Below are 254,305 nucleotides of genomic sequence, written 5' to 3'. Positions count from 1 at the left end.
TGAGAATTTGCATTTCTACTGCTTCTGAGGCCTGCCCGCCCTGTCCCAGAAACCACACCCTGAAGCCCGTGAAGTGCGTGTGCTGCATGAGCAAGTGGAGTGAGTGTGCCGCACATGTGAGCACACATGCATGTGGCTCTTTCCACCAGTCCCAGTTACCACTGACCAAGGGCTGGAGCTGCTGCCTCTGCCAGATGAGCCAGCTCTCGCATGTCCCAGTGCTGGCACCCTCTTGCCTTTTCTCTGTAGGTGAAGCTACCAGTATTTTGCTGTCAGGGCTCTGGGTGGGGGTAAGGGCAGGGGTAGGGGAGACTGCAGGACGGGGTGCTGGTGTCCTCCTCTAAGGAGGCCTTGAGGCAACTGACCCAACCCCCGCCCCACTCTTAAATCTCCTATTCCCTGTGCTGATCCCTGATGTGAGTGTGGCCTTGCCCCTATCACAGAGATCAGATCCAAGACTGCAGGGCTTTTGGGTAAGGCCCAGGGAAATAGGACAGGAGGCCCGATGTAATTTTATTATTTGTGTGTGTATGTGACAGACTTCCCCCGACTAGATGTAAGTTCTCTGAGGGCTAGCACTTTGCTTTTATTCACACTGCATCCCGGGGTCTCAGGGAGCTAGGACAGTGCAGACACATCCTAGGTGCTCGCTAAGTACTCACGGGATGAATGAGGCCTGTTTTGGCTCTAGGCATTCAAGCCAGCCTTTCAGGAATTGGACATCAGGGTCCAAGTCTCACCCGAGAAAGACAGTGGTAAGTGCCTTCTTAGCCTCTTTCGTGCATATCTCCCTTGAGGGAGGAAAACTGTGCCAAGGGCAGGATTTGGATCTTCTTATGTCCCTTGCCATCTCAATGCCACTTCCACCTCTGGCCCAGCTGTGGGTTCTGCAGGGCCCAGGCCAAGGGGGAGAGCTCTCTTCACCCAAGGCTGTGGAAGGACACAAAATCAGAGACAGGAACACAGCAGAGGGCTCATGAAAGAAAGCTTCCAGGGGAATGTGATGAGTTGCCAAACTTGAGCGCGCAGAAGCAAATATCAAAGCCAGGGACTACAGCCAGGAATCTGTGATCCGGGGAGATGAAGGGAGAGAGCCAGTGGGCTGGCGGTAGCTGGGAAGGGGCTGAGGCCTTTCCCTGCAGCAAGCACGAAAGGCTTGCTTTAATGTGTCTCAAGCAGCAGTTCCAGGGTGGGTCAGACAAGATCAAAGGGGCCATGGGTAGGATGAACAGAAAGGTATTTCCCAAGGGTCGGGTTGGCTCTTGATTTTCTAAAGTGAAAGCTGGGGAGACACAAGGCTGCCTTCAAATTCCAGCTTCCACTTTCTCACTGTGCAACTTTGAGTCACTTAAAGGTGGTCTCACTTTGGCGTGCTGCTAGGAAGGTGCAAAGCCTTAACCACCTTAAAAATCCGTATATCCCCAACAATCTTAAAATGACATTTGGCATGCATTCACCGCAAAGCGTCTCCACCACGATCAATGGGGATTTAGGGGAAAAAACTGGAAAGGAATCTGCAAAGCAGTTACTGAAGAGGAAAAGCAGGAGAGACTCGTGCCAAACTTCGAAAGTTCTCAGCTTGGCCTCTGAGGAGCCGAAACTGCAAAGAGAAGCAGATCCTATGATAGGGAGAAAACAGTTATATGGTCACTGGGAACTCCTGGTCAGCAGCTCCTGGCCTGAACTTCTGATTGCTACCCAGTTACCTCCAAGATGGGCCTGCTAGCAAGCCAGCTGGCAAACACATTTTGCCAATGTTGATAGTTGTCAATTTTAATTCCCTTTATTTTCCACGACCTCTTATTCCTCACATTACCCCTGTAGAAATTTAGGCATTTTCCTGAAAAGTGAGGAAACTTTGCTGCATACACATAAAAAAAGCTTTCATCTTAATGCCAGCCCTCTCTGGGAGCTCTGGGGGCAAACTCCCAACTACCGTGCCCAATATCAAGCAAACCCTGAGGTAGAACCTTGTGCATACTCATGACCTGTATTCTCCGCCTATATTCTTGAGCACTGGGTGGGGACCAGAAAATCCAGGTTCAAGTGTAAGCCCTGCAATTTAGTAATCAGGAGACATGAGTTGGTGATTTCTCTGAACCTCAGTTTCTTCATCTACGAAGACGATGTCTACAGTATCACAATGGAGCTGCAAATATCAGTCAGGACAGTGTATTTGAATGTGTTTTGCAAACTGAAAGTGCTATACAGAGTCACAGAGGTATTGTTGTTGTCGTGTTTGCAGCTGTTCATGCTTTAACCCCTATGCCTCTAATGTTTGTTCCCAGATCTAATGATACTATAAAAAACACAAAATCACAGTGACTTAAAACAATGGCTCTGGCCACACAGCTTGGTTGCTTAGAGTGTCATCATGACACTCCACGGTTGAGGGCTCACTTCCTGATCAGGGCACAAATGAGAATCAACCAATGAGTGCATGAGTGGGCAGGACAACAAATTGATGTTTCTCTCTCTCTCCGCCCGCCACTTCCCCTCTAAAATCAGTTTTAGAAAATGTGACTTAAACAAGATAGTTTGTTCATCTCTCATATAAAATCTGTCCAGAGCTGTCACTGTGCTCATGGCATCAAAGAGTGAAGATCCTGTTTTACCTGCTGCTTTAGCATGGGTCATTTCCACTTCCAAGGTCATCTGAGGCACAAAAGGACTGCAGAGCCCTGGCTGGTGCAGCTCAGTGGACTGAGTGCCAACCTGCAAACCGAAAGGTCACCAGGTCGATTCCCAGGCTGGGCACTTGCCTAGGTTATGGGCCAGGTCCCCAGTAGGGGGCATATGAAAGGCAACCAATTGATGAATCTCTCTCACATTGATGTCTCTCTCCCTTTCTTTCTCCCTCCCTTCCCTTCTCTCTAAAAATAAATAAGTAAAATCTTTTTTAAAAAAGTTGCAGGAAATTCAACCATTATATCCCAATGCAGTCAACTGGGAAGGGGTGAAGAATATGCCTCCTCCCTTTTAGGACACTTCTGGAAATTGCAGTTCTGTTTATCTCCATTGCCACATTTGCCAGAAAGGAGACTGAGAAATATGGCTTTTATTCGGAGTGACCACGTGCCCAGCTAAAATGGAGGGGTACTGTTACTCATGAAGAAGGGGAGACATCTCTATCTCAAATGATCATTTCTCCGTCCTCTTCTTGTCTACCAGCCAGTAGTGTTTCCCCTCTCCCTGTGGAAACACCATCTTCACTACTGAGAGGAAACCCACACTTCCCTGGTCTTCATCTTCCTCTCTTCTATCCTTAAGTGCTGGGGTAGCTCCAGGCAGTCCTGGGGGCACCTCTTTCTTCTCCAGCCATACTGTCCTCCTAAGTAACCTCCTCTAGTCCGAAGGGTTTAGATGCCGATCCAGATGCCAGTGAAGTCTAAATCCAGCCCTGACCCCTCTCCTCGATTCCAGAATCATATATGCAGCTGTTCCTTCACATCTCCACTTGGATGTCTAAATAGGCACTCAACCTTGAGTCTTGATCTCCACCCACAAAATTACCCTCCCCAAGACTTTCCCATCATAGTAAATGGCACTGGGAAATTTGGAGTTAATCTTAATTCCTCACTTTCCCACATCCTCTATGACTAAGCCATCAGGAAGTCATAGTGACTGCCCTCAAAATGTAACTCGAGGTCACCCACTTCCTCTCATCCTCACCACTACCCTCTTGTCCAGAGCACCATCGTCTCTCACCTAGACCTGTGTGCAGCCCTCTAACTGGGTCTCTCTGCCTCCATTCCTCTCTCTTTGTGTCTTCACACAATGACCAGAGTGGTACTTCAAGTAAGTCAATCAAGACAAAGGTGGTCTACTCAACAGAACTACTTTTCTCAATCCTGAAACTGTCTAAGATGACCATAAAGGGATTTTTTTAAAGGCGTCTCTAGCCCTGGCTGATGTGGCTTGCTTGGTCATCATCCCACAAAACAGAAGGTCACCAGTTCAATTCCCGGTCAGGCACATGCCAGGTCCCAGGATGGTGGCCGGAGGGGTGTGAGAGGCAACTGATCGATGTACCTCTCACATGCCGATGTTTCTCTCCCTCTCTTTATTCCTCCCTTCGCCTCTCTCTAAAAATAAATAAGTCAAATCTCACAATAAATAAAGAGAATTGAAGGTACCAGGTGTCTCTGGAAATGGAGGCAAAGACAGGGACTGCCCAGAGTCAGCTCGAAGACAGACAGCTCCCCAAATCCTCCCCTCCACTGTGTAGCAGGGGCTGCCCTCACCCACTCAGCCGAAGCCCGGAGTTCCTTCCCGGTGAGAGGGTGACATGGGTGTCCCCAGGCCAGAGGACACCGGGTCCAGCTGAACCCAGGAGCACCGTGCAGAAAACAGGGGAGCTGGTGAACGTCTGCATACTGAACATTGAGACATCCCGGCATTTTTCTCCCACTCAGTTCCCAGAATGCTGCTGACCACACAGTGCTCTCCAGCAAGAAACTAGGGGAACACTTTCCATGAAATCTGACTGGGCCAGGAAAAAATATGCATATGAAATGCATCCCCTAAAATTAGAGCACTGCCTGATGGCCACAGCTGGCCTCCAACACCTGCCCACCTGGCCAGAGCCTCCCTGGGCTTTCTGTGCCCCCCTTAGGTAGAAGCAGACAATGGAACAACAGCAGGGCTTCTGAGGGAAGGCTCTAACACAAATAACTAAGACCAAAAGGAACCAAGAGAAAGGCAACTGGGAGGGAACAGAGCATGCTGGGAGATAAACCACAAACCTAAACCATTGCTATCCTCAGGTAAACGAGGGGAGGCACGGCCACCGTGGAATAAGGACAGGCTGCTCCTCCAGCTGCACCCCAGTCCTTCCTGCCACTTGAACACACCGAGTTCTTCCCCACCTCAGCATCCTCGAAATGGGTGTTCCTGTCCCTAGATCTTCACGTGGCTGGCTCCAATTGTCACCTCAGAAAGGCCTTTGGCGACCACCCACTCTTTAAATAAAGTGCATATAGTCAGCACTTCAGGCGTTGGGAGTCATATGAGGTCTGCCACCAGCACTCAGCTCCATGTTGCAGCACGGCAGCCATCAGCAGCACGTGCGCATGTGACTGTGGCCACGTTCCAGCTAGACTCGGTTTACAGACACTGCAACTCTGGTTTCCTATCACTTCCACAGGCCACAGATGTTACTCTCCTTTTGTTTTTTCCCATTTAAAAACATAAAAACCATTCTTAGCTCCCAGGGATTAAAAAAAACAGGAGATGGGCCGGATATGGCCAAACCCTGTTCTGATACATCATCCTGTTTTGTCTTCATCAAAGCGCTAATCACTTCCTGATATTCTCTTGTTTATTTACCTTTTCTTGTTGCTTGCTTATTGTCGGTCTCCCCCTACTAGAAGGGGCATTCCATGAGAGCAGGGACATTTGCCTTCTCCCCTGGCATCCTCAGCACCTAGAATAGTGCTTGGCATACAGTTCGTGCTCAGTAAGTGCTCACTGTGTGCGGGCAGGCTGCTGTGCCACACCAGCCCACCCTCACCGCAAACCCCTGCTGGCAGGGCCTGAAAGGACACGTCTTTGGGAACAACAGTGGCACTCTCTCCCTGGTCTTTCCTCACCCTTTCTCATGTTTTCCTGCTCCTTCCCCTTTTCCCCCCTTCTTCAGTCCCAAGCAGGAAGCCCCTCTGTGCTGCCCAGGGCTCCCCTCAAACCTGAGAGCCAGGAAAAGCTCCCAGTCCAAGGCCACCTGTCCTTGGTGCCGAGACCTAAGGTTAGGGAGTAGAGCCAGGCCACTGGCCCAGACCACAGACGGGCCTGGGACTGCCAGCGAGGCAAGGTCTCTCCTGCTCTCCACTCCTGGAGGAAGAAGGGGAGGGTTGGTCCAGGTAAATGGGGCTTCAGAATTATCCTCCCTCTGAACCCAGAACTAGTAAGAGTGAATATAGCACGGCAGCTAATATGTTAGGTGCTCAACAGCGCCTGAAGAATGCCCATCAACAATACTCACAAGAATTGGAGCTTTCAACATGATGTAATGGGTCATGTGATCACAAAAAGAGAGTCATCTCTAACCAATGTCCAGAAAAAAAGGCTCCTTGATCCTTGGAAGGGACAATTCAGGTCCCTACGGTGGAGACAGGGGCACCAGACTCTCAATATTGCTGGTGCAGTCCTTTAAGCTCACCCAGCTTCCCCGCTTGGACACGTGCACAAGCCACCAGACACAAGTGATCTGGCTTCCCCCAGAAGGATTCCCTGGGGAGGAAGGAGTGTGCTCACAAGCGGACACAGGTGTTCCCATGACCTGGGAGTGGTACTGCCCGGTGTACATCAGAGAGGTGGCCCGTGGGCCTATCAACCACACTGTTCTTTCTGGCTTTGGTGAGTAAGCTAGTCCTGCTGGCCTGCTCACCCCTGGGTCAAGGGCTAACATCCAGTTCCTAAGATGCCTAGCCAGGGACCACATCCTACCAGCCCTGCCTGAACCTCTCGTGATGACCACTTAAACCCTCTGTTGTTTAAGTACCTAATGCTACGCTTCTAAAAACGCAGTGCTCACAGAGTTGGCGTCAGAGCTTCCTTATCTCGGAGGTGGTTAAGGTATGTATGTAACCCAGACGGCAGCCAAGGTGCTGGCTCTCTGACAGCCCAGAAACACTGGCTTGCACTGCACCCTATGCTTGCACACACCCTGAGTCCTTTCCATTCTCCTGCAAGGGACTGGGCTGCTGGGCTGCTGCTAGCCTGGTTCAGTTATGATGCCTCTGTGGCCGCTGCTGCTTTTGTTGCTCTATTGACAGATGAGACTTTCATTTCCGTAAAAAGAAATCAGTCACACGAAAGCCTTTGTGTACGTGGCAGACTTTACTGAAGATGTGTAGAGAAAGAGGGAGTTTCCATAGCAAAAGTACAAAAACTTAGTTGAATATTAAATACCCGTGAGCTTAGAAAGACCTTTAGCCATTTCCAACTGTACTCCAGCTGTCTGTAAAGACAGTTGACCACCTCTCCCCATCCTTTCTCGGGAAGTAAACAAAAATCGAATTTCAGACAGTTTCCTGTTCAGAGTGACTTAGCCACCACTTGTTGTCCCTTTCAGGACCCTCCCCTGAGGCCGTGGGGACTGCTCTCTCAGCCTTGAGGGCTCCTCCATCCTGCTTTCAGTGGAGCTGGTTTTGCTGTCTAAAAGTGTGCGTGCACACGTGTGTGTGTGTGTGTGTGTGTGTGTGAGAGAGAGAGAGAGAGAAAAGCAGCCAGGGGAAGTTTTTATGCCCCTAACCTGAGCCACTTTTCCCTTAGATTAACAAAATGACAGCAGCCAACACAACAAAAGCTATCTGGTGTGAATGGATCAAAATCAAACCTATTTTTTTTCTTGTCAGATCAGCAAAAACATATTTTTTGGTGTGCTGCAATATTTTAGTAATTAGTTTATGTGTGCCATGAAATGAAAAGGGTTGGAACCTCTGCCCTGAGTTCCCAGCACTCCCTGCGCACTCACTGGGAATCAGGGGCGCTGCGCTCTTCCTCCCGACAGCAGCCTACAGCCTTGATCCCCATCCACAAGCAGGGGTACAAGGCTCCAAGAAGGCTGGTCCTTCCCCCAAGATCACACAACTTGTAAGCAGCCAATTCAGCCCAGATTAGCCTGGCCCCAGGGCTGAAGGTCTTAAAAAACAACTTGCATAGATTTAACTCTTTGGGGAAAAACTTCTTGTCTTCATTCTTGGAGCTGATATAACAGACCATGTGAGAAGGGCCCAAACCCAACGACCACTGGGTAAAACCAGACGCATGACTGCTTGACCTCGCGCTGCTCCTCTCTGCAGTGCGGCCCAGGTGAGCGCTGGCGACCCCCCAGCCCACAGCAGACTAGGCCCTGCCCTGCCGTCCATCAGAGCTACCTGCTGTCATCAGCCCTGCCTACCAGGGATGCCGGCCTTCCAGCTTCTTGTCCTGTCACTGCCCTGCCCACTGCCCTCTGACCCTACAGTCGGGGAAGGGGAGCCGGTGACATGCTGAGCACACCCAGTGTGCGGGAGGCCCGGGCCAGGCCGGTCCCCTGCTCCTCACTCCCCTGGCTGCAGTCCTGAGAGGGCAGAGCCTGCGTCTACACGCGCACACCGCAAACTCCTTCTGCGTGAGTCTATCGCCAGATTGTGCTACTCTATGGAACTTCATTGGTGGCCACAGGCATATGGGCTGCTCGGTCATCACCAGACCCCATGAGACAGGCAGTGTCCCCACATCCCGGTCTTGATGATGATGCCTGCTGGCTCTAGCTCGTGTCAGGATGGCAAAGGGTCGGTCCCAGAGAGCTCAGGCAGCCTGACTCCCTGCCCAGGCCCACAGGGCGCTGGCCCCACTGCCCTGCACACGTGCAGTCATTTACCACCCATCCACCGAGCACCCACTCAGCCCCACACACAGTCCTTGGCTTATAGAAAGTAGCAGACCAGGAAAGCTGAGTCCCACAGATGCCCAGAAGCCGAGTCTAGGAGGAAAGACGGACTCCGAAGCAGATAATTACATGTGCTTCTCTGCAGCCCACAGCAGCTCCAGCGCTGCTTTCTGAAAAATCAGGTAAAAAAGACTTACACCCTTGCTTAACACACTTCCAGGACCTCCCTCCACATGGAGTAAACTCCAAAGCCCTTTCTGAGGGAAGGGGTGTGGGCTTGTGGAAAAGGGAGCCGGGCCCCCAGCTCCTCCCCAGCAGCACAGCTGGCCTGCACAGGGTGTAGCCCCAGCCTGCCACCATGCTTCGCCCGGGTGTCTGACCCTCTGTTCCCGACACACCCTCCTCTCTGTACCTGGAACACACCTGTCCCTTTCCTGCCCTCACCACCCCCACCCCCCGGGCCTGCAAGAGGCTCCCCAGTGACTCCCTACATCAGTGCACTCTCATTCACTGACAGCATGTACCACGGTTTACACATCATTTCTTTGTTCACTTTGTCTTTCTTCCTCAGCGAAACCAAAGCTCCCCAAAGAACTTCATCTGTCTTGGTCACTGACACATTTCCAGTGCCTGGCACAAAGCAGGAGTTAAATAAATATGTACTAAATGATGAAGCAATGTATGACTACTCCAAGAAAGTTCCCCTCTGTGCCCCATTGTCCCCACCTTTAAAATGGGGGTAGTAGCACAACACCTATTAGGTGAGAATTAGCAGAGATGAGAGGTACCTGTTTTAGTGGGTCATGAATGGAATGCTTTTGCTACAGAGAGCAAGAGCAACGAACCCTTCTGCATTAGGAGAGGCGACTCCACACTGGCGCTTGAAGAATGAGTAACAGTTCTCCAGCGGGGGCGGAGGGCCAGGGCACATGTGGTGCCACAGCCAAAAGGCAAGGAGGATGGGCGGGGGAGGGTGGTTCACAGGGCGCTAGGAGTGCCAGATGAGGCTGCAGCAGAGGTGGGGCCAGGTCAGGTCTCTCGTTTGCCCCAAGGGTTGCAGTCTGTGTTACCCCAGTGGGACAGGAGTCCATCTCACCTGTGATCCCCACAGCAGACTGACTTGGAATTTACAGTTATAAGTCGGTGATTCTCCATTGGCTACTGAGGTCAGTTCCTAAGGAAAAGGGAAAACTCACAGCCAACACTTGGCCCCAGCATCTGCAGACTCCTTCCCACCCACAACACACACAGATCATCTCCAGTCAAGCTAGCAGGCCAGGCATCACGAGCTCCCTTATCCAAACAGCCCCAGAAAAAGGGAAGGTGGGGAGGAGAGGGCAAGGGCTGTGCGAGCGACGGGGGGTGGGGGAACGAGGTCAGCCGTGCACAAACACGAGCCCTCACAGGCATATGAGCACACGCCACCCGAGCTGGGGACTCAGGGACCCCCATACGCCACCTTGGCCCCCACATACAGTAGAGTTAAACAACTTAACGTGAGGCCTAGCAGTAGTCCACGTGTTTGTTAAAGCTGACGTTTAATAGAGAGGGGGTGCTGGCCGGCCTGTGGAGGACAGGGGGAGACTGGGTAACTGGCTTCTTTTCCCATCTGGACAGCGGGCCAGCCCTCTTCCTGTTTGCTTTTCTAAACATTGCTCGTCCTTTAAGGGGCAGCCCCTCTCATTTGGGCCCCTTCCCTGAATCCTCCACACCCTGCTCTGTCCCATCTCTGAAGTCCAGTAGCTCTGAGAACCAGGTCAGCCAGTTGTTCAATCTAACTTGTTAGATGGGAAGCTCCTACTTATTAATAATAAAGCATATTTATCGAACACATTTACATGCTCAGCACGATGCTCTACATATATGAGGTAAGTAGCGTTATACCCATTGTACAGATGAGGAAACTGAGGCACAGTAAAATTTGGTAACTTGCTCGAGGGTCACATGGCTGAGCAGTAGCCGAGCACTGGGATTTCAATCCTAGTGGTCTGACACTTGCTCCTAACCACACTCTGTACCCCCTCCGAGATGCTGCCTTCCTCGTTTGTATATTCCCACAACTGTGTCCCTGAGGGCTGGGCACAGTAAACACCTGTAAGTTGAATCCCAGGCTCCTGGGACTGTGGTTCCCACTGAGGATGATTACAAAGAGCCACTAGATGGCAGCAAAGAGCTAGTCCCAGACCTCTCTGAGGACACTAAGTGGTTAACTACTGAAAATGTTTGTTCAGTGCATCTTGCACCAGGCACTTTTTTGACACTCTCTCTTCCTCAATAAGGCCTTCTAAGGTGGGTGCTATTACTGCCCCCTATGCAGGCTCAGAAAGATGGAGACATCCACCCAAAGTCAGGCAGCTAGAAATACTAGGATGAAGCCAGGACTGCTGAAACCCAAAGTCCCTGCCAGTTCCCAAGAGAAATACAGGGAACCCCTACGGTTGGTTGCCTCTGGGCCCAGAGTGGGCTCCATGCCATCCCCTACCCCATCCCCAGGGAGCACAGATACTACTATTCGGGGAGGGAGTGGACAGCCTGGGCTGGCTCTGAGGTGGTCACCACCCAACAGGCATCTTGGCTGGGAGGGAGTTAAGACTCAGAACGTCAGAACCGGAGGGTCTCGGAGACCACTGGCCCACCACAGACCTCTGACCAACTTTCTTGGTTCTCATCACCAAAAAAGATGCCACATTGTGCCAGCCTCAGCACCTCAACTCCCCAGGACAGCTTCGGCATTGCCCTCCTCCCCTCCTTGTCCCGGCCCCTCTGGTCTGGAACCAGTCCCCCAACAAGCCAGCAGGGCCATGGTATCCACCAATGCTGGAGATGGATAAAAACTAAGCAGCTCTGCATCCCCTTCCAACCCTTCCAACAACTCAGTCATCTAACACCCCGCTGTGTTGGACGGGTCTCCATTAGCGCCCTGCAGCAGTGGCGGCAGAGGCGGCCAGGGAGTTCAGACACACCACACCCACGCAGCCTTGGTGCGCGCTGGGGTGCACACAGGATGGAGAGCCCACGCGCCTGTCCACAGGCTTCCCGGGGCGGCCAGCAGCAGGGTGCAGGGCTCCAGGCAGCAGACAGACAATCCCATCTTGAGGTTCAGCATCTGGTGACACTCCTGACTGAGTCCACAGGGGCAATGGCTCCAGAGCTGCCCCAATACATCTCTGGGCTGCGTCCAGCCCACTTCCCAGACCGCTCCCCTTCTCCCGCGGCCCTCCCAGAGCTCCTACAGCCAGATGGGGTCCTCTGAAAATACACATCTTGGGTTTATTTGGGGTTGGGCGCTGCAGGTTCAGGCACAGTTTGTTGCTGGGAAGGAAAAGTCAGTTTTCTTGGCACTTCAGGCAGCTGCCCCTGCAGGTCCCCTCCCCATGTCCCTACACACACAATGTCTCTTCCCCCGCCCTGCTCCCCAAGTCTCTTATTCTTTCACCAGCCGGTAGATGTGGTGTTGAGCCCCGTGCTCACTAGCTGACACCTCAAAGACATATGCAATGCACAGCAAAGTCTCCTGTGTGTCTCTGTTGGTGACCACCTGCAGGTGAGAGAAAAGATTGGGGTTAAGGCCCCAGAAAAGGGCATGCCATTTGCTCCAGCCTCTAACCCACCCCTGCAGCATGCCCAGCTCCCACCCACACCTGCAGGATGGTGAAGTTCTCCAGTACACTGTTCATCATGTACTTCTCAGGCAGGTGCTTCAGCTTGTGGATGAAGTTGATCATGTACTCACAGAGCGGGGACCGGTGGATGCGGTAGGAATAGTGGCCATTTTCATAGCGGGCATACTCAGTCTGCAGGACCCAAGGGACAGCAGGGCTTAGATTCTCTTCTGACCACATCTAGCCCACACCCAAATGCAAAGGGAAGCTCCATGGACCAGTGATTCTTAAGTGGGAAGAAAAGGCAGAAGGGCAGGAGATGCTTGAAAACAGGGTCTCCCTCCTCCCTCAGTGACAAGGGCCCAAGTGGCAGCAGAAGGACTATTCACCTTGACTTCCGATACTCAGAAGGTGAGTGGGAGAAGAGGAGTGCTTCAAGACATAAGACCGTGGCAACAGGCAAGACAGGACAGATGACAACTCAACCCTGGCCCCACACTAAAATAACACGGGGGGGAAAGGACATCCAGGAACCCTTGTGGTCATGCATCTGCATCTACACACACAAATGAGTCCGTGCAAACTGGTGAAATCAGAATCAGGCTGGTGAGAGGCACTGATGCCCACTCCCTCGTTACCAACAGCTATGCCAGATATTGCCCTTGGGGGAGCTGGGTGACAGGGACATGGGATTGTGATTGCATGTGGATCCACAATTATTTCAAAATAAAAACTTAATTTAAAATAAATCATTTGAAGAGCTTTTTACAAACAGCTATTGCCCAGATCCTACCCCAGAAATTCTGGGTTAAGTGCTACGAAGTCGGTTCAGGCACTGGTGTGTTTCAAGAGCTCTAGTGATCGAAGGTGCGGCCAGGTGCGAGAACAGTGGGGAGGAAATGTCTCCTCCCTGGTACCAGCTGGGCTCCTGGGTGTGTCCAGAATTAGGTGGGTTACCGTGACTAAGAGTGAGGGTAAGCCTTCACTAGTTCAGGTGAACTGGAGACAGAGGAGGACACAAATGAAGGCCAGTCTGAAACAGGGAAACGGTCCGGTTACCAGCACTCAGGCTGCTCCTACCTCTACTTTCTCCACCACCTGCTTGCCGAATGAGCAGACCTTGGTGGAGCAGGTGATTATCATGTTCTCGGGACTCTCATATTGGCTGGAGACCCCGTAGAAGGAGCTGCCTTCGTCTTCCATATTCGTGTTGAGGTCTGCCTGGAGAGACACAAGGGAGAGTGAAGAAGCAACGGGTAAGTCAGCAGGCACACTGCCGGGGCCACAGGCAGGCTCCAGGGCTAGGAGGCCATCAGGAGGACTTGAAAACAACCTGGGCACTAGGAACTTGGAAAGCTTCCAGCTTCCCCCACTCGCAGGCCTGGTTTAAAATCAGGTTGTGCTGCCTAAACAGTGGAAAAGAGAACACTGGGACCTGCATTAGTTACAGGGCAGAAACGGAGACCACGCCTGAAAAAGCTGGCAGGAAGCTCAGCTGTCTGGGAAGGGCAGCACCTGAACATGGGACACGGGAGTGGCAGGGGGGTGGCTGCGGGGGGACATCCAAGGGGCCAGGACACAACACAAAATGATGCCTCTCACACTGCAGCCACTGCTGGCTATCCAGTGATTAACGCTGTACTCATGTACCACCCACCACAGGTCCTACTGTGCCCCTCATCAACTCACTCGTATTACTTAATTCCATTCTAGCCAATATATCCATGAAATCAGGGATTCTATTTTTCTATTATATCTAAAAATGATTGCATAACTATTTTTTAAAATGTTTATTCACATGCCACCTAAAAGAATGCTACGCACCAGGCTTGGGCAGGACCGGCCCAGCCCTCCTAAGGTTCTTCCTACTACACGAACGTAGCAGCTGCCCAGCACCCCCAAAGTGATCTGGACATGCCCCTTGCTGCCTTGTGCTGGCCACAGTAGTTCAGTTGGCCTTGTCCCTTCCAGGAGGTAAGCACCCTGGAGGCAAGATCTAAGATCTGCCAGGCCCTGGCCAGGGCCAGATACAGGATGGGCCTTCCATAAAGGTCACGTGTGGCTGTTCCACCTCTCACCTCCAGGTGGCGCCAAGTGAGAGGAGAGAGGTCCCTTGGTCCCAAGGAGGGACCTACAATCTCCTGCTTATCGGGGAGTCCTCTGAGCCCCAGCTCTGCCCCCATTTCAAATACACTTCTGTCACTACTCCCACTCACCTGACCCTTTCAACTAGTCAGTCACCCATTTATTCTGCCCCAGCCCAGCACAGCTAGGGACAGTGGGGGCCCAGAGACACTGAAACATTGTCTCTGCTCTCAAGGAGTTTATAACTCACGGGGGAGCAAGTAGAGTAAGGGAGCTGGTTGTTTGGGGGAGACAGATATCCCGCAAGTGAAATCCAGTCTGCCCCAGAACCAACCCACCCTGTGGTGACGTTGCACAGACCCAGGAGAGCCACCAGCAATGCAGATGATGCACCCCAGGGTGCCCCATCCCTCTCATTATAACCCCACCCTTCTCCTTTCCACCCATGTATCCCCTTACTCTAAGCACCTCCCCCAAACAAGCCTGCTTCACTTTCTCAGTCTAAGAGGAAAGCCGCCCCCCACTACCCTGAGAAGTGCCCCCCCACCACTCGCCCTCCTGCCCTCAGAATGCCCCCTTGTCCCCCATCCTCCACCCTATTCATAGCTGTGGTGCGGGTGGGCAGCTCACAGGCTGTGCCCGGAACAGGTGTGGGAGATCCGGTGACTGACAGATGAGCCAGGACAGCCGTAGCCGGGTGTGGGGGCTGGAGGGGCTCAGATTCATTGTCATGTGCTGGCATGTGCCTGGGAGAAATGTCAGGGCCCAAAAGGGGACAGCAGGCTGGAATGGGCAGTCTGGGTACTCGCCTCCTTTCATGGCCTCAGCTCAGCTCTGCCCAGCATTATCAATTTGCAGGCTGGTGTGAATGGCCACCAGTATCTGAGAGTCCTCTCTACCCTCACTTCAAGGGCAGAGGTAGCCTCTGCTGGTCTCACATGTTCTGGGGGAGCCAGGAACAGGGAGCAGGGAAGGACTCTCAGCTTCTCAGCCCTGCTGCAGACCCCACCATACGAATCCAACAGGGCACAGCCTCATGATTCAATCCCTCCTGCACCCAGATGCCACTTCTAGCCAGGAGCAAGGTGTCCTGGTGGTCAGTCCGTGAGTCTAGGAGGTAGTGCTGTCATCCCTTCAATAAGAGCAGGAATTTCAGTGGGAGGTGGGAGAGAGAGAGCAAAGTCCTCCTACTCCAGGGGACTCTGGTCAAACTCCCCAGGAGGCCCATGCAAGGCCTGGTGTGGAAGCGGAAAACCACCAGGCAGAGGAAGAAAGGAAGTCTTCGGGAGAAGTGGAGCTGCTCTGCTGCTTTCGCCATCGCATGCGGCCAGTCTCACACCAGGTGATAGCTGGGGAGGGGTGGCCAGGCCAGGGCCCAGGAGATGAGGGTCCAGATGTCTGGGACTCCACACTGCCTGTGAGGACCCTACGGTTGACCCAGAGTCTCTTGGTTTGCAAACAGGAGCATTTCCCCCGCACATCACAGATCTGCAATTCCCTGGTGCCTCCACCCTCCCCAGACAGGAGAGGAGAGACAAGATGACCACCCACGTGCCCTGGCCACCGACATGCCCCATCTCTGATTTCACCTGTCCTCATGCTGCCCACACTTCAGGCCTTCGGAGAGGGCCCAGCTCGGGCACAGGGCAGCAGGAGGCAGGCACATGGCCTCCCTTCACTGCTAGCCGACCCCACACACTTCAGGACCTCAGAGACACAGCTCGTGGCGAGCCCTCAAAAACAAACTGCTTGCTTTCAGATGAAGAAACAGGCCCAGAGAAGCTGAGATTTGCTCAGGACATAGTTCTCCAATCAAGGCCAGAACCTCTACATGCCAGCTGGGCCCCAGTGTGGCCCACTCTGTGCTCTGTTGACACCGGGAGGCCTGGCTTAACCGCCAAGCTCCCCTGCACGGCAGTGACCGCCCCAGGGGTGTGAGCTCCTGGGAGACCAAGGCCACGGCCGGCGCACAGAGCGTGCACAGCCCCCGACCGGAGCACCAAGGCCATGTCTGGGAGCTGCCTACTCCAGTTTCTGTGGCCCCCGACTGTTCCCCACCTTCTCTTCTCCTCCCAGTGATCCCACCGCTGACCTCCCCACAGAGCCAGAAATGGGCCACCAGCAAGGCTGCAGGACAGACAGGACGACCCTCCCCACTTCCTGGAAGGGAAGTCTGGGTTCTAGGAAATCCAGGAAACGCAACAGCACAGAGCCGTGTCTGTGCTCTCCATGCCACCACGCCCACCATTCTGCAGGGGTCTGGGCAATCCAGAGCCCCTCTAATAGGAGCAGGGGGAGCACCAGGCCCTGCATGGAGGGCGACCCAGGCGCTCTGCAAGGCAGGCGGTTTAGTGTGATGGTTCTGAAGCCCGACTGCCTGGGTCTGAATCCAGCTCTGCCACTAGGAACTTGGTGACCCTGGCAAGCCTGTGACCTCTCTGTGCTTGTGTGCCCTAGACAGAATGTGGCTGTCACTTCTACCTACCTTTGAGGGTGTGACAAGGATACAACATGCTGATATATGTAACATGCTAACTATTGCCCGAGGTAACCTTTCACCAACCGCCCTGACCCACCTCGCTGCATACACAACAAGAACCACCACTCAAAGACTGTCACTCTGGCTGGGTGTCTCACAGCCAGGTCCCTACTTTCTCCATGCCCCCGTCTCCCATTTGTGAGGCCTAGGACGGTGGCTAGAAGAATGCACAATACTGCCTTCCAATTCAAGAATGCAGGAGCCAATGAAAAGAGACCCAAATATGCCATCTCCCCACTCCAGAGTCATGTTCCCATAAGTGCGTCCACTCCACCAGGCCTCCCTTCCAACCTGAAATTGTACCCTCAGCATAGCTGAGCCAGTGTGGGGAACAGCCACAAGTCACTTCACCCAAGTTCCTACTTCTGAGTCAAGGCTAAGCCTGGACAGGTTTGGGGGAGAGGAAGCAGGACTCAAGAGGGTATAGGCTTCCCCGAAGGAAAGGCCAGGCATATGGCCTCCGTGGGCACACGGCCGGAAAGGGGCCAGCACCGCTGGCCACACAGAGACAGTGCTCATTGGCTGCCCAGGGCAAGGCCTCTTGGTTCCAGTTCCCACAGTCAGGGCTGGAAGGGAGAGCGGGGAGAGAGAAAAGTGAAGTAAGATTGTTTAAGTCCTTTCTGGCTGAGGTTGTAAACAGGCTGCTGCCCCTTCCTTGGCCTGTGTTATAGTAGACTCTTACTTGCTTCCAGTCTGGAGGCTCATTTATCCAACTGAGCACAACTCTAGCCATATCATGCCCTGTTCAAGAACTTCAAGGACTCCTCGTTGCCTAAACAGTAGGGGCAGCAAGCACATAGTAAATGTGCCCCTATCTTCCCCTGCCACACCTATGACAGATATCACCAGTCAGTCCAGCACTTTCTCTAGGTCCTTCTGGACCCAGCATTCCAAACGACGACGACTGGTCCACTGCAAGTGGCCCTCAAGTAAGACCCATTTTCCTGGATATCTGGTTAAAATGGAAGGCGAACCATACGAGTTCACTTGTTCCCCTTCCAGACAGCCAACCAGAATGACAGCAAAGGACTTTGTAAAATATGCCGCCCCACAGACAAACACGACAGAGCAGAGACCACAGTGACAAGGGAGCCCAACAACTGAGAAGGCTGACCAGAACTAGAAGGGGTTCCGTGGGGCAGAGGAAGAGAAAGGAATTACAGCCTCAAAGTGCCTCCAGCAGGGGACAGACTAGCCGTGAGCTGACGGACTTCAGAAAAGCCCGGAGCAGCGTGGGACTAGGGGAGGCACAGGAAATGACCAAAGGAGCCGACTGAAGACTGTGCGTGGGTGGGCAGGCCTCCAGGAGACCTCCCCTCGCCATCAGCAGAGGGCAAAAAGGTGATAATCTTTAAAAATTAAACAGAGCTTAGAAGACAGGGAAGAGAGAAGGATGAAAACAGAAGAAGTAAGTGAAAACCGCCTAAGAAGGGTGAGACCCCCTGGCACTCGTACCCCCCCTGCTCCTAGAATTCTAGGGATCGATACATCCCCTTCGGGGGTGGCCGGCGAGAATGGAAGGAAGCTTCTGTGGAGAAACCGAACCACCTCAGAAAAAAAGTCCAGCAAACACGCTGACATCTACTGGATTCCCCAGTACAACAGCTGGCTCCCAGCCCCTACTACCTGAAACGAAGCCCTCCAGGTACTGATTCCTGCCTGGTGCAGAGCTCCCAGGTATTAAATAGGGACAAACAGGACAGGCAACAAAGAAAGGAATTAACTGGTCTTAAACAAAATGAAAAAGTTCTGTGCTTCAAAGGACACTACCGAGAATGTGAAAAGACTGTGAAAAGACGGCTGACAGAAGGGGAGATAACACCAGCAGATCGTGTATCTGATAAGGGACTTCTACCTGTAATACATATAGAACTGGTAAGTCAGTAAAAAGGCAAATAACCCAGGTAAAAAAAATGGGCAAAGGAGCCAAACAGACAATTCTCCTGAGAAGATACACGAACACAATAGTCACAGAGAATGTCAAGTGTGGGGGAGGATGTGGACAAAGCGGGACCCTCACAGCTGCTGGTGGGAAGCACGTGAGATGGTGCAGCCACTTTGGAAGACAGGCTGGCAGGTACTCAAAAGGTAAACACAGGGTTACCATATGACCCAGCAACTCCACCACGAAGTACATGCCCCAAAGCAATAAAAGCATTATGTCTAGATGAAAACTTGTACAGAAATGTTCACAGCAACATTATAGTAATAACCAAAAGGTGGAAACAACCAGAATGCCCATCAACTGATGAACACATAAACAAAACAAAACATGGTCTACCCTTACAATGGAATATTATTCAGCCCTAAAAAAGGAATGAAGTATGGATACCTACCACAAGATGGCTGAACCTTCACTGTGCTAACTGAAAGAAGTCCGACTCAAACACCCATATTAAATGATTCCACTCATGTGAAGGGTCCCACAAAGGCCCAGCTACACAGAGCAGAGGCAGATCAGTGGCTGCCTAGGGTGGGGCAGTGGGGAGGGCTGATAGCTCAGGGGTACAGGTCTGCCTCTGGGGTGATGGAAATGTTCTAAAACTAATGGGTTGTACAGCTCTGTGACTATACTAAAAACATTGAATTGTACACTTTAGTAGGTGAATTGTACAGTAAAGGAATTACGTGACAATGAAGCTGTTTTCAAAAAATATGGACCAAAAAATACGTCCAAAGATTACTGATATTTGAGAAAGTGCTCCAACTTGGAAAACAGAGACCAAACAGACAGAACAAAAGACTAAAAGGGCAAGAAAGACAAAGGGAGCAAAAGAAAACTTACAAAGTAATTTTCACTTCATATTCCCAGAAATATAAGAGAAAAATTGTATCCATCGAACAAGGTCAGGATGTAATCAAAGAACAAAAAGGAGCTCTTAAAAATTAAAAACTTTATGGTCAAAATTCGATCTGGACAGAAGGCGTGGCAGAGAACGCCACCGCGTTCTGTTCACCTAATTCACCATTACACGCACACTGCCCCCGACCACTGAGAAAGAAAGTGCCATCAACCGAACCCTGATTTTATTTGGTATTTGACTCAACGAAGAGTACATTTCCCTGGCTCCTCTGTAGCCAGGTGCCACGCACAGCAACTGCACGCTGTGTGGGACGTCCAGGGGGCCCCTCAGAGGGAACTGAGCTGGCTCCCTCCTCCCTGACGCCTGGAATATGGGTCTGATGGCTACAGCTCCGGCAGCCACGACCTGGAGGGCAGAAACCACGCACTGAGGATGGCAGACAGTCAGAGAGGGGTCAGGGCCTGGTGATTTCAGGAGGGGCTGGACCAGCCCTTGGACAGTCTACCTCCAAACCTATTTTACATGGAAAAAAAACTCAGACTGTCTATTTATGCCACTATTACTTTGGGTTTTATGTAATATGGACTCAGATATACTCTTAGCTAATTTAGAAGAATTAGGAAAAAAAGTTAAGGAAATCTTCAAGAAAATGAGTTTGAAAATAAAGAAATGATAAAAATCACAGACGGTAAGTCCAGGAGATCCAACATCAGACTAATAGGGGTTCCTGGAAAAGAACAGAAAAAAAGGGGGTAAAGAAATTATCAAAGAAATAATACAGGCAAATTTCCCAGGACTAAGAGATGCTACCTCTCGATGAAAAGTACCTACCAAGTGCCTGGCTCAAAAAATAGAAAATAAAATAACACAAGTAACGGAGCTCATCAATGTGAAATTTAAGAACAGAAGGAATAGAGAAGAAATGCAAAACTTCTAGAGACCAAAAGAAATCAACAAAACCGCCCAGAACAAGTTACATAACAAAGGAGAGAGAATTAGAATGCTATCAGACGACACCTGTTAGAAGACAATACAGCAATAATTAAAAAATGATTCTTGCTCTGGCTGGGTGGCTCAGTTGGTTAGAGCATCATCGTGTACACCAAAGGGTTGAAGGTTCAAGTCCTAGTCAGGGCACACACCTAGGTTATAGGTTCGACCCCCACTTGGGGCAACTGATCGATGTTTCTCTCACACATCAATGTTTCTCTCCCTCTCTTTCTCCCTCCCTTCCGCTCTCTCTAAAAGTAAATAAATAAAACCTTTAACAAAAAGTCTCAGGATGACAACAGGCCTGGAGAATACCAGTTAAACTGGAGCAGAAGAAGGACATTTAGGAGAAAGATGTCTAGGAAAAAGGGGGAACTGACAAATTATCTGATAGGTTTGAACATTTGGGGAAATTTTTTAAAATTTTTATATGGTAGTTACAATGGAGCAATCTGTAAAATTGTAATAATAGGTTTATTTAAAAATATGCAAGTGATAAAGCCATTTATTTATAGGACAAAACAAAAAGCTGTACTACAAATAAAATGAATCCTGGCTCTTCTGGTGGCCAATATACAGTGTCAAAAGTGTACACATTTTATTGCTTTGACGAAATTATATAACTTAGTAGTATGATAATACTGGTGTGATGAGGAGAAAATGGTATGTAACAGCAAATTTATTTCTACCATAATAAATGTCTTAATCATGATAGCAAGGCATGGCAGTATAAGCTTATTCTTTAGAACTAAGGAGATTAAAGCCAGAATAAACAGGGAAATTTTACAGCAATTGTCTCTGGGGGTTGGGGATGGGTTGGGGAGGAGTGGGACAAGAATCTGACCTGTTTCATTATAAGCCTCTTGGCACTAATTAGTGATATAACTTATAAGCAGCACTGATTTAAAAAGAAGATAAAAGTAAAAGGAACGATGGCTTGTTCTTCATCCCAGGATAGATTAAAGCCCGAACTCCCGCAGGATCGGGCCTCCCGGGTCTGACTCACCTCTGCAGCGTTACTTTCCACTACTTCTGGCTGTACGCCTGCACCCTGGACCCGGGGCCTCCCGTCCGGAGCCCACTTCCTCAGGCCTCCCACACCGCAATGGCCTTTCCACATCTCTGCCTAACAGCTTGCCTGCCCCTAATGGCCCAGGTCCAGTGCCATCCTGCTCACGGGAGAAGCTGTCTAACAGAGTGCAAAAACCAAGCATCTTATGGACCAGGGGCCTTGGGTCTCAGTTCCAGCACCTGCCTCTTCTGGAGAGAGCCCACCATCGGGTTTGGTTGTGGATGAGAGCTAGGCTAGGAATCCCAGCCCAGGACTGTAAGCTACTGAGAAATGTATATAAAACTTTGTGTGAATATGCCCATTTCTAGGAAAAATAAAGCTTTCAGATAATCAAAGCAGTCAGGGACCACATAAAGGCTAAGACTCCCTGAGCCTTCTCAAGGGTGTTAACAAGGGTGCTAGGGAGAGGAATGTGGGGGGAACCACCCAGGCCCTGTGTCCATGCCTGAAACTATTCAGAGCCTCCCATCACTACCAGAAGGACTCCCTGCACTTCCTCCTCACGGCTGGCCCAGTATGCCCTTCCCTGACTCTTCCTTGCCTCTTTTCTGGGTGTACTGGGCCCCCTGGAAAGTAAGCTCCTGAGCAGGTATTAATTATGCCTTCTAGTCTTAGAGAAGATGCTTTGAAAGAAGCAAACTCTACCCATATAACACCTCTCCAGAGGTGAGGTGAGGGGGGCAGCGGAGATCACATCTATAGGCTGAGCTGTTTGTAAAGCTGGATGGGTATTTCTCTTGGGGTGGCCTTTCCTAACTCTACAGCCCATTTCTCCAAGCCCTGTCCTTGGAGGTGAGCTTTATAAAAAAAATTGATTGGGGAGGAGGGGAGAAAAACATCAATTTGTTGTTCCACTTACTTATGCATTCATTGTTTGTTTCTTGTATGTGCTCTGAGCAGGGATTGAACCTGCAACCATGGCATATTGGGACGACGCTCTAACCAACTGATCTACCAGGCCAGGAGAGATGAAATTTTTTGTTTGTTTTAGATTTTATTTATTTTTAGAGAGAGAGGAAGGGAGGGAGAAAGACAGGGAGAGAAACATCAATGTATGAGAGAAACATCTATTGATTGCCTCTCGCACGACTCCTCCTGGGGACGTGGCCCACAGTCCAGGCATGTGCCCTGACCTGGAATCAAACCAGCCACTTTTCAGTTTGCTGAAAGGATGACGCCCAACCTGCTGAGCCACGCTGGTCAACTGCCCTCCTCCAGGCCCTGAAACCCACTCAGGACTCGCCATTCAAAGGACTTGCGGCTACTCCTCCCCTTCTCTCCAGCCCTGTGCTCCGCAGGTTTCCACCACAGCAAGGGCACCGCATGCCCACTCTTCCTCTTTTCTCCTCACTCTCAGCGAAGTGCTGGGGGTAGGAAGGCAGAGTCTGTTGAAGGCTTACCCAGAATTTCACGAGAAAAAAGGCATTGGAAGGTCCCCGTTCAAAGAGCTCCTTGAGTCCACCCTTTTTCTCTGGGAACTTGTCATAGATCTGGCGGATGTCCACAGCTTCGAGGTAGGGGTCACTGTAGCTAGGGCTTGACTGGCCAATGTGTACGAACAGGTGCTTGTTGTACTGTGGAGAGAACAGCTGGTCTGAGGGCGAGGCGGGGGCAGCAGGGCGGACAGAACAGACAAGAGCTCAGATCCCAGCCACGTGACCTGGAGCAAGTGACTTCACCTCTCTGGACCTCAGTGTCCCCACTGGTAAAATGGAGACAATCCAAGGACTGAATGTGAAGCAAAGTTAACGGTAAGAAGCATCTGGCACAGAGTTTGGCACCCAGTAGGTGCTCAACAAGTTGTAGCTGTTATTTACATTATTCTTAGTCCATTCTCTGTCACTAAATATCTTTAGGCAAGTCTTTTTCTACCTCTGGGCCTCTGTTACTTCATCTGCGAGGAAAGACCACTGACCTAGATAAGGCAGTTTCGGAGACAGGGCTGGGTGCCTCTGTAGCCACAACCAAAATCTACTTTTCTTGTGCACACTGGGCTTCTGAGTAAGAGCTGGTTCGATTAATGGGTTCCTACACTAAAAAACAAGTTTGAGAACGCAAAAGTGAGACAGCCCAGCCTCCTTCAAATGCCACTTTGACCTTTGCAGGTGATGCAAGACACTGAAGGGGACAGGGTGAGGGCAGGGCTAGGCTCCCAGCTGGCATCCCAGAGATGCGGGTCAGACGCAGGAGACTCGTCAGAGCCACAGGGAAAAGACGGAAGAGCAACTCGGGACTGAGAGACGGACAGGTTGGGAGGAAAGAGGACATGAAGGGAAGCCCAGGGGTCTGGGATTGAGCAGGAAGCTGGGAGGGTCTGAGAGAACGGGGATGGGCCAAGAAACCACGGGAGGGCATTGGGATGGAAGCAACAGCTACACAGGGAGAGGTAAGGCCAAGCGAGGAAAGAAGAAGGAGGTGGCTTGAGGATGGAAAGGAAAAGGAAAGAGAAGGTAAGGGAAGGAAAGGCTGTAAAGGAGTGAGGAACCTAAATTAAAAGCCCAAAGTACAGTTGGGCAGCAGGGCTGGGCGAGAAAACCAGACACAGGTGGAACAAGAGCTGGAGAAGGCGAGGGAGCTCCAGGGTGGAAGAACAGGCAGACAGAGGCCAGGACCTACCGTATCAGGGTCTTGTTGCTGCTCCAGGAAGGCGGAGAATTCCAGCATCCAGAGCTTGGAGCTGGCCACACTGCGTCCCTGCCATGGGGGCGCTGGGGGCGCTGAGGGCGATGGGGCGGGTCCTGAAGCAGACTCAAACCCTGCAGGCAGTGGGAGAGGCACGTGGGATCCTGTTCACATACACCCTCCCTGCCAACACCCTCTGTGAGGACCCCAGGCCCACCGGTGAGACCCTGTGCTGGCAAGAGGATCCCCTGTCTCCCCTAAAGGGGCTCTGACAAGGGTGTTGGAGGAGCGTGCAAAGCACTGGCTGGGGGGTCCTGGAACAGCCCTGGCGGGGAGGTACAACTCAACCCCCTTGGCCCAGAAAACTACACTCCAGTGAGACTGCATGCTGGATGGGGTGGCTGTCTGCTGGGCTGAGGGGACTTCTACAGCAGGCTCTGCCAGGTTCTCACCCTCAAGGAGCTTCTGGTTCAGCAGGCAGCCGACCAGATAAATCTATAATTATATGCAATGACGTAAGCACCATGAGAAGAGAGTTCCTGTTTGGTTCCCTGCCATCTCTGTAGCACCTAGAACAGTGCCTGGCCCAGAACAGGCACTCTGATACAGGTCTGATGATCAAGGAAGTCATGAATGAGATAAACTGATTAGGTATGCACCCAGCACTACAGAGGAACCCCTAGTCCTATTCCAGGTGGTCAGAAAAGTTTTTTCCGAAGGGGGTGTATGAAAAGAGTCAGGAAGTAAACGGCAGCAAGTGAAGCCAGGGAGAGAGCATTCCGAGCAGAGGACACAGCAGAGGCAGAGGTTTGGGGGCTGTGAGATGCTCTGTGAGTTTGGAAACTCAAGTCTGTGGTAGAACTGGAGAGAAGGGCGAGTTTACACCACTGGCAGGAAATAAGGCTGAAGAGATGGGGCATCCGGCCAGACATGCATGAATTTGGCTTGAGAGCTCAAGAGAGACTTGAGGATTTTAAGCAGAGCAGTGAAATGCTCAGGTCTGCGTTTCTGAAAGATCCTATTCCAGTTTGGAGGAAGGTGGGGCAGGGTGAGGCAGACCCTTACAGTGAAGCACAGTCCCTGCAGGGCCTGTGTAAAGCAGGGCAGTGAAGAGAAGAAAAGAGAAGGGACACAGTAGGGACATGAAGTGGGCACCAGCCCAGGCCGAGGGGACTGAGGGGGTGACAGCAGTGGGGCTGACCTCCAGAAGACACCAGTGTTCCAGGCTGGGAGTCTGGTGATGAATGGGGCCCGAGTGCTGAGGTCAGAGGAAGGAGACAGAGAAGAAGCGGTAGTCAGAGGGGTGGGCAGGGGACTGTGCTAGACAGACACATTAGCCTGTGCTTCATGCATCAGCTAGCTGAGTGCCGGACAGGGCAGGACACACGGAGCGCATGAACAAACCAGTCATGGGCACTGTGATGACAACAGCCATAAATGACAACAGTCAGGGGCTGGGTGGGGTGCCCCTGCCCTGGGTGGAGCAGAGAAACCTGAGCCACAGCCCAGATGCAGGGAGGGGTGGTAGTTGGGAAGGAAAGGAGGGAAGGGAGAGAGGAGAAAGGTGAGGCCAATGCACCACTGCAAGCACCACCAGAGTTTAGATTGTACCCCAGGGGCCCCAGAGTTACGAAAGGGTTTTACGCCCAGAAGCAACATGGTGAGCCGGGTGTTTTAAAAAGACAACTAGGTGAGGCTAGGCGAATTACAGGGTAAAGAGACGAGACTGGAGACCGAGAGTCAGAGCTGGTTAGAGGGGGCTGCAGTAATCTAGGCAAGATCTAGGAAGGCGGGAGCAGACAGCGAGGCCCTGAGGACCACAGAGGGTGGACTGCACAGGGCCGACAGCAAGCAGCACTGAGGAACCTAGATGGGTGGCAGGGCCGCTCTCAGAGTAGGGAGAGCCAGGCCTGAATGTGGGCAGGGGTGAGGATCCTGTCTTGCCCTGTGTAGGGGGAAATGGTGAGGGACCCTCAAGAGAAAGAGGCAAGGACAAAGGTGGTCACCTGAGCTGTGCAAGGGGATGAGCTCCTGTGCTGGCCCAGCTGGCTGGACTTCCGCCTGCCCCACCCATGCTCCCCGCCTCTTCCCAGGAGGGTGTCTTTGCTAATAAAGGTTCCTTTTCACACTGGAAAGTTTGAAGGAGAGGATTACAGGGTCACCAAGAGGGAGGCCATCTCCGGCACCATGGAGTATGAGGCCCATCTGCAGCCCACCCGCAGCCCACAGGAGTGCGTAGCAGGGGAACAGCACCCAGGGTGCAGGCACTGCCCTTCACACTGTGCGCGCCCCCACAAGCCTGAGCCCAGGCTGGGAGGGACAATAGGCACCCTGGGTGGCAGGAAGGGACCCGCACATGGAAGATGAGTGTGTGCTTGGGCGGGGAATGGGTGGAGCCAGGAGCCTGGGGTGCATGGTCTCGGCACAGGCCAGGGTGGCCTCTGAGAGGCAGGAGCTGCAGGGGCACAACGGGCCAGGGAACTGTGCACTACCAGCCGACCCACCTGGTAGAGGCAGTGAAGGCTGGACAGTGTAGGTTTGTTGAGAGAAAGGTTTCACACTGTGGGAGACAGGAGAGAAGGGGTGTGAGCCTTGGGCAGGGTGCAGCCCCAGAGCCTCGAGCAGACCCCATCACTCCGTGCAGCAGGCCCTGGTGGTCTGGTCATCAGTGGCCTTGGTGGGCTTTCGCCTCCCACGTCCTCTCCCGCCAACTCCCTCAGGTTTCATGGCTGATTCACAGAAGCGGCTCATCTATTGAAAAACCCACACCTCCCTGAACCCTCCCTCCCAGGCCAACCAGAGCCCTGGTTCCTAGCCTACTCCACTTGGGGTCCCAGTGCTGGCCCTGCTATACCATGGACAGACTGCGATTTCAGCAAATGTACCCAAGGTGTCCACAATGTAGACCGAACTGCCACCTGAGACCAGGAAAGCCTGATCCCCAAGCTCAAGGCTGTAATAAAAGGTGGACCCCGACGGTACTCTTGTCCCTTCCTGGGGCCCAGGCTCAACTTCCTGAGTTTATGGACTCAAGGTCAGCTCAGTGAGCGACTGATGGCAGGCCATACTCACTCATGGGATGTTCCGGCTTGGCCCGGCAAAGCTCCTTGCCAAAACTGAGGAGGCAAAAAGTGTAGAGTCAGCGAAGCCCATTTGCACAAGGGCCCTGGTGTGGGGAGACAGCACAGAGGCCTCAGCTGGAAGGTGAGGCTGGAGCCTGGACCAGTGGGTGGCAGGGCAAGAGTTAACGCTACTGTCTAGTACTGGCGACAGCAACATCCCAAAGTGTGTCTTAAGGAACTCTAGACTCTGGACATGCTCTGGTTATATGGCGCTCCTCGGGAAAAACACCTGCTTCGGTACACAGAATCTCATACACCTCTGTTCGAGGCCCGGTGCACAGCAGCATGTGAGGCTCGGAACAGTCTTGGAGTCAGGAGCCCTACTTGGCTCCAGGTGCCCCAGGCTGACTTATGCACAGAATCACTTTGTGCCCCTCTGGGGGCTGGCGCTGCCTAGAACTCGTTCTGAAAAAAAATGCTGGGCAAGAGCTTCACGAGCATAGGACAGGGCCTGTCACTGGCCCCAGGGCAGCTCTTTAAGACCCACCAAGTCCCTAAGCCAAGAAAACCCTGTGAGGACACAGCCCAGGAAAGGAGCCTTTCTGGACCATTCTCAAAGTGTGGCCAACCTGACCACAGCTGAGAGGCCAGGTCTTAGGCGGAAACATTTACAATACTAACAGGGGTTTGTTCATGGACACCAGCCCTCCAGCTGGAAGGAGAGCAGTGCCGAGTACCTGAGGGGGCGTGGAGACAAGGCCAGCAGTAGGGCCACTCGGGGTCATGCTGGTGCCACACCAGAGCCTTGACTAGCCCCCGTGCTAGGACTGCAGCCTCCCCTTCTGTAAATGGGGCCAACTCTGTAGAGCTTCTGGGGTGGTCAGCTAATGGGGGCAGCTTTGCCTCCTGTGAAAGGTCTGCTGTGCCCCTGCCACGGCCCCAAGGAAGGCGGTTCCAATACCAGCTGAGCCGGGACCCAGCATGGCCCTCTGTCCTCGGTCCCTCCTTCCCCCTGGCTCTCCTGGCCTGGGAGGATTCATGCAAGAGAAATGTGGTCTGGCCAGTGCTGTGGCTCCACAGGAGGGGGAGGAGCGAGAAGGAGAGGACTGATTTGGCCTCTGGCTCCAGACAGCCCCACTTACCCCGGAGACTGCTGGGCAGCCAGGGCCCCGGGCGAGGGCCATTTTACTGTGGAAGGCTGTGGCGGAGATGATCTGGGCGGATGACATGGCAGCCATGCTCTGCAGGGCCTTTTCCTTAGCTGCCTGGTCCTGGGGAAGACAGCGGAAGGCACGACCTCAGCAGGGTTGCTCTGGCAGGCTGCGGTGAGGCAGGGAGGGGCTGTGGCCAGAGCCCTGGACTAGGCCCGAGGGGACCAGGTTTACGTCCTCGCAAGGCTATCACTTTGTTTCATCACTGAGCAAGTCCCGTGGTTTCTCGGATCAGCTTCCTGATCTGTCAGAGAGGCATAATACTTGCCCTTCCTATCTGATCAGCACTTAAAGAGACTTTGGAGACCAGAAGTTCTCCACATCTTTCAATTTACTAACCACAGGGACACTTTGAGAACAGGGACAACTCACTGATTGATTGATTGATCTACCTCTCTATCAGACTAAAAAACAACTTTTTATTAAAGTATAGTCAGCATACAATAGTATATTAATTTCAGGTGTACAGAATAGTGATGTGACATGTAGGTGCCTTACGATAATCTCCACACAAAGTCTAGTAACCATCTGTCACAATGAAGTTATTACAATATATTCCTGGCTATATTCCTGTGCCATACCCTGTGGTTTATTTACTGTATGACTGGAAGTCTGTACGTCTCATTGCCCTTCACCCCTTTCACCCTCTCCCAACCCCCTCCTTCGGGCGACCACCAGCTGAGAACGGGAACCTTTCAGTCCTGGCTCACCTCCACACCTCTGGTGGCTGGGCCGCAGCTGGCTCATGCCAGATGATACTTAATTATCTGTCAGATCCCCCTGGGACGGTCCCACGGACTGTTTGGAGGCACGAACGGCCTCCTGTGCCTCCGGTGTCTCAACCTGGCCCTGCAGGTGCCCGCAGCACGCCCTGCCTGTTATAGGTCAGAACGTAAACACTGGCTATCTGCCCTCCGTGGGTCCAACCTGAAGAATGGATTCACCCTGCACAGGCTCTAAATAAATAAGCACTCATGGCACTGCTAACAATAATAACAATATTATTACAAATAATTTTTTATACTTCTATAAGCCTGGCTCCTATTCTGAGCTCCCCAATTCCTAAGGTCTTTAAAATCGACAAGACAACATTCTTTTCTATATTTCAAAAAGCCTAATAAAAACTGTGTCTTTGCCCAAAATAAGATTTCATATGCAGACCGGAACAGCTAGTACTGTTTGGTGTGTATGGCTTTACCGGGACTGAAAGGCTGGATCATGTCAACTCAGAAGCTCTGATTAGAAATCCTAGGTCTTGCCCTGGCAGGACAGCTCAGGTGGTTGGAGCATCCGCCTGACATGCCAAGGGTGTAGATTCGATCTCAGTCGACGCACCTACAAAAACCAACCAGTGAGTGCCCTGACCGATGTGGCTCAGTGGGTTGGGCACGGTTCTGCAAAGTGGAAGATGGTGGGCTAGAGTCCTGGTCAGGGCATGTGCCTGGGTGGAAGGTTAGGTCCCCGGACGGGGCGCACAGGAGATGTAACCAATAGATGTTTCTCTCTCTCTTTTTCCCTCCCTTCCCCCCTCTCTAAAAATAAATAAAATCTTTTAAAAAAATTAACCAATGAATACATGAATAGGTGGAACAGCAAATCAATGTCTCTCTCTCTTTGCCTTCCTCTCTCTGTCACTTTTAAAAAATGTAAAAATAGTAACATTATAGAAGGAAGAAAGAAAGTCTACGTTTTAAGGAAAAATGCGCACTCTGTAACCAGACCTGACCCAAGTGATGCCGAGTGAAGAACGGCCCTGGCCGGGCGGCCCAGCTGGCCGAGTGTTGGCACGACCTGCCAAAGCTGCACACTCAATCCCCGCTCAGGGCTCACACAAGGAGCAACCAGTGAGTACATCAGTAAGTGCAACAACAAACCGATGTTTCTCTCTCTTCAAATCAATAAATTAAAAAGTAAAACAAAACAAAACAAGAACTAATGGAGGTCCTCGTGGCTCATAGGCACTTTTGCACTCAGTCCCCAGAGCCTCCTGAGGAAGGAATCGCTGTGGTGTTAGGCTCAGGGGTCCAGGTGACCCACCCAGCATGCCCATGCCACGCGGTTGTGGGGCCACAACACAATAGGCCCTTCCACTTGGCCTCTCAGGGACTTTTGTTGCTCACTTGGCAGAGCTGGCCCACAGAAGGTCAAGAACACTATCTCACTTGATTTTGAACATCACAGCACTCCTGTGAGGCTAGCAGGACCAGAGGGATCCCCATTATAAGATGAAGAAACTGAAGCTCAGAGAGTTAGGTGACTAGGGTGCTGGCGGTGGTGACAGTCTGCCCTGGGAGCTTGGTCCAGGTTGGTCTCTCAGCGCACCTCTGGATCTCTGCGGGCATGGTGGGGCTGCGCAAAGCGGGGATGAGGAGGTATGTCAGGTTTTGACGGCATGGGTGTACACGACAGAGGGCACAGGACCCAACTCACAGTGGTGGGGTCATCCCCGACCTACCATCCTTTTGAGGCCAAATATAGGCCTTGCTCTCAGGTCGTCTGACCATCACAGGGAGCTAGCAAATAACCAACATGAGGTGTGCCTCTTCCCCAGGACACTTGCCCTGCTCAGAGGCAAAAGCCAAACCTGACTGGGTCACTGGCCCAGGCCCTCTGGACATGAAGAACACGCAGCTCATACCCCAGAAAGCCTGCAGACCCTGCAGTTACAACTGCATCATGAGGCCACAGAGCTCCAACCACTCAGCTCCGGCCACTCAGTGCTGGCCACTCGCATCCCTTCCCAAGAGCCGACCTAAGCAAGGCACTGGGGCTCCCGGAGCCACATTCTCCACGGGTGGAGTAGGGATCAGGGGAGAGCGAGAAGGACATTATGGGGAGTGACATCAGTGACCAGGCTACAGAGTCAGGGTGTCACTGAATTTTGGAGGGGATCTCAGACACTACTTTAGCGCTGTCACTTACAAAGAGAGAGCTGACTGGAGCTCCGGAAGGGGCAGTGACCCGCCCAAGCTCACTCAGCACAAGGGCAGAGGCAGGCCAGACTGGGCCCCAAACCCGGAGGATTTCTGCCTGACCTTGCTCTGAGACCCCTTTGAAAATATGACGCAATCCCCAGACCAATCTTCATGGGAAAATACGTAAGCATGAAACTCTGCATATTATTTAGGGGACTCAAAGCTCTCCTTTATGTCTGTCTAGTGGTCCACTGAAGGCTGTCCCTAGGCCCCCAGTTAGAGCCTGTGGACAAGGATAGGTGCAATGCCTCCAAGCAAACATGAGCCATACAGCCAGGCTGCAGTGGAATTAAAATTTCCCCTTGATGACTCAGAACACTGGAAAGGTTCTTCTCCATTCTGGTCCCCGCCTGGGGTCCCAGTGAGTCAGAGGCAGACCGCTGAGAGGAAATGCAGGGCAAGCTAGGTTCCAGGACCCTCGGGGTGGTCTGGAGGTACATGTGCCAGCCTTAAAGGGAGGGATGGACAGCTGAGGCCCAGCAGTTGTCCAGGGACAAAGGGGATGGGGGACAGCTGGGCTGATGGCTGGAGAACAGAGCTGAGTCGGCAGTGGGGTGTGGCTCCCTAGGAGTTCCCACCCACTCCCTCAGAGCCTCTGGAGTTGGGATCACAGGAGCATGGACTGCTGGGGCCACACAGGACCTTCAAGGCCATCTATTCCAGGGCTTTTAGACGGAGTTCCAACGTACTTTTGAGGTTGAGAGCCATGGGCATTACAGGTGAATTGGAGGAGGGGCCTCTGGCTTCTGGCCTGCTCCTCACCAAACTAGCTTTGACCAGAGTAGCTCCCTTGATAACATATTGGAGTGATATTTTGTTTGGGAGGGGAAACCCAAAGAGGCTTCTACTGCCTAATAAAAATGCTTGTAAACTGCTGGTCTTAGTCTAATGCCCCCAAATATTAGCTCTTGCTACCAAGTGGCTGAGCAGCCTCTGCTGTGAGCACCTCTGTGATTCGGCCCTTCCTCCTAGCATTCACCACAAGGGGCCCCGGGCTCCCAGTCCGTGGGTCGAGAGGCCTGAGTCCTGTGGGGACCAGGGCCGCCCTCCACTGAGCAGTCACCTGTCACTTGCTCCTCAAGGAGGGGCTGATCCAGGGAGGGGAAGGAACTGCCAGTCCCAGAGAACAGGGCACGGGGAGGAATTCCACCTGCTCCTGCAGCAGCATCCAACCCAGGCCACGACAAGGCCTCCCATGCCTGACCACCAGCAGGCTCTAGTGGATGGCACCAGCCAGGCACTCGGGGAGCTCTCAAGGAGTGGGGCCTGGAGGGTCATCTGCTGTGATCTGGAAAGGGCACTGCCCCTGGGGGAGGCAGGACACAGCAGAGGACCGGCATGTGGCCCACGGCAGTCACGCATGGCTCTAAGGTCAAGTGTCCCTCCCTGTGTGGACGGAGGTTACAGGCTAAACTCTGCCCTCAAGAACACCAAGAAGCACGCTGGCTCTACACACAGTCAGGCCATGAACACAAAGGGAAGACTTTTCCTGCTGGAAAAAGAGCCCCAGCTTCCTGGAGGCAGCCCCATCTGTGCCCCAGTCCTTCCTCCCACTGCTGCCACCGGCCTTACCTTTAGCTTGGCCTGGATCTCACGGGCTTTGCGACGAGCCAGCACCTGGATGTGGCTGGAGACCTATGGCAAGAAGAGAGGGCTCCTGACCCTACTTCGAAGATGCCTGTGTGCCCAACCCCGGCTTCCTGACCCTCAGCTCTCCATGGGCCTTAATCCACATGGGTGGATTGAACGAATAAATGGATGCATGAATGAGTGAAAGGAAGTGTGATCCTCAGTCCTAGCTAATCCAGAGTTTAGCAATAAATAAGAGTACAGTGCCAGTGCTTCACTTTCTGTTCTCTGGTGTCCTGGAGAAGGACAGGGAGGGGGCTGCTAGCTTCCCAGGAAGACAAGGGACTTCCTCCCAGGTGACAGCAACAGGGGCAGCAAGGAATATGAACTGTCCGTGGCACACCAAAAAGAGACAACCCCTCCAAGCTGGCCCCAGTGAGAGCCCACACTCGTCCTGTGGAGGGCCTCGACCACCCTGGGAGCAGGTGAGTACTGGACACCTGCGCCAGGGACCCATACCCATCTCCCGGGCCCACCTGCTTCCTGGTGCGGGTCTTCCCTGTCCGGAGCTTGATGTAGCGGGCAATCAGCTCATTCCGACCTGTGGAGACACCAAGAGTCATCAGCGGGAGGAGAAGGACAAGAAGCAGGCAGACGAGAGGGTCAGAGAGGTCCCATCCTACATCCTCTGCCCACCTTCAGTGGCTACTTGGAGTGAAGACTCTGCAAGTTCCTTCTTGCCATCCTTGGGTCCTAGGGATCTCCCAGCAGCAAGAGGAATCTGAGGCCTTGCCGGGGAGCTGGTAGCCTAAAACAAGGCGCTGCCAGGGCCATGGGCCTCTGGCTGGATGCACAGCTTGAGGAGCCCTCTCAGAGTTCCCTCCTTACCCACACTGGCTACCTCCTCACCCCTCCCCACAGCAGCCTGACAACTGCCCCTCTGCTCCCACCTCCTCCTGGAACCTTCTGTACATTTTGGGAGGCTGCAAGGAGATGCCTGGGCCTTGGCCCTTCCAACATGCCTTGTCCTGTCTGTGGGCCGCAGGGAACATGGAGGACGTAAGTGCTGAGACACTGAGTACGGCCAGAGAGGAGGCCCGAGGCCCTTAACTCAGATAAAACCCAGGCCAACCACATTCCTAGCTCCATGGCTCTGAGGAGACCAGTCAACAGTTAACACAGTGCTCCCCTCCCCTGGCCCCGCCTCCGAGAGGCTGATGCCACATCTGAGGGATCCTGGAAAACTGTAGGGAGCCACCCATGTACCCTGCTACCACAAATGAGATTATGAAAAGGGGTTCCCTGTATCAAAGAGCTCACCACCCAGCTGAGGAGGGACATGTGCCCACCCAATGGCTCCAGCTCGTGCTACGACAGGCAACGTGCAGTGTATTCTAAGGATGAGGGGCCGGTACAGGCTGGGTGGTCAGGTGAGCCTGCAGCTGGACCTGGACCCTTGGGAGGATCGGACCTAAAGAAGGGCATTAGGTTGGGGAAAGGGAGGCCTGAGAGCAGCAGCTCTCACTTCTTTGCTTCAACTCTGGGGCCAGAGGCCACAGCCAACAGCCTGCTCTGACCTGCAGGGCCCTGCTGAGCCTGGAGGGCTGAGACTGTGAATAAGGGAGCTGCGGATGCAGGGGGAGGCAGGGCGGGTGGGCCAACTGCCATCTGGGTTGTAAAAAGAGCACACAGCCAAGGCCATGCTGGCCCCCCAGCAGATCTTTCCCCACTGCCAAGGCTGAATTAAGGGGCCACCCTCAGGAGGTCTCCTCTGGCAGAACACTTGCTGGCCTGGAAGCACTGGCCTGTGTCAGGAGGAGTGGGGGGAGGGCCAGACCCCGGGGACACAGCTCTGTGGGCTGGTCTGCACCTAAAACCCAGGTCCTGCAAGATGTCTCTTCTCAAAGCTTTCCAGGGAGAGGTATCCATAGGCGCCTTTGCAGTCCAGTGAATGTCCTACGCTACATCTAACTAGGGGCACTCACGCTGCAGTTACGAGATCCTGTTTTCACTGGTAAAAGAGCTGAGTCACCACCACCAGGACTGGACCGGGTCCCAGAACTGGGAGCTGAGAGCCAGGTTCTCGTCCAGCAGCTCCATACAAGGGCTGCAGGACCTCTGCAAGCCAGTTTCCTCTGCGGACCCTCAACCAGCCTTCTCTCTTTAAGCCTAGGCCCTTTAAAGGTTTTCCCCCAGATTTTCCCAACCACATTTTTACAGACTTAGGAAACAGCGTTGCACTGTGGCTCCATGACAGCTCTCTATGGCTCAGCTTCCTTTTTTGTAGAATGAATGCAACGTACCCCAGGCCATGTAGGCAGTCTGGCTCAGAGGCCAGGCGGGGCAGAGAGAAGGCTCCTGAGAGTCAGTGTGCCGGCTGCAGTGCCGACGGACGTGGTATTGAGAAGGACAAGCTGGAGAGTCGTGGGGCTGGTGGGAAAGCTGGAGGGACGGGGAAAGCAGGGGGACACTCTAGTTTGAGGGAGACCATCTGGGAAGTGGTTCTGGTGCTGCTTCTCCAGCCCACACCTCGCACACAGGTAGCAGCTTATCAATTCTCTGTCTTTTCCTGTTACATTCCCAGTACCTCAGAGGAAGGGGCCACATCTCACATCTCCACTCAAGTCTGTACCTCCTGGCACCTATTTGTCAAATGAATGAATGAATGAATGAATGAATGAGTGAGTGAATAGATGAGTCCACTAGCAAATCCTGATGGCTCTATCTTCAAATTCTGCCTAGAATCCAGCCACTTCTCATCACCTCTAGGGCATTGTCCGACCGCCCTGCTCTCCGGATGGACTCTGATGAAAGCCTCCCTCCCGACTCCCCTCATCCCAGTCTCTTCTCAGCACAGTGCCCACAGTGATCCTGTGGCTCAAACACCCTTCAGTGGCTTCCCATCTTCCTCAGATTAAAGCATCTACACCCCTACAATGTCCTGGAAGCCCCCACAGGATGGGTGCACAGTCCCTAGCTCAGCCCCTCTCTGATCTCATGCCACCCGCCGTCGGGTCTCCTGGCTGTTCCTGGAACATGCCAGGCCCACTCCCACCTCAGGGCCTCACACACCCTGCATTCTGCCCCAGGGACCCACGTGTCCCTGATGGCTCCTTTCCTCAGATTCCTTGGTCTTGGGACATCTTCCCTGACCACCCCCTACAGAAAGCTGAGATCACCGCCCACTCACCCTTCACTGGCCACAGTCCCCGCTACTCCCCACAGCACCCTCTAACACACCACGGACCGACACACTCACTGAGAGCACCGTCTACGCCCCACTCCCACGGGAGGAGAGCCCCCAGAACAGCAGTTTTTGTCAGTTTATCTACTTACTTGCACTCTGTGCCTAGACGCTGCCTGCATGTGGCAGGCTCCCAGTAAATACTTGTTAAATGATGCATCAAATAAAGTGCTAAGAACAAAATAAAAAACCAACAGCCAGAAATAACCGTGATTAACATTTTGGTGACTGTCTTTCCAGGGTTTATTTTCCATGATTATGTGTGTTGTCAAATGTTATGATTTTGTATATAATATTTTATAGTCTGTTTCTCAAAACATTTTATTGAGTAGGTCCACAGCATCACTCTTAATTACACTATTCTGATTTATTAAGGAATTATAATATGTTGAAGCAGTCTTTTACTTTTGGACACTTAGTATATAGTTACATTGCTATTAAAAATAATGTGCCTAAATCTTTATTTAAAAAAAAGATAAGAGGTTGGTCCGATGTCCCATTAAGTGTTTTAGCTTCTAAGGGCAGGCTGTGAGTCCAATAAAGGAAGTAACATTTTACTTCTGATTAGCCTGACAGAGTTTTCAAAGCGCTTTCTTAGACCCGTCTCATTTGAGTTTCTATACAGGAGCACATCCAGACTTTTGTTGGGCTAAAGCATCTACAAACTGGAGGGCTCTGTTTGAGGAAAATAATTTAAAATATAAATACAAAATTATCTCAATTTTAGGTTTAAATGGAGATGTTCACTTCCTTTTTAAGTATATTTTATTGACTCTGCTATTACACTTGTCCCGTTTTTCTCTCCCCTTTTTCACTCTCGCCCAGTACCCCAATTCCCTCCAGCGTCAGCCCATGTCCATGGGTCGTACATGTAAGTTCTTTGGCTTCTACATTTTCTACACTAATCCTAACCTCCCCCTGTCTGTTTTGTACCTATCATTTATGCTTCTTATTCCCTGTACCTTCCTCCTCCCCACAGATAACCCTCCATGTGATCTCCATTTCTGTGATTCTCTTCCTGTTCTAGTTGTTTGCTTAGCTTGTTTTTGTTTTTTAGGTTCAGTTGTTGATAGTGTGAGTTTGTTATCATTTTACTGCTCATATTTTTTATCTTCTTCTTTCTCTTAGGTAAGTCCCTTTAACATTTCACATAATAAGGGCTTGGTGATGATGAACTCCTTTAACTTGACCTTAGCACTTTGTCTGCCCTTCCATTTTAAATGAAAGTTTTGCTGGATAGAGTCATCTTGGATGTAGGTCCTTGCCTTTCCTGACTTGGAATACTTCTTTCCAGCCCCATCTTGCCTGTAAGGTTTCTTTTGAGATATCAGCCAATAGCCTTATGGGAATTCCTTTGTAGGTAACTCTCTTCTCTTGCTGCTTTTAAGACTCTATCTTTATCCTTAATCTTTGGCAATTTAATTATGATGTGTCTTGGTGTGGCCCTCTCGGGACCAACTTGTTTGGGGCTCTCAGAGCTTCCTGGACTTGTATGTCTACTTCCTTCACCAGATTGGGGAAGTTTTCCTTCACTATTTTTCCAAATTAGTTTTCAGTCTTGCTCTTCTTTTTCTCCTTCTTGCACCCCTATAATTTGGATGTTGGAATGTTTAAAGTTATCCCGGAGGTTCCTAAGCCTCTCCTCATTTTGTTTGGATTCTTGATTCTTTGTTCTGTTCCTGTTGAATGTTTATTTCTTCCTTTTGTCCCAAATCATTGACCTGAGTCCCAGTTTCCTTGCCTTCACTGTTGGTTCCCTGTATACTTTTCTTTATTTCACTTTGCATAGCCTTCACTTCTTTACATTTCAACCATACTCAATCATTTAGCTTTTTCTGCAGTTTTGATCTGTCCTTTCACTTGGCCCATATTTCTTTGTCTTGGCGCACCTGTTATGTTGCAAGGGGCAGAGTCTTAGGTATTCCCCAGGGTGGGTCAACCTGCTCCGCCATGCAGTGCTGTCTGTGGGGGAGGGGTCAGAGAGGGAACAATGCCACTTGCTCGGCTCTCACCCTGCTTTCAGTCACTTCCTCTGCTTCCCGCAAGTGAATGGCTCCCTTCCAGGTGCTGCCCTGGTGCTGATTCCCAGGTGGGTGGGCTTGTGTATGTTCTAGGACCCTCTGGGCCCCTCCAGTGGACTCTCCTGAGAGAGTGGCAGTTTCTCCCACCACCACAACCACCACAGGTTTTTAGAGCCAGAGGTTCTGAGGTTTTATTTTCCAGGCACTGGAACCCTGGGTTGCGTGGTCTATCTTGTTCCCCAGTTGTTCCTCCCGGTTTATCCACACACAAATGTGGGACTGCCAGCCACTGCCTCACCCACCCAGTCCTCCAGCCACAGCCTTGCTGTGCATCCTCTCTGCCCCAGTTGCCAGTTTCTGCCCCTCCTACCAGTCTGGATGAATATTTCTTCTGTAAGTCCTTGGCTGTCAAACTTCTGTACAGTTCGATTTTCTGGCAGTTCTGGTTGTTTTTTTGTTTTTAAATTGGTTGTTGTCGTTCTTTTGGTTGTGTGAAGAGGTGAATCTACCTATGCCTCCATCTTGGCCAGAAGTCAAGATGTTCACTTTCTTGATGGTGGTGATGGCTTCATAGGTATAGACATTTGTCAAAACTTATTGAATTGTCTACCTTAAATATGTGCGGTTTACTATATGATGACTATACTCCAATACAACTACTTTACAAATTTAAATTAAAAATAAAAAGTTTGTGACTTGGAAAGGGCCTGTGCAAGTGAGGGGTCAGTCCTAAAGCATGAGCCTCATTTAACTTCACAGAAAAGCCACCTTCCCCCTTACAAAAAGGCAGGCAATTATACCTGCTTTCCAGATGAGGAAACTGAGGTCAGAAAATCTCACCCGGATCATCCACCAGCAGATCCAGGACTAACTGCCTATGTTTGAGCCCTGGCTCGGCCACTGCAAGTGGCACATCACCTTGCACAGAGAAGATGTTCAGTGAATGGGGACTCCTGGCCCCCAACACAGGGGTGTTTCCTCTTTGGCAGCTGAGGGGACACATGCCTGCCACCGGCTGAGACCTTTCCTCCAGATATCCCAGATCACCCACCTCCTGTGCAAGGAACCCTACCCAGCCCCACAAGCACCTCTGCCCTCTGCTGCAGTGTTCAGGAGCTCTGCTGCCAGACAGGTCGTCCCAAACTTGGGCAAGAGGCTGGCAGTGGGGCCAAGGAGCCAAACCCAAGGGGTCTAAGTCTAGCTAAGCTGGCTGTGTAGTTTTCATATTGTGCTTCTTCCCTTCCTTTCTGTGGAGCTGTACCCTCCTCTCTGTTGCTGGCTCATCTCAGACAGCTTTCATCTAGTCTCGTTCTGCTTATTAGAGGTGATGCTAGCAGTTGAGAATTCCCTCCTGGGTGGAAGTGAAGTACTGGGTTTCTGTGGGTGTACTGGGCCAAGAGGGACCAAATAGCTTCCTTCCTGCAACCAGAGGCCCTCCAGAGGTCAACCTAGCCATTCTACTGCCTCCAGGCCAGCTGGCATCTGATCCGGGCTTACGTATACATAGGGAATTGCTGTAGTTGCTTTCACTCTCATAATAATATTGCAATAACAATAATGAACATTTATTGAGCCCTTACATGTGCCAGGTATGTGTGCAAAGAGAGAATGCACACTCCATCAGCTTTATTTGCATTTACCCTTTCAATCCTCACAACAGCTCTGTGCAGCCGGTGCTGTCACCTTCCCTCTACAGGGAAGGAAGTTAAGGTACAGAAGTTCAGAACCTGTTCAAGGTCACAAGCCAGCAAGTGTTTGAGATTCAAATCCATGTAGTCTGGTTCCAGAGTCTCTCTCTTAACTACTGCACAGCATTACTTCTTTTTAACATGGGATGAAAGGCCATCTCTCTCAGAAGCAGGGGCTGCACCAGCTGACCCCAGAGGTCCTATCTATGTAAGGAAGAAAAAACTGAGGCCCAGAGAGCTACCATGCCATGTCTCAGTGCCACAGGGGGCACAAAACACCCATTTCTGAGGCTTTGCAACTATGACACAATGACCAATTTTTCCTATGGATGCCCTCCCTTGGCCGAACTGGCCACCTCCTCTGCAACACACCATTCTGTCCCTCCTCTCTGCCTCCATCCCCAATTCTCTGAGTCTCTGCACGAAGTCAGTCCTTGGTGATGATGTCTGACTGCCCCACGCCCTGCCGCAGGACCTGGAGGCACAGCCTACTATCTGGGCCCAAGAGTCTGCCTGCCCACCTGTTGTCGCTGTCTCAGGGACAGTGGTGCCCAGGGCCGATAGCAGCCAATGGGCCCTAGATAATGGAGACAGAGGAGGCCCACAGAGTCAGGGGTAGAAGGGAGCATGTACCCAGAGGTAGAGTCCTGAATCCCTAGTGAAGGCCAGACAAGAAGGGCAAGGACAGTCAGAAACTAGTGGGAAATCTAGGAGTCAGTAGGAGGGAAAGAGTCCTGTATCCTGTCTCAGGTCTGTAAAGCCCCAGGCCTTCTCCCCTCTGGTGGTTAAGTGTGGCAGGAGGCCAGCCTGGACCTTGGTGGAGGCTCATTGGGCAGCTGGGCACTGCTGTGTGGCAGGTGGCTTTGGCCAATTCCAGACAGGACCTGGGTGGGGCTGAGAAGGACGCTGCCACCAGACTGTGGCCCATCTGTCAGAAGACATGTGTCCAACAGCCCCCAGTTCACATCTACAGCCCCACCCCACCAGGGGGAAGCCTGCCTATGAAGAAGGGGTTCCCACCACAGGCTGGGGGCAGGGACACTCCCAATGCAGGGTCCACAAGGGTGACCCCACCTTCCTCCCACACCCTCCCAGCCACCCCAGGCTTTCCCTCAGCCACGTATCACCACTAAAATTGCTATCCCACCTGCAAAGTCCCATCTGAGACAGGTTATTTCTGTATCTCGTTCCCTCTGTACTGACTCCCTTTCCGTACCAGCCCTCCCTCTGGGCCACAGATATATTAAATGACATAAAGCACAATAAGTAAAGCTCCTAGCACTTAGCAGAAGGTCAGCAGAGACAGCTATTACTGTTCATATCATTAACAAGTTCTTCTTATAACTGATGTTACTAGTCTTCAAAATGGAGATGGGCTGAGAACCTGAGACAGGAGCCTCCCCACCCAGGTAGTTCTTCATTTGGCCCCTGCAGGCTAGGACAGGGAGGAGGCCCATCCTCTACAACCAGCCCTAATCCCAATGCCCAGGGATCAGCTGAAGCTATAAACACCTGCAGGAGGAGGAGGAGGCTATTTGTGGGGAAACTTGTGCCTGAAGCCGGAGAAGGCAGTCATCAGGCCTGACATCTGAGCTATTACCACTATTGTCCCCAGAGGGCTCTGAGGCTTCTGGTGAAACCCTACCCAGGCTTCAAGGCCGCAGGCCCAAGAAGGCTCCTTGATCCCCACCCAAGTGAGCGTGCCCACTCCTCCCTCCCAGGGTCTGTACCTTCCTCACAGTCCTCGGCTAAAGTCACTGAGCTCCTGTCTGACTCTCCCAACCAAATGTAAGCTCTGAGGGCCCGGGATGTCCCTTCCAGCTCCATGCCCCAGGGCTGTTCACTGGGCCTCTCCTGTGCTTTCATCCCAGCAGTGACGCTAGACACTGAAAGGCAATGTCCTCTTCCAAAAATGCAGGAAAAGATGCTCAGCATCACCAACATTTAGGGAAATGCAAATCAAAACTATGAACTAACACTTAGCAGCCACGAGGATGACTATTTAAAAAAAGCAGAAAACAACAAGTGTTAACAAGGATGTGAAGAAACTGGAACCCCTGTGCACGTCTGGTAGAATGAAAAATGGTACAGCCACTGTGGAAGCTAGTTTGACAGCTCCTCAAAAAATGAAACACAGATACTGTATGATCCAGCAATTCCACCTCTAGGCACATACCCAAAAGAACTGAAAGCAGAAACTCAGACACCTGTACACCCACGTCCATAGCAACAGTAACCACAGTAGCCAAAAGCATCCAAGGGTAGAGACGCCCAAGTGTCTGCCGACAGACAAACGGATAAATGAGACGCGGCCCCTCCTCACAACGCAGCACAGAAAGGAGCGGAGCTCTGACACACACCACAACACAGAGGGATCGCGAAGACTTTGTGCTCAGTGAAATAAGCCCGTCACAGAAGGACAAATACTGTATGACTCTACTATGAAGTACTTAGAATAGTCAAATTTATAGACAGAAAATCAACAGAAGTTACCGGGGCTGGAGGAGCAGGGAATGGGGAGTCAAGTGTGGAGCTGTGTGTGGCGCTTCCGCTGGGGAGGACAAGGAGACTGGCAGGTGGACGGAGGGGATGGCAGTGCAGCCATGTAAATGCACATAAGGCCCCTGAACTTAAAAATGGTTAAAATAGTACAATTTATGTAATGTACATTTTTCCCACAGTAAAATAAATAGATAAGTACGCTCCCTCCCAAAAACGGCAGTACCACTATCATCCCATTTCACAACTGAGGAAGCTGGCACTGAGAAAGGTTAAACAGCTTGCCCAAGGTCACGGTGGCTCCTGGGGCAGCAGATCTGAACCTCGGCTCACATCGCAGGCCTCCAGAAGCACGAAGTCCAGGTCTAGCCTGGAAAGGAGAGCACGGAGCTGGAAAACACAGGGTGACAGAGCAAAGGACAGCGAAGGATCCAAGGACCATGGCGAGGAGGTGGAAGGAGAAGCTTGGCTGAAGCTCCCTGACTTGTGTCCCATCACCTTAGCGACAAGCTCTCCAACCTGGGTCCAGTCCCTGCTCTGCCTCTCATTAGCTTTGACACATCCAAAAGGAGGATCCCTTTACCGCCGACAGTCCTTTATCACAGTGCCTTGCCCAGCTCTCCCAAAGTCACCACACAAAGTCCAGCCTCTGGGTCAAATGGCATTCTCTTCCCTTGCCTGAGCACACACCTCCCTCCTCTACCAGCCCAAGCCCCACTGCCTTCCAGAAAACTTGCAAGAGAACCCAGCTCTTTGCTGTACTGGCTGTATGCACAGAAGACAGAACCAGCCACAGCCTCTTGCAAGCAGCAGGGAGAAAGCAAGACAGCAGGGCCAGGGTAGAGCTGTCAAGAGAGGGAAAGGCAGAATGTGAGGGCGGATGGAAGAGGAGAGAAGTTGCCCCACATTCACCTCCCCACACCTGCCCACGGGGCCGGAGCCCAGGCCTGGCTAAAGGAAGTCAGAATGACCAGCATGTCAGTGCCAGGGCAAGGGTCACACAGTGACGGGGCAAAAATGAAAGCAGCCGTGAGCAGGAGAGGGCTCACAGCCCTGGCCCAGGAGCCAGTCCACAGTGTGGGAGGTGGGGCTCAGAAATAACAGGCGCTAATCTGTCCTGAGGCTCTGCGTGTCATCTGCATGTCTGCCTGGCCCGGGTCAGCATGCTGCTCTCCCTGGGTGTGCCAGACCAGGGCTGGGGGCAGGCCCACTGCTGTCTGCAGCGTCCGCAGGTCCAGACCCTCCCCAGGGCACCCTAGAGCCAGTGCGTTCTTCCTCCCACCCGCGTCTGCTTGCTTGTTCTCAGCTCCCACCCTGTGCTCCACGGGGCTGGCCCACGTGGAAAACACCTGATGGCCTCTGGATGTGGGAGTGGGGGAAAGTAAGACCAGGGTTCTGGGGGACTCTGGCACAGGAGGGAGGGTCTCCAAAGGAAGATGAGAAGACGGAGGACAGCAGCCTCAGTGAGATGACGCCTGAGTCAGCTTGGCAGCTTGTCCCTCTTCCTCCGCCTCCCTGGGGTCCATCCCACACACTGGGGCTGAGCTCAGAGCTATATATACTCCTTCCAGCTGGACTGGAGCCCCTGCTGAGAGCCCCTCCATCAACTCCCTGCTCCATTCGTGCCTTGGCCCAGACCCCATGCCTGGTAAGAGGAGATGAGGATAAGCCAACGTCTGAACCCCAGCAGGATCTGTACTCACGTAGGACAGGTGCTGTGGGGGTGGGGTGAGGCACCAAACACTGCCGAGCAGCTGCCAGCGCCTGCCCAGGGCCAGACCCACCTGGGCTGGGGCTAAGCAGGAGGCCAGGCAGGGGAAGAGAGAGAAGCAGGTGGGAGGCTTTGTACAGCTCAACGGGAGAGCACTTTGTGAGGAGGTAGGAGAACGGGGTTCTAGCCCCAGCTCTCCTGCTTACTACCTAAGAGACTTTGGGAGAAACTCTTGGCCTCTCGGAGCTTCTCTCTGCCTCTGCATGCAGAAACTCCTCTTTCCGTCCCTCAAAAAGATGAAAAAGATTAAAGAGATAATGGATGTCCAAGGCCACTGAGTGCTCCTGTCTTAGCATAATTAAGAGGCTCCTTAACCTCAGCCTCTCTCTTCCTCCCAGGTCCTCTTCTGGGCCACCCCCTCACCCTGTGCCCTCCTCACAGTGGACACCAACAGGGCCAGGACAGTTTGCCAAACACCATTTTCATCCCAACCCACACTCCGCCCCCGACTCAAGAGCTCCCCTCCTGCCGAACAACTCTAACCCAAGGCCTGTCGAAAGTCCGCAGGCTTGGACTCACCAAACCCCAGCTCAATCGCAATCAGCAGGGGACTGAAGGTAAAGTCTCTTCACCCAATTCCTTTACAGGTAAAGTGAGTAGGAATATCTACCCGTAACCACTACATAAAACTGAGATCCACCCAGATGTCCACCAACAGGTGAGTGAATAAACACGATGTAGTCTAGCCACACAACGGAATGTTGCTCAGTGTTAAAAAGGAGGGAAATTCTGACACATGACACAACATGGGTAAACCACAAGGACACTATTCTAAATGAAGTAATCCAGAAACAAAAAAGACAAAGACTGTCTGACACCTCCTACATGAGGTACCTCCGATATGAGTGGTGTGGTGGTTGCTGGGGGCTGGGGAAGGGCTGGACGAGGAGTTCGTATTTAACGGGTACACACGTTCCGTTGGAGATGATAAAAAAAGTTCTGGAGGTGGATGGTGGTGCTGGTTGCACAACAATGTGAATGTGCTTCGTGCCACTGAGCTGCATGCGAATGCTTAAAAAGATAAATGTTATGTATATTTTGCCACACGCACAAAAGGAAACAGCTCGGCACCCAGAGCCTGGTGCACCGTGGCACTCACATAAACGTCTGCGGATCCTGCCACACTCTGCCATCTCCATGGGCCTTCCCAGACACCTGCAGCAGCCTCTGCTCTCTCCCTGCAGTGTCCTGGCCACCCGATGGCCCCTCAACCAGGGGCCCCGACAGCTCTCCAGCTAAACCATGAGCCCTCCCTGCACATCCCTTGCCCCTCTCACCTCAGCGCATGATCAGCACCATCCCACTCTCCACCGAAGTAGCAGGAAGAGCCTAGGGTCCAAGAGCCTCCGGCCCTCACCAGCTCCACAGGGGTGACCTACGTAAAGCACCCAATCCCACACCGGGCGCCCGATGGGTGCTCCATACATATCCGCTGTTTCTTCCACGAAGCTTCCATAGGGCCGAAAGTGAGAAGTAACCATCAAGAAAGGAAATGATGAGAGCAGGGGTGGTCCAGAGAGCTGACCCAGGGCGTGGGTGCCCATGAAAGTAAGAGAGACTCTGTGGGAACCGAGCAAAACCGCAGTGGTAGGCTGGTTAGGAGAGGCAAGCAGTTTTATTATTGGTGATAGAGGAGCAGACCTAGGGCCTAGCTCAAAAGGAACTTGCTTGCCCAACAAGCAAAAGAAAGAGAAGACCTCATTTCGGCCTCACAGGGAAGGCAGTAGGTTAAAGCATAATGCAGAAGGGCTGTGAGGGCTCCACAACTTGTGGGCCAATAACAAATCGGATGTGAATTTAAACACTTTATTTATGAATTTTTAGAGAGAAGGGAAAGGAGGGACAACGAGAGGGAGAGAAACATCAATGTGGAAGTGATACATCGATCAGCTCCCTCTCACACACCCCTAACTGGGGACCTGGCCTGCAACCAAGGAGTGTGCCCCAACTGGGAATCAAACCAGCAACCCTTTGGTTTGCAGATGGGCACTCAATCCACTGAGCCACACCAGCCAGGCCAGGTGTGAATTTAGTCAGTTGAATTAAGTTCAATAGTGTCTCCCTCAAAATTCTTGTCTACCTAGAAACTCAGAATGTGACCTTATTTGGAAATAGGTTTTTTACGGTGTAATTAGTTAAGGTGAGGTCATACTAGATTAGGGTGGGCCTTTGGTCCAATGACTGGTACCTTATAAGAATATGAGGAGACACACAGGGTCAGACTCGGAAAGAGCACAGCCATGTGACACCGAGTCAGAGACTGGACGAGCCAGAACGCAAGGGTTGCCAGCAAGCACCAGGAGCCAGGAGAGAGGCATGGAGCAGATCTCCCCCAGACCCTCAGAAGGGACCCATCTGAGGACACCTCGGTTTCAGACTCGAGGCCTCCTGAACTGCGAGAGAGTAAGTTTTTGTTGTTTTAAGACCCCCAACTTTGTGGTCATTTCTTACAATAGCCGTAGGAGACAAACGGTCCCCACTGGCCCCTCACACAGTGCTCTTGAAACAGTTGGCAGAGGACCTGTGCTGGGGCGGGGGCTCTGGTGTAGCTGGGCAGAGACACAGAATGGAGCCCCCTGGGCTACAGCCACTTTATTGAAAGCCGGGGCACAGCCCTCTGTCCTCAGGGGCTTCTGCCAGTTACAGAGGCCCTCGCAGCTCTTGCTCAAGGGCAGTGCTTCAAACTGGGGGTCCTGGGGGACTTTCCCCTGGGAACGAAGCCTGATCTGGGCCTTCCAGCAGCTGTTCAGTTTTTGTTTCAGTTTCCCAAATACCCTTTCTTCCACCTGAAGGTCAATGCGGCCCCAGGTAGACCACTTGGTCCTTCCCACTCAGCTGCTGGATATGAAATGCTTCTGTCTTTGTATGTTCTGCACCCTCAGTCCCTCAGAAGAGCAAGCCTTTCCAGATCCGTTAGCTGGAATCCCTGCTGAAACGCTCCAGTCTGCCTCGCAGTCCGCAGTCCCTTCTGTGCGCCCCACACACACACACTCTGAGCGGGACTAGATCTGCCCTCTGTACCTGGAACACGGAAAGCGTACGAAGGAGGGAATGGTTCCAGCAGCCACCTTCCCGACCAGCCTGCAAAGCCAGGCCTGCGGGACAGCTTGTGGGATTTTCCAATATTTTACTCCTTTCCCAAGTCTCCCACCATACTCACAAAGGTTTCTCCTCAGATGCCCTCCCGTCCCTTAGGAACCCAGCTCAGAAGAAAGCAGTGTCCACCTGATAAAAAGCCTCAAGAGATCATTTCCCCTCCATCACCTGGAGGGGACCCCAAGGTTGCTGCGCCTCACCCCCTGCCTAGGTTCTATTTCCAGAGCTGGACCACGAGGTCAGGGGCTGGCTGCCCCACCCCAACAGGGTCCTTACCGTACATCTTGCCCTCATCTGAAAGAATGATCTTGCGCCGGCCACAGGGCGGGTAGATGGCCAGGGCCTCCTGGAAGCTCTGCTCAATGTCCGGGCTCCACACCCCCTCCGCATCATTGTCGATGGGCTTGTCCAATGCCTGACTGCCCCCAGAGACGTTGCTCCCCTCGGGGGAGTTAGGAGAGCTCCACTCGTTGGAGGTAATGGTGCCGGCCGTGCCCTCCAAGGCTCCGCTTGGAGGAGCGCCTGTTGGACCTGTCTGGGCAGAAACCACAGTGTTGGTGGAAGAACTACGCGGCCCACGGGGCAGGGGTACCCAGGGAGTGCAGAGCCCCGGCCACGCACAGCGCAGGAGCTTGGAGGGACAAGGCCACGGGGACAGAGAGTGACGCGAAAGATCCAGGAAGACCAGAAGGCCTGGGCCCCGGGGCAGGTCATCTCTGCTCTGTAGGCCTCAACTTCCCGCCTGTCTAATGAGCACAGTGACCTGGGCACTCTCTGACCACAGCTCTAAGAACCCAGACAGGGGGCTGGGGAGTAGGGGACAAAGATGGTCTGGCATTAAATCAATATGGGCAAAAAGGATATGCAACATTGTGTGCTGTTGGCACGAATATAAATGGTACAGCCGCTGTGGGAAACAATATGGAGGGCCCTCAAAAAGTTAAAAGTAGAACTATCACGTGATCCAGCAATCCCACCACTGGGTGCATATCCAAAAGAGCTGAAAACAGGTCCTGAAGAGATCTGTGCACACCCATGTTTATAGCAGCATCATTCACAACACCCAAGAGGTGGAAGCAACCCAAATGTGCACAGATGAATGAACTGATGAACAAAGTGAGTTCTATTCATATAACGGACTGTTATTCACCCATAAAAGGGAAGAAAGTTCTGTCACATGCTCCAACATGGATGATCCTTGAGGACATTATGCCGAGTGAAGCACCTAGAGGAGTCAAACCCACAGAGACAGCAAGTAGCACGTGGTTGCTGGGGGAGAGAAGGAAACAGGCAGTTGGTGTTAACGGGCAGAGTCTTAGCTTTGCAAGATGAAAGGCTCTGGGGATCTGCTGCACAGCAGTGTGAGTACCCAGTTCATGCCACCGAGCTGTACACTTAAAAATGGTTAAGATGATACACTGTATGGGTTTTTTACCACAATAAAAAATTTAAGTTAAAAAAGAAGTGAGCAAAATAAAATGCAGCTCACCATTCTGTAATCCATCCCCAGCTTGGGCTGATGTTAAAAGGAAGCTTCTAGCCCTGGGAGACTCTCACATGTAGGGGCTCTGGCAAGGCTGACTTGCAGGTGCCTTCAAAATCTGACAACACAACCCTGTCCTTGCCACCAGCACAAGACCTGTTAGCACCAACTGTCTGAGAGGTAAATTTCTGACATAGTTCTCAAGAGTTTGGGAAGGAGCAGGACATACTGCCAATCTCAAGGCAGTTTTTAGATGAGCACCAGGTGGGCACCATCGACTTCCCCGAGCCCCCAGCCACTGAGCACCTCTACAAAGGACGATCTGCCCCATCACACACATCACCCCTTTCCTTTTCCCCCATCAGCCATGACGAGCAGTGTAGCCCAGCAGCCAACCCACTTCCATCCAGGACCCTCTGAGGTAAGACCTTCCCAGAGCACCCCCCAAGCCTGAAGCCCCTCGCCTGTGACCCAGGCATGTTAGAGGAGCATGGTTCTTCACAGAGAGGTGGGTATGAGGGTCAGTGTGGTCACCACGCAGTGAAGGGAAGGAGGGAGCTGAGCATGTGTGTTGGGGCGCATCCTGGGAGAGCATGGGGGATCCAAGGAGCTTAGTGAGACTGCTGGCACAGGCACACAGTCAGAAAGAGGCTAAACCACTGAAATTTAAAACAGAAACCCTAGGGAAAACCCAACCCCATCCCTTCAGCTTGCAAATGAGGACACTAAGGCCCACCCAGAAAGGCCTAAGGACTTGCCCAAAGTCACAGAGCAAGTCCACAGGGTCTGGACCTGCGACCCCCAGTGCCTCAGGCCATTTAGCATAATCAACGTTGGCTTTCTCCCATGGCTGTTAAAATAACTTTTCCTCAAAGTGCATCTTGGGGGGGTCACTTGATCTGGGAAAAACTAGCTTACTGTCCATCAGAAAATCTAGTCTTTATTTTATTGTGAACATTTAACCACTTTTCAGAACCATCGAAAAAAACTTAAAAGAGTTGGAATTTAGAAATGACAAATATAACAAATACACTTTTAAATGCATAACTAACTTCAGAAGAAAGTAAGCCCCTAGAAGCTCAAAACGAAAGAACTCTAAAATGTAGTAATAAGCAAATAAGTTGTTGCTACAGTAGCTCTGGGAGGCAGGGTGTGAAGCTGATCTTAATAACAAAGGCACTGAGTTTCAATGGCTACTCAGAGATGCAACCCTAGACCTCAGAGATACAGGGAGGTTGGGACAGGGAACTATACCTCAGTCCTCAGGGAAAAGGTAGAATCCCAACAAAATACAACAGGGAAGATTGTCTTGGCCTAAGCTCTAGGTACAAAACAAGAATCGTTTTTTCTAGCCCTGGCTGGCATAGCTCAGTGGATTGAGCTCAGGCTGGGAACCAAAGTGTCCCAGGTTCGATTCCCAGCCAGGGTACATTCCTGGGTTGCAGGCCATAACCCCCAGCGACCACACATTGATGTTTCTCTCTATCTCTATCTCCCTCCCTTCCCTCCCTAAAAATAAATACATAAAATCTTAAAAAAAAAAAAAAAAAAAAAGAATTGTCTTTTCTGCCCTGGCTGGTGTGGCTCAGTGGATTGAGCACCTGCCTGCAAACCAAAGGCTTGCTGGTTCAATTCCCAGTCAGGGCACATGCCTGGGTTGCAGGCCAGGTCCTCAGTAAGGGGTGTGCAAGAGGCAACCACACATTGATGTTTCTCTCCCTCTCTTTCTTCCTCCCTTCCCCTCTTTCTAAAAATAAATAAATAAAATCTTAAAAAATAAAAACGAATTATCTTTCTTAAGAATTTGTAACAAAGGGCCTTCCCTTAAGTGGATTTCAGCTTTGAATTTTATAAAATAACTCAGGAACTCCCAGCCAATTCAAAAAAATAAAGAGTGATCCCAGGCTGAAAAATACCTCTGAAAAGACTATTTTAAACCAGACTGCAGAGAATTCCCAAAGGTAATGCTTTGCTAAAGAGGGTCTCAAAATAAAAAATTACAACATATAAAAAGAAACAATCCACCATGATCAAGATTCAATGGATTAGATTCCCAAGAACTACAGACAGTTTAAATACCAGATTAAAAACTATTATATAAATTGTTTTGTATAATATTATAAATTATTTATATAAATAATCAATGACTTGAATGGAAAACATGAGAAAGAATTAAGACAGCATCAAAAATACAAAGCAGACTGGGAAAACAACAAAATAAAATATTTAAAAATTAATATTTTACTTACTGAAATTAAACACTCAATGACTTAGACTAACAGCAAATTAGATACTGCTAGAGAAAGAATTAACAACCTGGAAGGCAGATCTGAGTACATTACTCAGAGATGTATTTTTTAAATGATGATTAAAAAGCAAAGAGAACAGGAAATACAATTCAATACACCTCCAATTAGCATTCCAGAAAGAGAGAATATAGAAAATGAGGCAGCCCTGGCTGGTGTGGCTCAGTGGATTGAGCGCCTGCCTGCAAACCAAAGGGTCTCCAGTTCGACTCCCAGTCAGGGCACATGCCTGGGTTGAGGGCCAGGTCCCCCAATAGGGGGTGTGCAAGAGGCAACCACCCTTTGACATTTCTCTCCCTTTCTTTCTCCCTCCCTTCCCCTCTTTCTAAAAATAAATAAATAAAATCTTAAAAAAAAAAAAAAGAAAATGAAGTAAAACAACATTTAAAATAATAATGGCAGGAAATTTTCCAGAATTAATGAAATACATGAATGCTCCAATTCAGGAACCATACTGAATCCTCACCAGAATAAATTCAAATAAAATAAGCACATATGACAGGTATACTTTGGAAAACAAAATGAAAAGATCTTAAAAGCATCCAGAGTGACAAAGAACAAACTCCCTACAAAGCAATGACTATCACACTGATCGAGTACACTGATCATACTCGTAGATTTCTCAGTAGTAATATGAGAATACCCAAAGTAACATCTCCAAAGTGTTGAGAAAAAAAATTAACTGTCAACCTAGACTTTTTTCTTTTTATTAAATTTTTGAGGTGACATTGGTATTAATATTATATGTTTCAAGTGTACAATTCTATAACACATCATCTATAAACTGCGTTGTGTGCTCACCACCCAAAGTTCAGTTTCCGACCGTCACCATGTGTTTGACCGGCTTTCCAGTCTTCATCCTCCCCCACCCACCCCACGTCTGGTAACCGCCACACTGTTGTCTGTGTCAATAGTTCTTCTGCTCTGTTTTGATTGTTCATCTGCTGCTTTTGGTTTTATCTCCCACATATGAGTAACATTTTATGTCAACCTAGAATTTAAAACCCAACCAAAATATTGTTTAGATGTGAACATTAAACAAAAGTATTTTCAGATAAAGATGGAGAGAATTTAGTAACAATGGACACTCACTGGAAAAAAAACCCGTAAAGGAGGCATTTTAAAAAACAAAAAGGAACTGATATGAAAAGAGGGCAGTACACACATGGAAGAGTGGTGAGCGAAGTAACTGGTGACAACGAGAGAGAATCTAAACAACATTAACTATGTGAAAACATCAACAATGACAATGACAGCTAAGTTTGGCCATGCGGTACACACATGTGTGCGTGCAGAGAGACCATGTGTCTGAACCATAAGTTCGGAAGATGCCATTTGGTAAAATGTGATAAAGTCAAGACCTATTCACAATAAAAACTCTTAGCAAACTATGAGAAACAAAAGGAACTTTAATCCGTTAAAAGGTATCTGCACAAAACCTACTGTGATATTGTAATTTATAATAGGAACTATAAATTTGGTCTTCGTCCAGGTTTCTAGCATGGAGCTCCCACAACACCTGGAACTTCCTAAGTGATGACAGGGATAGGGGCATCCTGTTGTGTGAATGAAGTGACTTTTGGGAAGTGCCTAAGGATGGGGCTGGTGGTCCGGAGAACCAACCAGGTGCTTAGAGGGTTGGACCTTTCAGTCCCTCTTTACCCCCACCTTCTGGGAAGGAGAGAGGAGCTGAAGGTGGAATCAACTGCCTATGGCCAATTTATGGCCAAGGATTTAATCAGTCCGGCCCAGGTGATGAAGCCTCCATAAAACCGCAAAAGGATGGCCCAGTGGGAGGGACCAGCAGCCAAGTGAGAACGTGCTGAGGCTTCCTCCTCCTCACCCTCCTCAGCCTGCTGGAGGCTCACCTCTACAGTGCTCAAAAAAGGAAGACAATCGAATTATAAAAACTTTTAAGAGCCCTGGCTGATGTGACCCAGTGGACTGAGCACCAGCCTGTGAACCAAAGGATCGCCAGTTCAACTCCCAGTCAGGGCACATGCCTGGGTTAAGGGCCAGGTCCCCAGTTGGGGGAGTGAAAGAGACAACCACACATTGATGTTTCTCTCCCTCTCTTTCCCCCTCTTTTCCCCTCTCTAAAAATAAATAAATAAAATCATTAAAAAACAAAAAACCTCTAAGAGAATTCAGCAAGATCAGTATCAAACTCAGTTACATTCTTTTATACCAGAAATAAGGTATTAGACAATATAATTTTTTAAATATTCCATTTAGAAACCAAACACATAATTCATCTAGTGATAAATGTAACAGATGAGACCTAAACAGAGAAAATCATTAACTCTTTTGAAAGACAAAATACCTAAATAAATGAAGAGGAAATGGTATGTTCATAATTGGGAATATATAAAGATGTTGAATCTCTACAAATAAATTCAATTAAGTTTTTCCTAAAATCCCACAAGTTTTCAAAAAAACTAAGCTGATTTTCAAAATATATGGAAGGCCCAAGACCACTTTACAGTCCTCTAACTCAGCGGTCCCCAACCTTTTTGGTACTAGGGACCAGTTTCACAGAAGATAATTTTCCCGGTACATGGACCGGGGCTGGGGGAAATGACTTTATAGCCTGCCACCAGATGCAGCTTAATTGTCACTTGCCACTCACTGATAAGGTTTTGATGTGAGTCCACAAGCACCTGATTTATCATGGTCTCTGAGCAGTCACACCTCTCTGCTCATGATAATCCGTATTTGCAGCCGCTCCCCAGTGCTGGCATCACCGCCTCAGCCCCACCTCAGCTCACCAGGCATTAGATTCTCATAAGGAGCACACAACCTAGATCCCTCCCTCGCATGTGCAGTTCACAGTAGCGTTCGTGCTCCTGTGAGAAGCTAATGTCCTGGCTGATCTGACAGGAGGCAGAGCTCAGGTGGTAATGTGAGTGATGGGGAGAAGCTGTAAATACAGATGATGCTTAGCTCCTTGCTCACCTCCTGCTGTGCAAGGCCAGATTCCTAATAGGCCACTGATGGCTACCAGTCATGGCTCGTGACTCAGGGGGTTGAGGACCCCTGGTTTAACTCATTGTCTTCACTCTTCCTTTCTTCTCCTTGGCTTCACATTTTGCTGTGGCTTACATTTCCAATGCATGTTTCTTAAAATATTTTATTTATTTATTTTTAGGGGAAGGGAGGGAGAAAGAGGGGGAGAAACATCAATGTGTGGTTGCCTCTTGTGCACCCCTTACTGGGGACCTGGCCTGTACCCCAGGCATGTGCCCTGGCTGGGTTATCGAACCATCGACACTTTGGTTCCCAGGCCCATGCTCAATCCACTGAGCTGTAGGGCTCAGGGCCAGGGCTCTGCTGCATGTTTTAGATCCCCAAATCAGTTACGTCTTTCCTGAGTTTACACCTAGATAACAAATGTCTATCAGGAAGCTCTAATCAGATGTCTCCAAAGCTCCTCAAACTCAACATATCCAAAATCAAATTTGTAGTTTGCCACAGAGTCCTGCCCCTGCTCCTGTGTCACTCTCAGGAAATGACACCACCATCCATCCAGAGGCCAGGGACCCAGGACTGACTTTTTCCTTGTATCTCCCACAAACAATGAGCACAACCTGTCTCTAGATCTCCTAAACGTCTCGTCTGTAACCCCTTCTCTTTCTATCTTGGGGCCCTAATCCAAAGCTCCTGCCAACCAGGAAGCCCATGGCAACCCCACCCAGACTCCTAATCTCTTCACAGTAGATGGAATGACTGCTCTGCAATGCAAAGCTGTCACGTGACTCCTCTGTTACGTAAAATCTTTCAACAGTTTCCCCATGATGTTAGATAAAATGACATACTCCATAATGGGACTCCGGAAGGCACAGCATCAGCTAATTCTTGCTCTCCTGCCATGCCTCCAGCCAGCGGCACCGTCCTCTTGATAGGCACCGTCCTCTTGATATTGTTCCTTGCACCCATCCCCAACCCCCAAAATCAGTTTTTATCCACATGATACCCTCACTATGTTAAGCTCTTTCTCCACACCTGGAAGTGCTGCTTGTAACTTTCCTCCCTACTCCCCTTCTTTCACCCAGTTCAAGCCCAGCCAAAATGTCACTTCCTCTGGTGGGAGACCCAGACCTCAAGTCTGGATCGGGTGCTCTCCTGTGAGCTCCAGCAGAGCTCTGTGCTTCTCGCGCCCCAGGACAGATTGGTCTCCTTCACCACAGTTCAGACGCCATGAGGACAGGGATGGGTGTCTTTTTCTAATAAGTCCAAGCATACTGCACAGTGCTGGAGAACCAAAGAAGGAGCAAATGAATGGGTATCCATGAGTGTTCTTTGCAAAATGATGATTTCTCTTTTGGGAAGATGAACTGTTTGCTCTGTGTTTAGTGTCAGGAAACAAAAGAAAATCTCCATAAATGTCTGGACTTTGTCATACTAGAGGGAGAACCTGGGTTGCTGTAAATCCCTGTGGGATTTATTTTGGAGGCTTGTAAAATGAATGTGTGGTGTCTGGGAATCAAGAGACCGGTTTTGGTTGTGGTTCCACAGGCAACTGTACACCCACGGCCAACCCCCTGCGTGTACGGGCCTCAGTGTGTACATCTGTAACAGCAAGACAAGGGGTTGCTCCCACTGGGGTCAAAGGTCCCTCTGTCTTAGCAGTGTCTGTGGCTCACACTCCTTGCCCAGACCCTCCACGTCCTCAGAGAGCTCGCCTACCAGCTGCTTGACACACCCTGCAAACTCTCACCTGTGGCTTTGCTCAGAGAAGGCTGAGGAAAAGACCTGCTGTGAAGAGATGTCCCATGTGATGGTCTCTAAGATGATATGCTAACTATTAGGAAGCCTGACACAGTCAGTGCTCCATCAGAGCTATTTACTGTCACCATCGCCACCCTCACAATCATTATTATTAAGCTATAAATAAATGTCTCAACTAGAAGATCAAAAGCCCTAAATGGGCCTGATAGGTACATATACCTTAAGCCATAATACTTAATATTAATTGATGTTAACTAATTACTATTAAGATCTAAGTGTCCATATGTCCTGGCTGTAGCCTAGATTTTCTGCTGGTACCTGACACTAAACACAGGTGGACAGTCCGGGCCAGGCTGAAGACACTGTGGAGGCCAGAGAGTTAGAAGAGATGCTGCATGAGCCCCCCCAGGAGGCTGTGGTCTCCAGGCCTGTCCCTCACCCCAGCTGTGCTAGACTGGCAAGTGAAATGAGCACCCTGGGACCCTGCAGAAGTTGGACCCAGCGCGGCCCAGCAGAATGCCAGACCTAGGGAGGACCAGACTAGTGTCCAACACTGCCCCATGAGGCAGGTTTTCTGAGGACCTGAACTCCATGTCCCTAAGACTGGGTCTGTCCCAGCAAAAGCAGGGCAGCAGGTCACCCAAGGCCCTGGGCCATGGGATTCATTACCAACATGGAGTTGCTCCCAGCCCTGTGTGGCCTGCTCCCACCTCCTGGTGTCGCCTCTCCCACCCTCATCACCCAGTGCCTGGCCTGGCAGCTAGTTCCCTAACTAGGCAAACCTCCCACACACCCTCTGCCCTCGGCTAGGAGAACGGGGGTAAGCCAATACCCGTCCAGAAAAGGATCCCCACTCCTCACCTCCTTCCCCAAGTGCTCCACAGTGACCCTCAGGGCCTGCCAGAATGAGAGCTGGGGCGGGCTGGGGTGGGGGGAACAGATGGCATCGTTAAGCCCGGGCCATGCGCCATGACCAGAGGAATAAAAATAATCCCTGACTTGGCTCCGAGGGCTTGGTCTAAAGGCCTTCTCTCTGCCCCTGCCCCACCCAAAAGCCCACCCAATTCAAACTCCAGGCTTTATCCTAGGGGCCACAGATGCTGCATAGTCAGGAATTTTCAGAAGATTCATGAATTTAAGAGGCTTTTATACTGATCTTTCTAATTATGAGAACAGTAAGTTCCTCAATACCCCTTTCAGGACAGGAAGGGAATCATTGTTCCCATGTTATAAATGAAAAAACCGAGGCTTAAGGATGGGAAATAAGTTGCCCTAAAAAACTGACAAAACCAGACCTCAGACGCTGAAGTCCTGTCCTGACTGGTCCAGGGCTGTGTCTTTAAGACACTAACCGCTGGCTCTCAAAGCCCACTTCCTTGAGGACGCCCCACCAAACTGCCTCTAGCCTCTAGGGCCTCCAACATGCAACTCAACACCGGTCAACTTCTGGTCCTGCGGAAGTGACTGCACCTTGCTCATCTGTTTGCCCGACTGGACCGTGAGCTCCTTGAGAATAAGACCAGCTCTCATACATCAGCACCCCCACCACTTCTGCCTCAGTGTTGGGAGTTCAGGTAGCAGACGTCACCCGTAAGAAACTGATAGTTCCACTGATCCCCATCCCTCAGACAGGGAGAAATCTACCAATTTCTGTTCATTATAATGTCTCAACTCGCTAGCAGTCAACACATACAGGATTATAATCTCCTCCCTGTGCTGTCTGACCCCAAATTGAAAGCAATGGAGGCTGAAACTCAGAAACTTTGTAAGACTGGCCTGGTGTCATCTAGAAGGTTAGAAAGAGACAATTAGGAGAGGGCCCAAATCTGCCTCCCTACTATGAAGGTAAAAGTGGTCCTCTCTGCCCTTCTTCTCCCTACTCTGATTCCAAGAGCTCTGGGATCTAGGCTAACACCTGGTGTGCCAGACAAACCAGGATTCTCGTATCTGTGGGCTCTGACACCCTGCCCACCGACACCTCAGCTCTCAGTCTGCCACTCTCTCCAGGGGCCACTGAAAGAACCACCTCCTTCACCCCGATGGCTCCTACAACTGAGAAGCTGCAAGGAAAAAGAAAACTTGGGAGTTTCTTCCAGAAGACCCATCCTAATCTTCGAGATACATTTGTCCCAAAGGCATAAAGACAGAGAAGGCAGGTGTAGTGGCTAGAGTAATTCAGGACGGGAGGCAGGTCCCCTGTGTCTCAACTCCAGACCAGGAATCCTTCTTCAGGGTGGTGGACTTATCAGCAAGGCTTGCTTATCAAGGCCAGGAGTCACATGTCTGAGTCCCAGGTGCCTTGCCCAATCTAACATAGTTGTGGCCACAGAACATCTGCACCAAATGGAATGTGGATCTTCCCCATCCAACTCATTTCAGAGCAGAGGCAAAAGTTGCTCCTCCCATCATTATCCTGGCTATTCCCACCTGACTAGACTCTGGAGACTGAGCCAAAAGGTGTTGCACATACTGAAGCAGAAGTGCAAACACAGATTTTTTGGGGGGATGCCTGAGTCTTCACAGCCTTGACCTCGTTTCTTAAATTAGAACAGGAGGGGATATCAGGAACAGGAAACCCCAGCCTTCTTCCAACTCATCCCAGTCTTCCCCTATTCCCCTGGGTCTCCTCACTACCTCCTAAACCCCGAGTCTAGTTGCATTGCTTTCCTGCTTACAGTGAGCCCCTGTACTTATTTAATTCCTGACACCCGCCCACCCATAAACATCTATTGAGGGTGGGGGAACAGGGAGGCACTGGCAAAAAGGTTCAGACTTTCAGGTATGAGATGAGGGAGTTCTGAGGATCTAATGTAAAACATGGTGCTACAGGTGCTAACACTGAATTAGGTAACTGAAATCTGCTAAGAGAGTGGAACTTAAATGTTCTCACCAAAAACAAGAAAATTATAAAAATGTGAGGTGATAGATGTATTAATTAATCAGATAAGGGTAATTCCTTTCATAATGTATGCACATATCAAATTACCAGATATAAACTTTAAGTATCTTATAATTTTGTATGTCAATTATACCTAAATAAAGCTAAAATTTTGCAAAATAACAAGTTTTGGGGGGTACCCATTCCAAGACTAAACTCTGAAGAAACGGGTTCAGTCCCTCGGGGTCTTGACTTTAGCTGGAGGCTGGCAGGCCGGCACAGACAGGCAAACACCTAAGTGCCGGGGGGCACGAGAGGCTCCAGTGGGAGCAGGCACCAGGCGCACAGCTCCACCCAGGCTTATCTCTGCCCAGAAGGGCTCCCTGGCTGAGCCCACAAAGGCCTCAGGAATGGAACACTTTTGGCCTCAACCACTCAGGCCTCCTCACATGGCTTGTGTGTTCCATTCCAAGTCATTTTCTTACCAACTACAGCCATGGATGTCTGAGGACCCGGGAAAATTTGCATGCCCCGGGTGCCTAGGAGATAGGAGGCTTTGCTGTAACTCTGGAGGGTTGGAAAGGGAAGGAGAGGACAGGGGCCTGGGGCCAGAGAGGAGAACCTCTCCTCCAGGCAGAGCCGGTCAGAGCAGGAACCCACCCCCCCACAGTTCTGCCCTCCCATACATGGCTCCCCTGCACTGGGCAAATGACCCTAAAGGACAGAGTGGTAGCCTAGCAATCACGGAGGGAGGCCCAGCTGTGGAGGAGGTACCCAGGACACCGAGGAACACAGACATTCTGCTTATCAGAGATCGCTTACCCAATTTCAGCACTAAGGCTGGTAGGTGGCACTTCTGAATGCCCACTCTGTGCCTGGCCCTGGTCTAATATCTCCTCTAATCCTCCCAACATCCCTCTGAGGTGGCCGGTACCACCCCATTTCAGGCAGCGGGGCCGGGGCTCCCGGGGTGAAGGGCTGTGCGGAGCCCTAAAGCTCTAGGTGGATAAGCTCAGCTCCTTCCCACAGCAGACGGCTGCTCGCCCACCACAATGCTGCTCTGACCTCCTTACCAACAGTTGAGTGGAGGAAAGGAGAGGAGTGGTCAGAGTCTACAGCCTGAGGGATTTAGGTTAGAGGTGAAGTAACAGGGAGGGGCCCCAGACCCCGACTGAGCAGTGAAGAGAAGCTAGAGGCATTCCTCTTTCGAAGATTCCAAAGTCTTCCATACGCCTTTCTCAGCAGACTCCATGTCCCTGAGGCCTCTGCTGAAGGTCCCTGCTGGGAGGTGTGGAATTCCCGAGGTTGGTGTGAGTGAGGAGAAGGCCCTCCAACCAACAGGAGAAGTGTCCTGCCCAAAGGCCCCACACCAGTAGAACCGGGAGGAGCACTGACCCTCAGCCCTGCATTTCACTGCGACACAGCTGCAACTGCCATGACCAGCATCCGGGTGCCTCTCGACGAGGAGAGCTGGTTCCTAGGAAGGAGAGGAGCAGGCGACTGACATGTGTGGTTCAGCAAGTTCCCAGCCAAAAGATTCCCCCTGGCTTACTTTCATGCCTAACACCTCGCCAGGAGCACCTCAGCCCTCTGAGTTTTTCATTCATTCATTCGCAGTTGCATAATGAGCACCTCCTATATACTGGGCACTGGATAGCAAGTCACATGGGGCATGGCCTGCCCTCAACATCCTTTATTCTAGTGGGCAGCATGGGTCCAGGATCCCCTGTGAAGACATGAGTACAGTCGATCCTTAGTATTCACAGATTGTTCAGAGTCTAGACATGCAAATTCACCTAATCACTGACACCTGTAGCCCCATCAATACTCGCTGTGCTCTCCCAGCGTCTGCAGATGTGCACACAAGAGTCAAGTTTGGCGGAGTTCAAATAAGGCTGCACTCGGCCTTCTGGTCTCAGCTGCCTGCCATACGGTACACAAGTGTCCTTTTCACAGTCTATCTACTGCCATGGCGTTTGCATTTTTGTGCTCTTTGTTGATGTTATTTTCAGTGGTCCCCTAGTGTAGTGCTGAAGTGCTGTCTAGTGTCCTAAGTGCAAGCAGGCTGTGATGTGCCTCATGGACCAGACGTGTGTGTTGGACAAGTTTCGTCCTGGCCTCAGTCATACTGCTGCTGGTCGTCAGCTCTATGGTAATGAACCAAAATATATATTAAATAAAATGTCTTTGAATAGAGAGAGACATGTTAAAAGGCACCAAGATAGCCAAAAAGTGGAAGCCACCCAAACACCCATCAACAAATAAATGGGCAAGCAAAATGTGGGATACCCGTACAACAGACTATTATTCACCCTAAAAAAGGAAGGAAATTCGGACACATGCTACAACATGGATGAACCTTGAAAACATTATGCTATGTGAAATAAACCAGACACAAAATAATAAATATTGTATGATTCCATTTATATTCCATTTATATTAAATTCATAGAGACAGGAGGTAAAAACACAGGTCACCAAGGGCTGGAGGAAGACGGAACAGGGAGGCACTGTATGACGCATGCAGAATCTCCATTTGGGATGATGAAAAGTTCCAAAGACAAATGGTGATGGTAGCACAACGCTGTCAATGTACTTAACGAAGCTGAACAGGACACTTAAAAATGGGCCCTGGTTGGTGTGGCTCAGGGGACTGAGTGCCAGCTTGTGAACCAAAGGGTCACCGGTTTGATTCCCAGTCAGGGGACATGCCTGGGTTGCGGGCCAGGTCCCCAGGGGGCACATGAGAGGCAACCCTCTCTTTCTCCTTCCCTTCTCCTCTCTCTAAAAATAAATAAATAAAATCTTTTCAAAAAATGGTTAAAATGGTAAATTTTATGTTATATATATTGTACCACAATATTTTAAAAATAGTACTAAGAGACAGAAAGGAACAGATATGGGCAGAAAAGGAGAAAAGGAGGCAACAGAGTCCCCCTGGGCTGAACATACCGGAGACAAAGGAAAATGGCATTCACAGGAGTGCAAAGAGACAAGACAGGAGCATTCCCAGGCCAGAGGCAGGCAAGTCCAGAGGACAAAGGAAGGAGAGAGAATGGAGAAGAAAACAGTGCAGCAGAGAAATGGGCTGGGCCACATACTCAGCTGGACACAACTGACCCCAGTGTGACTTTGGAAGGCTGGCCAGGGCCTGCTCGAGGCCATAAAAGGGCCATTCTCAAAAACTCCTAAAGCCACACCGGCCTGGGTGTCACAATGCCTGAAGTGCCACCACCAGAGCACCCTTCCTCCACTGTAAGTCGAGCCTCTTCCTCCCCTAACAGCCCAGGGCTCTGTGGGAAGCTCGGCAGGAGTCTGATCCACGGAGAGGAATGTTCAAGAGTAGCAGGGCTTGAGTTAAAATCCACCTCTTCCCAGCAACTTATCTAACCTCCCTAGCGCTTCTGTCTCCTCATCGCTCAAGGAGGGAGGAAAAGACATGCCACAGGGAGAGACGAAGGGTCACGTGTGGCAACACAGGTGAAGAACCTGGAACACACTACCCACCACCCCTCACTAACCTCTTGCTGTGAGGATGTTCGTCACATCTTACTTCATGACAGGATAGGAATGGGAAGAGGGTGACAGAAAAGGCAAAAAGAGGACCCCACAACCCTCCTAGTATAAGATGCGCTGGAACCACAGTCACAGAGAGCAGACCCCGTTGGGCCTGGACTGTACAGGGGAGGGGCTGCGGGGCAGAGTCAGGCCCTGGGCTCAGATCCTGGCTGGGCCTCATGCTGCTCATGCTGGCCCAATACCCAATATCCCTGCACAAGCTGCTTGACTCTCTGAGCCTGTATCCTCCCCAGTATATTCCAGAGATAATAATGTTATCCCCTCGTGGGGCTGTCTTGAGGATTAAGTTCAATCACATCCAAAGGTATGGGCACAGAGGCTGGCTCTCGGAAGGGCTCCTCAAACATCTGTGGTTGTTGGAGGGATGACAGAGAGGGCACGAACCAGAGAGAAGTGGTGCTATCTGGGAAGCAGTAGAGAGGAGAGCAGCAAAAGGAATGAGGGGCAACAAGAGGAGAGATAAGTAAACAGGTGGGGAGGGAAGCAGGCCAATGGGAGGTATCTCAACAGGGAGGGGCCATGGTGATGAAAAGGAGATAAGATTCCTGAATGGCTACAGGCCCTAAGCCCTTGCGGAAGCAGAGTCTCCACCATTCCCCAGCCCCACACCCTCAGGGGTCAGCATCCGAACTCCTCTGCTCTCCAAAAGCTGGGACCTGGGACACTGTCCCCAGTCACCTCTTCTAGGCATCCAGGGATGCGGGTGTCTGTGGGCCTAGCCCTAACCATCCAGGAAGTGGGTCACAGCAAGTGTGTGTCCCGGACCTCCACTCCCACCCCACCCTGCGGCCTGCCCTGGAGCCACTGAAGGGGCTGAGGAAGCTGTGATGAAACTGGCTTTGGGCACCAACACAGGCTCTGGGAACAGAGGCAACTTAGGCTCCAAGCTCAGCCTTGCTGCACATTCCCGGTGCCTCAGGAGCCCGTCACTTGCCCTCTCTGCATCTCAGCAGCAACACTTACAAAGAGAAATGGCAGGGGAAGTAGACTATCATTCAGCAACAGTAAGAAGTGAGCTATGAAGCTGTGAAAAGACCTGGAACAACCTTAGAGGTGCATGGCTAGGTGAAAACCAGTCTGAAAAGGGCGCACACTCCATGACTCCAGCTATATGACATTCTGAAAAAATCAAAGTGCAGACACAGGAAAAAGAGGAGAAGGAGGGATGAACAGGTGGAGCCCCGGGGCTCTGCGGGCAGGCACAGGGCCTGTGTGGTGCTGTGATGGTGGGTGCGCGCCGCCCCACCTCTGTCCACACCCGCAGAACGAGCAGCACGATGAGTTAAGCCCAGAGGAAAACTATGGACTGCAGTGCAAGGTGTCAATAAAAGAAGAAAGTGGGGGAGAAGGGAAGGAACTCTCTACACTTTCTGCTTAGTTCTTTTGTGAACCCAAAACTGTTCAAACACATAAATAAAGGCTATTAAATAAAAAAAAGTGGGCAGAAGAAGTCTTGCCTGTTTTTTTCTCCTCAGGACCTTTCTTCAGGATTCTAAAACAAAGCAGAACTTAGGAAAGTACTTCACTTTAAGTAGGCCTGTCCTATGAAAACTCAGATCTGAAAACAGGTAACTGAGGCTGAGCCTACCAGGACTCGCCCGCGCATCCTGTCAGAGGGCAGTTCTACAGGAACGAACAGACCCTGAGCTGATACGTGCCGTGTGCTGCTCACTGAACGCTCGTCTTCCCAGCCATGGGGTGGATTTGCCCCATCAGCTGCTCGCCCAAAGAGAGATAAGACCATGCCAGGGCCAGAGGGGGCACCCACACTTGGCACCCCTGCAGCACAAGGCACTCGAGGAGGGGGCTTTGGGCGTTGGGGAGCAGCCCTCCAGTGCCCAGAGCACCAGGGAGCCTGGGGAGCCAAGGGCTCTGGGGCAGCCAGCTTTAGCAGCTCCAGGAAAGCAGGACTTCCTCTTCAGCTCTGCCCCACTGTCCACTTCTAGGCCTTAGTCATCTGTGGAAAAGGCCTGCCACAGCTCCCAGGACACAGGAGGAGGACACGCTGGACTGAGCACGAACAAGGGGCAGGAGGCAGCACCCATGCCACCCCGGGATATTTTTCACAGAAATGTTCTTCTATATCAGAGCCACCTTGCCTAGACAGACACAGAAACAGGGATCAAGATGCCCTAGAAAGTCCAGTGGCCCAAAGCCTTCAGACCCTTGGCTGAGGTCACCATCAGAGAGGACCCACCCTGACCCAGAAAATACACCCCACTGATTCTCTCTTGCACCAGCCACACTCCTACCCAGTAGCTTACCCTTGCGGGCCTGACAATTGCCCCATCTCCCATTCCAGAATGCATGGTCACCCACTTTGGAAACAAGGCCATGTAAGTGGTTGATACCCAGGCTGGGGACAAGCATTTACTGTCCTGGATGGGACCAGCCCAGCCTGACGCAGCCAGCCATGTGGATGGAATAGAGCAGGCACAGCCGGCCAGTCAGGGAGGTGCCCAGCAAACCAAACCACCACCGGTGCCTCCTATGCTTAAGTGTGCTCTACGGCAGGTGCTAAGCCAGGAGCAGACTTCACGGAAAGCCCTGTTCCTTCCTATCTTGTTCATATGCCATTCTCTAGGTGTTGCCCCGTCCAGCCCCCACCTCACCCCAGCCTCACTTCACCCTTGAAGAAAGGCCAAGGCTCGGAACAATAAACTCTTAACCTCGCTTTCAGAGTCCCTCACACCCATCACCTTCTTTTGGAGATTTTCTCCCCTAAATGAGTTTTCTCCAAAAACTTGTAAAAAAAATCTGTAAATCACATATCTGACTTGCATGCAAAATATTAAAGAACTCTCAAAATAAAACAATAAAAAAAAAAGCACAGGCAATAGATTTGGACTGACACTTTACCAAAGATGTTATACGAATGGCCAGCGAACACACAAAGGATGTTCGACATCATCAGTCAGTAAGAAAATGCAAATTAAAGCCACTGTAGGACTCCGCTCCATGCCTACTAGAATGGCAGTAACAAAAAGAAGCCTGACATGCCCAGTGCTGCTAAAGGTACAGAGCAAAGGGGCTTTCATGCTTTGCTGGTAGGAACGCAAAGTGGTGTACCTTGGAAACAGTTTGGTGGTTTCTTAGGACATTAAACGCACACATGCTATATGGTCCCTATAATCCCACTCCTAGGTGTTCCCACTCCAAGAGAAATGACAGCCTGTGTTCACACAAAACCCTGGACACTGACGTCGACAGAGGCTTGACTCACAATCAACACAGGCTAGGAATACCCCAAAAGCCCTTCAACGGGTGGACGGGCACGCACACTGTGATGCAGCCATCCACACGATGGAATACTACTCAGCAAAAAAAAAAAAAAAAAAGGAATGAACTCTTGATACACACAACAACTTGGATCTCAAAATATTATGCTGAGCCCTGACTGGTGTGGCTCAGTGGGTTGGGCATCATCCAGCAAAGTGAAGGGTTGCTGGTTCAATTCCCAGTCAGGGCACATTCCTGGGTTGTGGGTTCAGTTGTCAGTTGGGGCATGTATGAGAAGCAACCAACTGATATTTCTCTCCCTCTCTTTCTCCCTTCTTCCCCTCTCTCTAAAAATAAATAAATAAAATCTTTAAAAAAAAAAAAAAGTAGACTCAAAAGCTATGTACTACAGGAGTCCATTCTTGAAAAGGCAGTTACAGGAGTGGAGAGTGGATCAGCATTTGGGGGGATGGGCAAGGGGAGAGGGCAGCACATGAGGGCAATTTTGGGGACACGGAAGTTCTGCATCTTGATTGTGGTGGTGAACACCAACTCGATGCATTTGTCATATGTACACATAGAACTGTACACCATAAAGAGTAAATTTTGCTGTATGTAAATTTAAAAACAAGTTTTTAAACAGTGCTCCTTATTCCACCCGGAGGGCCCAGGTCAAATCTACCTCTCCCATACATACCAGTTATCTCCTTTCTTCTAATTACTTCTTGACTGTAGTCCTGAAGTCACTATTTTTTTGTCTCCCCACAGATATTTATCCCTCTTCCTCCTTCTCTCCTGTCCCTCTCTTACCTATACACAGTGCAGTCAAAACCCTACACATCCCACAAAGCCTGCTCAAGTGCCTCCTCCTCCGTGAAGCCTTCCCTGACCCCTCCCAGCTGCATCAGAATGAACCACCTTTACCAGGCACCCCCTTGTTTGTGCCTCTAATTAGCCCTTCTTTCATCTTACAGATTGTTAGCATCTGCTCTTCAGTCTCTCTCCCCTCCCAGACTGGATTGCAAGCTTCTTGGGGAAAGGGCACAGGTCTTCCATCCACATTCTCCTCAGTGCACCCGGGACAGTCCAGGCACACAGTGGTCGCTCTGAGACCGCTATGGATTGGCAAGTGGTGGGGGCTGATGCCGAGAGCGCTGGACTGGTAGTGTTCTGAGGAGGGTATTCAAACCACTGATACAGCTTTACTTCTTCTCTTGCACAAGCAGCACAACTACTGCTTAAGCCTTCAAATGATGGAGTGACCTCCACTCCCATTCCAATACGAGGTCATGCAATTTGCAACAGAGCATATGTCTGAGGATGCTTCTGCTTCGTCCAGGCCACCCAGCACAGTTCCCAGCCCCAGGCAGACAGATGTTCAGAACACACCTGTTGAAGGATTGGAACTTCTCTTGTCATCAGAGCGCTGTCATTTCTCACTTCCAGAAGGCCTTCTCTGCAGCAAAAGCAGGTCCAGTCCATCTGATATGAAGTCAATTTCATTATGCAGAACTTCTGGGAACCGGTATAGTGGACAAGTAAAACCACAGGACCACTCTGCAATTGGGTTTTCCCAAGCCTATCACCAGCCTCTCCTTCTTATAAACTTGAGCTTGCCCAGGGTTTAAGAACCATCTAAAGTCATTTATACAGTGATTAGTACATGCCAAACAAAAAACTAAGCACTTTTTAAAAACAGTGATGAGTTTAATCTTTGCATCAACCACATAAGGTTGGTTCTATTAATATTATCGCCCCCATTTTGCAGGGGGGAAATAAGACACACTGAATTAGGTAACTTGCACAAGATGGCAGGAATGGGATTCAAACCCAAGCAGGCTGGCTGTGAAACTATCCTGTCCAAACTTGAGCCACAGGCCACACGTAGCTAGTGAGCACTTGAAAAGTGACTAGTCCAAATTTAGATGCACTGCTAAGGGTAAAAGAATACACTTGGCCCTGACTGGTATGGCTCAGTGGGTTGGACATCATCCCTCGGACTGAAAAGGCGCCAGTTCGATTCCCTGTGGGGGCACATGCCTGGGTTACGCAGGCCAGGTCGCTGGATGGGGGGCACACGAGGGGCAACTGATCCATGTTTCTCACCCACATCGATGTTTCTCTCCCTCTCTTTCTCCCTCCCTTCCCCTCTTTCTAAAAATAAATAAAGTCTTTAAAAAAAATACATGCTAGATTTGTAACACTTTGCATAAAAAAAGGTAAACTATCTCAATTGTTTTATAAAGTATTTATTACATGTTTGTTTAAACAATATTTTAGACATAGTTTAATAAATATTAAATATTATTAAATTTCATTTTACCACCTTTCTTCTTTTCTTTTCTTTCTTTATTTTTACAGAGAGGGGAAGGGAGGGAGAAAGAGAAGGAGAGAAACACCAATGTGTGGTTGCCTCTTGCACACCCCAGCTGGGGATCTGGCCCACAACCCAGGCATGTGCCCTGACCAAGAATCAAACTGGCAACCCTTTGGTTTGCAAGCTGGCACTCAATCCACTGAGCCACACCAGCCAGGGCCATTTTACTACTTCCTTAATTTCTTGAATATGGCCTCTAGATGACTCAGAATTACGTATCTGGCTTGCATTATATCTCTACTGAATGGCAGTGCTCTGGAGCCTGTGCTTGTAGCCACCACTCCAGGCTGCGGTCACCTTCCCCTGCCCCAGCCTTGGGGTGCAGCCTGTCCCTAATATACCTTTTCATTCGGCTGGTACAAAGTTGCTGCGGAGCCCTACCCAGGTGGATAGGTTGGTTGGAGCGTCATCCCCTTCACCAAAATGTTGCAGGTTCGATTCCCAGTTAGGGCACATACCTAGGATGCAGGTTCAATCCCCATTCAGGTTGCATACAGGAGGCAACAGATGGATGTTTCTCTTTCTCCTCTCTCTCTCCCCCCACCCCCAACCCTTCCTCTCTCTCTAAAATCAGTAAACATATAATCAGGTGAGGATTTTTAAAAAACAAGGATGATAAAGAACCAGGCAGTAACCCCCACATTTCCCCTCTCTGTCTCCTCCAACTACTCATCCACCCTACATCTCTCAGCCTTGTCTCCAGCAGGAATCTCAGAATGTCAAAGAGAGAAGACACCTCCCATATCACCTAGTGCAATTCCTACCCGCTGCATGTGGAGAAACTGAGGTCCAGGACCACCTGGAGGAAGCAGAGGCCCTAGAGGTCACCTGGTCCAATTTCCCAACCAGTGCAGAGACCTCCTCCAAATCATCCCTAACAAGTTCTATGTAACGGAATTCTACATAGTTCTTTGTGGTATGCCTGAGTGCAACTTCACTGCCTAAGTGAAACTGACTTCAGAGCAGATGGACCTAACTTACTATCACTGCAGAAAGGGCCTACACTCTGGAGGTGAAACAACAGCACCTCGATGACAGGACAGGGTCCAATCCTCATCCACTCTCTGTGAAGACACATTGGCAAGCTTAATACTTAACGTCTGGGTGTATCCACCCTCCAAAACCAGACATGACTCCCAAAGTGGCCTGAGCATCCCAGAGCTCAGTGCACTTCGCTCTCTTCTTTGATGCAGACCCCACCACACCACTAGGCTCTCGGGCTCAGGGTTTATTTAACGGGACAGTGCAGAGACAGAGTGACCTGGGTTCAAACTCCAACCCCAGTATTAACTTCTCTGAAGCCTTTTTCCTCTTTTGTACAGTAGAAATTAAAAAACAAAACAAAGAAAAAGCAGGCCCTATCTCACAGAACTGCTATAAAGACTGAAGAAGACCTGGCCAGTGTGGCTCAGTTGGTTGGAGCATCATCCTGTAACTGAAAGGTTGTGGGTTCGATGGCCAGCCTGGGCATGTATGAAAAGCAACCAATTCATATTTCTCTCTAGCACTGATGTTTCTCTCACCCCCTTCCTCTCTCTCTAAAAGCAATGAAAAAATGTCCTCTGGTGAGGGTTGAACAAAAAAAGTATATGACATAGGCAAAAGTGTCTAGAATAAAGCCTAGTACCTAGTAGGCACTTCATAAATGCTCATTTCCCTTCCCCTTCCTTTGTCAAACAAAATGCCCAAGTATTTTCCCCCCACAAGAATTGACAGTCCATCCCCATTCTATACTTATATAATTGATGTTTTGAACTTAAATGCAGGATTTTACACTTAAATCAATTAGATTTCATCTTGAGGAAAGTATACACATTCAACATTTCTAGATATCAAGTAATTTTTAATGAATAAAAATTGAAAACAATTTTTAAAGGTTATTTATTTATTTATTTTTAGAGAAAGGGGGGGGGAGGGAGAAAGAGGAGAGAAATACTGATGTGTGAGAGACACATTGATCAGTCACCTCTTGCACACCTCCACCCGGGGGCCTGGCCCACAACTCCGGGCATGTGCCCGGACCGGGAATTCAGTAGGGGGAAAGCAGGACATATAATTGCAAGTATATTAAAATACATGGTTTTGGAAGAATACAAATCTGGTGGGATATATACCAAAACATTAACTGTGGTCACCCCTAAGTTGTGATACTATGTACCATTTTGTTACTCCTTTAATTTATAAAGGCCTTCTACAATGAGCATGTATTAATCTTAAGACAAAATTTTAGTTATTTCATATTTCTGCTTAATTTTTGCATTCTAGTCAATTATGATTGTGAATCATGGTTCTGTCATCCCATATGCTTGTTGTCCTGAAAACCCACAGAATCAATAGAGGACAAAGCCACTAAGAGAGTTCTGTGGCATTTTACTGGACTCCTCCCCCAGAGCGGCTGAGCTCAGCCCAGGACCCAGGGCAGCCTCTCAACCGGACGCAAACCCACCTTACTGCCACATCAGTCAGATCACATTGCCTCCTCTCAAACCCAAGAAAACCATGAGACTGAAAGCTCTTGCTGAAGGTTCCCCCACCCAAACCAGACTGTTTTCCAAGACTTGACAGAGTGAACACCTGCTGACTACTAGTTATCTCAGCTTGTCTTTGAAGTCCTCTTAGATTGTTTGCTGAAATACCTGACCTGGAATTTGGGGGATCAAGATGAAGCTCACCAGCCTGCCATTTCCAGGATCCCCACCTTGCCACACTGAAGAAATAAATAAATCAGGACAGTGTTTGCCATTTGACACTTTTCCCTTCTCCCAGACCCTGCCATGATTCTGTGGTCACCCTGCCATTTCTCTCAGGACCCCGAAACCTGACCTATAAAAAGTTTGGCAACCTGAACTCATAAAAAGCTACTCAGTGTGGACTGACTCTCTTTTCTCCCACAGCCCTCCTGAAGCCTCTCACAAAGTCTATTCTGCCCCTACAAAGACAGAGGCAAGATAACAGCTCTCTGCCTCCCAGAACAACATTCCACCACCTGCTGCAAGCAGGAATCTTCCCCTGCCAGTCCTGTCTGTGTCTTCTTGCTCTGCTTGTGGGAAAAAAAAAAAAAAAAAAAAAAACCAACAAAACACCTTTATGTTGTCCAGGCCTGTTGCCTCCCCACCCAGAGCTCTGCCCACTGCACAAATCGCCTCCCCAGTCAATTATTACTCAAGGCGCAACGCCAAGATGGAGACCATCCAGGAAGAAACAAAACTAGCCTTTTATCCAAGCCAGGATGATTCACAAAGACATCTTAGGGGGCTTGAAGAGAAGGGGAAGGTTTGGTCCAGCAGGGGTGAGCTGGGCAGTAAGGGAGAGTGGCAGGTACCACACACTAGCCTTTGCTAGTAAAACATAAAGCAGAAGGCTCAGCCAAATAATGGGCTCCAAGCAGCTCAGGTTTCTCTGAGCCAACAGCCCCCTTCAGAGAAAAGGCCCAACCCTGTGTGTCATCAGCCCCTCCCCGGTGCCCTCTGCACTGCCCCCAACACCCAGCCCTTCCTATCGGCCGGATATGCAATCCCATCCCCCAGGAGGGTTACCCTGCCTTAGCACAGCTCCCATTTCCTGTCCCTGGTGACTCCTCTGAAGTCTATTGTTCCCACGAAGTTTGGGTCAAAGGAAGCTGAGTCCCCACCCAGCACCACCATCGAGCTGGCGCACAGGGAGCTGGGCCCACCCTCCTGCCTTTCCACAAGCCCGCCAGTAATAAAGGCCGGAGGTGTGCGCACAGATCACAGATCTTAGGGACTGCAGTTCCAGTGGAAATGTTCCCAAAGGTCCAGTCTTGACCAGCGGAAGGCTCCAGGACCATATCATAAAGGAGATGATTATAATCTCCCCAATATCTACATGGAAACCCCAAAGGTAAGGGAAGAACTGTCATTTCAAAAGCAGTCAAGGCAAAGGTACAATTACAACATAGGATTTGGAGACTATGCTGCCCAGGGACAAAGCCCTGCCCCGACCTCCACCTGGGCCCCTAAGCAGTTAAACCCCTTGGGGGAGGGAGGGAGGACTGGAGAGCAGCTGTTCAGCTCCAATTTCAGAGCTTTAAAGAGAGCTCTCCTCCCTACCCCTGCCAACAAAGGGTCATGGGGGGCAAAGGAAGACAGGCAAGGTAGAGCCAACCTTACAAGCCCCGAATTTCCCACTGCCCCCAGACTGACCTCAACTACAGGAAAAGCAGCAGAGCAATGTGGAGACCCAGGTCCCCCACTTCCCCCAGGAGAGGAGCGAAGCCACAGGTCAGGCAACAGGTATGGCTCTGTGACAGACACCCACACAAGACTCCAGAATGGAAACCACAGGAGGCTGCCACATTTGCATCCCAGGAGATCTTGGAAGATAGAGACCCTTCTCCACCTGGCTGAGTAATGTACAGACCAGCCAAGAGGGTGCATTTAAAGACCTCTTAAGGGTCCCTTCCGGAGCTGGCATTCTCAGATTCCACAGTTCTATGCTTTTAGCTGGTACACAGGGGAGTATTTCTGCCTCCTAACCACCCTATTTGAGCCACAAGATAACAGACGTTGCCCAAGTCACTTGGTTTTGGCCCCCACCCCATTAGATGAAAGTGACCGGGGGTCTGAGCTTCGGGATCCACACAGCAAGGGACAGAACGCAAAGTGAAAACATTGGACTCTGGTCCCAGGTCTGCAACTCACTGGTTGTGTGATCTTAAGCAAGTTACTGCCCCTCCAGCGGCCTCAACTTTCCCATCTTCAATATGAGGGAGTTATATGCTGACATTAGAGTGTCGATTAATGTTCAGCAAGTTCACTCTGGGGTCAAGGAAAAACTGGAATTAAAACATTGGAGTGGGAGGCCCTGTGCTCTACTGAGACAAAGCCCTGCCCCCACCCTCACCTGGTTCACTAGCTACCTGCTTCCTAAGGATGAAGAATATGGTTCAGGGCTTGGCCTATAGTAGATGTTCAATTCATGTTTGCTAAATAAACATGAATGAACATGGCAGGGTTTGTCAAAGGGTGTTCAGAGAGGTACCCAGGAAAAGAAAGGTTCCTTGCTTAAATAAGCCCAGTGAAGACTGGCTACTGAGGCCCTGGGCTGTGCCATGCACTGTGCTACATACTTTGCAAACGTCAAAATTTCACAACAAACTTTGTGGGTAGATTTCAACTAACCCCCTTTCATAGCACTCATCAGGAAACAGCCTGAGAGCCTCAAAGGCAGTGAATGACGGTCAGATTTGTAGCCAGGTATGTGTGACCCCAAACCAGTACCTTTTCGACTCCATCAATGCTGCCTTTAGACCAGACAGCCTGGAAGCCCCAGCTGCACACCGGGCCTAAGCAATTGAGAGTGAGGACAGTCCCACCAGAACATTTGCATCCTCAGGGTCCATGGAGGAGCAGTGACCAGAGTTCCCACCCCAATGAGAGTGCCTTGTTCCTTCCTGCTAAGAAATCCTAAACATTATGCCCACATCACCATGTTGTGGAAATGCAGAACTCTGAGGTTAGGTCTGCTTCTGTAATCCCACTGGCTATGTCCCTTCTGTGAATCTCCTGGACATTTTGGCTCTGTCCCCTACCCAGTTCACTCCCTGAAAATGCTTCCAGATAGTAAAACCCCAAATGGAGGGAAAATAGAAAGCAAAGCAGAAATAAAGAGATGGGGAAACTGGGACACCCTGGGGTGGGGGGTCTTCCCACTGGTCAACTAGCAAATCAGAGGCAGCCCTTCCCTCCCAGGCTGGCACTGTAGCACTTATGACATGAGCTAGTATGTGCTAGTAGGAAAGTACAGAATAGTCTAGCAAGTTGTAAAGATAGGAAGATTCATCCATTTGACAGCAGGGGCAGCTTCAAGGAGAGTTAGACCAGTAGAGAATAGTTCTGGCTGGCATACATGAATTTCTCTTTATCTTTGGGGCCACTTTAAAAGTGTTGTCTACACAAGTCTCAAAGTTCAAATGGTCTCCTCTTTCTGGCTGGGGAGGGTCCATCCCCATAATCATCCTCAACTCTCATCTTCAACAACCTGTCCCATCAACAAACCACAAAGATCTCAGCTCCCTCTGGCCTTCTACAGCTTGTTTTCTTAACTGTTTCAAGCTAGTACAGAACCCACTCTCCCTCAGAAACACAGCTTTCAGTGAGCTCTGCCCACTCCAGGACCAGGGGAGCCTGTGGGCCACAAGCTCCAACAGCCACAAGTTATCCCTGCACACATACAGCCAGAGGCACTGTCTCTGGCCCAGTAATGCAGGGAGGAAGAACAGTCATGCCCCAAACCAGCATCCTCACAGAAAAATACACACTTAGAGATGCACAAACACTCAGGCAGACAGCACTCTTTCTCAAGTGGAAACAGACTCAAACAAATGCACCTACTGGAAGCCAAGGTGAGTCATATGTGAACAGATACTACCCTCACATACACCCAAAACTAAGGAGATAGGACAGTCAGACTACCTCACAGTGAGTTCATCAGATATCCACTAGGTCTGACCAGAACTCCCTCTACACACCTGCGCACAGAGGGCGTGTTCCTGGGAAAGGTCTGCTTTGAGATCTGGGAGTTCCACTCCCTAGATCTACAAATCCCATCATGGAAACATCAGACTTCTCAGCCCTGGAGAGCAGGGACCTTGGTAAGGTCCCCTCGGCTCTAGCACAGCCTTAGCACTTAAAACAATCAACATACCTACCTCCAGGGATATCTTGCAAGCCCCAAAAGGGCCAAACAGGATAAAGAGGCGTGGACGCTAGGTCTCTTCCATCTCTGGGGCTCTCGGTTCTACCTCTGGTCCTTTCAGCTCTCCAGACTCCCCTTTCCCCACGAGCCTCGTATCCCACCCCGGGCTCCACGTGCCCAGCCCTCTTCCTAGTCCATCCGGTTCAGAGCTCCTCACGCACACCCCCCCACACACACACACACCAATGCCTGCCCTCCCGCGAAGACCTAACATCTCCTTGCACCTCCCGGCGCCGCAGCCTTACCGGTCCCAGAGTGCGGGAAGATGCGGCAGCTGCGCTAAGTTAGCTCTAGGAGTCTTGTTCGGCGCGCCAACTCTCGAAGCCGCAACTCCGCTGGGTTCCCGGGAGCTCGGAGCAGGCTCTGCAGGGACGCCGGAGATCAGCGCGCGGAAACCCGGCTCCAGCTCGGAGGACGACCCGCAGGGTGGGGAGGAAGGCGGGGCAGCAAACCCAGCCGACCCAGCGCCCCGAGCCCAGTTCGCTGCCACCCCGTCTGACTCGCGGAGCGGTGCGCGGAGGGAGGAGTTTTCCCAGAACGGGACTGCCGGGAAAACACAGGAGATCCCTATTCCTGGAGCGGTGAGTCAACGGCCAGGGGAAGGGAGCCGGAGAAGCTGGCCGGCGCGGGGGGCGGGGGGAACAGAAGAGGGGTCCGGCAGCCGCGAAGGGAGCAGGGTATAAGAGGGCGACGGAGCCCCCAGCGCGGCCGGAGCCCGCGTTTCAGGGCGGGAAGGGGCGAGGCGGAAAGAAAGGAACCAGTGGAGCACGCGGCTGGGGCGCGCGGCGAGCCGGGCACTCACCTGGGGAACCAGGCAGCTGGCGCTGGAGCCGGAGCTGCGGACCCTCCCGCCACCGGCCTGGAGTTTGAAAGGAGGGAGGCTGGAATGTGCGGAATGAGGGCTGGTATGAGATGCGCGCAGCTGAGGGAGGGAGCCGGAGGGAGTGGCGGCCCCGCCACCGGCCCCTCGGGGTGGAGACTGGGAAGTGGGCCGACGGGGGGAGGGGGATGCGGGGCGGGGCGGGGCCAGCGCGGGAGGGAGCCGGACGGGGGAGGGGCGGCGGGCGCGGAGCAGTGTGGCGCTGACCCCCGACTTTGACCTCAGCTTCGGGATCCGGCCTCAGAGGTTGCTTGCACACAAACTTTCCCTTTGATCTCTCGGCCGGACTCTTCGCTCCAAGCTCCGGGTTCCTGCCCCACCGGGCGGAGTCTCTTACTCAGTTTCCTAGGAGCTGAAAGCCTTCCCCTTAGCCAGGGCGGTGGTGTCTTGTCTGTGGACCAGGCCCCGGCTTCGCACCTCGTTACCCTCCGCGTCCCCGGCGGCGGGCGGACGTATGTCCCTGCGCTCAAGTCCGTGAAAGGCAGGGGAGGGGCGGGTGCCTCTCAGCGGCACACACCGTGGGGCCTTCGCTCCAGGGAACCAGGAAGCAGGAACTGCGGGCTCTAGTCCCAGATTCTCTTCCAGTGCCCCCACTGGTCCCCTCCCGGCAGTAGTCCTCATCCTTTCCCATCTGTCGCTTGCTGATCCGCAGAGCTGTCAGTACAGAGTACTCAAGGGGGAACGGAGTAACTCAATGAGTATCCAACAGGTATGATATGTCCACCAGGTGGTGTGAAAACATTGATGAAGGATAAGACGTCAGCACTTGCCCTCAAAAAGCTCATCATTTAGCTGAGAAGACTATACAAGGAAGAGCATTGTCGTAAAGTGGGGTATCGATTTTAAACAAACACACCAGGAGAATTTAGTATCTTAAGGGGAGAGAGGTCCTGGAAACGCACTGGGCTCCCATTTGGAAGTCTTCAGAACATAATGGCTTAAAGCAGGATGTTATCACATACCTCTGCACCCACCTTGTTGGGAGGTTGAAACCAAAGGACTTTGGCTTTTTCCAAAAATCAAATACAACCTCTATGGACTATTGTCACTTAACCTTGAATTGCAATAGTTGTCCAGGTCTTATCTCCCTCACCAATCAGAAACTTCCTTAAAGACTGAGTAAATATCTGATTTATCTTATCTTCCATCCAGCACCATCTTGTGATCTGGGATAAGTGCATTAAAAATATTGAAAAAACAAAAAAATGCTACCACAGAGGATATTGGAAAGAAAGTGATTTGAGTGCTGAAGTTGTTTCTGAGAGTATTCCAAAGATGTTTTGAGCAATGACAGCATCACTGTCAGAAGTATCCAGTCTCAGAAGGAGAAGACTTTGAAGGCAGCAGCTCTTGTTTGCATATATAAACTCTGGTATGCTTGTTAATGACTCACACCAGACCTGGTCACACCTCATACACATGAACGGATTGCAATACAGGAGTATATAGGCACTAGCCCTTTAATATAACCATTTGTTGAGTGTCTTTTTACTGAGCACCATGCTAAATGCAGGGGTAAGTCCTGCCCTACCCTCAAGAAGCTCACAATCTAGATGGGAAGAGGAAACGATTATACCAAAATAAGGAACAAGGAAATTCAAGTTACAAGGGGGACATATAATCTAGCTCTTGACAGATAAATGAGAGTTTGCCAAATTTTGACTGGAATACCCACAAAGGTGTGGTACAGAAGGGGTGATAAGGAGAAGTCTTATAAATTGATGTGGCTGGAGAATAGGAGCTGGGGAGAATAGATTACAATTAGTGGGTGCCAGCTTGTGACGATCACTACATCCCATACTGAATGTCACAGGTGTGACATAATCAGTACCAATGTCAGATAGACCCTTCTAGGGCTGGATTGGAAAATCAGATGCCTTATACTCAGGCAGTGGTCCTGAGGTTGAGGATGTGGAAAAAGATTTAGGGAATAATCCAGAGGCAAAATGAATAACTAATGACTAGGTGGGCTGTGAGGGTGAGAAAGGAAACAAAAATCACTAAATCTGATAACTGAACAAATGATGGTAACATTCACTGAGAATTCAAACGAAGGGAGGAACAGGTTATGTTGGTAGGTGGGTCTAGCCAGGTCAGAGGATTGAGAGGGAAGGCAAGACAGAGTCCAGGGTTTAGACAGAACAACCTTTCAGTGTCACTTCCGTGCAGACTACTGAGAGGAAATTTGGAGAACAGACTGGCTTATTCCTTCCAAATTTTAACTACCCAAGACCATAAATGATCCCAGCTGCAGCGTGTGACCTCAGGACTTAAGCCTCCTGGTCCATGCCCTCACTGGCTTCTAGAAAGCTCTCACAAATGTCATGTTCCCATGCTGTTGAAGTCCCTCTGGGTAAAGACTGATTACACATGTGCCCTGCTCTTACCAGGAGTATTTAAGGGACAGAACTCTCATTCATTGACCCTCAGGAATGACTCTATTGGTAGAAATATTTCATCTGTCTGGATCCAGCTAGAAGAGATGCATATCCCTTCAAACTATGCCACAGAATCCACAGCTCCCCTCACTTCCTAGTGATCCAGGCTGCTCTACCTGGTCCTGCAGATGGACAGTCACTCAGGCTTGTGCATGAGTGGTGCAGAAAGAGGGGGTGTGGTCCAGGCCTGTCTTGATGTGGGGAGGGTATCTGTGTTATCTGTACTACAAAATCGAAGTCCAAAATCATATTACTTTTATCATGTTTGGTATAATTTCCACTCCTTTAATAAACTTTGTTTTTCCAGCTGCTATGGTCGTAGTTAAACAAATTATCCAGTATATGATACTGTGTTAATCAAGCGCAACATCTGTGTGATGAAATTCTTTACAGCTGTTAATAACAAGATGTTTTTTAGTAAAGCAAACATTCATGCTATAAGTGGAAAAGTAGATTTTATTTGATTATTGTTATTAATTTTCTGACCACAAGTTTATTCAACACAAAATAATCCTTCAAACTTTACTGAGGCGGTTGACCAGGTCCACGACCAAATCCACCTCTAAACTGGAATTTGGTTGCTAACGCAGCCCTGGCCTGGGCTTTAGCGTCCACACCAGGGGGCACAGTGCTCCGTCTGTACATGTCTCTGTCAGCTTTCCCTTGTGTGAGTCTTGCAGGTCACTTGCTCTCCAGACCTGTGGGCTTTGGCTTGCCAATCTCAGGGCAGCTGCAGCACACGATCTTAGGGGGCAGGGAGAGGTAAACACGGAGATACTGGGTGCCCTCGTTAGTAAGGTACCAGTAGAAATGCCTCGAGGTAAACTGTTCCATCACGCAGCCTCGTGATTTGAGAGAAAGCACGGCCTTCGTAACCTGAAGGTTACGCACATTCTTGTCTGCCAGCTCAGGGTATAGAGCCACGTGCGTATCCCTCTTAGCCACCATCACTCCCTCCCTAAAAAGTTCATAGACGGCAGTCTGGTTCTTGGGCATTAACATCGCGGCTGCTACTGCATCTGGGACCAGAGCTGGAAAGGTAGCGGGGAAAGTGAGTTTTAAAAACAGCATATATAGGATGATCCTGTTTTTGAAAAATAAGTTGAAAACATTTTTAAGGATTTTATTTATTCATTTCTAGAAAGAGGGGAAGGGAAAGGAGAAAGAGGGAGAGACATCGATCGGTTGCCTCCCACACACCCTTAACAGGGGACCCAGCCTGCAACCCAGGCATGTGCCCTGACTAGAATCTAGCCAGTGACGTTTTGGTTTGCAGGCTGGTACTCAACCCACTGACACGCACCAGCCAGGGTGAAAAATATTTTAGAATACTTATCTCTGACAGCTTGAAGATAAAGGATTTATTTATCTCATTTTTATTCTTGTTTATTTTCTATAACAAATTTGTCCTTGTTTCTTAATGAGAGGACAGAAGGTGACGAGTACCATATGTCTAACCTTTCTGTAACTCTTCCACATGGTAAGAAAAAAAATCCTACAACTGAATTTAATAGCCTGAGAAAAAGTTGACAAGGACAGAGTCAAGGAAAAATTGTTTCCTAGTCTTCAGGTAACGGGCAAACCTACTGCTTTTGAGATATTTCCAAGCACACCCTGTCCCACCTTCAAAAGCACAATGTGCTAGCTGCTGTGGTCAACTGGTGCTCTACTGCCTTTCCTTGTGTAATCTCTCCACACAGAATTTCCAGGTGTTTTTTCCTTAAGAAGACTCTTCACTCCATCACAGCTGAACTGAATCTTGTGTTTTGAAGGACAAACAGATTTTTATCAAAGTTGTTTGGAGTCTTTTTTTCCCCTCTATAGAATATAAGCAGTCTGTAATTTGGTAAGCATAATATTAGTTCTGTTATCCCTTCATCAAAGAAAAATGTGGGATGCAAATTAAAAAACCATAATGAGATATCACCTTACACCTACCAGAATGACTACCATCAATAAATCAACGAACAAGTGTTGGAGAGGGTGTGGAGAAAAGTGAATCCTTGCGCACTGTTGGTGGGAATGCAGACTGGTGCAGCCACTGTGGAAACCAGTATGGAATTTCCTCAGAAAATTAAAAATGAAACTGCCTTTGACCCAGCAATCCACTTCTGGGAATATATCCTAAAAATCCCAAACACCAATTTGAAAGGATATATGCACCACTATGTTCATAACAATGTTATTTATAACAGCCAAGATCTGGAAATAGTCCAAGTACGCAAGAGTAGATGAGTGGATAAAAAGTTGTGGTACTTTTACACAATGGAATTCTACATGGCAGTAAAAAGAAAAAAAAGGAAAGCTTACCTTTCGCAACAGCTGGAGATTATTATGCTGAGTAAAATAAACCAGTGAGAGAATGACAAATACTATATGATCTCATGTGTGGAATCTAGTGAACAAAATAAACTGACAAAAAAATAGAAACAGATGTATGGACACATGGAACAGACTGACAGCTGTCAGAGGCGAGAGGAGAATGGATGAAAGGTGAAGGGATTAGCCAAAGAACATACATACATACATGCATAACCCATAGACACAGACAATGCTGTGGTGATGGCCTGAGGGAAGTGGGGACAGGGGCTGGGTAGAGGGGGGGCGAAGAGGGGAGGGGGATGGAAACATCTGTAATAGTATCAATAAAAATAGAGTAAAATAAATAAATAAATTTAAAAAACCCTAAAAAAGTGTGAAAGACACTACGGCTTATCTGTGTCCCCCTCCCAAATTCATGTTGTAGTCCTAATACCCAGTACGTTGGAATGTGACTAGATTTGGAAATAATGTCTTTAGAGAGGTAAGTTAAAATCAGATCTTTATCTCGGGACCTAATTCAATCTGACTCGTGTCCTTTTAAGAAGAGGAAATTAAGACAGGGACAACTCACAGAGGACTCAGAGGGCGGACCATGTGAAGACACAGGGAGAAGATGGCCGTCTATAAACCCAGGAGAGCGGCCTCAGAACTTGCCAACACCTTCATGTTGGACGTCTAGCCTCCAGAACATGAGAACTAAATTTCTGTTAAAGCCACCCAATGTGTGGTATTTTATTGTAGCAGCTCTAGCAAACTAGTACAGTGGATTTCCACACTGAAACAAAACTATTGGTTTCCAGAGCCCAGTGGTCGAAGCCTTCTCCATATAACCTCAGAGTTTCTCTGAGGTTCCCAGGGTATCTTTTGGATCAGGTATCTAGGATCTTCCTTTAAAAAATCAAAAGGAAGAAAAGGCTTCCTCCAGCCTTATTCAGTTAAATATTCATTTTCAGTAACTCTAATACAATATTTTAAAAATAAAAGTTAACTTAGTCATGTTCTGTGACCTTACTGGGGAATTAAACAATCTCAGGTCCAGTAACAGCTTGGCCACATACTAATTATGACCTTGGGCACACTTATATTGAGCCTCGCTTTCCTCGTCACTGTTTTTCATTCCATACCCACTGAACATGTATGATGTCCTTGGCGCTGTGCTTAGGGAGGCAGTAGGGATACACAGAGCAATGCCACAATCCCTGCCTCTCAAGCTAACAGGCTAATGAGGGAGCTAGACAAGTAACAACTTCCAGTTGGGAGAACTGTTGAGAAGACAATTAAGTTCTGAAAACCTAAAAATGAGGTTTCTGTGGACCAGTGCTCTCCAAGAGAACTTTCTAAAATAACAAACGTTCTTCATCTGCCTGTCCAATATGGTAGTCACTAGCCACATGTGCCTATTGAGAACTTGCAAATAGCTAGCATGACTGAAGAACTGACATGTATTTTACTTCATTTAAACCTAATAGCTACATGTGACTAATGGCTATGGCATTGGACGGCACAGCTATGTAGCATCCAAAAGATGTTGAGCACACAGGTAACACTTGCAGAACCAAGAAAAGAATCCAGACTGTGGCACACGTCAAGTGTAAAGGTGTAATGTGAGAGTTATTGAGCATGAAGAGTGAAAAAATTTAAAGTAACAGGGATCCCTGGAACACTGTATATACTCAAAACATGGTGATAAAATTTCTTAATGTGCAAATTGTCTCTGTATAGGAGACCAGTTAGAAGCACTGTGGTACTTCCCACGATGAAATACTGTGGAGCACAGACAAGTATGAGGAAGGACTGTATTTATGGACATGGGAATATCTCCAGGATGTATCAACTGAGAAAAGCAAGCTACTGAGCTGAAAGTATCACATGCTACTGTTTGTACACAAAGGGTGGGAAATTACAAATACTTTTTTTTTGCATAAAGAAACTGGAAAGAAATTAAACATGGTTAACTATATAAGAGTATGACAGGCAAGGGAAATAAGGAGGACACATGTGGAAGGAGGTTTTAATTATATACAGTCTTTAAACTTTTTTTTAAAACCATATAAAATTGTTATTTAAAATTTGTACCTATATATCCGATGTATAAGACTACCAAAGGCAAAATCAGGATATTTTTAAGGTCGTTTTTTTTTTAATCCTCACCCAAGTATACATTTATTGATTTTAGAGAGAGCAGAGGGAGTAGAGAGAGAGAACATCAATTGGTTGCCTGAAATCTAGGCTTGTGCCCTGACTGGGAATCAAACCCCCAACCTTTGTGGTGTGTGGGATGCTGCTCTAACCAACTGAACCACCTGGCCAGGGCTTAAGGTCATACATATTTTTTAAAGATTTTATTTTATTTATTTTTAGAGAGAAGGAAGGGACAGAGAAAGAGAGGGAGAGAAACAGAAAAGTGAGAAAAACATCCATCGGTTGCCTCTCATAAGCACCCAGGGACAAACCCGAAACCCAGGCATGTGCTCTGACTGAGAATCGAATCAGACACCTTTCGGCGCTGTGCGGGACAATGCCCAGCCAACTGAGCCAACACTGGTCAGAGCTTAAGGTCATATTTTTATCTTACATTGATGTAGTTTGTCCTGAACATGCCTTAGTACTCCAGAAATTCCATTTAGACCCCACTTCTAAAATCTTGATCTAATTCCTGGCCCTTGTCTGAGTATGCCCCTCCTTTCCTCTCTGACCATTCTTCCTTCCTAACCTTCCTGCCCCCACATTACAGAAGAGAGGGAACTACTGGATTTTTACTCTCAGAATCCTTTAAAATCATGAGACAGAATCTGGGTAGATGGTGCTTAACTAGATGTTAAAATAAACCTGAAGCTTGAGAACCACTACATTAAGCCAAAATGTGTAACAAACAGTGGTAACCTACCTGGAGCACTCCCACTGCCACTCCCCACCAGGTTCACCCTCTGTGCACTTCCACTCCCAGACCACAGCCAGGCTAGAAGGCAACGTGCAAAGAAGCTCGCTCGGGCCTGATGGACCAAAAGACTAGGCAGAGCCAGAACAAATCAGGGAGGCCCATTTCATATTTTAAAAACTTCCATTAAAATAATATCAAGACTATTTTGGCCTGGGCTGTGCCCCCAAGTAGAAATAGAGAGATGGATACAAAATAAGGAATGTAAGGTAGGACTGGGATGAGAATTGAACATGGATATTTAGTTACCCAGAAAAACAATGCTGTTTTTTCTTCCTTTTCAACACAGTCCCTGGAAGACCATCTGAAACTGCCTTATATAGCCCTGGCTGGGTAGCTCAGTTGGTTAGAGCATCATCCCAATACACCAAGGTTACGGGTTCAATCCCCAGTCAGGGCACATACAAGAATCAACCAATGAATGCATAAATAAGTGGAAAAACAAATCGATGTTTCTTTCCCTTCCTCTCTAAAATCAATCAATAAAACTTTTTAAAAGATTTTATTTATTTATTTTTAGAGAGGGAAGGGAGGGAAAGAGAGAGAGAAACATCAATGTGCGGTTGCTGGGGGTGTTGGCCTGCAACCCAGGCATGTACCCTGACTGGGAATCAAACCTGCGACACTTTGGTTCATAGCCTGCACTCAATCCACTGAGCTATGCCAGCCAGGGCAAAAACTTTTAAAATATCCTTAAAATTGCTTTATGAGCAGTTAACAATTACATGGCTTTATGTAATTGCATGGCTTAAAAAGTCAACTGGGATACATTGTTTTTAATCTTTTTCAAAAAGATTTTCATTTATTTTTAGAGAGATGGGAAGGGAGGGAGAGAGAGAAACACTGATGTGATGTGTGAGAGATACATTGATTGATTGCCCCTTGCATACCCCCAATTGGGGACCTGGCTCTGCAACCCAGGCATATGCCCCAGCTGGGAATTGAAACCAGTGACCTTTTGTTTCGGAGGCTGGCGCTCAATCCACTTAGCCACACCACCTCAGGTTGCATTGTTTTATTTTAAAAGAATGTGCATGAATATATTTGCCACTGTCCTATACTAAATGTTTACTATGTGCCAGATCCCAGGCATTTTACCTGGACTACCTCAATTGGTTTCTAAGCTCCAGAAATACTACTGTCCTCAGTCCTTCAGAACAGTCATGCCATAGCACAACTTTACTGGGTAGATTACAAGGTCCACTTGTTGAAATCACCCTGAGCCCTTTGTGACTACCTCATCTGGAGGTCGCAATCTGTGCTATTCATTTTAAAGTTTGTAATGTGCATCATTGGTCAGTAGGTGGTGCCAGGAAACCATCTTTGGCATAGTTAGGGTTTGCCTAAAGTTCTGACAGTACTGAAGACAAATCCTGCATTCACTGTGGCATCCTTAGGTTTTTGTGAATGAGAGGAGTTCTGTGTTGGTTGATCAAGACCGTAAGACTTTTAAAGAATATACACTGACTATGATAACTAGGAGACCTAAGTGGGTAGAGGAAGCAAAATAGCATGCAATTGGTCAAGAACACATGTCTGAGGGGTGGGACAGAATCTGGTTAGTCCTTGGCAAGCCCCTAGCCGGGGTCCACATGAGGAACTTTAAGAGGGCTACCAACTGGAAAGAAGCAGATATCAAACATATGGCCTGAGGACAAGGGCAGGAGCCATTCTATCCAGAAGGGGAGCTGGTGGCTCTGAAGGGCAGCTTGCAACACCCCAGGATTTTCTCCACGAAGCAAGATGTCCCTAGTGATTGGGGAAAAGCAGCTTTGAGGTTATGCACTTCCCAAGCGTGAGATTATAGTTCTATTTTGTGCACTTCTGCCACTCCAGAATCTTCCCCTCTAGTTCCTTAGCTCAGGCACCTAGGGTCTTTTCCCGAGGTCTGTATGTTCTCCTCCCAGCACTATCTTCAGCCACAAACAACTTGTATCTGTCTAAAAGGTAGCCAGAGAGCTCAGTTCAAAACATTTATAGGAATTCCAGATTGTTGCCAGCATGAGTGGGGAGAGAACCATGTAATTCAAAAATTGAAGATGACTGTATAATTGAAAATCTCTCAATCAACAGATGAGGAAAAAGGCATATGACATGTCACTAGTGGAAAAAGGGCCAGAACCCAGGGATTTTCCCTCGGTTGATCCACTGCTTTGTTTCTGCACCAGTCATGCTATCTAAAGGAAGTGAACTGATGGTAGTTTGCTGCTTTTATGATCTATTAAACTTATAATCAAAAAGAGCCTTTTGCAGGTCTGTTTTAGATTTTTAAATTAACACTTGCTGATAACTTGCATGTCAATAATCATTGATATATTCCTGGTCACTGAAAAGTATATGAAACTGGTCATAAATAACCTGTTTGGCCACCCATGTACCTTAGCCAAAAAGAATCATGTGAAAAGCTGTAAGAATCAAACTTTGATTCCAGCTCTCATCCTGATTTTTAGGCTCTTCCTGATGCTTTCCTGGGACTCATCACTATGACATTGATGAAGGCAGGAAAGTCTGATAAAGACTTGTGAACACATACTTTTCTAAACTTGTCCACATAAGGTAGCTTTAAAATGTGAACACTTAATGGAAAGAGATGTGGTCTGTTTCATTATTAGATATTGGTTTTGCTGCTGAATCAGTAAGGAATACAATGAAGATGATCCAGGAGGAGGACCAGTGCAGGTGTCCAGAATGAGATAAAACCTACCCTTCTGTGACCCCCTCTAGGCCTGGCTCTTAGCTCCCTTATCTATGCAGAAACTCTTGGTGACGTGTGAATGATGAGGTTACAGTCTCTGGAATGTAGACTTCTTAGTCTCCAGGCTCCCACATGACCCTGGGATGAGTTTATGGTGATGCTTCCTTGAAGATCAGTTCACTGTTGCCAAGTGGTGACAGTAGGAACTATGTAAAAAATGGGGCTTTGTGCCCTGGCTGCTGTGGCTCAGTGGATTGAGCTGGCCTGTGAACCAAAGGGTTGCTGGTTCAATTCCCAGCTAGAGTGCCTAGGTAGCAGGCCAGGTCCCCATTTGGGGGTGTGCACAAGGCAACCAGTCTATGTTTCTCTCTCACATTGATGTTTTTCTCTCTTTCTTCCTTCTCTCCCCTCAAAAAATAAATAAAATCTTAAAAAAAAAAAAGAAATGGGGCTTTGAAAAGAAGAATGGCAACACTTCCACTTTTATATAAAGTATTTATTTTTGTAGCATACAAAAGGTATAAATATGATTTACATAAAACCAATCACCTGCACATTCAAGCAGCAAGTATATGAAGCTGGAGTATAAATGTCTCTGAGTCAGAGCAAGCAGGAAGAAGCAGGATTAGATCTGGTCAGCCCATGAGGCTCCCCTTCTCCAGATGCTGTCAATTATTTCAACCAGACATGAGTGATCAGCTTTCTGTTTTCAAGGAGGGCAGCTCATCTGACAGTACATGAGGAAGGTGGTACCAGAGGTCTGAAGGGCTTTGGGCACTTCTATGTAGGAGGCACTTGATGGGAAGCATGCCTGAGATGGAAACCAATCATGACAAAACACATCACATAGGACTTGCAGGTGGGGAGGAGCCAAAGGACTTTTCATCTCCCAGACCTCCTTCTTTCACATTGCTCTTTGATATGGAGCATGGAACAACAGGAAGCAGAGGCAAAAAGAGAGTCCACAGAAGGGAAACAAAATGGAACGATGGCCATTGATTTCTTGCCCCATACTGGCAAGCAGCTCCATGCACAAAGGCTTGGGTGTTGAGCAATGCTGAATGTAGCACTCACAAAATTATTGGGTTCTCAAGATTCAGGTACACTCTGAGACCAGTGAGCTGGTAGCAGAGTCACATTATTAGCAGAGGTGCTAATAATCTGAACGACTTAGCAAAACTCATGATCTATGAGGAAGATAGCAGCTTCATCTGTACCAATGAACAGGCTTCTGGGAGCTGATAATATTTATTTCAAGAAGAAAGGCCCCAAGTTCTGCCCAACAAGGCCTGCAGAGCTCAGGAGTTAGCTGGTCCTCACCAAGCCTCTCCTGCCACCGCTTTTGATAACGACAATGAAAGTTTCGACACATAACGATCTCTTACTTCTTACATGGTCTACAGGTGTGTGTGTCCCTCTGTACCATCGCTCCATATTAATACAGCTTGGGGAGGCACTCCTGGGTTGAAAATGAAGGCAACTGTCAAATTACTCTCAGTCTTAAATAGACTAAGTCACCTCTGGAGTTCTTAGTCTGAGCTAAAATTATTATATAAAATTCTCACATCACCGATCACAAATGTGGCCATGGGCTCTTTGACTGAGATTGGTGTCAGCCAATCTGCTCTGAGGGAAGAGTGAGACTGTGACATCAGTACCTTCCAAGCACCATGGGGACAACAAGCTAACTCTAAGAAACAAATACTACATTCCCTGTTGTTAAGACAATACAATTCTAGATTTGTTTCCTAGTGATCTCGAGTTCTTTTCTTGGGGAAGGTAAAGTGGCTGGCATTGCCTTCTCCCGTGGGTGTGTTGGGTAGGTTAGGGGAATTAGGCTACCTGTGTGGACTCAAAATGATCATGGACTTTGGGGTTTTCCAGTTCTGATGATAAATGATACTCTACAAACCACCGTCACCAAAACAAGGTAATGCTTTGTTAACAGTGAATGCAGCTGAGTACCTCTCTGGATTCAATCTGTAGGATTTCTCCATTTCCCACTCATACCATTGCATGATAGGAGCCCATTTTGGAAATGCCCGAGTCCAGAGAGTATAACGATATACCTAAAGCAGAGGTTGGCAAACTATGGCCCACAGGCCAAATCTGACTGTTGCCGGATTTTATAAATAAATAAAATTTCACTGGAAGAAGGCCACCCTCGCCCATGTATGAACTGGCTATGGCTACTTCTGCGCTACAATGACAGCTGAGCAGTTGTGGGAGAGACTATCTGGCCCTTTAGGAGAAAAAGTTTGCAGAACTAGAGACTAAAGTCAATTTAGGGGACTGTCCCTCTCGGAAAAGGTCTTCAAAAAAGAGACCCAAGTATTTAATTATTAGAACCTGATTCTAGCTACAAGGTTCCAAGGAAATCTGACTCTTGAGGCACAGAATCTATACCTTGAGGGTCATTATTGTGCTCTGGACAAGAACCTCCCTCTGCTTTTAATAATTTCTCACGTATGTCAAACTATAGTCCTTGACCAGGTCTGTGAAAGCCAGAGAAGTGTGTGTGTGGTGTACATGTGTATACATAACACATACATGTATGTATATACACATATACATGTATGTATATACACACATACATACATACATTCAGAGATTATTCCAAAAGGTGCAGATTGTCCCTCTTCATGCCCTGGGCCAAGAGCAAGGTAGGCAACTACCTGCTCCTGAAAGCTCTGTAGTGAGAAAGTCCAGCTGTGTGTGGTTTCTGTCTCACTCACACGCTAGCTTGCTGTCAAAGCTAGAAAGCCCAATGGCGAAGGCCTGAAGTGCACACAGTGGGTAGTTATAATCCAGGGTGAACACGTCATCTGCCACACGTCCAAACTGCATGACTATATAGTCAGCTAGAAACACAGAGAAAATATGATATTAGAAAATAATGTGGTTGTACAGGGAAAAAGCCTGTTAACATACAGAAAAACAAATCCTCCAAATAGGTTAGGTAATCAGCAGTCTCAGCTACAGAGATGAGAGACTACTCCTGACCAGCATGAAAGGGAAAGAGGAGAGATGAGTTAAGAGGATTTTGCTGGGCACAGCACAAGCTTCACTAGCTGGAGTTGCCAAGGAACCTGTACTGAGTGAGGGTCACTTGCATTTGCTTCCCAAACAACCTCACACTCTTCAGTCACCCTCACACTCTTCAGTCACCACCTTCAGTGGTTCAGAAGTTTTACTGTAAAACTGTTGTTTTGTCTTTTCAAAGAAATCATTTCTTTCTGAGATAATTCTCTCAGAAATATAGCTCCCTATCAGGGATAGGAAAAGTTCATTCCCCACTGCGTAAGAACGTCCTTCCCCCTGTGCCCACCCAGCCCTTCCTGTGGCTTACGGTCGTTTTCATGGACTATCTGGAAGTTCTTCACAGAAGCCTGAGTGACCCGGCCATGGAAGTTCAGGACATAGGACTGAGTGTCATCATTCCAGACTGGGGCCTTGTTGTGCAGCTCAATCAAGTTCTCCATGGTTTTGTTTTGCCATTTTGAAAGCAAGCTCTCATGGTCCTGTTTGAAAGGAAAGTCACTGCTTTGTAAGAGAACTGTAAGAAAGCATTCATTCTCTACTCTGTGAGGGAGAAAGTAAAATAGGGGAATATTTTCTCCATTTCAGAAAGGGTAAAACGGAAACAAAGTCATCAATTAAGCTGGGTTTTTTGATCCTTACAGATTGTCTAGCATTTGTCTTTGCAGACTGGTTGCAAATCAAGCACTCCAGCAATTCATCTGTAACTACTTATCCTGAGGTTCTGGAGTGATGGATCTCCTAAATTAGAAGACAACGAGCAATACTCCAGTTTTGGGGTTTTGGGTTGATCTCTTCTGTAATGTATGCTTGTCTTTGAGAGTCCTTTACTGATTCGATATGTTCTTACATTTCGTGGCCAAAATGGGATCCGTTCATGATTCATATTCATCCCTGGAATGATCACAGACATTTTCCTAGGACCTTTAAATCCAAGTACATTTGTTTCCTGGAAGACAGGTAAAAAGGACAGGACTTGGAAACAGAAAGGAAAACAAGATCACCTTCCTTTTTTCTTTTCTATTAGAGGGAGGGAGCAACAGGGAGGGAGAGAAACATTGATTTGTCATTCCACTTACTTATGCATTCATTAGTGGACCCTTGTATGTGCCCTGACCAGGGATCAAACCCTTAACCTTGACATGTCAGGACAATGCTGTAACTGTAGGGAACCACGTCACCAGACATGGAAATGTGGCCCAGGCACCCACATGGAAAACCACTGGGCGTGAGTCAGCACACAGGACCATACCCATAAAGAAGTTCTCCCACGGAAAATCAGGCCTGCATTATACCTAGGCTGCTTTGTGATTTGCGCTTTCTGAAGTCTGTGCTAATTCTCCCAAAGACTGAAATGTAACCAGACCTTTTACTCTTGTCATTCCCTTATATTTGTAACATTTTTCTATGAATTGAACTTAGGAGCTTGGGTCTTAGGCAGCTCTTGGGCTCCTCCTTGTCTTAATCTTTATTTGCGCTTTATGATGTATATGAAGTTGTTTTCTTGTGATCGCATTCGAAAACAGCAAATAGTAGGTTTTAGAGGCTTAACAACTACAATTGATTTTAAAAAACAAAAAGGGGGAGATGTTGGGAATCGCCCTGCCTGGTTTCGGAAGCTGTAACCCAGCCATGACTAAGGCTGAGTGAGCGACCTTCAGACCACAAGCCACTAAGGAGACAAAGCTTATCTCCCTGGCAGGAGCACTGCTTCTGCTCATTTTACTTCGTCCATAACTGGCCCCCAATGTTTGATCGGTTAGCCAATGATGGGTAAGATTCCCCAAGGGGGGAACAACCAAAGACAGGCATGATCATGTGGAGGCCCCAAGAAAGGACTTGGGGGCCTACAGCAAAAGGGGGTGATAGGCCCTCACCCCTTGAGCCCGAGTCCTCATTCTGAGTCGCATTCCTGCAAAAAGTCTCCTAATCTCTTGGCTGCCTTACTTCCCCTGCCTGACTTAAGCCTGAAACAATGACAGAGGGCAGTGCAGCCCTGTGCTGGAAAAGACGGGTTCCAGCGGGTTCTGGCGGGTTCCCCTGGGTCCTCCCCCCCGCCCTACCCCCACGCGCCCCCCACCCCCCTGCCGTGATCAGGCCTAAGAAAGAATACATAAACTCCTGTGAAACCTGCTTTGCCAAGAATGCTCTCAATTAAATGATAAAGATCCGAGCAGGAAATGAGTTTGTTCCCCAAAGTTTTGTAGCCCTTTAGCTAACAGACCCTGACTCAGAGTAAGCCTTTGTAGTTCTTTGTATGCTGTCTATTGTTTGATCCTTACTGCCTGACAATGATTAATGAACTTTACCTGTATTCCTGTGCAAATTAAAAGCCAATAAAAACCAGTGAAGGCAAGGATAGACACTCTCCTCTTGAGGGGGTGGCCACACCACTCTGAGGCACTCTCCCCTTGAGAGAGTAGTCATGCTGTCCCTTTTCCTTCACAGGACTCAGTAGTCCATGTGAATGTATCTCATCTCATCCATAATACCACAGACACTGTGGGCCAGTGTCCAACGCATGTAACCAACAGAGCTACCTGGCCAGGGCCAAGACCATATTCTTGACACGAGACTTACCTGGGCATGTAAAATGTTGACAAGGTCAAGAGCCCTAAAAGCTATTTTATTATTAGTATAGTTAAAGAGAGACAGAAAAGCAAGACCAGGAAACTAATTATCTGTATTCCTCTTTTTAAACCTAATTTGAACACCTGACTTTAAACAGATTCTACTGGCTTGAAAAATTACCCTTACTCCTTAATCTTAAATGAACTTTGAGACAACTGTGAGCAAAGTCCAGTTTTTGTCATCAATAAGTATTTATTCCTAGCCCTGGCCAGGTAGCTCAGTTGGTTGGAGCATCATCCCATATACCAAAAGGTTGCGGGTTGGATCCCTGATCAGAACACATATCTAGGTTATAGGATTGATCACAGCCAGGGTACGTACGGGAGGCAACTGATTAATGTTTCTCTCCTCACCACCCGCTTCCCCCCACTTTCTATCTAAAATTAGTAAAAATATCCTCAGGTGAAGATTAAAAAATCAGAAATGAATAAATAAATCCTTATTTCCCAAAGAGGGCACAGCATCATAAAATCTACAGTGAAAATTACAGTGTAAATTAAATGGGGCCTGTATCAGGAGGTAAAAAACTCAAATGCCTGTCAAGCCAGGCAGATTATATATAAATAAGTACATTAAATATGAAGAAAACCCCCCAAAAACCCCTAATTATCTTGTTGAGGGTGGGCTCCTTATAGTTCAGGCCTCCTCTTTCCCCCACGAGGTGAGTGTTCTAAGAAACCATCTGTATCAGTGCACCAGCTGGTGGAGTTGTGAGAGGCTACATTCAGCTTCCGTGAATTTTTTTGAAGACTCTTTCTAGCATTTGCCCATTTCATGATGGATGATTTACGAGCACACCTGCCCACACTGTGCTGAGTGTTCAGAAGTTTTTGACTCAAAAGTGCATGACCCTCGTGCCCTACCCTCCCTATTCACCCACTCCTGTCCCAAGTGTCTTTTTTTGTTTCTCTGGATAAAATAAGTCCTCAGAAGGAGGACTTATTGCCGATGTGAAAGAGATGAAACAAAAAACAGCAGAAGCTCTAAAAGGCATCAAAAGTGATTAGTTCAAAAATTGTTTTGAGCAGTGGAATAAATGTCTCAGTAGGTATATTGCATCAAATGGACAGTACTTGGAAAGGGACTAAAGTTTAAACATGTAAGAATATGCAAATTTTTATTAATAAATTCTGGGGTTTTTGGGTCCCCCCTTGCATGTGGACGTGTGTGTGTATCCACAGGCAAACAAACGACAGTCACGCACAGTTAAAATGCTGAGACTTTGGGGGGAAAAATGTTGAGACTCTGAGATCAAGGAACAGCTGAGTTGGGTTAATTCCTTCCTGCTTTCTTACTTAACTCTGAGAGGAAGCAGCGGGTGCCGTCAGGATGTATACAGAGGAATGTCAACCATGTCTAGTGGTCAGGAAAGACTCCTCTGATGATGTCGGTTGATATGGCAAAGGGCAAGGAGGGAAACTAGGGAAGGTTCTCAAGAGAGGGAAGATCATAAGGTGGAGCACAGGATAACAGGAGAGAGGTTTGTTGTGGCCAGAATGATAGGAACAGGACAGGGAGAGTGCTGCTAGAACCGTCTGCAAGGAAATTTCGGGTTTTATTCTGTACATAATGGGTAGTCAAAATGATTTGAAGCAGGAAAACAACAAGATCAACTGGAATTCTATTTTAGGAAGATTTGCCTGGCAGCAGTACAGAATAAATAGAAAAAGACTATAAGCAAAGAGATCAGTTTATAATTTATTGTAGCCTCTGGCCAGTGGGTTTAGAAGTAATAAAGGTCTGTGCTAATCGAATGGCATTAGGAAAAGAGAAGAACAGATAAGGCAAGACATACTAAAATAGTAAAAAAATAAATGAACTTGGACTTCCGGCAAGATGGAGGAATAGGTGGACGCACCGTACCTCCTCGCACAACCAAGACTAGAACAACAATAATTTACAACAATAATTTGCAGACAGAATAATGCCCAGAACCAACAGAGGATTTATCTGAATGGAAGTTGGACAGCCAAGAAGTTGAAGTACACCCGTACATCCAGACTGGTAGGAGACAACGAGCCGGGCGGCGTGGGGCTGGCGTGGGTCGGAGGCGCGCGGAGGTCGGGGAAATTTGGCGCAAAATCGGCACAACAGCCATCCGGGGAGTAAGAACGCAGCGGTGACCCCTGAGTACGCAAGCTGCGGCTGGCAGACCCAGAGGGGCAGCGATTGTGGACCAGGGCAGAACTCGAAGCCCGGGAGCCCAGAGAAGGGTCTGAGCTCAGGAGAACGGAACTACCGCCATTGTTCCCTCCCGTCCCTGCCCCCGCCCCCGCCCCCGCCCCCACATATAACGTCACAATCTAGCGACTGGGGTACCCGGCCCCAGTGAACACCTAAGGCTCCGCCCCCCCACCGTAACAAGAGTGACCAGACCGGAAAAAAAAAAAAAAAGGAGAGACAGGGAAAGATATGTTTTCAACAGAGCAGATCAGTCCCCCAGGACTCATCCTTTTGAGCGACCAAGAAATAGCCAATTTATCAGATGCACAGTTCAAAACACTGGTGATCAGAAAGCTCACGGAATTGATTGATTTTGGGCACTATTTAGATGAAAGGATGCAGGTTACCATAAAAGAGATGCAGGAAGATATGCGGAGGAGAGCCAATAGTGAAAGGAAGGAATCTGAGTCTCAAAACAATACAGTGGACCAGAAGGAAGACAGAATCAACCAAGCAGGAAAGCATGATGAAATGAGAATTCAAAAAATCGAGGAAAAGATTAAGAGCATCCAGGACACCTTTAAACGTTCCAATATCCGAATTATAGGGGTACCAGAATCAGAAGGGGAAAAGCAACAAATTGAGCACGTATTTGAACAAATAATAAAGGAGAACTTCCCCAATCTGGCAAAGGGAACAGTATTCCAAGAAATCCATGAAGCTCAGAGAGCCCCAAAGAAGTTGGACCCAAGAAGAAACACACCAAGGCACATCATAATTACATTAGCCAAGGTAAAAACGAAGGAGAGAATCCTAGAAGCAGCAAGAGATAAGGGGACAGTCACCTACAAAGGAGTTCCCATCAGACTGTCAGCTGATTTCTCCAAAGAGACCTTACAGGCAAGAAGGGACTGGAAAGAAATATTCCAAGTCATGAAAGACAAGGACCTACATCCCAGATTGCTCTATCCAGCAAAGCTCTCATTTAGAATGGAAGGGAAGATAAAGTGCTTTTCAGATAAGGTCAAGTTAAAGGAGTTCATCATCACCAAGCCCTTATTTTATGAAATGCTAAAGGGACTTCTCTAAGAAAAGAAGATAAAGAAAAGACATGTATAGTAAAAGGACAGCAAACACACAATTATTAACAACCACGCCTAAAGCAAAAGCAAAAGAAACTAAGTAAACAACTAGAACAGGAACAGAACCACAGAAATGGAGGGCACATGGAGGGCTAGCAGCAGGGGCGTGGGAGGAGGAGAGAGGGGGAAAAGGTATAGAGAATAAGTAGCATAGAATGTAGGTTGAAAATAGATAGGGGGAGGGCAAGAATAGTATGGGAAATGTAGAAGCTAAAGAACTCATAAGTATGATATATGGACATGAACTAAAGGGGGGAAACGTGGGTGGGAGGGGGGTACAGGGTAGAGGGGAGAGAAGGGGGGAAATGGGACAACTGTAATAGCATAATCAATAAAATATTAAAAAAAATAAAAATAAATGAACTTGGCAATTCATAAATAATTAAAACGTGAACACACAGAGAAAATGATTCCAGCAACAGAAAAGGGGAATCACAGAAATAGAAACACGCCTGGGAGGGAAGATAGTAAGTTCAGTGTAGGATGTCAACAGGGAATCCAGGAAATGAAGGAAGACGTACTTCCAAGGACAGCACTTACGTAACAGATGGCTGCCAGCTCCTGCCGGGTATAGGCCTTTTCTACCAGACCTTGAGCCTTGGCGGGGCTGACACCATGGTCATAAACTGTAAACTTGGTCCCCATGAGGTTGGATCTAGAATCAAAAGAAAAAGTCACCATAATCATCTATATTTTTTCCTCTTACACAAACACAGTCTAGGAGAGGTCTGTAACAGAATGGAAGCCTATCTGCCTGTTCTCGAAATGTCTAAGTGTTCCTCATCACTTTTTCAAAGATCTCTCATTAAAACAAAGAAAGGACTTAGATGTTCTTTTAACTTCTTTGTCTTTAGATTACAATATTAATATTAATAGATTATCATTTACAAATGCTCATTGTAAAAAAGATATGGGTTATCTTGAAACTACACTGTCAACCTAAAAATAAAAGGCCAAAGTGAGAGGCAACAGCATTTATTTGAGATCAAAAAAAGAATAGCTATTCAGAAAGCACTGATTCAGGCAGAAGCCCAAATAGTATTCTGATTAGGAGACAAAGGCAAGAGTTATTTATGAGAAAGGGAAAGGGAACTATTACATCAATACAAGTAAGGCACTGCTATTGGTGCAGATAAGCTAACACAGTGACACTAATTCTAAATAATGGCTTTAATTTTTAGTCCTACAGTCATCAGTTTAGTAGTCATAATATCTGCTTTCTTGTTATCTTTGCACAATACATTTTTTGACCCAGTCCAAAGGTTATTCTGTCCAGTTTTAACATTCCAAAGGTTTGAGGCATAAGACAATGCAAGTCAATTGCTCTGGGATGGCAGCTCCAACTCCTCCTTTTTTTATCCCAAACACATTTTTTTCATTGCTTTTAGAGGGAAACGGAAAGAGAGAGAGAGACATCAATGTGAGAGAAAACATCTATTGGTTGCCTTCTCCTACACACCCTCAGCAGGGATTGAACCCGCAACCTGCCCTGACAGGAAACTGATCCATGACTTTTCAGTCTATGGGTCTTTTCGCTCCAACAACTGAGTCATACTGGCCAGGACCCTGACTTCATTTTTAAAGTAATTCCATTTATATTATTTTTTACAACAGGAATAAAAGTATAAGAAAGAATAGGACAGTGATATAAGGATGCTCTCACCTGAGTTTGCCAATATAACTTTCTCCTTCACGAGATAAATCCGTTGGATCGGTAGAGATAAGGTAATTGGATGTTTTGCTCTTTTTTCGCTTTCTACCTGCAAGAAGAAATATCTGGAAAAAAAAAGTCAGTCAAAAATGAAGTCAGTAAAATCACTATGGTTTATTTTGTCTACTTATTTAGTAAATGTTTAGCAATGTCTATCCAGTACCAAGCAGTCAAATCTTTTTTTGTTTATTATTATTATTAAACAAGCTTAAGTCACTTTAATTTTTCTTGTATAGACTGTACAGTGGCCACAGCTGGCCCCTGGGTCCTGTGCATGGAGACTCTGGTTTGGGTCTTTACAAGATGGTGAACTCCTGCTGGGGAGACTTGATGAATATGTTTTCCTTCCAGAGGTTGGGGGTGAGATAGCAGTGGGTCTTGAAGCCGGCATCAAAGCTGGCCTTGGTAAAATTGCCTGGGGTGGCAGTGTAGCCCCTGCTCAAGGTGTAGCAGTCCTCGATGCTGCCCATCAGCAGCAGCTTCTTGGGTGCAGGAGCTGAGACAATGCCACTGCCCCTGGCAGTGGGGATGAGGCCACTAACACAGAGCAGCACTGGCCAGGCACCTTGCAAGGGGCAGTGTTGGGCTTGCCAACCAGTAGCCTCGCCATACAAGGACAATGGAGAGCATGAAAGCCCCATGAATGGCAGTGGCTACTTACTTCTAACATGTAATGCCCAGACTAACATGTCTGTTCTGATTCCCAATGGCAATAAATGTCTTGAACCTGGTCTGCATTTACACAGACATAATCTTCAAAACCTCATTCTTGAGGGATGCCCGGAAAAACCAACACTTCAGATTCCCTGATGGACAGGCAGAAGAGAGAGATCCCTTTCAGGGAACTGATCATGTCTATGACCAGAGGACCAAGCTTAGTGAGGGGCACCCACTCCTTGTCCTCGGCCTTGCCTCACAAACTCCATGGTCTTGATCCCCAGCTTAGACAGAAGCCACCAAGGCCTCCCATTCCAGGGCCCCCAGGATGATCTCACCCTGTCTCAGCACCAGTGTTGTCACCATCTGGTGTTTTCTTGGAGAAGACCAATCCGTGTGGGTCTTTATGCCCTTTCCATAATAACCCTCAAAATGCTTCTAAGAATTCACGAGCAGTGTTTCCCAACTGTGCAACTTTTCTAAGTTTGGTAGCTTTGTTCTCCACATAACTATTTACAACTTTGTCCCTAAAACCTCCAGTGACTTTTTAAAAAAGCTTCATCCAATTCCATAAATAAGAGTCTTTCCAACTTTAAGAGAGACAGGATCCTAAATACCTATCCTTCCCATTCTTTATTACAACTGCATTCCTAATATTCCTTTTGGTATTTTGTTGGGGGGGGGGGGTGCGTGTGTTTTTTAAATTTTTGTGACTTCAGTATTATGAACAGCCTCATATTTATGCTTTCTTGCTAAACCCTACCAGACTTGGACCATAATGGGAAGCAGAAGAGTGCTAGTATATGCCAAGGGGAGACTTTGGAATCACAAACATGTGGGTCTGAATCTGGTTCTGCCACTTACTGGTGTGATCTGGGACAGGATATCACTTCCTAAACCTCAGTTACCTTGTCCGTAAAGCAGGGATATAAATCTCATCTTACTGGGCTGTCATAAGGATTATAAGTGATAATGAAGCATGTAGCACATGCCTAATACATCATAAACACTCAACAAATAGTGCTCATAATAACAATGATATCTACTATCATAATCTAATTTCTAGGATCCTTAAATCATCCACTTAGACCTGGTATTAATACAAAATACACTGTTCATTAGCAGATATTAAACTGTCTCAAACTTAGGTACAAAAGTAAATTAGAATTTCTAGGGTAGAAACAAGACTTTTCACTTGTATATTCTTCTATATTTCCAATTTATCCTATTCCCTAAAACTTGTTCTTTCTTCCACAATGTCATTTTCTACCATAATAAAAGTAAAAACTAAAGAGCACACAGTAACGGCCCCTATCCCAAAAAAGGAACAGAGGTAAAATAAATTACATTCAAATATTCTCTTCCACTTTCTTTCTTTTTTTTTTTTTAAAGATTTTATTTATTTATTTTTAGAGAGGGAAGGGAGGGAGATAGATAGATAGAGAGAGAGAGACATCAATGTGCGGTTGCTGGGGGTTCTGGCCTGCAACCCAGGAATGTACCCTGGCTGGGAATCGAACCTGGGACACTTCGGTTCCCAGCCCGCGCTCAATCCACTGAGCTACGCCAGCCAGGGCTACACTTTTTTACATTCAGAATAAAACTCTTTTTTGTGGTGTGGAGTGAGATTTTTGCCTATTGGATTATGAGCTCTTTGAAAATAGTGAGAACATAGCAGCTGGCAATTAATAAACACAATCTATTACTTCCAGCTGCCCTGGTATAATACCAATGTTATTTCCCTATCACAAGACCCATCAAACAATCTTTTCCCACATTCTTCCCCCCCTTTCTCAAGATTTGTCTTAAAAACCAGTTCTCAGGTTCTGTCTAGGAATGTCAGCTGGTTAGAGAGCACTGTCCCAGTAGGCTAAGATTGTGGGTTTGATCCCTGGTCACATACAAGAATCAATCAGTGAACACATTAAAAAGTGCAACAGCAAATCAGTAATAACCAGAATCAATTCTCATACCTTCCGATTTTCATCCTTTTCCAAGTGCATATAGTAAGTGGGGAAGAGACCCCGATCCATTCCTTTTTTATCCCTGGTTATCCGACACTTGACTGTGATGCCTCGAGGAGCAGGACTATAAGCAAAGTCCTCTAAATTCTCTACTTCTCCCAGCTGGTTATCATTTTGTTGGGCTGAAGTACCGGAAGCTCCTGTATCCTGAAAGAATAGCTATATATGAGTAAGAGGCAGGGTCAGAAACACCTGGTATTCTCTTTGAGCAACACTGCATGGATAAAATAACATTGATTTATCCCTATGTCTTCAGTCTTCTGACAAAATAATGGAAAACTCTGAGAAGTTAAGTATATGGATATTGGGAGTAATGAAGGAGCTTAAGTACAAAAATGGGAGATAGCTTCACAATAGCTGGCTTGAGACATAAGAAATTTAGAGAGGTTATGAACTTTAAATTTGAGCTTAAATCTTTTGAAGCAACTCACTCCATAATGGTATTTAAACACTGAAGATATATTTGGGAAATAGTTAAATTAGCTCCAAAGGAAGAAATTTCAGAACTACACACTGTGGTTGATTTCTGGCTGGGTGCGGAACTGGGTCTTTCTGCCTCTGAACGTGATGAATGAGATCTTAATTTTTTTCCTTCTTCTTCCCCATCAGTCTCTTCATCAAAGTTCAAACTACCTGAGATACCTGGTGGAAAAGGAAGAACTGTCAACAAAACTGGTTTAAAAAAGAAATCTTTGAACCAAAGAGAATTTTAATTTTCTTGTTTAAAACATTCTAAACTATTCTGACGGAAAACACAGCTACTTTATCCAAATTTTGACAATTCTTTCTTCACATTCTCACTCAGATGCATACCTTGTCTTTTCTTCCCAATGTTGCCACCCTAATTTAGCTCTTTAAGATATGTGTGTGGGAAAAATATCTTCAAATCATGCATCTGATAAAGGATTAATATCTAGACTAAACAAAGAACTCCTATAATTCAATAACAACAAACAACCCAATTCAACAATGAGTAAAGGACTTGAATAAACATTTCTCCAAAGAAGATCTGTAAATGGCCAATAAGCACCTGAAAACATGCACACCACTAATCATTACTGAAATGCAAACCACAATCACAATGAGATACTATTCACAAGCATTGTAATGGCTGTTATCAAAAACAAGCAAACAAACCAAAAAACAAGCACTGGCCAGGTAGCTTAGATGGTTAGAGCCAAGGCTGCAAGTTCAATCCCTGGTCACAGCACATCCAAGAACTGACCAATGAAATTTTATAAGTAAGTGGGACAACAAATCAATGTCCGTCTGTCTGTCTGTCTCTCTCTCTCTTAAAAAAATAATAAAAAATACATAAAAGTTTTTTTAACTAAATATTGGTGAGGATGTGGAGAAATTGGAACCTCATGCATTGTTGGTGGCAATTTAAAATTGTGCAGCCACTGTGGAAAACACGGTGGTTCCTAAAAAAATTAGAGTTACCATATGATCCAGCAATTCTATTTCTGAGTATATACTCAAAAGCAGAGACTCAAACAGATACTTGTACACCAATGTTCATAGCAGCAGCATTCACAATATTCAAAAGGTGGAAACAACATGAATATCCATCCACTGATGAACAGATAAGTTGTGGTATATACATAAAGGTACTATTATTCAGCCATAACAAGGGATGAAGTACTGATACCTGCTACAACATAATGAACCTTTGAAAACTTTATGTTGAGTGAGAAAAGCCAATCAGAAAGGACCACATAGTGCATGATTCTATTTATATGAAATGTCAGGAATAGGGCCCTGGCTGGTGTGGCTCAGTGGATTGAGCACTGGCCTGCGAACCAAAGGGTCACCGGTTCGATTCCTAGTCAGGGCACATGCCTGGGCTGTGGGCCAGGTTGGGCCCCCGGTAGGGGGTGTGCAAGAGGCAACCACAGTGATGTTTCTCTACCTCTCTTTCTCCTACCCTTCCAAATAAATAAAAATAAAATATATATATAAAAAAAAGAAATGTCAGGAATAGGCAAATCTAGACGTAGAAGTAGAATGGTAGTTGCCTGTGGTTGTAGGGGTTGGAAAGAAATAGAAAGTGATTGCTAATAGGTACGAGGTTTCTTTTGGGAATCACGAATAGGTTCTAAAATTGATTGTAATGATGGTTGCAGACCTCTGTGAATATACTAGAAACCAATGAATCTGTTCACTTTAAATGGGTGAATTGTGTGGTATGTGAATTATATCTCAATAAAGCTATCGTAAAAACATTATTTGCCTTGGCCAGGTGCCTCAGTTAGTTGCTTGGAGCATCATCCACTACACCAAAAGACTGCAGGTTTAACTTCCAGTCGGGAACATACCTAGGCTGAGGACTCGATCCCAGTTAGGGTAAGAACAGGAGCCTACTGATCCATGTTTCTCTCTTACATCAATGTTTCTCTCTCTCTCCCCCCACCCCCTTCCTCTCTCTCTCTAAAATAAACAGGAAGCAGCCCTTGACCATCAGCAGATGAGTGGATAAAACTATGGGACACTTATATAATGGAATACTATTCAGCTGTAAAAAATTAAAAAGTTTTACCCTTTACAACAGTATTATGAACCTAGACAACATTATGCTAAATGAAACAAGCCAGGCAGAGAAAGACAAATACCATATGATTTCACTCATATGTGGAATCTAATGAACAAACAACTAACTAGGAAAACAGAGATGGACTCATAGATAGCAAGCAGGATGACAGCTAAGGGAGAGGAGGATAGGGAGTGGAAGGATTGAGCAAAAAGGAAGGATAACTCATGGACATGGACAACAGTGTGGTGATTGCGGGAGGAGAGAGGTATAAGGGGATTACTGGAAATTAAAAATACAACAAAATCACTTCTGGCCAAGATGGAGGTATATAAGTAGATAATACTTTGCCTCCTCGCACAACCAAAAGAAGGACAACAACAAATTTAAAAACAAAAAATAACCAGAACTGCCAGAAAATTCAACTATATGGAAATCCGATAATCAAGGAATTAAAAAAGAAACACTCATCCAGACCAGTAGGAGGGGCAGAGACAGGCGGCTGGGCAAAGTGGGTGGTCCCACTTGTGTGCAGATAAACTGGAAGGAACAACTGGGAAGTGAAACAGACCACACAGCCCAGGGTTCCAGGTACAGAGAAATGAAGCCTCAAAACTTCTGTCTGAAAAAACCTTTGGGATTTGAGATAGCAAGAGAAACTCCTAGCCTCACAGGAGTTCCTTAGAGAGACCCACAGGATCCTAGAATGTACACCAACCCCCCCACCCAGGAATCAGCACCAGATGGGCCCAATTTGCTTGTGGGTAGCGGGTGAAGTGACTGAAAGCCAGCAGGAGAGCTGAGCAAGCAGCATTGTTCCCTCTCTGACCCCTCCCTCCCATAGAGTGCCACAACAGAGCAACATGGGTTGCCCTGCCCTGGTGAACACCTGAGGCTCTACCCTTTGCTATGTAACAGGTGGGCCAAGACAAAGAAATAGGGCCCAAATGAAAAAACAGATCAAAGCTCCAAAAACACAACTAAGTGATGAAGAGACAGCCAATCTATCAAATGCAGAGTTCAAAACACTGGTAATCAGGATGCTCACAGAAATAGTTGAGTATGGTCACAAAATAGAGGAAAAAGTGAAGGCTATACAAAGTGAAATAAAGGAAAATGTACAGGGAACCAACAGTGAAGGGAAGGAAACCGGGACTCAAATCAACGATTTCGACCCGAAGGAAGAAACATTCAACCAGAACAGAATGAAGAAATAGCAATTCAAGAAAATGAAGAAAGGCTTAGGAACCTCCTGGAAAACTTAAACATTCCAACACCAGAATCATAAGGGTGCCAGAATGAGAACAACAACAGCAAGAAACTGAAAACTTATTTGAACAAATAATGGAAGGAGAACTTCGCCAATTTAGCAAAGGAAATAGACTTCCAGGAAGCCCAGAGAGTCCCAAAGAAGTTGGACCCAAGGAAGCACATACCAAGGCACATCATAATTACATTATTCAAGATGAAAGAAAAGGAGAGAATCTTAAAAGCAACAAGAGAAAAGGAGACAGTTACCTACAAAGGAGTTCCCATAAAGACTGTCAGCTGATTTCTCAAAAGAAACCTAACAGGCAAGAAGGGGCTGGAAAGAAGTATTCCAAGTCATGAAAGGAAAGGACCTACATCCAAGACGACTCTATCCAGCAAAGCTTTCATTTAGAATGGAAGGGCAGTTACAGTGCTTCCCAGATAAGGTCAAGTTAAAGGAGTTCATCATCACCAAGCCCTTATTATATGAAATGTTAAAGGGGCTTATCTAAGAAAAAGAAGATGTTCAAAAATATGAACAATAAAATGACAACAAACTCACAAGTATCAACAACTGAACCTAAAAAATATGAAAAACAAAAACAAGCCAAGCAAACAACTAGAACAGAATCACAGAAATAAAGATCACATGGAGGGTTATCAGCAGCGAGGGGGAGGTAGGAGAATGGGGGAAAAGATACAGGGAATAAGAAGCATAAATGGTAGGTATAAAGTAGACAGGGGGAGATTAAGAATAGTATAGGAAATGGAAAAGCCAAAGAACTTACATGTACAACTCAAGAACTTATATGGACATGAACTAAGGTGGGAGAATGATGTTGGGAGGTCAGGTATAAGGCAGAAGGGAACAAAGAGGAGGAAAAAAATTAGACAACTGTAACAGCATAATCAATAAAATGTATTTTTAAAAAATTAAAAAATAGATAAACAAAAGTCATTCTAAGTCAAAAAAATAAACATATACTCAGATGAGGATTAAAATATAAAAAATTATTTGGTTTGTAAAGGACTTTATTTTGTTTTCTAAAATTTTGTGGGAGGTTTTTGGTAGCAGAAAGTCATAAAACTCTTGGATCTCACTATCATATGGTAACTTCACTTAGTACTATGTTTTGAAATGCCATTGTTATACCAAGAACTCTGTTTATACAAATATATGTCTTAAAATGGAGATCAGCCCTGGCCAGTGTGGCTCAGTTGGTTGGAGTATCGTCTCATAAACCAAAAGACTGTGGGTTTGAATCCTGGTCAGAGCACATGCCGAGGCTGTGGGTGCTGTCCTGGTTTGGGTGTGTGGGAGAGGCAACCAATCCACGTTTCTCTCTCACACCGATGTTTTTCTCCTCTCTCTCCCTTCCCTTCCCCCCTCTCCCTAGAATTAATGAGCATGCTCTTGGATGAAGACAAAAAGAGAAAAATGAAAAAGACAGAGAGCAAAGATTTCTCCCAAACTTGTAAGACAAGCAGATTGGATCCACTTGAGGGATATAATCTGCCAAACTGACACTTCTTAGATCCTGATCAAGAGTGCATTTAATGGGTTACTTTAACACACAAACTGTTGAGACATGAAAAGGCACTGATGTATCTGGCACTGAGGGGCCAATTCTTAGAAAGAACACAGCAGTAACTTAGTAGGGCAGTGAAGGAGAGAGAATTAGATAGGAAGGGAGAAAGAACTAGACTAGGGATCACAAAGTCTAGGTCTACCACTATTCAGCTAGATAACTTGGGGTAATTTACCTTTTGGTTAAACTGAGAAGTTCTCTTTGCTCTTCTCTTCTTGTGATAATAGTGGTTATAAAGTAATAATAGGGAAGTACCATGATCACACTCATATTACAGACAGGGAAACTGAGGTACAGAAAAGTTGTTTTCCCCCTTTGCCAGTCAGATGTGGCAGAGTTGAGATTCAAAACCAAGCAAGCTGGCTCCAGCGTTATGTTGTAATCCATTCCACTACACTGCCTCACCACACCCACACTCTGGTCATCTGTCCCAGTCTGCACAAACACACCTTGTTTTTATAGCTAATGCCTTTGCACATGTTATTTCTTCTGCCCAAGTTTGCCACCTAAACTATCAGTGTGATCTTGGACAAATTACTTAGCCTCTTTCTTAGAACAAATTTTCTTATACGTAACATGGAGACTAATAATATATAAACTCCTCAAAGTACTGTTCCAAGTATTAAATTAATTGAGATAATGTATGTCAAATGCCTGGCATACCAAAGACATTCAGAAATGTCAGTCTCCAGCTGCTGCAGAGGCGACACCAGTGCACAGGAGGATGTGTGTCCCCCACAGGAAAGTTAATCACTACTTTCCTGTGATATCTTTCTTGTCCCTTTTTCATTGCCCTGGCAGTGTAATTCCCTCTCTCTCTTAATTTTACTCTGGCATACTCCATGTTATAACTCTAGGATAGGCCATCAGCCAAACCACCTCCTAAGCTATTTTCCTGCTTTCCAGACCTGTCCCATTTCCCATTTATTCTTTATACTGCTGAGTAATTTTTCTACAGCCCAAATCTGATATGATTTCTCAGCTTAAAATCCCTCATTGGCTCCTATTACTCTTCAGATAAAGCCCAAATTCCAAATGTGGCTTATAATGTCACATAACATCAGAGCCCATTTACCTCTCCAGACTCATCTCTCCACATTCCCCTTCTAAAACCTCATCACATCATACTCTCAGCTACAGCCATTTTGAACTTGCCAGCTCCTTTTCCTGAATCAGGCTCTAGCTTAGACATCACTTTTTCTGGAAAGCTTTCTCAATCCTCAACTCTGGGTTAGACACCTCTCTCCATGCTCTCTTTGCTATTTAAGGGCACGAAGTCTCAATCAAAATGAATGCTCCATGGGGGCAGAACCATGTTTACTATTGTATCCTAAGTGCTTAGAACAATGACCGATATATAGTATTTATGTACTCAGTACATGGTTCCTAAATGAATGAATGTGTGAACTTGTCTGAATGTACATCTTTTCTAAAATCTGTAGTATAATCTTGTGATTCATACAGCCCAGGACCTAGCAATGCCTACCTATTACAAAGTAAGCATCCCGTATATATTAATTCATTATTGGGCTTCTGTCTTCTCATCTGAAAAGGAGACACTTAATTCCTTCTCTTATATAATTATTTTTCTAAGAAGGAAAGAAGACTAAAAGGGATGTCTGAAATGCACAGGAATGTTTATGAAAATGGTAACTTCAAATGGCAGAAAGTAGGCTCTAGTCAAAAAAGTATTAGCTTATACTTCATAGTTGTCTCAAGTATTTAAAGAGTTGTCATTGGAAACTGGTTGAAATTGTAGGTTGTTTTTAATTTTCATAAAAACAAACCAGCATTATAAGATAAAAAAAAGTGTTAAATACATTTTGGTCCATACGTGTTTCCATTAAGCTGGCTATTCATCTTTCCCCTTATCACTAGATCAATATAAACTGTGAAACAGAAGCACAGTACGGGACTTGATTGGCAACCTTGTCAAAGGAAGAGGGTAGGAACTAAACATAAAATATCAAAAAGAAATAGTCATATATAGTAGCTAATGCTGCTGATATTTCACATTTGATTTCATTATCTTATTTTTCTTAGGCCATAGGATAAACACTAACTACTATCACTGACAATGACCAATTCGTTCTCAGATGTCAAAGGTGCCTAACACTGTCACCTCTGCAAAGCCCTAAGTCACATTACAAGCAAGCTGAGTCATCTAAATTGTTAATCAAAAAGGAAGCAAAGTAAAAGATTATAAATGGCTAACACAATTAAACTGCCTTAAAATCATGACCAACCCTCACCATGTTTTTGGAGAATCTCCTGAAGATCTGGCTTAGAAGCAGTATCCAAAGTGCTTTCCCCATCAACGCTTCCTTCAGTATCCTCTTCTGTAGCAGAAGAGCCAACTGAGAGAACATGAAATTTGGTTTCCAAATCTTGAACATCTGGCTTCAGGAAAGCAGCTGGACCATCAATGCCTAGGGGCCAAAAGAGGGAAAAAAGAGAAAGTATAATCTACTATTGAGCTGTGTGCGACTGGTATAAGTAATTAGAATTAAGAACCACCAAATCATTTCACTTCTCCTCTTTTCTAAAAACCCCCGAGGACATTTGTTAAAAGAGTAATCCTGGACTGGTCTTCATTTTATTAACATGCTGACTCTTACTAAAGGAAAATATACTTGATGTTGCCTTGAGAAACTTAAGAATGAGACTATGGAAACAAACTAGGTCCCCCAAAGTTCAGATCCCATACAAGTCAGTAGCTCAGGGGGCTTGATTTAGACATTCTTAATCCTATTCTCCCTTCTTCCTCTCATCATCTCAGATGATCCTTTGAGTCTATCTATCGGAAAAATGGATGCTCTCTACATACTCCTGGCTTCAAAGTTAACTCTGCTCCTCAAATAGACTATTTTGGACTAATTCATTTGGCATCTAAAAATATCAGTTCTAGGGTGGACATTAACTTTACAGCATCTTCTACTGATTCGATCATTGCTTTTATTCTAACTCAAAGACCCAGAATTTTATTATAAAAATTTATGAAGGTACCCAATGACAATGCTAACATTGTTCCTTTGATCCGCCTAAGAATCCTCCTGCCTTCCTCAGGGTTATGAAAACTGTGCCCCAAAAGTAAGAGATGCTGCCTAAATACACACCATGTAGGATGACATTATTGTGAGGGGTATGAGGTTCCACCAAAGGAGTTTGCTCTTCACAACCTCTTGGCTTTGACCGACGTAGCCTGGCTTCTGGATTCGGCTGTACCATGAGTGGCTCCAGGCGCTTTTTTCTCTGTTTCTTCTCCAGGAGTGCTCGCTAGGAAAAAATTTTGATATTATAGCCAGGAAAGTTATGATAAGGCCTATCTACTTTGAACATTTATAATGTTTCACTGATTCTTACACAAAATCCTTGTGAACTAATTTTCCCATTTATGAGAAAATTGAGGCAAAGAGAGGGACAAAGATTAATTAATTTAATAAATATTTATTAGACCTAAAAGACTGCATACTGTGTTTATCTGTCCAGGCATTGGTATTTTATCCTCATTTTAATTTTCTGTATTTCTTTCATTATTTTACTATTATTTTATTGTGTAAACTTCTTTGTGGAATAACATTGAGTAAAAATATGACAGTCTAAGGTCTGCAGTAGATGAAGGTCTGGCAGGTGGGAGCCAATGAAGAGATGTATGATTTTCTATTCTTTGGAGTCAAAGGACTACTGAATTCTTACTCATAATAGGTCCAGATTAGAAACAGCCCAAATATCCATCAAGAGGAGAGTTAATGAACTGTGGTATTACCATATGAATGGAATTTTACACATCAACAAAGAGATCAAACTAGTGATACATACTACAACATGGAAAGACTCCCCCCCACCACCACAGACACTTGCTGAGTAGAAGCAGCCAGACACAAAAGAGTACATACTGGATGATTCCATTTATATCAAGTCCAAGAACAGGCAAAGCAAACAAACTAACTGAAGGTGATGGAAATCAGAGAGTAACTATTGTGGGGCAGGGACATTTTCATGGGAAGTTGCAAGAAGAAACATTGTAGGGTCCTAAAAATGTTCTGTATCATGAACTGAGCTGTTGATATTGAGTGTATGCACATATAAAAAATCATCCAGGTGTAGATTTCAGATTAGTACACTTTGAACACCTTCCTGTATGTATAAACCCACCCCCAAAACAGAACAGCTAATAATACAAAAATAATAATATTTACTGAGCACCCATATTAATAATGATACAAATGCACTCCATGATCCAAGTCTACGTAACATATATGTAGTAATTATCATATTATTATCAACACAAGTTTATATAAACACATAAGCATGGGTAAAAGATAAAATAACATGAAAAGACATTCTCTGGGTGGTAGAATTAAATAATTAATTTCCTTTTTCTTCTTTTCTTTTTTTTAATCCTCACCTGAGGATATGTTTATTGATTTTAGAGAGAAGGGGATAGAGACACTGACATGAGAGAGAAACACTGATCAGTTGCCTCCCATACATACCCTGACTGGGGACCAAACCCACAACCTAGACATGTGCCCTGACCAGGAATTGAACCCGCAACTTTTGGTGCATGGGACAACGCTCCAACCAACTGAGACATCTGGCCAGCACTTTCTAAGTTTTCTGTATTTTTAATTTTTCTTACCTTTGTGATTGAAAGAAAAATAAAATTTATTATAATCTAAACCCAAAATTATTTTCATGTTTTAATTAGCAAAAGAACAATAACTTTTCCTTTTTTGTTCATTTTTATGTATTAAACAAATTAGAGCAAAGGACTAGAAGAAAAAAAATAAGAGCTGAAACACTGAAAATAGAAAGCAATCAATTTATGGATAAAAGAAGATAAGGAACATGGTAGAAAGAAAAGTCAGAAAAAAAGCATGTGAGACTATGAGAAAAATATCCAACAAGATGGAAAGGAAGGTACTGGCACATACATTATTTTTAAGCTTTGGCAAATAAGGCTTTATAATACATAGAAATTATTATGGTTCTGGGATGTCTCAGAATAGGAAAGTACCAAGTCTCAAGCTAAAAAATTAAGCCATTATTTAAAAGCAAAGATATTTTAACCTACTTTATTGTTTCTTAGGCAAAAAGCTAACTATTTACTTTTATTCATTAATACTGCTTTTAAAAAGCACCAGTAACAAGAAGAATTTCTCCAAGAGGTGAGACCATCTATGGGAAAGGAAATGTGTTTTCCTGAACTGGCCTCATGAAAACTTGCAGATAAATTCAGAAGACACAGAAGAAATAGGACTATTTTTACCCAACTTTGTTTACAGCAGGTCCTCGAACAACATCATTTCATTATAATGTTGAAGGGATGCATAGGAACTTAACTCTTGTTTATATCAATTAGCCTATGGTAAAACTGGTTTTGCTATATGCCATTTTGCTTAAAGTTGCAGAACCTATTGAGGATATTAAGTGAGGATTTACTGTACAAGAAAAAGAAGAGAAAATTTAGAGCAAGATGAGAGGAATAACTGGGGTTTTGGAGATTATTTTGAAACTCATGAATTAATATGAATAGATGGACCTTAATGTACCAGGAACACTAAATACACAGGAGATTATAATGCGGTCCTCCTCATAGAATTTACTGATAAGGTTCTTCTAGCATCTGAGAAATCTTGTATAATGCATGAAAAGTAACCTGCTTGAAGATATGGTAACTATGAAGTATAAAGACAGGAGAAATTGCCACATCTTACCTACACGGCCACAGCTGTTTAGTGTTACGCAGTCTCCTAACTGAAACAACGGATGAAACAGAAACACAAGCAACGGCTACTCCTATTAACATACGTAAAGAAAAAATGTCCTATAGAAAAGGAGTATTCTGTTTGTGGTCTAGAAAAGGGAAACCAAAGAGCTAGAATTTGACAAAAGAGTTTTTTATCCAGCCTGTCCAAGAAAGAGAAATACTAAATTTGGTAGACAAGAATATTTTCTTTACTGGAAGATCTTACTCATTTTGAGCACAAGAAACTATGAAAGGCCTTGATGATCTAACTGTCCCTCAGTATGATCTAATTTTATTTCCTCTGATTCCTTGCTTTCCAATCAGCCTTCTAATTTTCATTTAACCTCTAAGGCATCAAATCCCCAATAACAGAGAATCATGTACAGTGGAGTTGAATGTACACTGGAAGAGTTAAGAGTTCTCATTGCAGATTAATGAAGTGATGTCTGCTTTCAGAACTGACTGTTGTGAGTTTAACTAGTGTGTTTGTGGTCTAGAATTCAAAGAGCCAAAGAGCTAGGTGTCACACATTACATCTAGAGTCAATGAAAAAAAAAAAAAAAAACCACATTCTTAGACCCTCAAAGAGCCAATTACACTCCTGATAAGATAGCTTATCAAGGTACCTGGTGAAACCTTTCTCTATCATGCTTAAACTCACTTACATCAACAATGCAAGGGGGCAAAAACAGGTGCTCTCTTTTTCTTGAGTACACCTGTGGCTCCCCCAACTCTGTTCTTTCCCCAGCATGTTTTTTGAGAGTCTGAACAAAATCTTTGGCTGGATAAACGAGCCTGAACTTGTTGGGCTCCAAAGATAAGGGGCACTTCCTTCCCCTAGCTCAAATCTCAAGTATTCTCATAGACAACTAAGAATCTATGTGAAGATGTCAAAGGGTATTCTGCATGATATGCAGGATCCATATAGGGAATTCCAATAATTGACTCATCCAGGGATGTGCACATAAAGGCTGGTCACCCAGCAGTCTGAGTCCTCATGGTTGTATTAGACAGCCGGGGAGAGAAACTGAGACACATAAGAGGACCGAGATGACTCGGGAAGTGAAAGCCCCTTGGAGCTCAACCCATAAGCAGCACACTTCAACCCACTACACAATATCCCTAGAAATTTTGTTCAGACGCTTCAGATGTCAAAATAAAACTAAAATTAGTTTGTTAAAAAAATGTAGATTCAAACTGTGAACTTCATAGCCACAAACTACTATATTAGAAAACTGAATGTATCCTATTATTGTCCAAGTTTGTAAATAGGAAACAAATTCACAAAATGTCTACTATGAAAATGAACAAACACAAACTTCATTTAAATGAAGTCAGGAGAGTGGAAGAGAACTCTCACACATGTCGCTCAGTGCACACCACTGACCCCAACAGTCAGTAGGTACCCTGCATCTCTGACAGAGGTGATACTACTTCCCTACCTCAGCAGGAAGAAGAGTCCTCCTTGTCTAGTAAGAGCTCAGCCAATGGGAGACTGCCATAACTCAGCCAATGAAAACTCACTAAAACTCACTATACTTCCAACTTCCGGTGTCCTCTCAGGGAATCTTCATTTATAACAGTCCCTTGCAAGTCCATAAAAGAGTGGTTCTTTATTTCTCTGCACATGCCCATGGTTTGCCATTAGACCAAATGTCCCAAACTGCAATTCCTTGTTGTCCCTAGTAAACCCACTTTTCTGGAGACATATCTGGCTATTCGTTTAAGGTAAACTTTATGTATGGGCAAATTGCCACTTGGTAAAAACTGTCACCCGATTTAGTTTTTTTTTTTTTCAGGTGCACCTACAGAAACCTTGTTATGACTTTTGCTTCCTCTTGATAGGGAAGTTCCACCATCTTCTCAGTGCTCTGCCAGGGCCATGGACCAACCCTGGGTGATCCAAGGATCTTACCAAACTATCCAATTGGTAGCAGCAATAGGCAGTGTGTATGAAGGGCAGGGACTTAATCAGTGCAAGCTATGACCCCCACTTACTGGAAATTTCTCGTTCTTGGGGAATAATTGCCAGCCCTGATCCCCATCACAAATAGAGTTCAGCGAGTTACCTGCGCCTGCCTGTGTAGGGCAGGGTGTAGGGCAGGCACACACTGAGCCCATCAGTGTACCAGCACGTGCAGCCCCAGACATCTAAGGGCATCACGGGCCTGTTATTGCTCAAGGCCACTTGTCCCTCTGAGAAGTTGGAATGATTCAGCATTCTAATCATCCTCTCAGAGTGTGGAAGGGGGAGAAGAGAAGTGTTAACGGAGTTTTAATATAACAATGTCAACTCCTATTTCATTTATGTTTTTTTAATCCTCACCTGAGGATATGTTTACTGATTTTATAGAGGAAGGGAGAGAGAGAGAGAGAGAGAGAGAGAGAACTATGGATGTGAGGAAAACATCAATTGGCTACTTCCTGTATGCGCTGTGACTGGGGACAAACTGGCAACCTTTTTTTTTTTTTTTTTTTTGTAATAGGCCAATACTCCAACCAACTGAGCCACCTGGCCAGGGCTCATTTATGTTTTACCTCCCCTAAGAAGCTAAGGATGCTTTAAAGGCTGCATACACAAAGGAGTTAGGAAGAGAACCAAAGGTTCAATGCCCTTTATGCAATTAAAATATGCTGCCTTCAGGATTAAGTGCTATATAATCTTTAAATTTCCCAATTCCCTTGGAAACTGAACAGTGACTCAAAGGATCTATTTTCTCCAGAATCTAATGATATGCTGTACTCTATTTTCCCTGGGGGCAAAGCATCAAATGGTGATTGATGGAGAAATAAATGAGGAAATAAAGGAGATTAGATGGAGGATGGGAATATTTCCATCAAAGGGCTTAACTCAGTAAAATAATAAAGCTTAGGCAACCCTCAAATTAATGACAGCTTAACATCACTGATTCTCAATTTTCCAAAGACTCCCTAGAGATGATGGGCTGGTTACATTATGGCACTCTTGGACTAGACTGGCTGATCACAAGGTACAACCAACAAGTTCAGTATGGTTGCCTGACACCTATCAGTTTGGCTAAAAATAATTAGCTTCCCTGGCACAAAAAGTGAGATCATAGGAAGAAAAAAACTAAAAGTTCTAAATCAGACTTCTTAAAATACCAATTCAATGCACTGATGGCTGCCTCTCCTTTAAGGGTATGTACATATAGAGAGGCAACCTGCCCTAAAGAGCCTGTGTTATACTCGAATCTATCGTCCACCAGATGGCACAAATGTTCTCTATCAAATGTGTGTCTGTGTCTCAGTAACATCACTGGAAGGGTCTGGACATTTTTATATTCTGTAGCCACCTAAGGTGTCCACACACCCTAAAACTACAAATACTGTAGCAAAACTAGTAAAAATAAAAGTAAAATATATCCCATGGGAAAGAGAGCTTTTCAATAAATGATGGTGAGACAAATGGGTGGCTACATGCAAGAGAATGAAGCTGGAACCTCATCTCACATCATACATAAAAATAAACTTAAAACAAATCAGAAAAAGTATAAAACTATTAGAAGAAAACAAAGTAGCAAGTCTTTGTAACCTTAGGTAGATAACGGTTTCTCAGATATGACACTAAAAGTACATATGACAAAAGAAACAGAAGATAAATTAAACTTTTGTGTTGGAGATGATATCCTCAAGAGAGTAAAAAGACAACCCATGGAGCTAGAGAAAATATCTACAAATATTTCTAATAAAGAATTTGGGTTTAGAATATATGAAGATTTGCTTAAAATGTCTCCAGTATTTTTAAAGGAAGCCAGGTCGGGGGAGGCTGCAGCTGGTATATTAACCTCAGCAGTGGTTTCCAACCATAAAACCACTATGGCCAGGCTCCCCCAGGGACTGGTCACCTGCACTGGGGTCCCCAGCTTTGAACATTAGTCAGCTCGTCCTGAAGGATCCCTAAGCCTAGAAGTGTATTTTAGTGATCTGGAGCTGGACATATGCAGAGACAGAGGCAACCAGATGGTGGGATGGGCCTGGCCCTCAAGGTGTAGAGAGTAGGGTGGCTAGGCACTCCTGCAGCCTGGAGCAGGCGAGGTCTGCCCTGTGCACAGCCACCAAGTGTGGGGAGAGCTCAGAGCACCGGCCATGGGTCCTTGTCTACACAGGCTGGGCTGAGCCGCATGGCTCAGGAACCGCCATGGCATTGCTGTCATTACTCAGGCCCTTTAGGTCAAGCTGGGTGGCTCCTGTGGGACCACCAAGACTCGAGGCTCAGTCCTCTCCATGCACTTCATGAGGCAGTAGGTGAGGAAGGCCCTGGAGAGCAGGCTGCTGGGGCTGCAGGTACTGGAAGTGATCACTGAGGCCTTGAAGCATAAGGTCTCCCATGGTGGCACAGGCTAGCACAAGAGATCCCTGAAGACCAATGGGCACACACTCTACCACCTGGTGGCCTGAAGGGCAGTAGGATGTGATCACAGTCTCCAGGGCAGTGCCACTGTCATGAAGGGTTTGGAAGGTGCCCTGCAAAGACCACACTCAAGCACAAGCACCAGTACCAGTGCAGTGTCAGGGACCAGGGTGGCATTCTCATCTGTATCTCCACTTCGCCCTGCTGTGGAGGGTTGTTCCACACATCCCTGCATGCTCTGCCAAGACCTTTTTCCTAGTTCTTCATGACTCTACCTTTAATTTATTACGCCAAAGTCCCGTTATTAATTCCAACAGCAACATAAAGACAAAACTTCAGAGGTGTTTTTAGTTACCTATGGAGTTGAGACACTTTGATTGTTAATGGTCCTACATAGGTGGACTAGAGCTACAGAATTTCTTGAATTAAAAAAACATTCATATGAAATAGTAAATATGCTATGTTGGATATAGGTTTTAAGCTGACTAATCATGATGATCATAGCATGTAAAAATACAAAACTGTTCATTTATTCCTTCCTTCACTCAAATATTTAATGAAGAATTATTGTGCGCCCAGTGCTATGCTATGAGCTTCTGGCATAACGGTTATCACAGAAATATTTGCTTCCTGTTCTCATGGAACTTAGTCTAGTGGAGGAAACAAATGTAAATGAAATCATTGTCCAAAAAAAGTTTAATGTATAGCTAAAACTGGGACCAGTGCTGTGAAGAAAATTATTCCGCAGGCAATGGAAGTTTTTAAATTCAGCAGGATGGGTAAGATATGGGTAAGAAAAAAATCTTGTAGTTAAATGAAATTACAGCATAGAGAGGTACTTAAGGACCAGATCAGTACGTAGTATTACAATGTTAACATTCTTCTAATTCTTTTGAAAGGTGCCCAGGGATTTTCAGTGATTACAAATCCAAGGCCAGTTTTATTGCTTATGTCCTCAAATCACTTTGGTCTTCCCATAGTCCAGGGCCTTGGTTCAATACCTACTAAGTCCAGACATTGCTTAGTGAGTAACATCAAAGTCTTTTACTTTCAAGCCTTCTTTCTATGACCCTACCAAGACTTCGGAGTCAAGACCATCAGCATCAGGGCCAGCACAGATCTTCACTTATTTCAGAAGAGAATACTCTGCTCACCTGATTATCTAGTTTCAGCTGTCGAAGCTTCATGGTCTCATCTTCAAAGGCGCTGTTTAAAAAATATGAAAAGCAAGCATATAATGAGAAAATCCTTTTAAAACCATGTCATTTTCATCTTTTCCATGTATTACTCCTTTGGGCTATTTAGAACTGATGAATTCTGCCTTCAGGAAGGCAGCAGTTTCTAGATGCTGCCCACACTGATCTCAGGAGGACTTGTCATCCTTAATGCCACATTTATTTTACAAAGGACCTGAGGAGACTGAAGTACCCAAAGGGTAAGGAAAAGACGTAGAACACAGATTCCACACGCACAAGGATTTTAAAAATCTTTTAAATCATATGCCAAGCACTCATTGTATTCAGAAGAACTGCTAAATATTTCAATGCATTATTTTAGTTATTCCCCCAAAACAACCTTATAACTCAGATACTGTTGTTTTTCACACTTTGAAGATGAAGTAACAAAAGACATGCAGAGCCATGCATAAGGCTGAACAGCAGAAACAGACCCTAATCCTGGTCTCTTTCCAGAGTCTAATTTTCACCTGAGACCATATACACTTTACTTTTATTTTTGGAGCTAGTTCTAAGAGAGGAAGAGTTAGATTGTATATAACATCTCACTATATCCCACTGGTTCTAGGTTTACTCTTCAAGTCTGCCATTAATGAAGCATGCCGGTCATTGGAGACTATAAATATGGATGGACAGAGATCTAATACCAGTAGGAGACAGAACAATAAAAAAATGGAATGAATTACTGTCTTCAACTGACAAACCAAACCTTTTGAACTTTTTAAAAACTCTCTCTGAAGCCTTTTCCTAACTTAAGATGTTTTAAATATTTTGTTCTAGATTTTATTTACTTATTTTATTTGTGTTTAGAGAGGGAAGAAGGGAGGGAGAGAAGAGAAGAAACATCAATATGTAGTTGCCTCCTTCATACTCCCAACTGGGGACTTGGCCTGCAACCCAGGCATGTGCCCTGACTGGGGATCAAACCAGCAACACTTTGGTTCACAGGCCAGTGCTCAATCCACTGAGCCATACCAGCCAGAGCTCCTAATTTAAGATTTTATTTCGTGACCCAGCATTCTTGGAAAGAATAAACTGTGAAACAAGGCAGAAATGATTCTCAATTATTTCTATTAAAAATTTTTACTAGGAGCGTACTGTCAGAAAACAAACAAACAAACAAACTATAAAAACAAGGTCCTATTGAAGAAGAAAACTGCCATGGCTGCAAAGGGAAGCATGGCTTTTCCTGCACTTGGAGTAAACATATAGCAATATCCATCCATGGTGAATGGTTTACCATCATTCCTACACTGTAGAAGGTTTTATGCATTTTAATTATGCCTAACAACTTGGAGTTTAAATACTATCTCCAAGGCTCTTCCTGCATATTAACCCCTTAACTATAGGTATGGGGGAGCATTCTGATTCTCTGACAATCTCCTCTATTAATTCCCTTATATCCTTTGTGTTTAAAAAAAATTGGGTATTCAAAATAAACCATCTCCATTTTCCCTGCTCAAAAGAAAGACAAATATATAAATAAAAAATACCAGATAAAATTCTGGCCTCAATTCTGTGGGTTCTGAGTTTCTCCTAGATATGTTCCTGTTTTCCTTAATGTTGTCTATCCTCACTCATATTTTACAATTCTAGCTTTATGAATACAGTGCTAGAATATTATTAGTATTCAGAAAATATTAGTATAAATATGAAAAGTTCTATGTAAAACAACTAAGACATAAAAGTTATGAATATTACATAGAAAAGGGTAGCTTGGTGAAAAAATCCACTGTTATGAACTAGTATTTTCAACAACTACTGCTATAATTCTGCTTTTCTTCCAATTCACTCTGCCCTCAGCTCTAAACCAGAATTGCAAAACCCTCTGGCATATAAAAACAAAAATCCTATTATCCCATCCTTCAAATGCTACAATAAAGCTAAATTCTGACACTCTAAAAGTCCTTAACTAAAGTCCTTAAACATTTCTCTTAAGGCCTCTAATAGTGAAGAAACCAGGTGTATCTTCAATGCCCCGTCTTGATATCACTTAATCTTTCATCAAGCCTAGGCAAGCTGAGCGATTTAACTAAACAGGGTATAATCAAAGCATTTAACCTGAAGCTATGTAATTGTAATATTAGATGTCTCTTATACATCAAAAACTACTTTTTTTCGAGCTCTAGTGTTAAATTATAACTTAGCAGAAATAATAAAGATATTTTATATACTTATATTAAATCTGAACTAGAATTTCTAGTCTAAACTGAATATGATCTTACTAAAAACTTTCCTACTTTCCTTTAATATTCTCTTTTCTTCATTGCAAACTAAGCTGTTGAATAGCAAGCCTAACTAAGCCTGGTTAGTAAATCAATACAAAACATGGAGGCTAATAGGAGGGGTGGAGATGTGCAACAGGCTCATCCCACAATAACATGTGGTAGCTAAAAACTGGGAGGGATATTTCAGCTATGAAACCCTCCCTGAGGAGTAAGGGGTTTCAGCCCCCACCAGGCCCCCAAGCCAAGGGTTCTGAAGCCATGAAGAAAAGTCCCCATAACTTATGGCTGTAAAAACTATCAGGGATTCAGGCATAGAAAGATGGAGTCCTTCTGGAGTCCCAAGCAGTTCCTCTAAAAGGGCCTGCACAGACTTAAATCAACTTACTCCCTGTGAGCTCCAGCACTAGGGCAGCAGCTCAAAAGGCACCAGGGACTTTAGGAGAGGAACTGAAGGGTCTGGTATCAGGATGGGAGCTGGAGGAGCAGCTTTCTCCCAGAGAGAAGTGCTGGCAGAGGCCATTGTTCCTCTGATGAGCCCTCCCCCCCGGGGTAAAGCTGGCAGGTGGGTGCCAGATCTTCAACCACCTGGCTAATGCTCACCCTGCCCTGGTAATTCTCTGATGCCCCACCCAACTTGTGGGCCCACCCAAGTCATCTCCAGTGGTTTTTCCACATGAAAGGCCTGTCTTGGCTCATGTGTCAGACTTTCCTAAAATCTCTCAACAAGCACCATCTGGCTTCAGTGTGCCCTACACCTCTCACTAAGTGGCTCCAGGCCCAGCCCTAGCGGCAGTCAGCCTTGAATCACAGCTTGCCTCTCCTGGGCACCTCCAAGTCCAGCAAAGTAGCAGCCATCTGCAGATCACTTTGTAGCTCATGCTGAGTGGCTCTGGGCAGAACACAGGTGGTGACTGACCCTGGCCTGCACCTCTCAGGAGGCCCCAGAGACACCTAAAAGATTTTAGCCTTAGCTGTAGTTTGATAAGCTTAAGTAATCAATGCATGTGGAAAGCAGTTATACCAAGAACTGAAATGCATGATTTAGGAGGTTGACAAAAGCAGTTCAACCATTGTGCCTCAGGGGTCTGTCTGCAAGTGATGAAAATGGTGAGTTCCAGGGAGGGACACAGATGAAGAACTGACAGATAAAGAACTGGTAATCAACAGGTAAAGTACTAGGAAAATCACAGCTGGACTGCAACTTTTATTGGATTAACCTCCCCCGCCCCAAACCCCTTACCTATCCTGTCTTCCTATAAAAAGGTCAGCTTGAGATGAGACACTAAGATGGTTTTTGAGGGTCCATAACCTGCCTTCCTCTCAGATTGATACAGAGAGATCTGATCAGACCACTGGGGAGGAGTAGGGAGGGGCCATAGGAGTTATGCACTCTCTTGTGCCTGGCTCATTTGGTCATAAAAATATTTTTGAGATTTATTCACATCATTACATATTTTTTAGATTTATTCATCTCATATTTATACAACTGTGCATAAATATAACACAAGCCAGTAAGCCAGGATAAATGGAAGAGGGAAACTAAGTAGACTATTAATCGGCCAAGCAGTTTACAGCCACCTAGTAAATCACAAAATCCTACCTTCCCTAAACCAAGGACACTTAAAAGTAAATGGTTTACACTGCTCCTCTGCAACCACAGGGTAAATAGCTTAAATCACCCTACTCAGGGAAATAGATAGTTGAAATCCAATTGGTGCCATTTGTGCCAACCACACCAAAGACAGATGAAAGACCTAAAGACTCAAGTCCCAGAACAGCAGCTAGCTGAACAATGCACTGGTCCCAGTGGCATCCTGTTGACATCATATTCTTCCTTAAAGCTGATGGGAATCAAACCCTGGATCCACCAGATAAAACAGGCACCGCCTGAGGAGGACAAAGACCCTGCCTGCTGCTATGGTTAATGCTGAAAGGGAAAGCTGGACCTGCATTCCTGAAGGAAATTTGAAATTCCTCTTGTGGAAAAGGACAGTGACCCCCAATACAGGGTGACAATGTTTCTTTTACTTTATTCACGTGCTTGTAATGCTAGGGACATTTAGCTGCCAGATAAGAGTTTGAGTATGGTCCTTCCTAGTGTGGAAAAGAACAAAAACTGAAAGTGAGTTATGGCTAAATCTGAATGAGTAAAGGTATATAGAAAGGTAATGGACTTCCGGTCAAGATGGAGGCATAGGTTGACAGACTGTGCCTCCTCACACAACCAAAAGAAAGATAACAATAAATTTAAAAACAAAGAACAACCAGAACTGACAGAAAAGCAAACTGTATGGAAGTATCACAACCAAGGAGTTAAAGAAGACACATTCATCCAGACCGGTAGGAGGGGTGAAGACGGGCAGCTAGGCGGAGAGGATGCACGCCAAGGCAGTGCCTGGTGGACCAGCCAGGTGGTGGCTTATGGACTGGGTGGTCCCACACCCGAGTGTAGATAAATGGGAAGGAACAACATGGGAGCAAGAAAGACCAAGCAACCCAGGGTCCAGTGCAGGGAAATAAAGCCTCAAACATCTGCTGAAAAAACCTGTGTAGGTTGAGGCAACGGGAGAAACTCCCAGCCTCACAGGAGAGTTTGTTGGAGAGACCCACAGGGTCCTAGAACGTACACAAACCCACCCACCTGGGAATCAGCACCAGAAGGGCCCAATTTGCTTGTGCGTAGCTTTGGAAGTAACTGAAAACCAGCAGAGAGAGGAGCAAGCAGCACTGTTCCCTCTCAGACCCCTCCCCCACATACAGCGTCACAATGCAGCATGGGTTGCCCCACCCTGGTGAACACCTAAGGCTCCACCCCTTACTACAAACAGGTGCGCCAAGACAAAAAAAAATGGCCCAAAGGAAAGAACAGATCAAAGCTACAGAAAAAATACAATTAAGTGCCTGGCTGGCATAGCTCAGTAGATTGAGCGCAGGCTGCGAACCAAAGTGTCGCAGGTTCGATTCCCAGACAGGGTACATGCCTGGGTTGCAGGCCATGACCCCCAGCAACCACACATTGATGTTTCTCTCTCTCTATCTCCCTCCCTTCCCTCTCTAAAAATAAATAAATAAAATCTTTAAAAAATACAACTAAGTGATGAAGAGATAGCCAACATATCAGATGCACAGTTCAAAACACTGGTAATCATGATGCTCACAGAACTGACTGAGCTCGGTTGCAAAATGAAGGAACAAATGAAGGCTACCCAAAATGAAATAAAGAAAAATATACAGGGGACCAACAGTGAAGGGAAGGAAACCAGGACTCGAATCAACAGTTTGGACTGGAAGAAAGAAACATTTGACCAGAACAGATTGAAGAAACAAGAATTCAAAAAAATAAGGAGAGGCTTAGGAACCTCCAAGACATCTTGAAACGTTCCAACATCCGAATTATAGGGGTACCAGAAGGAGAAGAGGAAGGGCAACAAGTGGAAAATTTATTTGAACAAATAATAAAGGAGAACTTCCCCAATTTGGCAAAGGAAATAGCCTTCCAGGAAGTCCAGGAAGCTCAGAGAGTCCCAAAGAAGTTGGACCCAAGGAAGCACATACCAAGGCACATCATAATTACATTACCCAAGATTAAAGATGAGGAGAGAATCCTAGAAGCAGCAAGAGAAAAGGAGACAGTTACCTACAAAGGAGTTCCCATCAGACTGTCAGCTGATTTCTCAAAAGAAACCTTCCAGGCAAGAAGGGGCTGGAAAGAAGTATTCCAAGTCATGAAAGGCAAGGACCTACAGCCAAGATTGCTCTACCCAGCAAAGCTTTCATTTAGAATGGAAGGGCAGATAAAGTGCTTCCCAGATAAGGTCAAGTTAAAGGAGTTCATCATCACCAAGCCCTTATTATATGAAATGTTAAAGGGACTTATCTAATCTAAGAGAAAAATAAAAAATATGAACAGTAAAATAACAAACACAAACTCAGTTATTAACAACTGAACCTAAAAAATGTCAGGATGTGCAGGGTCAGACAAAATGGCGGTTGAGCTACAACCCGGAAGAGACGGCTGACGTCAAACCAGGTCTCGAGGAGAACCACCAATGATATGTTGTCGCTTTGTTCCGAGGGGACCAATCCGCAGCCCCCACGAAGAGGGCCGACCAAAACAAAACCCCGCATGTTCCCCGTTAGCTCACAGCTTTTCTTGACCCCACCATGCGGACTGAGAAACATCGCCTGGGCGTGCAAACCCCAATAAAGCTCTATACTGCCTAATTCTGTGGCTGATTAGCATTTATTCCTTGGCGGAGCCTAAGAAAACCTTTCAAAAACAAAAACAAAAACAAAAACAAGCTAAGCAAACAACTAGAACAGGAACAGCATCACAGAAATGGAGATCACATGCAGGGTTATCAGTGGGGGAGAGGGAGAGAGGAGGAAAAGGTACAGAAAATAAGTAGCATAAATGATATGCAGAAAATAGACAGGAAATTAAGACTAATATGGGAAATGTAGAAGCCAAAGAACGTATATGTACGACCCATGGACATGAACCAAAGCAGGGGAATGTGGGGTGGGAAGGGGGTGTGTAGGGCAGAGGAGAATAAAGGGGAGGAACTGGACAACTGTAATAGCATATCAATAGAATATATTTTTTAAAATAAATATTTTTAAAAAGGTTGTGAAAATTTTTAACTTGGAGGAAAGGTAACCTCCCTCTCAGGTACAGTTATTCTTTGCTTGCTTGGTTTCTTCGCTTGTTTTCTGATCTTATGGGGATGGGGTTTGAACTTTACTGTTTTGGGTACATTGGGAATCCTCTGTCTCTGCTGTTTGGTCATTGGGACCTAGGAGAGGTTATCTGTAAAGCCAGTTGGAATGAATGCCTTTGCCATTTGGGACCTAGGAAGGGTCATTTGGTGCCAGTGGACTCCAGCTTGGGGCAAGAGAGCATGTCTCTGCCATGAAACTGGGTGGTGAAAGGTCATGCCTCTGCCAAGAAACCAGCGGATGCACTGGTAGGTGACAGAGTGCCTCTACCATTGGGGCTGTGTACCATGCAATGTTGGTTGGTGTACCTGCTGGAGGTGAGAGAGCAGTGGACACACTAGGGAAAGAATGCCTCTACCAGTGAGGCTTTGGGTCATTTGGGACCTAGGAAAGGTCACCTGTGTGACCAGTTAGTGGGGCCAGTGGGGTATGAAACAAGATTCTAAGACCAATTCTAGCTGACCCTCTTGTGGAACTCTGTCTTTACTTTGTTTCTGCTCTAGAAGAAAACTGAGATTTCCCAGAAAGAGTTAAAACTTCACATCAAGTGGGAAAGTAAACAACGGGAAGGTATTTAGGCATGGAGATGCAATAGTGGTAGACATTAGGAGGACAAGAATTTTCCTTCAGGCCTTATATTTTTCACTGTACCTGATCACTCCAGAATTCGGCATTCTGAAGGAGTGAGTGATGACATAAGGTTTCTTTGCATAAAAACCCTAAGATCAATTTCCAATGGTGGTTTTATTAACCAAGACTTTGATTGGAATGTCATGCCCGAAGGAAGCCTGCCTGGACTCTGGTTGTTACCAGAAAGCCTTGAGGAACTGAGGCTGACTTCCAAAGCTAGTGAAAGCCCACTGGAGAAAAGGCCAGATACCTTGGTTGGTTGTGTGGTTCATGGCAAACCTCCAGGGAAGGAATGAAGGTTGCTTTCCTGAAACATGACAAGAAGGAACCTGATGACATGATGGGAACACGTACTGCAGACAAAGCAAGACAGCAGGTGTGTGGCTTGGCTTATGTGCCCTGAAGGGCAGACTAAAAGGTCAATCTAAAGGTTCTTTGTGTGAGGTCCAGCAAAGCAGACCTAAAGATCCTATGTGGTCAATTGTTGCTCTTGTTGTGTTTATGCAAATGAACAGGAAAAAAAATTAAAAGTGGACTTAATACAGTCCCTTTTGAGGACAAAGAGGGTGATTTTCAGGAGAAGAATCGTGTTACAAGGAAAATCACAATGCTCAGTGGTAGACATTGGTCTAGTGCAGCTGTCTCTAAAGTTTTGTTTTCACTTAGAAGTTAAACTGGGTTTGTGACATCATCAGAGATGTTCAGTTTACGGGCAGGAAGAATCTGTCAGAATGTCACTGTTCAGTATCATTCCAGCAAAGGCCCTGCAACTGAATGTCTTCTCATAGAACAGTCTCGTGGACTCAGAGACTAATTTGTGATTTGATATGTGAATTAACCTCAGTGTTCTCACTTCTGTTTTCATAGTAAATGATCTCATTATCTGGGTGATTATTTACACAGTACAGGCATCATTTGAGAAGACTATCTGCATAACTGCCTCCTGAGACTTAACCGTTTCACTACACGGAGTGGTTGAATTGGTGAAATATGGGGTGGTCAGTCAGCTCACTTAACACTGCTTTCCTTTTCTGTTCTAATGGTTTGACCAGAAAGGGTCCAAAAGTGTTAAAAGAGGGAATCCTAGAATATTTCCCCTCAACCTAAGTATAGTGGTCTTTGGACAGGTGTGATACACTTTGCACACCTTCCTCCAAGGAAGTCACTCTTTCTTAATCAGAGACACTGTAGAATTGGTCCCTACCTTTGTCATGCAGTGGTTATGGTTCTGATTGTGCCTTCTAACACTCTTGCCAAATTTGCCACCTCCAGAGTATGACAAGGATGACAACTTGTCCAGTAATGCTGTCTTTCAGATATTGTACATACTGCTTCCCGGGGACAGCCAACTGTCTGGACTTTTCAAAGTTCTTCTGGTGAAGGCCTCCCTCTCCTCCAGGCCCCTTTTCTGTTAGGGATCTCTGGACCAGGGGATAGGTAGGACTACTGCCATGGACAGTAGAAAGTTGCTACAGAAGAATGAGACCTTCACCCGTTTGCCTTTGTAAGATTACAAAAGTCCAGTAGTGTTCAAGGGGAGAAGTGATACAGAGAGATCTCATCAGATCATTGGGGAGGAGTAAAGGAGGTTGCCTGTGGCAATGGTAAGCAGTTTAGGGTGGGATTGGCTGAGAAGCTGAATGCCTCTAGGGCACACGGAATAAAGAGGGCAGAGACAGGCTCTCAGGTTCTCTTCCTTAAGGATGCCTGGAGGAGAGGGAGGCCTTCATTTCCCAAAGGATGGTATTTCCCAAAGGATGGTATTTCCCAAAGGATGGATGTTGTATGGGAGAGGAAACTCTGGGTGCAGCCTAGGGTCAGGCTGGCCTAGCAGAGGGTGGCAAGGTTATTCTTCTTTAGGTGTTCTAAAGGGAACAACCTCTGAGGTAGAAGCTTGTCATTCTTCCAAAATTATGTAGATTTTGTATCTTATGTTGTTTCAGTTTGTAACCTAACCCTATAGAAATAAGATAATTAAAAACTAACAGGGGGAATTATAAGAGGACTCAGGTGTTAAAGAGTTTAGCCTTAACTGACAGGCTTAAGTGACTAATGCAAGTGGAAAGTTGTTATTCCAAAATTGTGTAGTTTTCTTAAAGATTTTATTTATTTATTTTTATAAAAGGGAAGGGAGGGAGAAAGAGAGGGAGAGAAACTTCAGTGTGTGGTTGCTTCTCGAGCACCTCCACACTGGGCACCTGACCTGCAACCCAGGAATGTGCGATGACTGGGAATTGAACCCATGACTGGTTCGCAGGCCAGCACTCAATCCACCCAGCCACACCCGCCAGTGCCAAAATTGTGTAGTTTAAAAATAAGATTCCATTCCTTTATTACCAAACCTCTGCCTCTAGAATTTTGCCTAGAGGGTGGCAGTGGGCAGCAGGACCCCACCTGCTGTTCAATAGCAAGATTGCTGGCATCTGCATAAACCACCCATAAAGGTTCAATCCTTGTCTCTACTTAGTGGTTCTAGTAGTAACAAGCAGCATGAACAATGACCTTTCCAGTTTCAAGGCCACTTCAAAGCACCACCTCCACAGGCAACACACTCAAGGGGCAGACTCAGTGGGCACCAGAGCCATGCTAAAGCAAGTCCTGCTCCATGGGGAAGGCTCCTGCACAACAGATCCTCAAAGGTGGTGGGTGGTCACAGCCAGTCCTTGCAGCCATTCATTTACCCAATGTGGGGTGGGGGTACCCCTCCCATTGACCTGCCAACAGCAATCAAGGCTCAACTACAACAGGGTGGTATACATAGGCTAAAAGGGGGGGGGAGGGGGTCACACCGGAGGTGACCTGTTTCAGTGAATGGGGTGACTGTGCCACTGTATTATACAGAACACCTACTAGATGAGACCACTCTAACTAGCCCAAGTGGCATAGCAGTTATACCTAATACATAGAAACGAACACAGGGAGGCTACCAAAACGAGGAGACAAAGAAACATGTCCAAATGAAAGAACAAAACAAAACTCCAGAAAAAGAACTAGACAAAATGGACATAAGCAATCTACCAGATAAAGAGTTCAAAACAACAGTCATATGATGCTCAATGAATTTAGGGGAAGAGTACATGAACTTAGTGAAAACTTCAAACAGCATCAAAAAGAATATGGGAATCATTAAAAAAAAAAAAAAAAAGCCAGTCAGAAATGAAGGATACACTAACTGAGGTGAAGACTAATTTACAGGGAATCAACAGTGGAGTTGATGAAGCCAGAATCAAATCAACAGTGTGAAATATAAAGAAGCAAAAAACACACAACTGGAACAGCAAAAAGAAAAAATTTTTCTTAAATGATTAGAGTGTAAGGAGCCTCTGGGACAACTTCAAGTATACTAATATTTGCATCATGGGGGTGCCAGGAGGAGAAAAGGAAGAGCAAGGAATTGAAAACATATTTGAAAAAATTAATAATAGAGCCCTGGCCAGGGAAGTTCAGTTGGTTAGAGCAATATCCCAACACACCAAGGTTGCAGGTTCGATTCCAAGTCAGGGCACATGCAAGAACCAACCAATGAATGCATAAATAAGTGGAACAACAAATCAATGTTTTTCTCTCTCTAAAAATAAAATGATGATGATGATGATGATGATGATGATGATGGTGAAGATGAAGAAAATATACATACAAATACAGGAAGCATAGAAAGTCCCAAAGAGGATGAACCCAAAAAAGACACACACCAAGACACATAATAATTAAAATGTAAATGGTTAAAAAAGAGAGAGACTCTGAAAAGCAACAGGAGAAAAGCAGTTAGTCACTTACATGGGAGCTCCCACAAGAACGTCACCTGATTTCTCAACAGAAACTTTGCAGACTTAAAGGTATTGGCAAGAAATATTCAAAGTGATGAAATGCAAGGACCTACAACCAAGATTACTCTACCCAGCAAAACTATCATTTAGAATCAAAGGCCATATAAAGAGCTTCCCAGACCAAAAATAAAAAATAAATGAGTTCATCACCACCAAACCAGTATTACATGAATTGTAAAGGAACTTCTTTAAAAATATAAAAAATAATATGGCAATAAACATGTATCTCTCAACAACTGAATCTGAAAAACAAATGAACAAGCAAAACAGGGATAGACTTATAGATGCTGAGAACATTTTGAAGGCTGCCACATGGGAGAACTGTTGGGGGGATGGGTAAAAAAGGTGAAGGGATAAAGAAATACAAATTGGTAGTTACAGAATAGTCATGTGGACATTCTCAGACAGCATAGGGAGTATAGTCACTAATACTCTAATAACTGTATAGTATCAGATGGGTATGAGATTTATCAGGGATAATCACTTAGTAAGTTAAATAATGCCTAATCACTGGGCCGTACACCTGAAACTAATATAATGTTGTATGTCAACTACAGTTGAAAAATTTAAAATTATTTCAAAAATGAAAGAAGAGCATACCAATCATTTTGACCAATTTTTCAGCCACATGTTACACTTTTGTGGAATCATTGTAAATAATTTTTGAGCAGTAAAGAACTAAATTTAAAGCTAGGTTATTTGTTTTAAAAAATCTATTATTTTAGCAACATTCATATATGCCATGCAATATTATTAACTATAGTCACCTAACTGTACATTACATCCTAAATGACTTGCTCATTTTATAACCGAGAGTTTGTACCTTTTGAACCCTTTCACCAATTTTGCCTACCCACCTCCTCCCAACAACTACCAACCTGTTCTCTGCATCTATGAACTTGGTTTTTTGGTTTAGCTGTTTTTTTAGATCCCACATATAAATAAAATTATAAGTACAGTTTTCCATGCTCTCTGAAAGTAAAGCATTCCTATGAAACTTTTCACAAGCCATAAGGGCATAAAGCAAAGAAGCAATTAGCATTCATTTCATATGGAAAATTTTTTTAGCATTCTCAGACCCCAATAATAACCTATCAAATCATGTCAAAAATGTTTAATTACAGCCAGTTTTACACTAAGTGTAACACCCTTATGAGTTCTCTTAGGCTTTCCTTATGCCTTGGGACACATCTTAACATATACATAAAATAAATCCAAATAAAGCACAAATGTTCTCAGACAATTCAAATCAGCAGCTGGATGCTGAGATGCTGAATGTAGTTCCCTGAGAAGAAGACTGGTGGGGCCACTCTTGCTGCTCAGGGTGCATACTGCCTCTACCTATTAGTCTCACTCAAAACAAACATTGAATGTTGTTTTTATTTTTTGCTTTTGTTGGTAAAAGTGAAAATTTTCTTTGGATTCCTCTCATTTAGCAAAAACATGTACCAATATAGATTTTTCATAAAAGTGAAGTGGTGTGATGCGAGCTTTCAAAAAGCAAGGAATACATGGTTTTGTCTTTTCCTGCCTGATTTATTTCACTGAGCATGTGTGGAGGCAAAAATGGTGAATTTAGCTTGAACACTGAATTGGAGAACTGAGCTGGAGATGCCCTTGGGACCACAAAGTAGAAAGGGTAGTAAATGGCTGAATATACAAGACTTCTCTACAACAGAGAAATCTTAGAAAGTAATTGCTTAGGACCTAGCAAACACAGGAGAAGGCATCAGCGAAGGGATGAGAATTAGGTTCAATCCTTAACTGGACTTAACCACCAATTAATGAACAGACTGATGTTGGAAGTGTTTGGGAAGCATCTGCCATGTGGCCCATTATTATGCTTGTAACAGAAATGTGTAAATTGTCTTTTTTGTGGGAATGAACATGGCCAATAACGTGATCACAATCCTGGATGAAGAACAGAAAACAAAGCGTGAACTATTAGCCCCAAAGATGAACTATAAAAATGAAAAAGAATGTTCTTTCAGGTATTTATTTAAACTGTTAATCTAATGAAAACCATTTTATTTTTGGGCAGAGCCATGGTGTAAATTAACAGGTCACTGTGAAAAAAAAATCAAAATTTCTGCAGAGTAAAAGAAATGGAATTACTATTTTCCTCCCATTTTTCTCATGGAAAACTTTCTATTTACTTGGTACAAACATAGAAAACCCTAAATATATATCTTAAAGAAACAAAGACCTATTGTCCAAGTGTAGTAGATGATGGTGCACACAAGAACTCCATTCTCAGGAGTTCTGGTCAAGATGGAGGTATAGGTAGACATGCCTCACCTCGCTGTACAACCATATGAAGGAACACAACTAACTTAAAAGCAAAAACACCCAGAAAAACACCCAGAACTGTATAGAAGTCCAACAACCGAGGATTTAAAGAAGCTTTATTCATCCAGAGGGTAGGAGGGACTGGGACGGGAAGTTGGAGCTGAGAGGACTCCATATGGCAGTGGTAAGCCCGGGGCAGAGGTGGCAGTGGCCAACAGGAGGTGGCAGTGGCCAACAGCAGTCGGCAGAACGAGCAGCCCCACATTCACATGTGGTGGATAAAAATCAAGGAGACACATTGTGAGAGAGTAAGCCCAGCCCCAGGCCAGACCACACAGAGCTGGGGAAAAGCCTCATAACTGCTGGCTGTAAACACAGTGGGGATTGGAGTGGTAGAAAAAACTGCCAATCTCACAGGAGAGCCCGGAACCCACACAAATCCACATACCCACCCTGGGAACCACAACCAGGCCAGCAGCTACAGGAGTGTCAGTCACATATGGGAAGTGGGTGAAGTGACTAGAAATGGGATGAGGGCCAGGCAAGCCCCTAGAAGTCAGCCAGTAGCAGCACTGTCCCCTCTTGGACCTCCCTCACACACGTGGAGCCACAGTTGCCCCACTCCACACAACAGATATGCTAAAACGAAATCAAAGCAGCTATACCTAGTACTCAGATACAGGAAGGCTGCCAAAATCAGGAGACAAAGAAATAAGGCCCAAATGAAAGAATAGAACAAAACCCCAGAAAGAGAGTCAGACACAGAGTTCAAAACACTAGTGTTCACAATACTCAGAGATCTCACTGAACACAGCAAAAGCATAAGAGAAGAAATGAAGGCTCCACTAATGGAAATAAAGAAAAACCACAGAAAAAAATAGTGAAGGGAAGGAACCTGGGGTTCAAATCAATGTTTCAGAACATAAGGAAGAAATAAACATTCAACTGGAACAGAATGAAGAAACAAGAATTTTTTTAAAACAAGAATTTAAGAAGACTCTGGGACATCTCCAAAAGGGCCAACATCTGAATCATAGGGATGCCAGAAGGAGAAAAGGAAGAACGAGAAATTGAAAATTATTTGAAAGAATAATGAAAGAAAACTTCCCCAAATTGGCAAAGGAAACAGACACACAAGTCCAGGAAGCACAGTCTCAAGCAAGTTGGATCCAAAGTGAGCCATACCAAGACACATCATAATTAAAATGCAAAAGATTAAAGATAAAGAGAGAACCTTAAAAGCAGCAAGAGAAAGGCAGAGTTACCTACAAAGGAGTTCCCATAAGACTATCCCCTGATTTCTCAAAAGAAACTTTGCAGGCTAGAAGGGAGTGGCAAGAAGTATTCAAAGTGATGAAGCAAAGACCTACACCCTAGACTATTCTTTCCAGCAAAGCTATCACTTAGAACGGAAAGGCAAATAAAGTGCTTCCCAAATAAGGTCAAGTCAAAGGAGTTAATCATCATGAAGCCCTTATTATATGAAATGTTAAGGGAACTTATCTAAGAAAAAGAAGATCAAAACTATGAGCAGTAAAATGACAAACTCACAACTATCAACAACTGAACCTAAAAACAAAAACAAACTAAGCAAACAACTAGAACAGGTACAGAACCACAGAAATAGAGATCATATGGAGAGTTATCGGGTGGAGGGGAAGGGGAGAGAATGGCGGAAAGGTAAAGGGAATAAGAAGCATAATTGGTAGGTACAAAAAAGATTGGGGGAGGTTAAGAATACTATAGGAAGTGGAGAAGCCAAGGAACTTATATGCACAATCCATAATCATGAACTAAGGGGGGACAGCGGGGAATGCTGGTTGGAGTTGGGGTGCAGGGTGGAGCAAAATAAAGGGGAAGAAAAAATGGGACAACTGTAATAGCATATCAATAAAATATACTAAAAAAAAAAGAACTTACATGCACAACCCATGGACATGAACTAAGGATGGGGATCACTGGAGGGAAGAGGGGAAAACAGGCAGAGGAGGGCAGAGAGAGAAAAATTGGGACAACTGTAATACCATAATCAATAAAATAAACTTAAAAAAAAAAAAAGAACTCCATTCTCTTGAACTCTTCTCCAGTTACTGACCAGCCAAAGTCTAAGCTGAAGATTCCTGTACAAGCCTTTACCACTGCAGAATGCACACGTGTAGTTCACTAAAAATGTGCCCTACCTGCCTATCTTTGTTTATGGACACCAAAAATATTTCCTACCCCTCCTGTACTATTATTCACTTATTTGTCTAACAAATATTTGTTAAAAGTCTGCTAAAAGGCCCCGGCTGGCGTAGCTCAGTGGATTGAGCGCGGGCCGTGAACCAAAGTGTCGCTGGTTTGATTCCCAGTCAGGGTACATGCCTGGGTTGCAGGCCATGATCCCTAGCAACCGCACATTGATGTTTCTCTCTCTCTCTCTCTTTCTCCCTCCTTTCCCTCTCTAAAAAAATGAATAAATAAAATCTTTTAAAAAAAAGTCTGCTAAAAGATTACCCCTACTCATCCACTCCTGTAGACACACTTTTAAGAATCACTAGATGAACTAAAAATAACACAAGTATCTGCCAAGAGTAAACTCTGGTATAGCCATTCAATGGAATGTGAATGAACATCAATGACAATGAATGAACTTCATCCTGACACAAATCCATAAACTGACTGTAAACATTATGAAAAACAAATAGGCAACACAGAGAACATTACATTTTTAAAGTTTCCTTTTATATTAAGTTCTAACATAAACCAAATTAGACTGCTTATAGTATATAGACATAGGACAAAGTGACTTAAAAAAAAAAAGGAAATGGTTACCTTGAAAGTCACAGCAGACCCATACATCTATGTCTAATCAATTTTTGACAAGGGTGCCAAGATCATTCAATGGGAAAACAACAGCTTTTTCGACTTGTAGTGCTAGACAACTAGATATCCACATGCAAAAGAATGAAGTTGGACCTCTATCTCACAGTATATATAAAAATTAACTCAAAATGTATCAAAGATGATTTCAGCTTTCAGCTCGAAGGAGGCTAACATACAACTTTCTCCGGTTGTCCTGAATCCAGGTTCATCCAAAACCAGCCACCTCCCCATGTCACCTAAGTTCGACCCCAAGGAGATCAAAGTTCTCTATACCTGAGGTGCCAATGGAGAAATCAGTGTCATGTTTCCCCTGGCCCCAAAGATAGGCCCCTGGGTTTTTCTCCAAAAGTGGTTGGTAATGACACCACCAAAGCAACCATTCAGAACAAAGAGGCCTAGACTGAAGTAGTACCTTCTGCCTCTGCCCTTATCATCAAAGCCCACAAAAAGAACGGCCAAGAGACAGGAAGAAGCAAAATAAATAAATAAATAAATAAATAAACAAATAAGCAAGCAAGCAAGCCCAGTGGAAATATCACTTTTGATGGGACTTTGACTAGAAGTGGCACCAATCTTTAGCTACAAAACTGTCTGGAACCATTAGAGAGACCCTAGGGACTGCCCAGTCTGTGGGCTGCAATGTTGATGGCTGTCATTCACATACTCATATAGATGACATAAACACAGGTGCAGTAGAATGCCCAGCTACTTAAGAACTACAAAAGAAAGTATTTCTTTCTTTTTAAAAAAATATATTTTATTGATTATGCTATTATGGTTGTCCCACTTCCCTCCCCTTCATTTCCCTGTAATCTGTACACCCTCTCCTACCCACATTCCCCCCCTTTAGTTCATGTCCATGTGTCATAAGTTCTTTAGCTTCCACATTTCCCATACTAATTCTTGCCCTCCCCCTGTCTATTTTCTACCTACCATCTATGCTACTTATTCTCCATACCTTTTCCCCCCTCTCCTCCTCCCACTTCCCACTTGCTAAACCTCCATGTGTTCTCCATTTCTGTGGGTCTGTTCCTGTTCTAGTTGTTTGCTTAGTTTGTTTTTGTTTTTGTTTTAGGTGTGGTTGTTAATAATTGTGAGTTTGCTGTCATTTTACTATACATGTTTTTTATCTTTTTCTTAGATAAGTCCCTTTAACATTTCATAAAATAAGGGCTTGGTGATGATGAACTCCTTTAACTTGACCATATCTGAGAAGCACTTTATCTGACCTTCCATTCTAAATGAAAGCTTTGCTGGATAGAGTCATCTTGGATGTAGGTCCTTGCCTTTCATGACTTGGAATACTTCTTTCCAGCCCCTTCTTGCCTGTAAGGTTTCCTTTGAGAAACCAGCTGACAGTCTGATGGGAACTCCTTTGTAGGTAACTGTCTCCTTTTCTCTTGCTGCTTCTAGAATTCCTTCCTTCATTTTAATCTTGGCTAATGTAATTATGATGTACCTTGATGTGTTCCTTCTTGGGCCCAACTTCTTTGGGACTCTCTGAGCTTCCTGGACTTCCTGGAAGGCTATTTCCTTTGCCAGATTGTGAAAGTTCTCCTTTATTATTTGTTCAAATAACTTTTCCACTTGTTGTTCTTCCTTTTCCCCTTCTGGTACCCCTATAATTCGGATGTTGGAACATTTAAAGATGTCCTGGAGGTTCCTAAGCTCTCCTCATTTTTTTGAATTCTTGTTTCTTCATTCTTTTCTGTTTGGTTATTTCTTTCTTCCTTCTGGTCCACTCCATTGATTTGAGTCCCAGTTTTCTTCCCATCACTATTGGTTCCCTGTGCATTTTCCTTCATTTCACTTAGTGTTGCCTTTATTTTTTCATCTAATTTGCAACCAAATTCAACCAATTCTGTGAGCACCGTGATCATCAGTGCTTTGAACTGTGCATCTGATAGGTTGGCTATCTCAATGGGCTTGCTCTACTCTCTGTCTGATTTTAGTCCCTTCTACCACTTCCCCTAAGCAAACTGGGCCTTTCTGGTGCTGATTCCCGTGTGGGTGGGCTTGTGTACATTCTAGGACCCTGTGGGTCTCTCCAACAAACTCTCCTATGAGGCTGGGAGTCTCTCCCTGCACCTCATTCCCCACAGGTGTTTTCAATAGGTGTTTTGAGTCTTTATTTCCTTGCGCTGGGGCCCTGGGTTGCACGGTCTTTCTCGCTCCCCAGTCTTGCCTGGTTTATCTGTGAGTGAATGTGGGACTGTCCAGTCTGCCAGCCACCTTGTGCCCTGCACCCTGCTCCACAATCACTGCCTCACCGGGTCTTCCCGCTACCATCCTGCGAGTGGGGTCTGCCAGCCGCTGCCTGCGCACCCGGGGTCCACAAGCCACCGCTTTTTTTTGCTGTGACCCCTCTCCACCCAAATGCCCCACCCCGCCCCTTGAACTGGTCTGGATGAATGTGTCTATTTTAACTCCTTGGTGTCCGACTTCCATACAGTCCATAAAGTGGAAAGACAACATATAGAATGGGGAAAAAACATTTGTAAGTCATATATCTGATTATTCTGGTATTTGAAATTTACAGAAAACTCCTACAACTCAACCACAAGACAAACAACCCATTTTTTTCCAATGGGCAAAGAATTTCAATAGATATTTCTCCAAAATAGATACAAAAATGGCTGATAAGCCCATGAAAGGATTCTTAACATTATCAGGAAAATATAAATCCAAACCACAATGAGATGCTGCTTCAGACTCACTGAGATAGCTATAATAAAAAAGATAACAAGCATTAGTGAAGATATGAAGATATCAAAATACTCACATATGGCTGGGCTGATGAGATTGTAAAATGGTACAAACACACATTGGAAAAGAGTCTAGTTCTTCAAATGATTACACATAAAGTTACCATGTGATCCAGGAAATCCACTCTTAGGTATACACCCAAGAGAAATGAAAGCACATACCCAAACAGAAACTTACACACATTTTTTCTTTATAAGTGTACAGTTTTATTTAATTGAAAGGATTTTTTAAATAATGTATGTGTTACAAGAAGATCTCTGGTGCCAAACCCTTTTGTATGGATTATTTTTTCCTTTCTAGTGTTTTCCATTAACTATAAAAATAATCTATATTCACTTCATAAATTTTATAAAAACATATAAAATGAAATGGACTTTTCATAATCTTATCATCTTGTGAACACTGCTAACACTGTGACACACATCCTTCCATATATTTCTATCAATTTTTATTTATTTGAAATAATATTTATGATATTTTATGTCATTTTAATTTAAGATTATATCTAAGCACCTTTTTATATTGGGTTTTATAATTATAATATTAGATTGCTATATGAGCCATGGGTGGTGTGGCTTAGTGGATTGAGTGCTCGCCTGCAAACCAAAAAGTCACTAGTTTGATTCCTAGTCAGGACACATGCCTGAGTTGCGGGCCGAGTCCCTAGTTGGGGGTGTGCAAGGGGCAACCGATCAATGTATCTTTTGCACACACAGTAAAATCTTAAAAAAATAAATTGCTATATAAAATTCTATCATACAGACATTCCATAATTTATTTTTACATAGTGGTAAAAAATACCATAAAATTTAATATTTTAACCACTTTAAGTGTACCATTCAGTAGTATTAATTATAGTTACATTGTTGTGTATATACAAACTTTTACAGCATCTGTAGCACCATTATTCACAATAGCCAAAAGGTAAAAGCAAGTCAAATGCCCATCAACTGATAAATGGATAAACATCTAGTATATCTATACAATGGAATATTATTCAGTCATAAAAAGGAATAAGTACTAAAACATTGGAGGACCTTAAAAACATTATGTTAAGTGAAAGAAGCCAATCACAAAAGACTACATATAATTCTATTTTTATGAAATATCTAGAATAGGCAAATAGAGACAGAAATTAGATTAATGATTGCTTAAGGCTGGGGAATGGGAGCTGAGGGACAATAGCTACAGGGTATAAGGTATCTTTCTAGGTGATGAAAATGTCCTAAAATTGAGTGATGATGGCTGCACATCTTTGCAAATATAATAACAACCAAAGTGCATATAATTCAAATGAGTGAAGCATATGGTATATGAATTATATCTTCTCAAAGCTGTTACTAAAATAAACGATCACCCCGGCCAGGTGGCTCCATTAGTTGGAGTGTCGTCCGGTACACTAAAGGGTTGCAGGTCTGATCCCCGGCCATGGCGCACAGCTGAGTTGTGGGCTCGATCCCTAGTAGGGGTGTTTGTGTGAAGCAACTGATCTATGTTTCTCTCTCCCCACTCCTTCCTCTTTAAAAATCAAGAAATGTACCTTTGGTGAGGATTAAAAAAAAGAATCCATGAGTCCATACTGATTGTAAATAAATAAGTGGCAGAACAACAAATAAAGGGCATTATAGAATGCCAATAAAAATAGAATAAATGATAGAAGTAGAATATCACTCTTTCAAGAAACATCGATGGATACTATAACCATTGAGTAAAATAGGATATTCAACACCATCTCAAATGTCTCCCCACAGACTATATTCCCCACAAATTAAAAAGGTAACTTTACAATGAAGAAATCTGGCAGACATCATCTTCATTAAGTGATGGGATACAGCAACTATGACAGGACGGACTGGCCCTAATGCGATGTGTTGAGAATACAATATAATGTATGTAATGTATAATATTCCTGCTAACAGTGTTTAACCTACATCTATTCAGGAGAAAACGAACCCAAATGGAGGGAAGTTCTCTAAGACAATTGTCAGTACTTTTCAAAAGCTTAATATCAAGAAAAATTAAAAAAAAAAAGCTTGGAGAACTGTTCTAGGTTAAAGTAGAAGAGATTTAATATATTTCTGGCAACCAAACAACACATAATCCTTGAATTCTGGATCAAAACACACACAGTAAAGACTATTATGGGTGCACTGAGGATATTTGATGAACTGCCCATTAGACAAAAATATGTATTAATGTGAAGTGTCCCACGTGTCAGTAATAACAGTGTTGTGGTCATGCAGGAGAAGGCTTTTCTGAGAGAGGACAGGGTAGAAATATGAGGGAACAGGAACAGGATAGTACACTGGAGGATACACACTTCCCTGAGTATTCATGAGTCCATAACGATATGAATAAATAAATGGAGGAGAAGGCACAGCTCTTTCTTATAGGAAAAAAATCCAATTAATAAAGATAAAAGAAATAATGGAAGCAGAAAATCACCATTAGGCAATCACCACAGTAACAACTTTCAGTCAAGAACCATCAACAGATGCTAAAATTAGCAGGTGAGAGTTTATGAGAAACAGGGTATCTGCAGTTTCAAAGTATCTGCCCACAAGACCATTACTGACTACAAAGGAAAACAGTAACTTCATGGTGGAGAACTCTGGCAGGCAGCACCTTAACTAAGTGATTATGATGAACCTCATCAGCAATAAGACATAGCAACTTCCCATTCCTCCTGATATGCTGCACTGAGAAGGGCATGGCATTGTGTCTGTGGTATTCTTGCCAAAAATGCATAATTTTAATTTAATCATGAGGAGATTTTAGACAAACCCAAAATTAGAAATACTCTACAAAATAACTAGGCAATACTCTTCAAAAATGTCAAGGTCAGAAAAAGCAAAGAAAGAGTAAGAAACTCTACAGGCTGGAGACAACTACAGAGACACGACAACTAAAACACACTGCAGGATTCTGGGCTTGAGTCCTGGTAAAGAGACATTAGTGGGTTGCAGGCCAGGTCAGTAGGGGGCACATGAGAGGCAACCATACACTGATATATCTCTCCCTCTCTTTCTCCCTCCCTATCCCTCTTTCTAAAAATAAATAAATAAAATCTTAAAAAAAAAAATTCTAGCTGCCAGTTACACAAAATCCCTTGCTACTATACAGTAAGAAGAGTGCTTTTTTTCTGTTGCCTACACTGTGCCAAGTAATACGGATGCTGTGATCAGCACTTAACTGCAATTTGGCCAATGATGCAGGAGGCTAAACAGGCTCCTTCTGTGGCGCTGGAGGGAGTACTCACCATCCTTGCCAGGAATGTAGCAGGATTAGACTCTGAAAAATGAAGGCTGTGAACAGCCCACAACTTTTTCAATCGCAACTTGAGTGAACAGTTCCCTTACTGACTATATTATTGCTTCATAACATTACAAATAATATTTTTCAGCCTCAGAAATTAGTAGTTAAGAAACATAAAAAAGGAAAATTTACCCTAGTTTATTAAATAAATGCAATAAATGCCAATCTGGATTGATAAAGAGGACAACTTGGAAGGCAATTTATTCATTTTAGATAGACAAATTCAAAATTCTAAATCTGCAGTAATTAGCTACATGCATAAACTTAAAATGAATACAATTTATAAAAATTTAGTTCAACTCAACCTATCAGAAATATTAATAAGTGTACTTATTATGTGCGAGAAGGTATTATTGGAAAGTGCTAGTGTAGGAAAGATAAAGGAAAGAAGGATCACCTCAAAACAATAGCTACAAAAAAACCATAATTTTTTATTGTTAATTCTAGTCAGTTATTCACACTTAATTGAAGATTTGACCACTCCCATTGGAGAAATATCTAAAACTGTGGGTTTGATTATGACTTACTTAAATTCACATACTAAAAAAAAATAAAAGTTAACAATTTGGACTTCATCAAAATGAAAAACTCTGGTTTTGCAAAATATAGTCTTATGAAAATTAAAAGGCAAGCCACATACTGCTAGAAAATGTTTGCAAACCACATAGCCAACAAAAAACTTACATTTAAAATTGAAAGAACTTTTACCAGTTTACTTAAAAAAAAAAAAAACAACAAAAAAAAAACAATTAGAAATTGGACAAAAGCCCTGGCCAGTTGGCTCAATTGGTTGGAGTATTGTTCCATAGACAGAAAGGTCATGAGTTAAATTCCCATAAGGGCACATTCCTAGGCTGTGGGTTCGATCCCCAGTCAGGCCACACAGGAGAAGGCAATTAAGTCAATGTCTGTCTGTCTCTCTCTCCTCGCTCTCTCTCTCTCTCACTTTTTCTCAAAGTAATTAAAAAATGTCCTTGAGTGAGGATAAAAAAATAAAATAAAAATTGGATAAAATATTTCAAGATTTATTTCACAAAAAATATGCATATTAAAACTACAATGATATATCAGTATATACTCAACTACTAAAAATGCTAAAATTCAGAAGACTATGACCATACAAAGTACTGATTATGGAGTAAGTTGAACTCTTACACTCTGGTCAACCAGCGGTTGTATGTAAAGTGTACAACCACTTTGGAAAACAGTTGGTCAATTTTTTTTAAAATGTCAAACATATACCTACTATTTGAAAGAGCCACTCCACTCACAGATTCCTAGATACTGACCTGAAAAATGAAAGCACATGTCCACAAAAAAACCTATATATGTATATGAATGTTCACAGCAGCTTTATTTGTAATAGCCCAAAACTGAAAACAATTCAAATGCCCATCAGCAGATGAATAGATAAGCAAATTTTTATGGAATACTATTCAGCAGTAAAAAGGAACAATATTGATATACACAACAAAATAGATGAATCTCAACATTATTCTGCTAAAAACAACAAAAGAGAACATACTCTAAGATTACATTTTTATAAAATGCTAAGAGATACAGACTATTCAATAGCAACCAAAATTCATCAGTGGGTGTGAGGCTAAGAAAAGGTGGGTTACAAATGGCAGAAGGAGACACTGAGGGTAGGTTCATTATCCTTACTGTAGTGACAGTTTCACAGGTGTATACACATGTCAACAGTCATCAACACGTAGTTTTAAGTGTGGGGTTTGATACACATCAATTATACTTCAAGCTATTTAAAAAGTCCACGTACAAAAAGGAGTTAATAATTCACAATCCAGTTCCAACTACAGCATAAATATCAATTTAATGTTAAACCTATGTAAACTATGTATTTTAAACATCTATAAACTATGATAAAAAATCTCCAACATCAAAACTATGTTAAATGTGTTCCCATGTACATAGTTCAGACCTTTTATAAATGTTTGGATATAAAGGTGTTCTAAAATCAAGCTTACCACAAAAGTAAGCAAAATACATATGCATGTAAATTGGGAAATGAAACTTACCATGTGAATTACGTTTCAGCCACTCTGTTATTACTCTCTCAAGGGGGCTCAAGGGCCCAGTGGCCACAAAGCTGCTTTCTTGAGGAAATGCAGGTAATTTCCAAAGTAATTCTTGTCCTCCCTTCCTACCTTACTCATAAAAACACACTCTCCCTCTCTCTTCCTATCACAGGAGAAAAGTTTCTCTTCCATAAAGTGAACTCTGATGCTGGCACATCAGTTCAGACTCCTCCCCCAGGATGAATATTGAACATCACTCCTGTATCTTCAGACTCTCCATCTCTACTAGATTCTTTGCTCAGCTCACAATCATTCTTTTAAAAACTACAATACCTTCTACACCTATCTACCCATAAAGTTATGAAGCTATCTCCACCTCCAATCATTATTAAATAACTTAAAAATAATCAACACCATTTCAACTACAATTCACTATTCAACTATTGAAATCTGGCTTTATTCCCTTATCATTCTCCTGAAACTCTTTATCTAATTGCCAAAAATAGCTTGTTTTCATTCTTCATTGCTGTGTGACTTCCCTGAAGAAGCTAACAATAACGACTAGCTCCTTATTGAAACTCTTTCCTCCACTGTTTTCTTGAAAACTCCTTGGTTCTACTCTTCCCTAACCACTACTCAGTCCCTTTCATTAAATTCATTCAGCAAACATTAAGCATGTCTACCTACCAGGCACTAAGGATACAGCAACTAACATGGAATTAGTCTCAGCCTTCATAATACTTACATTCCTTTATTTTTCATTCTCCTCCATTCACTGTTATTCGAGTTAGGATTACATGCTCATCTACAAGTATTTCCTATATTATCTAATCTATTTCCATGACTGAAACCCCAAAATGTTTATCTCTAGTATGCAGACTATAAACTCTGCCCAAATACCTGGTTGACCCCTGAACAAAGCATGTATAAGGCAGACTCCAAGCAGCCCTGATAAGACCAAAAGGAGACGTCCAGTCAAGATGGTGGTATAGGCAAACATGGCTTGCCTCTTCGAACAACCACAACAAAATTACAACTAAAATATAGAACAACCATCACTCAGAACTGTCAGAAATTGAATTGAATGAAGTCTGACAACTACAGAATAAAAGAAACCACATTCATCCAGACTGGGAGGAGAGGCACAGACACAGAATGGGCTGGTCCCTCACCCATGTGTGGCAGATAAAAACTAGGGAGGGAAACCTCAGGAGCAAGGAGTCCCAGCCCCACACCAGGCCCCCCAGCCTGGGGTTTCAGTGCCAGGAAGATAAGTCCCCATAATTTCTGGCTGCAAAAAACATCGGGGATTGAGTAGATAAAAAACTTCTGGAGCCTCAAGCAATTCCTCTTAAAAAACCCACACACCAGCCCTGGCTGGCATAGCTCAGTGGATTGAGCACGGGCTGGGAACCAAAGTGTCCCAGGTTCGATTCCCAGCCAGGGTACATTCCTGGGTTGCAGGCCATAACCCCCAGCAACCGCACATTAATGTCTCTCTCTCCCTCTCTCCCCCCCTCTCCCTTCCCTCTCTAAAAATAAATAAATAAAATCTTAAAAAAAAAAAAAAACCCACACACTTACCTACTCACCTATTCAGACTCATTCCCTATGAGCTCCTTGGAAGGCACAAGTGGTATACAGGGTGAAACTGAAGTGTCTGGCACCAAGGTGAGCAGAGGCCATTATCCCTTTTCTAAACCTACCCCCAAAAGAGCTGGCAACTTGTTGCTATATCTGAAACACTGTTTGACCCACTTTGGAGATCCCCAGAGACTGCCCCACTCAGCTTACAGGCTCATCCAAACTGCTTTTCCATATGAATGGCTGGTCTTGACTCATGGTTCACAATTTCCTAAATTCTCTCAAATGGGCAACAGCTGGTCTCAGTGAGTTCCCCAGCCCTCATACCTCTTGCTAAGAGGCCCCAGGCATGGCACTAGCAGCAGTCAGCCTAGATTCACATCTTGGCTTCACCCGAGAATCTCCATGCCCAGCAGAAGTAGCAGCCATCTCAGACTCCATTATAGCTCAGGAAGTGTGACCCAGGCAAAACACAGGTGGGGGCTGACCTCGGCATTCAAGACATGCGAAAATCCAGAGCCAGCACACCCAGTGGACAGCCACATCAGAGCACCACCACCATGGCCTTGCACAGCTGATCCTCCATGGACAGCAGAGACTGGTGGTCAGTAGTCACAGCCAGTCCTTGTAGCTGACTGGCCTAGGTAAATCCCTCCCATTGACCTGCCAATAGCATTCAAGGCTCTATTACAAGAGAAGGGTGTCCTCAGCCAACACTAAGGGTGCATACACCTCAAGTACCCACACTGGGTGATAGGGGAGGCTGTAACACCGGACCCTACATGACACCTACCATAGTAAGTCACACTACCAAGACATGGAGTCAAAGCAGCTCTACCTAATACACAGAAACAAACACAGGGAGGCTGCCAAAATGAGAAGACTAAGACACATGGCCCAAATTAAAGAACAGATCAAAATTCCACCAAAAAGAGCTAACAAAATGGAGATAAGCAATCTACCAGATACAGAGTTGAAAACTGACTATAAGGATACTCAAGGAACTTAGTGAGGACCTCAGCAGCATAAAAAAAACCCAGTCAGAAACAAAGGATACACTAATTGAAATAAGAACAATGTACAGGAAAGCAATAGTAGAGTGAATGAAGCCAAGAATCAAATGATTTGGAATGTAAGGAAGCAAAATACTACCAATCAAAAAAGAAGAGGGGGACTTCCGGCAGGATGGAGGCATAGGTGGACGCACCGTACCTCCACGCAAAACCAAGATTAGAACAACAACAATTTAGAGGCAGAATAACATGCAGAAATGACAGAGAATTTATCTGAATGGAAGTTGGACAGCAAGAAGTTGAAGTAGACCCGTTCATCCAGACCGGTAGGAGGGGCGGAGACGAGCAGACGGGCACGGGTCGCAGCGCGAGGAGAACAGGGAGAACTGGGTGCATAAAGCAACCAGGAGCGCGTAAGGCATCTGAGGTGCACAAGATCGCAGCAGGTGGACCCTGAGTACACAAGCGGCAGTTGGCGGACCCAGTGAGGTGGCGATTGTGGACCAGGGCAGAGTGTGCAACCAAGGATCCCAGAGAAGGGACTGAGGTCCCGGGAGAACGGAGCTACCGCCATTGTTCCCTCCTGCCCCCGCCCCCACCCCCACATACAACGTTACAATCTAGCGACTGAGGTGCCCAGCCCCAGTGAACACCTAAGGCTCCGCCCCTCACCATAACAGGAGCGACCAGACCAAAAAAAGAAAAAAAAAAAAGAGAGAGAGAGAGAGACACATGTCTCAAACAGAAGAACAGATCAAAGCCCCAAGACTCATCCTTTTGAGCGACTAAGAGATAGCTAACCTATCAGATGCACAGTTCAAAACACTGGTGATCAGGAAGCTCAAAGAATTGGTTGATTTTGGGCACAAATTACATGAAAAAATGCAGGTTACCATAAAAGAGATGAAGGAAGATGCACGGAGAACCAATAGTGATGGGAAGGAAACTGGGACTCAAAACAAAAGAGTGGACCAGAAGGAAGAAAAAAACAACCAAACAGGAAAGAATGGAGAAATAAGAATTCAAAAAAAATGAGGAGAAGCTTAGGAACCTCCAGGACATCTTTAAACGTTCCCACATCCTAATTATAGGGGTACCTGAAGGGGAAGAGGAAAAGCAAGATTGAACACATATTTGAACAAATAACAAAGGAGAACTTCCCCATTCTGCCAAAGGGAATAGACTTCCAGGAAATCCAGGAAGCTCAGAGAGCCCCAAAGAAGTTGAACCCAAGAAGAAGCACACCAAGGCACATCATAATTACATTAGCCAAGGTAAAAATGAAGGAGAGAATCCTAGAAGCAGCAAGAGATAAGGGGACAGTAACCTACAAAGGAGTTCCCATCAGACTGTCAGCTGATTTCTCAAAAGAGACCTTACAGGCAAGAAGGGGCTGGAAAGAAGTATTCCAAGTCATGAAAGACAAGGACCTATATCCAGCAAAGCTTTCATTTAGAATGGAAGGGCAGATCAAGTGCTTCTCAGATAAGGTCAAGTTAAAGGAGTTAATCATCACCAAGCCCTTATTTTATGAAATGTTAAAGGGATTTATCTAAGAAAAGCAGATAAAGAAAAAGCATGTATAGTAGAAGGACAGCAAACTCACAATTATTAACAACCACACCTAGAGCAAAACCAAAAGAAACTAAGCAAATAACTAGAACAGGAACAAAACTACAGAAATGGAGATCACATGGAGGTTTAGCAACAAGGGAGTGGGAAGAGGAGAGAGGGGGAAAAGGTGCAGAGAATAAGTAGCATAGATCGTAGGTTGAAAATAGATAGGGGGAGGGTAAGAATAGTATGGGAAATGTAGAAGCTAAAGAACTTATAAGTATGACACATGGACATGACTAAAGGGGGGGATATGGGTGGGAGAGGGTGCACAGGGTGGAGGGGAGTGAAGGGGGAAATGGGACAACTGTAATAGCATAATCAATAAAATATATTTTAAGAAAAAGACAAGAAGAAAAAAGCATCCAAAAAAAGGAGTTATAAATAGCCTCTAGGACAACTTCAAGAGGTCCAAGATTCACATCATAGGGGTACCAGAAGGTGAAAAGAAAGAGCAAGAAATTGGAAATCTACGTGAAAAAACAATGAAAGAAAACTTCCCTAATTTGGTGAAAGAAAGGACGCAAATCCAGGAAGCACAGACAGTGCCAAACAGGATGGATGTAAAGAGGACCACACCAAGACACATCATAATCAAGATGCCAAAGATTAAAGATAAAGAGAGAATCTTAAAACAGCAAGAGAAAAATGTTAGTTCCCTATAGGAGAATTCCCATAAGATTGTCAGCTGATTTCTCAAAAGGAACTTTGCAGGCTAGAAGGGATTGGGAAGAAATATTCAAAGTTATGAAAACTGGGAACTATTACCAAGATTACTGTACCCAGCAAAGCTATCATCTAGAATTGCAGGGCAGATAAAGAGCTTCCCAAACAAGAAAAACCTAGTTCATTGACTAGGATCCCGGCTCCTGGGGTCCACACATTACGGATGAGATGAGACAAATTCACATGGACTACAGAGTCCTGTGGAGGAAAAGGGACCTCGAGGCTTCTCTCTCAAGAGGAGAAAAAGCCTCGAAGCGTCTTAGCCACTCTCCCAAGTGGACAGCACGCCAACCCTTGCCTTGACAGGCTTTTATTGGGTTCAATTTGCACAAGAATACAGGGTGTATACGTAAGCTCATCAATCATTGTCAGGCAGAAATGATTAAACAATAGATCACATTCAAAGAACTCTGAGGGCTTATTCTGAGTCAGGGTCAGAAAGTTAAAGGGCCATAAAACTGTGGGGGACAAACTGACTTCACTCTTGGACCTTTATCATTTAAATTGAGGGTATTAGGCAAAGTAGGTTTCATAGGATTTTATGCATTCTTTCTTAGGCCTGATGGCCCTAGGGAACCTGCCCTTTCCAGCACAGGGCCGCACCCACCTCCAGCATTGTTTCAGGTTCAGTAAGGCAGGGGAAGTAAGGCAGCCAAGAGATTAGGAGATTTCTTGCAGACAGAATGAGGACACACTAGTCAAAGCCGAGGGATAGAGGTCCATCACCCCTTTTTGCTATAGCCCCTCAAGTCCTTCCCTCAGGGCCCTTTTGTGACTGTGCCTATCTTAGGTTGTCCCTCTTTTGAGGAATCTTACCCATCTTTGGCTAACCAGTCATCCGCCTGGGGCCAAGCAAGGTGAAGAGAAAGGGGGCAGAGGTGGTACCCCTACAAAGAAGATAAGCTTTGTCTCCTAAGTGTCTTATGGTCTCAAGGTCCTTTACTCAGCCTTAGCCACAGGGGATTACAACTTCTGAAACCAGGCAGTTTTCAACGGTTCATCATCACCAAACCATTATATGAAATGTTAAAGGGACTTATTTAAGAAAAAGAGGATCAAAACTATTAACAATAAAATGACAAAAAATACAAATCTACCAACAATTGAATCTAAAAAAACAAACTAAACAAACAAGAAATGAGACAGAATCATGGATACAGAGGGCATTTTAAGGGTTGCCAGATGGGGAGGAGGGTGGAATGGGTGAGGGGTTGAGAGGATTAAGTACAAATTGGTAGTTACAGAGTAGCCATGGGGATGTAAAGTACAGTACAGGAAACGGAGTAGCCAAAGAACTTATATACATGACCTATGATCATGAATAGTGGTGGGGCGATTGCCTGAGGGAGAGAGGGTTGCTGGATGGAAGGGGGCAAAGGGAGAAAACTCAGAACAACTGTAATAGCATAATCAGTAAAACATAATTTTAATTAAAAGACTAAAAGGAGCAACTGAGATTTTAGCTGCTGCCTTCTGACTGAGTTTGCAGTTAAGTGTTTAATATATTTGTAATTAAAACAATCACTAAAATTTCCCCATAAATTCAGAGATTCAAAAGCTGACTGAAAGCCCAAGATGGATAAATGTGCACATGTACAGACACATGCATGCTAATTCAATTATCACTTTCTCTATGAACAGGTCCTCAATTTCTCCATAATAATTTCTTCTGCTCTACCTCAAAAATGCTTTGAATATTTCTAAATCATCTTAATAATTACATTTTAGTTATAAATTATACTTATCCTGAATATCATAACGTTATGTTTACATCAATTTCCACCCACTAGACCAGTGACTCTCAAAAATCATTGACAATGAAACAATTATTCAATGTGATTTAGCATACATATACACACATAATACAAATCCATGTATACACACATATAGCTGTTTAAAGTTTTAAAAAACTTTAGAGAAAAATCCCAGTATACTATAAACTCTCATATCACAATGAATTTTTTTTAAATATATTTTATTGATTATGCTATTACACTTGTCCCATTTTTTTCTACCCTCTATTCCCTTCACCCTACACCCCTACTCCAACCAGCATTCCCCCGCATTAGTTCATGTCCATTGGTCGTGCATATAAGTTCTTTGCCTTCTCCATTTCCCACACTGTTCTTAACCTCCCACTGTACCTACTATTTATGCTTCTTTTTCTCTGTACCTATTCCCCCATTTTTCCCCTGCCCCCTCCCCAATGATAACCCTCCATATGATCTCTATTTCTGTGATTCTGTTCCTGTTCTAGTTGTTTTCTTAGTTTCTTTTTATTTGTTTTGTTTTATTTTTTTAGGTTCAGTTGTTGATAGTTGTGAGTTTGTTGTCATTTTACTGCTCTTATTTTTGATCATCTTCTTTTTCTTACATAAGTCCCTTTAACATTTCATATAATAAGGGTTTGGTGATAATGAACTCCTTTAACTTGACCTTATCTGAGAAGCACTTGATCTGCCCTTCCATTCTAAATGATAGCTTTGCTGGATAGAGTAATCTTGGATGTAGGTCCCTGCTTTTCATGACTTCAAATACTTCTTTCCATCCCCTTCTTGCCTGCAAGTTTTCTTTTGAGAAATCAGCTGACAGTCTGATGGGAACTCCTTTGTAGGTAACTGTCTCCTTTTCTCTTGCTGCTTTTAAGATTCTCTCCTTCTCTTTCATCTTGGGTAATGTAATGATGATGTGCCTTGGTGTGTTCCTTCTTGGGTCCAACTTCTTTGGGACTCTCTGAGCTTCCTGGACTTTCTGGAAGTCTCTTTCCTTTGCCAGCTTGGGGAAGTTTGCCTTCATTATTTGTTCAAGTAAGTTTTCAACTTCTTGCTCTTCCTTTTTTCCTTCTGGCACCCCTATGATTCGGATGTTGGAATGCTTAAAGTTTCCCCAGAGGTTCCTAAGCCTCTCCTCATTTTTTAAAATTCTTGTTTCTTCATTCTGTTCTAGTTGAATTTCTTTCTTCTTTCTGGTCCAAACTGTTGATTTGAGTCCCAGTTTCCTTCCCATCACTGTTAGTTCCCTGTATATTTTTCTTTATTTTACTTTGCATATTCTTCACATTTTCCTCTATTTTGCGACAATGCTCAACCATTTCTGTGAGCATCCTGATTACCCAAGTTTTGAACTCTGCATCTCATAGGTTAGCTATCTCTTTACCACTTAGTTCTGTTTTTGTGGTTTGACCTCGTATTTCATTTGGACCATATTTTTGTGTGCTTCTGTTACATTGTAATGGGCAGAGCCTTAGGTATTTGCCCGGGCAGGACAACCCACTTTGCTGCATTGTAGCCCTGTATGTGGTGGGTGGGTCAGAGAAGGAACAATGCCACTTGCTTGACTCTTGGCTGGGTTTCAGTCACTTCCCCTGCTACCCACAGCAAATTGGGCCCTTCTGGTGTTGATTCCCAGGTAGGTGGGTAGGCTTGTGTACCTTCTAGGACCCTGTGCATTTCTCCAACAAACTCTCCCACGAGGCTGGGAATTTCTCCCACTGCCACAACCCCCACAGGTTTTTACAGCCTGAGGTTTTCCAACTTTGTTTCCCAGTGCTGGAACCCTGGGTTGCCCAGTCTGTCTTGCTACCCAGTTGTTCCTCTGGTTTACCCACACACAAACGTGGGACCGCCTGGACTGTCAGCCACCACCTTGAGCACCCTGGTATGCCAGCTGCTGCCTCGCCATGCGTCCTCACTGCCCCGGATGCCCATCTCCACCCTTACTAGTCTGAATGAATGTTTCTTCTTTAACTCCTTGGTTGTCAGACTTCCATACAGTTCAGTTTTCTGGCAGTTCTAGTTATTTTTTGTTTTTAAATTTGTTGTTATCCTTCTTTTGGTTGTATGAGGAGCAATGCATATCTACGTACTCCTCCATCTTCGCTGGAAGTCCTCACAATGAATTTCTGGTTCTTGTCAGGATATACTTGTATACTTTTTTCTCAATCTGATTTTATTTTTACTAACTATAAAAATTATCATACCTCTGTAACAAATGAACAAATAAATTTAAATAAAATGTGTATCTGCATTTCAAGATTTTTTCTTTTTTTATAATTAAATCTTTTAATTAAGATTTTATTTATTTATTTTTAGAGAGGGAAGGGAGGGAGAAAGAGGGAGAGAGAGAAACAACAATGTACGGTTGCTGGGGGCTGTGGCCTGCAACCTAGGCATGTGCCCTGACTGGGAATCAAACCTGCGACACTTTGGTTCGCAGCCCGCACTCAATCCACTGAGCTACGCCAGCCAGGGCTCAAGATTTTTTTCTTGATATAGATTCCCAGAAAAAGAATTACTAAGGTTACAGGATGACCGTAAATCCTTTTTGAAACAAGAAGACTTGTCAAAGGCTATGAATAGTTTTACTACCAAGTAGCTTTCCAAACAAACTACCTCAATTCATACTTCCACCAGTAATGCGTTGCTGATCAGACATAAAGTAAAAATCATCATTCTGGGTAGCCCACATTTTCATAACCTGTTTAAGGGTATGAAAATATAATGTCCTAAGTCTCTCTTTTGCTAAATGACTTTGTTTGTTTGACATAATGTAGTCATCACCTTCATAATAAAATCTCATAATTTAGGTATGACTTGACCATATCTATTCTAACACCAGAGATATTTTGATTTTGCCTTTAAAATATTTTTAATTTATCTAACCATCTTATCCTTGAAGTCTACTACAAGTTTCCTTACATTTTCCATAAAATAAAAGTTTAAAAACTGTCTATAATGTTAATATAAACCTAACCATCAGTTATAACAAAAGTCTAACAACAACAAAAACGCAATAATAATAGACACATGTCATGGGCATAAAGGTAAAAACAAAGTTTCTACTACCTGCTAGAGAGAGTTTAAGGAGTTTATACAAATAATCTTACTCTTCATATAAACCATATAAGATTTGTATTATTTTCCTTATTTTATATTGAAAAATGTGGCTCTAAAAGTTTAAGAAATACTGAACCAAGCTTAAGGTCACATAAATTAGAAAAAACAAGACAAAATTTTTATGCAATATGTCCAACACCAGAAGTCCATGTTGTTTCCCTTCATGTCAAAAAGTAACAAATACACATCAACAAAATAAGGGAGGGAAGAAAACATGATCATCTCCCCATCAGGGCACATACCTAGTTTGTGGGTTCAGTCCCCAGTTGGGGTGCGTATAGGCAGCAACCTATTGATGTTTCTCTCTCCCTCTCTCTCTTTAAAATAAATTAAAAACATCCTCAGGTGAGGATCAAGAAAAAAATGTTACCATAGGCTACAGTGGCAACAGTGTATACTCCTGAGAGCATCAGCATTTTAAGGCAAATACAGGATGTTAAATAATAGTAACAGTAATTCTAACAGATTTGACTATACTGAGGAGACGTGAAAGAAAGGGTGACTTCTGTACTGCTGATTATTGAGTTATGCCCCAGTCTTTCGAAATCTCCATTTTCTTACTAATAAACATAAAAATTTTGGCTCTCTTATTTAACCAGCTAAGAAGATATAAAAATAAAATTTAAAAGGTGACAAATTGTTGTGGTAGACTCAAAAGGTCATCAAGTTCACAACTTCCTATATGCAGCAATGAAGAGAATGCAGGACAAAAAGAAGTACGGATATTAGATGAGCAGGGTTACGGGGGACAACTTTTTCTTTTTTTTTCTGATTCCTCTGTTAACTGTGCAATAATTAAAATTTAGGGAAAAATACTAGAAAAAGAAAATTTACTGTTGCTTACATTCTGCAATATGTATATGAGAATTTTGCTAGAAGGCCTTATTTGTCACCACTTGGTGATATTTAGTCTCACTGACCAGAAGTGCAAGGCACTAGGCAGCTCTGCCAACTAGGAAATCATGTAGAAAAGCAGAGGCCAGGAGAGGTGAAAAATAATAACAGAGAAAATATTTGCAAAACATGTATTTGATAAAAAGATTAATCCAAATGACACAAAGAACTCCTAAAACTCAACAATATGAAAACATGATACAACTAAAAATGGGCAAAAGTAGTGAACGGACACCTCACTAAAGATACACAGATAAGAATTAAGCATAAGAAAAGATGCTCCACATCATACATCTGCAGGGAACTGCAAATTCAAACCTCAATGAGTTATCACTGCATACCTATTAGAATGACTAAAATCCAAAATACTGACAACACCAAATGCTGACAAAGATGTAGAACAATAGGAACTATCATTCCTTGCTGATGAAAATACAAAATGGCACTGCAACTTTGGAAGACAGTATGGCAATTTCTTAACAAAACTAAACATAGTTGTGCTACACAATCCAGCAATCATGCTCCCTAGTATTTATCCAACTGATTTTAAAACTTTTGTCTACACAAAATCCTAAACGTGAATTTTTCAGTGTGTTTTTAGCAGCTTTACTCACAATTGCCAAAAACTTTAAGCAACCAAGATGTCCTTCAACAGGTGAATAGATAAATAAACTGTGGTATATCCATATAATGAAATATTATTCAGCGATAAAAAGATAATGCGCACCCTGGCTGGTGTGGCTCAGTGGATTGAGCACAGGCCCATGAGCCAAAAGGTCTCCAATTCAATTCCTAGTAAGGACACATCCCTGGGTTGCGGGCCAGGTCCCTAGTGGGGGGTGTGCGAGAGGCAACTACACACTGATATCTCTCTCCCTCTCTTTCTCCCTCCCCTCTCCTTTGTCTAAAAATAAAATAAATAAAATCTTTTTTAAAAAAGACAATGAGCTATCAAGCCACGAAAAGACACGGAAGAATCTTAAAGGCATATTGCTAAGTGAAAGAAGCCAATCTAAAAAAATTGTATATACTTCTGGATAAGATGGAGGTGTAGGTTGTACAAATTAAAAATCAAATCAGAGAGTTCTGGCCAAGATGGAGGCATAGGGAGAAACTCTTCGCTTCCTCACGCAACCAAAAAGAGGTTAACAACCAATCTAAAATCAATAAACAAGCAGAAGTGCCAGAAAATCAAACTGCACGGAACTCGGACAAACGAGGAATTGAAGAAACAGTCAACCAGGCCGGTAGGATGCAGAAGGGAAGAGGGGTGGATGGAGAGAAACTGGGGCAAGGCAGCAGACCACGGGGGCAGGGTTGGCTGAACGGGAAACTGAGACTCAAAGCTGGCTGTGGACTACAGTGGGGGTTGCCACAGTAGGAGAATGTCCCAGTCACACATGAGAGTTCATTAGAAAGTGCGGGTAGAGCCCAGCAAGAGAGCTGCACTGTTCCCTCTCTGGCCCCTCCCCCACAGGCAGTGCCATAGCACTTAGGGTAGCCCTACCTGGGCAAATACCTAAGGCCCCACCCCTTACAACTTAGCAGGTTGAAGAGACAAAGAAACAGGGCCCAAATGAAAGAACAGAGCAAAACTCCAAAGAAAGAGCTAAGCGAGGTGGAATTCAAAAGATTGGTAATCAAGATGCTCACAGAACTGATTGAGCTTGGTAGAAAAATGAAAGAACAAATGAAGACTACCCAAGTGAAATAAAGCAAAATATTCAGGGAACCAAAAGTGACAGGAAGAAGGAAACCAGGACTCAAATCAATGACTTGAAATAAATGGAAGAAATAAACATCTAACTGGAGCAGAATGAAAAAACAGGAATTAAAAAACATAAGAGAGGCTTAGGAACCTCTGGGGAAACTTTAAACATTCCAATATCCAAATTATAGGGGTGCCAGGAGAAGAACCACAGCAAGAAACTGAAAACTGATTTGAACAAATAATGAAGGCGAACTTCCCCAAGTTGGCAAAGGAAATAGACTTCCAGGAAGTTTAGGAAGCTCAGAGAGTCCCAAAGAAGTTGGACCCAAGAAGGAACACACCAAGGCACATCATCATTACATTACCCAAGATGAAAGAGAAGGAGAGAATCTTAAAAGTAGCAAGAGAAAAGGAGACAGTTACCTACAAAGGAGTTCCCATCAGACTGTCAGCTGATTTCTCAAAAGAAACCTTGCAGGCAAGAAGGGGCTGGAAAGAAGTATTCAAATTCATGAAAGACAAGGACCTACATCCAAGATTACTCTATCCAGCAAAGCTATCATTTAGAATGGAAGGGCAGATCAAGTGCTTCTCAGATAAGGTCAAGTTAAAGGAGTTCATTATCACCAAACCCTTATTATATGAAATGTTAAAGGGACTTATCTAAGAAGTTAAAGATCAAAAACTATGAACAATATAATGACTACAAACTCGTAACTATCAACAACTGAACCTAAAAAAAAAAAACAACGAAAACAAATACTAAGCAAACAACTAGAACAGAAACAGAATCAGAAATGGGGATCACATGGAAGGTTTTCAATGGAGACGAGGAGGGGAAGAATAAGGGGAAGGTACAGGGAACAGGAGGCATAAAATAAAATAAAAATCAAGTCATTAACAGTAAAATTAAATTAATCAATTAATTATACTGTATGATTGCAACCACGTGTCATTCTGGAAAGGGCAACACCACAGAGACAGTAAAAAGACCAATGGAGGGATGAATAGGTGAAACACGGGATTTGAGAGCAGTGAAACTACTTTGTATGCTACTGTATAATGGCATATATGTACATGCCATTATACATTTGTCAAAACCCACAGAATGAACACACAAACCTATTCAATGAACTATGGACTTTAGTTACTAATAATGTATTATTACAGGTAATCAAGTAACAATCAATCATCCTGGCAATATTGTATTCCCATCTATAATAGTCAGCTGCTCAAGCCTTCTATTATTTTAGCAATATGAAAACTCACAGATACCAACAAGTAGTTTACTATGAATTATCTTCAGGAATATGATTTACCAAACATTAAACTGATTTTCTCTTCTTGAGTTTTTTTAAATTTGATATATAGTTCAACAGCCAAATTTGTTGATACCAATGAAGAGTTGTAGGGGGAAAAAATCAAAGTCTTGGTATTATAATGGAGGAAAGTTAAAGTAGTTATTGATAATTAAGAGTATATGGAACAGAAGATTTGGAGATTTGAAGTTTAGCTTTTGGTTTCATTACTTACAAGTTGTGATTTGGGCAAGCTGCTTAACCTGACTTCCTTTTTATTTCAAAAATCAAAGTGGTTTTTAAGGGTCAAATAATGTCTTTGAAAGTCTTGAGAAATACTTGTCTTATTTATTCGTTTATTTATTGATTGATTTTTAGTTACAGAGAGAGGAAAGGAGAGAGCAACATGGATATGAAAGAGAAACATCAATTGGTTGTCTCCAGTACCCATCCCACCAAGTATCAATATGGCAACCTAGGTATGTGCACTGACCAGGAATCAAACCCACAGCCTTTTGGTGTATGGGATGATGCTTCAACCAACTGAGCCAACCAGCCATAGTGACAAGTACATATTTTATTAGCAGATAAAATGTGTAGTATTTAGGGTGAAAAGTGGTGGCAGGTGCTATGCTTCCATAAATTCAGCAAAGTAACTGGTAAAGGACTACAAGGAACTTTAGATTTCATGAAGGCACTGCCCTCTCCCTCCAGAGTGTGACTGACTTTTGACTTATCCTTGTCCAAGGTCACAAGGCTGGTTAGTGGCAGCCAGAATAAGGTCTCCTGATTCTAATCACCTGGTTTTCCTACTGCACCTTGATCATTCATTATTCACTCACTCATTAAAAACATTCTTAAGGAGGATAATTAAGTGCAAAGCAAAGATTACATCTGCTTTGACCCTGACAGAAAAGCAACACCAATAATCAGGTGTCTCCTTGCCCATTGTCAGGGGGTTTGAATTTTGAATGGTTGCATTTTAAACTGAAAAAAAATATTTTAATTTTTTTATTTTTAAACTAGTAATTGAAACAGATGCCATTATCACAGTTATCAACATGAACTCCCAGAACACCTTCAACAGTGACTTGCTCTGTTTTGGGAAGACAACAGTTCTGGTAGGGACCCATTAAGGAAGTAGGTACACACCTTGGATTCAAGAGCAAGCCTGTAGGTAATGAAGCTAAATTTACCTACATCAATGTCTTTTGTATGATGTTTATGCAACAGCAGTGGTGTCTGGAGACACACTCTACATTTCTCTGGGAATTCTCTTGTTTTCACTACAACAGAGCAACTACCAAAATAATGCCTCTGATAAGTACTTAAGTGACATACTGTACATAATAATTACTTCCATAACTTTAGAAACAACACTTCTAACAAAAGCAAAATTACAAAAGAAATTTACAAACCTCAATACTTTTCTAACATTACTCAACATCACTAATGAAACATGGTGCCCATAACATGGAAGATGTAAAATAAATATTTGATAAACAAAGTTCAAAGTAAAATGAAAAAGACACTCTTACTTATGCCTTAAACAAATATTCTAATTCATTATCCCTTGCTTTGATTTTGCAAAGTAGGTAAAAATTAGATATTACTATCCCCATTTCACAATTGTAGGGCTATAGGAAATAAGTAAGAAAATGATAAATGATCATTTGGCTACATTGCCTAATTATGAGAAATAATTTCAACACAGGTAAGCCTAAAACCATTGCTTTAAAAAAAGAAAAAAAAACACCTTTGACTGATTTTCAGTTTTAAACCTCAGATGAATCTTTCACAGATTTAACAAAATAGTACCTACCCTACTGACTTTACACATTATCATAAACTTTAAAAAAGCAAATCTCTTAGAGGTGCAATCAATCCAGTTGCTGAGATGATAGAGGCTTCTGTTCTGTTCTTCTTTGGTTTCCTCATTTATTTTCCTGTCACTTATATACTTCATTGGCTCAATGGTTCAAACTATACTTTGTATCAGTCATATCACATAAACTATCAGTCTGAGATTATTATGCTATATGAGAAAAGCTGGCAGCTGTGATATTAAACATATTCTTAAATTTTAACTGTGTTACAGAACAAAGGGGGCCAACAGGGGTGAGGACAGTATACTATTACCAAAAGGAACCCCCCAGGTTCACTATGTCCTCCACCTTATAGGAAAGACATCTCTCAATGCCAGAGATTTCTGAAAAGGAAAGGAAATGTTTACTTAAAGCTATACAGACTTGAAGTAATGACCTAATATCTTCATCAAAATCCCAAAGTCCCTTTTGGATACCCACAGATGCCCACAGTGCTTCCTTCTCCCCCTGCCCTAATTTGGGGTACTGTAACTCTGGAAAAGAAGCAAACGTCTGTGTTTCAGACCGCTGGCACTATCAGCTGTGTCGCCATTCAGGCAGGATCTCCAGTTAATCCAACGCCATGTGGCACCTTCTCATGGCCTATTGGCAAGAGTTCTTCCACCCTTCTTCCAGGCAAAGTCTCTCTTACTACCCAGGCAATGTGGCCAAAGGGAGCACCCCAAAGCCACATGGTCCTCTTCTACCAGAGCTGCAGGGGTCTGCATTCTGGCAAAACTGCGTGGATCGGTCCGCAGAGCTGTGGGGAGGGGGGTCGCCACTCTGCCAAAGCCGAGTGGTGATTCTCTGCTAAAGCTTCATGGTGATTCTCTCTCACAGGACTGTGGGAGTCCCCACTCTGCTAAAGACCGAGTGGTTCTCTCACCTCTAACAGCTGCCGAGTCTGGGTTTAAATCCCCACACCAATCTTCCTCTGCAGCCCCATTTCCAACTCCTCCCACAATGGGCTACACTTGCCAGCACTCCTGTATCACTCCAAGTTTACTGGGCTGCCATCGTGAGTATAGGCAGGTGTAGCCCCATATCATGGAGCCAATCTTCTCCAAGCTCCCACACAGGCTCTGTAACTCAGGGGACCTGCTTCCCAGTTACATCTTGGTGGGGAAGTTACTTCCATCCCCCTGGCTCAGAGCACAGCCACAGCTATTTAACATATCTGTGCAACCAGTTAAAGGTTATAGATATGTTAAATGACCACCCCAGAGGTTAGTTGCAAAGCTGTTGCTATACAACACAGCTCTCAATGACCCTGCTCCACTTGTCCCTTCCCCCAACTCACACCTGAAGGGGGATAGGGGTAAGGATATCTTATATGCCTTTCTAGTATTTCCTAGACACCTTGAGCTCTGGACCCCATTCCAAATCTCTATTTGGGGCCCCCCTCTTGGCTGCACCCTATAACAAATGTACTACTAAATATTTCATCAAACTACATCTTAAGACCAAATGATGATTAATCTTAGCACCTCCAAGTTGGTACATCCTCCAATTACACATTCAATTACACTTTGTAAACCAGAACTCTTATACCCATCAACCAAAATTTCTTTTATTATATACTTCTGATGGAGTTTTTCCATCAATTCTGAAAAGGTCAGGCCAGTTTCCCAGCCCACCAAACTGCTCATGACCCTGTCAGGCCAGCTTTCCAACCCCCTGGACTGCCCATGACTCGGTTGTCCCAGCTAACTTGATAGCCCGAGGCTTAATCAAAACTCTCTCCCACCACACACAATGGACACCTGGTGCCAGCCACAATGCCCAGTGGTCAGACTGACCCTCCTGTGCCTGGGAACCGCCTACCCTTTACCTAACCCACTGTCCAGGCTCACATCCTGGAACCCCAAGGCACCCGCCTAGAAGAACAAGAGACTAACCCCTCCTCTCCTCCACCATAAACTCCATGCTTTTTCTTTAAAAAAAAAAAAAAAAACCATTCCTGGGACTTCTGGCCAAGATGGAGTCATAGGTGGACACACCGCACCTCCATGCACAAGCAGGATTGGCACAACAACAATTTAGAGGCAGAATAACGCCCAGAACTGACAGAAAACTTACCTCAATGGAAGTCAGACAGCCAAGAAGTTGAAATAGACCCGTTCATCCAGACCTGTAGGAGGGGCGGGGACGAGCAGCTGGGCGCAGGTCGCAGCACAGAGAACAGGGAGAGTTGGGTGCATAAGGCAACCGGGGGGTGCGTAAGGCATCTGGGGCGCATAAGATTGCAGCGGGTGGACCCTGAGTATGCAAGCGGCAGCTGGCAGACCCAGTGAGGCAGCGATTGTGGAGCAGGGCAGAGCGCGCAACCCAGGATCCCAGAGAAGGGACTGGTGTCCCACGAGAGCAGAGCTACCACCACTGTTCCCTCTCAACCCCATCCTCACATACAACGTCACAATCTAGCGACTGGGGTGCCCAGCCCCAGTGAACACCTAAGGCTCCACTCCTCACCATAACAGGAGTGACCAGACCAACAAAAAAAAAAAAAGAGAGAGAGAGAGAGAGATGGCTCAAATAGAAGAACAAATCAGTGCCCCAGAGCTCATCCTTTTGAGTGACCAAGAAATAGCTAACCTATCAGATGCACAGTTCAAAACACTGGTGATCAGGAAGCTCAAAGAATTGGTTGATTCTGGGCGCAAATTAGATGAAAAAAATGCAGGTTACCATAAAAGAAATGAAGGAAAATGCACAGGGAACCAATAGTGATGGGAAGGAAACTGGAACTCAAAACAATAGAGTGGACCAGAAAGAAGAAAGAAATAACCAAACAGGAAAGAATGGAGAAATAAAAATTCAAAAAAACGAGAAGCTTAGGAACCTCCAGGACATCTTTAAACGTTCCCACATCCAAATTATAGGGGTACCAGAAGGGGAAGGGGAAAAGCAACCGATTGAACACGTATTTGAACAAATAATAAAGGAGAACTTCCCCATTCTGCCAAAGGGAATAGACTTCCAGGAAGTCCAGGAAGCTCAGACAGTCCCAAAGAAGGTGGACACAAGAAGAAACACATCAAGGCACATCATAATTACATTAGCCAAGGTAAAAATGAAGGAGAGAATCCTAGAAGCAGCAAGAGATAAGGGGACAGTAACCTACAAAGGAGTTCCCATCAGACTGTCAGCTGATTTCTCAAAAGAGACCTTACAGGCAAGAAGGGGCTGGAAAGAAGTATTCCAAGTCATGAAAGACAAGGACCTACATCCCAGACTGCTCTATCCAGCAAAGCTATCATTTAGAATGGAAGGGCAGATCAAGTGCTTCTCAGATAAGGTCAAGTTAAAGGAGTTAATCATCACCAAGCCCTTATTTTATGAAATGTTAAAGGGATTTATCTAAGAAAAGCAGATAAAGAAAAAGCATGTATAGTAGAAGGACAGCAAACTCACAATTATTAACAACCACACCTAGAGAAAAACCAAAAGAAACTAAGCAAATAACTAGAACAGGAACAAAACTATAGAAATGGAGATCACATGGAGGTTTAGCAACAGGGGAGTGGGAAGAGGAGAGAGGGGGAAAAGGTGCAGAGAATAAGTAGCATAGATGGTAGGTTGAAAATAGATAGGGGGAGGGTAAGAATAGTATGGGAAATGTAGAAGCTAAAGAACTTATAAGTATGACACATGGACATGACTAAAGGGGGGATATGGGTGGGAGAGGGTGCACAGGGTGGAGGGGAGTGAAGGGGGAAAATGGGACAACTGTAATAGCATAATCAATAAAATATATTAAAACTTAAAAATAAAATAAACTCTTTTGTACCTTTTTCTGAAAAAAATAAAAAATAAAAAAACCAAAAGAAAAAAACATCATTTCTTCTTCCCCCAGCCCTCACCCAGCCTGTAAGTGCAGCATCAAATAAAGGCACTTGGATCAGATCATCTGGTTCCTCCTGTCTCTATTTCTCACACATTTCTAACAAATTCCCTATCACAATTGCCAATAAAAATCTTGAGCTCAAAAAACAATGTGCTGCCCTGGCTGGTGTGGCTGAGTGGACTGAACACTGACCTGCTGACGAAAAGATCACCGGTTCAGTTCCCAGTCAGCGGGTGAATACCTGGGTTTTGGGCCAGGTCCCTGGTTGGGGGCATGTAGAGGCAACTAATCATGTATCTCTCACACATCAATGTTTCTCTGTCTTTCTCCCTCCCTTCCTATCTCTCTAAAAAATAAATAAATAAAACCTTTTTATAAATAAATACATAAATAAATCCTAAAAAAGATAAAATAAAGCCCGGGCTGGTGTGGCTTAGTGGATTGAGCACTGGCCTACAAACCACAGGGTCACAGGTTTGATTCCCAGTCAGAGCACATGCCTAGGTTGCGGGTTGGGCCCCCAGTAGGGGGCAGGCGAGAGGCAACTACACATTGATGTTTCTCTCCTCTTTTTCCCTCCCTTCCCTTCTCTCTCAAAATAAATAAATAAAATCTAAAAAAAAACAAGCAAAACAATGTGCTTTGTTTCATCTACAAAGGTCATCTTACAATGTTAGCTTTATCATCTTGGCTACCATTGTTCCTACTCCAATATGTAAATTTGCTATTAGTTGTTAAATATAAAGCTTTAGTTGGCTGTATATTCTTTGTCTCACCTTTCCAACTTAAATTGACTCTGATAAAATTATAGATAGTCTCTCAGTTGTACACTTTCGTTTATCACCTATAAAGATTTACTAAGTGCCTACTCAGTATGTACATACAAGGGACTGAGCAACAAGAATTGATATTTGCTCCTCTTCAAAGTAGGCATTCATATCTGTTAAAGAACAATTTTATAACATTTTGGGGGAAACTTAGCAGCCTCTATCAAAATTTAAACTCTGCATCCCCAAACATACAAAATACTAGGCAAAATATACAAAGATACATGTAACAAGGATGTTACTGTCTTTTTTAAAGCTTTTATTTATTTTTACAGAAGAGAAGGGAGGGAGACCAAGAGAAACATAGTTGTGTGGTTGCCTGCTGAATGCCCCCTACTGGGGACCTGGCCTGCATCCTAGGCATGTGCCCTAGACTGGGAAGCAAAGTGGAGAGCTTTTGGTTTGCAGGCATGCAGTCAATCCACTGAGTCACACCAGTCTGGGCTATTGTTTTCAATAAGAAAAAAATGACAATAATATTGATGTCTGTCGATACATGAACAAATTAATAAGATAAATGTATGCCCTTGCCAGATAGCTCAGTTGGTTGGAGCATCGTTCCAATACACCCAAGGTTGCAGGTTTAGTCCCCAGTCAGGGCACACACAAGAAGAAGCAACCAATGAATGCATAAATAAGTGGAACAACAAATCAGTGTTTCTTTTTTTCCCTCTCTCTCCCTTTTTCCCTCTCTCTCTAAAAAATCAATACATGGCCCTGGCTGGCGTAGCTCAGTGGATTGAGCACGGGCTGCGAACCAAAGTGTCGCAGGTTTGATTCCCAGCCAGGGTACATGCCTGGGTTGCAGGCCATAACCCCCAGCAACCACACATTGACGTTTCTCTCTATCTCCCTCCCTTCCCTCTCTAAAAATAAATAAATACAATCTTTAAAAAAAAAAAAGAAAGAAAATAGCCTTTAAAAAAATCAATACATAAAAAGTTTAAAAGAATACAAAAAATGTATGAAAAATAATACTTTGTGGTCATTAAAAAGAATAAAACATAGATGCAGAGGTACTAAGTTGTAAAGTAGTCCATGCAGTTAGTTCAGAATAGTTTTTCAACAAATGACTCTACAACAGTTGAACCACCACATGAAAAAAAAGAGTCACAACCCATGTGGTTCAATGGGTTGGGTGTCGTCCTGCAAAGCTAAAAGTCTCCGGTTTGATTCTTGATTCCCAGTCAGGGCACATGCCTCCATTGTGGGTTCAGTTCCCGGACGGGGCAGGTATGAGATGCAAGCAATTGATGTTTCTCTGTCACATTGATGTTTCTTTCTCTCTCTCTCCCTCCTCTCCTCTCTCTCTAAAAATAAATAAAACAAAATCATAAAAAAAAATGAATTTGGACTCCTACCTCCCAGCATACATGAAGATTAACTCAAAATGAATCAAAGACCTAAATATAAGAGCTAAAACTTTACAGCCCAGTAGAAGAAAACATAACGATACATCTTTGTAAGCTTGGGCTAGGCAATGATATTTCAGTATGACAGCAAATCAAAATGATATTTTAGGATGACAACAAAATTTTAAAAAATTAACACATTAAGCTACCTCAAAATAAAAAATCAAATGTCACCATCAACAAAGTAAAAAAACAATCCACAGGCTGAGAGACAGTATTTGCAAATCATTTACCTGATAGGGATTTGTACTTGTAATATATAAAGAACTCTTACAACTAAATAATAGAAAGACAAAACAAATTTTTAAATGAGCAAAGTAAATGAACAGACATATCTCTAAAGATATAGGAATGACCAATAAGCAATGAAAACTGCTAAACATTATTCATCATTACAGAAATACAAATCAAAACCAGAATGAGGTACTATTTCATCTCCACTAGGAAGGCTATAATACAGACACATGCAATCGTATCAGATGCAGAAAAAGTATGTAACAAGATATACGATTCATTTATAATTTTAAAAACCTCAATAAAATGGGTATAGAAGGAAAGTACCTCAACATCATAAAGGCCACATATATGAGAAACCGTCAGCAAATATACTCAATGATGAAAACCTGAAAACTTTTCCTCTGAGGTCAGGAACAAGATAAGGATAGCCACACTCACCACTATTACTCAACACAGTACTGGAAGTCCTACCAGAGCAACCAGGCAAAAGAAATAAATAAAAGGCATCCAAATCGGAAATGAAGAAGTAAAATTGTCACTTTTTTCAGGTGACATGATTCAATATATAGGAAGCTCTAAAGATTCCACCAAAAAAAAAAAAAAAAACTGTTAGAAACAAACAAATACAGTCAAGTTTCAGGATACAAAATCAATGCACAAAAACCCAGTGTGTTCCTATATACTGACAATGAAATATATATATATATATATATATATATATATATATATAAGACATGAAGAAGACAATTCCATTTGCAATTGCAACAAAGAAAATATCTAGGAAAGAACTTAACAAAGGATGTTAAAGTCTTACACACTGAAAACTACATGACATTATTGAACACAACTGCAGAAGACACAAGAAATGGAAAGATATTCCATGTTCATTGAGTGGAAAAATCAACATAATTTAAATGACCATATTACTCTCATGACAAAGCATTTATTTAACAAAATTATGCAGTTAAAAATAAATAAAATGGCCATATTACCTAAAGCATAATACAGATTTAATACAATCCCCATTAAAATCCCAATGGCATTTATCAAAGAAATAGGAAAATAAATCATCAAATTTGTGTAAAACCACAAAAGACCCCAAACAGCTGAAACACAGAACAAAGCCAGAGATACCACCCTCTCTGAATCCAAATTATACTACAAAACTACAATAATCCAAACAGTATGGTATTGGCAGAAAAACAAACACACAGACCAATGAACAGAATTGAGAGCCCAGAAATAAACCTACATGTATATGGGCAACTAATATTCAACAAAGGAGCCATAAACATACAATGGAGGAAAGAAAGCCTCTTCAATAAATTGTGTTGGGAAAATTGGAGAGTCACGTGCCAAGAATGAAACTAGACTGCTATTTGACATGATACATAAAAATAATTCAAAATGGACCAAGAAACTAAATATAAGAACTGGAACAATAAAATACAGTCATACTTTGGTACTTATTACCTTTAGAACTTGTCAAACCCTGTACTCATCTCATTTTGACAAGAAAAAAAAATGTTTTAGCACTCAGTGCTTGCTCGAGACTGGTGGCACTGCTAGAACTTGTATGAGTAATGACACCACCCCACAAGAGAAAATGCTTCATCATTAGGTACTCCTCGGTTTCTGCACTTGTCATGAGTTCCAGAACACATTAATGATGAGTACCAAGGTACCACTGTATATAGAAGAAAACACAGGTACTAAACTTATAAACCTTGATCTCAAAGAGGTTTCTATGAATTTGACCCCAAAGGCAAGGGAAGTAAAAGCAAAAACAAATGAATGGGACTACATTAAACTAAAATGCTTCTGCTGAGCAAAATAAACCATCAGCAAAACAAAAATGTAACTGACCAAATGGAAACAGATATTTGCAAACACCACCTATAAGGGGCTAATATCCAAAGTATATAAAGAACTCATACAACTCAACAACAGAATTATGAACAGTCCTATTAAAAATGGGCAGAGGACCTGAACACTTCCCAAAAAGACATACAGATGGCCAAGAGATGTGTGGAAAGATTCACATATCTCAAATTCACCAGCTATAAGGGAAATGCAAATCAAAACCACAATGAGATACCGCTTCACTCCTGTTAGAGTGGCTATTATCACAAAGACAAGAAATAACAAGTATTGGAGAGGTTGTGAAGAAGAGGGAACACTTACTGCCAGTGGGAATGGAAACTGGTACAGCCACAATGGAAAACAGTATGGAGGTTCTTCAAAAAGTTAAGAATAGGGACTTCCGGCAAGATGGAGGAATAGGTGGATGCACCGTGCCTCCTCGCACAACCAAGATTAGAACAACAATGATTTGCAGACAGAATATCACTCAGAACTGACAGAGATTTATCTGAATGGAAGTCGGACAGCCAAGAAGTTGAAGTGGACCCGTATATCCAGGCTGGTAGGAGACGACGAGCGGGGCGGGCGGGGGGGGGGCTGGTGCGGGTCGGCAGCGCATGGAGGTCAGGGAAAATTTGGCGCAAAATCGGTGCGACAGCCATCCAGGGCACAAGAACGCAGCAGTGATCCCTGAGTACGCAAGCTGCGACAGGCGGACCCAGTGGGGCAGCAATTGTGGACCAGGGCAGAGCTCGCGGCCCAGGATCCCAAGCAAGGAAGGGTCTGAGCCTAGGAGAACGGAACTACCGCCATTGTTCCCTCCCGCTCCCGCCCCCGCCCCCGCCCCCACATATAACGTCACAATCTAGCGACCAGAGTGCCAAGCCCCAGTGAACACCTAAGGCTCCACCCCCCACCGTACCAAGAGCGACCAGAGGGGGGGGGGGGAGGAGGAGAGACAGGGAAAGACATAAGACATGTTTCCAACAGACCAGATCAGTCCCCCAGGACTCATCCTTTTGAGCGACCCAGAAATAGCCAATCTATCAGATGCGCAGTTCAAAACACTGGTGATCAGAAAGCTCACGGAATTGATTGATTTTAGGTGCAATTTAGATGAAAGGATGCAGGTTACCATAAAAGAGATGCAGGAAGATATGCGGAAGAGAGCCAATAGTAAAAGGAAGGAATCTGAGTCTCAAAACAATACAGTAGACCAGAAGGAAGATAGAATCAACCAAGCAGGAAAGCATGATGAAATAAGAATTCAAAAAATCGAGGAAAAGCTTAAGAGCATCCAGGACACCTTTAAACGTTCCAACATCCGAATTATAGGGGTACCAGAAGGGGAAGGGGAAAAGCAACAGATTGAGCACGTATTTGAACAAATAATAAAGGAGAACTTCCCCAATCTGGCAAAGGGAACAGTCTTCCAAGAAATCCAAGAAGCTCAGAGAGCCCCAAAGAAGTTGGACCCAAGAAGAAACACACCAAGGCACATCATAATTACATTAGCCAAGGTAAAAACGAAGGAGAGAATCCTAGAAGCAGCAAGACGTAAGGGGACAGTAACCTACAAAGGAGTTCCCATCAGACTGTCAGCTGATTTCTCCAAAGAGACCTTACAGGCAAGAAGGGGCTGGAAAGAAATATTCCAAGTCATGAAAGACAAGGACCTACATCCCAGACTGCTCTATCCAGCAAAGCTATCATTTAGAATGGAAGATAAAGTGCTTTTCAGATAAGGTCAAGTTAAAGGAGTTCATCATCACCAAGCCCTTATTTTATGAAATGCTAAAGGGACTCCTCTAAGAAAAGAAGATAAAGAAAAGACATGTATAGTAAAAGGGCAGCAAACTCACAATTATTAACAACCACACCTAAAGCAAAAGCAAAAGAAACTAAGTAAACAACTAGAACAGGAACAGAACCACAGAAATGGAGGGCACATGGAGGGCTAGCAGCAGGGGCGTGGGAGGAGGAGAGAGGGCGAAAAGGTATAGAGAATAAGAAGCATAGAATGTAGGTTGAAAATAGATAGGGGGAGGGCAAGAATAGTATGGGAAATGTAGAAGCTAAAGAACTCATAAGTATGACACATGGACATGAAGTAAAGTGGGGGAACGTGGGTGGGAGAGGGGGTACAGGGTGAAGGGGAGAGAAGGGGGAATGGGACAACTGTAATAGCATAATCAATAAAATACATTAAAAAATAAAATATATTTTAATAAATAAACAAATAAATAATAAATTAAAGAAAAAAGTTAAGAATAAAGTTACCATGTGACCCAGCAATCCATCTGGGTATCTACATGAAATTTTTTAAAACATTTATTTGTAAGAATATATGTACCCCTATGTTCACTGCAGCATTACATACATGGTAGCCAAGACATGGAAACAACCTATGTATCCTTCAATGGATGATTGAATAAAGAAGATGTGGTGTGTATATATATATATATATATATATATACACACACAATGGAATATTACTCAGCCATAAGAATGAAATCCTGATGACATCATGGATGGATTTTGAGTATCATGCTAAGCAAAGTAAGTCAGATGGAAAAAGACAAGAAGAATTATATGATTTCACTCACATGTGGGATATAAAACAGAAAGCAACAAATGAACAAACAAACTTGTAGGCACAAGCTATAGGAGGTGGTTATCAGAGGGGAGGGGAGCGAGGGGAAGATGAAGAGGGCAGAGGGGGACCAAACGCATGTTGACAGAGGGAGAACAGACTTGGAGGGTGAGCACACAATGCAATATAACAGTGATGTATCACAGAATTGTACACTTGAAACTTACATGTTACTAACAAATGTCACCCCAATAAATTTAATTTAAAAAGAATACAGACAATAAGAAGTGTTGGTGAGGATACAGAAACTTGGAACCCTCATACACTGCGGGGGGGAATGTAAAATGTTGCAGCCATTTTGGAAAAGAGTCTGACAGTTCCTCAAATTGTGAAATATGGAGTAATCACATGACCCAACAGCTCCATTTGGGTATATATGCAACAGAAATGGAAATTTATGTCCTGGGGAAAACATACAATAACAACAGTTAATTTTAATTTAAAAAAAAGAAAACATATGTCCACACACACTGACACTAACATTCACAGCAGCATTATTCACAATAGCCAAAAAGCAGAAACAACTCAAATGCCCATCAAGTAATGAATGGATACACAAAACACGGCACAGCCAGCCACACAAGAGAGACTACTACTATTCATCAATAAAAAGGAGGGAAGTAGTGGTATGTGCAACATATAACAGAATAAACCTCAAAAACATTTTTCTAAGTCAAGAAAGCCAATCACAAAAATACCATGTATCATGATTCCATTTACATGAAATGTTCAGAACAGGCAAATCTACAGACGCCTAATTAGTGGTTGCCTTGGACTAGAAGTGGGGAAGAGGGGGGTGAACAACTGTAAATGGGCAGGTATCTTTGGGAGGGAGGTGATGGTAATGTTCTAAGATTAGATTTTGGTAACAGTTGCAAAACTCTGCAAATTTGCTAAGCACTATTGAACTGCACACTTAAAATGTCCCATTGCGATGGAAATGGGAGGAAGGTGGAGAGAGATGGGTGGGTGGGCTGGAATGGGAGTAAAGGACAGAAAAATGTACTTGAACAATGATTAAAATAAAATTTAAAAAAAAAGTCACATTGCCAGTTGCAATACTGCTCCATTTAGTGTCCATTATATGTCAGAAACTACATTAAATACTTTACATATCATTTCATCTAATTCTCGCAATAAACCTACAATCCCATTTCACAGAGGTACCTGAAACTCAAAGATGAAGCTATTTGCTAAAGGTCACACAGCTGATCAGTGATTCACTCACAAGTCTCATTCACCACCTCAGCACGCTAACCTGAACCTCTGACCACATACATTCAAATGGCCAGCAGAGAGTCTGGAATTTCATTATTATGCTATTTCAAAATGTCTGACAAGAATCCTTTCTGTAAAAATGCCAGTTCATCTGGTATTTTTAGGTAGCAGAATTTCCAGGCCAATAAACAGATTTTGAAGAAGCCCTTGGGAGCAACCTAGTGCAGTAAATATACTGAAAAAGGAATCATCAGATTTCACTGTGTCCCTTGGGACAATGGCTCTTAATAAAGTAACTGTCTCTAAGTTAATTGACAAATAGATTCATCTTGTCCAAATCCTAAATAAGACACATAGAACACATCTGGCTGGAACAAAACATTCCTCCTGGGAAAAAGCACTAAAAGATCAAATTAGAACTGCCAGAAAAAGACTCCTTTGGAATCCATCCTTCCTCATCTGAGGAGAAATGTTAGTATTCTAGGCTCATCTGTCTTCTACTTGAATGACTCCACAACCTGGAACTGAAGTCAGGGAATGAAAATCCATCTCTTAAGAGACCCATTTAGTAGAGGCAATCTCTTGGGGGGGAAGAGGCGAGAAGGAAAAGCTGGCAAAACATTAGACTGATTAGATCATTCATCTAGCCCTAAAGAATGCAGCAGGGAAAAGTACTTTAGAGTGAACACCTCTTTTTTTTTTGCATGTCCCACAAAGCTTATGTTACTCAGTCAAAACACTCCTCTCTGTTTTGCCTCTAGCTTGTATGACATACCAAATCGCCGTAACAAAATGACACTAGGTTTTAATAGGGAAACAAGTCAATTATTAAACTTGTTTCATTCTAAAACCCAACATTAAAAGCAAACTATAGATTTATTGAAGTTTCTTCCTGCAAAGCTAAATAGAATGATTTATTTTCCCAGAAGTCTGTCTGAAAAAAATAATTCTTGTTCTCTTCTTACAGTCCTATTTTCTATACATTAATTATCATAGGAAATAATTAAAACTTGCAGCAACTATAATTCATTTTCTAAAACTAGATCTTGCCCAGGATAAAAGTAGATATCAGAGTTTAAAATATTATATTCTACCCTAAAGCTCAAAATCATCAAATTTTTAAGTCTGGAAAGGATTATTTAACACACATAATATTTTTGGAAGGTCCCCTAAGAAACCTACTGATGAATGAACTAGGTGAAATGAAGACAATAAGGCAGACTTTTCACTTAATATCATTTTGTACCTTTTGAAATTTGAGCCATGTGCAGCTCAGATGTATGTATTTGTTATTGTATTAATTCATTATAAATCACTGAGGGAGCCTGAAGAACCCCTCACTTCCCAGAGGAGATAACTGAAGCCACGGGAGTAGGTGAGCTGTTCAAGCTCATACTGCTGAAGAGAGGAAAAGCTGGGACTAGAACTCAGGAACCCAGGAGAAGCTCCCAGCGTTTCCCACCTTACCACTAAGTCATGTGTTAAAAGAGCAAGTGCCATCTTATACAAAATAAAAGTATTCTTACAATCCTTTTCAGAACTGTGGTCCTCCAGAGGCCCACAGCTCAAGATACAGTGCTCATCATGAATGTTTCCACAGAAGTTCTAAGGCTAAGGACCAGAGATTCGTACCAAATATTGAGTGAATAAAAACATATCAGTCAGCATGCAGACACTGTGTCTTCTCTTAGGCATAGTGGATTTAAGCTTAACCAGGCCAGGAAATGTTGCAGCTTTCATTCTTACTAATAGTAAGGATGTCTGATGACGAAGAATGGAGTTAGTAGTACAAAGAGCTTATTCCTAGTGAATTGACTCAGAAGAAATAAAGGAAAAGCAGAAGACAGGAAATTCGAATTTGAAAGAAGCCTTATTTAATTCTACTGTGGAACTACTCTCAAATAGGAAAACTAAGGGAATCACCAAGGCCCCTTCTAGTCGTAAAATCCTCAAAGACAAAGAAGTGAGACAGTTTCAACTCCTCCTATGAGCAATTCAAGCATACTTTTCCTCTTGGTAAGAAAAAACAACTTTCTCTTTCAATGGGCACAAATGCAGGGAAACAGCAGAGTTCCCATAGTTAGGAATAAGAGAAGCCAGAAGTGAAAACTATTCCAAAAATGTCTGTCTGCATACACTAAAGGATCTTGAAAGGATGTTTATTCTTCCCTTTACAGGTCTGTAGGTAACCTTCGAAACTGGAGAAATACATACATGTTATTAGACCTTTACTCTACCTTTTGATATTTGCCAAACATACTGTAGTCATGTATTAGTTATAATCTAAGTATTTTAAAGCACTGAGTAGGTCTGTTTGGCAACAATTAGTTGATCGGGGGGAGGGGTATAAGGGGACTAAGTGGTAATGAGAAAAATTTTTTTAAAAAATTAGTTGCTCTGATGAAACATTTAAAAAGGGAGTAACATGAGACGGGATAACAAGTCTGGCCAAGATGTAACCTCCAGCCACTTCTACTGCTCATATTTTTTAAAGAGAAATCATGGCATATGGAGAAACCACAGATGAAGACATTCTTAGTCAACTATGGGTCACAAGGTCACATAACCCTGAGAAGTCTCTCTCACCACACCTTCAATTCCAGATCAGGAGCAAAACGCCAAGAAGAGCTCAAATTCTAGCACTAGCCAATCACTGTCATCTCTAGGGAATCTGTAATATCAAATGCCTAGCCTCATCAAAAGTCCTCAGAGTGCTGTTTAAAATTCCAGCTCCAATTTGCACTAAATATTTCAGACATAGGAAAAATGTTTGAAGTTTATTAATTTTTCTACTTTGTTGAAAATAAATCCACCTCATAGTAAAACGGTCACATAATTTAAAAAAGAAAAAATTACAGGAAACGTAAAGGTCAGATATTATACTCCACACTGAAAGGTATTAATGCCAGCCCTGCCTGGTGCGGTTCAATTGGTTGGACATCACAAAATGAAAGGTTGTTAGTTAGATTCCCTGGGTTGCAGGTTTGGCCTGATCAGGGTGTATATGAGAGGCAACCATAGATGTTTCTCTCCCTCTGTCCCCCTCCCTTTCGGAAGGAAGGAAGGAAGGAGGGAGGGAGGGAGGAAGGAAAGAAGGAAGGAAGGAGGGAGGGAGGGAGGGAAGAGCAAAGGAAAGTGAAAGGAAGGTATTAATGCCAAAAACTTGCCTTGGCCACGTGGCTTCAGGTGGCTCCACTGGTTGGGTTGTTGGCCCATGCAACAAAAGGTTGCAGGTTCACTCCCTGTGAGGGCACACACCTAGGTTGTAGGTTACCCCAGTCTTGGCATGGCGGGTACTGGGAAGCCACAAATTGATGTTTCTTTCTCTCCCCCTCCTTCACCTTCCCCTTTCTCTCTCCCTCCCTTTCTCTCTCTCTAAAATCAATGAACATATTTTTATTCAGACAAGAATTTTTTTTAAACCCTCTATCCAAGTACTTCATGAAAAACATTAAACACACAACCTGGAGCCAAAAAAACAAGTATCATTCCACTCCCTCTCAACAACAAATGAGTTAAACTGTAACAGAGGCTGCATTAATATTACCTAGGTCAGAAGAAACATTTGGTGACCCACATACTTCCCTTTGATGTCAATTTCTAAATTAAAGAGCTGGTTTCTTTGTGGAAAAAAGGAGGGGAGAGCTTTAAATTTGTCCTTTCAAACTTCAGATAGAATAAATTAACCATTCTCAATTTCAAAGTCAATTCCATTTCCCCCCGGCAAAACCATGAGTTATATCAAACATCTGGTATCCATGAAATTTATTGCCTTAAGTTCATTCAATTAAGATTTATTGAGTGCCCACTACTGAACAAATAACCATCTGAGTTTAACAAAAACGTTCAATTTTAACTTTACCTTCTCCTAGCACCTTGGTATTTATATATGTAAATATTTTTATATGTGTATATTATTTTTCTGTTGACTTGCAAAAAAAAGTGCAGTGAGCAAAATTCACAGAGCACAGTCATCACACAAAGAAATCCTAATGAAAGCGGAAAATGAGTACCTCCTGACAATGTTTTTAAACGGTTTAGAACTGTTTATATCTCTACTAGTCTACATATCAGACTAAGTCATACACTAAATGTTTATTTGCTGTGGTATGAAATAAAAATTGGGAAATGCAGTTGATGTGTATGATTAAAATCTTCAGACAATGCCAGTTTTAAGTCAATGATTTTATGCTGTTCCTCATTAACTTTTCATTAACCGGGCAACAAGTAATTGACATGCTGAGATTTCAGATGTTTTATTTCTAGCAGAGACAGATAAAGGGACGTGAGCGGGAAAGAGGGGCACAAAAAAAGGGGTATGGTTAATGTTGCAAATAAGACAGCCAATCCTGAATAAGAGACAATTACTACAAGGCGGATAGAAGCAAAAGAATACTTTTGCATTTTCAGCCTTGGATTCTGTTCCAGAATTCAGCACTGCCTAGCAAAAGCAATGGCATTAGAGCAAATTATTAGATATTGCCCAACCTTCCGCTTCGATGTCCTGAAGAAAAACTTCGTCTAATTTGTTATGACACCCCAGGGCCATTCGTGAAGAGCAGGGCTAACGGGTTTTGAGAAAGTGAGGCCCACAGAGGGCAAGGAGAGCTCACAACGAAAACTCCAAGAGTTTCCCAAGCAGGGACTGAACACCAAGTCCCTCCTTCCGGTGCAGAAAGCAGGGCCGCCCTGGGTAACCCGGGATCCTCCACCGCGGAGGCGTAAGGAGGCTCCAAATCAGCCCCTCCCTCCCCGACCTGAGCCCACCGCCCTCTCCTTCGGAGATCGTAGACAGCACTGCACTGTCCAGCTTCAGCCCTCCACCTCGCTGCAGAACATCAGCCATCACCCCTCTCTGACCTGTCTCCGAGCGGTCCCAGTCGGCATCGCGACGCCTCCATTCCCGCCCCTCAGAAAAGTACCCAACTTGACCAGACTCCCGACTCCACTGCTAAGGTGGCAAGCCTGGCGCGCCGCCGGGCCCCGCCCCCTAACAACCGCACCCCACACTGTTGCCACCGTCTATAGGCCCACGGGCCAGCCGCTCTTCTATCATTGGCTCTCGCTGCAGCCCGGCGTTGAGGGAGGGATTCCAAGGGGCGGAGGAACCCAGAGTTAGAGGCGCTTGCGCAGAGGCAGGGATGACGCGCCAGGGCTGGATGCCTGGACCACGGCAGCCGAGGGGCCAGGGATGCGTTTCCTGCAGCGGTGTTGGCTCCCAGCCACTGGGAAGCGAGTCCCTCAGAGGATCCGCCCAGTCCCCACTAATCGCACAAACTGAGTGGGCTCCCCGCACTCAAACGGTTTGTACAGAGACCACCCAGAGCGCTTCCCGAGTCTGTAATGTTTACTAGGATTTACAGACCCCTGCTGGCTCCCTCACAGCCCGAGCCATCGCCCAGGACAGAGCCTTCTTGGGAACCACACTTGTGGCCTCTCCCAGCAGTTATTCCCAGTGAAGTGCATCTGCTCTCGCACTGGAACCACACAGACCTCCTTTAGCCTCCCCGACTCCAGCCCAAGCTTTCAGAGCATGCCTAGACCTGTTGTACAGACTCTTAAGAATCTTTACCATTTACCTCACTCTACAGCCCAAAGACCATCTCCAGAGATCCAAATACCGTAAGGGAATCTGCTATATAAATCTGTACTCTCGTTTCCAGTAAATCTTGTCCCCAACCATCATGTTCTTTCTCACCATCAACTTACATTGTAATACCTAAAAAAGTTCTGACAAAAGTTATCGCACAGTTTAGTTTATAGCATTCCAAGACAAAGTTGTTTCCACATTGGGTTTGAATTTCTTCCTTTTTTAAAAATCCTCACCTGAGGACAGTTTTCCATTGCTTTTAGAGAGGGAGAGAAACATCAATGTGAAACAGAAGCATGGATCAGTTGCCTCCCATAAGCACCTGGGCAGGGGATGGAACTTGAACCCTAGGCATGTGCCCTGGCTAGGAATCAAACCTTCAACCCCCTCAGCTACAGGTTGACACTCCAACCGAGCCACACTAGGTAGGGCTGGTTTTGAAGTTCTAAGAAGCCTAGAACTTGACCCAAACTAGGAAAGCAGAGCATTGCACTGGCTGGGTCAGCCTCACAGTGTGACCTTGAACATGGCTCATTATCTGTGCTTCAAATGCCCATCTATAACATACACAGAATAATCCTTGCTTGTCTAGCTTGACCTGACCCTGACACAGAAGTAGGTTCTTTAAGAGAATGGAGTTGAATGAGATGCTGTTTGTATTGGTGAAAGGACAATGGAGACATTTTGTTGACTGGGCAGTCCTATATTACAGTAAGTAGTACTCTCTGATGTTTCCACATTTATTTATATAAATTTTAAAGCTACTCCAAGAAATCATTTTGCCATCCTATTTAATATTTACATATTTCTTCGGCTGGAAATAAAAAAATCAAAACACAGCAAACCTAAACTTTCCCATGGCCCCTTTACCTCCAGGATTCCACCATAGTCACTAAAACAGGGCTTGCTGCCCTTTCCTCCTCTTGCCTTTCTGCCGAAGAGCCGAGGTTGCACAGATGGCAGTTCAACTATAAAGTCAGAGTTTGCTTTGCTTTTTTTTCCATCTATCGAGTCATAGAGGAAGCTGCCACTGAGCCTGCCAGAGCTGGCACTCAGAAATTCGGAATGAATTAGTTTGAACAAGGTGATTAAAGGATTAATGACTAGTGGTTAAAGCATACAATTAAGAAAGAACTTTAGTGGAGGGGGCAATGCTGCATTATTGGCAAGAAGGGTTCCCTAAAAACTTTCTGCAACCATTTATTTATACACATCTTAAACAGTTACTACAAGATATTTAAAAAATTTTAACAGTTCATACAAGAAAAATATAAAGTGAACTGTTTATGACACTAAAAACTGTATTTTAAAATGCAAACCTGGGAACCGAATTCCCTATGACTCCAAGGCTTTAGCTAAAATGCCCTTTTTCTATTGATTAGTGTTATTTTTACTTTGTTCTATTGATGTACTCTTCTGTGACCCAGAAAAATGACTTTATCACCTCTATGAAAACCAGCAATCAATTCCTTGCGATTACTGATGTCTGAGACATCCCATCAGTTTTTCACAAGGAACTGACTTTTGTTCAGCTTCCCTCTCTCCCTGAGGTAAGTAAACAGGCGCTGCCGTCTCCTCCACGTGACCTTTACACCATACTTCTCCTCGGGAGTGTCTTCAACCAGAACTGCCCCAGGCTCCGGGCTCTCAGGAGTGCTAGTGTGACGGGAGCAGCCTGGCAGGCTGCTTTCCCCCTGATCTGGGGGAGCAGGCAGCTGCTTCACAGAAGATGACTCTGGGGTCTGGATATCGGGTGCAATGAATATATAAGGTAAGTTTTGAAGTGCATGTGCTGACAGTTCCTCACAGCTTTGAGGACTGAGCATTGGAACTAAGGCTCTTCTGGAAATGTCCTTTTCTGAATGATTGGGACACTCCTGGATTAAGGGGCTTCCAAGTGTAGTTGGACTGGAAGAAGGCTGTGGACTCTCAAATGTTAGATGTGCAAACTTGGAGGTGGTAGTTTTTCGACTTGAACGTCTTGACTGGTCTTGATGATGACGTTTCCATCTCCTGTTGGATAGGAACCAGCTATCTGCTGTGGTATCAAACTGAGGTAATACCTAAGGAGTAAAAAAAGAAAAGGTGAGAAGAACCACATATCAAGTACAAACCTAAGGGAAGAAGCTGTTGGGTTGGCCAAAAACTCTGTTTAGTTTTTTTCTTAAAATAAAAGACACAGTTTTCATTTCTACCAATAACTTTATTGATTTGTATATTTTGAGTATGTCAGCTCTCTCCCTCATGGTATAACACTGATTGTTCTCAATTAATGTCTTGATTTGCTCACTATCAACTTCAACTGGTCTACCCAACCATGGAGCATTGTCCAGCAAGCAATCTCCAGCATGAAACTTCACAAACCACTTTTGACACATTTGATTAGTCACAACACCTTCTCCATACACTGCATCAATCTTTTTTTGTTTGGGTTGCATTTTTACCTTTCTTGAAATAATAAAGCATAATATGCTGAAAATGTTGCATATTTTCTTCAATTTTCAATATTAAAAAGGCAACACAAAAATTTACCAATTTTGACAACTTCTTTAAAAATGCACACTGATATGACAGCTGTCACAATACAATCTAACAAAATTGTTTCAAATGAAGTTAGAGACAACTAAGTGCTATTAGAGCCATCTTACAGAAAAAAACTAGACGAACTTTTTAGCCAACCCAAAATATACAATGACCAGACACCAGAATCCTAAATGGGACCCATTATTATAAAGGATACAAAACAAAAATACCTGTCTAATGGGGTATTAACAGAAAGCAATATGAGCTTGGGGCAACCTGTTCAATGTCTCTGGCTTTCAGTTTCCTCCTATGTAAGAAAAGGAACAATGCCTCTTTTTATTACACCATACAGCTGCAACTTGTTTAACTCTCTTTAAACTCTGAGGGCAGAGACAAGCAGTCTTACCACTGATCCCAGCACCTAGCAGAAGGCCTGCACAAAGTCCCTCCATTAAGAATGAATGATTGAATGCAAGAATAGGGAGATCGTGGATGGAAAGCAAGTAGCATAGGACCTGGCATATGATGAGTTTTCAGTAAACATTTATTCCTCTTCTCATCCACAGGAGCTTAACATTAAGTTTCTTCACAACCATGAAACAAGTATTATGGTTCTCCTCAGCAATCCTGAACAAATTATATTTATGAAGCACTCCAAAGCAGATTTTATGCTTTTGTCTGGTCCTTTTGCTATACTGCTTCCAAGACATGTAGTGACTATGTTCTCTTCCTAGGGCTTTTCAGCTGTCAAAACATGACATATGCTGTTTCTGCGGGGGGGTTTCGAGGTTCAATCTACTAAATGGTAAATAGAGTACTTAGCTAAATACCTCTTCCATGAAGTTCAGGAAACAATCTCATTTTTTACTAGTTCTGCCATTTATCTGGCTTTCTCACCCAGCTACTGGATAGTGAAACTTTTATAATAAACCCTTTTAGATGAATGTGGGACGTGGGGGTGGGGGGCGACACTCCAATTCCAACCAACCCAGGTTGGACTTTTCTTACTTTTCAGTTTGAACTTAGAAAAGGAGATATACCAGAAGAAATGGCCAACAGACAGAAAGAGTATATTGCCTCCTTGTCTGTGCCTCCATGAATCTTATTCTTCAGAGGCCCTGGTTCATGGGGCAGGTGAGTCAATGTTCTGAGTTGCCTAACAGAGTAAAAGTCAAAGTAAGAATCCCATGGCCTACCCAGGAAGTGATGGTGTTGTGATCAATGGGCTTGCTGGGCACCTGTCTAGTGTGGGTGATGGGAAGCTGCGGCGATCCATACTGGTGTTTGGGGCCCTCCAGTGGCTGTTGGTGGAACTGCAGTTGGGCTTTTCGGGACGTTTGGCGGCGTTTTTTTCTGGGAGGCATCAATAGATGAATGAAGAGCAGTTAGTAACCACATGGTGCTGTTTATAGTCAGGTACGAAGACAGGCTCCAATTCCAACCCATACCTGCAGAGAAGAAACAAAAGCTCTTCCTCATACTCTGTCAGCCAGTTCTACTCTCAACTTACACTCTACCAAAAGCTCTGGGGAGTGCACCTTCCTAACCTACACCAAGTTAAAACAGTAGTTTACATTCAACAATTGTTCAATGAACACTTTTTTTTGAGCATGTGCTCAGAATTTAGTCTACAATATCATTTACTGAGTGCCAAGCACTTGTAGGGACACAGGGGTCAGACAGTGTCTGTTTCAAAGAGCTGAGGGTCCAGCAGCAGGAGAGACAATTACAATCATGGGACCAATGTCTCTGCTCCAGGGGAGGCTCTCTGGAAGAGGTGACACCTAACTGGGCTATGAAGGGCAAGGAAAAGCCGAAAAGCAGGCAGGGCACTCCAGGCTAAGGAGCAGCACAAACAAAGCACAATGACATGAAGGAGCGTATGAATTCAGGGAATCACAGACCACATGTAGCTGGACACAGGTTTTTCATATCTTGTGTGAAAATTATAAAAATTGAGGCTGGACATGATGTCAGGGTTAGTTCAGACAAACCAGGTGTACCAGATCAGTTTGGATTTTAGACTAAGTAGTCAGTGAAGAATTTCAAACAAAACGATATGATCACACTTGGATTCTTTTTTAACTTTTCGCCCCAGATAATTTTGAACATACACAAAAATAGACTAAATAATATGAGCCTGGCCATTGCCCAGATCCAACAATGATCAACAGACGGCCAATCCTAACCCATCCACACCCCCTACCTCTGTATTATTTGAAGAAAATATAATATCCCCAGTCGTTATGTCATTACCATTATCACAACATATATATGTATATATACATATTCCTTAATATCATCAAGTGTTCAGAAATGTTCAAATTTTCAATTGTCTCATATATATCATAATTGTTTTTTATTTCTTTTTTGTCTTTTGCACAGATCACCCTGGTAACAGTGTGAAAGAAGACAAGTACCCCAGAAGGAGGAGGGCTAGTTTTAGGAAGGGCCTGTGTAACCTAAGTGAAAAACGATGAGGCCTGAACCTGGGCCGTCAGTGGAGATGGGAGGCTGGAGACAGAGGCAGGGACAACAGGACCCAGAAAGTAATAAAAAGTCTGAAAAAGCACCCACTGAACTGAGTAACCAGATCAACTTTATTAAGAGGCTCATCATTGTGATGGTGGGATAGAAGCCCCATGAATGCAGTAGGTAGAGAGGTAAATCGGAGGTGCAACTGAGCATGCTAGACCTAAAAAGTCACACAACAGGGTGGATTGGTTCCACTCTACCTTCATGATTCTTTCTTTCATTCAACAACAGCAAAAATAACATCCTCTGACTTATGTCACTAGGCAGTGCAGATACAAGTACAGAAAAAAGGAGAAAGTGTCTACACTCAAGAACTAACATTTTTAGGGACAACACAGGGAATAAATATACCTATTTGTTCATTTACTCATTCAACATATATTTACTGAGTGCCTACTCTGTACTAGACACTGTCCCAGGCGCTATAAATATATACCAGAGAACAAAATTAAACTGTTGCTCTATGGCACTTAAAGCTGACTGCTGCTCTGGCTGGTGTGGCTCAGTGGATTGAGCACTGGCCTGCAAACCAAAGTGTTGCTGATTCAATTCCCAGTCAGGGCACAGGCCTGGGTTGTCGACCAGGTCCCCAGTGCAGGGCGTACCAGAGGCAACCACACATTGATGTTTCTCTCCCTCTCTTTCTCCTTCCCTTCCCCTCTCTCTATAGATAAATAAATAAAATCTTAAAAGAAAAAAAGCTGACTGCTATTTTAGACAGGGTTGTCAGGGAAAGCCTATCTGAAAAAGTGATATTTGAGCAAAGACCTGAATGAAGAAGGAGAACAAGCAAATAGTAGAAAGATGTGAGCAAGGAATAGTCCAGGCTGAGGAGAGTGATAAGTACAAAGATCACAAGGTGGGGTTATGTCGGACTCTTCAAGAAACAGTAACGTCAGCAGAGCTGCACTGGAGCGTGTTGGGAGACGCTCCAGTCCATGTGACAGTGGGCTTCGTCGGCAAGTTTAAGGACTCTGGATTTGATTATTCCTAATGTGACAGGAAGCCACTGAAAGGTTCTGGACAGAGGAATAACATAATCTGATTTACACGTTTAAAAGTTAACTTGAGCACTGGCCATGTGGCTCAATTGGTTGGAGCATTGTCCCATGCACCAAAAAGGTTGCAGGTTGGATCCCCAGTCCGGGTGCATACAGGAGGCAACCAATGATGCTTCTCTCTCACATCAATATTTCTCTCTCCCTTCTTCTCACTTTTAAAAGCAATGAAAAAAAAAATTTCCTCAAGTGAGGATTTTAAAAAATTAAAATAAGTACATATATTCTTGGGTGAGGATTAAAAAAATTTTACTGGAGGTGCTTTGTGAGAAAAGGGGGGTTGGGAGGAGGGATGAGAAAGGAAGCAGGAGCCCAGTGAGAAGGCTGTACTGCAGGGGTCCAGTGGAGAGGTGACAGTAGTGGCAATGACTCCAGTGAGAAGTGCTGAACTAGCCTCAAGTGGACACTATGTTGAGCAAAAATTCTACTGTTTATGTAGGAACTTGTTTTCCACAAAGATTACCTGAAAAGTTTTCCACTCTCTTAAAACTTTAGAACTCTCCTCTCTCAACAAATGACCTATTCCCTACTGCACAAAGAATACAGGAGAGACATCAAGGTTAATATATATATATTAAGGTTATACATATAGCTGCACCCATCCTCTTTCTTCTGTAATTAGAGATCAAGTCCCCGCTGCTTTCTAAGGCCTTTCCCTCTGGCTGTGCTTTGGAGCCTTCCTCATGCTCTACACCTTTTCTAAGCAATCATCTGCTCACATTTCGATAACCACCTAGATGCAGATGACTTAAATATTTATATATTCGGTTTAGAATTCTCCACACTCGGGACCCATATACCCTGCTGCCTATTTGACAGCAACTAGATGTCTCAAATGCACTTCGAACTTAACATGTTTAAAACTGTATTCCTGACCATTTCCCCTGCACCCCCACCACAAAAGTGACTACCTTCCAGGGAAATGGTATCATTCATCCAGTTATGCATCCAGAAACCCTGACATTTCCCCTTCCCCTCTCCCATTAGACCCAACACCTCTTAAACATGTCTTCAATAAGGCCCCTTTTCCCCCTTTCTGTCTCTCTCCCTCTCTCTCCTCACCACCCTTCCGTTCTGACAGTTCTGGCTTGGATAATTGCAATAATAGCCTAACTGCTCTATCCTAGTCTACTCTGGCACCCCCTGCAGGGACCTTTTAAAAATGCACGTCTGGCTCAACCTTAGCACCATCTTTAGAAACCTTCGCACCAGTACAGCCCAGTAGAGGATGAAGCAAATGCACCAGCCAAAGAGAAGAGGCAGAGGTCCAAGTAAACCGCTAGCTTGTGCACCCATGGAAGCCACAGGAGCAGAAATAAGAGAGGACGGAGGCCAGGTACACTGGCACAAAGTGTTGGACTGCAGGCCTGCTATCAGCAACTTCTCAATGGATCTAGAAAATACACGTCGTCTGATCACCCCACCACCTTTTGAGAGACCCACCCTACTCTTACAAAAACAGTCCCTTTTGGTCCTTTGTCCTGGACCTGTGATATTCTGGACTGGTTCTCTTCTCAGTTGTGGATGAATGTAATGTGTATAATAAATCCTCTCTTCTGTCTTAGCTGAAGGAAAAAAATGCACGTCTGATCTTGACTCACTTATGCTTAAAATTTTTGACTTTTGCATAAGGACCAACTCCTTAGTTTCGACCAAGGTCCTGCTTCCTGTGGATCCCACTTCATCTGACACCACCCTCCTTTCAGGTCTCAGTTCAAACTCCTCAGAGATTCTTCAGCCTCCCTACTCACCACACTCCCTCTAGCCACACAGTTTTCACACCTTCATCCCTTTGCTTTGAGGGTTTCCTTCCCTTTTTCTGCATAAAGATATAAGATCTTACCAAGATTTATTTCTTGAGAAAAGGCTTTCCTGGCCCACCTAAGGCAAGATCTCCTTATTGTAGATACTCAAAGTTATCACTGACCTCTAATTTATCACTTCACAGCTATAACCCTCCACTAGCTTTTTTGATTCTTTGAAAATCGGTGCTGCCTCTTTTCTCCCATTGGACGGTGAACTCAAACCTCCTCTGCCACTGCATCCTAGCAGGGCCTGGCACCTACTAGTAGGTGCTCAATAAAATTTGTTGAATAAGTTAACGAAGTACTTTAGTGTATATAAAAAATTGGCGTTGGTCGGGGGCGGGGGTGGATGAGACAGATCAGTATTTGAAGATTTGGAGCTATGCGATTTTTAAAAAACTGTTGGAAACTTTAGTAAGATTATATGCTGCCCTCAGAGACTCTCAATCTGGTCGGAGGAACTAGACGATCTTCGATTGTTGGCACATGGTATACGAGTTTCCCTGGTAAGAAAATCAACCAGGGTAGACTTCGAAAAGGTAGAAAGATCCCCAGGGTGGCGAGGAGGAGGGTCTCTGGAGTGATTAGGGAACCGACAGCACCGCACGAGGGACTGCAGGCCCACTGGGCCACCCCAGGCGCCGCAGTCGCCCCAGGTCCCCGCTGACCCGCCCTCGCCGGAGACCCGCCGGCGCCCGGCCGGCGCTCTCCCAGCCTCCCACCGCCGCTCCCTACCCACGAGCCGGCCCAGCCGCCTTACCCGCCCGGCAGCGTCCGGGCCGCTGATCCCCCGGCCGCGCTGAGTTCGACTCCGGAACGCGGAGACAAGGGCCGGCGCCGATTGGCGACGCTCCCTCACGTGACAGCAACGCTCCGCCGGCGCCAATTTCAAACAGCGGAACAAACTGAAAGCTCCGGTGCCCGACCCCACCCCCGGCCCCCGGCCTGGGACCCCCTCCCCTCCCGGGATCCCCCGGGATTCCCCACCCCTCCCGCACCGCCGGGGACCCGGCGGTCCTGGCGCGAGTCCCTGTCCGACACCTTGGCTCGGCCCCCAGGTTGGAGGAGTCCGGAGCCCGCCCTAGGAGCCACAGCCCAGCAGCGACCGCTACTGCAGTCGGGAGGTGAGTGGGAGCCGAGGTATGGAGACTGAGGCCGGGTCTTGGAGCAGGTAGGGAGCAAGGTCTCGGGTGCCGCGGTCAGGGGGTCTAGCAGCAGGGCGCGGGACAAGAGTGGAAGTTTGAGGCCACTCAATGAGAAGGTCTGAGCGATGGTGCAAGTATTTCCTGCATCCACCCCCCTGGCCTGTCCTCATTTCTTTCTCAAAGCACCCCTTGACTTTCCCTGGATGCTTGACCTCTGCACCCTGCCTGCAGCCTGGAGAGGGCTGGGGTGGACTACTTTCTTAGACAGACTGGGGCTGTGATGAAGACTGAGATGACTCTGCTTTAAGTCAAAGACAGACCTGCCTGCACAGTCCTCTGCCTCCAGGTGCTCTCACCATTAAACCACACTGCCTCCACTCCAGCCTTTTAAAAGACCCTTCTGGTTTTTGAGAACCCTGGTCAGGATGGGGGTGTGTCAGAGGAATCACTATAGAAGGCTCCAGGGCTAAAGTGTTGGCAATGGTAGAAAGAGGCTGGTCAGAGATTAAAAGGGAGAATTAAGCCTTAGAAGATATCTTTGGGGGGTAGGGAGGGGATAATAGTATTTACTATTGATGAGGGAGAGAGGGAGGCTCGATGAGATGGGAGATGGAAGTAAAACTGAGATTTGAAGGTAGAGGACACCTAGATATAAAGGAAAGGGAGGAGTCAGAGTGGAGAGGGCCTGAGAACTTGAAGCAGTTGGCAAATGTCAGGAGTGTGACAATCATTTTTAGTGTGATACCAGATGTCCTAAAAAAGAGACAACCTGTTCCTTTGTCAAAGTATCTCTAAATAAGATTACACAATTTTACATAATAGTAGAGTATACTACATATCTATTAAAATCAACAAAGCACAGCCCTGGCTGGTGTGGCTCAGTGGATTGAGTGCTGGCCTGTGAAACCAAGGGTCTCCAGTTTGATTCCCAGTCAGGGCACATGCCCAGGTTGCCAGTTGGGGGGGGTGTGAGAGGCTCTGGCACATTGATGTTCTCTCCCTGTCTTTCTCCTTCCCCACTCTCTAAAAATAAATAAATAAAATATTTTTTAAAAATCAACAAAGCACAAATTTTTAGATAAAACTATTTTTTAACATTACACAACCACCTTAGCACATTGTTGGCAGCACACTGCAAGTATAACAGCCTGTGAAATGAATGGGACTCCCTTCTGTTACACAGTGTGCAATCTGCTCAAACTTTACGTTGACATGAGCAGCTTCCCTTTCATCTGGGGGTCTTATAAACTGGGGATGGTTTCTTCCATGGTGTGGCAATAGTGCAATGGTCCAATATGCCTTTCTTCCCTGATTCTATTGGCACTGATCCTTTTATTTATAAACTAAGATGACATAAAATATAAAGGCTCTATCCTAGAATGGATTATGGGATTAGGGTTTTGTCAGGGCTCCTAATTACTAAATGCCCTCCTATCCCAGCATCCCTGTCCCTACAGTCACTGGGAGCAATCTGTATTTTAGTAGGCAATACTAGACATTCCTACATTTTTGTAAGTACCCCACTTGTTTCTGTAGCCAAACATTCCTAAGCTTCCAGACCTACGTCCAGCATCCATGATGACCTTATGTTCAACCCAATCCCACTTTTCCCATTTGAGTTGCTTCTGTTTGCTCCAGTTTTAACTTTCTTTCGTCAGTGGAATTTATCTATTATCTGAGGTCTTTACAAAGACCTAGGGAGCATTCACTTGGGCATGTGGGCTCTCGCTCCTGGTCATAGGAAGAGGAACACTTCTCTCTAACAGAACTTCCTTCTCATCCTAACATTTCTCTTTCTGCTCTTCCTTGCACTTTCCAGGGTCCTTGCTTGTGATTCTCAATGGAGAGTGAAAGCACAGATTCATAATGAAAACCAGCCCCCGTCGGCCACTGATTCTCAAAAGACGGAGGCTGCCCCTTCCTGTTCAAAATGGCCCAGGTGAAACATCGGAGGAGGAGCCTAAGAGGCGCCCTGCCCAACAAGAGCCTGGTCAAGTGCAGGCCTCCAAGGAGATGGCACAGTCCACCTCATGCAAGTTTCCAGCTGGGATAAAGATTATTAACCACCCCACCATGCCCAACACACAAGTGGTGGCAATCCCCAACAATGCCAATATCCAGAGCATCATCACAGCATTGACTGCCAAAGGAAAAGAGAGTGGCAGCAATGGGCCCAACAAATTCATCCTCATCAGCTGTGGGGGAGCCCCCACTCACCCTCCAGGAGGACCCCAGCCTCAAGCCCAACCCAGCAAGGACCATAAGAGAACAGAAGTGATCACTGAGACCCTGGGGCCAAAACCTGCCGCCACAGATATGAATCTTCCTAGACCCCCGGGAACCCTTCTTGGGCAGAGATGGGAGAACTGTGGTATGTGGTCTGCAAGGCAAAGGGTTCAGGAGCTTAGCCTTTCCCCTTTGGTGGCAAGGTAACCATTGTAGTCATGTTGATGCCTACAACAGACAGGCATGTATCCTGAACCAGGGGAAAGTCATTCTGAAACCTTGACCCAGATCCTCTGGGCACTGTCCGAAGGTTTGTAATTATTATTCAGGGCTCCTAATTGCCTTCTTTACATTGGGAAAAGATTTCTTTATTGTTTATGTTTATCCTTCTCATTGACTATATAAAGAAGTAGGAATCTTTCTCCATCTTAATAAAAGAGAACACTGAAGCATGAGGAGGAAAAGTGGTTTTCTCTGTGCAGATACTGAATAACTCTTTTATAAGGTTGTTTTGACTGATCTCTCAGGCTTAATGTGGCCCAGATTGAAATGCACCTTAAACTATGCCCCTGAATTTCTCCTGAAACCCATAGGGCTCAGAGTACCTGAGGGCCACGGCATGTATTCCCTTGTCCCTGAAGGTAGAGAGCACTTGGAGAGGTGGTTCCCTAAGCACCAATTTCAATAGGCCTATGGGGCATCAGCCCAGACAGCTAAGTGACATCTTGGATTGTTTCCTCTCTAGCTGGCGGTGAGGCAACAGGCTGCACTCTTAACAACAGCTTGACCAACATCCAGTGGCTTGGAAAGATGAGTTCTGACGGACTGGGTCCCTGCAACATCAAGCAAGAGATGGAGGGAAAGGAGAATCTGCACTTGGAGCAGAGTCAGGACAAGGTGAACTGTTCTGTCACTCACTAGGGGAATCAGAGCCCCTGCAGGGAACTGCTAAGAAGGGAAATAGATCAAGTGGCCTGTGCAGCAGAATTTCCAAGTGCTGCTATTAGCACTCAGTTAGCACAATTCTGTATAACTTTTGAGCTACATTTCTGCTGGAGATCTTTCTCCCCAATCTGCAAAATTTGCTTGAGGGCAGATTCCTCTGGCTCCCTCTGTTCCATTAGCACTGAGCTTAGTACTCCACCCTTAGTAGGTATTCAGGAAGTGGTGAACAGCTCTTAGTTTGGAAAGCCACTTAAACTTTAAAAAAGCAACCCAACAATATGAATGGAACACAGCATTTTTAACCAGATAGTTTTCTTAGAAGTTATACTAATAGAAAATAAAGTGAGTTAGATGTGAATTTTAAATTTTTCTGCAGCAATCCAAATTGATTGACCCAATTATATGGCCTGAGGTTGTTTTTCACAGTTGCTGCACATGTAGATTCTGTTGTATATTCCTTTTAATCATTCATTCCACAGACTTTAAAAGTGAATATTTACATGGGTATGCACATACATAAAAATTGAGCTGTTCACTTAAAACTTGTGTACTTTATAAAGCTATTTATATAAATATATAAATATAATAAACTTTATATACATATATTAATAAATATACAAACTTATAAGTATAAGAAAGCCCAATATTTTTATTTTGAAGCTTAATATTTTTAAATGTGAATAAATATTCACATTAACATTAATATCTTTATTTTTTTTAATATTTTATTTATTTTTAGACATAGTGGGAGGGAGGGAGAAAGAGAGGGAGAGAAACATCAATGTTTGGTTGCCTCTCGCATACCCCATGCCAGGGAACCTGGCCCGAAACCCAGGCATGTTGCCCCGACTGGGAATTGAACCTGCGACCCTTTGGTTCACAGGCCAGCACTCAATCCACTGGGCCACACCAGCCAGGGCTTACCATTAGTATTTTAAAATGGGAATCAGATACTTGCCTGAGATGTAGTCAAATGTGTCCTTTCCAGACATTTTTCTCTCCTATACTAAAAAATATTTCTGTCACACATTGAAAGAAGATGGGTTTACTCATATCACATTAGGAGAAAGGATTGGATTACAACCTTGGCCCCCAAGGTCTGAAAAATGGGTGTGGTTTTGTGTAAAATCACTTTTAAGAATCATAACATATATCCAAACTTTCTGAGAGGTTTCAATTACCTCTTTGGACAATATCTTCAACAAAATGAACAAAGACAGAAAATTGGTACTGGACTGGACCCTCTCTAAGATGCTTCCTAATTCTAAGCTTTTATTCCATGGACTGTTGGTCTCGGATGAGTTCGTTTCTAGTGTGATTTTTATGGGATAAGAGCCTTCTCTAGGGAAAGTTCTTCAAGGGGGGCTGGAGGAGGTCTGCGAACCCTTTCTGTCATTCCCTTTCTCCTCCCCTCGGGTTTCTCACAACCCTCAGGTTGAGGAACCCCCAGGAGCACCGACACCCTGGCAGGACTCTGTGTCTGAGCGGCCCCCATACTCTTACATGGCCATGATACAGTTCGCCATCAATAGCACCGAGAGGAAGCGCATGACCTTGAAAGACATCTACACTTGGATCGAGGACCACTTCCCCTATTTTAAGCACATGGCCAAACCAGGCTGGAAGGTACTGTGTTCCATAACAACCCAAGTTCAGGGCACTCTAGCCCGACAGCTGGTCTCCACAGATGTGCAGCACTTGGCGTCCGGTGTGAGAGAGTGCTGAGTGCAAAGGGTGCTCTAACTGTAGACAGTTGTACCTTTCGGATTAGGACTTGATCCTGCCGAGTCCTGCAAAATCATCAATGAGAACGCTGCGGTCACTTCATCTGTCACTACCTAAGGTTTACCATGACTCTTCAGTGTAGCACCAAGCCCACTTGTGTGCTACATTGAACAGCAGCTGGAGTGACTAAGTAGTTTTATGAAAAGAGCTTTTAAAAACAGTGCTGCCTTTGAGCCTCTAATGTCAGGTAATATTTCGAGAAGGCAGGGGGTTTCTCTTCATCTTATACAGGGGAACACAGAGACGCCTGGGAGTCCCTGTGGCTCTCACGATGATGTCAGAGCCACAACTCAGGTCCTCTGACAGGTACTCAGCTCCAAGCCAAATGTTTCTTGTTTTGTTTTCCCCACAGCAGAACCTTTAACGTCAGCCCCTTCCCTCGACTAAATTTCCTAGTTTCTTAATTTCTTTACTCATCTATCTTGCTATTGATTACTGCTTCACAGTCTTGGTCCTCTTTCCAGGCCACTGACAGCTATCCAGGTCTTTTCTGTGAAAAATGGCATTGGCCTTTATCCCTTGTACGACAGAGGGGTTATGGCTGAGGCAGATGGCTCTACAACTTGGAGGTCAGGGAGAGAGGTGGACACTTGTCAAAGCCTGTACTGGCTACAGAGGACGAGATCTGAGGCTGGTTTCACCTTAGGAAACTTCAACGGTGGTGTTTCTGAATCTAAAGTAGTTGATAACTGGTTGTCTCCTTTCAGAATTCCATTCGCCATAACCTTTCTCTCCATGACATGTTTGTTCGAGAGACATCTGCCAATGGCAAGGTCTCCTTCTGGACCATTCACCCCAGTGCCAATCGCTACTTGACCTTGGATCAGGTGTTTAAGGTGAGTGTCCTGATTTCATCTAAATGGGGTCAGAGTTGAAGGTTGCAAATCCACCTCAGAAGGAAACAATTGGTCCTTGTGATAATCTTACCTGATCTGGGGAGAGAAGGCAGCCAGCCCATGGGTGATTTGCATAAAACTCTTTGAATTGGGTACAGTTGACAAATACCAGATGATACACTTTAGTGCTAGACCAGGCCCTGGAGAGGACCGCTTGGAACCAAGTAAGAGGACTTCCTGGGGCAGAGTTTCCCTAGCTGCCCTGTGGACAAGGACAGCCTGGGATGCTTGTTAAAATACAGCTTCTCAAGCCCATCGTGGGGCTTCTGATTTAGTGGGTCTGGGATGGGCCCAGAATTACGTATTTTTAACAAGCATCTCAGGTGATTCTTATGAAATCTAAGAAAACTTGTTTGTGTGTTTTAAGGGAAAAAACAAAACCCTTCTTTAGGCTGGAGACCAGAAACTGAGCGAGCAGAACAACTCTTCAGAAGTGATTGTTTTGGGATTTCACAGTGCCCATAACTGTTCTGCTGGGAGGGACAGTTGTCCAGCATGGTCCTCAGCATCAGGCAGGAATAGATGTTTTTCCCAATGTGGTCAGACTGGTTGGCCATGCTGGTTGTAACTTCGTCTCATTTCTCTCCCACAATGCCTGACCGCCACAGCCACTGGACCCAGGGTCTCCACAATCGCCCGAGCACTTGGAATCAGTAAGAGTCTTTCCCTCCGGCTCGGGGCTTGGCCTTGTTTTCCTTTCACTGCTCAGCATGGCTTTAGTGGACAGGGACAAGACTCTCGGCAGGGGAAGGGAGCCTGTGGCCATGTGACTGCCAACCCTAAATGCAGAGCACCCCAAGCTTCTGGGAGTGACGAAATTTGTGACTGCTTCCTCATCTCCCCAGAAAAGGGCTCATGCCCACTTCTCCTCCCCCTCACACAGCATAATAAAGGTATGCTCAGCAGAGTGGGCATGGCAAGAGGACATGCCACGAGTTTGGTGCGAGCAGCATCCACAGCACATGGCATAGGCCTAGCAGGAGGCAATATTTCCTTTCATTTTTGCCCTGGCTTTTCTTTGCCACTCGTAGAGCTACGTGCTTCAGCATCCCGTGGGGGTGGTGAGGACACATGGATGTGGTGCTGGGACCTGCCACCGTACATCTGCATGCTGTCCACCTTCCCCACTAACCAGGCTTCAGTGGCATTGCTCACCTGCATCCTCTCAGAGCGACTTTGATTTCTGGGCTGTGAGGGAGCTCAGCTCATGGTACCAGAGCAGCCGGTGGGTTCTCCTGCCTTCTCCCCCACCTTATTAACCCAGGTTTCTTTCTCTTCCTATCTGCCACACACAGCAGCAGAAACGACCCAATCCTGAGCTCCGCCGGAATGTGACCATCAAAACTGAACTCCCACTGGGCGCACGTTAGTATGGGAGAGTGGGCCTCAGGCCTAATCCTTGTTCTGGGGGCATATCTTTAGGGGATCAGACTCCGGGATTCTATACCTGCTCAAAGGGATCTGAATCCAGAGGAGAGCACAGCTCCGGGGACTGAGAAGGGATGTGTCCCTGGACCCCTACCCCTTATCTCTCCTATTTCCTTCTAGGGCGGAAGATGAAGCCATTGCTACCCCGGGTCAGCTCCTACCTGGTACCCATTCAGTTCCCAGTGAACCAGCCACTGGTGTTACAGCCATCAGTAAAGGTGCCATTGCCCCTAGCAGCTTCACTCATGAGCTCAGAGCTTGCCCGCCACAGCAAGCGAGTCCGTATTGCCCCCAAGGTGAGTGGCTTCTGTTTTCCCTTGAGGATTAAGTGCATTGCGCCTGTGTCTTGCAGCTGCACTCTACCGAGTGGTCCTTGAGAAGCTCATAAATCTAGCTGGGTAGAAAAGGCATAAAAACAAAGGAAAATGTAATACCATTATGAAAGCTAAAAAGGAATCTGGATTACAATGTAAGTATTGTCAGAAAGCCCCCTTACATACTGATGAGTTTATAAGAATTCAGATAAGGTCATTATGATAGATGGGCTGAGATGGTTCAGGAAGAGTTTTCAAAGGAAGTGGGTTTTACAAACAAGTGGATTTGGGTAAACAGACAAGAGGGGAGAGAGAATAGAGGCAGGAAATGCCAGTTTGTACCCAGTAATAGTGGAGTGAACCCATCAGTCCAGCTCAGGTTTCTCAGCCTTAGTACTATGGACGTTTAGGGCTTGGGGTGAAAGTGCTGTTCTGTGCACTGAAGGATGTCTACCAACATGCCTTGTCTCTCCTGACTAGATGCCAGGAGCACCTCCCCACCAACCCATGCAAAAATTAAGTGAAAATGTCTCCAGACATTGCCAAAGGCCCCTGGGGGGAGGGGTTGTCCCGGGTTAATAAGCATCATTGGTCTAGTTTGAGAGAAAAGTTGAATAAGGTAAGACCGTACTTTGATGGGCTACCAAATCTGGGCCTAACCTTCTAGAAAAGTTTTTGGGAACAGGAGCTGACCTGTAAAAAAGTAGGGAGAAGGCTCCACCCCTTTCACTGAGATGGAAACAGAATGGGCTCTGGAGTTGAGAGATTTGAGTTTGCTGGGGTTTTTTAAATTATTTTTTTAAATATACATAGAATTATAAATACCACCACACCTAATTGTACATATGTGCATTAATGTGACTGTAGCATGTATGTCATTTTGTTTTCGTTAAGTCCTTTTCCCCCTTTTCTTGTTTTTGCTTCCCCTCCACTTCCCCTCCCCCTACTTCACATACATTACCCCTGCTCCTCGAGATAACCCACGCTGGCACTTTACTATGTATGCTGTCTTACATATTTTATCCATACTTAGTGGAGCAGACATACATCCATAGCCATAGCCATTGTATCTATACACACATAACACACAGAACATGGAAAATGGGATTATATTACAGATACTTTCCTGCCTCGTGGAAATTCTTCCAAGTCACTGGCATAGTTCCACCTTATTGTCTTTTAATGGGCACGCAGTATTCCACCGTGTGGCTGTTCCGTAATTTTTCCAACCCTTCCACTTTTATAGGCTTTCCAGAAAATCTGTGATAACTGACATTTCCACCAGTAATATACAAGACCAGTGTCTTTGCTACCAATTAGTATTATTAATCTTTTCAATACTTGCCCATCTAATGCGCATACAATTACTTCGTATTTCTTTGTTTGTTAGTTAAGTGTGAGCACCTTCTTGTTGTGTTTAGTTACTTGGGGTTGTTCCCTGTGAGGTGCTTGTTCATGAACATGGCCTAGTTTTCATAGGGCTTTGTTAATGATCTGTACAAGTTTTTTGTTATTAAAATGTTAACCTTTGTCTTTTATGTTGAAGTTTTTTTTTTTACTTCTATTGTTTGTTTCTTAACATGGTTTGTAGTTTCTCTTGCCACAGTAAGATTTTTAAAATTTTATGTAGTCAAATACATCTCTCTTTTCTCTTACAGCTTCTGGGTTTCCAGTCTTGGTTAAGAAGGTCACCCCACCCTCAGATTGTACATGTAGTCTCCTAGATTCTCTTTCAGGATTTGTATGGTTTTAATTTTTCTTTTGTCTTTGTATGTGGTATAAAATAGGCACCAAATTTTATTTTTCTCAGCTAAATACTTATGCCAGCACCACATTAGATGCTCTCTCTTTTCCCCTGTAATTGAATTACCACCTTCATCGTGTATTCTCGTATGTAATAGTTTTTACAACTTTAAAAAGGGGGTTGGTAGCAGCATGTCACTTATTTCAGCCACCATCTTGTGTCCTGCCTGGTGCCTGGGTTGAATCTCAAGGCTTCGAGAGCTCCCTTTCAGCTTGTCCCTGCTTCCCTTTCAGGTGCTGCTAGCTGATGAGGGTATAGCCCCTCTGCCCACGGCAGGGCCAGTGAAAGAGGAGAAGCTCCTGCTTGGAGAAGGGCTGTCTTGTCTGCTTCCAGTTCAGTCCGTCAAGGAGGAGGAAATCCAGCCTGGAGAGGATACGCCACACTTAGGGAGGCCCGTGAAGGTGGAGAGCCCACCCCTGATAGAGTGGCCCTCACCATGCCCATCTGTCAAAGAGGACCTGTCTCAGTCCTGGGATGACTCGTCCCACTCTCCCACTCCAAGGCCCAAGAAGTCCTACAGTGGGCTCAGGTCCCCAGCCCGGTGTGTCTCTGAAATGCTCGTGATTAAACGGAGGGAGCGGAGGGAGATGAGCCGGTCTCGGAGGAAGCAGCACCTACAGCCTCCCTGTGTGGATGAGCCCGAGCTGCTCTTCTCGGAGGCCCCTGGGACTTCCAGACGAGCCACAGAGCTCGCTCTCCCCTCAGAGTCCTCTGTGCCCGCCTCCCAGTTTGGCTACTCCCAGGAGGAGGGAGGACCTTTTAAGACACCCATTAAGGAGACTCTGCCCATCTCCTCCACCCCAAGCAAATCTGTCCTCCCCTTGACCCCCGAATCCTGGAGGCTCACACCCCCAGCCAAAGTCGAGGGGCTAGATTTCAGCCCAGTACGAACCCCTCAGGGTGCCTTTGGCCCTCTACCGGATTCCCTGGGGCTGACAGATCTCAGTGCCACCCCACTAAAAAGTCTCCCCCTCTTTGACTCACCCCAAGAACTCCTCAATTCTGAACCCTTTGACCTCAACTCTGGCCCCTTTAGCAGCTGTTCACCATCAGATAGGGAAGTCCCCAAGCCAGGCTCCCCCGAGCCACAGGTTGCCAACCTTTCAGCTAACCGTTCCCTGACGGAGGGCCTGGTTCTGGACACAATGAATGACAGCCTGAGCAAGATTCTGCTGGACATCAGCTTCCCTGGCTTGGAGGAGGACCTGCTGGCCGCTGACAATGTCAGCTGGGCTCAGTTCATTCCTGAGCTGCGGTAGAGACCTGATCTGACCCTTGTTGCTCAAGCTGTCCACTCTTCTGGGCGCTTGTGTGGCTGGGCCATCCTTGGCCTCTGAGTGAGGACACAAGCAGGGACCATCCGTCTGGGCCTCTAGCCCCTGGTTATGCCAAGGCAGACATCATGCCACAGCTGCCACTGGGCCCCCTCTGCAAGCCTCGAGGCCCTGGTGACTGGATTCTGTGCTACCCTATGCTCCACTGGAGAAAATGATTCCTCACTCTCACTGCGAGAGCTGAAGGGTGGGCGTAGAAACAAGGGTGAAAAGAGGTTAGGAACTCCCAAAACTGTTTGCATTTTGTGCCCAGCAGTCTCACCTTCCCTGCTCCTTGCAGGGTGCCCTTGTAAATAGTATGTATCCTCCAGACTATCCTCTAATTTTAAATGCAAGCTTATTTCCTTAGATCATTATCTACAGACTACCAGAAGGTGGGTAGGATGACAGAAGTTTCAGTTTGCCTCTGTTCCTTGCTTTTAGTTCCTAGAGAAGGGGGACCTGCAGTGCACGGTTTCCTCCAGGCCCGAGGTGCCTGCCTCGAGTCCTTGACTGTAGGCACGCAGACAAGCAGATCCATTTGCCAGGGCCTCTCTTACTGGCCCTCCTTCCCATTTCCCCATCTTTCCAAGTCAGCTTTCTTGCAAGTAGAAATCCTGGTAAAAACATCCTCTGTAATACATCAAGAGTTGAAATCGAGGTGAGGGATGGATGCATCTGAAACAGAGTGTGCAGACCCTGATGTGCACCCATGTGACATTTCTCTGATACTGTCCCTAATTATGCCAGAGAGACTAGCACTGATGGGAACTTGGCCTGAGGCCTCAGAAGGCTAAAAGGACCCTGATCTGCCTGGCTTCTTTAGCATGCACTGTAGCTTTGCAGAGAGCCACCCGAGGCCCCAGCTGACCACATGCATGTGAGCCAGCTCAAGAACACTACTGTAACTACTATTCAATAAAATCCAGGGTGGAAATGTTGGTCTCTGGTGTGTTGGCGTCTGGTCCCAATGGCATAAGGAGGGATTGGAAAAGAATGTGGGTGATGACGAAGGTGGTAGAGGAAGGCCTGAAGCCAACATGAAGCACTTGAGTACGAAGGGCTTTGGTGTGGATCACCCCCCACACCCTGCACAGGCACACAGCCTTTCTAGCAGAAATCCGCAGCTTCCCCATTACTGTTCTTACAGTCAGTCCACAAAAAGGGAAAGGAGGACATGCAGGCAGACCTCCTAGAATATTAAGAAAGGATATGTCCAGTTACAAGTACCTCATGACCACCCCTACTTCCACCCCAAGTCCTAAAAGCCTGCCCTGCTTTTCTCCCCAGGCCTCCCTAAGCAAGTCCCTCCCCAGAAGAGCTCCCATTACCATCACTTGGAGTCAGAACTCGCCTGTTCCCCAGCTCTCTCACCTGAGACAGCCAGGGCCTGAGGGCCTAATGAGCCCTCCTCCCTTCCTCACCACCCAGGAAATATCACCATAGCAACCCCGACAGCAAACAATGCTGCCAGTAAGGTCTTCCCTACAAAGCTGCCTCTCCTGGCAGTCAGGCCCAGAAGCACAATGGCCTGTAGGCCAGGAGGATCAGCTACAGGGAGGGGTAATCCATCCCACGTCAGAGAACCCTTCCTGCAGGTAGGGGGTAGGGTCCTATTTCTGAGACCTATGTTTTTGTACCCTCACTGGGCTAGTGACTCTCCCCCTCGTCAGGTAGGGCATGTTTTCTCCAGGGCAGCAGATCTTCCAGCCTGTGAACTGCTGTCTTCCTCTCTTGGTCCTATGTTACTGCGAACACAGCTAGAACAGAGGAGAGGAGATGCCTGGTTAGTACATCTCCTGGACCAACCCACTGGGTGTTCACATAGAAGTGAATTAGCAGGCTGGCCCCAAGAAACAGGTGAGTTTTTAGAACAAGAAAAGTCCTAGGAGTGGACAGGAAGGAGAGGCATTTTTGAAGAGCATAGTTCATGATCAGTGCAGACAGATGACCAAGGTCCCAGCTCTGCTGGTCACTCACTTGGCACTTTGGGTGAGTTATTTACTGTGTCTTGCTTTTTACATCTTTGAGATGAGGCCCATACATAACACCTGCTCATAGGGTTGTGAAAATTAAATGAGATGCGGATACATATTTAGCACAGTGCCTACATATTCGCTACTATTTATTTCATGGGGGCTGGGGCACAGACAAGATAAGGGACCAACAGTCTAGATGCTTTCTATACTTGCTTGTATTTTAATAAGAAGCACAATGCACCAATGACAGCAAAATGAGTAATAGGAGGAGTCCAGGTAGGAAAGCACCCAGGCTCCATCCTCTGGAGAAAGATTTCCCTTCAACACTTGGCTTGGTACGAGGCAGTTTTTCCCCAGGGTTCCCTCAGGCCTGATGTGCCCTGGTAGGAGCACAAGTTCCTTGGCAGGGATGTGGGGGCACCGAATGAAGAGGGTGGGTGAAGAGTGGGAAAATTCAAGTTGAGGGTAGAGGGTGGGAAATCAAAACCCAAATCTGATAGATGGAAAGAGAACAGAAGCTGAAAGGTCTGTGAGAATAATATGGAGCCGTTGTAACTACTGGTGGGCAGGCCAGGAGCAGAGACCCGGCTCCCTGCCAGGCCATCGGTGTCCTGCTCAGAGCCCTGGGTCTGGAGGAGGCAGGCAGCCTGTTTCCTCCGGAACTGCCCCTGGGAAGGAGAGGCAGAGTGCCCCAGGCTCCCTTTGTCTCTCTCCAGATGGTCCGGGCGAGTGAGCCTCTCCGGACCCACTGCACGTGGGCACAGCGTGAGTTTCTCCTCCCTGATGAGACCTGGGAGTTGCCCGGCTTCACGCCACAAACCTACCACCGGCTGGCCCTGAAGCTGCCACCCCACACAGACATGAAGTCCAAGGTGCGCCACCAACTAAACCACCCTAGGAAGAATGAAGTTGAGCACACCTGGGGCTTTCACACATGGCTTGACGTGGGACAGCTGCCCGCCACCTTTCCCACCAGGCCCGACAGGCCCTATGACAGCAATGTCTGGCGCTGGCTGACAGACTCCAGGGCCCACCGCCGGCTCCCAGCAGAGCCCTGCATCCCGCCTCCCTCCTGGATGGGCCAAAACAGCCTTCTAACTTTCATCAGCTGTAATCCTATCTTCTTGGACATGAAAAGGAAGAACCAGGTGATTCTCAGGACAGTGAAGGAGCTGAGAGAGGTGGAGAAACTGAAGCTGAGGAGTGAAGCAAGGGCACCTCCCCTCGACACCAATGGGAACATCCTGCCGCCAAAGGACTTCAAGAAGTAAGAGGCTCTCCTTCCTCAGGAAGCTCACACATTACCTACCTGCAGGTGACCCCTCCTTCTCTGATTCCTGTTTCTGGTGTCTAATTGGTACTCTAACCCTCCCACCTCTGGTCATCTGAAAACTAAACTCTGGAGGGAAGGGATGGAGGCAAGGGAGGGATAGCCAGGGAAGGGGCTCAATTATTTAGCTAAAAATTAGGAAATACAACTATGTTCCTAACACCTGCTATAAACCCTGGGAATACACAGAAAGTCATTCAATCCCTGCCTTTGAGGAGCTTGCAGAAGGCAGACACCAACATACATGCAAGGAAAGACAGCTGTCAATGCAAGCTCACGCATGCTAAGAGCTAAGCATGAGGCAAAGAGTGGGTGTTGTAAGGATGTCAGTCATCAGTGGAAAGAGCTGAGAGCTGGAGTCAGAAGCTTGGACTGCTTAGCTTTTCTAACTCAGTTCCATCGTTGATAAAACAGGGATGGTAAATACCATGCCTTCCTTAACAGGTGGAGATAAAATGGGTTAATGAATGTACAGAAGCACTAAACAAAAAATAGATGTTATAACAGAAATTCAGAAGAGGGAGGGAGGGATTGCTGTAGGTTAGAGCATCCCCCTCAGGAAGGCTTCGTGGGTGGGAAGCCTTTAGAAAGCAGAAAAAAAGGGGTCGGAGGGCTGACTGCAGTGAGCAGAGACAGGAATGCAAAAGCGAAAGGAACCATTGGAGGACCCTGCAGCTCCCTTCCCACTCCCCCGCCCCCACCCCCACCCCCACCCTGCCATGGTGGGAACTCACTGGGTGTGAGTGCCAGGAAAGGGGGAGATGAATAAGGATAGAATGCCTCAAACTCCGATCCCAAGGGCATTAAGAGAAGCATTGAGAAGTTGGGGGGTTGGCTGTGGAGATTCGTAAACTTAAAAAAAATGCCAATGATTGGTGATTTTGAGAGAAGATTATTCAGGACCTTGGACTTCTCTCTACTGTCCCTGCAGTGAAGATTACTGATGGCCAATGCCTATCAATACCAGGCAGACAGATGTGCAGGAGACTTAGATCACTCCTCAACACTCAGTCAACTGACAGGGCCAGATGTTCTGTCATCCCTTTTAAACAGCTCTGCAAGGGGTTAAAATAAGTTGTTAAAGTGGCTCTAGATCCATGAGAGAGCACATTCTGGGCACGAGAAACCCAGAGGATTTCAGACATTAAGATACTTTTGATCTTGCTGGGAAATAGAACATTTACATACAAACCCAGCCGTTCTCAACTCTGGTAGTGCCTGACAATCATCTCAGCCTCTGTGGAAAAGTGTGGAGGTTAGAGCCCCTCCTGGGAGACTCTCACTTACTTGGCCTGGGGCAGCCTGGGCATGGTATTTTTTAAAAGCTCCTGAGGATCATTCTGATGTGCAGCCAGGCCTGAGAACCTCTTATGTAACTGAAGACAGCAAACAGGGCCCATCTTCTGAACTGGGTGCAAAGCACGTTGAGCCACAGGAAATTCGCCACTATTCAACTACGGTTTTTACAAAGCCAATTTCCCACTGTCGGCTCTAACATTGCAGGCCTGTCCAAGAGGGAGCCGTGGGACCAGGAGTCAGAGGGCAGCAGGGCACAGCAGAAAGGGCTCTTGGGTAGCAGCATTACGTTAACCGGTGACAAGGGGAGCATGTGCGCTGTGTTAATTCTGCCTCCCATGGGCCCTGCGTCAGTGAAGGAGGTGGGACTTGAAGAGTAGTTAGAATCTGGATAATGATATTACCTACAATATGGCAAAAAGGTGAAAGATTGACCAGCCAAACACTATTTTTCCAGCCTAATGCAAAACACACGCAGGGTACAGGCCAGTTGGAATAGATCAGCATCCACTTAGAAGATGGAAGAGATTCCCTACAGCCCAATTGCTCATTGCTTATGGAGAGCTGCCTCCTGCTCTCCCATCTCACCCCTTCCACCATGCCTGATCTCCCCTTTGACCTCCCTGTTCTCTCCACACCCTTGCCCCCCAACAGGTACCAACACATCTCAGCTGGTGGAAGGATTGAACCCCTCAGCCTCCATCTCCTCCCCAACCCACTTCCCAATAATTTTGCCAGGAGCTGGCCCTGCCCGAACCCTGTGCCTCATTACCAAGAGAAGGCACTAAAGCTGGCCTTGCTGCCAAGGGCACCCCTGACACAGGACCTCGTGAGGAATTACCAAACCCTGATAGAGGACCGCATTGCCTTGCCCCTCCACTATCTCTCCAAGGGACAGCCAAGCAAAGCTTTTTCAAGGAAGAGAAAGAGAAGATCTGGACATAACTAGAAAACCCTCCAGATGGATGGGGACCGTGGCGGGCTCACAGACCCCTAGGCTCCAGTGCTCTCAACCAATGTTCCTTAAGCAAGAAGGCTTCGAGGTGGCTGAAGGACTCTGGCCTCTGCAGAACAGAGCCTCTCCACCAACCCCTCCAATTTCAAGCCATCTTTGTAGTCCAGACTCTTTGAGATGCTACCGAAACTCTAAATTGTTATGTCTTCCTTGGAGGACTCTCTCATAACAAGTGGGAGGAATGGGGGAAGGGAGTGGGGAGAGCAGAGTGGGGACCCCATCCTAGGGACAGAACGAGGAGTGGGCAGGAAGAATGTGTGTGGTGGGGGAGGCCTGGGGAAGAGGCACTCTAAGAAGTGTGGGTAAGAAGTTACCTCCTACTCCCATGGCCCACTGGAACAAGACTGGGATTGGTCAGAGTACAGGAAGCTTTCTAGGCAAAAAAAACTTCAATTCCACCCCTCCACGGACAATCTAATGTCTGGGCAAAGACTGGAAGCAACTCTGTTGTGTTACAGGTCCTACACAGGGTTTGGGGTAGCAGGGTCAGGCCAAGGCTGGTGCCAGAGGATGGCAGAGTTTAAGTTTGAGGAAGGCTGACCAGGTCTCCCATAACAGACAGGAGAAGAACACAGGTAAAGGTCAGACTGGTTCCCTGGAGCATACGTTAGGGCCTTGGGTCTGTGCTGCAGGTGACCCAGATTCCTCAGCTTTACAATGGGGTGTCAGGGACAAGTGGCCTAAAATGGGAGCAGGCAAACCGTATCAGTCAGAAAAGGTGCTGCCGCAAGTTGGGTGGAGATGAGGTAGGGAAGGGCCTGCAGGAGACAAGGTGGAGGTGGCAGCGGGAGGCAGCTGGGAAGCCTCTGAAGAGAAAGCCGCCTCACCTTTTCTTGTCCCCGTCAAACCCCAAGTCTTCCCCGGTGGGGCTTCTCTTGGCCTCCTCCCCACTGCCTCTTTGTCTCCACCCTTCTCAAGCCCTGCAGGTACCTGGGAATCAAAATACCACAGGGCTCCAATCCTGGTTAACCATCTACTAACCAGCTACATGACCTTTGGGAAGGTTGTTGGTCCCCTCAGGTTTTCAGTGTTTTCATGTGCACCCAGGAGCCACTAGGATATAAATTAGTGGAATAAGTAAAATCACATAAGTGAGGTCCCTGAAAAGTGGTCCCTAGCACATTGTAGATCCTCCATAAATAAAGCTATGAACCATTGCCCCTAGAATAAAAGTAAAAAATGAATGGAATATTATATATTCATAAAAAGGAATGAAGTACTGGTCCATGCTACAATTGTAAATGAACCTTGAAAACATTGGTACTGCACCCAAGAAGCCAGAAAAGGCCACTTATTGTTAACTCCATTTATACAATCTCTCTAGAGGCAGGCAAATCCATAGAAACAAAAGGTAAACTGATAGTTGCCAGGTGCTGGGAAAGGAGAAAATGAGGATTGACAGCTTAATGGGTTCGGAGTTTGAGGATGATGAAACTAGATAGAAGGAATGTGGTTACACAACACCACGAATGAGTGAAATGCAACTGAATTGTTTCCCTTAGTGGTAAATTTGATGTGTATTTCATCTCAGTTAAAAATAATTTTATGCCCCAGCTGGTCTGTGCTCAGTGGATTGAGTACCAGCCTGTGAACCAAAGGGTCACAGGTTTGATTCCCAGTCAGGGCACATGCCTGGGTGTGGGCCAGGTCCCAGTAAGTGGCACTCAAGAGGTAACCACACATTGATGTTTTCTCTCTCCCTTCCCTTCTCTAAAATAAATAAATCTTTAAAAACAAATGTTAAATAATTTAATAAATAGTGTGTGTATACAGAGTTTCCAAATTTCCTTATAGTTCCAAATCTATGACTCTATTCAACAGTCCTTCTCTCTGCCACCTTTCTTTGTGGTATGTGTAAGGGGTAGGTGGAGAGGAGTCAGAGGTGAAGGAGAATTCCCTGAGTACTCTGGGGAGGTACAGGGACTCTAGGAATAGACCCATTCTCCCAAACTTTGGATTGGGAATGGTGGTAGAAAGGACGAGGTCCCTTTACCTAGGATCCTACCATGTCAGAGCTGGGTAGGCCATCAGAAAACACCTTCTCACTGGCTAGAGGCCAAACCAAGGCCCATTGGAGAGCTGACTAGCTCCAGGCCACACACACTGGCAGTCCCTGGCCCCCCTGGTGGTAGGATAGGAGACACAGGGCTGTGCTCTAGAGGAAAGCAGGGCCTGTGTTCTCATCCTGCTTCTCAGGCTACTTGCCCACAAGGCCAGAGTTTGTCATCTCCACAGTGACAGGCCTGGGGATATTTAGAGGGTTAATACGAAGACTTACAGGGTAGAAGGAAGGAGGCCATTGGAATTCTTCAGAGAAAGCTGCCCATGCTCTGACTGGAGCTAGTGGAGAGCACAAGGTAAGCTTGCACTTATACAGACTTGGCCTTGGCAGAGCCAGACCACTCCGAGGCTGCAGCCTCACATCAGAAGGACTTCCAGGGCCCCAACCCCCAATCACGTTCCTGCTCTGCTCTCCAGACAGCAGCCTCCTTTCTCCTGGCAGGTGGACTCCAACATTATCAGGGCCCACTCGTCTAGCGGCCAGCCGGTAGGATGTGGAAGCAAGGCTCCTAAAATTCTGATCACCCATTGGAGTGGCCCATTGGAGATCATGGGGGACAAGAATAGCATCCATCCACACGTCCTTCCTGGGCCTGAGGACTTTGTAAGGCAATCCCCAGCTCAGCCAGCCAGCAACCATGAACACCACCCCCTGCCCTCCCACATACCCTAATGAATAGGAAGTTCTTTGAAAGCCTTGGTGGGGTGGAGTTGGTAGATCCCTGTAATTTGGGGCTGCCTTAAAGACCTCTTCTCTCACTGCAGGCTTTTGAGAGTATATCTGAGGGTGGTGGGGATGGACCTCTGCAGAACATGCTGTGTTCTGCTGAATGCCACTAGTTTCACAGACCTGAATTAATCCCAGCACAGAGGCTTTCAAAGCCACTTCTGGGGCAACACCTCGCCTCTGCAACCTCAGTTTCCCTATGCCCAGGATTAGTCTCATGAGCTGGGTTGCTGAGGTCAGCTCAGGTTCCCGAGCTGCTGGAGCCTGAGGAATGGTTGGAGGTCAGCAAGTGTTGAAAGCTGTGGGGACTAGGAACCCATGGGAGAGAGATGCAGGGCCAGCCACTTGGCCAATCATGACCTTCAGTCTTCATCTGAAGAACCTTCATGGGAAGACCTTCCGTCTCCCACCTGAATGTCATGCCTCAAAAATCCCCATTGCTCTGCTCCCTGAGATGACAAATCAGAGCCAAGATCCTCTCTCCAGCCTTCACAGACTCACTTCCACCTTCCCCAGGACACTCTGGCCTCCTTGTTTCTACTCATCACTGGCTGGCTTCTCAAGCCATTGTCTTCATGCTTCTCTTCTACCTTTGAACTCTTTCCTGGTTGTACTGTCCAATGAGCCACATATATTACTCTTTTCATCACATTCATGGAAGTAGAATTGTTACTCCCTATTGCTGTTGTATTTAGTGGTTCTGTGCCTGAGTGGTTGCCCATCTCAGGTTAGTATCCAGCCAGCACACTCTCTGTAGGTCTCTCACAAATGCTGTGTGCTTGTAGGCTAATGCTGCTGCATCTTCTGCTTCCAAAGGCAGAAGTTTTGATGTGGCCTCCTTTTGCCCACCATTTTCATTGGATGTTCACTGAACAGTGACACTGGGTATCATGACACAGTTGTGGATAATGGCCAGTGACTTCTTTAGCATGAACATCCTAGAAAGTGGACATCATGTCCAGGGGTGCCGAGGACAGGCCCAGCTTAGCAAGGATGGAAAATTGAAATAGGAAAGAAACTAGATAAAAACAAGAGGGGAAGGAAGAGAAATGCTGGTACCCAAGGAAAGGTGAAACGAGAGTCTATCAGAGTTCAAGAGGTCTACAATGTTGGAAAGAGTTGGGCAGCTTCGCCAGATTTTCTGAGGGCACTTGCCAGGTGAAGATTAGGGTACAGAACCCAGGGGATGACAGGCTGGCAATAATCCCCCACGGGTGGGAGGGAAGGGGGATGAGCAGGAAGGGTGATTGCCCTTGACTGAATGCCTGTGGCATCAGCTGGATTCTGTGACTTCAAAAATCAGGTGAGGAGCACAACAGGCTGTTCCGGTGTCTCATCATCTCAGGAGCTATGGGTACAATGGCCTGTTTCCTCCTGCTCTCCTGGAGTCCTGCCGAACAATTCATCAACAAATTTTGTGTAAGAAGAGAGAGAAGAAACACACACACACACACACACACACACACACACACACACACACACACCCTACCCTGATAAGGCCAAGGATCTGATGGGAAGATGGACAAATAATTAAAATAGGATGAGAAATAATGTACTAGACACCCGATTTGGTTGTCCTCTGAGAACGAAGGGGAGAGGCGTGTGTGTGTGCATGTCCGTGCAAGCACGAGCATGCATATGTATGGTTCCAAAATAACAGCCAGTGTCTACTTGGCACTTACTGTGTGTTATATAATGTGGTGAGAGCTTTTCACGTGTCACCCCATTTGATCCGCACAACACCGTGAGGTGGGTGCCACTATAATCTCCATTTTGGAGATGAGTAAACTGAGGCATAGAGCGCTCTTAATCATTTTGCTTCTGCTTCTCATTTACACTTCACAGCAGTTCTACAATTCCATGTTATTTAAGTTTTATAGATGAGTGCATGGATTCCAAAAGATTAAGCACTTCACCCAGTCACCCAGTTAGTAAATGACTGAGTTGGAATACTTGACCAAGGTTGTCTTAGTTCATTTCAATATCTTCTGTTTGGTCTGTTTTCATCAGTAAATACAAATACTTGGCCTTGTTTTTCCCATCTGTAAACTAAAAGAAAAATATCTTAGTGTCAAATATAAAAATTTTTCCCTAGCCTGGAATCTTTGGAAGATCTACCTTTGGGGACAGAGTTAAGGTGATAAACTTTCAAAATTTGGCACAGACCTTCTGGACAGGAGAATTCTGGAAAACAACTTCATTCCTATCAGCAGGTCTGACAGGGGCCAGAGGAGAAAACTTGAAATAGAACTGGCTGCCCTTTACCTCCATGGGCTCAAGGGAGCTGTTAGCATGGCTCTGAATAACCCATTCCATGAAGAATATGCTGGGAATTTCCTTATGCGGCAGGGTATTTGACTGGATGATTTCACTGTGCCAAATGAACTCTCCTTCCCACCCTACAACCAGAGATAAGAATTGGCACTATTCAGCCTTGAGGATGAACATTAAAAAGAAAAGGTATAAAGACATATAAAGGCATAAGAGATTATCATGAAGAATGTGGGAACCAGTTTTCTTCTGTCTCTATTGTGGTTTGGACAAGAAAGAGATTTTGAATATAGTTATAGAGATTTAGATTAGCTGTGAAGAACTTCTTGATACAGTAGAGAGATGCTAGAGATTATATCATGTTTTTAAAATATATTTTATTGATTATGCTATTAAAGTTGTCCCAATTTTCCCCCCTTAGCCACCCAGCACCCCCTATTCCCTCCAGCAATCTCCTCCCCTTAGTTCATGTCTATGGGTCATGCATATAAGTTCTTTGGTTTCTCCATTTCCTATACTATACTTAACACTTCCCTGTCTATTCCATACCTACCAATTGTACTTCATAATTCTTGTACCTTTTCCTTCATTGTTCCCCTTCTGCCTCCCAACTAATAACCCTCCAAATGATCTCCATATCTATGATTCTGTTTCTGTTCTGCTTGTTTGCTTAGTTTGTTTTTTAGCTTTAATTATTGTTAGTTGTGAATTTATTGCCATTTTAATGTTCATAGTTTTGTTCTTCTTTTTCTTAAATAAGTCCCTTTAACATTTCCTATAATAATGACTTGGTGATGATGAACTCCTTTAGTTTTTTCTTGTCTGGGACACTCTTTATCTGCCCTTTGATTCTAAATGATATCTTTGCTGGGTAGAACAATCTTGGCTGTTGATCCCTGGTTTCATGACTTTGAATATTTCTTGCCAGTCTTTTCTAGCCTGCAAAGTTTCTTTTGAGAAACCAGCTGACAGTCTACAGCCATACGACCCTGAATGTACCCACCCTTATCTGATCTCAGAAGCCAAGCAGGGTCAGGCCTGGTTAGTACTTGGATTGGGAAAATCAGCTGTTGGTCTTATGGGAACTCCTTTGTAGGTAAGTCTCTGCTTTTCTCTTGCTGCTTTTAAGATTCTCTCTTATCTTTAACCTTTGGCATTTTAATTATGGTATGTCTTGGTGTGGTCCTCTTTGGGTCCAACTTGTTTGGGATTCTTTGTGCTTCCTGGACTTGTATGTCTATTTCCGTCACCAAATTAGGAAAGTTTTCTTTCATTATTTTTTCAAATAAGTTTTCAATTTCTTGCTCTTCCTCTTCTCTGTCACCCCTGTGATTCAAATGTTGGTATGTTTGAAGATGTCCCAGAGGCTCCTTAGCCTATCCTCATTTTTTTGGATCCTTTTTTCTTCTTGCTGTTCTGATTGAATGTTCATTCTTCCTTATGTTTCAAATCATTGATTTGATTCTGGCTCATTCCCTCCACTGTTGGTTCCCGGTAGTTTTTCTTTATTTCACTTAGTAACCTTCATCTGCCTGGGTCTTTTTTATGCTGTAAGTACCCAATGAATTCCTGAGCATCTAATAACCAGTGTTTTGAACTCTGCATCTGATAGATTGCCTATCTCCATTTTGTTTAGTTCTTTTTCTAGAGTTTTGTTTCTGTTCTTCATTAGGGCTGTATTTCTTTGCCTCTTCCTTTTGGCAGCCTCCCTGTGTTTGTTCCTGTGTATTAGGCAGAGCTGCTTTGACTCCCTGTCTTAGTAGCATGACCTATTGTAGAAAAGCTCACTGTTAAGGGGATGGGGGGAACTTGACGTAATCACCAGGGTGGGGCAACCCATGGGGGCCATTCTGTGGCTCTGTGTGGGGGAGGGCTGAAAAAGGGAACAATGCTTCTGCCTGGCCTCTGTGATTTTATCCAGGAGGAAGTTGTCTCCCGGCACTCACCCTGATGCCAGACCCTTCACTTTCCCTGTATGCCACTGGTGCCCTTCTAGCTGTTACCCGGTGCCGAAGCCCAGAGGATGTGAGTCTGAGTAAGTCCTAAGTCCACTGAAGTCCCTTTAAAAAGAGACTCCAGGGAATCCTTCAGTTTCTTTAGCCGTCCCAATCCCCACTTGTTTTTACAGACAGAAGTTATAGGGACTTATCTTCTGGTGCTGGAACCTGGGCTGGGCTGTGGGGTCTGGTGTGGTACTGGGAATCCCTCACTCCCAAATTATCCCTCCTGATTTTACCCAGCACACGTGGGTGTGGGGACCCCTGTTCCACTTCTCCATGCCTCTCTGCACTTCTTCCACGTGTCTCACATCTCCATCCTCCTGCCTGTCTATATGAATGTGGCTTCCTTAATTCCTTGGTTGTCGGACTTCCATGACAGCTGATTTTCTGATGAGCTAGGTGAGATTTGGTTTTGTCGTAGTTGTAATGTTGTGCTTGGGTGTGTGCAGCGGGGGGCGAGCCATGGTTTACCTATTTCACTCTTCACAGAAGTCATTATCATGATTCAGTTATAATCAGGTTTAAGGAAATGAGCTGTGAATATATTAGAACAGTGCTGTCCAACAGAAATATAATGGAGCCATACATATAACTTTAATTTTTAGTGGCCATCTTAAAAAAGTAAGAAGAAAACAGGTTAAATTTCATTTTATAATCTATTTTATTTAACCCAATAGATCCAAATATTGGCAACAAAATAATGTAATCAATGTAAAAATAGCTAATGAGATATTCCAGATTTTTTCATATTGTTTTCAAATCCAGTGTACTTTACACTTACAACAGATCTCAACACAGACTAGCCACATGTCAAGTGCCTAATAACCATATGTGGCTTGTGGTGACTGTATTGATCAGCACAAGTCTAGAATTGCTAATGACAGTCAGACACCCAATGGCAAATACAAGGTATTGTCTTATCTAAAGGCAGAAAGTTCTCTAGAATGACTGAGGGCCTATGTGGGTAAAGGCCAAGAAAACCTTACCTTTTGGAGGCCTTCTCAGCCTTCCTCATTGCTAGAAATACGAAGGCACATTGCCCTCCAGCAATTTTTGGAACCTACTCAGCAGTGCTCTGTGTTCTCCTTCAGGCCTGTCAAATCCAGTGTTTGGGGGTTGTTAATCCAGGTGGGAGGAGCACTGTGCCCAGGAGATCAAGGAAATGGTTCCATCCTGGGGGAGACAGGTAGCTCTATTCTCTTCTTACCCGCCTGTCTTGCTGGTGTGAATGACTGCTCACAGGAGGAGCCAGCTCCAACAGAGGGGACAGAGGATGAAATCTGGCTTGGGGTGCAGAGTGAGACATAAGCCTATCCTCTCTTACCTGCACAGTTCCAAGTACTCTGTCTGCAATACCCCTTCTCCACGTACCTGCGTGGCTCTCTCCTTCACCTTGTTCTTATCCCTGCACAGTGTCATCTGCTCTAAAAGAGCCACCCCCAGGCCCCATCCCATCACACTCTCCTCTCACCCAGCTTTGTTTTTCTTCAGCTCTTACCACTACCTGACATTATGAATTTAGTTGTTCACTATCTGCCTTCCTCATGAGAATGTGAGCTCCATGAGGGCAGGGACTTCATCTGGTTTACCACTACACGCCAAGGGTCTAGCACAGTGTCTAACACATAGTAGGTTCAATAAATATTTTTGACTGAATTCTTTCTGAAAAGAAAACTTGTTATAATTCAGAGGAGAACCAATATAGTGAGGGAGTCATATAGCACATTTCCATTTTTTTCTCATAAAATTTCTGAATTTGGGTCTACTCACTTCTATGTAAACCACAAGATGAAATAAATAAGAGAAATTATAGATAGTTCCCAAGCATCTTGGGAGGGAAAACCTCTGCTTCTTTACAATCTAGAATGGTCTAATCTTCCTTCATAGTGTTCTTGGAAGTTTTCTCCCTCTATGTCTCATCATTAAAGTTCAATGGTTAAAAAATAATGAGAGGAGGGATCCAAGATGAATTATTGGTAAAGATACAGAAAACTCAGCTGCGGTTACAGATTTGCTGTAGTACATTCCCTGGTAATCTCCACCAACCTACCAGAAAAAAAAAAAAATTTCTTTAGCTCCTGACAAAAAAGAGCTCAGAATATTGTATTGCAAGAACATTCCTGTTCACCCTGTCACTCTGGGTAAAGAACAAATTTACAAAGGAAGAAACCAAGGGACACAAAAAGTCAAAAGAGAATCTCCCTACCCCTGAGTCCCACCCCAAGATGGTGAGATAGATAGTGAATGAGGAAGTCCTAGTTTGCAGAACATGCAAAATTCAGGGTAACTCAGCTACATCCCAGAAAATGGCATTTCCTGAGCAAAAGTGTTTCTTAGGACCAGGCAACAAAGGCCTTATCAAGCCCACTGCAGAAGAGAAACTGATGTCCCCAACCTCACCCCATCCAAAGGCACATTTAGTCTTCCCTGGAATGCAGGCTACAGACCGAAGTGCACCTGAGCACAGAGACGTCTCGTCCATGTCACCAGGTGGGCCCAAGGCAACTCTGCTAAGTGCCTGGAGTCATCTCACTCTTGTTCATTGAGAGTGTTACTCCTCCAAAAATTGAATTAATAAAGGACTCGTGAAGATGTTGAAGAATGGTCAAACCTAAGAAATAAATTGCTGAGAACAAAGTTGGAGAAGATACCTTTCAGCATTGGGGTCTGCGCAGCATCACAGTATGCAGGTCATTCACTGATCTGTCAATGCACACCATTAATCCCATGGAAACCACCACCAGAAACCAGCTCGACATGTCAGTGGATCCTCTTCCACCTCTGTTCCAGGCAAATGCATGGTGTTGATGGATATCAAAGGCATGAGAGGGAGCTGAAATATTCCACTAAAACCGGGTCCAATTGAAGCCAGGGTCTGGTGGGCCGGAGCTTGATAAATGGAATTATATCGTACTTTGGTCTTCATCCCATGCTTATCATTTCTGTCAGTATTCTTTTGGCATAATGGAAACTGAGCAAGACTTGGGAGATGGAACACAAAGGTTTGCTGCCTAGCTCTGCCCTATAATAACTGAGTCTTGGGCAAGTTTTCTAAATCTTAATGTATTAGTTTCCTGGGGCTGCTGTGACAAAATACCAGAAACTGGCTGGTTTATAGAAGAGAAATTTATCGTCTCACAATTGTAGAGGCTAGAAGTCCAACATCAAGGTGTTGGCCAGCTTGGTTCTTCCTAAGAGCTATGAGGAAGGATCTGTTTTATGTATGTCTCTTAGCTTCTCGTGGTTTGCTGGTAGTCCTTGGGATTCTCAGCCTTTGTGCTCACACAGCATTCTTCCTCTGTGTCTCTGTGTCCAAATTTCCCCCTTTTAATAAAGACATAGTCATATTGGATTAGTACCCACCTTACTGATCTCATTTTAGCTTGATTATCTCTGTAAAAACCCTATCTCCAAACAAGATCACCTTCTGAGGTACTGGAGGTTAGGACTTTAACATTCAAACTGGGTGGGACACAAATCAAATCAACACATAGCTAATTCCCTCATGTGTAAATGGGGATTGTGACACGACTCTCTCTCATACCATTGTAGTGGTCGTGAAAGTGCCTCAAAGAGGCTTGGTCCACAGAAGACCAGTGGGCATCTGGTTTGTCTGAATGTGCATGTGCCTTGGTGCTGTCCAGACCAGACTGTGTCCCTAAGGAGCAGGGCTTTGGTGGGGTGCTCATCCTGTGAGCGTTCAACACACGTGAGCAGGTGCTTGACCAAAGCATTCTGATGATGGTGAAGACAAAAGGCTGGAAGACAAAAATCTGAAGACAGATGAGCCAGGGTTATAAAAAGTCTGGTATAAGTGCTGGCAAGGAAGCGAAGCCCCAGGATCCCCATTCACTACTGACTGGAGTGTACACTGGTATAAATACTTTGCAAGGCAATTTGGAATTATGCATAAATGGGGAAGCAATTCCACCCCTAGGTAATATATACTCTAGAGAAATGCTTATACATGTCCCCAGGAGAGATGTGCAAAAAGTTCATAGCAGCACTGGTTGCAAGAAAAAGAATGGAAGCCTGAATTTCCTAAATAAGCTGTATTCATATAGAGGGATACTGTACAGCAGTTAAAGTGAATGAATTAGAGCTATGCATACCTCATGGATGAATCTCACTAATAAAATATTGAGCAAAAAAGGACAAGTTGCAAAGGAATAAATACAATAGGTTAGGCAACACTAAATGCTCTGTCACTCAGGACACACACACATGTATGTGCATAGAGAATAAAGACAGGTGTGGGAGCGACAGTCACCGAATTCAGGAGGGACATTGGGTGGGGAGAAGGGAGGGTGTAAGCAGAGATGCAGCTATATTTGTAACAGTTTATTTTTTTTAGGAGGCTCCCAAGTAAAGGTTATTGGTTCTTCTTTATAACTTTCTGCATGTTTGAATTACAACAGCTTTTTTAAAGAGCCAGGACTGGAGGAGGCTTACATAAAACAGAGAAGAGACTGGGCCTGCTTTTGGGGAGGTTCAGAGCTGCTCTTGCCACCCCTGGAACTGAGGCCCCACAGTAAACAAAATAAAGACCGGTCTGACACAGGTCACACTGAAAGGCTAACACCAGAAAGGTCTCCTACTGAAGGGGAGGAAAGGAAGGAAAGACATTTTGATGCTGCCCCCTTTGGTCCCAAACCTAGTTATTGGCTTGCACTCCAACCCCTGGGCTGCAAGAACCCCGGGTGGAGGGAGGGGTGGCCGCTGCGGAACAGATCACTGCCCACACCCATGATTGCACAGGCCTGCATATCCCACTCACACCAAGCACTACCATGCAGGCTGCCCCCCCACACAACATACACCGCCTTTCAAACAACCTGCCATGGGCATCCTGACAGTCCACAGCACTTTCACAACCCCTCGCACATGCACACACACACACACACACCCTTCCACCACCTACCCTGGCCAGGCCCCCAGAACTGGAAACACTGCAGAGCCTGCCAGCTGCCCCACCGCCCTCTCTCCAGTGCTGGGTTTTTCCAGCGGAGCCTCACTCCCTCTACTGAGCTCTTTGGGAATTGGTGTCTGACGCGGCTGCTCCTGAACATTATTTATTTATTTATTTCCTCTTCCTCCCTCTGAGACCCTCCCGTCAGGAGAGCTGCGGCCCGGGACAGAGACAGACAGGAACCACAGGGACGCAGAAGGCAGAGAGGGTGGAGAGGAGGATCCCTCAGAAGCCCCCACTCGGCTCATCAAGCTCAACAAGCCTGGCAGGGGCCATGAGCACCAGGCAGGAGGCCAGGAGAGAGGGGGGAGACTCCAGCAGAGGGGACAAGAGGCAGAGCTTCGGGACCGAGCCCACCTGAGCCAGCAGCGCAGGCTCAAACAGGCCACCCAGTTCCTGCACAAGGACTCTGCTGACCTGCTGCCCCTGGACAGCCTCAAGAGGCTGGGCACGTCCAAGGACTTGGTGAGGCAGCCCTCTCCCCACCCCACCCCGGAGAACTCCTCTGGCCCTTTCTCTCCATCTCCCCACCCCCTACCCTGAGGGTGGGAGTAAGGACATTTAAGTGCAGACCCTGAGCCTTCAGATTCTCCCCTCTCACTGTGAGTGGGAGACAGGCAGTCCCCCCAACCCAAGGGGCTTCCTTTGGCCATTCTGAGCTCTTCACTGGGATATTTCCCGAACTTGGTGGCTAAGAGACCCCATTCTCATTGCTCAGCTTCCCCTCTAAAATCGAAGGTTTATGTTGGAGTGAGCTCTGCTGTTTAGGAGTAGAGGTTTTCAGGGACACAGGAGCCTCTGGAGTGGTCCTTTACAGCTGAGAGAGCCGCAGGATTGGCCAGTTTAGGGCTGTGATTGCTTTCCTCTCCCTAAATTGTATTCCCTCATACCCAGGCTGCCCATTCAGTTGCCTTTTCCCCTCGAAATGAAGCATTGAAGTTCTCCATCCTTGCCAAATCATCAGGATTCCTTACAGCTCCTGCTGGGCCACCCAGCCTCCTTCAGTGTCCCTTTCCTTCCTCCAAGCCTCCCTCTAGGCCCCTTTCCTTCCATTCCTTGCAGCAGCTTTGACCTCCAGAGGGGTGGGGTGGGGCAGTGACAGTGAAGGGGTGAGTGGGTCAGGGGACAACTGCATGTATGCATTTCCCTGGGCTTTGAAGCCATGTTGCTTGGATTCAGATCCTGCTCTGACATTGAGGCAAGTTACTTTATGTCTCTGTGCCTCTGTTTCTTTATCTATTAAGTGAGGATAAAGGTAATAAATAGTATCTACCTCATAGGGTTGTTGCAAGAGTTGCATGAGCTAATACCCATAAAGAACGTAAAACAGTGCCTGACTGAGAGAAAGTACTATCCAAATGCTGTTATTATTCATTCAGCTACTATTTTATTTAGCTTAAGAGAGAAAGGAACCTCTACGGGCCAGAGAACATGAAATCATATCTAGCCTCTTGCTCATAGAAGAAAGATTTTTATACCAAGGTTTGAGAGCACTCTGTTCACTCTCCCATCTCCTCATCAGAGGGGCTGAGAGGAGGGTGGGAACTCCTGCAACCTGACGGGTACAAAGGCATTTCTGTGGGCCTCGGGCCACTCCGGCAGCCCCTGCCACCTGGGAACCTAGAGGCAATCACAGGCCCTCACTACCCTTCATGCCCTAGCCCTACATTTCACCTTCCTCCTAGTCAAATGTGCCCCCTCCTGGAACCCTGCCCAGAGGCCAGGGAATCTCTCAGCCCTATCCCAGCAGCACCCCAAAAGGAAAAGTGATCAGACTGAGATTTCAGTTCAGAGAAACTCCAGGGGCTGTTCCTCCTTGCAAGCATAGTAAGCACAGCTGAGAAACAAGGGAACAGGGAAGCAGGTTCTCTGGCTCCCAGTGGCTAGCATCTTACAGCCTTTACTCTTTGGGGACCATCCAATATGATTTCTGGAGAAGGGCCATGCCCATGGGAAAGGTGAGAGGAGAGCTGGGAACTGCAGAGTCGCTCTTTCTGGCCAGTCCCAGAGCTCGCTGCCCTTTTCCCAGAGTTGGGTCTCGTGCTGGGGAGCAGCCTCAAGGGCCTCATTAGGTCATGGGTGGAAAAACAATCTCAGGCTCCCACAGAGAGAGAGCAGGTGGAGAAGCATGTGTGGAGGCTGGCAGGATATGTTATTCTTCAGCATGGATTTATTGAGTAACTACTATACACAGAACTAAGCCTTGGGATATAAAGATATATAGATACAGACATCATCTCAAGGGCTCTCTAAGTTAATGAGGGAGTGAAATCCACAAATGACATCTGTGAGAAGCATGACAAAGGGAGCTATCCCAGCCCACACACCCCAGTGTGTGGAGGGAAGAACACAAAGAAGCCAGAGAGGGCTTCCTGGAGGAGGTAAACCTGAACCAGATGTACATTACCAGATGTACATGGAACCCAAGAACTCTCTCCGGAACCGTTAGTTCTTGAACAAAGTGTGTTGAGCTAGCCATCCAGTCTCAGGAATAGGGGAGAGAAGCAAAGGAGGAAAAACAGCCTGGTGCAAGCAGTACAAGCAGGGTGGCTGTGGCGGGTGAGCCAAGCAGTGTGAGATGGGAAAGGGGAGAAGAGGCAGATTTGGGCAGTGACCAGGTCATCTGGGCTGTGGATTGCCTTAAAAAGTTTGAGCTCTACCATGTAAACAATGGGGATAGGGGTGCTTTCATGGATTTTAAACAGGGAGTAACATGGTTAGCTTTGTTTTATTTGGGTGCTTCTCACACTCTAATGTGCACGGGAATCATCTGGGGATCTTGTTAAAATGAAGCTTCTGATTCAGTAGCTTTCCTGCATTTCTAACAAGCTTCCAAAGGATGTGAAAGCTGCTGGTGTGAGGACCACACTTTGAATAACAGGGGTTTTAGATAACCATTGACTTGGAGCAGATGTACCTGAGAGGCGACAGTACTGGAGGCAGGTTCTCATGAACATAAGGAGGCATCTCAGTGATCCAGGAGAGCTGTGGTGAGTCTGAAATAAAGGCAGTAATAGAAAGTAGGGATGGACTACAAACACAGGAGGCAAAACTGGTAGAATTTAGGAAGTGATTGGCAGGGTATGGGGGTTATGAGTGAAGGAGAGTCAAAGGATGACTTCCAGCATTCTGGTTTTAAGGATTTTAACTTTATCCATTTTTGTTGTTGCTTTCACTTCTTCTCATTGCACCATTAACCCTGCAAAGGGGGAAACATGTCCAAAAAAAATAAATAGTTTGTTGTAGATCTGAAAGAGAATTTCTCCCAAGCATAATACTAGCTCCTGAAATGTCCCATGAGCTGATATTAATCAGTCTTAACTAGATGGACTGTTCTCGTTCCATTTCTTCATCACTGAGCAATCCACTGGGGGCTCGGAAAAAATGGCATAGTCTAATACTGGGGTTCACTCTGCTGTGATGCTCTGACTGCTGGCAGCCTTGGGTGAGCACCTGCCCCTTTTTACTCCTTTGAGACTCAGGATGGGGCGGGGTTGGGGACAGCACCCTGGGATATCTGAGGTGGGGGAACTGAGCAGCCTGGATACTTGGCTTTAGACCTATCTACCTTCATTGTTCTGTGATGGAGCCAGCAGCCACACAGTGTGATCCAAAGACGCCTGGTAGAGAGAAACCAGAGCTGGAGCCAGGGGGAGTCTCCCCTGGGGCAGGCCCTGATTCATGGCCAGGAGAACAGGAGGAAGACTAGCACCAGAGATTCCAGCTCTTCTGGTCAATTGCAAGGTGAGAACCTCCCAGAGCACTGGCTTTCATTAACTATCCTGCCCTGGCTCACTCCACCCACTTTGTGTCCTGGGTGGTAGGGGAAGGAGGGTGAAAAGGAACGTCTCCCCTAAGCCTGGACCAAAAAAATGGGATCCCCATCCTTTATTCTCTGCCTCCGACCATCTTCCCTCTGCAATTTCACATCACCACCATGACTCCCCCTTTCCTTTATCAAAGTATAGTCTCTGCATGTGATGTGTGAGTGCCCTGTAGAGTGCTCTGCATAACAAATGGTGTGTGCACGGATGGGAAATGCAACCATCCGCAAAAGCTCATGTGATGGCCTCGTCATCTCTGGAGCTGTTTGACCACTCAACCAGTATCAAACTTTGCTAATTAATAAATGCCCACTGCTCAGCATATCCTCTGCCTGCTTTGCAATCATTTTATATCCACATTCTACAATCTTTTAAGCTTAAACGTTACCTCCTCCCTGGAACCTTTTGATTCCCCAGTAGGAAATAGCCTTTCCTCCTTCTCAATGTCTTGGGCACTTTATCGATGGCCCTTTCTTCATACAGTAGTTCTGTTTTACTTGCCCTAGACTCCAAAAGAATAGTATTATTCATTGCTGTGCCTTCCAGCAACATCTGTGCATAGTATATGCTCACTAAATGATTGGAATGAGAAAACTGCATGTTTATGATATCCAAGCATAACCCAAAATGTCTGTATAAATCCAAAAGAAAACGAATGTGTCTTCCTTTGCTTCCTGTGGTCAACGCCTCTCTTTCCCACATCTGAATTTCCTAACAAGGTGTCCCAGTCCCCACACCACTCCTCTACTCCCAACTAGATTCACCAGCTGCGTGGCCCTCAGCCTCCCAAGAATTCCTCTGAACAAACAGATCTCCATTCCTGATCAAATTGTTTCCTAACAGATGCACTCACCACAAAGTGCAGCTCACTTACTTTTTTTTTGGTTCCTTTATTTGAGCCAATTTTGCCTTAATTGTATGAGTCCCACAAAAGCCTCTTTAAGACTCAGTTCATTCCTTTTACTTACTGGTTCCTGAAAGGGAACCACCCAAGGCTAGGAAGGTGAAGGGCCCAGTCTATTCTCCTGGGACTCACTAAATCCCCCACAATTCTCTTTCTCAGTGCCAGGACCAGGTGCTTAGGGTGGCCGTGGACACAGGTACCCACTACAACCAGATCTCCACTGGATGCCTCACCCGCCTGGGGTAAGAGTATGGCCCAACAAAGTGGATGGGAGACGGGCTTTTTTTGGGAGTGATGATATTCTGAAACTAGGTAGTAGTAAGTATACCCTGAACATACTAAAAACCACTTGACTGTACACTTTAAAAGGGTAACTCTTATGGTGTGTGAATTATATCTAATAAAGATGTTATTTACCAAAGAGTTGATGGGGATTCTGGCAGAGAAAACAAGGATTTAGACCCTGTGTGGGGTCAGGGATTGGATGAGAACCCAAAGTGTGGTGGGGAGGGAGGGACATTAGCTGACAAAAGGGATGGGAGGGGGGTGGGGTTGTAGTGGCCATAACCTTGCTTACCAACCACAGGTTAGGGAAGAGGGTCCTAAAAGCCTCAGGGGGGGACCTGGCCCCTGGAACCCCAACTCAAGTGGAGCAGCTGGAGCTGCAGCTAGGCCAGCAGACTGTGGCGTGCTCGGCCCAGGTAGTGGGTAAGTCTTCCCTTCATCAACAGCCCTACTTCCCATCTCTCCTGTCTTTCTCTCCCGGGTGAAACAAAGGCAGACTTCAGCCCTGCCAGCACCAGACAAGTTGTCTCCAAAGATGCTCTGACTATCCCCAATATCTGTGCCAAGATTCTCAAACCTGGGGATGGGGGTGGGCAAAGAAGGGTCATGTGCTGACAGAAGGGCAGCAGTGACCCCCAGGTACCCTTTAGAACCTTGTTTTCAAATGGTTCCTACAGATGCTGAGAGTCCTGAATTCTGTCTTGGACTGCAGACTCTGCTTTCTCTCAAGGTAAGGATGCTAGCATTTTGGGGCCTGACCAAGGGCTGGGAAAGGGAGGAGACACAGGTGTGGGTCAGGTTTTGATAAGATGCAACTGCACCTTTGCTTCCTTAGAGGCTCCTGATCTGCCTGCCCACAGGCGAAAAATGTGGAGAACTGGGTCCCTCACTGACAGGGGCCCAGGTGAACGGACACAGGGGAGCAAGGAGCGGGGTGGGGGGGGACAAAAAGAGGGTGCTGGGAGGGAGGATACCTGCTTCGAGGAGCTCACATTTCCCCTCCACACCCCACAGTGCTGTATCGACCTGGAGCGTGGAGTGCTGAGGCTGAAAGCCCCCTTCCCAGAGCTGCCCTTCCTGCCTTTGTACCAAGAGCCTGGCCAGTGACTGCTGTCCCAGTCAGTCCCCAGGAGGAAGCACTGTGACTTAAGGGAACAGCCATGTGGGGAATGGGGACATTACTACTGCCAGGTAGCTGGGGACTACTTTGTCTGTGCCTTTGTCACTGCCCTGACCCTGATATTCCATTACCCTCAGTCAGCCACGTTCTTCCCTGCTTCTCAGCAACTTCCCTATCCCCCAGTTTTTTGAGAGATGGTCCAGGAGCTCGGGGCTCTGCTTTCCCTGTTTTCTCTCATTGCCTTCCCAAGAAGAGTAGAGCCAAATCAGGACTGCAGAAAATGACAAAGCAAAATGGGGTTCCAGATTGGGCCCCTGGCATGGTAGAAACCGGCTGAGTCAAGGGCTGCAGGTACTGTTGTCCTCCACCTGTGCTCTAGCTCCCGCCAAAGCCTCTCCACTGCCTTCACTCCACCTCTGGGCTCACCATCTTTCACAACTAGACCCGCACCTCACCAACTGGTTCCCTGGCCCAGCTGGTGCCTACCTTTCTGATTCTGCACACGTGTGCCCACAGTTCAGTGGGGAAAGAAGCACTGAACAGAGTAATTCAATACAGTAGGAAGGTGGTTTGGTAGAGGAATGCCAGCTCACAAGACTAGGAGCTCTGTTACCTTTTCTGAGCTTGCCAATGTCTGAAGCCAGTTACTACTTGATTACCCAGTGCAAGCCCTTGGATATACCTCTAATATTTGCCTCGATATTCATCCTCCTCCACTTGCTTTTTCATCCACTGGGCCCCTGAACTTAGGGTATGTGTGCAAGAGCCCTAGAGAGAGCTGGTCCCAAAGGTGGATGGGATAGTAAAGTTGTCAGTACTCAGACTTTAACTAACCGTATTCCTCCTTATTTCTAGAACTATCCACCCCATTAGATCTTCTTCCTGCCCCTCATCTCTGGCTTCCATAGGTGGAGTTTGTCTTGTTTTGGAATCAATGGCTTTCTATCCCCTACCAGGTTCTAAGCCATGGCAAAGAGACAAGGGGGCTCTTCTGACTTCACTGTGAAGAGAGGAACTCAATCGTAAGAAGCCAGACCCCTGAGAGTCGTTTCTGCTGGTTTGAGCCTCTCGAATCATGGATGCGGGCTAGAGGAAGAAAGTGGTGTAACTAACCTGAACTAGGAAACTAGGACCTTGAGCTGGAAACAAATATTGAGCATGGGGTAGATTAGAGAAGAACCAGCACCTAAGAAGCTGCCCCGTGACGCCCGGGCCTTACCTTTCTCAGCCAAGTCTCCTGCCCTCACAAGGAAAGGAGAGGGACTCAGCCACGTGTCATAGATAGTGCCCTGGTCCTTCACTGCCTTGCTCCATGACCCTCTTCCTGGTCTCACCCAGTTCCTTTCCCTTCTGCCTCCTGCTGCTTCTGTAGTTGCAGACCTCAGACTCCCAGGCCCTATGGCAGGCTCTCAGCAGCTACTCCCCACTGATAAATGTTCTCTGGTAACGGTTTCCCTGGTCTTCCCTTGTGCCGTCAGGGGCTGAATGATCTTCAAAAGGAACTTCAAAAAGGAAATGTGAATGTGGACCCTTCCCCAGGCTGACCCATTAGGCCAGGGTCAATATAATTGAGTATATTGACAGGGTCAGTATAATTGGAGCAATGGCTTTCAAACTCCTTTGAACATAATTCAAAGCAGGAAATATGAAATATATTTTATTATACTCAGTAAACACATACAATTAAAGCAAAACAACATTTCCCTATATTGAAAGCTATATATTTTTCATTCTGTTGTATTCATTTTCATTTATTCAAAAAAATGCTGACTGCAACCTACAATTTGAAAGACACTGATTTAAAGCACACAGAATTAAGAGCAGAAGGGATATAAATGGCCAAGATATAATTCTGATTATGGTCTGGATCATAAACCTGCACCAGATTTTAAATGTCTATTGTCTGAGAGAATAAGGTGTTTGGGGGAAATGAGTGGGCGGGAAATGGAGCAAGGCCTATGAAGCTACACAGTGAAGAATATGGCAAAATGACAGTGCTGGCCCAGTTTCTTCAGAAAATAGAGCAAAATCATCTCAGGATTGCTGGGGACACAGAAAATGAAACTGTAAAACATCCTGAGAGACCCCAGAAAACCCCAAATAAACAGTCTCCCATTCCTGTAATAATCACTCCGGTCAATGACCTGGAGTTGTGATGTGGGAGATGGAGCTTGGGATTGGGGAGGGCCCCTACCTCACCACTCCACTGGCTCCATTGGTGCCAAAGACTAGCTCCTCCGAGTGGTTGGGGCCTCAGGTAAGTCTTCTTTCCATACAACAAGAGTGGGTTAGCCTGGGAGGGGGCAGTTCCAGGTTGGTGTGGAATAAGGCCAGGGTGCTACAGCCCTGCTGGATGTGGTGGTGAGATACACAAGCAAAATGCACAGAGGGTCAATTAGTCTCTTCTTTCGCCAAGAAGACATGAGATCTATAGTTCACAGTCACCCTAGGGCTGCTGCCATCTGTCCAATGCACCTCTGTAATGTGTGTTCCCTGTTCCTGCCAATACTATGGGTACCTTGGGGTAGGGAGGTTACAGGAGGATCCTTCCTCAGCTAAGGGGAAAAGTCCAGCTAGGTGGGATCCTGGAGGCTTGCAGGAGCACAACTGTGGTGGCTGGTCAGGATGGTAGAGGGTTTGGTGAACCAGGGTGCGGACTGCTGGGAGGTCATCAGGATCTGAGGGCAAGAAAGGGGCCTGGTAAGAGGTTTGTGGCTTTCTGGGCCCCCGCTTGTTCCAGCGCCGCAGCTTGCTGGTGCCTCACCTATGCCCAGCTCCTGCAGCAAGCTCTGGTTACTCTGGCTCAGCCTCCAGCAACTTCAGCAGATTGGTAGACTCCATTCGCTCGAGCTGTACCTCCAGTACACATAGATCTTCTGGTTGAAGGTGACATACACGAGGCAGGGGCTGTTACGGCCCTCTTTTGCAGGCATACATGCCTGTGAGGTTGTGGGCAGTGAGACAAGGTCAAGAACCTTTGTCCAGTGGTGGGAGGTGAGGACGAGATAGGGGCTCTAGAGTTGGGGGTTCTGGCCCTCCCACAGATGTCAAGCAGAAAGCTAATGGCTCTCTTTCTAGGTCTACTCGTTTGGAAACTCAGTAAAATAATAAACAACTTGGCCCATTCCAGATACAGAAAAACCACGGAAACAAAACTCAGGCAGAAGAGCATCCAAAAACGTGATGCTTTATGTTGTCATCACAGTGATGGCCCTGGAGTAATGACGAATCTTGCTAGTAAAGGGGTAGATCAGACACTGAGGCTTCTCTGAGGGCAGCCCCTCTGCAAAGGTACACTGACCTCTCAGGTCACTGGGGAATGTGGGCGAGAACACCATTCAATTCTTTTCATCTCAGTGACCACAGATATCTCCATGTCACCCCAAAGAGTGGGCACTGGCTTCCAAGGTCCCGATTTTGGAACTAATGGAACACTCTAGGACAGCAATTTTCAATCGGTGTGCTGTGGCTGGCACACTAGTGTGCAACAAGAATTTTTAAAATGTGCAATTTCTGTCTATTTAGTCAGGGGCACTGACTTCTTTTTCCTTAAGACTGTCAAATTAAAAAAAAAATGACAACAGCCAACATAACAACAGCCATCCAGTATGAATGAATCAAAATTATACCTATTTTTTTGTTAGATTGGTGAAGATCTATTTTTTGGTGTGCCACAGAATTTTAGTAATTAGCTTCTGTGTGCCATGAGATGAAAAAGGTTGAAAATCGCTGCTCTAGGAGAACATTCTTCACAGAGTTCCAATATACTCAGACAGGAAAGAGCTTTCTGATGTCTTTACACAAACAGATGATAAGATCTCATCCCATTCTTTGAGATATTCAGAAATGAGAATCTCTTTTATTTTTCCTTATTTAAAACTGTAAAGATGGCAAATTTAGTACCCACTCACCACCCTCTAATGAAAGACTGAAGCACGCATCTGTCTATGCAGACTCCCCGCAAGGGGACATGCTGAGGACAACAGCAGGAGGCAGGCGAGTGTGATCAGTGGGGGCCGGGGGCAGGGGACTACCTGCACAGAAGGCTCGGACGTTCTCATCCACTTGGAAGCGGACAACCGTGCGGTTGTGATCGATGATATACGTCTGTCCGTCACAGGCACAGGCAACAACCTCCTCGTGCCCATTGCCCTGAAAAGGTCCAAGACAAGATTGCAGGGTGGCCAGGAACCATTTTAAAAAGGGATCTAGCGATGGAACTGGATGAAATACAAGAAGCTGTAGACTTCGCTCTGGGACCAACAGCCAGCTGAGAAAGAAAACCACCATACGTCTCTTGTTGAACTTCTCCCATGTGCCAGGCACCAAAGCGGCTGCTGTCCAATGAGCCACTTCACATAGTACTCACAACGACCCTGTGAAGTAGGCAGTATTATTCCCAATTTGATACTGAGGGAACTTCAGCTTGCAGAAATAAAATCATGCACCCAAGGTCACTCAGCTGGAGATGGTGGAATCGGGCTTCCAGCCAGGCCTGGCCTGCCTGACCTCACAGCCTCATGCCTCCTCTCCCACGTCGTTGAGCATGTGTGACGACAGCACAAAGACAGCCCCCATCTGCAGACTCAGGGGCCACAGCCTCAGTAAAGACAGACTCACATGGGACGAGGAAAAGACTTCATATGCATCTGGAGTTGGGACTGATGGCAAACTTCTGGACCCTAGTAATTACTTGGTTCTCTTTGGAGCTTCTTCTGTGGCTGAATGGTACTGACGTGTGAGGTTCCCCAGAGTACAAATAGTGCTAAGCACTGTGTAACAGGGGAACAACTCATTTCAAAGGGAGTTAGACCTGGCTAAAGAGGACCTTAAGATAAAAAATTCAGAGTTAACTATGAGGTGATAATGGCTTCACTGAAACCTTGTATCTCCATGTAAAGAAGGTAAGAATGTTCTTTTCCACCAGGTTTTCTACCCACCGTGACATCCAGTTTCTCCAGGGCGAAAAGCTGGGATCCACCTGCACGGACCACAACAGCTTGTCTGCTTCCTCCATAAGCTTCAGTGTCCCTGCAGGGGGAGAGGCAGGCTGCGATGTGGAGAACAGGACCCCTAAGCAGACCCCCCCAGGCACACAACCTCCCACCCCAGCAGGAGCCTGTAGCTGGCCCGGGAACTCACCATCCAAGGTGCACAGGGCAAGAGGCCAGAGCCACCACTCTCAGAGGTGTGGCCTGGGTGGGACAGAAGGACCAGAAGAAGAAAATATGAAGGTCAAGGCAAGATCAAAGCATATGGGTGAGGGGATGGCCAAGGCAAGGAGGGAGGGAGGGACAGGACTAGAAATGAGAGAAGGTCCCACATCTCCTGTCCCAAAAAGTAATGTTTGGCCTCAGCAACCTGCCACATCCTGCCGCCCCCTCACCTCGTTTGATGTTGCCAATGAGGTGGGTAGAGACATTCTTGTTGTGGATGCGGCCGGACGTCTGGTGCAGCACAACATCTCGAGGGCAGCTGGGGTCTCCCTGCGGGCAGAAGACTGGGGACTAAGTGAGCTTAGCTCTCTGGCACATTTGTGGCCCATCTCCGTAAGAGCTGCTGAGATGTGAATCAGTTAAGAAACCTATAGCTGACCCATGTGGCCTGTGTGGAAAGAGAGGACAGAGCTACCAGGCTAGAATCTTATCACCTCTTCGGGATGCTACAAGGTTAGAGCCAGGACTCCCTGGGTCCCAAAATATAGGTCTTCCCTTACTAGGGCAGAGGTGCTTGTGCTGAAGCTAGCTGAAACAGCTCTGTCAACTGCAGACCCATCCACTGCCATGTACATCCAGGACCCCATCTTGCTCCCATGTACCCCACATCATCCACAGGCCTGCATCCCTTACCTACTGCTTTCTGAGGTCCCCTCAGAGGTAGCAAAGTGCCCAGTGTCCTTGTTCCAGGTACACAGTAGAACTGCATAAGCACAGCCTGGCTGTGATACCATCAGCTCAGGAACACCCAGTGATCCTGGAGTCACCGAGAGACTGTCCACCTGCACCAGGGAACAGAGGCTTAAAGGGGGCTGGAGAGAGAGGAAGTGGGACCCTGCAAAGAACAGGGTAGAGAATTGGGAGTAGGGGCCCTGGAGGCAGTCCCCCAGGCTTCAAGGAATCCTAGAGTTCACAGGGCTCCTGCCCAGTGCCATCCTCTCCAACTACACCATCTGCTTTCCTCTGCGGGGTCCAGATCCTGACACAGACATCACACCCACCTTCACATTCCCAATTCCTAGCTCTTGGTTCCCTCCTATTTGCCATGACTAGCAACTTCCCCTAAGACTCTGATTTGAAATGATCTTTAGATCTCTCTCCCACCCTGTATCATGGCCCACAACTGTTCTCCCCACAACCCTCCTTCAGGAGGCATTCCTCCCTGCTCTCTGAGCTCCGGGGTCCCTCTACTCAGCTTCTCACCTGACCTTCCAGCGTCCATTTCTGGAGTGACACCAGCTGCCCTGTCAGATGTTCGGTGCCCTCGCCCAGATCTTCCAGCGGAAAGCCCGTACCACACGGTCTGTGTACCCTACCACCAGCTCACAGCACCCATCTCCATCTGTGGTCCAGAAAATAGACAAGTTTGGAGCCAAAGCTGTATTCGTCAGCTTGAACTGTACAAGCATCCATCCCTACTCCTCTGCTAACATCACTGCTGGGATTTTGACTTCAAGCCCAACCTGTTGTGGAGCCATTTCACATACTCTGAGTACTGGTGCGCCTCCTGCTCTTCCTGTACTGACAGCACCTCTCTGTCCCCTGGCCCTACCCACCTACCTGCTCCACAGGCCCTGTCACTGCTTCCCTCAGATATGCACCTCAGGGTGTCCAGATGCATCCAATACACCCACCACCATCTTTGAGACAGCTTCTGGCCAAAACTTCGCACAGTATCTATATAGCTCACTCCTTCGCCATCTTCAATTTTTGGTCAATGTCATCTTCTCAGTAAGAATTTCCTGACACTCCATGTAGAATTGCTACCTCTACCTCAACACTCTCTAGGTCCTTTCCGTGATTTATTTTCTCCATAGCAATTGCACAAGTGAATACTGACCGCCCCCCTGCTCAATCCCTTGAGATCTGCTCTGTTACCCACTGACTCTTACCTGCCCCAACTGCCTGCAAAGATAGCCATGCCCACCGATGTCGCTGATCAGCATGACCTTGGTGTTGGCAGGGATGTGCTGCTTAAAGACCGGACGCTGCTCCTCTCCCATGTAGGGGTCTCATGGTGCCAGAAGAATCCAGGGTCCTGGCAGGAGTCAGGTCACACAAGTGAAACCAGCCCTCAGCACTCACCGCCACCACCAGGTTCTGTGACAGATAGAGATATGGGAGGGGGTACTGCGGAGGGAAGTTCGAGCACAGACTGATCATTAGAACACAGAAGTGAGGGCTAAGGCCATGAACTCTCAACTGACTTCCACCTTGAGACAGCTTTCCATCCAGCTAAGGCCTTGGAGTTACACTCAAGTCCCAAGACCCCCAGAAGTTCTTACCTTTCCTTTATTACATATATCTCCAACCCCAACGCAAGTCAGCTGCAAAAGAAGAAAGGGAGGCTCAGGGTGACCCAGAGGGAGACCAGTACTCCCTCATCTCCGTGAAGCAGGAAGGAGCAGCTTTCTCATTACAGCGTGTTCTGGAAACCAGTGCCATGGGACCTGTGTGATGGTCTGCGTTAACCCGAGCTACTGTGCTATAGGTTGGTTCACTTTACCTGCCACAGTAATATGAAGACCTGAAGTAAAGGCAATTTGGGCTCAAAATAAAATCTCTACAAAACAAAACTCAATTTAGTGAGACTATCATGTTTCTAGACTTATTCAAATACTACCTCCATTATCTATTATACTGTATGAGATCAGACAACCTAGGCAGTGTTCCTAAAGTACTTAGGGAGTCCCGTGTGTGTGTGTGTGTGTGTGTACATGCACTCGCTGCCTGGGGCTTCCCTCCCTGAATTAAGCGGCCCCCCCAACCAGTGGCTAAGCTGAGTAGCTGGTGAGTGAGGACACACTGGTGAGCTCCTGTGTGGATCTCAGCCTTGACAGTTCCTGGACAGAAAAAAATCCCTTCCCCCGCCTTCAGACCCAGGTAGTTGAATACTGACCATTCCCTGGCAGGAACAGGTGAGCCATGGCCGGCTGTCATCATTCTTATACACAGACAGCTTCCCACTGGTGTCTCCCACCACCAGTTCATTCAACTTCAGATGGAGAAACGAGGAGTGTTAGCATGGGTCCTGTTGACCCACCTCAAACTCTTCTCTACTGTGCCCTTCCAGGGAAATCACAGGACATCACTTGAATCTTCATCAAATGTATTAAAATCTATTGTGGCCAACACAGCCATGGTTTCCAAGTTTATTTCCATGCGGAAGGGGTGGGTGGTGTGGTATGTGTGTGTCAGGGACAGGGGAAGCCAGAGGAATGGGCAAACACAGACTCTATCCCAGAGAAGTTTGACATTTGAACAGCTCAATGCCCCACATACCTGACTTGGCTTTGATTCGTGACTTACAAATAGGACATACAGGGAGGGGCAAAAAGTGGGTTTACAGTTGTTTGTATGGATAGTAATACAATAATTAATAAATAATAATACAGGAATAAACTCTCTGTTCTGCATACTAACAACTGTAAACCTTCTTTTGCCCCACCTTGTATTTTGGAAACACCCTAAATATTCAATTTTTGGGGAATTTAACTCCAAACCTCATATTTTATTAGGGCCAGGGGAAAAAAAAGGCAGCTCTGGGGGCCCTCCCTTCTTTAGCAAGAACTTTTGATCTTGGTGTCCTAGGAATGAATAGAGAGGGATGGAGGTGCTATAGTGGGGCCCAGCAGGAAGGGGCTGCTGGGTATCAGCATCTATGTTCTGGGCCTCTGGTGCCCCCAAGTGGTGGCTAAGCTCTCAGGATGGCATGCTCCCTGCTTGAAGCCTCTTCACCACTGTTTGTATCTGAATACTCCACTTCCCAGGTGGTAACAATGATAATAAAGTTGCTCCAAACCCTATTTCTACTAATAGCTTTAGGATTTCCCCTTGTGGGGACATCCAACACCCCTCTCCTGTCCTCAAAGTGAGTATTAGATTCCCAGAAGATTTAATTTTAAAGGCAACAAAGACATAAAAGGAAACAGTAAAGAAAAGTTAACAATGAATTGGAATTTATCAATAATGATTTACTTGATTTGAATCTTACATTAATTATTTTTAATAGTTACGGGAATTACTTATGGGAATATTAGATCATAGAAGCATAAAACAAATTTATTTACACTAAACCCTCTACACCTGATGTTTCTATTACAGAAATGGATGTTTCTATTCCATCCTCAGAGAACTTCTGCAGATGCACAGGAGAGAAGCTGCATGGCACAGAGGTTCAGAGTGCAGCTGCCTGCATTGGATTCCAGTTCTCTATGCCTATATTTCATTTGTAAAATGAGGATCATGCTCTGCTCAGTGTGGCCTAGTTGGGTGGCCTCATTCTGCAAGGCAAAGGGTCACCTGTTGGTTTTCCCAGCAGGGTGCATGCCTGGGTTGTGGGTTTGGGTCCCCAGGCAGGGCACATGCAAGAGGCAACCAATAGATGTTTTTCTCTCACACTGATGATTCTCTCCCTCTCTCTCCCCACTTCCCATCTCTCTAAAACTAAATGAATAAAATCTTTTTAAAAATTTCTTAAAAAAAAACAAGAATCATAAAAATAGCTATCTCATAAGGTTGTTGTAAGAATTGAGCTAACAGAAGAAAGTATTTAGAAGTGATTAGAATACGGTGAGTACTAATATCAGGTGGTTTTCAGCCTCTAGTTAAGACACCTGCAACACTAGGGATCTTAGCATCTTTCATACAATCCATTCTTTTCCTTATACATTCATTCAACAAATAAGTCTCTAGTAGTCCTCGATAAAATGTTTACTTAATAGGCAAATACCAAAAAAGATTGTTTTAAGAAACAAAGAAAAATCAGAATGAAAGAGAATGCATAGTCAGTCCTTGAGTTTTCAGGTAAAGCTGGACAACCAGTTAGAGATACAAAGATAAAACATCACAGACTCCCTGCTGAGAAGGACCTCACAGTTTAACAAGGGCATACACACAGGAATAAAATAATAAAACAGTGTGGAAGGTGCAGTGAGCCAGGCAGAAAGAGAGGCAACAGCACTGGAGGAGGACATTCCCAGGACAGCCCATCTGCTCTCTGGCAGCTACAATTGTCCCCTTTATCTGTGGGGATACATTCCAAGATACCAGTGGACGCTTGAAACTGAAGAGTGTAGTGAACCTCATACAGGGGTGGGCAAAAGTAGGTTTACTCTGCCATTGTGATATTCTTTTAATAAAGCTATAATAATAATCATAACCTGCATGCCTTTCTCCATATGAACAACTATAAACTTACCTTTGCCCACCCCTCTACATACTGTTTTTTCCTATATATACATACTAGGGCAGAGTTTAATTTATAAGTAAGGCATAGTAAGAGATTAACAACAACTACTAATAAAGTAGAATAATTGTCACAATATATAGTACTATAATAAAAGTTATGTAAATGAAGTCACTCATTTCAGGGGGTTCTCTGTTGAAGTCTTCACATAGTCTCAGTGCTTCTGGTGTGACACGTTGCCATCAACTGGAACATTATTTTCTGCTCATGTCTCCCACCCACAAATTTAATGCCTTTTCTATCTATCATACACTGTGTCTATCACTTTTGCAGTTTCAAGTGCCACAGCAAAACAAGCACAAATTTCTTTTTTCAATTACATTTTGCATTTCTTGCTCTTCCTCTTCTGGCACCATATGATTCAATATTGAGACACTTAAAGTTGTCCCAGAGGTTCCTAAGCCTCTCCTCCTTTTTTGAATTCTTGTTTCTTCATTCTGTTCTAGTTGAATGTTTATTCTTCCTTCTGGTCCAAATGGTTTATTTGAGTTTTGGTTTCCTTCCCTTCACTGTCGGTTCCCTGTACATTTTCCTTTATTTCACTTTGCATAGCCTTCACTTTTACCTCTATTTGCGACCATACTTAACTATTCTGTGAGCATCCTGATTACCAGTGTTTTGAACTCTACATTTGATAGGCTGGCTATCTCTTCATCACATAGCTCTATTTTTGGAACTTTGATCTGTTCTTTCATTTGGGCCCTATTTCTTTGTCTCAGCACACCTGTTACATAATAAGGGGTGGAGTCTTAGGTATTCCCCAGGGCGGGGCAACCCATGTTGTCATCTCTGTGTTGTGGCGCTGTATGTGGAGGAGGGGTCGGAGAGGGAACAGTGCTGCTTGTTCGGCTCTTCATCAACTTTAAGCCACTGCCCCCACTACCCATAAATAAATTGTGCCCCTCTGGTGCTGATTCCCGGGTGGGTGGGTTTGTACATTCTAGGACCCTATGGGTCTCTCCAATGGACTCTCCTATAAGGCTGGAAGACAGCCCCCCACAGATTTTTACAGCCAGAGGTTTTGAAGCTTTATTTCCCTGCACTGGAACCCTGGGTGTGCGATCTGTCTCACTCCCTGGTTGTTCCTCCTGGTTTATCCACATACAAATGTGGGACCACCAACTGCTGTCTTGCCCACCTGGTCCTCCAGCTGCCACCTTGCTGTGCATATTCTCTGCCCTGGTTGCCTGTCTCTGCCTCTCCTACCAGTCTGGATGAGTGTTTGTTCTTTAACTCTTTGGTTGTTGGACTTCCACACAGTTTGATTTTCTGGCAGTTCTGGTTATTTTTTGTTTTTGAATTTGTTGTTGTCCTTTGGCTGTGTGAGGAGGCAGAGTGTATTGACCTACACCTCCATCTTGGCTGGAAGTCCTATTTATTTTTTTGTTTGTTTTCAAAATAAGTCTTTTTCTCGCCCCTAATCTCCAAATACTTGCATGGGGGACCAATAACAAAATTTCTACACGTACTTACGCAGGCTGAGTGTACCACATCTAACTACTAGCCAACTGTCTCAACTACGTGTCCTTCTTTCCATTATATTTAATAACAGGCAGAGCCCTTCAAATTGCTTTGAGATACATAATCACCTCTGCTTTTCATAGCAACCTTAATTTATTCAACAAATATTTAATGAGTGTCTACTATGTGCCAGGCACTATTCTAAGTGTTGGGAATATAGCAGTAAAAACAAAACAAAACAGCAGCAACAACAAAACAGCAGCAACAACAAAAGAAGACAAATATTTCCTACCCTAGTGGGAAAAAAATGTAAATATCCCTAATATTGTAGAATTGAGTGTGTAATAGTGCAATTCACTTAGAAAAGTACAATTTTCAAAAAAGCTGGTACTATGAAGCTATAAAAAATGCATGTATTTTTCTCTTGTAAACAAAGAAAACAATCAGATAAAAAGGAAAATAATGTACATCTAAAGTCATTTTGTGAACTATTTTAAAATGCCTACCTTGATTTTCTCATAAAATTGTACTGCTTGGCATATGAAGAAATATGAAAGCCCAGAAAACATAATACAAATTCATGAAAATAACTTTTTCCTCCCCAGAGAGGGCAAAGCCAAAGGAGGCCTCATTAAATGCCTCTCCATCACAGCACAAAGAAGTCTGGAAGAGGAAAGGATGTTTTAGCCCCTGCCTTGTTTTTTCAGGGAAAAGACAGTACAGAACAGAAGGGAGGCAGACTAGGAAGATGGGACACAGGATAGGAGAGAAAGGTAATAAGGTGCTTTGTATTAAAAATATTAAATAGAGATAAGGAATGAAAAGATAAAGTCTGGGGAAAAAGAGTGTTTCACATTAACAATAGCCCCTGTCCCCTTTGATGCTCCATTCTAGAACATTTTACATATTTTAATCAAAGCACCTCATTACTATCATTCCACCTGGTTATGAGCTACCTGAGGGCTGGGGCTGTCTTGTTCATTATTGAATTCCCAGAATGTAGCAGAGTCCTTGGCGCATAATGGACAGTTCTATAAATATTTGCATTAAAATAGAATCAAATACTAACCAATAGCGCTAACACTGACTGAGCTGTAACTGTGTGCCAGGCATGATGCTACCTGCTTCACTTGTATTAATTCATTCAAATAAGGAACAACTCTTGAGGAAAGCAATGGTAGATGAAAATTATCTTTGTCAATCAAGGTGTAGCACTTGAAAGTTTCCAGCCACCTGCGGGTAGTATGGAGCAGGTACCACAGCAAGACATTAAGATTGGGCTGGTGAGGACATCTGTTGCCTCAGGGAGGAGCATATTCTACCAGTTGGAAGGTGAGGCAGATAGAGCAATGTATTCCAGCGTCACAAAGGGCCAAATGTAAGAGCAGAAGAGGTGCTTTTTTAGGGGGTGGGGTTAATCCTCACCGCAGGATACGTTTATTGCTTTGAGAGCGGGAGAGAGAAGCATCGATGTGATCGGTTGCCTCCCCTATAGGCCTGGAGCAAGGATCCAACCAGCAACCTAGGTACTTGTCTTGACCAGGACGAACCACAACCTCTACGTGTACGGGATGACCCTCCAATCAATTTAGCGACCCCGCCAGGGCAGCAGAGGTGCTCTTAGAGCCTATTTTCAAGCTTTGAAAGGTAAAGTGGAAGGAAGCCTAACAGCAGAACCAGTGAACCTGGAAATTTGGCCACCAAAGTTTATTAGGCTCTTTCGGTAAGTTACTTAATTAGACAAATAGACAGTTACCCATGTTCCTAAAAGATTACCAGACCAGTGCACCAGTCAAACACAGGACGACCGGGAGCACTTCAACTAACTGTAAAGTTCTTCCCTAGGTCCGCCACGCAAGCTCTATTTCGCAGGCGTCACTCTCACCGCGGGCTTCCTCCACTTTCCTGGCCCCGCCCCGGCCCAGCCCTGCGCAGACCCTGGCTGCGTCTCTTGCAGTGCGCATGCACTGACCGTATCGTTGTCGACGTCTCCGAGGCAAATTGCGTGCGGGAAGAGGCTTCCGCTGAACTCCAGGGCTACGCGCTGCACGTAACTAACGGACCTCATCGCACTTCTAAGGGCAAGGGGGTCGAGGAGCCCCGCTAAGTGTTCCCCGAGCCCCTCCCAGCACCTGCCAGAGCGGAAGGCCACCGACAGGGGGAAGTTACGTCACCGCCTGAGCTTCCAATCCTTGCATTCCTCGCTTAATCTTAGCGAGGAGGCGGGTCTTCCGAGACAACTTGGCATAGGGCGGGCTTGCTCAGTTGCTGATGTGAGTGACAGGGGCGTGGGCCATTCCTTTTCACCTTAGAGCTAGAGCGTTTGGGTAGACCAACCCTAACCAGGCTCATTTGTTCTCTGGGCAATGGGAGTCTCTAGTACTTGACCTAATAACCTTGACCTCTTCCTTTGTTGCCTTAGCAATTGAAAATTTCCAGCCATTAGAGCACCCCTGAGAATCATAATAATCGTAAAAACTGACAATTGTGTGCTTTCCAGCAGTGTTTTTTAGAAGTTACCCGTTAGGAATTGTGAAAACGATGTAGTGAATTGAACCAGCATTTAAAAACACGAATAGGATAGAATAGAAAATATCAAGTGATTCGTAGTAAGATAAGTATTGCTCTTATGAAACTTTTGTTTCAATTGTATATATTTATATGTGTACATACTGGCTAATGTATATTAGAAAAGTTTTTTAACCGTGTGTGTGCTCTGGTCAGTAGTTTGAAAACCACTTGATGCAAAGCACATTTCACATATATTATTTCATGTAATTAACACAACAAACCTGTGAGCTTGTATTATTCCAATTTTTTGGATGAGGAAAATAGGTTCAGTAAGATTAAGTAACAAGGCAGAAAATGGTAGAGGTGGAGCTCAGACCAGGATTATTTGATCCAAAACTTAAGATCTTTCCTATCATTTATGTTGTAGTTCCTAGGAAAGTCCTGAGGCTGCAAGTCAGGGTTGCTTAGTTGCTGGATCTGCCCTGCCCTGTGGCCCCACCACAGAACTCTTGCCTCCCTCCCTCAGTGTCCTCCTCACTCTGTAGTATAAATGGGACTTCATCATCATGGTTGGCCTCTTAGAGAAACTTTTCATGTTGAATCAAGTCCAATCTTTCTTTAGGGTGCCTCATCAATCAAGGCACCAAAAGTATTATTTGTGAAATTCGGCAGGTACGCCATGCATTTTAAGGTTTAGGTTTGCTGGCCCAGGCTGATTTACACATTGGTCTTTCGGAAGTCAACACTGTGAAAGTGAGGATATGTATCTCATCTGGGGATGTTGGACCAGGGCTGGTCTTGCTTTCTGAACCTAGAAAGAGAAGGCTCTGGAGGGCAAGACCTTGGTGCCTGGGGGCAAGAGAGAAGGAAGGACATATTTTGTCCTAGGGAGTCCCAGTGGGTCTGGTGATGAGAACAAGGACAAACAGGTCAAAACAGGAGGCAATCTAGAGAAATATTGGGACCTCAGATACACTGAAGTTTCTGTCTCTTTGGGGTACTGTGGGGTTGGCCAGGTCCATTCAAAGGCTGTGGGTTACACAGGTGTACCTGCTACTTTAAATACATGATTTCGTTTATGGGGGGGTTGCATGCTACCTCATCTTGCCATACCACATCTCTATTCTCTCATCCTAGCTCAAATCCCAAGCTTCTTGTGAGGTTTTGAGGGATGGAAAAACAAAAGCCACTTTTAAAATATTAACCTCTAGATGTCAAGTTAGTTTGAATTATGTTTCTTTTCACTAATATTTCTACATTGTTTTTTTCTTTTTCCAGCCTATGAATGAAATTGTAAAACAAACAAAAAAATACTAATTCAGCACAAAATAGGTGAGAATCACCCTATTTCTCACCAATGTGCCCTGGCCTGACCCAGTTCTCTGAAATCATACTCTGACCCAGCTCTCCACAATGCCTTAATTTTATCTTCCTCATCATTTGGCCTCTTGTTCTTGACCTTTCTGTGCCCAGCGAGTACCTATTTTTGTTTGTTCTGTTTTTGCCATGAAGGTCATGTCATTATGATCACAACTTGGATACCCTGCCTTTTGGCTTTTGCTAAGAGAGCCAAATAAAGTTAGAAAGGGAGGAGAGATGAGTTTCTAGATACATAAGGCATAAATCAAATCTTTTCATTTTTATGCCACTCCCACCTTGTGTCAATTACTTTAATTGCATTGAGTGTTAAATTCATAGTAAGTGAATTATAAGAATAGGCATTGCAGAGTCATGTAGACAGATCCCTGGCTCTCTGAGGAGCACCCTTGTTTGTGGCTCTTTCTAATGGGATGGTTGGTTGGTCTCCACGTGTACCATCTACTGCCCATCTTGCTTCAGCCAAGCAATCTTTCAGTGTGGGTTTTGGCTTATTCCCCAGAACTGCCTTACCAGGCCATCTTCCTGGTTAGATGATATGGATACAGCTGTGTGGGTGACATATTCTATTTTTTTTTAAATTTTTTTAAAGGATCATCAATTACATCCTTTTTTTTAAACAAGATTTTATTTATTTATTTTTAGAGAGGGAAGGGAGGGAGAAAGAGAGAGAAACATCAATGTGTGGTTGCTGGGGGCCGTGGCCTGCAACCCAGGTATGTGGCCTGACTGGGAATCAAACCTGCGACACTTCGGTTCACAGCCCATGCTCAATCCACTGAGCTACACCAGCCAGGGCTATATTCTTTTTTTTTTTTTCTTTAAGATTTTTACTTATTTATTTTTAGAGGGGAAGGGAGGGAGGGAAACATCAATGTGTGGTTGCCTCTTGAGGGCCCTCTACTGGGGACCTGGCCTGAAAGCCAAGCATGTGCCCTGACTGGGAATCGAACCAATGACTTTGGATCGCAGGTGGGCTCTCAATCCACTGAGCTACACCAGCCAGGGCGGGTGGCATATCATTTACAAATCAACCAAACAATAGCTTCAGTAGAAACTTGCTATGGGAGGGAAAGTATTAAGTGGGAAATATTTCTAGGGAGATTCTTTGTCTACTTATTCCTCCAAGAATTGTCAGAGTGGACAAAATCTGTCTGCTGTGGATGCCCAGGTAGGAAATGGGACCTTTAAAGCTTTTTCTACAGGTGAGGCCCAGAGCACTCACTATCCTGGGGGCAGGACCTAGGGCTTTCTGATGGACTCAGTTTGAGAGATGTCTTCATTTCCCTGCCCCCTCTAGTTCACAGTGCACCTTAGCATACCAAATATTGTGAGAGCTCATGAAGTACAGAAACCTGATTCTCAAACTCACTTGACCTAAAAATTAGGCAGAATAGTGTGGCCAACCCTTTGAGTGAAATGCTGTTATTCAGAACTTTACTTCAAGTCCCACCCATCACAAGTTTGGCCCTGTCAGAAAGGACTGACTCTGGAAAGCTTTGATCCTAGAATCTATCAGGTTTGTTGTCTGTTCAAGACTATGTTGGCCATTAACTGAAGGATGATAAGTAGTTTTATTTTGTTTTAAGGTTTTATTTATTTTTGGAGAGAAAGAGAGAGAAACATCAATGTAAGAGAGAAACATTGGCTGCCTCTAGTTAGATGCCCCAGCTAGGGATCAAACCTGCAACCCGGGCATGTGCCCTGACCAGGCCTCAAACAGGTGACATTTTACTTTGCAAGAAGATGCCCAACCAACTGAGCCACACTTGTCGGGGCAGTAAGTAGTTCTTCATTGTCAGTGAAGAACATGAGGAAATAAGTTTAAAACAGAGAATGATGAACATGTTTTAGAACTATATTGGGCGTACAACATCGTGATTGGACTGTCACCGAATTTAAAATGGTTAATTTTTTGTTATGTAAATTTCACCTCAATAAAAATAAAACCACTACCATTTTATGTGTGAAGCGCTTCTAACAGTGGAACAGGAAATCCTAAGAAGCATACATGTTTTGGGGGTTGGTAATAGGGTATGGCTGGTCTCTTCTAGCCAAAGAACTCAAAATTCATGAAGGCATTGCTTTTTCTTGATCATTCCCCTTCAGAAACACTTTGGGTCTCATTCTCACTTTACCTCTTAAGGCATATTTAGTGTTCATTATATGATAAGATTTTATTATGATTCTTAGATGTCATGAACATAGTTGGCGTGTTCGTTATCTGAGGTTGGCAAGCAGCTGGGGAACTATAGCCACAGTCATCAATAACAATTTCCTGAAAGAGGACAAGTTTTTCTCTTAGAATGCCTTCCAACTCTTACATTGGCTTTGTTCTACACTGCCCTTAGCCCACTGTTATTTCAACTTAAGGGTTAAAAGGCCCTGAGATGTTCTGCATTTGCCAAGGGAAGATTGGTCATTGAGACAGAAGGGTAAGATATGAAAGTTTCCAGTTTTTCTTCATTTTAAACAAGCCAGTTGTTTATTTTATATTGTAAGCTACCAACAGTATTACCTATCTGTCTGGATGTTCTTTCATGAATAAATTGAGAAATAGATAATGAATTGATAAGTGAATTGATATTTGGATAAACAGACTGGATGGACAGTTTACAATTTCGTCCAAAGTGTATGAGGCTTCCCTTTTCTCAGCACCCTTGCCAACATTTATTATTTGACTTTTTCATATCATCCATCCTGACAGATGTGATAGCTCATTGTGGTTTTCTACTGTGTAATTCTCAATTTTCCAGTATGTTTTCTAAAAAGGTACTATTTTTTTGAAAAAGATTTTATTTACTTTGAGAGAGAGAAGAGAGGGAGAAAGAGAGAAGCATCTCGGTCAGTTGCCTCTTGCACATCCCCAACCAGGGTTCTGGCCTGCAACCCAGGAACGTGCCCTGACTAGGAATCAAACTGACTGGTGACCTTTCTGTTTGCAGGCTGGTACTCAGTCCACTGAGCCACACCAGCCAGGGAAAAAGGTACTATTTTTTACTAGTCCCACCTATAACATATTTTACAGATTATTTCTCCAGTTAAGATAACACTATTCACCCTTATACTCACTCTCAGGATGGTGTGGCTGATAGAGTGGAGAGTCAAATGTGAATTATGTAAGGCAGGCTAGGCCACACCTTAAAGGGGTTTGTGGCTTGTGATAGATTATGATCTTATGCATAAATAGAATGGGAAATCATTGAATGTATTGAGCAGTTGGAAGGATATAATTTGAATGCTGTGCAGAGTAAAAGGTGGGCCATGAGGGAATGCAATGTAAGTCTTGTAGGACAAGAGAGCAGGCTGGAGGTGCATAGTGATGTTGGGGGGGGGCGGGGCGGGGATTTGATAGAATGGAGAGACTGGAAATACAGTACTTGGGAGATAAACTTTGTGGAACTTGATGTTTGAGCCAGCACTAGGAAGACAAACCCTATTTAAAATTTTCCAAAAACCACCTGCAAATTTGCACTAACAGCTGAAAGTACTGGTTGCTCCTAGTTTTCCTCATTCGAGCACATCCTCTCCATATGGAAAGATTTAAGTGTTGGTGAGGAAGGTGCAACTACCTGGGAAATGAATTTGAGCATTGACTCAGAGCAGAGTGGAGTAGGTGGTAGGTTTATCTTTAACCTTAGACTTCTGGCCAGTTTAATGAAACATCCTCACAAGACAGTTATAATGTCATATAAATCAAGACTTGTCCAGCTACAGGGTGCTACACAAGTGGTGGTTTTATTTATCAAATTTTTATTTATTGACGTTACATAGAGGGAGAAACATCAATTTGTTGCACCTAGTTATACATTCATTGGTTGACTCTTGTATGTGCCCAGACCTGGGTTCAAACCCACAACCTCAGTATATCATGATGATGCTCTGAGCTACCCAGGTAGGGCACAAGTGATTGTTTTAAATTCCTGGATTCCTATAGCACTCAGAGCTGGAAGGAACCTTAGGAGCACTTTGTTTCCTTATTTTTGCAGTTGAGACTCAACTTGCCCAATGTCACATGAATCTCATGGCTGACTTTGGATTTGCTCGGGATTTCTTATTCTAGGCAGACCTTTCCAGTAACTTATGAGCCTTGGTTTCCTTATCTGTAAAATGGGGTGGCATATCCTTTGTAGGATGGTTTGCAAGGATGTGAATCTGCATGAAGCTCTTCACCTAGTACTAGGCTTATGCCATGCTAAATGAGGGCTATGTTATCACCGGCTGCAGGGTCACATCTAACCTTGGAATAACACAAAGACACACGTGCTAAGCCCAGGATGATGTGAATCTATCAAAAGAGAAAATAAGGACACTGGCAAAACAGAACGCCCAAATTTTAGTTCTTGCTCCAGCACCAGCCATGCTGTGTGAGTTGGCAAAACTTTTTCACACATAAGCTCCATCTTCCATAGTAAAAGTATGGAGGAAATTCTTTTGGAACTCTGCAGTCATGTGGGTAGGCACACTAGCTGTCACTGTGCAGGAATTAAACAGCCTGCACAGGATAGGGGCATGGATGTCGCTCTAGTTTGCTGCCTGTGCTCCTTGGCTTCTCCCCAGGGCCCCATGCTACAGGGGTGAAGGGTCAAACCAGAAAAAGTTTTTTTTCCTGTTAGGGCCCAGAAGTTGGACAGTGGCCCTAAGCGCCTGTGTTCCCTGGCTTGAGGACTGTTCTTGCTTCATCTTCATCATGAAAAGGTCTCTGACAGGAGGTGTTAGTGACTTTTGGGATTTTAAAGAAGCCAAGGATGCTTATGCTTTCTGCTCAATCAGGCAGAAAGACAAATCTAACCTCAAAATTACAAGTGACGCCTGTATTTTAGACATTCACATGTTACTCTTTGTTTGGAAAGATGACCAAAGTTGGCAACATTGCCAGGCTGCTGGGGGCAGTGCTGGAAGCGATGGCCAGGCCTCAGCAAAGGCCCTGGCTGCAGCCCGTGTGGGACCCAAAAGGCCAACTACAGCTTCTCTACCAAGTGCTGCATTTAAGCAGGACTGGGGATGTATGTGGTGGGTAACTCCCTTAATTTTATCCCCAGTGCAGCCACCAGTGCCCACCCTCTGAGGCCAAAACAAAAAGGGATACCCGACACAGGTTTTATTGTTTCCACTTTATTGCTCAAGTGCAGAACTTGAGATGGGCCTTGACCTTCAGCAACGTGCAAAGAGGCTGAGGTGGTGAGGAGGGGTGGGGGGACATGACCTGGCTGAGAAGGCAAACAGGTCTGAGAGGAAATACTGGGAGGGGATAAAGGGGGTGGTCACCATGACACCAGAAGACATCAACCACACCATCAGGGCGAGGAAGGGAACAGAGAGAGGTAATGGGCACAACAGTGGTTTTTCCCATGCCCCTAGCACCCACATGGAGGCCACATGTTTCGAAATGGACAGGGAGGAGGAAAATGGCTGCCCAGGAAGTATCCCTCTACACCCTGGTTTCACATCTGACCCACATCCATACCACTAACCCCCTTCTACCATATGACAAATTGACAAAGCAAAAAGAGGAAGCAAAATAAATTAACATCCTTAAGTGTGTGTGGATGGACATTCATTCATGTGTAATGGAGGAAGGGGAAGAAGGGGTTAAAACACCTAAAATGATCCCCTACCTCAATCCCCCAGCCTACTCCTTTCCCCCTTCCCCCAAAGCCACCATCCAACCAGATAGAAAAATAAAGGTCTAATTCACTCAAAACTCTTCAGTTTTTTACAAAACGAACAGGGTGAAGCAGAGCAGGGAGCAGGGCAAGCAGGCGCCTACAGGAATAGGGCTGGGGAGAGGCTATGCTTCTGTTTCCACCTGAGGCTGGCTCCCTGCCACATCCTTCTGCTCATCCTTCATCTCTGCATCAGCATGGTCCCCTGCTGCCTTGGCCTGTGAGAAGAAAGAGGATAAATTCCAGTTCTCATTTGGCCCAGTGACCTGATGAGAAAGGTGACTTTTACTCCATGTCCCCATACTCTTGCCTGCCTGCACTCAACCGATCTGATGAGACATACCGAGCACCCTGACACCATGTATATATATAGTCTGTACCCAAACATACTCACTCCCAAGTAAAACAAGGTACACATTGCCCTGGCTGGTGTGGCTCAATGGATTGAGCACCAGCCTGCGAACCAAAGGCTCATCTGTTCGATTCCCATTCAGGGTACATGCCTGGGTTACAGGCCAGGCCAGGTTCCCAGTGGGGGAATGTGTGAGAAGCATACACATTGAAGTTTCTCTCCCTTTCTTTTACTCTCCCTCCCCTGTCTAAAATAAATAAAATCTAACAAAACAAAACAAACCCCCCAAACCAAAAACATACACATTAACTTCTAGCAGAATTACAGACACAGAAATTACTTTTCGAGATGTGTCCTGAAGATACACTTGCACGTGCAATATTGTTTAGAACTGTACTTGTCCACCATGGTAGCTACATGTGGCTACTGATCACTTTAAATATGGCTAGATCACACCCTGGCTGGTGTGGGGTTGCTGGTTCAATTCCCAGCCTAGGGCACATGCCTGGGTTGAGGGCCAGGTCCTCAGTGGGAGGCGTGCGAGAGGCAACCACACATTGGTGTTTCTCTTCCTCTTTCTCCCTCCCTTCCCCTCTCTAAAACATATATAAACACACTCTCTCTCACACACACACACACACACATACTTAAAAAAATGGCTAGATCAAATTGATATGTTTTAAGTATAAAACAAGCATTGAATTTTGATGACTTAAGTCTAAAACACATGAATTCAAATTAAAAGAATTACACGTTGCAATATTTAGATGCCCTGGGTCAACTAGAAAGTACTAAAATTAATTTCAGCCCTGGCTGGTGTGGCTCAGTGGGTTGAGTGCTGGCCTGCAAACAGAAAGGTTGCCAGTTCAATTCCCAGTCAAGGCACATGCCTGGGTTGTGGGCCAGGCCCCCAGTTGAGGGTGTGTGAGAGGAAGTCAACTGATGTTTTTTTCTCCCCCCAACTTCTCTCTCTAAAAAAATCTTTAAAAAATTAATTTTACCTGTTTCTTTTTCGTTAACACAGCTACTAGAAAATTTAACATTATGTATGTGGTTTGCATTTTATTTCTATTGGACAGTGCTGGTTTAGGACACTGACTAGAAATAGGGCAATGGGTAAATGAAATACAATGTATCTGTACAATCAAATGCTAACTACTTAAGCATAAGAAAGAATGTGAAAACTGTTTTGGTTATTGATATAAAATAAGCATCCAGGTTTGATACCAAGAAAGCGTGGTATAAAAAACAGGTAGAACATGTTGCCTTTTATCAGGGAAAAGGGAGAAAACATCAATATGTCTGCTTATAAATGTGTTCAATGTACTGGATGATACAAGAACTGGTAATATCAGTTGCTTTTGGGCAGTGGTAGACTTTCTCCTACATTCTTTTGTACAAATTTGAATTTAACTATGTAATTGCATTACTATTTTAAAAAGGGACCAAGAACACATGTTGGGAAGCACACTGGGCAACTGACTCCTGACCTCTAGGATTTACAAGTGGTTTCCTGCCCTGACCACCAAGGAATGCTAGCCCTGACAGCAGGGTTTTTTTTACTCAGAGAATATCCATGCCACTGCTCCAGGGATGAGGGCAACTTCTTGTTTCCAGAACTGTCACAGACAACCACAAGCACAAAGAGCCCACACCAGCTGGGTTGGGCACAGGACGAAGAGATGAGATGGACAGAAGAGACATTACCTTGTCCCTACACCTGTTTAAATCCTCACCTTACCCTCCTCCTCAGCCAGCCTCTCAAACATATTGGCATAGAGCTTCTTCTCCCGTGCAAGCTGCTTGCGGATCCGCTGCTGGCAAACAGCCAGCTGGGCCTTGGCAGCTTTGTTGCTGGGGTAGAGCTGCAGGACCTTCTGGAAGTCAGCCCGTGCCAAGTCACAGTCATTCACTGCCAGGTGGGCCTCTCCCCGGCGGAAAAGGCCCTTCTCATTGTCGCTGTCCAGCTCCAGGGCCTAATGATGGATGAGGAATCAACAGTAAGACCTCAGCTCCTCTAGCTCACCTGGCCAAGACTGGGTTTCCAAGGTACCCTCAGCAGTATGATGGGAAATGCAAATGGCTGGCTCTGCCCATAAAAGAATGTGTCTTGAGACATAAAATGGACAAGACCAAGGTCTATGAAGGAATCTCTTTCAGTCCAGGAGGCAGAGAGGGAAGACAGGTCTTCAGATGGAGGAGAAGGACCGCTGATAACATTTGCATTCTCTTTAAAATAAGGCAGGTATGTAACAGGGAGCAGCTAAGAATCAGGGTGAAGCAAACATTTAAGTAGCTCTTCCCATCCAGTGTGTCCTTCTAGCTCTGGGTCACCTGCCTCCTTCCACTGAAGTGCTTGCTTCTCATCCCCTGCCTCTGGGTCCTGAATTGCTGAGCTCCCAACAGTCCATCCTGCTTATTCCTACCTTAGTCACTGAGGGCAACTTTCAGACATGCTAGCAGCTCACTGCCAACCTCGCCTGTGAATGTTGCTCCCATACTTCTTTAAAGGGGCCTCACCTTGTTACAGCTCTCAATGGCAGCTGAGAAGGCCTGTAGTTTCAGATGACACATGGCCAAGTTGAGATGAGAAGCTAGCCGAAGGGCCCGTGCTTTCTGTGCGTCCTCATCAGAGAAACTTGACTCGTATTCCAACCAGGACACAATCTTCTTGTATTGCAGTAAAGCTTGCTTGTACTTGCCTTCCTAGAATGGGAGGGAGGCTCAGTGGCACCAGGCTGTCATACCCCATAGTCATCAGTGACCTGTGGGCCCAAGAGAGTCCTACCCATTCCCACCCTCAATGCCCCCAGGCAAGACCAGCTGGCTTATACTAAGTGAAGACTGCATGTGCCACTTGTCCACTCTGTGGCAGGAACTGACCTCAGCCATTGACAGGCAAAGGTGGGCCCAGAGGAGCCCTCCCTGGGTGTGTCCTCAGGACCAAGGCTGCTGGCTCACCTTGAAGTACACAGTGCCCCGCTCTTTCACTATGGAGCTCTGTTCCAGCTTCTCCTCTGAATTCATCTCCCAAGACTCCTTGGCCTGCCATCCCCCAAGGGAGAAACACAACTGTCAGTGATGCCAGAGAGTCACCTCCAGGGTGGGACATGGCTTCAGGTTAGGGAGGACCTTAAGCTAACTCACCTTCTCAAAACTCCGGAGGCGGATTTCATATTTCAGGTCAGCGTTTGGTGGGATTTGGAACTTTTCCTTCCCAACACTGCCAAAAGCATAGCTGTGGGGGCAGAAAAAGCCTCTAAGCCATTTCATCAGCAGTTGACCTGCTCCACACTGAAAAGACTTCCTGTTTCCCAGGAAGTACCTCTGTGTCCTGTGTGGTAGAATCTTCCCTGACCTCTGAACGCAATTAGTTGTTCTCTTGGTATCTTACATACCCTTGTGACAGCTCATGCTATACATACACTTGCATGATTACTAACTGAACTGGCATCTGGCTAAAAAATTAGTCAATAGGGACTTCCGGCAAGATGGAGGAATAGGTGGACGCACCGTACCTCCTCGCACAACCAAGATTAGAAAACCAATAATTTACAACAATAATTTACTATCAGAATAACACCCAGATCCGGCAGAGGATTTATCTGAATGGAAGTCGGGCAGCCAAGAAGTTGAAGTAGACGCGTTCATCCGGACTGGTAGGAAAAGACGAGCCTGGCAGGCGCGGGGCTGGCTCGGGTCGGCGGCGCGCGGAGGTCGGGGGAAGGTTTGGCGCGAAATCGGCGCAAAAGCCATCCGGGGGTGCAAGAAGGCAGCGGTGATCCCTGAGTACGCAAGCTGCGGCTGGCAGACCCAGAGGGGCAGCGATTGTGGACCAGGGCAGAGCTCGTGGCCCAGAAGCCCAGACAAGGGTCTGAGCCCAGAGGAACGGAACTACCGCCATTGTTTTCTCCCGCCCCGCCCCGCCCCCACATATAACGTCACAATCTAGCGACTGGGGTGCCCAGCCCCGGTGAACACCTAAGGCTCCGCCCCCCACTGTAACTAGAGCAACCAGACCGGAAAAAAAAAAGGAGAGACAAGGGGGAAAAGAAACCATGTTTTCAACAGAGCAGATCAGTCCCCCAGGACTCATCCTTTTGAGCGACCAAGAATTAGCCAATCTATCAGATGCACAGTTCAAAACACTGGTGATCAGAAAGCTCACGGAACTGGTGGATTTTGGACGAAATTTAGATGAAAGAATGCAGACTACCATAAAACAGATGCAGGAAGACACGTGGAGGAGAGCCAATAGTGAAAGGAAGGAATATGAGTCTCAAAACAATACAGTGGACCAGAAGGAAGATAGAATCAACCAAGCAGGAAAGCATGATGAAATAAGAATTCAAAAAATTGAGGAAAAGATTAAGAGCATCCAAGACACCTTTAAACGTTCCAATATCCGAATTATAGGGGTACCAGAATTGGAAGGGGAAAAGCAACAGATTGAGCACGTATTTGAACAAATAATAAAGGAGAACTTCCCCAAGCTGGCAAAGGGAACAGTCTTCCAAGAAATCCAAGAAGCTCAGAGAGCCCCAAAGAAGTTGGACCCAAGAAGAAACACACCAAGGCACATCATAATTACATTAGCCAAGGTAAAAACAAAGGAGAGAATCCTAGAAGCAGCAAGAGGTAAGGGGACAGTCACCTACAAAGGAGTTCCCATCAGACTGTCAGCTGATTTCTCCAAAGAGACCTTACAGGCAAGAAGGGGCTGGAAAGAAGTATTCCAAGTCATGAAAGACAAGGACCTACATCCCAGATTGCTCTATCCAGCAAAGCTATCGTTTAGAATGGAAGGGCAGATAAAGTGCTTCTCAGATAAGGTCAAGTTAAAGGAGTTCATCATCACCAAGCCCTTATTTTATGAAATGCTAAAGGGACTTATCTAAGAAAAGAAGATAAAGAAAAGACATGTATAGTAAAAGGACAGCAAACTCACAAATATTAACAACCACACCTAAAGCAAAACCAAAAGAAACTAAGTAAACAATTAGAACAGGAACAGAACCACAGAAATGGAGGGCACATGGAGGGTTAGCAGCAGGGGGGTGGGAGGAGGAGAGAGGGGGAAAAGGTATAGAGAATAAGTAGCATAGAATGTAGGTTGAAAATAGATCGGGGGAGGGCAAGAATAGTACGGGAAATGTAGAAACTAAAGAACTCATAAGTATGACACATGGACATGAACTAAAGGGGGAAATGTGGGTGGGAGGGGGGTACAGGGTGGAGGGGAGAGAAGGGGGGAAACGGGACAAATGTAATAGCATAATCAATAAAATATATTAAAAAATAAAAAATAAAAAAATAAAAAAAAAAAAATGACAGCAGTAATACAGGAATGCATTACCACCGTAAAAAAATTAAAGTCCTCTATAACTCCCCAACCCCCCAAACAGAGAGCTAGCCTCTATGAACTCTCTGATATGAATGCTTCCAGACCTCTTTCTGTTTGCATGTATTTTTAAATAAATTCATATTGCCTATGAAAAAAAAAAAAAAAAAAAAAATTAGTCAATAGGTAGCAGGAACAATGTCTCTGAGAAACTAGAAACTGTCAGCCTCATGCATGGCACAGAGTAAGTGTGCTTCCATAAACATCACCAACGAGTGAGTGAACCAATGGAACATGAGAACCTTGATGTTGGTAAAGAAGAGAGTCTGCAGCAGCCATGACTGAAAAGATTATGCTTTGATCCGAGGAGATGTGGACAGTTGTGGCCACGCTCCTAAATACAGTGAAAAGACCATAATGGTCTATGTTTGGTGTGCCCAGAGGCACAGTGAGCACGATGAGGCTGTGAGGGTAGTGAACACACACCGAGGAGAGGATACACATGGCCATACATTTAACTCACTGGGGACATGTAGATCTCTGACCTCGCTTCACCTACGTGCTCTACCAAGCCCACTCCTTACCTGGGCTTGAGGTACACAATGGAATGTTCTCCTTTTTCCATGTGCTGAATGGCTTTCTCCAGCCCACTAGGCAGATCCAGACTCTCCCCCTCGCCAATCTCAAAGTGGAGCTCCCGCTGGTCAAAAATCTGGTCCTTGTAGTACCCTTCCAGTGCGACTGGCATGCAAGAAAGGCAATGTACCAAGTGCATGAGTGGGGAGGCAACCGAAGAAGGATGCCATTGGCATCCCTCTATGGTCTCATCACTTCCTGCCCCCAAGACGCCCTGGTGTTCTCACCCTCCACCACAGCACCCTCATTGGGCCTGGCATAGCCTTCGCCCCGAGTCTGTATTCTCCGGATGATTCCCCCGTCTTCTTCCTCTGTTAGGTCCTCTCCCTTGAACTCGCACAACTCTACCTGTGGGACAAGGCATAGGGTGACAAGTCCTGTCAGCACTAACTTATCAACAGTGAGACACAACTCTCTCTCACTGAGAAGAGTCCCTCCTAACTGCCAGACGAGGTCTGACCAGGAGGGCAGCCATGCTAGGAGTGAACCAAGTGGCACTTTTGCCAAGTTCTCAGGATCTGCCCCAGTCTCAACTTCAGTAGAGGTGGGCAGGCCACCCAGATTTCAGTTAACCTCAGGAGATCAATCTATGTGCTCCCTGCTCTGCATAGTAAGGACAGGTTCTAGTCAATCCTAACTCAGCTACTTGAGAAGCCCAGTCTAGAAATGACCCAACATCTTTCAGCAGTCTTCTGAACATCCTCCAAGTCATTCGTGGTAATTAGGGCCCAACTACTTGCAGACTGACCAGTGTCAAGTTCCATCTCTGCAGAGGAAACTTTCCTTACCTCCTTCACCCACAGGGGGAAGCATTTCCCCCCTCCTCTTATCTCTAGGCGCCAACATTCTATACTGTCATTTGTAACCGCATACACATTCTGACCTCCTGGCTCCTTTCGGTTCAAATTATACCCTGTCTCCTCTGGGCACCGTGTTTGAGATACACATGTCTCCACCCATTACTGCCTCGAGTCTGAAGAGGGGCTGTGGCCACCTCTTCCCACCCAAAACCTCCACTGTAGCTTCTGTTCTGGCAGCAGCAAGCTGTTTGCACAGCAAAGCCAACTGCCCTCACCAGTTCTCTTTGCCCCTTAAGGCCAGGCCCTTAGCTTTGGCTACATTGTCTCCGAGTGGCAGGAAGGACTGGAGGGTAGCCAGGCCCTGAGCTGAGGTAAGGCTGGCTCTTTGCGTTGCTCTCTGGCTGGACACTTACCTCAAACACAAGCGTGGCATTGGAAGGGATTTTTGGAGGGCTGCCTGCCAAACCATAGGCATATTCTGGCTTGCAGGTGATGCGACATACTTCTCCCACCTTCATGGTTGCTACAGCAATGTCCCAAGCCTTGATGACCTCCCCTGTAGGTACAGAAAACAAACAGGTCCTTCCTCCTTGGCAGGGAACTGACTCTGGGCTCTGTGGCCCCAGGGTACGATGCCTGAGGGGAAGCTGGACACTCTTTAGAAGGTAGAAACATGGGGCTGCAATCAGGGCTGTCATCTCAGAGCCCCTAAAAACCAAACCAACAAACCAAACCGCTCAACTCTGGAACAAAGACGTTCAAGAAACAAGGTAGCCACTTCTGACGAGGAAGTAAGGTACTCAGAGTGATCAGAGCAGGGAGAGGACTCAGTATACTTATAGGACAGTGAAAAAAAAAAAAAAAAAAGGAGTTAACAACAACAAAAAAATCAGCAGTTTGCACTAAACCATCACTCCTTAAGCTTCTGAAAACATGGCTACTGCTTGTCACCACTTACATTCTCCCAGAAACCTAGCTACCAAGTCTAGGTTTTGCTTACCTTTTCCCAGATCAAAGGAGAATTTCTCTTTGCGGTCCAGACTGGAGTCAAACTTGGTGCCATCTAACAACCAGCCAGTGTAGTGAACGAAGACTCGGTCCCCAGTCATGGGCATCTCTGTGCCCGTGCCCTCTCGCTTGATGACCTGGGAGGAAGGGGGAGAAGGTGAGTACCCAGGGGTGGGGGCAGAAAGAGGCACAAAACAGCCTGCATGTTTCTGACAGGCACATAGAGGGAGTCTCCTGCCTCCTTGTAAATAGAGTCAAGGGACCAATCTCAAAGGACTCTGATACAGAACTTAGCTAGAAGCCAAATGACCTCCCTGTCTTTCTTGAGGTGTGACACGACTTGGCTTGAAAAACTGCAGACAAGCCCTGACCACGTGGCGCAGTTGGTTAGAGTGTTGTCTTGACAAACCAAGGTTGCAGGTTCAATCTCCAGTCAGGGCGCATATACAAGCAGCAACCAATACGTGTAACAACAAATAGGTCTCTCTTAAAAAACAAACAAACAAAACAAAACAAAACAACAGAGAAAACAACCCCTGGAGACAAAAGACCCAAGTTCAAGTTTTTGCTGTATGATCTTGGACAGTCACTCAGACTCTCTAGACCTTATTTGGAGTGATGACCATCTCTGTCAGAGTTGTTCGAGGATTCAATTGGTAAAATTTATCACCAGCAAAGGAAGAAATATTTACGCTCTATGTTTTCATTCTTCCTAAATGCCAGCGACCCTCTGATCAGGGCCCTGTTTGGAGATCAGTGTGAGCAATGAAGCCTCCGAGAGAGGGAATCTACCAGCACAGGGCCCTTAACCTGGACTCAGGACACAGCATTCCTGACTCGTAGGCTAGTTTAAGTCCTTTATTTCTGGGCTAAGAGAATTTCCCAGGAATTTATAAGCCGAGGCTTCTCTTCCTTAGCATTTATCAAAGGTCCCTCCAAGGGCCACCTGGTAGGTGTGTCATGACCTCTAAAGGAAAGGTTCCGTGATAGAACAGACAGGAGATTGAGTAGAAAATTAAAGGGAAAGGAGTGGAGGATAAAAGGGGAAATGACCCTTCCTGGAATAAACACTTGGTAGAAATCACTAGGACCCTGGAGAAAGAAGGGAAAGCCGCATGCCCATCGGCAGAGCAGCCTGAGATTCCAAGATTGGGGGCGGGGGGGGGGGGGGGGGGGGGGGAGTCACATGCATTTGTGGAGCAGATAGGGACTGCAGGAATTTTGCCCATCTCACGCACAGCAGCAGGCTCCCAAGCAAAGCACCCTCTTTGGGCCCCAAACCCCAAGTCCCAAATCAGGAAGGTGGGGGGCGGCCCGAGGTGGAAGGAGGAACTACAGGTCCCGGCATGCACCGCTACCTCGGTTTCCCGGGGCTGGGGGATGGGATACAGCGTGGCTGAGCGGGTGACCTAAGTCCCAGCCTTTAGAAAGGGACTAACGGGAGGGTGCTGGGTGCCAGAACCTTCCTCGAGGCCAGGTCCGGGGGCCAAGTTGCACAGAAAGCTCTGGGACAGGAAATTACTCTTGTGACCCGCTTCTGGTCCTAGCTAATATTTAATTGCCAAGGGTTAGCGAGGTCTCGCACTACCACTGATGAAGGTGGCCCGGGCCTTCCAGACTGCGGCTGGCAAGGATGGAGCTGGCAGCTCGGCCGCAGCTGCGGGGTCGCAGCAGGCCCCGCCCCGGGTGCACGCTGCCCAAGGGCCCTGGTTGCCGCTCACGTGCACCGGCGAGCCCGTCCCTCCCCTACTCCTCCGCCCCACTGCACCAGGAACGCCGCAGTTGGGCTGCAGGGCTGGGGGCCTGAGTCCAAACCACCGGCCTCCAAGGGGGCTGGAATAACGGCCAAGAGTAGGTCCGCGCACCTAGGCTACCCGCTTTAGAGCCTGAGGCCGCCCTCAACTCCCAAACTACGCAGCCTAGTTCAGAAAGGCAATGCAACCGACCGCCGGCTGCAGGAGCAGTCCACGACCGGCCCGGAGCCTGCAGAGGCCGCCATCCCCGCCCCGTGCCTCGGCCGGCGGCTTCCAGGCTCCGCGGGAAGGCGGCTGCGATGGGCGCTCCGGGCTCTGCCTCCCCCACCTGGCCCTGTGCTCCCCCAGCGTCCCCGCCCTTACCTTCAGCACGCCTTCATCCTGCTTGGGGCTGATGTCCACTCCCTCGATTCCGAGGGGCGCCGGCTGCACCCCACTCTCGGCCGCCTTCATCTCCTCGGCGGTCATGGCCGCTCCGAGCGCCGTTTACTCCTGGAGCTGGGCAGAAGGCGCGAGACAATCCCTCTCTGCCGCCGGCCTGTCTGCACCTGGGTGCGGGAGCCGGCTTCGCAGCCTCCGAACAGCGAACTAACTGGTCCAAGGCTCGAGCCCCTCAGGCTCCCCACGCGCTCGCCGCCCGCAGCAGAGCCGGCTCGGGAGGCGGAGTAGGTGGGTACTGAGCGGCCGGGGGAGCGATTGGTCCCACCCGCCGCGGAGGGAGGGGCTGGGAGGAGCCGGAGAGGGAGCGCGGGACGGAGTGGGTGGGGGTGGAGAAGTTTCTCGAGACGCCTGAGGCTAAGGGGGTTGGGGCTATAATGCTGTGGGGGCTAAAGTGAAATCTTCTATTTGTGGTTCATTCCTCCAGTTGCTGCACGGCCCTCCCTCCCCCACTCCTGAGATCCCCGGAATCTGAGGACCGCCCTTCCCCCCGGCACCACGCTCTTCTGGGCTCTCCCGCTTCCCGGTCTAACCGGATTCTTCCAGATCCTTCTCCATGCCCCTACACCACCCCAGTACTTAGCCTGCCAAGCCAGATCCTCCCCAAACATTGCAGCCCGCTGCGTGGTTTGCTCAGAGAGTGGTTTGCGGGAAGTAAGTAGCTGCGCGTCCGTCTCCCTTGGGACCCCAGACGAACGTATTTATTAATGCCGACCGTAAATACTGGCGGCACGGCCTACCCCGCGTTCCCTCAGGAAGGACACTTAACTAAATAGGGAGGAAGACGGGAAGGGGATAGGAACTGGGGGGCGGGGGGAGGCGCAATGAGTGAAGAGCGCTGACCCCAGTGCCCAGAATTGGACGAGAGCAGCCTCAGTTTTCCCAGAGCTTGGGAGATGTTCCTCCTTCAGCTCTTTAAAGTGCTTGGAGAAGTCGATTTGCAAGAAATGACCAGCTTAGCTAAGGATTCTTATACGGGGCACGTATTGAATGGTCCGTTCCAGACAATAATTAAACTGCTCTTTAGGTTAATATTTAAAAACAAAAAATGGTTTCAACTCATGAAAAAGTCGTTCCATTTTACTAAAGGCCGTGGCAAGGTATATTTTCTTATTATTTGGTTCCCAAGTATTTATCTGTGGAGGGCAGAGCACCTGTGTGGCGGGTCAAAGCTCTGCAGCACCTAGTTACCCAAACAATTGCTTTTTGACAACAAGATTTTTGTAGAAAGGGTCTTGATTTTGATAAGCACTTAACCCCAGTTTAGCATAGTGCCTGGTGAGTGGTATCAAATAATCACTGGCTATATGAATTTTATTCCAATAATAAAAATTTTTTTTGAGCACTGGCTATGGGTGTGGCACTGTGCTGTTGGAGGCAATCTGTTCTATTTAGGTAGGTAACCAAAAGGGCTGTTACACATGAAATTTCATTACCTTAACATAATGTGATAATTCAACTCATAATCCTCTCTGATCGGACTATACTGAAAGGACATGCAGAAGAAATAAAACTAGTGCCTCCAGCAATTTACAGCACATGAATTTAGCCACAACTAAGACATTTCTCTTTTCTTAAAAAAATTGTTTACTTATTTCTTTAGAGAAAGGGGAGGGGAAGGGGAAAGAGAGGGAGAGAAACATGGATGTGTGAGAGAAACATCAGAAGGTTGCCTTTCGCAGGTCTCCCAACCAAGGGACCTGGCCTGCCACTGAGCCACACCAATCAGGGCAAGACATTTCATCTTAGATGACTGGGGATATCAGCAAAGGATATGGTATTGAAACCCTCCAAACTTCCAGGTGACAGGGATGGAGGGTAGGGTACTGGCTTGCAGGTGTGGCAGTGATCTTACTGTTCTCTTATGCACCTGCTTAGTTTCAGCATGTTCTAGTTTTTAATGCTAGGGCCATTACGTGTTATTCAGCAGAAAAAGTTGGGATGGAAGAGACAACTTTACCTTTAGCGTAATGCTTTTCTGCACCTTTTTCTTTATTGGGAGCAAACAGCATAAGTCCATGTCTTTTTGATTCCTGTCAGCTCGTATTAATTGAGCACTTAAGCTGTGCCTGTGTGCTGAATTATAACAGGGAACTTAATAGCAGTAGAAGGAGCACCTGCATGGGACTAAGCAAAGACTTGGGTCGCCCATGTACTAACCATTCGATCTGGGGCAGGTTATTGGGGCAGTAACACTGTTGATGAGGGCAGTTGTGATGGTCAAAGAAGAGGCAGTGTGTGTCAGCTCGCTGGCATGGTGCCAGCCTTAAAGCAGGTGGTTAATACCTCAGGGTCACCACTCTAACGTGATCAGTGCAGCGGTGGTGATCGGAACAAAATGTTAAAAGTACAGAGGCCTATAAGAGAAGGAAAAGTTAGGGTGCAAGGGAAAGGACAAGAAGGACAAGTTTTCAGCAAGAAAGCTCTTCACCCACTCAGTGAGTGGGTGTGGGGGCTGGGAGATGGGAGGGAGTGGGGAGGTCAGTGGGCACTGGGTGCTTGAAATTCAGAGCAGGATTTCTGGTTATTTACATTACATTCTTCTGATTGTAAAACTTACACATATTCCGTGTAGAAGTGCACGAGTGTTTTGTTCTTACCCTCCTGTTCCTTACCCCTTTCCTAGCTCGTTTGAATTAGTGGTCTCATCAGAGATATTTAGCAATGTGTTTATTTTCAGTGGTATCATTCAGTCATTCAAAATCCTTCTGAAAATTTCCCCTTTTTGCTAGAGAAAGAGCATACTTAAAAAAAAAAATCCCCTGTACCCTGAAGATGAGTCATGCTAAGGTTGGAAGTTTTGTCATTGCCAAAACGAGCCATTCTGAGCTCATCTGGGTCATCTCCCTAATGCTAGGCCCATCCTTCACACATGAGGACACCTTGTTTTTTAAAGGTGCTATTTGTTCTTCATAGAGTGCCAGTGCTCTTACATATTTAAAAAATTGTATAGTATTTGGATCATTCAAAAGGATGTGAGATGAGTGTGTGCATAGATATGCATACATGCACATTATGTAACATTCGAACGTAATGAAACTTGGCAGGATAGCACCAAACCTAAGAATTAGAACCTTATCAACATGATTTGTGTCAAAACTGTAATACCAAACATGGTGAGGACGCTTGCATAATTTCTTGCTATGTTTGTTCTCTGTTGACTGAGAAAACAAACTATACCACTGGTGAAAAGTGCTACTATACATTTCATGGAAGGTTTATGGATTTGCTTATTTTAGTGATGGCAGCTCCATTTCATCCTGTGAAAGACAGTAGACCTCTGTGTGAGGCCTGCACATAGTGGAGACCTGCATGGTGCAAAGGCTAAGCTCATGGGCACTGGGCTGGGTTTACCAGGGTTCAGATCTCAACTTCGTCATTGCGCACATCATGAGTCCTTGGGCAGAAGTGGAAGGTCTTGGTCTGCATTCACTGTTTTGTTTGTGAGTGTCCTGTTGTTCTCCCACCATTTGTTGACTCTATCTAATGCATGGAAACAAACACAGGGAGGCTGCCAAAATGAACAAAGAAACCTCGCCTTCATCAGAGTTTCATCATTTTCCTCATACAGATCTTGTATATATGTTGCTAGATTTATACTTAAGTATTTCAGTTATTGGGGGCAGTGCTAGTGTGGATGGTATATTCTTAATTTCAGATTTTACTTGTCCATTGCTGGTGCTTGGAAAAGCAATGAACTTTTGCATGTAAACCTATATCCTGCAACCTCGCTATAATAGAATTATGTGTTAGTTCTATTAGGGTTTTTCATTGTTGTTGATTATTTTTGGATTTTCTACATGGATGATCATGTCATCTGAGAAGAAAGATGTGATTTTTTACGTGTGTCTTGTTTAATTTAAAAAATCTTTGTCTATTCCATGGTTGTGATGATAGAATCCTTTTTGTTTTTAAATTCTAGAAACTTTTTAAAAAAATCTTGCACGTTTAGGTCTGTGATCCATCCCAAGTTAATTTTTACATGTGGTGTGAAGTGGAGTCAGGTTTGTTTTTCCGACATATGGATGTACAGTTGATCAGGCCCATTTATTGAGAGATGACCATCCCTCAGTGAACTGTGATGGCTCCTTTGTCATCCACCAGGTGTGACTATTGTATTTGTGTCTGTTGGCAGACCTTCCTTTGTTCCAGAGGTCTGTTCATCCATCCCTGTGCCACATGGTATTTTAGTTGCTGTAGCTTTAGAATGAGTTTTGACATCTGGTAGTGTAGGTCCTCCAGCTTTGTTCTTCTGTTGTTAAGATTGCCTTGGTTTTTGTAGGTTCAACACATTTTTTGTACACATGTTAGAATCATTTTGTCAATGTCTAAAAAAGTGCTGCTGTTCTGGTTGAGATTCCATTGAATTTATATATCAAGTCAGGGAGATTTGGCATCTTAAATACTTCTAATCCAAATCTTCTAATCCAAGAATATTATGTGTGCCTCTGCTTATTTAGGTATTCTTTATTTATTGTCAGCAGTGTTTTAATGTTTTACATTTTTCAGCATAGAGGCCTTGCACATCTTTTATTAGATTTATTCCTAGGTATTTTTGGTTTGAGTGCTATTGTAAATGCTATTTTATAAAGTTAATTTTCTAATTGTTTGTTGCCAGTATCGGCATACAGTTGATTTTTATTTTTATTTAAAAAATTTTTTTAAAGATTTTATTTACTTATTTTTAGAGAGGGAAGGGAGGGAGATAGAGAGAGAGAGAGAAACATCAATGTGCGGTTGCTGGGGGTTATGGCCTGCAACCCAGGCATGTACCCTGGCTGGGAATCGAACCTGGGACACTTTGGTTCCCAGCCTGCGCTCAATCCACTGAGCTATGCCAGCCAGGGCTGATTTTTATTTATTTATTTTGATTGTGGTAAAATATACATAACATGAAACTTACCATTTTAATCATTTTTAGGTGTGTAGTATTGTGGCACTAAGTACATTCACATTGTTGTAGTACAAGTATACAAATAATTTCTTTTGGTAAAAGTTTTATTGAGATAAAACTTTTATTCAGATACTGTATAATTCACCCATTTGAAGTGTACATTTGGGTGCCTCTTAGTATATGCACAGGGTGGTGCAGCCATCACCACAATCAAATAGAGAATGTTTTCATCACCCCAGGA

General features: G+C 45.6%; 8 protein-coding genes, 1 long non-coding RNA gene and 2 pseudogenes across 12 annotated transcripts; 4 read left to right on the top strand and 7 right to left on the bottom strand.

Annotated features, from left to right (window-relative positions):
• Positions 1 to 11,622: 11,622 nt before the first annotated feature.
• Positions 11,623 to 75,481, bottom strand: TEAD4 (TEA domain transcription factor 4). Of its 2 annotated transcripts, XM_036018527.1 has the most exons (11): positions 75,313 to 75,481; positions 33,442 to 33,506; positions 32,909 to 32,971; positions 28,293 to 28,421; positions 27,161 to 27,204; positions 26,593 to 26,648; positions 24,083 to 24,222; positions 22,867 to 23,040; positions 13,057 to 13,197; positions 12,016 to 12,168; positions 11,623 to 11,912 (listed from the first exon to the last, which is right to left on the bottom strand). In XM_036018527.1, the coding sequence occupies exons 4-11, from the start codon at positions 28,386 to 28,388 to the stop codon at positions 11,799 to 11,801; spliced, it is 918 nt and encodes a 305-aa protein (XP_035874420.1). In that variant the 5' UTR covers positions 28,389 to 28,421; positions 32,909 to 32,971; positions 33,442 to 33,506; positions 75,313 to 75,481; the 3' UTR covers positions 11,623 to 11,798. The 2 variants fall into 2 exon arrangements, with proteins under 2 accessions (XP_035874420.1, XP_035874418.1); XM_036018525.1 differs by lacking the exons at positions 32,909 to 32,971; positions 75,313 to 75,481 and adding an exon at positions 47,501 to 47,631.
• LOC118498969 lies at positions 73,785 to 90,566 on the top strand. Its single transcript, XR_004901467.1, has 3 exons — positions 73,785 to 73,795; positions 76,666 to 76,667; positions 90,404 to 90,566. It is a non-coding gene; the product is annotated as an uncharacterized LOC118498969 (long non-coding RNA).
• LOC114514147 lies at positions 78,305 to 78,957 on the bottom strand (annotated as a pseudogene).
• On the bottom strand, positions 86,259 to 173,199 carry TULP3 (TUB like protein 3). The gene is made up of 11 exons (XM_028532751.2): positions 173,075 to 173,199; positions 115,799 to 115,850; positions 107,637 to 107,796; positions 106,773 to 106,949; positions 99,665 to 99,792; positions 99,100 to 99,297; positions 96,422 to 96,534; positions 95,299 to 95,413; positions 89,673 to 89,771; positions 89,133 to 89,304; positions 86,259 to 88,644 (listed from the first exon to the last, which is right to left on the bottom strand). The coding sequence occupies exons 1-11, from the start codon at positions 173,113 to 173,115 to the stop codon at positions 88,511 to 88,513; spliced, it is 1,389 nt and encodes a 462-aa protein (XP_028388552.1). The 5' UTR covers positions 173,116 to 173,199; the 3' UTR covers positions 86,259 to 88,510.
• Positions 96,659 to 99,069, bottom strand: LOC118498968 (annotated as a pseudogene).
• Positions 173,200 to 174,628: 1,429 nt separating the features above from the next.
• Positions 174,629 to 182,583, bottom strand: RHNO1 (RAD9-HUS1-RAD1 interacting nuclear orphan 1). Of its 2 annotated transcripts, none has more exons than XM_028532556.2 (3): positions 182,486 to 182,583; positions 177,566 to 177,775; positions 174,629 to 175,867 (listed from the first exon to the last, which is right to left on the bottom strand). In XM_028532556.2, exons 2-3 carry the CDS (start codon positions 177,689 to 177,691, stop codon positions 175,304 to 175,306), a joined length of 690 nt encoding a protein of 229 aa, XP_028388357.1. In that variant the 5' UTR covers positions 177,692 to 177,775; positions 182,486 to 182,583; the 3' UTR covers positions 174,629 to 175,303. The 2 variants fall into 2 exon arrangements, with proteins under 2 accessions (XP_028388357.1, XP_028388356.1); XM_028532555.2 differs by having other exon boundaries at positions 177,524 to 177,775; positions 182,486 to 182,580.
• An 18-nt stretch (positions 182,584 to 182,601) lies between these two features.
• On the top strand, positions 182,602 to 194,521 carry FOXM1 (forkhead box M1). Of its 2 annotated transcripts, none has more exons than XM_028532834.2 (9): positions 182,602 to 182,849; positions 184,690 to 185,241; positions 185,842 to 185,993; positions 187,476 to 187,667; positions 188,534 to 188,662; positions 189,331 to 189,375; positions 190,018 to 190,087; positions 190,271 to 190,446; positions 192,502 to 194,521. In XM_028532834.2, exons 2-9 carry the CDS (start codon positions 184,737 to 184,739, stop codon positions 193,525 to 193,527), a joined length of 2,295 nt encoding a protein of 764 aa, XP_028388635.1. In that variant the 5' UTR covers positions 182,602 to 182,849; positions 184,690 to 184,736; the 3' UTR covers positions 193,528 to 194,521. The 2 variants fall into 2 exon arrangements, with proteins under 2 accessions (XP_028388635.1, XP_035874417.1); XM_036018524.1 differs by having other exon boundaries at positions 182,609 to 182,849; positions 190,021 to 190,087.
• Positions 194,522 to 195,080: 559 nt separating this feature from the next.
• On the top strand, positions 195,081 to 200,769 carry TEX52 (testis expressed 52). The gene is made up of 3 exons (XM_036018523.1): positions 195,081 to 195,179; positions 196,277 to 196,827; positions 198,841 to 200,769. The coding sequence occupies exons 1-3, from the start codon at positions 195,108 to 195,110 to the stop codon at positions 199,133 to 199,135; spliced, it is 918 nt and encodes a 305-aa protein (XP_035874416.1). The 5' UTR covers positions 195,081 to 195,107; the 3' UTR covers positions 199,136 to 200,769.
• Positions 200,770 to 208,740: 7,971 nt separating this feature from the next.
• On the top strand, positions 208,741 to 218,453 carry NRIP2 (nuclear receptor interacting protein 2). The gene is given in 9 exon segments (XM_028533298.2): positions 208,741 to 208,750; positions 211,289 to 211,540; positions 211,543 to 211,694; positions 214,823 to 214,938; positions 214,940 to 214,973; positions 216,117 to 216,199; positions 216,544 to 216,665; positions 216,920 to 216,972; positions 217,257 to 218,453. Coding segments are annotated over 9 exon segments (915 nt in total). The 3' UTR covers positions 217,350 to 218,453.
• Positions 218,454 to 219,006: 553 nt separating this feature from the next.
• Positions 219,007 to 232,017, bottom strand: ITFG2 (integrin alpha FG-GAP repeat containing 2). The gene is given in 21 exon segments (XM_028533140.2): positions 219,007 to 219,968; positions 219,970 to 220,040; positions 220,127 to 220,157; positions 220,159 to 220,220; positions 220,223 to 220,286; positions 220,288 to 220,301; positions 221,397 to 221,514; positions 222,303 to 222,337; positions 222,340 to 222,393; positions 222,505 to 222,525; positions 222,528 to 222,557; positions 222,749 to 222,830; positions 222,833 to 222,848; positions 223,212 to 223,360; positions 223,782 to 223,855; positions 223,858 to 223,920; positions 224,506 to 224,581; positions 224,583 to 224,678; positions 224,864 to 224,905; positions 225,478 to 225,573; positions 231,260 to 232,017. Coding segments are annotated over 21 exon segments (1,323 nt in total). The 5' UTR covers positions 231,356 to 232,017; the 3' UTR covers positions 219,007 to 219,935.
• Positions 232,018 to 238,274: 6,257 nt separating this feature from the next.
• FKBP4 (FKBP prolyl isomerase 4) lies at positions 238,275 to 249,874 on the bottom strand. Its single transcript, XM_028532017.2, has 10 exons — positions 249,096 to 249,874; positions 246,971 to 247,115; positions 246,384 to 246,526; positions 245,398 to 245,518; positions 245,119 to 245,275; positions 242,341 to 242,431; positions 242,155 to 242,238; positions 241,714 to 241,899; positions 240,930 to 241,169; positions 238,275 to 239,059 (listed from the first exon to the last, which is right to left on the bottom strand). The coding sequence occupies exons 1-10, from the start codon at positions 249,198 to 249,200 to the stop codon at positions 238,967 to 238,969; spliced, it is 1,365 nt and encodes a 454-aa protein (XP_028387818.1). The 5' UTR covers positions 249,201 to 249,874; the 3' UTR covers positions 238,275 to 238,966.
• Between the last annotated feature and the right edge of the window lie 4,431 nt (positions 249,875 to 254,305).

The sequence above is a fragment of the Phyllostomus discolor genome, chromosome 2, assembly GCF_004126475.2.
Source record: "Phyllostomus discolor isolate MPI-MPIP mPhyDis1 chromosome 2, mPhyDis1.pri.v3, whole genome shotgun sequence".
Lineage (NCBI taxonomy): Eukaryota > Metazoa > Chordata > Mammalia > Chiroptera > Phyllostomidae > Phyllostomus > Phyllostomus discolor.
Note: the sequence above shows the minus strand (reverse complement) of the source record. Positions and strands in the feature narration are given on the sequence as shown.

Excerpts from the sequence above, each read along its gene's own strand:
- TEAD4 (XM_036018525.1), bottom strand. Across the intron at positions 26,649-27,160 it reads CAAGCCGGAACATCCCATGA|TGTGAAACCTTTCTCTCAAC; the intron begins GTGAGTATGGCC and ends TGTCTCCCACAG. Across the intron at positions 11,913-12,015 it reads AGAACTTCACCATCCTGCAG|GTGGTCACCAACAGAGACAC; the intron begins GTGTGGGTGGGA and ends TCTCACCTGCAG.
- TULP3 (XM_028532751.2), bottom strand. The coding sequence starts at position 173,115 with ATGGAGGCGTCGCGATGCCGACTGGGACCGCTCGGAGACAG. Across the intron at positions 106,950-107,636 it reads CAATAATGTCATCCTACATG|GCATTGATGGTCCAGCTGCT; the intron begins GTGTGTATTTAG and ends TTTGGCCCCTAG. Across the intron at positions 95,414-96,421 it reads AGTTATATTGGCAAACTCAG|ATCCAACCTCATGGGGACCA; the intron begins GTGAGAGCATCC and ends TTTTGATTCTAG.
- RHNO1 (XM_028532555.2), bottom strand. The coding sequence starts at position 177,691 with ATGCCTCCCAGAAAAAAACGCCGCCAAACGTCCCGAAAAGCCCAACTG. Across the intron at positions 175,868-177,523 it reads ACAACACCATCACTTCCTGG|GTATTACCTCAGTTTGATAC; the intron begins GTAGGCCATGGG and ends TTTACTCCTTAG.
- FOXM1 (XM_028532834.2), top strand. The coding sequence starts at position 184,737 with ATGAAAACCAGCCCCCGTCGGCCACTGATTCTCAAAAGACGGAGGCTG. Across the intron at positions 185,994-187,475 it reads TGGAGCAGAGTCAGGACAAG|GTTGAGGAACCCCCAGGAGC; the intron begins GTGAACTGTTCT and ends CACAACCCTCAG. Across the intron at positions 190,447-192,501 it reads GAGTCCGTATTGCCCCCAAG|GTGCTGCTAGCTGATGAGGG; the intron begins GTGAGTGGCTTC and ends CTTCCCTTTCAG.
- TEX52 (XM_036018523.1), top strand. The coding sequence starts at position 195,108 with ATGGCCTGTAGGCCAGGAGGATCAGCTACAGGGAGGGGTAATCCATCC. Across the intron at positions 195,180-196,276 it reads TCAGAGAACCCTTCCTGCAG|ATGGTCCGGGCGAGTGAGCC; the intron begins GTAGGGGGTAGG and ends GTCTCTCTCCAG. Across the intron at positions 196,828-198,840 it reads CCGCCAAAGGACTTCAAGAA|GTACCAACACATCTCAGCTG; the intron begins GTAAGAGGCTCT and ends GCCCCCCAACAG.
- FKBP4 (XM_028532017.2), bottom strand. The coding sequence starts at position 249,200 with ATGACCGCCGAGGAGATGAAGGCGGCCGAGAGTGGGGTGCAGCCGGCG. Across the intron at positions 242,432-245,118 it reads ATTGTGTACCTCAAGCCCAG|CTATGCTTTTGGCAGTGTTG; the intron begins GTAAGGAGTGGG and ends CTGCCCCCACAG. Across the intron at positions 239,060-240,929 it reads TGGCTGAGGAGGAGGGTAAG|GCCAAGGCAGCAGGGGACCA; the intron begins GTGAGGATTTAA and ends TTCTTCTCACAG.